Genomic DNA, 209,709 nt, shown 5'->3' with positions numbered 1-209,709 from the left:
TCCATCCATTGCTTCTTGTCCTGACTTCAAGGGCTTTGGAGAATACATTGACCCTCTCTTCCTTGTAGCAGCCCTTTAAGATAATGGAACACTTCTATCATGTCATCCCTAGTCCTTTTCATTAAACTAGACATGACCTTCGGTCCTCTAATTAACTCTGTTGCTCTTCTCTGCAGTCTTTCTAGGGTCTCAATATCTTTTTTATAGTGTGGCAACCAAAACTAGATGCAATATTCCAAGCATGGTCTTCCCACGGCATTATAAAGTGATATTAACACATCACATGCTCTTGATTCTATCCCTTGTTAATGCAGCCAAGGACTGCATTGGCTTTTTTGGCACCTGCAGTACACTGCTGGCTCATATTTAAGTGATTGTCCCCTAGGACTCCAAGATCTCTCTTACAGTTACTACTATCAACCAATTCTCTTAAAGGGACAAATTTGAATTTGATGTTCCAATTAAATTAGAATGTTATGGCATGATTTGAAATATAGGCAGACCCTAAATATCTATGAATTGAATGAGGAAAACCTCCAAGCCAATGGGGGACATTGATCAATAGGTACAGGAAAGATAAGACTGAATGTATTGCTGCTAAATAATTGCTACTAGTTACTAAATGTAAAAATTTATAACAAATCAAGGTACTGAATGTTGGCTCAATAATAAGAACGATACAGTACACTGTTCAATCAAAGTCACTTAAGATTTAGATGAAGTTCTAATGTGGATCTTGCAAATTATATATAGTTTTAAAGGGTTCACAAACTTTGCTTCACCACCGTAGCACATGACAACTTTCTAAATTCTTCCTGTTGTTATCACTGAGATCAGCAAAGCACGAAAATGAGCACTGTTTTTAGAACTAGGTTAAAGAGCTTTGACATGCAGTGAGATCTAATTTACAAGAATGCCTTTTTTTTAAAAAAATGGAGGGGGCTTCCTAAATCATTAGTAGCTCAGCTTGTTTTTGTCAGCTCCTGTTCCTGACTATCCTCTTCAATAGTACGGCCAAATATATTTATTTATAAAACAACAACCCTGAGACCCCAAGTGTCCAATTGCTCTAGCAGATTTGGCCTATTACTAAAAGCCTTTAACAATTCACACTTAAGTGTTTCACACTTAATATGTGAGTGCAGCAAAATTGCACAAACTGATTACAAAGCTAGACAAGGGCCAAGTTGCTAAATTAGTCCACTGGTCATTATGTAGAAAATATTCCCTACCTGTATCCGAAATATCATCGGAACATAAAGTGGAAAAGGTTACCAGAAATGAGAATGTGAAGATCTTGTGGAATTTTCAAATACAGACAGATCGTTATTTGGAACACAACACACCAGATATCATGGTTGTTGAGGGCCGAAGCGTACAGTTTATTGACATTGCAGTATCAGGAGATGCCAGAGTCGAAGAAAAAGAACTGGAAAAAAAATCACGAAATATCGCAACTTGGCCATTGAAACTACATGGTTTTGATGAAACATGTAACAGTGATACCCATTGTCATCGGGGAACTTGGTATCATGTCCAGGAATTTTACAAAACACATCCAGAAATTGCAGCTTCTTGCAATAACACCAGCAGAACTGCAAAAAACTGCGCTACTCAGAACATCATATGTTTTAAGAAGGTACTTGGTTGATACCTAGGATGCTGGCAGCAACCCATATCAACCATTAGCACCAGTCAATGGTATTTGTGGTGCATTTTTGAATGTTCAGTTGTCTGAGTTTCATGTTTAATGAATAAACAATAAACAATAATAACAGTAATAAATAATAAATTATTTATTATATTATACCCTGCTGGCCAGCTGACTTCGGTCTTCTTTTGAGGCCATTTTTCGCCCTCTGGAGGCTTCCCTGAAACCAGCCCTACAGCCAAATCAGAAGTTTGGGAACAAACTTCCGGTTTGCTCGTAGGGTCATTTTTCGCCCTTGGAAGCATTCAGGGAAGCCTCCCAAAGGCTCCGATGGCAAAGAACGGATAAACCGGAAGTGACTTGGCTGTAGGTTTTTTGTGCTCCAGAGCCTTCAGGAAAGCTCCTAAAGCCTAAAGCTCCTAAAGCTCCTGGAGGGCCTCTGGGGGGGGGAAGGCTCTTTTTGCCCTCTCCAGGCTACTAGAAAGCCTCTAGAGCCCGGAGAGGCAAAAAAAGAGTGCCAAAAGTGGGGGGGGGGAAGCACTGGTCACGCACACATGCATGCAGAGGGAGGAAGCATGCACATGTGTGGCACACCCATGCACAATCCCCCTGCGCTCCCCCCACTTTTGGCATGTGATCCAAAAAAGGTTCGCAATCACTGACCTAGAAAATCAGAATAATACAGTTATATACTGTTTTCAAAAATACAACTCAAGATTTGTAGAGCAATATATATTTGACAGCTGACCCACAAGATTCTTTCATTACCATTTCAACTGGCACACTTAGGTGTTAAATATAGTTTGGAGCTTCAAGATGTGGGAGAGGTCACTGAGAAATATAAAAAGAGAGACCCTGTAGTGAAAATGGCTATGGATCTAACAATTGTAAGCCAACCACTGGGCTTAAACGTTCTGCTCATCTATCAAGAAATACAAATGAAATTGTTCAACACTTATTTTGAATTGCTATATTTCTGACAGAAAGTAAGGATATCAACCAATGAAGCAAATTATTTTGAAGTCTGTTACCATATATCGACCTCAAAAAAACAATATGGTAAATAAAACTATCTATGGGACAAATTCACCCAAGGCTTAACATGATAATAATTCTCAATTCCAAAAACATATCAAGATTCCAGGGCTTTTGGCCTTCTACGGCTGTGAATGAACAATCATAGCAACTTGGATATTGCATTAGGCAGTATTACCCTAACAGTTTAACTCAGTGGGAGGCTGAAAATATACTCTCAGTAAATTGTTGATGTGGATAATGAATCCTAACCCCATACTGAGCAACAATGAAACAATTTATAGACCATATGGAAGAAAATATTCTGCCAATTGGTATACAAAATGGAGTTTCAAAGTCCATTGCACTAGTATCAATGCCTTTTTCACTGTTTATTCTATTGTTCCATTACTTTTGGAACAGTTATGTTTACACTTCATTTCTTCGCTTTTATTATTGCAAGCTGCCTAGAATAGTCCAAGGGCAAAATAGGCAGCAAATAAATTTGACAAATAAATAAATGTAGCATAAATACCATGTCACAGATACAATACTTATGTTGAAATGCATTTATCTTCTTCCAAAATATCTAAAATATTTTATAAATATTTTTACACACATCCACAAAAGAATTTGGAGCTCCGAGTGTCTGAGACAGCATATATAAAATATTTCAAATGAGGAATAAAATAGGCTGAACATAGAGGTGGTAGAAGAAAAGAACCAGGCTGGTTACACAATTCACACAGAGATCACCCACGGTGAATAAACAAGAAACCCTTGGATCAGGAAGGAGGAAGGCTTCTCACATCTATTTATTCCACAATTCACCTATTTAAAGGAGAGGCTGGGTAAATCTAGGAATACAATTTGTAGCATAAGCTAAATTAAGAGGTAACTAAGCAATTTAAGATTTTGAGAAGAACCAAAAAAGCAGCAAAACGTATTCTGTAGATCTAGTGAATATAAACTAAAAGGATAAGGCATAACAATGAATCAACTGTGGCATGCGCCTTGCAGTTTGCAAAACACTGTTAAAAAATACAACTAATAAAACTAAATAAAACTAAAAAATACAACTAAAAAAGGATCTATCTTCTTGGGTTAACATGCTCATTTTCCTAAAATCACCTAATGTCAAGTGCAAAGGATCAAGATCACACATAAATTGCAGTTCAGAAGATTTAGTGATCAAGCAAATACAGCATGTAAGAATCTGGTTAATTAATGATCAGCACTAAATTGGCGCTAGATAAAAGGTAATGGAATTGGGGGGTGGGACTGGACTTGGAATGTTTGTGGACAAGGACATGTAATGATTCTAGGCTAAGTCTTGACTCCGCCCCCAGGCTCTGCCTGCTCTTCTCTTACACCAGGGGTGTCAAACTCAATGCCCGCGGGCCAGGTCTTACCCTCGGGGTGCTTAAATCTGGCCTGCGGGGCTGGCCTGGAAATATCAAAGGACCAGCCTACAGTGCCTTTCGCAGCCAAAACCTTGCCCTGTTTTAGTCGGCAGAGTGCTGTATGAAGCCATTCAGGCCGAAAACAGGGTGCAGGAGGGTTGCGCACAGCCCCCAGTGCCCCATTTTGGCCAGCAGGAGGCATCCGTCCCATCCGGTCCTCCTGGCCAGCCCGTGGTGAAGTACAATGCTGATCTGGCCCTTGAAGAAATCCAGTTTGACACCCCTTTCTTACACTAAATTACATTTCCGCAATCCAACAAGAACATACCAGCAAAGTACAACTAATGGTGGTTTTTCCTACCAAGCTGGCTAGAAATAGTTTCAAGAAGTACTTTCACAGCTATCCTATGTTATTACATTAGCTGAGCTATCTCCAAAAACCAAACTCAGAGCTAAGCCCTAATAACTTTCCTGTGCACTCTCCTGCTTGAACTTCAAAAAAGGATATATAATTGATTTGTTATCATCAGAAAGATGCTCTTTTGCCTGCACAAAATCAGCTTCACCACTATAAAGAGAATCCAGATCAAGCCAAGCCATCCAATTTACAAAACCTGCTTGGATAGTTAATAGCTTAATATATGAAAATACTGGCCTACCAGGCCTTTTTCAAATCCAACTGAGAAGCTACTTTTTAAAAATCACACTTTTTTGCAGCTAGATATCTTTCTGTTTTTTTCTTCTTCTGATATTTCTATTTCCTTGCTTGCCCATTTCAGTTTTTTCTTTGGGAAGGTTCAGCATTTTCTAATACTCAAGCATTGAACCTCACCAAGTAAATCTGCAGCAGAAAATATGTATTCTTGTGAAATGGAAATAATATGCATGAAAAACACCTTGCCTGGCACCAATTTTAATCGACCTGCTCATTTCCTGATAGTGAATGAAATTATCTTATTCCCAGTTAGGGAATAACATATAGATATTGCTGTACTGAACAGTAGTGGAATTCAATTTTTTTTTACTATTGGTTCTGTGGGCATGGCAGGGCTTGGTGGGCGTGGCAGGGAAAGGATACTGTAAAATCTCCAGTCTCTCTCCACTCCAGGGGAAGGTTACTGCAAAATCCCCATTCCCTTCCAATTAGCTGGGACTCGGGAGGCAGAGAATAGATGGGGGCAAGTCCAGTCAGAGGTTCTCTGAACTACTCAAAATTTCTGCTACTGGTTCTCCAGAACTGGTCAGATTATATCAATTATATATCCTTTTTTGAAGTTCAAGCAGGAGAGTGCACAGGAAAGTTATTAGGGCTTAGCTCTGCTGAATTTCACCTCTGATACTGAAACACTCTAATTCTGTAAAGCAGGGGAAATGTATCATGAAGGAATCCCTGAACTACTCATTTCTAACATGTTTCTGTTTTTTAAAACAAAAACATAATTTATTGGTAAGTATCAAATAAAATTATTTCTAAACAATATGTCATAGGTAGTGTAAATTTTAATCTAATTTCACCTTGATTTACAATTAATTAAATCAATTAATTTTATTATAATGCTTTTAATTTAGTAAGGATTTCAGCATAGATTTCAATGTGCTTTTCAACTGACATTAAGTTATTTCCTGTTAGATTCTTGTACTTCAGTTTCAAATCCTTATATATTTTGATTTACAGCAGCTTTAAGGCAAAAGGCACTTTTGTTTTTCTAAGGTATACATTTTGAAACCAGAAAAGGCTATCTCTTGCAGAGTAATCCTGTTTGAAAGGTTTACTATTGTTGTGTACATGTTTGCGTGCATTTTAACATTTACTAATGAAACTAGATGAGGGAATAATGCTGCTGAATTTCAACATCAGAACATTCAAGAAATGATTTGGCAAAATGTATCCTTTTGATGTAGATAATGGCCCAGGTTTATACCACGGAAAGCAGTAGCTGACCTACTGCTCTAATTAGGCTGGCAAACATTTTGACATTTATGCTGTGGAGAGGAGACAATGTTTATCGCTTGAGGGAAGACTTTCAGTTGTTCTAACAATCACAGAATCTCTTGCATTGCATGCTGTGGCCTTTAAGCGTCCGAATGCTCAGTGAATGTGTCCTGAATTTACTGATTAAAAAAGAAGGCTTATTCTGCAGGAGGAACACTATATAAGCAATATTATTTCAGCCACCTTGCACCTGATGTTAAATTTCATATATATATTCATTCTATCTATCATCTATCTATCATCTATCAATCTCTATCATCTATCAATCTCTATCATCTATCTATCTATCTATCTATCTATCTATCTATCTATCTATCTATCTATCTATCTATCTATCTATCTCCCTCTCTCTCCCTCTATCTAATCCATCTATCTAATCCATCTATCTAATCCATCTATCTATCTAATCTATCTTATCTATCATCTATCTATCTATCTATCTATCTATCTATCTATCTATCTATCTATCTATCTATCTATCTATCTATCTATCTATCATCTATCTATAGACAAGGAAAAATAATTCTTCAGACCCGACCTGTGCCTAGCTCTGTCTCGTTCTTCCCCAGCTAGGATCCATGTAATCTCTTATTCATCCAAGCCTCTGTAATGGCACTCAGGACAACGATTAAAAACTGAGGTGTTCCACAGAATGTTCTAGAATATTCCTATTTTTAATACTTATAATGGAATTGTTAATAATTTTCATATTTTGTAAAAAGCAGGGAGTTGCTTAGGTTATAACACAGGGATGGCAAACCTTTTTTGGCTCGCATGCCATAAGGGGGGGAGCACAGGGGGGTTGTGCGTGGGCATGCCACACCCATAATGCAATGCACAATTCCCCCAGTGCGCATGAGCGCATGAGAGGCACCCCCCCCCATTTTTTGCATGCTTTTTTCACCCTCCCCAGGCTCCAGAGGCTTTATAGGAGGCATCCCTGAAGCCTCTGGAGGGCTTAAACCAACCCAACAAGTAAACCAGAAGTCGGTTCCCAAACTTCCAGTTTGCCCATAGGGCCATTTTTTTGTGCTCCAGAGACCTCAGGGAAGCTCCTGAAGCCTCCGGAGGGCCTCCGGGGGGGGGGAGGCTCTTTTCACCCTCCCCAGGCTCCTATAAAGCCTCTGGAGCCTGGGGAGGGCGAAAAATGGCTTTTAAAAAGGCTGAATTTGCGTGCCCTGACAAATGGCTCTGCGTGCTACCTGTGGCATGCGTGCCACAGCTTCACTATCCTGGTTATAACAGATATAAATAAGTAAGTAGAATAAAGAAAAAAGTAGATAAAAAGAAAAAGGGGCAGGGGGAAAAAGCATATTTGAAGAACATTAATTCAGAATGATAGAAGTAACCTGTAATCGCCTAATTGGGAAGGCAGGAGATCCATATGTTTCAAGCATTTCCTTTAATGTTGCACTGTCATTTATTCTATGCTTGCTAGCTATTAAACAAGTCCACTTTAATTAAATATAGTTTCATAGCAATATTATTCTTCATAAATCTTTGTGTAAAGTATGTGCATATTTGGTCAAATGAGAATGAAAATATTTTTAATGACCAAGGTACTGTGCTTAAAAGTATTTAAGTGTTAATTATAAATTACATATGTGTAAGCATATAACCAATATTTATGTGCCATAAACAGGGCTTTGGATTTTTCCTAGTTTTCGTGTCAAATTCAGAAAAACTCTACCGAATTACTTCTTTCTGGGTGGACTCCTTTTTTGCCAGTTCCACAAAATGTTGCTTAGCCCTAAATTCTATATCATTTTGAAGGAGTATATGAATCAATATTGACTTCTGCTTAGATTATTGTATACTGTCAGAAATTAGTTATTTTCTAGCCTAGTAAATTGTAACCTTAATACTGGATGGCATTACTGCAAATGTTATCTCACTGCTGCGTCTCACTTTTATTCTTAGCTTCAAAGCTAGGCACATTCTTCAAAACATAGAAATTGTTACATGGGAGTAGCAGGCCACCAAACTAGGGAGTTTTCCTGGCTCATAAATCCTTAAAGCATTCTGCCGAAAAACAACTTGGCAACGGGAGGCTGCCACCTCCTACACAAGGCTATAGGAATACTCCACAGATAAGGTAGACAGACACAGGACAGGTTTAATTAATCCCAGCAAGAATTTACAATTCTTTACTGGAGTAAAAAACTGTTACCTAGTCATTCAAAAATACTATGTGTGCATACACATACATTACCTTCTTGCTTCTTACTTCTTCTTTTCAGAATAAACCCATATTAATTTCTATGCTGTGCTTCATACTTTTCTGAGTCACAGTTTCCAGCACCTTTCTCTTCTAATTCACAGTTGGGGAGAAATTGGTTAACAACTGCGGGATCAGCTATTAACCAATTTTTCCCCAACAGGCCACATTTTCCATGAACAAAAAAAAGGCAGTTGACTATAAAATAGATATCTTCAACAATGCACATGTTATAACAGTTTAGTAAAATAATCCTAATATATTTACAAGCACAAATCTAAAATTACTAAAAATTATGCAAACTGTCTGTATATACATGTATGTTAGGAAAAGACCCAAGAAAGCATAATTGTAACAGATAGTTTATTTATTAATGAGTCTTACAATTAAGACATGTTGGCACATCTGTGGGAATCCCGAATCTGAAACTTCCTGAGTTCCCACCCAGTTGAAAGTTCATAATCGTATCCCCACACCCATAAATCCATCACATGGTCCAATCTTCTTCAGCTATGCTGGCATTTCCACCCATCTAGTTCCGGTCAGATGCAGAGGTATGGAGACAAAAGATGACCTTGGGCTTCTAGAAAGGAATGACAACAACACATTCCACACTTCTACTCCTTCCTATTCCCCCTCGCAATTACTACACTAATGAAACAGCATAATGAAATAATAGAGTGTGTGGCAGGCCAAAGATCCTAAAAGGAATATAACTGCAGGCCTGACACTTATATTGTGTGATGCCATCATCTACTTAAGCCTAGTTCAGGGATCTGCTACCTTAAACACACAAAGAGCCATTTGGACCTGTTTCCCATCGAGAACACTGGGAGCCACAAAATCTGGGTGGGCGTGGCCAAGATGATGCCACTCACTCCTACCCAGACACATGAACCCCCCACCCTAGCCATGCCTACCCAGCCGGTCATTAGGGCAGAGAATGGTTGTTAAAAAACACAGGGGACATAGTGAAGCACACTAAATTTTACTGTACTGTGCAAGGCGCTATGAGAAGCGACAACAGCAAATGTATGAGACGAAGGTGTGCAAAGGCAAGTGCAGAGGCACTTCGCTCGCGCACTAAGGCTCCTGCCATTGTCACCACCATGAGGGGGCGACAGCTTTTTCATCCCTCTGCTGCGACAGGGAGCCGCAGCAGAGAGATGAAAGAGTCGCATGTGGCTCTGGAGCCGTGGGTTGCCAACACCTGGCCTAGTTCAAATACTAGTTTACTGGGTTTTCACAACACACTAAACCACAAACTATGGTTAATAAACCACATTATCTAGATTTATATAGCATACAATATTACAAATAACAACCCATATTTTAGTATATCATGGTATGTGAACCAGGCAACTAAATCTATGCAAACATTTGCAAAAATCAAAGCATTCACTTTAGAAGCAATGTGTTAAGATAAGACAATTAAAATAGGCCATATGTTTTAAGAAAACTCTAGGCAAAAGAATACAGGTAGTCCTTGATCTGCAACCACAATTGGGACCAGAATGTCCCTTGCTAAGCATGATAGTTGTTAAGTGAGTCATTCTTGCAGGGGGCATGAGGTGTGTGTGCGTGCACATGCACAGGCAGAGGGGCGTGTGTGCCTGATTGCACACATGCGCAGAGACAGGGTGCATGCATGGCGGTTGCACATGCATTACATTTTGGGGATTTGTGAGCTTTGGGAACTCAGTCCAGAAAAGGTTAGCCATCATTGGGTTATACCAATAGTGAATTAGTAGTTACAGCTGACTTATACACTAGACCGCAATGCTGGATTTACACCAATATTAAACATAATATGATTTGTTAGCCTAACATGCTGGTATGAATTCAGTCATTTTGATATGCAATTCTCATGGCAGCAAGTTATATGAAACATTGGAACTGTGGCTGATTCAACAAATTATAGTTAGGAAAATGATAATATTTGAAGATCATGCAATTATTAAAATTAAAACAAAAAATGGGAGTGGTGGAGGAGAGAGATTGGCTAGAAATCTCTCCAGTTCATATATTTTACCACACACGAAACATAAACAGCAAGAACAGTTTAGGACATAAGCCAGGCAGCTGGATGTACAATGTTCTTGGATGTTTGTCAAACTTTCATGCCTCTTATGTTAGGAGATACAGATGGAATATTGGTGTTTCACACAGCAAACTGTATAAAAAGAATATAAACAAAGAATATATTTAGTTCAGGGATGTACATGTGCCTGGAAAGCCTGAGACAATCAGATCTATTCTTTTTTCTTTTTAGAACGAATGCCAGTAAGATTTCAAAATGTTAGAATTGTGTTCAAATAGTTATTTGTGTACTCCGTCTTCGAGTCATGTCATATCCTTTAATTTGTTACATGCATCTTTTCATTACTAACCTGCTGTCCATGCTCGTTTCCCTTAGCCAAAATTGATAAGTAACTCCACCAACTGGATGAGGATTTCAGATTCATATTTTCATAGTAACTTAATGGAGGGGCATTATCAGCTCTTAGCATCTTTGAGTAACTGTAATCCTAACACCCCTGTAAAATCTTCTGCAACTACCCACCTCAGTACAGTTTTGAAAAATCGGTTACAATTTAGTGTTTCAAGTAGCACTGGTAGTCAGGGATAAGAAGTCTATTTAATTTTTCACAGTGCCCATGAGGTGCTACCATTCGTGAGCAATGTGATAATTAAAACATGTTAACCGCTACCAATCAGGGTTGCATGGATCACTTCTGCCAGATAACTCTCAGGGCACAGCAATGAACCAACAGGCTAATTGAAGGAAAAATTATCCAGAGTCTTCTTAAAGCCAGTCTCTGCCTTGCTTGTTGGGTAAACTAAATTGTTTCTAATAAATCAATAAATTTCTTCACAGACAAGGTCTGCAATTTAATTGTCACAGCAAAGCTTATCACCCTTTCTTATTCCATCTCTATGCATACCAGTGGACAATCTCTTTCCACTCTGACAGCATTGACTGTAGGTAATTGCTTTCTTACCCAACTTAGACTGCAAGTAGCCACACAGTAGAGGAGCTTCGGGTTAGAAGAGGAACATTCATTTTCAATTATCTTTATCTGAGCCTTGCTGGAATCACAATGTAATTCTTAACCATGGTTTGCTAAATTAGTGATCACATACTGGCATAATGTTACCATACTGAGACAAAGTCATATAAACCAGATTATTTGAAGGATCCCAACTACCTGAATAATGCCATAATGAAGTCCAAATTATATTCTTAATATAATTATAATGTTCAAGTCAAGTCAATGCTTATTACAGTCAAAGACCAGAGCAAATCATTAAAACATTGTTTATTAAAAAATAGAACAATACATTAATAGTAATCAGTATAAATGTACAATTCCAAACTCAATTCAGGTCTCTTGTTTTAGGCAGTCGTCTCCCACAAGTTGTGATGAGACCTTGTCACTTGAGGAACAAATTTTTAAAACTAAAAAGATAATCTTAGGAGTTGTTAGGTAAGATAAATACAAAACTCATTTCAGTGAAATTTTCAGGAAAGTAGAATTTAGTTCAGTAAAGTAAAATTCACAGCAGGAGAGATTGTTGATTCACTCTTACCGGATCACATGGACTAAGAAAATTGAGGTATAAATAATGCCCATCTATAACTGGGATTCATAAAATCTATAGAAGTAAGTTGCTGGAGGAATTGTCTGGAATTGTTTAAGAGGCTGACAAAATTTAACTTTTGACTTAAATTGTTCTGAAATTCTACGTTCAAGATCCTTTGTTTTATAACCTCTTTCATCTTCTCTGATCACAGATGCAAAAGATACAAGGGTAAAAAGGCTATATAAATTCAGTTTGTTTTGATGGTTTTTCACTGTGTAACTCTAAAGTTATTAGTAACTCTGATATTAGTAGAGGCAACGCAACTGGTGCAAAGTTAAGCCTCAGCCAGACAGTCAAGATAGTTAACCAAAAATTGGGTTCAATTTTGAGTAATCTGATTCTAGTTTTGGAAGTGCATTAGGAATGCATCTGGAAGACTGAAAAATAAAAAAAAAATCAAGGAAGCAGAGCTTCATATAATAATTCTGAGGTTGATTTTGCAACAAAACATTTCTCTTCATCAATCTTGGAAAACAACTCTTATAAAGTTTAAGTTTTTAGCTTGTTTGTGGATGTCTATATGCCATTTATGGCTCTTAGTCCTGTTTGGAGGGGGGGGTGATTTTTTTTTTTACCATTAATAATTAGCTGCTTCTCTTGGTAATGATGGCCTCAAGAGCTCTCCTGAGTCTAATCAGAGTCAATGACAAGGTGACAGCATCATCTGTATAAAGCAAAATAGAAAAATCTTTGCCAGGCATATTGATCTATTCCCTCCGGACATTTAATAAAGAAATTTATAGGACTATAGAGCAGAAATATATCCTGTTTTATTCTCTTTGGCACTGTAATTAGATCAGAGCGCTTCCAATAGCATCTTACTCTGCTTCTTGTATTATCACACATTTTATGTATCAGAAGCAACCATTTGCCGGTAGTAGAATTCTCCAGCTTTTCCCACTCTCAAGTCTGATTGAAAGGCTGCCTCAAAATAGAACCCAAAAGCTGCAAAGCTTATAATAAACTGTATCACACATGGAGAAAGTTCTCAAAAGAAAGAATATACACTTTTTTTTTGTCTTAGCAGAAAATTCTTCCTTTTTTCCATTAATATATACATAACAGACAGCAATCATTTCATTGTTTAATAAATCATATGACTCAAGTTAACTTCTAAAGAACTAACTCTACAGTACAATGTTGGACACACTGTGCATTGGTGATGTAAATTAGTGGGATAATTGTATTATCTTTATGAATGTCTTGTTATCTTCACTTTGTTGCAAAGATTGCCTACTCTCTCCATGAAAATTCCCAATAAATAGTTTGTCATCATTTCACAAATGTGAAGGATTCAAAAACTTCATTCCTTACTTAGAAAAGCAATGTATAGACTGAAGAACTGTACCAAGAAAAAGCAACTCTGCTACATCTCAATACTTATCAGTATTAAGAAGTATTAAAAATTAATACTTAATTTTTTGTCAACCCTGAAACTGACCTGACCGAGGCTATTTTGATGCTTCAGTGGGGAACAATATACTTGGATTGCAAAGTAGCATCTAGATTAGAAATCCTGGTTTCCCAAAAATAGCTTAAACTTGTTTGGAATAAAACTCAAGTTGACATACTATATGGAGATAGTGGGGGTTATACTTTCACATTTGTAAGATTCTGTTAATCTTTTAAAGTTGTTAAATCTTGTTAATCTTGTAGCTTTGAAAAAAAAAGCAGAATTGACTCATCTGGTCATGTTTCCTGTCTGGTCTACCTAATATGGTTGACATTAATCTTGCAAGTCTGAAGGTAAAAATCTCCCCTCCGCCCCATCTCATATACAGTCTAAGAAACTAGATATGACCTCCTCGGCCCACTATCCAGCTGTAAATTATGCTGTCTCTTATCTGACCATTCCCTTGTAGTATCCCTTTGTAGCTCCCAAGGTCTTTCCCACATTAGACATTACAGACAAAAATGTAGAAACTGACCTACACTATTCTTATTGCTGGAAAGGAAAATTGCATATTTTGTGGGTAAAACTAAGACTGGAAATGTGCTGTACATTGCCTCTTGTTTTTCTAAATGAAAACCCTGATTGATCAAAGCCATAGTGATGATCATGTGTTATGGAAGAGTTCAAATGCAACTGTAAATTGTAAAGAGTATGAATTAACAAAGTTAATTAACAGTTAATTTAGAATTAACAACTAGGAAACTGTCAACATTTTAGATTAAATCAAATCCACAAATGCTAGAGATTGTGACTCTGATCAGATCAACTGACACATAGAGATAAACATAATTTAAAAGATATAACCAAAAGTCAAAGAAGGCATCAAACATCCCACAACTCATCTTTCCCAGCAACCAACACCAGGGTAAGAGAAAACATGATCAAATAAACAATCAAGGGAAGAAACAATACTTTAATCAAGAAAGAACTCATATCACAACAGAGAGGAAAGCTACAATATATACAGTATAAACAATCTGCAAACTTCACTTTCCAGTGCAATGATATTATCTAGACTAGTAATGAGAAGTCTGTAAGAAAGCAACCAAGATCAGATAACATCAGAAGCTCAACAAAATATTATATACTGTAGTTATGTACTGCATGGAGGGAGTAGACACTTAATGAGGAAAGATTTACTAACCAAGTATGTAACAATATTATTCGTTCTAATAATTTTGGTAGAAGAGCCAAAGGGGGGCGCATTTGTTAGAATGCTGTACTACAGGCTAACTCACTGCTCACTCCAGGAGTTCAATTCTGAACCACTCAAGGTTAACTCATCCTTGCATCCTTCCAAGGTTAGTAAAATAAGGACCCAGGTTGTTTGGGGCAATATACTGATCTGTAGACCACTTAGAGAGGCTGTAAAGTACTATAAGTCTACATGCTATGTAAGTCTACATGCTATTGCTATAAGTTGAGCTATGCCTCACTCAATTTTACAGCATTCTCTGGAAAACTTCAAAGCTCCTGAATAATCAGCTTTTGTTCTCCCTTACCTCTGAGACAAATGAAAAAATCAATAATTTGATGGTATTTGGTTTCTCATTATATAAATTGACTGACATACCTCGCCTTCTAGCTTGTATTTAATACAGCTCAGTTCAAGGAATAATCTTCAAATGAAATTTTCCTGGATATAGGTTTGTGGAGAAAAAAAGCTTTTCTTGGAAAAAATATCTGGTGTCATAAGAAACAGACTATTTAGACTTCCAAATCTATTGTTAATATATTCAAATTTTTCATTGTAATTGTTCCTCTAGTATCAGGAGGGATGTTTTGAAAAGCAGCAAAATATACTGAAATGCATGTTCTAAAACAGACTGTGTGGTGAAAGGAGGAGGAAACTAGAAATTTATTTGATCTACATTTTGTGAAAGGAGAAAAAATTAACTCAGAACACCATACAGGAAATTTGAGAGGAGTGGGGGCAGGAAACAAGTTTGAAGCAGAGAAAGCATATCCTCACTGTCTGGCATTGTCTTTCTCAATTATTGGCCAGTTTAACTGATCAATTAACAGCTTCCCTTTAGACGTTATGGGTGCTTCATAACTGGAGTTTTTTAAGTAGAGACTGGACAGTCACTTGTCTGAAGTGGTATAGGATCTCCTGCTTGAGCTGGGGGCTGGACTAGAAGACCTCCAAGGTCCCTTCCAGCTCTATTCTGATGTTCGATGAATTATTGGCTAAACCTGTATTTTACAAGCTTCAAACTGCCAACCCACAAACAATGCCATTGTTTCTGGTCTGGTCATCTTCAACTCTTCAACATATATACCGTACATACATAAGTATATATGTATTTTTTCTGGGTAAGCAATATTTTGCAAAAAAAAATATTCTGCATTTTGCAGAAAATGATGAGAACTTTAATAGAAATTCATGATATGCATGATAGAGAAAATAAAAAAGAATGACAGGTAAATGTAGTCTACTACTGTATATTATTTTCCTCCTGTCTTTTTCTCTTTGCCCTCTGGCTAGTCTCCTCCCTTCCCCCGCCCTCCATTTCTGCTCTTCTTGGTCAGTCTCAAACTCAAATACGCAAACACTTTCCACCTTATTCCTGCACAGATTCCTGGCCAAGCCACTGTCAATTTACTTGGTGCTGCCTGCTCCTCTAGGGATCTGCGCAGGAATGTGGAGAAGGAGAATATTCGTGCCTGTATAAAAGACAAAGCAGAGGTGAGTTTGAGAACAAAGAGAAGTGCAGAAAAGGAGAAACAGCATGGAGGTTTAGCATTCTTGGATTTCAGTAGGTGCCAGAGTGGAAAGGCAACAGTAATGTAAAGAGCACAAATTGCCCCAGGTAGCTTGGGAAGAATCTGCGAAGGGCTGTGTGTGTGTGTGTGTGTGTGTGTGTGTGTGTGTGTTTCTCCACTCTGACATTAAGAAATCCAAGTGGAAAGCGTTGACTGTCTGGGGAAATCTACGGAGAAGATTTCAAAAGGTAATCACATGCTTGCAGGATACTTAGCAACCGGTTTTAAGTGCAAAAGTGTCAGAATATTCATGAACTAGCAGAGTTATGGTAACAGGTCAGCCAATGAAGCTTATTTGGAAACAGAAACTTAAGTAAGAAGTCTGGATGTGGCTTAGCTGTATTAAGCTCTGAAACCAATCTCTCCTCTGCCTGTGTTTTGCCTGTAACTACTACCATGTTGGAAAATCCACTATTGGTATTGTACATTTACTCATGTGTTATTATGTATATAAAGAAGTTAACAGCTCCTGCTGAATCAGTTATCTGTGTGTGCTTCTGGATGTGATTTCTGCAACAAACTCTGGGCCCAGATGACAATCACATGATGACAGTGTGGTGTGTGTGTATGCATGCGTATGCAACATTTTGTGATGATTGGAAGTATGGGTAGCCCTTGACTTACAACAGTTCAATTAGTGACCATTCTAAGTTACAACGGCACTGAAATAAAGTGACTTAGGATCATTTTTCACACTTAATGATCGTTGCAGTTCTCATTCTCTCCTTCCAGCTCTCTTTCATTTCTCTCTCTCTCTATCTCTCTCTCTTTCTCCCCTTTTCTCTTTCATCTCTTTCTTGTGCCTGCAAGCAAAATACCCTCCTGGGCCGGGATCACGGTGGTGGGGACAGCGAATCCTTCCGTTGTTGCCACTGAGAAGTCAGTAGCTGGCTGCGCTGCGCAGGAGAGCCACGGTATGCAGGAGACTCCTCAGCGCCAGACTCAGGTCAGCACCAGCCACAGTCCCCTTCGTGTTGGCTCAGGAAAGAGCCAGAGCATGAGAGGGAAGACTTCCAGAGCCCTGCGCAAGGAGAGCCCTGTGCAGTACAGGACAACTGGAGCTCTTCCCTCCCTGCACCCAACCAGCCGCTGCTGCTGCTCCCCATTCCTCTCCTTCCTGAGCCAACACGAAGGGGACCGCGGCTCGCACTGACCTGAGTCTGGCATTGAGGAGTCTCCTGCGCAGCGTGGCTCCCCTGCGCTTGTCCGCCTTCAGCAAGAGGAGCAGCAGAAGCCCCCCCCCCCCTACTGATGCAAGGTTTTGATCTTTCCTACTCCGGCCGTGTGCACAGTGATCCCACCTCGCAGACTTCCAACCAGTAACCCCTCCTCCCCCTCCCCGCCCCAAGTCTGGTCTCCCTTCCTTTCTTCTTTGTTTGGTTTACAGCTAACGATCTCCCCCTCAGATCACGGCGGAACTAAGCAGAGTCGGCTCAGTGGAGCCAGGCTTGTGCTGGGGGGAGAGGGGGAAAGAGATTTCAGGTGGAAACTTGGCGGCCGCCACCGCCTCTCCTCAGCCATTGCCCTTCTCACTGCCCAAGCCTCCCCCTTTGATGCAGCTCAACCCTGGTGAAGGCGCACACCCTGTAGGAGATCCCGGGCAGGAACAGTCACTGAAAAACACCTGCATGGAAGGCCGGCTGAACTGGCCTGCTGGGAAGCCCATCAGTCTCCTGGCACCTCTCCTTCCACTGCGCGGGGAACTCAAGATACTCCCTTAGGGCCAATTTCTTGCCAGCCTCTCCGCGGGAGGCTCCTCAACAACCTCTGTGAAAAGGACATTCGACCCCCAAAGGGGTCGCGACCCACAGGTTGAGAAACGCTGATCTACCAGAATGCCCAGATCTTTCTCACAAGCACTTTTGCAAAAAAAAGGATCCCATGTTAAATAAAAATAATAATTCCAGAATAGAAGAGTGAGTTTTCAATACATGAACACGTCAACAAAATAAAATATGAACATTCTGTCAGATCTATAGTATAATACAGAACATTGTAAGTTTTTACTCAACAAGTACAAAGGAACTGCCTGAGGGATTCTGGCTCTGGCTTAATTTTTTACCCATCCCTACTTTAATGTTCTTTTATAGTCTGAAATGAAAGAATGGAAGGCAAGGAAATAGAAATGGAGTCCATCAAGATGTTAGATGGGTTCCAAGAAAACTGATTTGGATGGAGGCAGGATTTATTACCAAAGTAATAAATAAATATTCATAACAGATGTCTGCCCACTAGTTTAAGACCTCTGGATTGGGGGGAAACAAGAAGAGAATGAACCAAGAAACCTCTCGTTGTTACTTCCTAAAATTCCGACATATCCAGAGAATAGAGGATTGCTAACATCTCAGCAGTGTTAAGAGTTGACAGAAGAGATGTTTATTAACTTTCCTACAACTCTGCTGAAACTATGTTTCATTGTCTATATGGGGTTTTGGTATCAATCCCAGATTAGTGCCACAGTGTTCCCACACTGTCGAGGTATCAGATGACTACGCTAATTTACTTCAGACTCAGGGGTGGGTTTCAACTGGTACGGACCGGTACGGCCGTACTGGATGGTGAAATTTAGCGTGCTTTCCCGTACCCATTGGTCAGGAGGCAAAAATCTGGCACACCTTTCTGAACTGTTAGTAATGACAGCCTGGCCACGCCCCCGAACCAGTTCCCTGTTGCCACTGCCATTGTTTTTTGGCTGGAAAAGGAAGTAAAGAGAAACAGTCCTGTTGCCAAGGTATGCAACAGGGGGGAAAAGAAATTCCAACTTCAGCCTCTTGGTGCGGCTTTGTGAGGCTTTGGGTGAAGGTGGGAGGGAGATTGAGCAGCAGGTTGAGTGAGGGGTGCATTTTTCTCTTTTCCCAGTCTCCAGAAGCACTCTGCAGGATTCAGCAGGGCTGGGGGAAGGGGAAAAGACCCCTGTTTTTGCAAAAGATGGGTGAACAATAGACCATTTTTCGCACAAACAGAGGCGTTTTCCCCTTCTACCACCTCTGCTGAAGCCTGCAGAGTGTTCCTAGGGGCCAGGGAGTACAAAAACATTTTTTTCTCACTGGGTAGTTTGCAGGCACTCTCTTAGCAGCCCCCACCCGCTGTCAAAACTTTTTGCCACTGTTTCGGTGGGCATAGCTTGGTGAGGGGGCCATGTGACTGAGTGTGCATGAGTGACATCAAGTTGGTCATGCTGACTTAGTCACCTGCCCCCCAACTAGCCATGGCCACAAAACTGGTAGTAAAAAAATTTGAAACCCACCCCTGCCCTGAACTTATCTGATGAAAGGGCTGCGTGGAGACTCCTGGGAAGGTAGGGAGGGCCACTCCTTCTAACTACCGGTTCAGCGAACCAGATGCAAAATTAGCATCTGGTTCGTCCAAACTAGTCCGAATCAGCTAAATCACTGATTAAATAATCAGAAGTTTAAGGCACCTTTGATGAGGATAACTGCACACCATCTTAGGATGGGTTCTGATAGTTTGGGAAATTATGATAATGATTACATAGAAGTGCCATGAACTGCAGCAGTGAGCTTATTGTCTTGAACTGGCAGATGCAAATAGGGCGGTTCATGGCTGCTGCTACTTCTGCCTATATCTTGTATCTATCTCTGCATGAACTGCTCTTACCAGAGAAGATGTCATACACACAAATGCTCTCTGTGCAATTATACACTTGCTACTGCAGAATACACACAACTAGGATCACGGTACACCGTCCTCATTTCCCTTTTTTGTGAAGGCAAGATGTCTCAATAAACTTATTTATCCCTTAAAGAAGCCTCTCAATGGTTAAATATCTGCAAAACATTTGTGGTTTAAATCACATCTGCTATGAGTTATTGTATTATGAACTCTCCAGCAAGCAAAAATAAGCTCTTCTTTGCCAAAAGCTCAGCCACACATTTGACAGATTTTTTTTAAATCACCAGTGACTGCTATATTGTACCTTACATTGTATGCTCTGAATAACTGTTGTCAAACGTATTATTTAACTGATGACTTCATTCTTCTCCTGGGAATAATCCAGTTACAGTTATTTACCACCCAACACATGGCTATGGGTACAGCTTTTGAACCTTCAGTGTTAATCCTAGCACTGCTTTTCTTTCATAAACTTAGTAAATTTATTAATTTTAGAGTTAGAAGTTTCTTGAAGCACATGTTTTTCATATAAATCAACATGTACATCCATAGTGCTGTATTAACAAGACACTATCATAACTGCTGGAGGATGAGCCCAAGGGAGGGGTCAACAGTGCTTTGCACCCACAAGAGATCTAAGTCTGACCCACCTTGAGTTCCATTGGTTCTTATCTACCACCAATTTGCTTTGACTGTTAGTAGTTCAGATTCTTATAGAGAGTTTAAGCTTGCAATAAAACTTTATATTCATTTGAATTGCCTGGATTTCCTGATTTCCTTGGCTCTTGACAATCACTGTTGGCTAGCAATAGTTAATAATTTCATTCAAATGCATGCAAAATTCTGGATTCAATTTTCAACTTTCAACTGAAATAGAAGGGAATAGACTTATGAACAATTGCTTGAGAAACTAATGCATTTAGAAAACAGAACCATCCATTAATTTAATCATATAGGAATTGGCATGTACACATATATTTTATGGTAATAATATTTAATGAATATTTCAGATTAATTTAAATATGTAAACATAGTCTTGAAAAACTATTCAAGCAATTATTATAATCACATCCACAAAACTGTATCAAGAGTTGAAAATAAACTCAATCAATCTTACTGAATTTAAAGACAGTATAGTATCCAGTGAATGCATTATTTTACATCAATTGTTCTGGATTTGTTATCTGTTCTATATTTATATTTATCCTTTAGCATCCAAAGTCTCAAACAATACCATTGTCTGCTTTACAAAAACAATGTACTTTGCCCCCATATCCTCCTACATATGTCCTTGGGCAGATTTACAGGTTTTATTTTTCATATGCTAGACAAGAGCATGATAAGACTTTGCTTTTAAAGCAGAAGCAGTGATGTTATATTATTTTGGCAGAACTGAAATATTCTATATTTCTGAAAACATTCAACACCATTTGTTTGCATGCAAAAATGCAATTGCCTTAAATTCTATAACCTTGTACTGTACTTATCAGTACAATGACATTCATTGAACTTGACATTTTTAAAATGCTTTTTTGCATACATTTTGACTTGTTCAAAATGTAAATGCATTATATTGTTTTAACTACCATGTCAGTTATAAAAGACACAAGGAACCTAGCAAATAGTTAAAAATTTAAAAATCCCCATAAACCATTCACTTGCTGACTGAAAATCTAAAAGCAGCTGTCACACTTTTATGCCAAGCTAAGTGTGTGATAATGGATGAAGTTTCAAATTGCTTTTTTTCTTTGCGTGGAACTTGTGACTTGTTATGGAACAATGGGTTGGAAGGAATCAAGCACGCAGTTGAGAACAAAAAATCTTGCAGATTTTGCAATTTTTATAGTTTTAACTTTTTGCAGAATGTAAGGTTTACTTATATATATGCGGAACAGAAAAGGAACCATGTAATCCATTCTTGATATATGAAGCATTTTGTAAGAAAACTCTTCAAATGCAAACATTTACACATGATATATACACAATCATATACAGAACTGCAACCTCAAATAATAGATATTTGATCTAGAAATTAGACATTTTGATACAGATAGTCCTCAACTTTTGACAACTGGGACTTAAATCTTGATCACAGAGTGAGGTGGTTATTAATTGAGACATCCATGTGATTGCTTCAAGTCTGCAATAGCAATAGCATTTAGATTTATATACTGCTTCGCAGTGCTTTAACAGCCCTCTCTAAATAGTTTACAGAGTCCCCAAAATCTGGGTCCTCATTTTACCCACTTCAGAAGGATGGAAGACTGAGTCAACCTTGAGCCTGGTGAGATTCAATCAGCCAAATTGCAGGCACCCGGCAGGCAGCAGAAGTAGCCTGCAGTACTGCAGTCTAACCACTGCGCCACCATGGCTCTTACAGCAATCCTGGAACTACTGGTTGCGGCTAAGTGATATTCAGAGTGGATGGCCCCAAAGCGTGGCCCAGAAAATTGCCTGCTGAAGGATCTCTCACCTCTGTGCAAAGCTGAAATCCTCCTGGCAGGCAGCTCTTAAGAACAAAAGGATTGCCTGCTGAAGGAGTTCAGCTGTGTGAAGCTGTAACCCACCTGACAGGCAGCCTTTTGCTTTCAAATGTTTCTTCCAAAGGATTTCAGATCTCCTACTTGCACAGAGGGGAAATCCTTCAAGAGGCTGCAGGAACAGAGCTGAAATCCCAAAAATTACAGCTCTATTCCTGCAGTCTGCGAAAGGATTTCCTCTCCCTTCCGTGCAGGGAGGGAAAATCCTTCATGAAGCTGCAGAAACAGAACTGAAATTTCAGAATTTCAGCTCTATTCCTGTAGCCCTGTGAAACATTTTAGTTCCCTTCCTTCCCCTTGCATTGGGAAATCATTTACTTACTTTCCATTGGGAAAGCCAGCAGAAAATATTGCAAATGGTGGCCACATGATTGCAGGTTCCTTGGCAACTGGTTGTAAATACAAGCTGGCTGCCAACCTCCTGAAATCTGATCATGTGACTATGAATTTTATGAATGTGTGTGCAACATTTTATGATGGCCAAGATTGTCATAACTAGTCATTAAATGACCAGTCATAAGTTAAGGACTACCTGCATTCCAGTTAGGATGTCAATAACCCTGAATAAAAACAACACATCCTACTAAAGACAGTGCTTTTATACTGTTACTAATAAATTTAACAGAAGGATTTAATACTTATTATTTATTCTGTTATATATTATATTGTTCCTATATCAATCTTAGAGTGGAAGCATGAATGGCAGGGAAGTTTAATGTCATATTCAAACATATTTAAAACTTTAACATTCATTTATATTAGAATACCTGACAACATTTTAACACAACACTTGCTAGGCTTGCCACCTGCTCTATTTCAAGAAAAAAATATTTAGTCCTATGATTTAGTGTTTATTTGCAAATGCAAATCCTTTCTTAATTTAGATTCTAGCAAGGGGAAAACAAAGATGCTGACAGCAACTATAATAATATTTTTTCAATGCCCTAAAAAACAGCAATCATAAATATGTTTCCAAGGAATAGACTTATGAAAAGAGTTAGCAGCAGATGATGGTTTTATAGTCTGATCCTAGTTGGATACTCTAGAACAGGGCTGCCAAACTCAAGGCCCGCAGGCTGGACTTGGCCCACGAAGTGCTTAGATCTGGCCCACGGGGCTGCTCTGTGAACACCAAAGGACCGGCCCATGGTGCCTCTACCATGTGTGGCCCTCCCGAGCTCCGTTGTCACTGGCAGAGGGTTGCAGGAAGGAGATGCAGCCGAAAACGGAGCTTGGGAGCCTGTATTCACTGGCAGGGTGCTCGAGCCACCACATTTAGAATGTTCTAGTACCATTGATGGAAATTTTCAAGAAAGGGTTGGACTTTGTAATGATATTAAATCTCCTGGCATAAACAGGGAGGTGGACTAGAAGACCCCCAAGGTTACTTCCAGCCCTATGATTCTATAAAATTCATCATATTGTCAAATATTTATTTCTGAAAGCTGTTAATTGTCTCTGTATTCATATGTCATTTTTATATACTCTCCTTTCAACAATCAATTATAGTTTCCATAGGGTCAGCTGGATTGCAAAGGGCTTTCACAATTTCTCACATTGTTAATTAAATTGCTGTTACACTTTATCTGAATGTTACATGATTTGAAACTATATTCGTTGGATGCAAACAAAATGATTGGTTTCCCAAATGATAGGAAAGCAGAGGATAGTCTAGTTATTTTTCCCATCACTTTTTCAAATAATAGGTGTATATATGTTTTAACAGTGGTAGGAAGAAGCACAACTTCTAGGGATAAGCAAAGATAGATTTATAAAGTTTTTCATAATTTCATAATTCAATAAATTCATAATTATTGTTATTGGTATATTGATATTATATTATTATCTCTTTTATTCATTAAACATGAAATTCAGTTAAATGAACATTTAAAGATATATCACAAATATTAACACATTATTGCTGTTGTTGCTGTACGCAGGGGTGGAATTGAAAAGTTTTAGCAACCAGTTCTCTTCCTGGTTGCTGGGTGGACGTGGCCATGAGGGTGTGGCCTACTTGGCCTCCTGCATCATGGCAGGGGAGGGCTTTTTGCCTTCCTCAGGCGTTGGAAGCTTTGAGAAAAGCTTTCTCAAGCCTCTGGGACAGTGAAACGGCCTCTCCTGGGGCTCTGGAGGCCCTCCAGAGGCCCCAAACACAAGCAAGTTTCCAGACTTCCAGAACTTCTGGGAGACCCATTTTTCACCCTTCCCAGCTCTGGAGGCTTTCCTTTAGTCTTTGGGGTGAAAATGGCCTCCCCCAGACTCCGGAGGCCAAAAACAGGTCCATTTCCGGACTTCAGGAAGGCCCATTTTTCACTCTCCCAGAGCCTCCACACAGACCCTGCACTTACCTGGCATGATGAATGGGCTGCGCGGAGACTTCTGGGAGGGGTGGGGTGGGCAGGACCAGCCAGTCCTTACAACTATCAATTTGGTGAATGATATGCAAAATTAGCATCTGGTTTGCTCAAACCAATCCAAACCGGTTGAATCCCACTCCTGGTTGTATGGTACTATTACTTAGCTAGGAGACCACAAAGCTATTGTAGAACAACAATCTGGCTGCCAATTTACCAACTCTGTTTTGGGACATGCTTGTGTACCTTGGGAAGGTGAAGGAGCAAAGGAACACAGGAAGGTGAGCTGGCATTGCACTAGAAAGAAAGATGAGTCGCTCTTTCCGCAGCATCATCAAGGCCCCCTCCTTTCCTCTGAGCCATCTCACAAATGGGCATCACAACTGGGAAGCTTCAGAGCCAGCAAGAATCTATCTGCCCGCATGGAGCACCAACTCATCTACCCACTGAAGTGGTACCTATTTATCTATTCACATAAAACACGCTTTCAAAACGTTAGATGGACAGAATCTGAGGTGAGTGATGGGAACTCAGCCCAGTATGCAGTGCTAGGGCTTGAACCACTGGAGATGAGACCATCTCTAGCGCCATTAAGCCACTGCATATCTTGCTACAACAATAATAAAGATATAAAGCCACCAATGACAGAGAAAACAAAATAAAGGACAGAGGTTGTGAAAACAAGTTAAAGAGCATCAAGGTCACATATACTTGTATAGGTAATATGCAATAAAACTTTATTCAACACTGCAGTAAGAAGTGAATGAAGACAATATTAAGTAGGAAGTAGAGCTTTACTTCCTGAAATACAAATTTCTTTGTATAAAATTTCAGTTAGTATCTTTTGGGCAGTGTTGAGATTCAGGGTTTAGTCACTATGGCAGTGGTTCCCAAACTTGGCAACTTTAAGACTTGTGGACTTCAACTCCCAGAATTCTCTAGCCAGAATTCTGGGAGTTGAAGTCCACAAGTCTTAAAGTTGCCAAGTTTGGGAACCATTGCACTATGTATAGACCACATATTTCCTGATGTTTCACTGGCATCCTCAGAATCAAGATGGTCCGCTACCTGTCCTGCACCACACCAAGATCCTACCCTTGAGTAGGAGAAACCAGGAATTTGATAAATTTTGTTGTTCAATTGCTAAGCTATGTCTGTCTTTTTGCAACTTCATGGACCACAGCATGTCAGGTTCCCTGTCCTCCACCATTTCCTTCAGTCTGCCCAAACTCATGCACACTGCATCAATGACACTGTCCAGTTAGCACATCCTCTGCCATCCCCTTCTCCTTTTGCTTTCAACCTTTCCCAACATCAGGGTCTTTTCCAATAGATCCTCTCTTTTCATTTGGTGGCCAAAGTATTTGAGCTTCTGCTTCAGTATCTGTTCTTCTAAAGGACAGTCAGATGATTTCATTCATAAATTGATAGATGGATGGATGGATGAATGGATGGATGATAGACAGACAGACAAATAAAATGTGCAAATCAGAAACTTGTGTTGAACAAGAAGTGAATCAGATCACAGCTGCTCAGAATAACCAACCAGAATCCAGCAAAAATAAAAATCCAATCACAGGGATAAACACTCCAAAAATGACCAGTCAAAAGCCAACAAAAACAAAGAACCAATCAGGATTCAACACCACTAAAAATACATCAGAATTGGGCACAAAGAACCAAACAGAAACAGCACCCACCAATCTGCACCGTTCAGAAACCAACTCAGAGATCAATTGGTAGTCAGGTTATGAGAGTACAAATAGTTCTCAGTCAGTGACAGGTTATTTTACAACAGTTTAAAGTTACAACAATCTCAAAAAAGTTATTTATAACTTGTCCTCAAATTTACAACACATACCACATATTATGAACATACGATCATATTTTGGGCTTTTGGCAAATGGCTGGCATCTACAATTGGAAAAAATGGCAAAAAGTGACCATTGGATATTCTGGATTCATTTAACGATCATGTGGTTCATTTAATGACATGACTTACTTAACAACCATTGGCCATCATGGTGATTCACTTAATGGCTGCAATGACTTACAACCAAAATCCTAGCCTCAGTTGTGGTGTAAGTCAAAGACTACCTGTATAAAGACAAGAACCCAATCAGTCCCTGCTGAGTTGCTTGTGGCCAACATAGCAGACCATTTTGCCTCTGAAAATGCCAGCTACAGTCGCTGGTGAAATATGAAGAAATCTGTTGCTAGACCCCAATGACTAAACTCCCAGGGATCAGGCAGTACATTCTAGAGGGAAGCCCAAAATAAGAGACTCTGCCATTCTGAAGTAAACAGGGGAGAGAGGAAGAGGTTCAGCATAGCCACACACTAGAATATTTCAGGGTACGTTTATTCAATCAAAAGGTTATAGCTTTAGTCTGGCAAGATTCTGTATATGAGGTGTAAGTAAATAAAAAAAATAGACTCAATTGGATTCCACTTTGTCATTTTTTGAGTTTGAGCCCGACATCAATCTTGCCAGACTCATACTCCCTAATAAAGGGGAGGAAAATTTTCAAGCATGGCTACAGTGCACCTATAACTCCACAGCAGCTTGCAGCAGCCTAACTATACCAACAGCAGGTGGACATGAAGATCATTAATTCACAAGCTGTTGTAATACAGTGGTTGCAGCAGGTTGGGCATAATGTTCAGCAGCCTGCAGTCATTCCTGCAGCAGTGGTGAAGCCAATGCTTGTGTGCCCCCATGGAAGCATACCAGAGAAATATGGAGGAGTCATATACCAAATTTCTGGCTCAGTGTGAAATGTTGATTAACAGCAGACCACACCAGAGTGATTTTTTATTAAGCTTACTGAAGAGGTCAGCAGCAAAATGAATGACTCCAATGATAGAAAGCAACGACCTGATATTAGACAACTACCAAAACTTCATCAACAGATTTAGAGACTGCCAGCAGGCACAAGACGAAGAGGGGTAAGCAATAATATTTTTCTTACTTTATCACAATAACCTTCGAATTAGGGTGCTAGGAAGCTATAGAAATTCCCTTCCCACTCCAGGGGGGGGGGGGGGGTTTACTGCAAAAACCCCATTTTCTCCCGATCAGCTGGGACTCAAGAGGCAGAGAATGACAGCTGGTCTTACATGAGTCTTACATATTTTAGGAGGGTCGCAGGATGAGACAGGATTGGGTATTGTCATGTCCAATTGACCTCGAGACAGAGTTAAATTGAAGCCACGCCTCTGTGCTCCTTGCTTCTGGCTCACAGTTTCAACGAGTCCTTCCTCTGAAAAACACCTAAAAGTACGTCACAAGGGAACACTCCCTACCCCCTGGGCACACCCCCATCGGACCAATCCTAGGGAGGGACCTGGCTCATCCTGCAACCCTTCTAAAACAACAGTTCAGGTAAGACCAACTGTCATTTTCCAAAGTAAGTCGCAGGATGAGCCAGGATTGGGACATACCCAAGTTAATGTCTCTCAGGGGGGGCACTATTGTCCTGGGTCCCTTATGTACGATCACCTGTTGTAAAACCCTGTGATCAAAGGACACCTCTATGATAGTGGAAGAGGATACCACTTTTCCCAGGGAGGATGGGTGAAAGGAAACAAATAGCGCCTCAGACTTCCGATATGCTCTGTACACCTCAGGTAGATGTGTAGGGCGTGCTTGACATCCAGCCAGTGCCAAAGACGTTCCCTATCCTGGGAAGGTACCGGGGAAAAATCAGGTAAGACTACCTCCTGGGACCTGTGAAAGAGGGAATTTACCTTGGGAATGAAGGTCAGATCTAGTTGCAGGACAACCCGATTGTCATGGAAGGTGCATAGGTCCGACCTGGAGGATAAGGACCCCAGTTCGGAGATGCAGCTGGCTGATGTGACTGCCACCAGGAACACCACCTTTAAAGTTATCAACTTCTGGCTGACTGTCCTCAGCGGTTCGAACAGTTCGCCCATCATAGCTTGGAGGACCATGGGAAGGCTCAACGTGGGGAACCTGTGCACTACTGGGGGGCGAAGGTTGCTCATGCCCCTCAGGAACCTCCTAACCAGTGGGAGCTGAGAAAGTGGCTGGTTCCCCTCCCACAAAATAACCGTAGACACGGCAGCTACCTGTCTCCTAAGTGTGCCATGTTGGAGGAACTCCAAGACCTGAGGTACGAGGCGACGCAGGGATCCGACCCTGACACATAGCACCGTGATACAAAGGACCCCCAGGTGGAATCATAAATTCTAGTAGTGGAACTTCTATATGCGGCCTCGATGATGGAGAGAGCTGGGCGTCCCTCAGATGTTCCCGCTCAATCTCCTCCCCCACTTGCCAGTTCTCCACCATCCGGCTGAGGGGCCAATAGGAGCCTAATGGGTGACATGCTATCCCAGGGAATCCCTGCGATGCAATGTATCCCCTTGGTAAGGGCCTTGATCCATAGTGGAAGGAGGAGGGGAAGGGGAAATGTCTCCAACAAATTCCCTGATAGAATCAGGAGACTCCCTCCCAGAGACAGGCCTGGAAGCACACCCCAGGGACGATCTAGACCTCATGGGTCAGGGGCTAAGCCTCCCCATCTATTCAGCCCTTGACACTTGCTTCTCCAGGGCCCTATGCCTCCATTCCTCATCCCTCTGCATAACCTTGGAGGGCTTCTCTTCTTTTGCCTAACAGAGGCTGTGGGCCTGGTACGGACCCTGGAGGTCCCCTCCCCTGGGGATAAGGGTGGGGAATCAGGCCTCTTGCTATCATCAGCCATCTTCGCAGCCTCCCTGCACCAGAGTAATCCAGATGGCTGCACAGTTTCAGCCCTTCTGGCTTGACAATTCAGCTCCTCAGGGGCACTCACACTCCATCCTGGTGCTGCAAGCCTTCCGAAATGCCGTTACGCTATTTCTGCAAACAGGCAATCGCCGCGGCTGCCAGCAGCACCATGTGGCCCGCTGCACAGCTCCAAGGTGCTCCGCGCCACTCTCCACAGTTCCGACTCAGTCCTGGGTCTCCAAAAGCCTGCTGTTGCTGTCGCTGCCAAAAAAAGGTGCCCCAAGGCTATCAGAGGTGAATCCAAGGCTCTGCAGCAGCCTCCACCTCTGCAACACTTGGCTGGCAAAATAAGGCCAAAATGGCCATCACAATGGTGTCCAGACCCAAGAAACCCCATCAGAAAATTATAAAGTCCCTTATCAGTGGCTGGGAGCAGCCACACCCAGGGAAGACAGCTGATGCAAATTTGCTGATGCAAATCAGAAGAGGAAGGCAGGTGAAGAGGGGAAGGCAGGGAGGAGTAGGATGCAGGATGAATCTGGATTATAAAAGCTATTGCCAGGAGCCAAAAGCAACTCGTTCTTCTCAGGTCAGACAGAGTTGAAACTGGGAGCCAGAAGCAAGGATCTCTTCAGTTTAACTCTGTCCCGAGGCCAATTAGACATAACAATACCCAATCCTGGCTCATCCTGCGACTTACTCCAGAAAATAGATGGAGGCAGGGCCAGTCAGAGGTGGTATTTACCTGTTCTCTGTTCTCTGAACTACTCAAAATTTCCGCTACCGGTTCTCCAGAACTGGCCAGAACCTGATGAATACCACCTCTGAACTGTAGCAATCTCCTTCCTCTCTCCAGATTACAAACATCATCAGGCACAAACTTTTACATTCCCTTTGGTGCCACTAGAGCAGGGTTGTCAAACTCGTGGATGCATCATGCGCTGTTTGCCCCCACCCCCAGTTTAGTGAAGGGAAAAAAAGCCATGATACATCATGTGATGCTGTGACCCCTGCTCTAGAAAGCATCCAGTTAGAGGTGGGGTGGAAGTGCCTACTAAGTATGCTGATTGTGCAGATGTCTTTGGAGAGAAGGAAGCCACCACACTTCTACCTCTTAGGAAGTGTGATTGCACAACTGACCTGAAACCTGGAACAAAGAATTTCAGCCAAGAGACAATATCCTATGTCCAACAAGGAACTAAATTTTTTAAAGGATTACTTAGAGGTGAATCTTAAAAAGGGATTTACTAGATCATTGACATTTTCAGCCTCTGTTCCAATCTTTTTCCGTCCAAAGAAACCAGACACACAAGCAGCTTCCTTCCAGAGAAAAGGGATTCCCTTTTACACCATCTATACAGGGATTTCAATAACATCTGGAATCATTACTCACTTCCTCTACTTCAGGTTATTTGGATCAGCTGCAAAACACCTGCATCTTTACTAAGCTAGACCTGAGGAATGTTTACAATTTCATTCAGGTAAAAGAGAGTCATGAGTATTTCACTGCCTTCGAAGTTGCAGAAAATTTGAATATTTTTGTGATTCCATTTGATCTAGCAAATTGTGAGCTGGTATTCTCCAGATTCACGGATCGTGTTTTTTTCTGACATAGTAAGTACATGATGATTTATTTGGATGACATTTTAATATATTCCAAAGATGTAACTTCTCTTATTAGGTATACCAGAAATGTTTTGCAGGGTTTGATGGACAATAAGCTTTTTGCCAAGTTGGAAAAGTGTGCATTTGATCTACAGCAGTTAGTCTAGTATGTGTGTTATAAGAGTTGCAGATGGACCCAGCTACGGTATAGCAGTTTTATCTGGGCACACTCCCTGGGGGGGGGGGGGGGGGGGGAATGGCAGCAATTCCTGAGCTTTGCTAATTTTTTGTCAGACATCAGGACAATTTGTAAGGTTGCAGCACAGAAGATTTATTTATTCAAGCCTATACACAAGAATCTAGTCAACTAATGGTCAGCACTACATTGGTGGTAGATAAAGTTTAATTGAATTCAAGAAGAGGCATCTCTTGTGGAGATACAAGGACTCTAAACTGATGACAAGTTTAACTCTGCCTACCAGCTCTCTTCTATACTTTTACGGGAAGTTCATTTCTAATTCTGCAGACAAAGTTAAACTTCCTTCACAATTCTTAAAAAAAAGGAAAGAAATTTGCTCTGATGCCACATGAACAATTGCCATTCCAAGATTTAAAACATCTCTTTGCCTTCCAATCCCTCCTCCACTACCCAGATGCCCTCCAATCCGGTGCTTTGGATGCTGCTGTCAGAGCTATACTACTCCAGGCTATGAAAGTAGGGGGAGGGGAGTTACTACCATGCATCTTCTTTTCTCACATGCTCTCAAATACAGACAGAAACTAGGATATATTTAACAACAACTGTTGGCAATCAAGGCAGCTTTTCAGGAAAAGAGATGGTGGCTGGAAAGGGCACAATTTCCTATACAAGGTTGCACAGACCACAAGAACTTGGAACTGATGCAAAATTCAGTCTCATATCCCCAGGCAGATGGAGCCAATTTTAATTTCATTTTGATTTCCATATAATTTATGTACCTGGTTCCTGAAACATGCCATGAAATGCACTCTCACATAAACCAGAATAATCTTGGTTCAGAAGCCTTTTTCCTATGCTACTCTTTTACAACCTCACAACCCTGCAAGGATTACAAAGCAAAGAGGTTGTGGGAAGGACAACAACCTGAAGATCTATTTGTAAGAATCAAGAGGGAAATAGCTGCAGGACCTGTATACAAGGCCCCAGATAGATGACCTCTGGGGGATCAACAAAGTACTATATCTCGGTTTTCAGTGGACGGAGGCAACTCTGACCTAGTGGATGCCTTTATGTTCCCCTTCCTTTATGGGAGGAAGTGTTGCAGCATTGACATGACAATGAAATAGCTGTGCATGAAAGAGTTTTTAAAACCCTCCACAGAACTCTTGAAGATTACTGATGGCCAAAAATCTCTGTGCTATAAAATGCTACATTGCATTTTTCCATGTCTGCTGCCACTCAAAGCCACTTTTGGGAAACAGCCTTTAAGCACACCTACCCTGCTTGGGATACGATCAGTGGTGGGATCCAAATAATTTAACAACCGGTTCTCTGCTCTAATGATTTCTTCCAACAACCAGTTCATCCAACTGCTTAGAAAGTTAACGACCGGTTCTCCTGAAGTGGTGTGAACTGGCTGAATCCCACCACTGGATACAGTATTAATGGATTTAATCATCATCACCAGTGCAAGGTTATATATCTATTTTAGTAATAGTCGATCGTTTCACCAAGATGTTCCATTTATACCATGTAGGGAACTCCCAACCCACAGACTACGGCACAGCTCTTTTTAGACAACATAATTAGATAGAGGAGTGCAATGGCTCAGCAGTTGAAGATACTAACCTTGTCAGCTGGAAAGCTACAGACTGGATTCAAGACCTGAGCACCATGCAATGGGGGAGCTCCTGTTATCTGCCCCAGCTCCTGCCCACCTAGCAGTTTGAAAGCATGCAAATGTGAGTAAATAAATAGGTACCACTTTGGTGAGAAGGCCACAGTGTTTCATGTGCCTCGGTGTACAGTCATACTAGCCACATGATCACAGAAATGTCTTCAGACAATGCTGACTCCCTCAGCTAAAAAACAGAGGTGACCACTACCCCCTAGAGTCGTACATGACAGAGAAAACTTTTACCTTCACCTATTTAGATATAGAGGAACATATTTTCATATAATAACAAATAGAGGAAGTCAATTCACTTTTGGATTTTGGAGAACTCTTTTCCAGTTATTAAAAGTACAGATTCACTTGTCTTCAGCCCACCATCTTTCTACTAATGGAGCGAGGGGGAAAATTAGCCAGGTAATGCAATAGTACGTAAGATATTACAGCACTTACAGCCAAGATACCTGGCTGGCACGTCTCCCTTTAGCAGTATTTGCATGCAACAATTCTGTGCACACTCGTCAAGTGGCATGTCACCATTTCAAACAATGTATGGAATCCACCCAAGGGTTTTATCAACAACCACTCAGTAAGGATCTGTTCCTAGCACAGTTTCTCAGGGAACAGCAAACAGCTCATGACCTATTAAAAGAACAATTGCTCAGGGCAAAAACAGTGTACAAGGAAGTAGCAGATACTCATACACAAGAGGGGCCACTGATTTCAAAGATGGACATAATATGGCTTTCTACTACTTCAACCAGACCATCAAAGAAGTCTAATTTTTTGAGACCATTTACCACCATGCAGCAGGTAAACCCAATATTTTCACTTGCAACTACTGCTTTTGATGAAAGTCCACTCCTGACTAATCAAGGAAGTCCCTCCAAGTACTCTGTGATCCCAGGATTCCTCCACTCCTACTCCTGGTTGTGAATAGGAAATAAGAATATGAGGTGGAAACAATCTTGGTTTCAAGGAAAAGAAGAAACAGGATTCAGCATTTGTTACAGTGGAAAGGCTACTAAGAGTCAGAGCATTTGTGGGAAAATGCACTCCAAAATTGGTGCACTCTTTCATCAGTGTTTCCTGACAAGTTATGGCCTCACTAACTCCCTGATTTTTCAGGTGTGCCAAAGCAATAGGAGGAGTTCATGAGTGGAGTGGGAGATTACTCACAGGGGGCCCAAGGGAAAGGGGAAACCAGGGCCAGAGCTTCCTGGCCCTCAACTTTAGACATTCAGTTCCCAAATGAATGGGGGAGAGGCTTTTCCCCCCTAATCCTAAACCTGTTTTGCAAGACAGGCCATTAGACTTGAAGGATATGGCCTCTATTTGGACTTACGTGATTGTCAAATACATTAATATTCAGTTTCATTTCTATTTTATATAGAAATGGCCACTGAATGAACAAAATCAACAATTTCAAAGTGATGGAGACAATGCCATGTAAAAGAAGAAGCAGAAAGAATTCATTAAAGGACACCATAATTTAATGTCTGTACAATAACCGTAGGTATGAACCGATGTTATCTGCTTTAAAATAAATGTGGTGTATTAGTTATTTGATTCATTAAACAATCTGCTTTCAATGTTTCTTATTTCATAGACTTCACATCATCAAATGCTAGATTCCCACAACAAAATCAGAGATCAGAATGAAATCTGTTAGCTTATTAAGATGGAAAATTGAAGAGTGTACATCAAGCTGCAGAGTAGGCAGATATAATAACCTCATTTGGAAGCTAGCCAAATGCTTTGGATAATCTTTACGTTGTGAATATCCAGAGAGTCAGGAAACTCTACAACCCTTAGTTAACACTATAATCAACTTGAAGCAACATTGTAATACCTTAGACATATAATGGCACTGGTTCCTTCAACTTATAAAAGCATTCCACTTTAGTGATCTTAATCCAATATTTTCATTTCTATCAGCCACACCTGCAATTGTTATAATTTTTTTTAAAAAAAATGATTTTATAGTCATTCCTGAATACATTTCAAAGGAACACATTTGTGGTCTAGAAGACAGGCACAAAGAAACTAAGCACAATTTACACACATCTTCATAAATCATAAAGGTAAAGGTTCCCCCGCACATGCATGCTCATCGTTTCTGGCTCTAGGGGCAATACTCATCTCTATTTCTAAGCTGAAGAGCCAGTGCTGTCCAAAGATGTCTCCATGGTTATATGGCCGGCATGGCTTAATGCCAAAGGCACATGGAGCGCTGTTACCTTCCCACCAAAGTGGTCCCTATTTTTCTACTTGCATTTTTACATACTTTCAAACTGCTAGGTTGGCAGAAGCTGGGACAAGTAACGGGAGCTCACTCCATTATGCGGCACTAGGGATTCGAACCGCTGAACTGCCAACCTTCTGATCGACAAGCTCAGCGTCTTAGCCACTGTGTCCCTCAGAAATCATACACACCTCCAATTATATTTTGGTTTTATGTGACTTCAACCTTGCACCTTAAGAGCTATTTTCTATCCCAGCAATTAGTTTTCCAATTAAAGGCAACACAACTGAAGGCCAAACAACAATATTGAGAACTAGTCAAAGGGGGAAGGATGGGTGTTTCTTAACCTAATTTCCAACTCTTCTTTTTCTGAATGCTTAACTCGATCAGTTCAACTAGAGCAAGGGTAGTCAACCTATTTATACCTACCGCCCACTTTTGTATCTCTGTTAGTAGTAAAATTTTCTAACCGCCCACCGGTTCCATATTAATGGTGATTTATGAAGTAGGAAAGTAACTTTACTTTATAAAATTTATAAAGCAGAGTTATAGCAAACCCCTACTGCCCACCATGAAAGCTGGAAAACAGACTAGTGGGCGGTAGGGACCAGGTTGACTACCACTGAACTAGAGGATGACTGCATAACTAAAGAAGATGGTAGTGCTCTTGATATTCATAGATTTATTTGTCACTTTAAAATATTACAAAATATTATATTATAATTGGGCGTTTTATTTTACTTGATATAATTCTCATCTGAATTCCACATATTTTCAACTCTTGGAGGTGGAGTCACGGAAAATATAATCCCACACATTTGAAATGTAACAAATTGGAAAAGGCTGTCCCATGTAAGGACAGAAGAAAGATCCCTCTCTAAAATTTGCAATGAGAAGGAAAATGGAAAAATAAAAGGGTAAATGAATGATATACATTTATTTCAATTGCATCTTCATGAATATTTGGTAAAATTGTTTTCAATAATATCAATCCTATTTAAAATGCTGTTTATGCATTTTAGCAAATAACATTTTCATTCTTAATTATGTTTAATTTGAATTAGTAATTGTACAAGTTAGAAGGAATTCTTCATTCTGGCTGATAAAGAATTCTTTGTACTTTAAAAACTTTCACATTCTTGCAGACGTGTAAAAATATAATCATGACACCAAATGAATGAAAAAAATACTAAGCTGATGACCATAATGATATCAATACTAGTTGCTTGTAGTTGCTTGTCGTACCTTCTAAAGACATCCAACTCCATTTTATTACCAATTTAGAATAATGGGGACAGGTTTTTATATCACCTCAACAATGTCCAGATGTTATGGATGATGCTGGGTGACGCTACTAGTAGTTACTGAAGAAATGAGGTACTATTTAAAATAAACTTTTGTAATTTTAAAAAATGGCATGCTACTTGGTCAAAGGCAACGAGGTAAATGCTAATCTTGTTTGAAGCTATCAGCAGGTAATAATGTGTTTTTGCCTTCTATAGAGAGTTTATTTTATCCAACAGACTGATTTGAGTATCATGATAAAAACCACTTTTGTATCACTGGGTCTTCATCTTGCATGATGACAACACAAAAATACAGTAGGGTTGGTGTCTTTTTTCTCTATTTGCAGTGTAACTTGGTGATAGTAATTGGCCCTCTTCAAGGTTTGCTAACACTCTCCTAACAATGCAGTTACAATACAGCACTACACCGATTTCTTGTAAAATCCTTCTGTTATCAAGATGTTAATTTTCCTGTTTTTATTAAATAGCACATGTTTCTTCTCGTTTTTTATCCAAAACTCCACAAATACCAATGACACGTTTTCAGGAATTAAGAATTAGCTATGATCAATAATCTGCTAAGGATGTGAGACAAGAGCAAAGATATCACCAATATTATATCTGACATCAAATTATGTTAATCGTACTATCATAAGTAAAGTCCACTACTTCCCTCTTAGACTTGTGTTCAGTTGAACAATCTTGCTTCTCCTATGCAAAAAGACACCAAGTTAGCTTTTTACATAATGCCATAATAAAATGACATTATGACAAAATAAAATATAAGCAACATGGAAATGTTCATTATTGTTACCAGTAAGTTTCAACAAGAAATGAATGAATACATCTTAAACAGTAAGTTTAAAAAACCCTAAATATTATAAAGTGTAATACATCCCTACATTATTGAGTTGTAGATTAAGAATAACATTGAGATTTTATAATTAAGTAGGCATTTTAAAGACTGAATAGTTATCCAAAGGTGCCATCACAAAAAGAAAACACTTTTTACATTTTTTCCACTTTAAATATACGTTAAATATACAGTACTTTATATTTTTGCACAAAATCCCTGCAGTGGTGTCTAAAGCATTTTATTTTTTACTAAGTGGTATCAATGAAATCCTGCAGCAATGAAACCACAAGAAGCAGACATGTATGTGGTGCAGAAGCTCCCCAGTTTATTCCTATATGTGATCCAAGCATATTTTACTCCTTAACTCTCATAATCTGCATTCTTTACAGGGGAGAAGCATTTCTCATATACCAAAAATAGCAAAGATGCTTTTTATTTTTCCTGACAGAACACCATCTTTTTATAACTCTAGATTACACTTGCCGCTTCAGGCAGCAGCAGTGACAAAATTCCAGTAAGGCTTAAGAAGCTATTAGTCATCTATGTACTTCATCATGCAGTTAGCTATTGTTTACCTGCATCTCATCTTTGACACACCCACCTCCCAAACAGTACGGAAGAGCTGTAATTCTTAGATGAAGGCAAAAATCCCTCTTGCGTTTTGGAAGCCTTTTGCAACCGTAAAAGCAGTCTGACATTATCCAACAGAAATATTCCAGGAACAAAAAAGCCAAGCATGCTGATGTATGAAACACAGCCTACCTGAATTCTTCAAATGCATACATGGCCTAGGAAATAGGACAGAGGCCTTGAAGTCTGCAAGATAACCTTGATAAGTCTCAGGAGAAACATTTAGCTGGCCGAGCCACAGGCATCACCAAGAGCAGCAGGCTGTAAAGATTCTGGAAGAAAAGGGGCTGCAGATATTGGCCTGCAGCCTGCAGCTCAACCAGCTGCTGACAAGCAGCAGCTCGCAGGGAAAGGCGATAGAATACCATGTGATCATTCCAGCAAGTCTGATTAATGCAGCATACTCTAATAATACAGGCTGATATCTTTATTATTCAAGCCAATCCTTGCCATACTTACTAAAACCTGAAACACGCAACACTTAGCATCTCTCGTTTTATGTTGAGAAGTGGGGAGGGTTGCATTTTTTTAAAATGAAAAAAATGCATTTATTCACAGAAAAGAAAAATGTGGAATCAAAGAAGATATTGTTTCAACAGGATTCACTGGAGTTTCACAAACTAAAACTGTGGAATAGGATTTTATTTGTATTTTTTATCATAGCGATTTTATGTTTTTTAAAAAGGGCAATAAATCCTACCTAACGTATTATGTAAAATTCTTAAATCTGCATACAACTGCATGTATAGGCAACTCCAGATAGGGCTGGAAAAATTAGTCTGAGCCCCTGAAGAGTTGCAGTCCCGCAGCACCCTAATAGTTTATTTTGTTGAGAAACAATACTAGAAGATTCAATTTCACCCGTCTCTGAAACTGGGAGTGATGTTTAGGGAGAATAGTAATTATAGTCCAATAGTTATGGGGTCACGTTTGAGAACCAACACATCCATCAGGATTAAATAACCAGATGCCTTCAAAATAAATTGGTCTGGAATTTTCATAATTATTTAGCATTTAGCATTGATTCAGAGGAGTCAGAGATCTCAGTTGATAACAGGCAGATCCAATATTTTCAGGAAGCCAAATTAGCAAGAGTTTAGGTGGAAGACACAAATCAGCACTCTGGAGTAAACTATCTAATGGCTATTGATGGCTCATATGGACATCCCTACAGTTGTACCTCATCAGCTAATATTCAAGGATGTGTTTCTAAATCTGGAAGTAATGTATAACAGAAAGAGTTATCATATTTGAACTCTCCCATCTCTTTCAAAAAGAGAGAGAGAGAAAGATAAGGGGGTAATCTGTCTAAAGCAGCTTCCACCTGAGTTGGAAGATAATACAAAGTTTTGGTTTCCAGGGAAGCACATGCATGCATGCATATATGCAAAGGTGTCCCCCCCCCCAAACCCAAGAGAGTTGTACTATAAGTATAAAGACAGTCCCTGCACTATTTCCAACATACCAGAGGTGGGTTCCTACCGGTTCGGCCAAATAAGTAGTAACTTGGCCTGCCACGCCCCTGAACCAGTTCTCTTGGCAATGCTGTAGGCGCTGCCATCTTATTTTTTTGCTTCTGTGCATACGCAGAAGCATTTTTCTTAGTACTGCATATACGTACATAACATGCATCAAGTGTGCACATCCCTGAGCGAACCGGCAGTAGCAGCAGCCGGAACCCACTCCTGCAACATACCTAGCCAAGGCATGGCTGCTCGATTGCTCTCATGCTGGACTGAAACTGGGGAGGTAATACCTGAACAGGGTAGAGATCAAACCTAGACAGAAGACTGCTCTACCTTCCCCCCCTTCAGCAAAGGCAAAATCTGATTTCTTCTATGCAAATCTGGCATACTACAGTATTAGTGTAGTCAAATGAACATCTTTCATACTCAAAACTCAAGGCAATGTATCTGAGGGGAACAGTTGAGAAATAATTCAACATAGCCCAGGCTTGACTCATACGAACCCTGGGGGCCATGAGGTGAATCAATCAGTAGCAGCCACTCCTGCAACATATTGTTGCATCAAAGTAATGAGCTTCCAGATCAGAAAAAGCAAAATTAGAATATCACCACAGTGTTGTTTTTTTCCTCACGACTAAGCGAACCTGCTCTTTCCAAAGCTCTACAAGCCCTTTAAAAAGAAGGAATGCCAGATATTTTGCTATTTTTAGTTTTCTAGGGAGCTCAATGTCTAAAACAAAGATTTGTCTAGAAAATCCCAGATGTGTGGTAACTCCACAGACATCATGCATTATCTTCCATTAATTTGTTCAAGCTGCACGAGTAGATTAAAATGGCTGGAGCTATAGTGAGACCTTCTTTGCCTTTCTGCTCCTGCCTCCCTCAATGCAATTTTTTTTAAAGGCTGTGGCTATCAAAAATCACAAAAAAGTGTGGTTAATTGGCAAGATTCACATAACATGCTATTTTACTGTAATATAAAATAGGGTCTGTGGTTCAAGACATTGTCTTGCCATGTTATGCGAGCCAAATCATTGTATGCACAGAAACTGTGAATGTTTAACATATGTTTATGTTAATGAAATGTTTTAAAATGCAACAGAATCAGAACAGACCAACTAGTGTGATTTGAAAAGGGCCAAACCAGCAGAGTCACATTTTGAAAAAAGCAACGCTGACTGAGGGAAGTCGAAAGGAATTGAATTGAATTGAAATATGCGTCAGGCAAAAGCTTGTCTGCCTAGCAACAATACAAGGAGCAATGTGGAACATTCTAGTTTAGCAGACAACATATAGTCAGGGGAACAAACTTTCAAACATGAGCAGCATTCATTATTAAAAGCATGGCTTTTAAAAAAGAGGCAGGAGGTCTGTTAAAAAAAACCTTATTTCTTTGCAAGATATTTAAAAAGTCAAGGTATTGCAATGTGCAGAAAAAGAGCAAAAAGGAAGAGACTGTCTAGGAAATCATTTTGGGAATATCTCCCAAAATACCAACTGTACCCAAAAAGCTTTGAAAGATGCTGGTTTTCATATTATATCTCCATCAATCCTAAAACTACTTCCTTTGAAGTCAACAGAATTTGGCCCATTGAAAGGTTTAAGGTTGCAACCCTGTCACATTTTTTGACAATGTTCATTGAATTTCATCTAAAAAAATATCTACACTGCAGTTTTGAACTTGATTTATATTTTTCTAATTGTCACATATTCTGACCAAGGAATTTTGTAACTTCTCTCTCACACAAATAGTGAGATATCATCTAATCACTATAATAATTCAGATATGCAATCCCTTAAAGAGACGTCTTTAGGAGGACTGTTGGCTTTCCAAACAAATTTATGCTCAAGTTCCTAAGTGAATAACCAACTCAAAAGAAGCAATGGGAAATTTGCTACTTTACTTCAGCTAAGAACTGGACTTCTACTTGAGAGAAAAAATGGTTTTGCATCAATAATATTTAAATATTCCTTATTTATCCTTACTATAGATATGAATGAACATTCCAGATTTTTATAAATAACAGTTCCTGTAAATACCTATTAATGGCATGGAGTTATTTCAAGAGAATAGAGCTCAAGGCTCTATTTCATCAAATACTGTGTTCTATAAAATTCTATCCCCCTAACAAATTAATACATACATAGACCGCAAAATGATGTTGTCAGCCAGGCAACCAGCTACTGATTTTAAAATATAATGGTGCACCAAACTTCATATAAAATGGCATTTGAGCACAAAACTATACAGGTAAAACTCAAAAAATTTGAATATCGTGCAAAAGTTCATTTATTTCAGTAATGCAACTTAAAAGGTGAAACTAATATATGAGATAGACTCATTACATGCAAAGCAAGATAGTTCAAGCCGTGATGTGTCATAATTGTGATGATTATGGCTTACAGCTCATGAAAACCCCAAATCCACCATCTCAGAAAATTAGAATATTACATGCAATCAATAAAACAAGGATTGTACATAGAACAATATCGGACCTCTGAGAAGTATAAGCATGCATATGTACTCAGTACCTTTTGCAGCAATTACTGCCTCAATGCGGCGTAGCATGGAAGCTATCAGCCTGTGACACTGCTGAGGTGTTATGGAAGACCAGGATGCTTCAATAGCGGCCTTCAGCTCTTCTGCATTGTTTGGTCTCATGTCTCTCATCTTTCTCTTGGCAATGTCCCATAGATTCTCTATGGGGTTCAGATCAGGCGAGTTTGCTGGCCAATCAAGCACAGTAATCCCACGGTCATTGAACCAGGTTTTGGTGCTTTGGGCAGTGTGGGCAGTGTGGGCAGGTGCCAAGTTCTGGTGGAAAATGAAATCAGCATCCCCATAAAGCTCATCTGCGGAAGGAAGCATGAAGTGCTCCAAAATCTCTTGGTAGATGGCTGCATTGACCATGGACTTAATGAAGCATAGTCTACCAACAGATGACATGGCTCCCCAAATCAACACAGACTGTGGAAACTTCACACTGGACTTCAAGCATCTTGCAGTGTGTGCCTCTCCATTCTTCCTCCATACTCTGGTTCCTTGGTTTCCATATGAGATGCAAAAGTTGCTCTCATCAGAAAAGAGGACTTTGGACCACTGAGCAACAGACCAGGTCTGTTTTTCTTTAGCCCAGGTAAGATGCTTCTGATGTTGTTTGTTGTTCAGGAGCGGCTTGAGAAGAGGAATACGACATTTGAAGCCCATGTCCAGGATGCGTCTGTGTGTTGTGACTCCAGCCTCAGTCCACTCCTTGTAAAAGTCCCCAACACTTTTGAATGGCCTTTTCCTGACAATCCTCTCCAGGCTATGGTCATCCCTGCTGCTTGTGCACCTTTTTCCTCTGCAACTTTCCCTTCCACATAACTTTCTATTAATGTTCTTTGATACAGCACTTTGGGAACATCCAACTTCTTTTGCAATTACCTTTTGAGGCTTTCTCTCCTTATGGAGGGTGTCAATGATGGTTTTCTGCACAACTGTCAGGTCAACAGTCTTTCCCAAGATTGTGATTCCTACTGAACCAGACTGAGAGAACACTTAAAGGTCAGGAACCCTTTGCAGGTGTTATGGCTTAATTAGCTGATTAGAGTGGGACACTTTGAGCCTAGAATGCACCTTTTCACAATAGTCTAATTTCCTGAGATTGTGGATTTGGGGTTTTCATGAGCTGCAAGCCATAATCATCACAATTATGACAAATCACGGCATGAACTATCTTGCTTTGCATGTAATGAGTCTATCTCATATATTAGTTTCACCTTTTAAGTTGTGTTACTGGAATAAATGAACTTTTGCACGATATTCTAATTTTCGGGTTTCACCTGTATGTCCAAAAACATAGATTTGTATTTCATCATTTTGCTGTTGAAATTTGTGACTAGCTATTCTCAGAATTGAATCTGTTTTAAGATAAAGTACAGGATTTCTTCAATTCCAAATGTGTGCTCTGCATTTAAATGATTGATACATTAAACAGAATAATACATTAATTAAATGTACTAAAATGTTTTATTTTATACTCTTTCAAAAAATCACTTTCATCAAAATGTTTTAGTAAGTCTAAAAACATTTTCACTTAACTATACTTAAAATCACTACCTTCTGAATCATCTATTTCTTTTTTCTTTTTAGTCATTCACCAATTTCTTCTTCTATCTTTTTCTTCCCAATGTTCTCAGACATCATACCAGGCTCATCACCAAATCAGTTTTCCAAATACTCAACCAATGGCATCTGCAGTGATGGTTATTGGCTCCAAAATGGCAGGCAATATTTTTACATGCATGTAATGGATGTGATGCACATTTAAAAGTTTTCATGTCTGATTATGCCTTCCATTTTGAAGCCAGTAACAATCAATGTGATTTCCTCTGTACTTTACCACCTTCAGATCCTTTCAGATACAACACAGCCAAGTTAGAACGTTTAATGCAAACCAGAACGATGGTTTGTCAGCTGCAAAGCAAAGAATTCAAAGCTTTTATACAGATATGTCTCAGCTTGATCTTTTAATTTTTCTCCCTAACTTTTCAAAATTAACAGATTCATGGGGTTCACTTAATAGTTTTGGCATATAAACTCATATTCCTCTGCAGCTTAAAAAAAAATCCGATGGTTTCCAGGTTAGATTTTCAGCTATTGCATATTCAGCACTTCATATTACAGGTCTGACTCAACTTGTATCAGGCAAGCATAATGCAGTTTAATTATTATTTTACTTCAAAATAATATATACAGAGCTATGGTTTTATCACTAGGCAATGAAGTCATTTGTGATGGAACTACAAATTTCCAATTTGTATGATTTATAAATATTTCCAAAGGGATATTTTCTGATACAATGAATTAATGATATTCTTAGCAATTAATAAATACTCTTCGGAGTATTAGCTACTCTTATGATATTTTCCAATCTGAAATAGAATAGCACAACTCTAGTTCCACAACAAAGAAAACATTAGGTATTCCAGGATGACCAAGATTTATTTATTTATTTATTTATTTATTTATTTATTTATTTATTAATTAATATTTGTATGCCGCCCTTTTCCCCAAGGGGACGCAGGGCGGCTCACAATTCAAGGGGAGGGGGAGACAAACCGAGTTACATATAGGACAATACATCATTAAAAGCACAACATTCATACAATTCGGGTACGGTGAAGGTCTTTAGCCCCAGGCCTGTCGGGACAGCCAGGTTTTAAGGGCTATGCGGAAGGTCTGGAGGGTGGTGAGGGTATGAATCTCCACGGGGAGTTCGTTCCATAGGGTCGGAGCTGCCACAGAGAAGGCTCTCCTCCGCGTAGTTGCCAGTCGACATTGACTGGCTGATGGAACTCGGAGGAGGCCTAACCTGTGGGATCTAATTGGTCGAGTGGAGGTAATTGGCAGTAGGCGGTCTCTCAAGTACCCAGATCCAATACCATGAGGGCTTTATAGGTGACAACTAGCACCTTGAAGCGTATCCGGAGATCAACAGGTAGCCAGTGCAGCTCGCGGAGGATAGGAGTTATGTGTTTTCATCAAGAGACAAATAATAACAAATCCCACACAATTTGCTATTTTTTACCTAACTGTTGCTACAGGCTAGCAGGTCAGATTGTTATATACTGTTTGCTACAAAAAAAGACTCATCAAATTTTAACTCCTTGTGAAAACAACTCCTCCATCCCCTCTCCTCCTCCATCATCATCATCATCAATAATCATCACCATCCTGCCTTCTTGCCCAAAAGGGACAAAATAGATAAAATATAATTACAATTGGGCTTTAAAAATATACATTGATTCTTCCCAGGTTAATTTGACGTGTCAAATTAATTTCAATTTTAGTTATAGGAAAACTGTATAAAGCAAGTTAGAAGAAATGTGATCTTATCAAATAATTCAAGCAGCCTGTTGTAGAGTTCAAATGCATGAACATTCCATACTTTAATTTCAATTGCACATTTTCACAGCAGGATCAAGAGCAACCCTGGACTCAAGGTTAAGTAGTGTCAATCATTAACAAAAGCATAACTATAATTTGTCAGCATTCATTATTATTATTATAGCATGAATAGGTAAAGGTAAAGGTTCCCATCACACATATGTGCTAGTCGTCCTGACTCTAGGGGCTGGTGCTCATCTCCGTTTCAAAGCCGAAGAGACAGCGCTGTCCAAAGATGTCTCCATGGTCATGTGGCTGGATGACTAAACGCCGAAGGCACATGGAATGCTGTTACCTTCAAACCAAAGGTGGTTCCTATTTTTCTACTTGCTTTTTTACATGCTTTCGAACTGCTAGATTGGCAGAAGCTGGGACAAGTAACGGGAGCTCACTCCATTACGTGATGCTAGGGATTCGAACTATTGAACTGCAAAACCTTTCTGATCGACAAGTTTAGCATCTTAGCCAGTGAGCCATAGCATCCCTTTATAGCATGAATAGATTATGTAATAAGACACTTACCCAATAAGTCAAAATCAGCAAAATTGTTTGTAAGCAGAATTTATGTAATGTTTAAATATCACCAGTTCATGAAGTGTGCATATGCATACACATGTGTCCTAGATGCCCTGGTCAATTCTGTGGCTACCACGAACTTCATGGACAAGATGTTTGTGACTAAGTATGCCATCCCTCTGTGTTTGGTGGATGCACCGATGCTGGCCGAGACCATTGACGGCTGGATGCTTCTGTCTGGGCCTATCAAGGCCGCCACACAGCCCTTGTGCCTGGTCATCATGGATCACGAGGAGGCCATACAGTTTTACATTGCCTCGGGCCTGCATTTCCCCATGGTCCTGGCCTTGGCCTGGCTGCGGGCGCACGACCAACAGATTAATTGGTCCCAGAACCTAGTCACGTTCCTGTCCCTGCAATGTGTTGACCACACCCATCACGTCTGGGCAGGCCAAGTGCTGAGTTCGCCCAGGGTGTCCTTGCCGCCGGACTTAGCAGAGTTCGTGGACGTATTCAGTGAGCAGGAGGCGGACCAATTGCATGGCCTACTCGATCGGGTCATGTCGGACCATGGGATGCAGTTCACGGCCCAGTTCTGGAAAGGGCTGATGGAGGCTCTGGACATCCAGATTTGTTTGTCCTCGGCGCACCATTCTGAAACCGATGGGTGGGACGGAGAAGATGATCGGGATCTTGGAGCAATACCTATGCTGTTTCACCCACCGGCCAGCAAAGAAGTTGGACCACCAATAACTTGGGCTGTTCCTGGTGGAGGCTGTCATTAACCCGGTGGCCTATTGCCTGACCTTGCCATGCTCTATGCGAGTGCACCCGGTGTTCCGTCGCTCGCTCCTGGCCCTGAGTGGTCAGCTTGTCCTCTCTGCCCACCGTCTCCACCCCAGCCGTTACCGTGTGAGGCGGAGAAGCAGCTTACACATGAAGTGGCCCAGATCCAGGACTCGAGATGGCTAAAGGGATTATTCCAGTACTTGGTAGACTGGAAGGACGATGGGCCGAATGGGGGGACTTGGGTCGATGCAACGAACATGCATGCCCCTGCTTTGGTGCGGGCCTACCATGCACAATGTCCCTCGAGGCCGCACCCCAAGCATCAGACCCGGGGGAAGGGCCCTGCGGTGAGGGATGTTGTGGCCCAGCAGGATCCAGTTGAGCTGCTGATGGACTCGGATAATGAGGAACCATATGAGTCTGCCCTGGACAATGTGGAGGACCCTGGGCAGAGTTCAGACTCAGAGCAGGGACCAGAGAGGCTGGTTGGCCACCAGGAGGTGCCTGAAGCATGAAGCAGTGGGGAGGATCAAAAGCAGTTTGTCCCTGATGCTAGATTGAGAAGGGCTGAGAAACCGAAGCAGCAACTCTGTAGGCAGACTTACAGAAGATGATTAAGCACAGGTGGTTGTTGATTGGCCCCTTCCAAATGAGATTATAGGTGAGGCATTGGGAGGGACATTTGCAGAAACAATTGTTCGAATTAGTAGTTAAGAAAATCTATCTGTGTATTCTAGCCATGTCTGTTTTTTTGGACTATCTGCATTGCTTCATTTGAACTATCTGGGTTGCTGCAGAGATACTCTATTGAACGTGAGTTGCCTGAGCCCTCAGCCAAAGGATTCATCATCTCAGTAAATTAAACAGTGGCAAACAGCCAAACCTGTGTTCTGGTTTATTCACAGGCCGGTGGGTCAGAACAGTTAATCATGATTTGATAATTAGAAATTATCATTAATATGTGAAACATTGCCAAGACAATCTCAACCTTACACAGGAAAAGACCTGACTACAACAAGACCAGCATACCTACACCCGTGAAGAGGGATATGAAAAAACCACCAAATCCAAAATAAAAGCCTCTCCCATCAGTGAAGAGATCCAGCAAAGAATCATCCCGAGAGAGAAATCTTCCAGATGCCCCAAACTCTATGGCCTCCCCGAGATACACAAAGAAGGAACACGACTCAGACCCATAATTAGCTCCATAGGCTCACCTCTACAGAATCTTGCAAAATTCCTCGCCAAACAATTCCAACCTTACGCAGAATCCATCACCTCACACGTACAAAACTCACTCCACTTCATAGAAACAATAAAGAAAAAAAACCTACAACCCAGCGACCTACTCATGAGTTTCGATGTCATATCCCTCTTCACCTGTGCCTATAAAAGAAGGCTTGACAGCTATCCAGAACAAACACATCCTAGACCTGACCAACCACTGCCTAACCAACACATACTTCATCCATAGATACAAACAGGTAGAAGGAGCACCCATGCGCTCTACATGGGGCAGCCCTTGAAGAGTATTCGGAGACTTCAACTCGTCCAGAACGCAGCCGCGCGAGCGATTGTGGGTGCACCTCGGTACACCCACGTTACACCTATCCTCCGCGAGCTGCACTGGTTACCGATCAGTCTCCGGATACGCTTCAAGGTGCTAGTCGTAACTTATAAAGCCCTTCATGGTATTGGATCTGGGTACTTGAGAGACCGCCTGCTGCCAATTACCTCCCACAGACCCATTAGATCACACAGGGTTGGCCTCCTCCGGGTTCCATCTACTAGCCAATGCCATCTGGCTACTACCCGGGGGAGGGCCTTCTCTGTGGCAGCTCCGGCCCTCTGGAATGAACTCCCCGCAGGGATCCGAACCCTCACCTCTCTCCAGGCCTTCCGAAAAGGCGTTAAAACCTGGCTTTGCTGGCAGGCCTGGGGTTGATGAGTTTCCTCCCCTCTCGACTTGTATGGTTGCATGACTCTTGCTTATTTTAATTATTTGTATTCGTTTTATGTTCCCCTTTTTTTCCCCTTTTGAATTGTTCGCCGCCCTGAGTCCTCCCTGGAGAAGGGCGGCATACAAATAATAAAATTCAATTCAAATTCAATTCAATCACCCCTCTCACCCGTCATCGCAAACTTATACATGGAAAATTTTGAAACTAACACCTTAGATAAATCTGAACACAAACCCAAATTCTGGCTTAGATATGTTGATGACACTTTCGTGATTTGGCCACATGGGAAAGAAAAACTGAAGAACTTCCTCACACATCTCAACAGCCTACACCCCAAAATACAATTCACCATGGAAATAGAAGCAAACAACCAACTTCCCTTTCTCGACATCCTAATCTACAATAAACCTAATGGCTCCCTAGGACACACCATCTACCGGAAAAACACACATACCAACCACTACCTAAACACCCAATCCCATCACCACCCTGCACAGATCAACTCTGTAGCCAAGACCCTCATCTCCAGAACCAAACTCCTAGCCAACAAAGACCACCTGAAAACTGAATTACACACTCTCACAAACGTATTAATTTCCAACGGATTCCAAAGAAAAACAATTACCAACCTAATCCAAAGGAGACTCCCCCAAAAACCAAGACACAAAACAGGACAATGGCATCGCCCTCCTCCCTTACATCAAAGGCACCACAGATAAAATCAGCAAAATTCTCCACAAACACAATATCAAGACAGCCTTCAACACTGACCAAAAAATAGCCAACATCTTAAGAAACCCCAAAGACAAAATCCAGCTAGAAAACCAAGGAGTCTACGAAATACCATGCAAAATCTGCACTGCAACATACATAAGAGAAATGAAGAGGAGAATAAATGCACACATCGCAGCACACAAGAATGCAGTAAGAAAAAAAGAAAAAACTTCCTCCCCTTTCCAGCACCTTAAAACTACAAGACATGAAATTAATTTTGAAGGAACCAGGTTAATCTCCAAAACTGAACACTTCAACAAGAGAATAATTAGGGAAGCTATTGAAATAGAGAAACACCCCCACAACATGAATAAACGTGACGATACCTCCCACCTACCAGATATCTGGAAACCAGCCTTAGTCAACAAACGAGCCCCACCCACGACCCAGGGCATTACAACACGAAACAACAATAGACACACAGCCAGCACCAATCAGCACCAATATTCCAATTATGATACAACCACACAACCAATCATTCCACTTACTGAAACAAAGCCAGCACTCCACACACCGCCACCAAGATTTATAGAAAGACGGCAGCTCCGATCACACTAAGCCCAAAACCCAGCCTGAAGATGGTGAGTGAGACTTCGCTGAAATGTTGCAAAGACAACCTCAATCTTACACAAGAAAAGACCTGAATACAGCAAGACCAGCATATATATATATACCCAAAATGAGAAAGAATATCTTGCAGTAATATAAACATGTGGATGGTTTTTAAAGTGTCTTTATGGCTTGAAACCTGTCCACCTATGTAGAGACTATGATTCATTGCTTCCTTTGATAAAATTAAGTTTTAGATTGAGTGCCAATAAGAAGCTGAGGTCTCTTTTCTGTTCATGAGCCATAACCTTCATGTTCAATGCCATCTAGGCAAAATAACTTTGTAGCAACATATACTCTACTTATCTGCCTTGTTTTATTTGTTTGTTTCTGTGTAATAATCATGCTGTATCTTTTGTCTGAGACCTTGGAGGCAAGTTTGAGCCCAAGATTAATTAATTTTCTCAAGCTATGATAAGCTGAGTGTTTGGGAACCACTGCCAAGTTCTTATCAGTGAGCTGGACATCAAACTATAAAACAAATTGAAATTTCTAGCTTCACTGTCTACTTCCGATTGATGTTTTTCAAATTGTATATTAAATTACTGCGTTGGACCCACTTCTATGGGCAATAAGCTTTTTTAAAATGGCTTGCCATCATAGTTACATAGCATGTCTATTTCACTCAATCTATTCTTTAGATGACAGAAAGACTTACAGTATCATCCAGAATAATGTTTGCGTAATAAAACTGTTATTCTTGTTGAAATGCTGTAAAAAGTATTGGAAAAACTTTAGGAAAGGCAGCATTAAATGCAGTGAATGTGCAAAGCCATCTGTTCAGTGTGCCAAGTTAAATCAAAGTCTTATCGCTTTTGCAGCAACCAGAATCTTTTCAGTGAAAAGATTCCGTAAAGTTCTTTTAGTAAAAGTAAGGTTCTAGATTTAGGCAAGAAAAACAAAATGCACTGGTATAGTATAGGTGGCACCTTGCTCAGTAGTAGTAACTGTGAGAAGGGTCTTGGAATCCTATGGACAACCATTTAAATATGAGCCAGAAGTGTGCAGCAGCTGCCAAAAAAGACAACACAGTTCTAGGCTGCATAAACTAAGGGATAGAATCAAGATCACGTGAAGTGTTAATACCACTTTATAATGGTATTAAGGCCACACTTGGAATACTGCATTCAACTTTGGTCACCACAATGTAAAAAAGATGTGGAGACTCTAGAAAGAGTTCAGAGAAGAGCAACAAAGATGATTAGTGGACTGGAGCCTAAAACAAATGAAGAACTGTTACAGGAACTGGGTATGTCTAGTTTAATGAAAAGAAGGACTAGGGAAGACATGACAGCAGTGTTCCAATATCTCAGGGGTTGCCATAAAGAAGATGGAGTCAAGCTATTCTTCAAAGCACCTGAGGGTAGGACAAGAAGCAAGGGTAGGAAACAAATCAATGAGAGAAGCAACTTCAGAAGTTAAAAAGTGGAAGTTTTTAAGAAGATATTGGCTAAACATTTGTCTGAAGTGGTGTAGGGTTTCCTGCATAAGCAGGTGGTTGGACTACAAGACCTCCAAGATCCCTTCCAACTCTGTTATTCTATATTCTAAGAATCAATGTGGTTTACCCAGTGGTGGACTTCAAAATTTTTAGCAAGGGGTTCTCTGCCTAGTTGCTGGGTGGGCGTGGCCATGGTGGGCGTGGCCTAGTCAGCTAACTGCACCACGACAGGAGGGTCATTTTGCCTTCCCTGGGGTCCAGAGGAATTCCTCAAGCCTCTGGGAGGGTGAAAATGGCTTCCCCAGGCTCCGGAGGCCCATTTTATGCCCTCCCTGAGCCTCCCCACATGCCTTGCACTTACCTGCATTCAAAACGGGCAATGTGGGGACTCCTGGGAGAGGTGGGGAGAGTGGGCAGGACCAGCCAGGAGTGGGATTTGCGGGTTCTCCAAACTGCACAGAATCTTAGCTAGAGGTTCTCCTGAACCCCTCTGAACCCCCAGCAGCCCACCCCTGGGTTTACACCAGTGCCAGACAGACACTGGAAGAAAATTAGAACTAATACTGTGTTTCCCCAAAAATAAGACAGGGTGTTATTTTCTTTTGACCCCCAAAATAAACACTTGGCCTTATTTTCAGGGACGTCTTATTATTTTTGAGGTGCATGAGGCAGTGAGCGTGGTCACCTCATGGCTGCTGCTGTGTTGCAATAGTTTCAGGGAAGGTTTATTTTAGCACATGCACTCAAAAGCCCAATTGGGCTTATTATGTGGTGAGGTTTTATTTTTGTGGAAACAGGGTAGTTGTTTACCTGCAGTTTGTAAGTATTTGGCGGTCATATGCTATTTTTCTAGACATCTTAAGATTTTCACCATGATCAATTTTACAAGATCTACTGCCACTGATTTCTTAAAAAGCATAATAACTGTGATAGGGATGCCTTAATGAGTCAAAGAAGAAACTAAATGGAAACTTTAAAACCATTTTCTCGCATTGTATGGCCGAGAAAACGGTCTTTGAGATGGGTCATTTCCTTTCTATATACATGTACTACATGTATATAGTACTACACATACTTCCTCTTTCAAGAAGCTATCGCCTGTTGTTTCCACTTTAATTCTGTGCCTACACTGATTTTTCCACCCTCTTGCCAGTCCAGAAGTATCAAAACCTATTCTAGGAAACTATGTACATAACAACTTGCCATATCTTTTAAAATGATAGTTTCTTTTTCTTCAAGAAGTCAAAACATTAAAAAGATACGACAGTGAAGCCAAGAATAACTTTCCATATTAGGAAACAAATGTTTAACAGTACAACTGTTATAGTCTTTTAAAATGCCTTTCCCTCACGGGGAAAAAATTACTGTTTAGAAATATCTCTTCTACTGGTATTCTTCATGTGGGAAATATAAGGGGGCAGAGGGGTGAGCCAAACAGTGTCATACCAAATTGTTCTAAAACTTCTATGAATCTTAAAATTTAATCTTTAATCTTTGTATCAATATTTAGACTGAATTGAGTTCTTTTGTCTTGTTTGAATATGATGTTAAAATCCCATAAAAGTGCTCATTCATTTATGTATAACATACCAAGCAAAATGCCAGGCAAAAGATGTAACCAAATCATAACATAAATCCTACACATGAAAACATATATAATTCCACAAACAAGTCTCTCTTGAAGGGCCAACATGCTGAATTTTGGGTTCGTGTGATAAGTTACGTTGCAATTTAAAATCTATTATGTAGAATTTATTCTAAGCAACTTAGAACTGAGGAGAAATTTCCCGAGTTAGAACAATTAATCAGTGGAACAACTTGCCTCCGGAAGCTGTGAATGTTCCAACACTGGAAGTTTTCAAGAAGATGTTGGATCACCATTTGTCTGAAGTGGTATAGGGTTTCCTGTCTAGGCAGAGGGTTGGACTAGAAGACCTCCAAGGTCCCTTCCAAATCTGTTATTCTATTTGTGTGTACATGCTAATTGTGTATGAACTAAGTCATTGATTTCTCTGTTGTTATTTCTTTGTATACCACTTCTATACTACTCTATTTTTTTATACAAAAAAGATAGCAAAATAGATGCAATTAGAAAAGCGATCCAAGACCACTATTTGACACTAAAAGTTGTTGGAATAAAATGATGTTCACTGCTTTGAGAAATGCAAGCATGGTGGGGGCTTCCTTGACTTCAGTAGGCAAGGCGTTCTATAATGTGGGGCTTACCACTGAAAAGGCATGTCTCCAGGTTAGCCTTACATGGGGTGGTGATATGAACACACAGTGCAGAGTAACTCTGGAAAGATGGCATTGAAGGTACATTTACGGCCTTTTAAATTAAACTGAGCATAGACGCCTACTGATCACCAATGAAATTTCTTCAACACAGGCGCCACTTTACTGAATTTATTTCCTGCAGTCAATAGCTGGGTTGCTACAATTTAGATCAATTGCAGCGTCTGAGTCATCTTTAATGGCATTTTCATGTAAACTTTGCTGCAGTAATCTAATAGTTGATGAAACACAAATCACTGTTGCAAATGGTAATTCTGAGGCCAGAAGGACCCCTAATTTGTATACCTGAATTTTCAGGAGGAGGAGAAACCCATCTGAGTCAATGAAAGGGGCAAGACCTAATCAGATCACTCATCTACAAACAACAGCTCCATTTCAAATCTTCCATCAGCACCTTGGCCTGGCACGGGATGATTTGTAACATGACAAAATACTGAAATATCTCATCCCCAACATAGCATATGCCCTCTTCTAGTAGTTTCACCTAGATATGCAAGAGCATAGAGCACAACACAATAGGACAGCCATTGGATCTTCTCTCCTGTACACTGACTGGTATCATACATTCATGTAGGAGATAAACCACTGAAATCACCTCCAACTCCAACCTTAACCTTAAGCCCAATCTGTCCAACAAGATGCTGTTATTGATATTATAAAACTTCATTCAAATAACTTCCAGTGCAGGTATGTCAGACTGAAGATTGCTCTGTCCAATAACCGCAGCATAGATCAAGGAATAGGTGAATTGGAACCTCTCCAGATAAGATGACAGGAGATTGCCCATCTGAGCTCTCCAGGGCTGCTCCTCACAAGGAGATTGCAGAGCAGTAATCTTCCAAGGATTCACAACTTGCTTGCAACCACAGTGAAGATTTTTAAAAGGCATTAATTTCACAAACCTCACCTGACTTTCAGAAAAACAAGTTTGAAAATGCTGGATAAGTCTGCCTCCAATCCTGGATAAAAGAAAATTTGTGTCATAAACTTAAAAATTTAAAGAATGTGAAATAAATAGTAAAGAGCCGAGGTGGCGCAGTGGTTAAATGCAGCACTGCAGGCTACTTCAGCTGACTGCAGTTCTGCAGTTCGCCTGTTCAAATCTCACCGGCTCAGGGTTGACTCAGCCTTCCATCCTTCCGAGGTGGGTAAAATGAGGACCCGGATTGTTGTTGGGGGCAATATGCTGACTCTGTAAACCGCTTAGAGAGGGCTGAAAGCCCTATGAAGCGGTATATAAGTCTAACTGCTATTGTTATTGCTATTGCTAAAAAGTTAAGAATTTTGATCTCATAAAGTTATAAACAGACTAAGAGTCCAAATAAAACTGGAATATTGCAACAATTTACAACAGAATATTAGGATTAATTACAAAGTACAAACAGCTCCTTGTGGGAAAGAGATCCTATCTGTTTTTTTACCAGAGAAAACGAAGGTAAGCAATTTTATGGACCCTAGAGAGTACTAAAAATTTTAGATAAAGGTTTACAAGCCTCTAAAATGTTGCAAAATAATACTATATAACAATGAAAATAGTGAAAGAACGAAGAATGAAATTAAAAAAATACTTCTAAGGATTTGTTTATAGATAAAATATGAGATATGGAATGCAGAGGTATTTCTAACTTTAAAGAGGATGATGAGTTACTAAATTTGTTGATACTTGTGATGAAGGATGCTTTTTCTCCAACCCTATTCCTTCTACGGGCTGAGAAATCTCTTATCTGTCTGTTTCCAGGCAGTGGCTCTTCCTCTTGTCTTCCAAGACTATTCTTACAGCTCTTACATCACTTCTGTGATGTCACCATGTTATAAACCATGTCCAGAAGCAACAGAAAATGTATCTCTCCCACCAAAAATATGAGGTTGTACATTTTTTTAAAAAAAACCAGTGATACCAATGTGCTTTTTGCAATGCACTACATACATATATTATGTATGTAAAACTGAGAGCCAGTTTGGTATAATAGTAGAAAAGGCACCAGGCTAGAAAACAGGAGATTGAGAGTTCTACTACCCCTTAGGCATGAAAGCCAGCTAAGTAACTTTGAGTAAGTCACTCTCTCTCATGATGTCAGACTCAGGTAACAAGCCACTCAGTCAATTCCTGTCACAAGCAATGGATCAATATTTGGCTGATCAAAAAAAAAAAGGTGGGTCCTGTGCTTGTGAGAAAATGCTAGAAAGGAAGGGAAATATATGGAAAATTGATCTCAAGTTTTTTGTTATAATTGGTTGGAAAAAAGGGTGAGTGGGGGTTATACTGAAACTCTTTGGGCTTCAATATACAACGCTTCCTTGACAGTAGCAGTGACACAAGATTTTATGAATCCAATTGGTTTAATTCAGATAGTTTCCAAGCCAAGCACATAATATCATAAATCTTTTCTCTTTTTCCCTTCTTCCTAGACATTTTGGAATTTGTGGATTTAATGATAAACTGTACTTTTTTCTTGCTTGTTTGTTTTTTATGGTTTTGAAATTTAATAAAATCATATTTTAAAAAAGAAAACAGCAACAAGTAAAAGCCAGGTGAATGAATGAGAGAACAAGTCTTTCCCTGTTTCATTTCATCATCAGAACAAGGTCTCTGATGAGGATGGGTGGGCTCTTAAGTGCTCTAGATCCCTTGTGTTACACTGATCAATATAATGATGCTTAGAAGGACATAGGTACCCAGTGACATTTTTCAACAACAGTTCCCTTAGTGACCATTCAAAATTACAATGCACTGAAAAAAGTGACTTATGACCATTTTTTATATGTACAACTCTTACGGTGTCCCCAAGGTCATATGATCAAAATTCACATTGAATATTTTCTGTTAGAATATTTTATTTTCATTTCCATGACATATAATCACATGTATATTATTACATTGACAATATCATGTTGTAAAAGAAGACAATATACATGTGCAATCATACTACTTTAAAATCAAACCTGGAATAATTCCCTCCCCCATCCTCCCCCCCAAACCCCCAAAACTTACCCCCCCCCCGACTTTCCAGAACCCGTACACCATATGGATATTTAACAACCACAGTCTAAGATATATTGATAAAAAATAAAAGTAAGAAATTAATAACCTCTTTACATTGAACTTAGCTCCTCCTTGCTAAATTAATTTTAAACAGTTGAAATCATTCCTAATCTTAAGCATAGGCTATCTGGAATTTCTTAGTTGCATATTTATTTTGTATATAATCGATCCATTTTTTCCAGTCTCGTTTGTATCTCTCATTTGAATGATCTTTAAGATATGCAGATATTTTCGCCATCTCGGCTAAATTTGTGACTTTCAGTGTCCATTCTTGGATTGTAGGCAAATCTTCCTTCTTCCAGTATTGCGCAACCAACAGTCTCGCTGCAGTTATTAAATGCAAGATCAGATTAACCTCTACCACTGTACAATCAGTAATTATACCTAACAAAAATAAGAATATTTATGACCATTGCATTATCTTGGGGCATGTGATCATCTTTTGAGACCTTATGATAAGCAAAGTCAATCTGGGGAAGCCAGATTCACATAATAACTGTGGCAAGAATGGGGCAATACACATTTAACAAATGTCTCACTTAACAACAGACATTTTGGGCTCAATTGTGGTTGTAAGTCAAGGACTATCTATACTTTATTCCAAATTCATGGAGGGAACTAAAGTAAAAAAAGTGATTTAAACCACTGTATGATCTGCGCAAAATTTATCATCTTCTCTGTTTCAGCAAATATCAAATTTTCTCATTCACCTTATTTGTGTGATGAGAAATACAGTTATCTATAGTAAATGTCTTACTTTGCCTTCCACAATATCAGAAAATGATTTTTTTTTAAAAACCAATTACTTAGCAACCCATTCCCATGTAGTAAGAAATTATTCAAATATATTAAAAAAAATGTATATTATGGATCATGACTGAAAAAAGTTATTCCCATTTCTCACTGTTTTGAATGTATCACTCCCACATATGAAAATGTGCATCAGAAGCAGCATACAAATAATTAATTAAAATTAAAAAATAGCTGCCCTCATACTTTAATTAATATGATTTTCCTCAAAAAGACTTTGAAATAATATCTGATAATTTACCATCATTTACTGTCAGAGCTGAAATGTGGCATTAGCTTTTCATGCGATTGATTTTAATGCCAGGGAGAACAATAATTATAATAATCTATTCCAGCACAGACATTGTTTCATAACAAAAGTCAGGTTGAAAATATTTCAGAGGTGTATCAAAAGTTCCATTTCTGCTAATCACAAAATTTTAAAAATAACCACACTGGTTGAATTCATCAAATGAACTATGTTAGGTTTAGCCATAACAAGTCCATTGAAATACAATGCTATGATGGTTAATCAAAGCCAAGTTAATACATTCTGAGCCTCAGAGCTGTGTACATACTGTATTTTTTGGATTATAAGACGCAACTAGTATAAGACTCACCAAGATTTTCAAGAGGTAAATTTTTTAAAAAAGTTTTTGCATTCTGCAAGCCTCCCAAATCATCTGCATGCCTCATTTTTTGTGAAAAACAGGGCATGCAGAGAGTTTGAGAGGCCTGCAAAGTGCTCCTGGGAGCTGGGAGGGGGGCAAAAATGAGCAAAAACAGCCCATTTTTCATGAAAATGAGCCTATTTTTTTGCAAAAAAAGGGCATGCATATGCTTTGGGAAGCTTGTAGAGTGCTCCTGGGGCTGGGGGAGGGAAACAAAAAGCCCTTTTCACTCATTTTTGCCCTCCCCTGGCCCCAGGAGCATTTGCAGACCTCCCAAAGCCTATGCACATTCATTTTTGTGAAGGGGGCGGGGTTTCAGGAGGCCAAAAATGCTATATTCAGTATATAAGATGCATCCAGATTTTCACCCTCTTTTGGGGAGGGAAAAGGTGTGTCTTATACTCCAAAAAATACGGCATATTTTTAAATCTTTGTGAAAGGTCAATAGGGTTGGGGTCTAATTTCTAAAGGGAACCTCAACTCCAAACCCTGGCTTGAACTCTGCCTGAAAGGATCTAGTTCAGTGGCTCCTGATCTTTTGGACAACAGAGACCAGTTCTGTGGAGAGAGGTTTTTCTGCTGAGTGGAGGGGTGTGGGTTTGCATGCTGCCTGCATCCCGCAGATCGGGCTTCACTTGTTTGCGTGGCTTGGTTTCTGGCCCAGTGCCGGTCCATCAGGGGTTGGGGACCCTTGATCTAGATTATCCACTTCATCCAAAATCCTCTGCAGCTGCCAGGGAATATTGGAAACTGGACAAAAATTGTTTAGCTTCATTGGGTCGAGCAATAGTCCTTTCAGGAGAGGGTGCATCACAGCCTCTTTAAGAAACAAATAAATGCAATAAATTAAATATAAAGAAAATAAGTTATTTTATCCATCAATGCCAAAAAAATGGCAATAAAACAAAAAACCCTCCAGTTTTCAACAATAGGAAGAGTGAATCAAGGTGGAATTAAATGCAACGTAAGAGTAATATTTTCTTGGCTTTTTAAAAATCCCTGTACTTGAATGCCAAATCAATGTTTTAACTTCTAGAACTAATGTTATAGCATTAGCTAATTTCATTATTGCTCTCAGTAATATAGTTCAATTCTGACCAAAGAAAATTCCATTTCAGAGGACTATTCACTTCTGAGCAGCCCAGAAACCAAATATAGCCACTTGGTCATTAACAGTTCTTTTAAATCTAAGACAATTTATTGACAATAATAGGTGCTTATTCTCATTTCTTTTGCAATTACTTTACCATGGATTTTTTAATATGTTCTTTAAAAGGCCTGTTGCTGCCTCTCAATGGCAACTTTTGCAATAGTTTATTAGCAAGCATATCCACAGACAAATGCCATATTCTGTTGGATTGCCAGGTATGAAAAACTAAAAGGCATTCAAGTTTTCAAAGTTCAGTTCAAGGATACATACATACATACATACATACATACATACATACATACATACATTAGATTTTTACAACCCCTAGTAAGCCCCAATTATGGGAGGAAGCTAACTGCTTCCATCATCTGTCAATCGGCTCGTCACAAGAGTCCATCATGACAGAAACCCAATATTTTTACTGTTGCCTTTGTTATATTTGTGTGTTTTTTTATTATTATTATTTTTATTATTTTTTATTTATTTAAGCAGTTAGCTTCCTCCCATAATTGGGGCTTACCAGGGGTTGTAAAAATCTAATAGATACTTTTCACCCTGGCTTCGCTGATAATGGATAAGAGCCTGTGGCCTAATGGCTAAGATGTCTCCCTAGTATGTAATATAGCCCAGGTTCAAATCCCAGTAAGGGTATGGCTAGCTGATGAGAGCTAAATAGCTTGAAATAGATCTATACTAGTCTCCCTTTATTTATTTATCAGCACAAATAAAAAATAAAAAAAAACACACACACACATATATATATATAAATAAATCAATCAATCAATCAATCAATCAATCAATCAATCAATCAATCACCCATCACAGGGAATAATTAAAAAACAAACACATCTCAATTCTTTATTTTAATAATGTTTATATTACCCAAAATGATTACCTTAGTATAGGCTCTATCCAACTACTTCAAAATTACTGGCCATATTCAACCGTCAGAGATTTTCCAAAGTTAATTTTTCAGTAGTTAATTTTATTGAAAAAAAAAATTATTCCACAATCAGAAATACTAGTTAGCATTTAATTATTTACCTGTATATATATATATAAATCATCCTATGTCAACATATTCATGACAGTTTTCCATACAGCATAACTACAAACAGTTAAGTAAATCACAAAATTAAATACCAAAGACAATGTAGAATGTCAGCCCATCAGAATAGTTTTTACTGCTTGAGAAAGTTGAGCAAAGTGAGAGCACCATAACCCAGTGGCCAAGGTGTTTCCACAGCATGGGGAAAGTAGGAAGGCTTTCCAGTCTTCTGAAGTAAATAGATGACCAGAGTGGGTAAGAAAAAAAATCCTAAAACCAGTACCTTGAACTGGGCCTGCAAGCTTATCAACAATTAATGCAGCTATAGAGCTCTGGTGTAATGTTATGAAATCTACTGCTCCATGTTGAGCCTTGCATTTGGGGTCACATACAGTTTTCAAGTCACTTTTAGGGGCACTGTCATGTGAAGTATGTTGCAGTAAACTAAGCAAAAGCGAGGTTGCAAAAGCGACATGAGTTTCCTCTCCAGTCATTGTTTCCACTTGCTGTCAAGCAGGAGCAATAAAACCAGGAAGACTTCAGAGATGCAGATCTGTTCCTTCAATGGGACTGAGACTCCACTGAGAATTAACTTTGCAGCCATAATCAAGCCACTTTCATCACACAACAACAGCAGCTGGGATTTCATTAAAGTTTGTTTTGACATTTAAGTAGACTTCAACCTACAACCACAATTGATCCAAAAATTTCTGTTGCTAAGTGACTTTTGCCCCATTTTACGACCTTTCTTGCCACAATTGTTAAATGAATCGCTGCAGTTGTTAAGTTAGTAACATGATTAAGAGAATCTGGCTTCCCCATTGACTTTGCTTGTCAGAAGGTCACAAAAGGTGGTAACATGATCCATGGGACAAAAGGTGGTAGCATTATCCATGGGTAGCATGATCCATGGGACTGCAATCTTCAACAATATGAGTCAGTTGTCAAGCATCTGAATTTTGATCATGTGATCATGGGGATGCTAAAAGATGTAAGTGTGAAAAACAGTCATAAGTCACTTTTTCCAGTGCTCTTGTAATTTGAAATGGTCACTAAATAAATTGTTATAAGTTGAGGACTATCTGTATCTTGTTCCTTATTCATCAAATCATTGATACATTATCACCTGTATAAGGTGATAATGTATTGTGATCATATATTGATCCACATATTGATGATAACTTTATCTCAAACAATTAAGAACTTTCCCCAAGATTTCATGTACTGTAGATGTTGGGAGTCACCCAGAGTTTGATATAAAATAGGCAACTGTATATATATTTTAAATAAATAAGTGTTAAGTACAACGAGGGACAGAATTAGGCCTTGTGACACTCTACATGGAGCCAGATCATTCCTCTCCTTCATACACTGTATTCTGCTTAGGAAGTAGCAGAAGTAATGCAGAACAGTGCTTCCTACACCCAAATATCACTAGAGTTCCTGAACGACATGATGGCTGATGGTCCAGAATGCTACCAAAAGGTCTAATAAAATAAGAAGAGGTATAATCCAGGTTTCCAGGTACCAACACAGATGATGTCTCTTCTGCTACATACACTTCCACTTTCTTAATTTCTCCAATCTTAAGAGGTTCTCAAAGCAATGCAAAGACAGTATCAGAATCATCTCACAAGACTGCGTCCATAAGGTAAAACTAATCCAGAGCAATTGTTAGCAACTTTGTCAGCAAAGAATTTCACATGTCAGATCTGCCTCCTGAAAGATATTGTTTAAAGTGATACATCTTCAAATAAAGAACACCAATGGGCACAAGTCTGCAGAAACAATGAGTCTGAAGAGATAATCATGGTTTTCCATTTTTATCATCGTGCTATATTTCTGAATATGGATATACAATCATGTTGTCAGATTCTTTGTTTTTTCCCACTGTTGTCCTCAGTGTCTAGTCATCAGCTTTATTCTATGCCCCTGTCACCTCCAAATTCAAAACACAAATAGATTCATGGCACAAAACACTCAGGAAACCATTAATAATATAACAACAATACTACTAGTGGTAAATAGGATTCAAAGTAAATAGGCAATATTAGTTAATATCAGAGTTTAAATGTTTAATAATTTGTTAGATTATTCCAAATATATGAAAGAAATCAGATGATTTTCCTATACAAACTAGAAATTTTCTAATTGCAATTACTCTCTCCCTAACAGCACAATTGCATTCAAATTTCCTGAAAAACCAAGGTCTCTATCTAACTGGAGACTTGGCATCCTAGCAGTCTTTGTGCAAACATTTCTGGAAAGTATATAGTACAGAGCTTTCTAAAGCCAAAGAAAAGGAATCCACCCCCTCCAGTGAGATGATAATCTTTAACCACAAATTGACCATTGTCTTACCTGAAGGGTTGTTTTCAGGGTGCTGCGAAGGAGAGTCCAAGTAAGGGTTAAATACAGCCAATCTGCAGAGAACTGAATTGAAACTTTAAGCCACACCTCTGGTGCTGACTATCCTCAGATTTTTCAATGAAGGCATGGAACTGTTGCACACTGAGAAGTTCAACAATAAGTCTAAGAACCATATCCAACGTAAGAACAAATCCAACTGGAACTGCAGAATTCTGCAAGGAAAACAGCAGAATTAGACCCAGGGTGGGGTTGGACTCTTCTTCGCAGCACCCTGAAAACGACCCTTCAGGTAAGACAATGGTCATTTTCCAGGGCACTGCTCTGGAGAGTCCAAGCAAGGGACATACCAAAGCTAAATGTCACTAGGGTGGAAAGCAGTCGCTTTCAGGGTCTCTCCGCTGGTATGAATGCCCTGGAGAACTCGCCTCCCAAAAGCCCCTTCCGCCGAAGCAAACTTATCTAACTTGTAATTCTGAACAAACGGAGATAATGAAGTCCAAGTAGCCGCCCTGCAAATCTCCTCGATCGGCATCTGCGTTGCCCAGGCCGCCGTGGTGGCAGTGCTGCTAGAATGTGCCATGATGTGGCTGGGCACAGGTTTGGACTGAAGAATGTGAGCAAGGGTAATACAGGCTCTCAATCACCGTCCAATGGTAGAGGAAGAAACCTTGTGGCCTTGGAAAGCTGGTTGGAAAGAAACAAAGAGCAATTCGGAATGTCGAAACACAGGCATGCGCTTGACATATTTCTGGAGCATCCTATGGATATTGAGCATGTGCCACCGCTTCTTCCTCATGTGCCTGGGATGCAGACAAAAATCCAAGAGAATGACCTCTTGGGCCCAGTGAAACCAGGAGTTGATCTTAGGGATGAACATTGGGTCCAGCCTGAGGGCCACCTTGTCCTGTTGTATCAAACACAAGTCCTCCCAAACTGATAGGGCTGACAGCTCTGAGATACGCCGCACAGAAGTGATGGCAATCAAAAAGGCGGTCTTAAAGGTCAAATGGTTAAGGCTGGCCGACTGAAGTGGTTCAAATGGTGGACCGATCAAGGCACAGAGGACTACACTGAGGTCCCATGAGGAGTATCTGTGGACCACTGGGGAGCTCAGATTGGTTGCACCCCTCAGAAAGCTACGGATAGTAGCAACTATTCCAATGCCTGTCCCAGGGGTTTGGCTGTCTGCTGGTCGACCTGTTCACCACCCTGGCCAACACGCACCTTCCCAGGTTCTTCACGAGGTTTCACGATCCGCAAGCCTGTAAGACTCTTTCTTTGAGGCTCACTGCCTGCTCCGGGGACAGGAAGACCTGGCACATGACGGTGTCGATGATGGCGCCCAGGTGCTGCAAACTTGTTGTTGGTTGAAGATGACTTTTCTCCATATTTACGGAGAAGCCATGGTCCTGGAGGACCTTCATGGTGTACCTCAGGTCTTGAATAGCCTGCTGTGGCAATGACAACTGGATGAAGATGTCGTCTAGGTAGCAATGGAGCCACACTGGAAGAGATCTGAGGAAGGCTGCCACTGCTGCAAGGATCTTTGTAAACATCCTGGGGGCCAATGAGAGGCCGAACAGCAAGGCCAGATACTGGTAGTGGCAGCCAGCATAAACGAATCTCAGGAACCTGTGGTGAGCTTTGCGAATGGGGACGTGGAGGTAGGCCTCTTTGAGATCTATGGAGGATAAGGTGTTTCCTGGCCTGATGCAGCCCAGGATGGACTGCAGAGATTGCATCATGAATCGCCGGTAAATTATGTGATAGTTTAATCCCCTCCACCACCACCCCGGAGCTTTTGTGGACCAGGAACAGAATGGAGTAAAAGCTGGTTCTTCCTGAACTGGTGGAACCGGTTCTATGGCTCTGATATCCCTGAGATGCCAGATCTCCTGTGCCATGAGAGCCCTTTGGATGGGACACCAGGGAGTGGGACAATGGATAAAATGATGGGGGAGAGGGGAGAGAAACTTTAAGGTCAGATCCAAGCGGATTGTCTATAGGACCCACTGGTCTGACGTGATCTGCTCCCATTGGGCTTGGAACAATTGGAGAAGCCCTTGTATGGGAGCTATCCGGTTGTGGTCACTTATCTTTTGAAAGGTCGGGAACCAGACCCACCTCAAAAGGGACGCCTGGAGAAATTCTGCTGGCGACCTGTCATGAAATGGTTAATGGTCCTGGGACCTGTCAGCCTGCTGAGAGTATGGCTGATGGAAGGGAGCGGAGATGGTGAAAGGCTCCGTGTTCCAAAAGGGCTGCCTCCTGTAGGTCAGACTTCTTAGTGACCGATGGCATTACCTTCTTTTTGTCCTTGTTTTCCACAAGGACCCGGTCCAGGACCTCCCCGAAAACTTGTCCCCTTTAAAGGGGGCAGAAAAAAGCTTCCACTTGGAACACATATCGACGTTCCAGTGCCTGAGCCACAAGAGGCGATGAGTAGTGACATTGGACGCCAACACCCTGGATGCAAATTTGGCAGCGCTCAGGGTGGCGTCAGTGGTATACTCAGTAGCCGCCACGATCTTATTGACATCCTGCCTTAGTTTGGTATCTTCTGGCCGAGGTTTGGTGAGCAACTGTCTCAACTAGAGAAGGGCGGCCCTAGAAAGGAAGGATGCAGAGGCGGACATTTTGATTGCCCAAGCAGGGGCCTGATGAGTTTTATGGCAGGCATTCTCTGTTTTCTTGTCCTCTGCCTTGAGTCCCTCCAGTAAATCAGGGGGCAGCACAGAGGATGAGGTAAGAGCTGCCACAGGAGGATCAATGGGAGGTAATTTAAGTACCGTATTTATCGGCGTATAACACGCACCGGCGTATAACACGCACCCCCCATTTTAACACAAAAATTTGAGTAAAAATTTTTTTCATTAAAAATAAATGACTTGGAAGCTCGGAACTTAATGTTGGATTAAAATTTATAACATTAGAACATGAATTATAACATTAACTCCTCTTAAAAGGCAAATATGAAATGAAAAAACACCTCTTTGAGCAAAAAAACTTAATCAGAATCACTGCTTTTTGGAAAACCAAAAACCTCTTCCTCATCTTCACTCTCTCCCTCTTTTTTCCCTTCCTTCCCCCTTCCTCTTGCCTATCAACTTCATCCTCTTTGTCTTTCTGCTCTTTCCCTCTCTTCCCCTTTTCTTCCTACCTCCTTCCTTCTCCCTCCCTTCTTCTTTTTCTTCCTTTCTTCTTCCATCTTCCTCCTTCTCCTTCCATTCTTTCTCCTTCCATCCATCTTTTCTCCTTCCATCTTCTCCCCCCCTCCCTTCTTCTTTTCCTCCCCCCTCCCTCCTTCCTTCCTCTCCTTCCCTTTCTCACACACAGGAAGGGGAGGGGGGCTATCTAGTCGCTTTCACAGCATAATTTCTTTATCTAACTTTTAAAAAACAGTGTGCAAATCAAACGAGATTTTCGTAACCTGCGAAGCACCAAGTTATATTATGTTGTTACAAATTCGCAGCTACTCCATTCTTTCTGATAGGGAACTACATTTCCCAAGATGCCTCAGGTCCTCAAAGCGCTGAACGCAGCTTTGCAATTGACTCCAGCGAGGCCCGGTAGCCGGAGGCTGGGGTGGTTGTCAGGGCGCTGCGGAGCGGACGCGCCGTTTGTTACTGCTTCCAGCAATCAAGACGGACAAGGGAAGCGACTGAAACGGACGCTGGCCGCAGGAGAGCAGGGCTGCTGCCAGCCGTTTCACCTTGCGCAGCGAATTTGACTGGGTCCCGGGGCTTCTGCCGGGCGGCAGAAGCCCGGGAAGCGAAAGGAAGTTTTCTTCCCTATTGAAACAGAAGCCGCAGCAGGAGAGCAGGGCTGCTGCCGGCCGTTTCACCTTGCGCAGCGAATTTGACTGGGTCCCGGGCTTCTGCCACCCGGAGTATCGGCGTATAACACGCAGGCAGGGTTTAAGCTTGCAATTTTAGTTTTAAAACTGCGTGTTATACGCCGATAAATACGGTAAGTCTTCCAGACTGGCATCTACCATGTACAACTTTTTATCATTACCACTGGGAGTAGCAAGGGTGGCTGGTTGCGCACATTGCTTTTGTACCACATTCAGAAAAAGCTTGGGAACTGGCACTCTCTCTTGGTCCGATAAAGGCTCCTCAAAGGGATCCCCAGACAGGTGAATCTGGATTGTTAGTTGCCTGATCTGGATGGGTAGACCTTAAGTGGGTTGAGACCTTTGCCTTATTGAAGATGATTTTGAAGTTGGCAAGCTTAAACTGAGCAATAGCAATAGCAGTAGACTTATATACTGCTTCATAGGGCTTTCAGCCCTCTCTAAGCGGTTTACAGAGAGTCAGCATATTGCCCCCAACAATCCGGGTCCTCATTTTACCCACCTCGGAAGGATGGAAGGCTGAGTCAACCCTGAGCCGGTGAGATTTGAACCGCTGAACTGCTGATCTAGCAGTAGCCTGCAGTGCTGCATTTAACCACTGCGCCACCTTGGCTCTAACAAACTGGAAAACAAACTGGAAAAGACAGGATTTTCTGAGGCAACACCTTCGTTCCCTGAAAACTCAGGTTCCGGCCTAGGAACCTGAGAAGGCTGGGTCAAGGACGCTTCCCTAGGGTGTCTTGGGACTGGAGATGTCGGGTCTTGCACGGGTGCTTGTCCCGCTGCAGCATGCCCGCCTCTATGCCTCTATGCCCTGGGATATAGCCCTGTTAATGACATCTTGCATTTCTGCTGAAAGGTTAAGGCCCTGGTCCTCGACGGGTCGAACCCCTGGAATGGGTTGGGTGGCCGGTTGTTGAGGCGCCAAGGGGCCCATGGGAACTGGCCCTTCCTCCAGGTCTGAAGGACAGGCAAAGAGATTGGCCTGGTCAGCCAATGAGGGACCTGGCAAGGGAAGCAGTGGGAGAAAACTCCTGACCTTCCTCATCACTATCGGAAACAGACTGCCCCTGATCTGGTTGAACCCCCATGGAGGGGTTCACTGGAGACACCAACTGGGAGGTTTGGGCCTGCTGCTGAGCCTTGGAAAAGTGCTTCTCTAAGGCCTTTTGGTGATGGATGGTATCCCTATCCAGGCCTGATCCCTGCTTGGGTCCCGGCCTAGAATAGGGTTTGCTGTCCCTGATGGCCTCCCGGGCAGCCTTGCCAGCTTGCCTGGAGAATGCTCTGGAAGAGGGCCCAAACTGCTCTGAATTCTCAGGGATCTAATCTGCCATGGCTGAAAAGTTGGAGTCAAACTGAAACAGGCAGGTGGCGCAGTGGTTAAATGCAGCACTGCAGGCTACTGCTAGATCAGCAGGTCAGCGGTTCAAATCTCACCGGCTCAGGGTTGACTCAGCCTTCCATCCTTCCGAGGTGGGTAAAATGAGGACCCAGATTGTTGGGGGCAATATGCTGACTCTCTGTAAACCGCTTAGAGAGGCCTGAAAGGCCTATGAAGCGGTATATAAGTCTACTGCTATTGCTATTGCTATTGCTATTGCTATTACCTCCACCCACCACCTTCACAGTTGCAGACTGTGGACCCAAGCGCTCAGAAGAGAGACACAGAAGGCCATCAATATCAGATCCAGCCAAGCAGGATTCCAGTGCGAGCGTTAACAGCTCCCAGCACCTTGCAGGTCAGGTAATGGAAGGTGACCTATGTAAGCCACAATCCTTTGCCGCACCAAGCTGATAGTTTTACAAGGCTAGGAGTTAAATCGCCAGCAAAAACAGGACAAAGAGCCTCCATGCAGCGACCTGCAATGAGTCAGGCGACCAGGCAGCTGCAGCAATGTGCTCAGAAAGCGAAAATGGCTAAACAAAATGGCGTCCGGATCTTCCAGTTTCCCAAAATGGCCACCACACCAGTCATGCAGCCCAAAATGGCCATAGGAACTAGATAGGAACCCCGCATCGAATGCCGGCTTCTTCAAAGCGCGATCCACAGCAACAGAACCTTAAATGGGGATCCCTACTGCAGCAAAGGTGCTGCGACAGCGCTGGCGTCAGCACTCCGACCCACGCGCCTCCCACAACAGCTGCCTGTAGTGGAGATAGTCAGCACCAGAGGCATGGCTTAAAGTTTCAATTCAGTTCTGGGCAGATTGGCTGTATTTAACCCTTGCTTGGACTCTCCAGAGCAGCGCTCTGGAAAATTGGAACTTCTGTGCCTTCAGATGCACATACTGGCAAAACCAGACTTTGCATCAGTTATATTAATTCAATTAAGAAGCATATTATGAACATAAAAATAAAAAACTCTCCAGCATAATCATGGAGAATGAAGTTTAGCCAGTTTTGCTTGCCATAGCTTTCTATCTTAAAATAAAGAAATAAATAGTAACATCACACAGAAGATCACGAGCCGTTTCTACTATCTAAAGCAGTAGATACAAAATAAAGGAAGGGATATTCCTACTGAATCCGAAGAAAAAGAAATTCAATTAGTAGGAATAGTTTCGTAGTGGAAAAAATTACCAGGAGAGGTGGTCAATTTCTCTTTCCTAGGTAAGTTTCAGCAAAGGCTAGTTTTAGAGGGGACTTGACCTGATGTCCTAATTAGCTTCTTTTTTCTGTTATATTTTAAGCAAACCCCTTCTGAAAAATTTGCCCAGAAAACTGCAGGAACTTGTCTAGGTAGTCTCTGAGAATCAGACATAATAGAACAGGAGGAGGGGGGGGGGGAATGAAGCTATCTTGTAATACAAATAGCAGATTAAAAGTGATAATTAGGCCTGGGAAAGAGAGATAAAGAATTAAACCTACCTCCGTTTTCACATTCTTAAGAGCTGCTCATGTCTCCTAAATTTGTTATTTAAATAACAAAAAACGTTCAGATAGGTGGGGTCACTGCTTTACATTAGAACCAACATACTTTCAATGTAGGGGACTCTTCAAGGTAAGTCTGGCCTTACAGCCAAGCACAAACACCAACCAGAACTGGAGGCAGAGCAGAAGCCTGAAGTTGCAAGGGACTTGTTCAGAATGCTTTGGATCCTGCTCTAATCCAATTGCAATTAGATTCTGGTCCCAATCTCCTACATACTATATTTCAAAGGACTGCGTGCCATAAGAGCTACAGTAAAGAGGAGAAAAATCATACCAGCCATCATTTGTCTAAAATAAAACAGCAAATCAGAGGAGTACAGGATTTACTGAGTGACTTTGTCAAGCCAGAAGTCACTTGTGATTAGATCACATCAATGGTTTTGATCTAGGCTTCCCAAGAGCATGAAGCAAACTCCTTGCCCGACAAAAATCCCTTGTATTAATTCTGTGAATTCTGCTCATTCACATCCAACAAAGTCTTTCAAGGAAGGATTTACAGCCACAGACCTTATCTGGCTTGGAGAGCTGCCAGGCAAATATCTGCAAAACTTGGCAAGGAGTCTCGTAGTCACAAACCAATTAAGCAAACTTAATTATCTCCTGCAAACTCCTCTCTCCTTTCGCTCCTCTTTTATTTCCTCTGGGACGGGCCATTCATTGTCCACCTACGGCCTTACTCCCAAGTCGACCCCTGTTCAACTGTTCCCTTCATCTGGAAACTCTGCGCATGCACACACTGGGAACAGGCTCCAGCTGTTTGTCTGCCTCACTGATGTCTGACTCTGAAAATTGGCATACAGCCCTGGTCCCCTCTCTGCCTCTGACACAGATCCCTTCCCCAGACTCCAGGACTGGCCCATGTTCCTCCCCAACCTCCCCACTGTCCGAATCTGCTGCCAGCTCTGCTGGCTGCTTAGTGGACCACAACATTTTCAAAGTGTAGTCTGGAGACCAATGGGATCTCTGAGAAGATTTCAGGGCATCTGCAAAGTGGAGTAAATAATTTTAAATTAATATTTAATGCACAAATCAAAGCTCTCTGGGGTCCTAAATATTTTTTAAGAAAGTAAAGGGAAAGTAAAGATTGGGCTGAAAGAAATGATTGGTCCAAGTTACCCAGCCAGCTTTCATGCATAAGGCAGGTCATAGTTTCTGGCTTCTAGGTCAGCATTTTAATTTTTGCACTAGACTATGATTGTTTGGCCTCTTATTTTGAAAAACTATTTTATAAGCTGGTTTGTAAAACCTAATAACTGATTTAAATTATGGAAAAGATCTTTGTTTATCCCTTACACTTTCATCTTAACTCTTGACATTCAATTCTACTGTACTGTACTCAGAAAAGTGTAATGTTGTTTCTTTTAAAATCCCTTGCCTTCAATTTATCCATCTGAATTTTTGCAGGGTATTCCCAACACCAAGGCAAAACTTTATCACATTCTGTTTCTACACACACACACACATTGTACACTTCCAAAAGCTTGGTTCCTTTTAAATCCAACAGTTTTATAGGAATAGAGCACAAAAATCAATTTATATAAAAACTGGAACTCTTTCTCCCTAGGAAGGGTCTGGTTTTCTAGAATATCCCATTCTAATACTGCACAAATGTTTCAAACATTTATGTTTAATCCACATGAATAAACATACTATGAAAAACTTCACTATGAATTCAGTTTTTAAGTGAAAATGAACTACCTTTGACATGATCCAGCTTTGACTAAGTAACTTTGGAGTTCTTGATTTAACTCCAATACTGATTGGAGTATTGGCCTCTGCACAGGTTTAGTAAAAGGAAAGAAAAAAATAAGAACATATTTATTTTAATTAAAGACAAATACCAGGAAACAATGTGCAATTAAGAATCAATACCTGGTAGCTTTTTTTCATTGCAGTTTGCCACAGTTTAAGTCTACTGAGTATTAATTCACATACTGTAGTTGCACTGCTTTTGTTATCTGAATATGTACTCAGAAACATGTTGCCAAATATTAAGTGAACTGTCTGTTTACACAGCAGGGAGCTAAATCCATGCCAAGATGTTTCTTCCCAGGGCTTTTTGGCACCTCCGTTACCTCAAGTATTTTGCTTGTTTGCCACTGTTGCGGATGATCTTTGCTCTTCTTTATACACGCTGTTTATTCTTTTTGCATTGTTTGCACATTCTCCTGTTTTTTAAAGTTACTATATAATGTTTATTATTCAGGGTTATTTTTCAAGTTTTCACTTATGTTTTATCTTTTTTAAGCCACCCAAACCATTAAGGGAGCGGATGACATACCAACACTTTAAATAAAGGCATATTGAAGCAATCCATCTCCCCCATCACTACAAAATGCTTAGCATTCACAAACAAGATGCAAAAATATTCCAGCTTGTCTCATATGTTATCATTTTAATAGTCAACTCAAGATGTACAAGGGTGGTGGACAAGCTTTTGAGTTTCCAACATTTCTCCCTAGAGTAAGACCTTGAAAATTTAAAAAAACAACACATTTATTATTTTGGAAATGCATTGGCCTAATGATGATATTTCATTAAGGTTTTCCTCTTGTGGTCCAACAGGCTATGGGTTTTTTAATGAATGTAATTTTTAATGATGGTAGACTTGGATGGCAAGTAGACAGACAAGGCATTTTGTTCATTAATCAGAAGTATAAGAATTGAGCACCAAGCATCCAGGTTTACAAATATTTATATCGTGAAATTATAATAATCTACAATTGATTTCTAATGCAACTTACAGCAAATCAATTCAAAGATCATGCTGAATCATACTTTGTTGGAATATAAACAGGAAACCTTTCTTACCAGCAAATTGCCTATATAATATTACCTGGCAATAGACCATAGAGCTCTTTCATTGGAGCACTTTAATGTTTGCCCTCTGCTGTGCTGAAAGGAATATATAATAATATTCCCTTTGTAAAGAAACTATATAGGGTTTTTTATCTTAATGTCATTCTGCTATATTTTACCTTCCTCTTCAAACGTATCTCCAACTCTACTATTGTAGTCCCACACCCAGAACTCTCTTTAGAGACTAAAATTGCAATTGCATACTCACTAATTTGGTAGTAAGTTGTAAACAGATATCCACAATAGTATACAAAATCCAAGTAGAGATCTCTGTCTTTGGAGCCTTGAAATAAGATCTCACAATCAAAATGTGAAGATTTGGTACATCCAGCATCCTAAGTTATAATCTGTTTTATTTGGTTTTTGGCACAGTATATGTGCAATCCTAACCACTGTAGTTTGTTCAATAAACTATAGTTTAATATGTTTAGTTCAATGATGAGAAAAGTAAAGTTCTACATTTTGGCAAGAAAAACCAAATGCACAGGTATAGAATAGGAGGTACCTGGCTCAATAGGAGTAACTGCGAGAGGGATCTTGGACTCCTAGTGGACAATTACTTAAATATAAGCCAGCAGTGTGCTGCAGCTTCCAAAAAAGCCATCACAGTCTTGGGCTGGATTTACAGAGGGTAGAATCAAGATCAAGTGAAGTGTTAGTAGCGCTTTATAAAGTTTTGGTAAAAATCACACAATAGTGCATTCAGTTGTGGGTGCCAAGATATAAAAAAGATGTTGAGGCTTTAGAAAGAGTGCAGAGAAGAGCAACAAAGATTAGGAGACTGGGGGCTAAAACATATGAAGAATGGTTGCAGAAATTGGTTATGTTTAGTTTAATGAAAAGAAGGACTAGCAGTGTTAGATAGCAATATTTAAGAGTCTGCCACAAAGAAGAGGGTGTCAACCTATTCTCCGAAGCTCATGAAGGCAGGACAAAAAGCAATGGATGGAAAATAATCAAGGAGAGAACCAACTTAGAACTAAGGAGAAAATCCTGATAGAATAATTAATCAGCGGAAAGACTTGCCTCCAGAAATTATGGGTTCTCCAACAGTGGATATTTTTAAGAAGAGATTGGACAACTCTTTGCTGAAATGGTATAGGATTTCCAGCTTGAGCAGAAGGTTAGACCCAAAAACCTCCAAGGTCCCTTCCAACTCTGTTATTCTGTTAATATATCATGGCTTAGCATTGTAGGAACTCAGTCCAGGTCCATCATCTTTTACTGTATGTTTTAAAAAAAAACAGTTTGGTTTTTGCCTTCACACAGTGTATCATTCTCAGTAAGGATGAAGTTAAAACACTGCCTTCTCTGTGTATGCCAGGAGATCTAGGAGAGGAAAACAGTTGGTGGCAACTACAGACAATGCCTGGCTATCAAGGCTTGCCAAGATTGTGAACCCTCTGTCAACATTACAGAGCCAGCTTTAGAGTCTATAAAAAGAAGAGAAAGCCTTCACATGCACGAATATAAGAGGTCAGCTATTTTGTGATCAGATAAAACAAGGTTTGACTCCTATGCACTAAGTAAGCCAACCTTCAGTGGATGCTCATAAAAATAATAAATATTTTCCTTTCCCTACCAAATGACTTTTTAAGCATTCTGCTGACCATCACCCCTAGAAGACATGGGTAAAATGAAACCTTTGAGAGGCAGCCTAATTAGCTCATGTACTGTCAGAGGTAGCAAAAGACAAGACTTACATATTACACATACATATGTAGTCTATGGAGTTCCATATCAGTACACTATTTTCTGGGTTGCCTGCAGCTTTTAATAAACTCTGGCATACTCTGTCATACCAATGTAAGTAATGATGGGCAATCATGCCAAAACATACCATCTACTCACATGATATCTATTCATCCAATTGAAGGACTGAGACACAATGATACTTCAGTGTCCTTTATTCCTGGAATGTCCAGTTCCTGTCTAATAAATAACCTGTGACTAGCAAGCAGCTGCAGAACATTCTGACATTTTAGAATGTGCTCCCATCATAGTCATAATTATGTCTTGGGAATCAACTAAAGGGGTACAAATTCAACAGAGGCAAAAACCTTCTCCTGCCATTTCATTTTTATCTTGCCCCAAGAGGCTCCCATATAAATTTTGAAGTGCCACAAACAGTGGCAATTATACCAGTTGCATGGAGTTTGCATTTTAAACCCAAAGCTTCAAAAATAACCCCATTCCAGAGTTTTTCCTAAAGGTACATGCTTAGATAATGCAGGGGGGGAGAGAATGTTGGGTTCACCCATTTGTACAAGTGGCAAACTCTCAAAATAACAACAATAACAAACAGGATTTTCATGCCATTTATTCTCTGTCTGCTAAGAAAAAAAGGCAGAGACTGTAGTGCCATTGGCAAGAAAAATAACAATAACATAAATCCATAAACAAGCACATGTATAAGCAAATAAAGACCACCATCATTATATATAAGACCTTAATTACAGACCTCAATATAGACTCTGGACCAGAAATCCACAGTGGCACATCTTTTCTTAATAATCCCATCTCTTCCTATGCGGTATCATTGCTTCCAATAGAAGAGAACATACTGTAGGTAGCTTAGTATATCAATGCTGCCTGTTGACGTGGTTTTTTTTTTCCACTGCACCCAATCTGCCCCATAGTTCAAGAAGATATTCAGTACATCAGGAGGTTGTATACAGATTGCTCTAGTAACTGTTTATATTTCCAGAAAGCAGCATTGGAAAAATAATGAGAAGATCAGAAGATCAGCAGCATTTGAGGGATCACCATTTAGTTCAATGCTAGAACCTATACCTTTTCCTTTGGTACCTAACAATGTCATCTACCTAAATTGGTCCTGCAAGATATATATAGTATATAAAGCTTAAACTACATATCTATTCTCAAATACGAAGGAAAATTCAGGATTTACACTACAGTTTGCAGAGAAACAGATACACGACTTCAATGAATTACCTTCCAAGAGATAAAGGAAGGAGTCTTAGCACTGTCAGTTAATGCATGGCAACAGTGATGAAGGAAAGGCACACCCACATTCATGGCAACAGAAAGAAGCAGTACATTTTCCCTGCCTCTGTTGCCATGCATATATTCTGAACCATATGAACCATTCAGTAATGGTTATTTGGAGTATAAAAGCCTATTTTCATTGTTCCCTTCTCTCCCGCTCCCTATGTAACAGCCGATTGATAAAACAATTTACGTATGCTGAGCAATACTAAAATCACATGCATAAAGAACAGAGAGGTCTCTTTATTAATTACATACACAAAGAGCTCTTTCCCACAACTCAGTTTAATGCTTTGCTCCCATCTGAGAATCATCAGAAACCTAAACTTTAAAGCCTTTCCCACTGTTAATTCTAACTGCCTCTGTTCTGGCTTATAGTCAGAAGACAATGTTCTCATTTCCCATTTAAGGAAGGCTGCTTTCTCCTTCCCATTTCTTAATATTATCAGCTGGAAGGAAACCATCTATCAATCACAACATTGATCCACCTAATGATAGGTTTGACGCATGACTAAATAGTAAGTTTAGCCATCTCTCAGAACGTGCCCTCCACTTTCACCTGCAATCTCTTCAAGTCTGTACAGTGTAGAGGATGGGATGGGAACAGCTTCCTATAGCCCAGACCTGCTATAGGCCAATTAGTGCAATTAGTTCAAAACAGCAGCTTGGTGGGGATTACAAAAGCCCACTCTTTTCTGCTGTTTGTGATGTACCTCCGCCACCCTGGAAGAAGAACATGGAATTTATTTTTTGAAAGCAATCAAAACATTAGGTGGAAGAAGTGGGAGACAGATGTGCTAAGAAATTCAAATAGAGATCTAATCTTTTATGATCCTTATGCAATTCCATCCTCACCAATGCTGGTCAACTATTATTTGGGCTGTTCCAAACTGGGGTTGATAAAGAAACCTAATATTTACAATCCTGCTTCCCCATGGACCACCTCACAGAACCATCAACCAAATTGTTGTCTCCATGCACAGCTAGTTAGATGCTCAAGAAAAAAAACATTTGATAGTTAGCACTGATTTGTTTATCTAAAAGCATGCTATGTGGTTATTTTATTTTGGGCTAAACAGGACATATGATCTTCCTGATTACAACACAGCATGCGAACAAGTAATTATAGTTTGTTCAACAAGTTAAATTTAAAAAAAATTACTAAATTATTGTTAGTATAAACTCAGGCAATCTGTCATACTAGCTTCATGATAGACTATGCTAAACCACTCACAAGCATTGCATCCATCTTCTCATTTGGTGAAAGTCTGAAGGACCCAATAATCTTTCCTTCACCGAAGGGAAGAAACTACACAAAATGACATGGTTTACATTTCTAGGACAGGCTCCAAGCCTGACGCCCACTTGGAAGTCATTCCTCTTTAATGCCAGCTGCCATGATTTTGTTGCTATTCTTTGAGGCCAATATATTTCCACTACGTGCACTCACAGTAAAGCGGAACTACCTGAAGGGGAAATACACTGTTTCCCCAACTCTGAACAATACCCATCTTCCAAAGGATTGGGTTATGCGCTAAGCGCATGAAGGACTTTAGTTTTGAGAACATGAACATATATGTGATCAGATGCAACTCACAACAAATGTAAGTTTTCAAGGTGGCAACAGACCAGGAAAAAAATCCCACCACTTTTTCAACAGCTCTGCAGAAATCACCAAGAAATCTAAGTAAAGGTTTGCCCCATACCACAGAGAAAGAAGCTTGGCCATCCCCAAATGCTTGACAAATTCTAGAGAGCTGTGTGAACCTGTCACACCTGCAAAAGGCATCACTTGGTAGGGCCTTTAGATTTACCCTATGGAGACTTTAATGAACTAGAGAAGACAACTCACAAGATGCAGGTGTCACCCCCACCATACCCTGCTGGCCACGGGGATGCCACAAAGGATTCTTTTTGTCTCTCACAGCTGCGGATCCGGCCCGCTATTAAAGGGCACAGGAGCAATGGCTAATTAAAAAGAGAGAGAGTTGGCAGTTCTATTCATGTTCTCCATGGAAGCGGATACAGAAGGCTCAATTCCGCCTAGACTGAAGCTCTCTGGAAATTCTAGGCCAGAGGCGAAGAGGAGACTGCAATGCACACGTGTCCTTGCTAGAGGCAGACCCAAGAATCCCGCTCTTACACCGCTCCGCGCATACTCCTCTGAAGGGCAGAAACCGGCGTTACTTGCACCTGCCCGCTGCCAGGTGAAAGCGCCAGCCCGCCCTTCCCCGAGGAAGAGGAGGGGGAGAAGAAAGAGAGCTCGAGCACCCGCGCCTCAGGCTCGGCCGACTCACCTCATTTTCCCCGCAGCTGAGCTTTGCGCAGCCGTTTCTAGCCAGCCGCCTTTCCCCTCACCGCACAGCGGGAAGTTTCCCCGCCCCGGCCCGGGATTCGGCGACGCTCCTGCAGCAAAAAAAAAAAAAAAAAGCGGCGGCAGCAGCTGCTACTCTGGCTGTCAGATGCTCAATGGAGGAGCGCCCGAGAGGAGGAAGAAAAGCCCGCCGAGCGCTGCCGACTTCGCTCTTGCATCTGCTCTTCAATTCTGCCGCCTCGCTCGGCTCCTCCGGCCCGCAGGCAGTGACATCTTCTTACCTCCCCACCACGGCCAAGGGCGCTAGCTGGGGAGCCGCTCCTCGGCGCCTGGCAGCTGGTCCAGGGCCCCGGCCATCTCCCCCCGCCGTTTTCCCGGGATGTGGCGAGGCAAGAGTGGGCGTGGGACAAATCGCTGGCGAGGGAGGAGGAGAGGGAGGAGGAGGCGGCGCACAAAGCCCGCGGGGCTCTGCTGCCCACTGCTGCCGAGAGACACTTCCGCCAGCCTGTCTGCCGCTGCTGCAGCTCTCACGAGCACCGCGGACCAGGCAAGTCCATCCAGGCACGCGCAAAGGGGAGAACGCACGCGGAACGTTTCTGCAACACACACAAACACCGGCAAGCGCGCACGCGCCTGTCGCTACGAGCAAGGTGCGGGCGCCTTTCGGCTTCGCTTTGTAGGACTGTGCCGGTTGCTTCTTTTAAAAAGGAGTCGCCGCTCCGCCGCTGGTATTTTCGGTGCAATTAATGTAGAATCTTAGGGTACCCTGTTCAGTGTATTTTATGTCTGCGGAAACTTTCGTGGGCTCTTACCGTTGTTTTATTCCTTAAAACCAAGGATGAAATTCAGCAGGTTCTGGAGAATCTTTTGAGTAGTTCAGAGAATCGGAAAATACCACCTCTGATTGGCCCCAGCGGGGAGGGAATGGAGATTTCGCAGTATTCTTCCCCTGCCACACCCACCAAGCCACACCCACAGAGCCGGTAGTGAAAATTTTTGAATTTCACCACTGCTTAAAACCGATACAAAATGTGATGCTGTGTGTATACTGTGTAGCTTTCTCCAGTCTGCCTGTCTTGTGCTTTACCAGTTGGTATGTGATTTACCTCAAAACCAAACACTATAGCTGGGAAGCCATTGGAGCTGAAGTCGCTTCAAAATCAGTAGTTCCAGTCAGAAAAGGTTATTTCTTTGCCCTGAGCATTGAACAAAATAGATCCCAAACATTTTAATAGCAGTAGTGGACCCTACGTGCTGAGATGTAATTACAAACTTCAAGCATTAAAATGCAGCAATTTGTATTTCCAATGATTGTTATCTGGTTGAGTTAAAATGTCCTGAATTGGTAATTGTGTGTACTATGTTTGTATATATAATGTATACAATTCACTGATGCTTTTGGCAGAAAAGGAGAACAAAGTATTCTTTCAGTTTAACGGGTTTATTCTTGTATGTCAGGGGAAATGACTCTTTTAAGATGTGGTAGCAGTTGGTGTTAGTGAAGAAATAGTTTCCATTTGCTGAATGGAAGAGTCTCTTCTAAGTAGCTGCTACATAGGATCAAAGAAGAAATGTGGGGTGGAATCAGGTGACATCTGGCCCAAGCCTTTAAAGTGCCACAAGAACATGCCTACACAGTCTATAACATAATTCCAGAGATCATAAAAGATGACAGTCTGTAGCTCAGAAGACTTCAAAAACATTTTACTCAATTAAGGAAAAAAAACATGAAATGCAGAATTCAGAGGGGTGCAAAAGAATGTCTGGAGGAAGGGTGTCAAAGATTTGTGAAATATGCCATTTTTGTGAGTATGAAAATCAAACACAATGTAGTGACATGTGGATTTCTATCTCTCAAACCATGTGCATGCCCAGTGTCATTCTCATGCCAAAGCTACTTTGGTGCTCTTAGGTCACTATAAATTGAGCAGTTTTAAAGGCACTACATATTTTAAAGTGACAATACTTAATAAATAGACCAAACTGTCCCTGATATTTTTGCAGCATGCCTAAAATCAACAGCTGGCCAGGAAAAAGGCTCTTGTAGCAATTTTTAACACTGATTCCATCCTCCTTATTTGATTCCATTTTCTGGATTGGTTTGATTGGAAAATGAAAGGCAACTCCGAAGGGGTCCAGAAGATCTCTGGAAACTAAGTGATGCACATTGAGGCAAACTCTGCCCTTTATGTAAATATTGGTAAGGTCTCAGCTTCTAAGGTCATTGTCTTGAGGATAGAGATAGAAGGAACTGCCATATTGTAGTATTCTCGTACCAATCTATGATACAGCTACATCTGATCACTACATTTCAAAAGGAATAGAATAGTTTGAAAAAGGGCAAAAAAAAAAGTAACACTGATATGTACAATTATTTTCCATGGCATGGTGAAAGTACACAGCTTTTTTCTCCTCCCCAAAAAGGCCATCTAATAAGGCTTTTTAGAAGACAAGAAGAACAAAGTATTTCTTCACACGACATATAATTAAGGTGTCAAATTCATCACATGGCATGGTAATGGCCACTCACTTAGATGGTTTTATACATCCATGGAGGAGAAATCTATTAAATATTAGCAGTCTCTTCTACTAATTACAAAGGAATACCAGTTGCATAGGAACAGTTGGAAGGCCTCTGTTCTTTCTTGAGAGCACCCACAGGAAAATGAGTGGCCACTGTGAAAAACAGTATGGTGGACCATATTGATTCTATGGATTGAGCCACTATTACACTGATAGTAGAATTTAACAAATCGTGAGCTTGATCTTTTGCAATCCTAAGTGAAAAACATCCTGACAAGACTTTTGTTTTTATAGTATTAGATTAAAACAAAACAAAACAAATACACTATAGTCATTTATAATGTACACCTACAAAGAGTAAGACCCTCCTACAATCCTGAATCAATTTGATGGAACCAGATATGGGAGCTTTCAGGGGTAGAACAGAAATTACTCAGAGGTGATAACCAGGGCTCACATCCTACTAATCTGAGTAAATGCATTGTTATAATTTTAATATCCATTGAAAAATGTTTATTAAAAACTAATTGAAAGAGAGTATATGAAAAAATGTTTTACAACAGTTATTTTAACTTCATATTTTTCAGTATATTTTCCCAATTTTAGAATTGTTCTGATTTTTCTCTAGTTTTGATTTCTAAAGTATTGTTATTTTATCTAGCACTGATTTTGTTAAAAGTTTTACTGAGTTTAGATGTTTTTATATAAATTTTCTGTTATTGTAGTATTCACTGCAATTTATTTCAAGTGCTTAGACACATAATGCAGCAATAAATTCTATGAATTTTGTTTATAGGAATCCAGCACTAATGGTCTGATTTCATATTCTCTGAATAAAATATAATAATTACAAATACAAAGGCAAAGTTCATGCAGATTCAAAATGCTTTGGAAAGTTATATTCTTGTATAATACATTAAAAGTTTCATTGTCAAATTCAACTCATATTGCAAGGTATAATTTTAATCAAAGCAGTATATTGATGTTTATTGGTGTCCTGCAATTTCAATGTAGCATGTTGGAAACGTAATATAGAAGGCTATCAATTTATTAAAACTTCAACCTCTAAAAACTGGAGCTTAATGTTCCCTTTCCACTTGAGGAAAAAAGCCCTTTATTATTTAGCCTTGTAGAGCCTGCTTATAATTTGGTTCATTTCAAATATTTAGATAGATTCCCCAATACAAACAGTAATTTTCAATTGGTTAAACCAGGAGTGTCAAACTCATGGGCCACGGGCTAGATGCATCACGTGCTGGCCACGCCCACCCGCATTTTAGCGAAGGGGGGGGTCACAATTCGTGAGTTTGACACCCCTGGGTTAAACAAAACATGTTCGGGCATATGAGCTATTTTACACTATTACTAGTTTTACTTCATTGCAAAATGCAGTATCTTCTTGTACTGTAAGTACCAATCCATGAAAAACTCAAGAGCAAAAAAGGGTGAAATTGTTCATTATTATACGGGGCATTCCCAAACTTTATTTTGTCAAGTGGTAGCATTATATGATTTGATGTCAGAGGTCCTCTGCAATGGGATACAGACCTCTTCAACTGAATACTGCTTCACAGACACCTCTAAAAACATAGCAAACATATTTGTCCCAGGGAACCAGATTTTTTTTCTTAATGGTTCACATGTTTATTTTCCCATTTCCTCTGCTGGTTTATAGTAAGCTTAAAAAGATCTCTTTATACATGATCTACTGAGTCTTAAAATACAAATATACAATATCCATAAGCAAAAGACAAGTAAAGCTTTGAATGACTCACTATTTCTTAGGAACTTCTAACAGTTTTATACACGTATAAACATTCATGCTGATCAACATACAGAATGATTTCCTCTATCAACCAAACATCTGAGAAGGGATCAGACAGGTCATTATTTGTAAGAAATGTTCATTAATTTTTAATCCTTCAATTTAAGTTGGAGCTGTAATTCCTGCTCCCATATTCAAGTTAAACCTGTGGTAGTCCACATTTAGGGTTACCACATCTGTGCTGTAAAAATCTACATAAGAACGTTGTTCTTACATTCCCTTCCATTCAGCTAGATGGCAGAAAAAATATTTCAGCTCCTTGCTGCCATCTGGTGTTTATCTGGATTTCTGCAGCATAGATACAGTAGTATAATGTAATACAATGTATAATTATGTATAATTTCAGAGACAATGAAATCAAAGCACAATCCAACAATGTTAATCTTACTGAACTTAATTCTTTAGTTGCAAATCAATGAAAATTCTAATCTTCACATTTATTCTTTTAAAGGATTTATAACTCTAGTAGCAAATTGGCCAGAAATGTTGTTTGAACCTTATATTTCATTTCACAGGCAAACCTATGAAGGTTCCACTGAAATGAACAACACAGAACAGCAGTGTTTAATGGTTGTTCACTTATCTCACCTTGGCCTAAAATTTCTGTCTGCTTTCTTCACTGTTTATTAGAAATAGATGTACCATCATTTATGCAATCATTGATATTCTGACAATGTAGTTAGACAGTACAAAGCTGATAAACAATAAAACAGCGAAGCAGCCATGTGTAATAGTAGAATAAGCTTTTTGGTGACTATTTCATAATTTTTTTCATTTATATTGCATAAATATTCAAGCCATGACTTCATTTTAAACTTGAATTTCTTCATATAATATACAACAAAGAGATGATAATTGTTTTTTGAAGTGACGCTTAATGAATAACCAAAATAATTATGGTAAGTAGCCAAGGACTTAACTTTCCTGAGGTTTGTAAGAATTTCAAAATCACAGTGGCTAGGCTAGACAGTAACCATACTGTTAAATTTTCAATATACATTTTGTACAGAACTTTGATGCAAGGCCAGTTCTTGTTTGCACATATAGCTTCATGCAAGGATTCTCCTAAACAACTCGCCATTGCATAATGCTAGTATCTTTTCCACCTGTAGAGATGAGATGAGTATCTTCATATAGAAAATCTACATTGGTTACATGACTGCTATGCCCACCATACACATGACTTTGAGCCTGAAAGACATTAATAAAAAGGCACATTCAGTAATACAGTCATAATTGGTAAAGGGAACAACAAAACCTGTCAGTTATAGCTAATAATTAGAGGCCAATTTAGAGAGAAATCATGCCATGTTGTTCAGCAGGTGATACCACCTATCTGACCTTGACTCAGCTCGGAAGCTAAGCAAGACCAGACCCGATGGGCAACTACCAGGGAATGTCAGGGATAAAAGTTAGGCTGGGAAATAAACAAGAAAAAGGGAACAAACCACTTTTATAGTCTAGCATTATTTTTGCTTCCATCAGCCATGCCAGGAAGGTACATCACTATGCTTATGGCTAAAATCTACACTTCCTTGATAAATCCACATTGGAGATTTGCTATGGCTGCTGCAGCCACCATTTTTTGTGTGTGCCTTCAAGTCACTGTTGACTCCTGGCAACTGCTTAGACAAGCCCTGCAGTTCTCTTGGCAAGATTTCAAAAGTGGTTTGTTGTGCCAACTTGCTAGGGTTCAGAAAAAAGAGACTGGCCCAAGGTCACCCAACTATCTTTGGGCCTAACGGGGGACTAGAGCTCAGATTCTCTCTCTCCTTACCACACTGATGGTATGGTAATGGACCATACCGACTCTCTACCAGGATATTAGTCCAGCATAAAAGGAAGATATAGTACACAGACAAATGGATTTTCCCAAAGTTGCTTTTTCAAGAGGCAACCAGACTTTCTGAAGACATTTCACTTCTCATCCAAGAAGCTTCTTCAGCTCTGACATTCCCCACCATCCAGTCAGAGCTGAAGAAGCTTCTTGGATGAGAAGTGAAACATCTTCAAAGAAAAACCAGAAAGTCCAATTGTCTCTTGAAAAAGCACCTTTGGGATAATCATGACCTGGATGACTGAGAATCTCCATAGACAGACAAATAGATTGTTTTCAAATGCATTTGCTTCTCACTGCTTCTAATGTGGGAACTCCTTCTTTGATTGGCAACCAGATTATGTAACATAATTTGCATTGGTCCCAGAACAATTTGCTTTAAAAAAAAAAAAAAACCATTACTGCACGCCAGGGCATTAAATGTTTAAATCTAAATTTAAACATTTAACCAAGCTTCCCATTGGAGCAGAGATATTGATTTTGTCTCTAATGTTTGAAAACAGTATTCTTATCTATGGCCACTTGTTCACTGATAAGACTAAGAATTAGTAAGCCAATTTACATAGTTGCAAGGCCACAGGAGTTACATTTATCTTTTTTAATAGAGCAATATATTTCCTAGAAATGAATACTACATCAAAAATAAGAAAATGTACACCATAATATCTAACATATCAGATTCATTAAGGAATTTTAGGATATATTTTGAAAGCTATAAAAAATGAAGAAAACCAATTTTATATTTAAAATTGGAGGAATGGTTATAACATTGATGGCCATGGTGGCACAATGATTAGAATGCAGTAGTGCAGGCTAACTCTGCTTACTGCTAGGAGTTCAGTTTCTTTGTTCAAGGTTCAGCTCAAGGTTGACTCAGCCTTCCATCCTTCCAAGATCAGTAAAATGTGGATCCAGATTGTTGGGGTTAATATGCTGACTCTGTAAACTGCTTAGAGTGTGCTGTATAAAGCACTATGAAGCAGTATCTAAGTCTAAGTGCTATTGCTATTTGGTGTAAGCGCATTTCCTAGCTTGTTTGAGAAGACAGATATCAAATAATTACGTTATTTCAGGCATGCAACTCTTAATGTTTTCTGTTTTGTAATTTATTAAATAAATTGTTCTGTAATTCTTTAGTGAACAGCTTTATCTAAATTAATTAATATCATTTGATAACATTTTAAAATGCTAATGCGGAAACCTATATAGACCAATATATGTATTTACTGAATGACTGTGATATAAATTGTTATAGATATAGTATTATCTAAAAATCTGCATGAAATTCAATGAAAGAAACAAATCTAATTATAAATGTAATTTAGTATATCTAATTATTAAAATATTAACTGAAACAATGTTAAATTGAAGTTGGCAGAATACAAAAGATACCTTCTTCAAAATATTCAAATCAAGTAGTATGAACACTTTAATCAGAACAACTTATGCAAATAGTCTCTAATATAGCTAGTGCCTTACCCTAAACTGTGAACATGGATAAGAAAAGAGATGTACTTTGCCAAAGTCATCACCAGTTGATAATAAATTTATTTCATGTGAGCGACAAAGGGCATTTATATCTGTGCCATCTGAACCTTCTGGCCACACACCTAAAATAAGAAATAATCATTTATATATTCAACTTTTTGAAGATCCCACTTCTTGCCAAAACTACAAATCTATCAGCATTATATTTCTGAACTGCTTAAAATATGGCATCAAACAATCCAGTTCCCATTTCTTGGCACCTATCAGAATCTGGATCTCCCAGATAAAAACAGAGACTGAAACATGTGCTGAGATATAGCACTGGTTTAAATGAAAAAAAAGTTTTGTTAGATAGGTTTAGAAAACATAGACTGTGTAAATATATCATGACTAAACCGTGTATTTTTCAATATATGACAATAGCTAATTTAAATTATATAATATAAGCTAAGGTTTATAAATAATGGTAGTTAGAGTAAGATGGTCCAATACAAAGTCATTATGGCTTAGCACGACGTATGACACCAGACCAAATATGCTGCTGTGAAAAAAGAAAAATAGAATTTATGTTGATTACAATGTAGTAATTACAGTAGTAGTGCTATTAAATTGATCATGTACCCATAACTATGAAGAATACAAGCATGGAATAGAAAGAGATATTAATATTATAGCCAGGAACAATCAATTTTAAAAAATCATACTATAAAACAAGGAGTCTCAACATTAAAAGAGCCTTAACATGTTATAAGAGATGAATGAAAAGGTATGCCCCCAACATTATAAATATAATAAATTGCCTATAGATGGCAGTACTGAATGTCATATACTTACCGAAAACATGAAATCCTAAAGTACACGTGTAAGTAGCCCATTCTATATCTCTAGTGGTTTCAACACTTACTACTTGCTTACAAGCTGAAGGAACCCCTATTAAGAATAAAGAATGGGAATGAAAATAAATGTAACATTAATGATAAAGCTTTAGGACAACACTAACTGAAAACTAAAATACCAAAGATAATCTCTGTAATCGAATCTTGGTACTAAAGAACAAAGTCTGTATTCAAGGCAATATACTATTTGTTACTTACAGTATAGGATTTCATAGTCCCCTGAATTAGACACAAGATACTGAGAGTTAGCAGACCAATCCAAGTGAGTAATGAAACTGGAATGACCCTATGAAGAGATGCATTGTATTAATTCCAACAGCATAACATTATACATAGTTACATCTTGCAACAAACCAGAAGTTGTGGAATGTTTCCAGTAGAGTGACTAAAAAACTAACCCCTTTTTTCACTTTGAAATATCAAAAGAACCAAAAGGTACTCTTGAGAGACCACCTTCTGCCAATTACCTCCCTGCGACCAATTAGATCGCATAGATTAGGCCTCCTCCGAGTACCATCTGCCAGTCAGTGTCGACTGGCAACCACACGGAGGAGAGCCTTTTCAGTAGTAGCTCCGACCCTTTGGAACGATCTCCCCATGGAGATTTGTACCCTCACCACCGTCCAGACCTTCCGCACAGCCCTTAAGACCTGGCTAGCCCGTCAGGCCTGGGGATAAAGATAATCTGTCCCCACCCGAATGATAAATGAATGTTGTTTACTATTTTACTTTTATGTACTATTTTGTGTCTATTGTCTGTACCCTCCCTTCCCCATTTTATGTAAGCCGCCCTGAGTCCCCTCAGGGAAAAGGGCGGCCTATAAATATTAATAAAATCTAAAAATCTAAAATCTAAATCTAAATCTACTCACCCTCCTGGGGCAAACCAGATAGGAAACATGGCCAGATGACTTAATACTATTTGTAAAGCTACAATGACAGAATCTTGCAAGTCTGCAAGTATATTTCTCTCTCACCCACTCGTCTCTTTTGCAGTCCAAAATAAAAAATAAAAAAGGGAGGATATCTCCCATCCACTATCCAACTATGGACTAAGCTGTTTCTTAGCTGACCATTCTCTTGGCAGCATCTTTTTGTCCAGTCTCCCAACATCTTTCTCACAAACCATTATACTTTGACCTAAAAACTTGTATTTGCCTTGAGTATTTACTTTATAATAATCCTGACTGTATAATTTGAATGGGAAATCAGTAACTAATTTTCCAATTTCAAAATTATTTTAATTATTGGTTCATAAATGCAAAAAATTCTTGACTATTTACTCTTTTGTTTTTGAACCCCAAATTATTGTTACTGTCTACCTGGAAGTAATGCAAACAAAAAAATGTCAAAAAACTCACTCTATTCAACTCCTCAATCAGTGCAGGACATCACTAACATTCTATCCTAAAGCCTGAGTAAGAACCATGTTTTTAGGCCTTTTAAAAGGCTAACAAAGTTGAAGCGTGTACATTTTAGGGGAGAGATACTGTTCCCCAGGATAGGCACAATTATAAAGAATATTTAATCATTTAAATATACATTAATCTTTCAATAGAATTAATATTTTCAAATATTTTTATTTTTCAAATATTTTGTTACTTTCAAGATATTAAATAAATCAACGGGATATTAAATAAATACAAAAATAAGCTTGTATGTAATAAGATTATGACTTACTGAACATTTGCCAATTCTACTATATTTTCTTCCATTGTCACTAACACTGTATATATAAATGCAATTGTCATGAGAGCCTATTGCCAAGAAGTTGCCATCTGCAAAACAGAAGCAATAAAACTGTAACCATACTGATGAAGCAGAATTATCACTTGAGCAAGCACTTTTAAAAGATATCTGGAAGAGAGATTACATATTATAAGGCACTAGCAAAAGATCCCTTTTTCCTACATGAGTTTTTCCATGTTTCAGCTTAAATCTGAGGTCTTATTTCAGGGAATGAAGACATCTAAGTTTATCAATTGATATAAATCATTTCAATGACATTTTCTTTGTTTTTGTAAAGTACCCTAACGATGCCAGCTTCATAATAAGCCACCCAATATTGTAATACAAAAAGCTGTAATTTATTAACAGCTTCATTAGGCATTCTTCATTAGGCATTTCTTATTCGCAGCCATCTTTTTTGCTTTCTTTATCTGCTTCTGAACTTTGCCCGTGTTCCTGTCCTCCCTTCAGTCTGTGTCATAAATCACATTATCCAATAGTTTCATTCATCTCAACCCAGCTACTGTAATCTGAGATCCGGCTCTGCCAATTCTCTGCATGGAATGTCAAAAGAAAGTTGACAGTTATCTTCACTCCTTAAAGATTTACAAAGGTTTTTAGACTTATGGGGTATGGTGTTGAGCTGTGATGATTTCTTTTTAAAAACATATTCTTAGCTTATTTTTTTTATCATAGGATTTGTTTAATTTTATTATTCATATTTTGTACAAGGAATTGTATTATAGATACTGCCCTTGAGGAACCCACCATAATACAATTTGAGGTTTTAATAATTATCATACTAGGATTATAATATACTAATAGCATATATTTCACCAAGAGCTTTTATTCAAGCTTAGAAAATTTAAGACCTGCTTAGCTGCTTGAGGGGCAATCTGTATTTTTGCTATTATGATATTTATTAATAAGATTTTTATATTGTATGTTTTATTTATTCTTATTTATTCTGGTTTGCTCCCCATAGTCACCATTGGTGAGCTGGACAGCTATATACAATTAATTAATTGGTTACTTATATTTCATTCAGATCAATGAATGAAAACAGCAATACTTGGTGGTTTGGATCATAAGGGATGAATGCACAAGTCAACTGCGCTGAGTCAACATAGAAAGTAAGCTTTTAGCATGGTCCACCAGTGACAAATGGGCAAAAGACATATAGTCATAGCAGCAATTGGATACTGAGGTATCTGGTTTCCAAAAGTGATTAGGATATGCCCTGGCAAGCTTCTCATTACTACAAGGAAATGTGATTAAATTCTATTAAAATTCTATTTGCTTATTTATTTAGATAATTTATATAGCTGCCCACTCACTTTCAGTGATTCTAAGTGAAAAATATAAACCCAATATACAAAGAGTAAAAACAATACTCCCCCCCCCCCTAATCTCTCCTGGCGACAAGCAATCAAACAAGACACTCTGGGTTCCATCACACTCTAGGTTCCGCAATAAGCCTGCGGCTTATAAAAAAACCATATTTTATGTCACTTCAAGCTATCCAGCTCTACCTCCAGAGAATTCTAGCATATAGTTCATCTTAGGTTAGGACAAATCTGATGCATATGGATTTTTGATACAACACTTCATTATTCTACTATTTTCAAAGGGATTCTAGTAACATGGTACAAGAGCTTAGACACCACACTTAAATCAAAAGAAGTCACGGTAGCTTCATTATGCCAAAATGAAATGATACAAATTTGCAATTGATGAAAAAAGTAAGAAATGTCTGTTTCAATTGAAATGGTATATTCAAAATATACCAATCAAAATATATTCACTATTAACTTTTTTATATTTCCAGAGATTCTGAGCAGCAGAAACAAGAATGGCAAAACTGTTATTTATGGAGATTAATAACTATGTTATGAAAATTCTTTTTTGATTAACCAACTGATTAAATGTTGCCAAATTAAACAACTCCAAACCTGGTGAGTAACACATTGTGGACAGCTGTTCATTTCCATCTGTATGTACAGTGACCAAATCCTTTGTTTCAGTATCAAACACAAACCACCTGTTAATAAAAACATTAAGAGGAAAAGTTGTTTCATAGGAAAGCTGCTGAATCAGATCAAAAATAGCAGTTCAGCCTCTATAACTTTGTATTCTCTGTATAAATAGTTCCTGTTGGTTTACATGGGATATAAGTATTACTCTAAATATTAAAGGATGACAGATATAATTTTAGCATAAAAACTAAATTAAGTAAAAGTTGTAAATAAATAAACTGAGAAAGGGAAGAGCTCTATTTCAACCTCAGAGGCTATTTATTTTGTGATATGGATCCCATTAGAGAAAGTCAAATTAGTTTTTAATGCTAAAGTATCCATGGCTTAAACTACAAAAAGTAGCCCAATAGTACGGAATAGACTATACACAACATGAGCCTAAACAACATACTGTATATTTTTATACATCGTTATGAACATCCTGAGTTGAACACAGGATGCAGCTAACAACCAAAGAGTCAGTTTCAAATAGGGTAACCTGGGTCCCTCCAAGAAGCATCACTCAATGTCCATGCTGTGGAATCCTGGAATATCTATATATCTGAAGCATGTCCCATAGCTACCATATAAAAAGCCAATCATGAAGGCTCTATTAAGGGACTGAGACAAACAATTGAAAAAACTTATCCTCAGCAGTCAAATAACAAAACTGAGCAGACCCTAGTACAGGTAATCCTCAACTTACAACAGTTCACTTAGTGATCATTCAAAGTTACAATGACACTAAAAAACTGACAACCATTTTTCACACTTATGCTCATTGCAGCATCCCCATGGTCATGTGATTTACATTCGGATGCTTGGCAACTGACTCACATTTATGAAAGTTGCAGTATCCCGGGGTCACTCTTTGGTGACCTTCTGCCAAGCAAAGGAATTGGGGAAACCAGATTCACTTAACAACCATGTTACTAATTTAACAACTGCAGTGATTCATTTAACAAATGTGGCCCTAGATCAGAGGTCTCCAACCCCTGGTCCATGGCCTGCCATTGGTCCATGGCCTGTTAGGCAGTGGGCCCTCACCTGAAGGTAAACGGTGGGTGAGTGAGCAAAACTGAAACCACCACCCCCTCAGATCTGTGGAAAAATTGTTCTTCTATGAAACTGGTCTTGGTGTCAAAATGGCTTGGGACCACTGCCCTAGATGAGCCTAGCATAAGACCATAAGATCATTTTGCTAATGAAAAACTGCCCAAACTAGGTATAATCAACCTCGTATGATATTAGTATACTGATAGGATTCAATGTTGAGTCACATACCAAACAGCTCTAAAAAGGTTCTTTGAGTTGGGTTTAGTTTGGTTACATGAAAATGTCTTTGCTGTGAGTAGATCATAAAGAAATTCATTGCATCAAGTCTGCTTTTGTAGTTGCACAATTTTTGCCATCTTTTGTTCTACTTTACCACTATATTACTTTTTATGTTTTATTTGTGAACTGCCTAGGCTAGGTGGTATACAAATATCTTGTATTCCTAGGCTTTGAACATGAGATCAAATGTTATTTCAGAATGTCAAATACTTAAATTCTGAAATATCAACAATTCTGGATGGAAACGTGCAAAAAATGATTACTATTAATTACTATTACAATCATTACCATTCTTCCTTCCCTGTCTTAACTCATATATAATGGTCAATCTTTATATGAGTTTGGATCAAATTTAACTGAAAATAACATATGACAGTCAGGATATAACCTCACTTTTACTTCGTGTGAATACAAATAATCCTCAATATATAACAACTGGGAGCAGCATTTCTGTTGCAGGTGATTGTTAAGTGAGCTGTGTTTGATTTTACAACCTTTCTTTGCCATGGATGTTAGCAATTATCACAGTGAATTATGTGCTCATTAATTGAATCCAGCTTCCCACACTGACTTTGTCAGAAGCCAGCTGGGAAAGTTGCAAATGGTAATCATGTGACCAGGATACTGCAACTGTTACAAATACATCATACTCCATTTAAAATCATGTGACTGTGGGGATGCTGGGACAGTCAGAAGTAAAAGGAACAGCTATAAGATACTATTTTCAGTGCTGCTGCAATTTTCAACAGTCGCTGAACAAAAGGCTGTAGGTTGAAGACTACCTCCATTTAATGCCTAAGAAAACCCATTATCTGAGGCAACATATTTAAGACTTACCTTCCTGTGAGTGTTCCTACTGCAACTACAGATCCTGAAGGATGAAAACCAGAAGACTGTGCTGCATCCTACAATGTTCCAAAAGAATTATATTTGTTCAATTATAGCCATTCAAACATTTATATATAAAGCAAATTGTTACGAAACACAGTTTATGTGCTCATATTCTTGTTTTAAATAATTCTTCTCAAGTGTTAACAACTCACTTTACTTGGCATGTCACCTGGGAAAGGTAAAGGAATACAACCTGAGCCAGACGGGAAATGGATTATTCCATATATTCCAGAAAGAAGTGCCTCAAAGCCATAAAATAATTTTGTAATATGAAGTTTGAAGCATAATTTAAATATTCATATTGAACTGTGGCATTGAAAATAAGATTTTCCTGATACAGCATACTCTCAAAGGATATGTAATAAATTTTAGCGATCACCAATAATATGAATAAAGTTCCTAAGACATTAAATCATTAATATGTAAGGACTTGACTAATAATGTGAAATCATTTTTGTTGAATGTGAAACTTCTGAAAGGTATTTATGTAACAGAATTATGCATTATTATTATTTTTAAAAAAGGATATTAAGGTCAATATACTAAAATGAAGGCTAAATGATGCTAGGATTCCAGAACTGAATATTTGTATCGAGAACTTTGCAAAATCAAATAAACCCTTGAGCTAACTTGGAAGAGAAAATTGGAGCCAGATAGGATGCTGTTCCTACTCTGTTCCAGTCCTGGAGGCTGTTAAAGGGGCTGGAAGAGGGAATATAGGCTCCAACTAAATCCTGGCAAGACTGAGTTTGGGTTTTAGGGCTTTCTGGATCTTGGACTTTACCATCTTTGGTACCAAACAGACTCTGTGAAACAGTGGTGGGTTTCAAAAATTTTCGAACCTACTCTGTGGGTGTGGCCTCTTTTGTGGGAGTGGCTTGCTGGCTATGTGACCTGGTGGGAGTGGCTTGCCGGCCAGGTGTTTTCCCTCTCTCTCTCTCTCTCTCTCTCTTTCCTTCCTTTCATATCCTTTCCTTCCTTTCATATCTCTCTTTCTTTCTTTCTTTCTTTCTTTCTTTCTTTCTTTATTTTTTCTTTTCTTTCTCTTTCTCTGTGAGTCTATCTGTGTGTGTCTGTGTGTTTCAAAAAATTTTGGAACCTCTTCTGTAGGTGTGGCCTGCTTTCCGGGTCTACTGGTGGAACCTTTTCTAACCGGTTTGGTAGATTTGACAAACCGGTTCTACCGAACTAGTGCGAACTGATAGCAACCCACCTCTGCTGTGAAATCTAAATGTCTTCCTGGACTCAACTCCTGTTTAAAGAATAGGCGGCAGTAAGAACTAGGAGGTTACACAGCTTCATATTGTGTACCAGTTGTGCCTATTCCTGAATCAAGCAGCTCAATGTTACTCATACCCTGGTCATCTACTGTCACTCTTATGAGGTAAACTAAAATGACATTCAAGCCAGAAACACTTTACCCTATAACTAATGTAACAAGAAAATAATTCCATGAATGAAGTAGAAAATATAAGGGATTGCTTGGATCTTCTTGGAAAAAATAAATTTAATCCAATTTAATTTATTTTGCCTGAATTTCTGCCCATTGTTATAACAAGAAGTTGCTAAGTAAAGTCACACAATGAAACTATACAAAAAAGAACAAAGAAGTAACTGTAGATTGTGTTATATCCAATAAAATAAAAAATAAAATAAAACAATAAAACAAAACAAAGCATACAATAAAATAAATATTTTTTTTAATCTGGGGCCCTAGTTAGACTTCATACGCTTATAACTAAATTCATATGGTTTTGCTCTATATTGACTTTGGGCTGTATCTTACATTAATGAAGAATATTGAGGGGGGGAGGCATTGCTTTTTATTTTTTTTATACTGGGTTTTTATCTTTATAAACCACCTGGAGTAACTAAGGGTGAATTGGGCTGCCTTATAAATAAACAAATAAATACCACAAATACATTTTATTTTATGCAAATAAAGTAACAGTCATTTTTATGTTTCCAAAACATACTCATGACATTCCCTCTATTTCAAGTGCTTAGGTTGCCATGACAGTACCATCCACACAAAAGAGAGCTATTAGCAGATGCAGGAAAATCCACAATTTAGCTAAGTAGAAAAAAAAACTCAAAAACTGAGCATACATAAATAATCCAGATAGACTATTAATCACCATGGTGGCCCTAGTTAGCAGCCTGACTAAACTGGTCAACATAGAAATACTGTGTTCTCTTTCTTTCTTTCTTTCTTTCTTTCTTTCTTTCTTTCTTTCTTTCTTTCTTTCTTCCTTCCTTCCTTCCTTCCTTTCTTTCTCTCTCTCTCTTTCTCTCTCTCTCTCTCTTTCTTTTTAATGTATATAAATTCACTATAGGCACCAGGCTAGAAAGCAGAAGACTGTGACTAAGTCTTAGCTATGAAAGTCAGCTGGTGACTTTGGGCCAGTCACTCTTCTCAGCCCAACCCACCTCACAGGGTTCTTGTTCTTGGGAAAATAAGTGGAGGAAAGTATGTTGGATGTGTTTGTCACCTTGAGTTACTTATAAAAATAATAAATGCAGGATACAAATAAATAAATAAATAAATCTATCAACGATCATAGTTACCTAATTATTAGTTAAGCACTAAACTATGAATACTTAGTTTTTTTCAGCATTCAGAATAAAATAAACTGAAATACGTTAAACATGATTTTTACAATTAGCTGACTTGTCTCAGAAGTGAACACTCAGAACGTATATGAAGTTTGGATGAATGCCTGTACAGTATCGCTGTGGATGATATTTCAAATGTTAAGAGTCTTTTAAGTTGAAGCATGCCATTCTTGAAATTAAAAACTTGTCATGTTATGAAATCCTCAGCATGTTACATGACATTGTCCATAAAGTGTTGGCCTTATGCTCTACAAGGGTATCTAACAGACTATCCAAATTGATTGGAAAGTCATTATTATATGGAAAAATTGAATGAACCATTTCTGTCAAATCTTTCTAACTGTGAACAGAGTGAGAGTGCACCACAATACAAGATTTATCAATTCTCCTTGCTAAAGTCTCTAGTAGAGGGAAATGGGGAGAGGCGATTCTTCTTTCATTCAGACAGTGAATACCTGGAAAACTTTCTGTATTACATGATGAAAAATGGCTTAATTTGTCACAAGCACCATGAAACAAATTGTATGAATGGGAAGCTTTGATATTATGTAAGTGAAGCAGGTGTCTGAATGGGAATTTATAGGATTTATATGAAAATGATTCTAGAGGTGAATGCATGAGTTGGTGGATATATAATGTATATTGAGATGAATTAACATTGTATTGAGATGAATGTCGTGTGAATATCCAAGAAAGGACACAGTGAAATACATAATAGCAATGATTCTGTTCTTGCCTACTTTGAGTAGTGATTCTCCTTTGATTTGCTTGTCCAAAGTGAATACAGCTGATAGTTCTAAAAATATTCCCGATTTCTCACTTAATAATTTGTTATAAAGGCAAAATTATATTTTAACTCCACCCCATTTTTTTTTAAAAAAGTACCTCTATAGTTTTGTTCCAGATTGGACGATGACTGATCGCATCCCAGAGCATAATGTGTTTGTCTTGTCCACATGTAAAAAACTGAGGTTTGGTTGGATGAGCTGCTAGTCCCCAAAGTTCATCAGTATGGCCCTGAATGAACATAGAAACGTTTCTTTGGAAGATGAACAATAATTTGCACAACATCATTAAGCCAGAAATCCTATTAAAACATTACATAAATAAGGTATTTGATGATGCATATTATGTTTAATTTCACTTGGTTTTACACACATATGCAAGCTAGTATACAATCCAGGAACAAACCACTTAGATTATATCTCGGCCAAAGATTACATTTGAAATTAACATTTAAATATAATGCTAATTTAGCCATGCATAATTAGTCTACTTGTTTGGGTAAAAAGAAATAATCCTGGCTTGTCTGTATGCAGTAATCTATAATTTCAAGGTTCAAATATCATGCTAATTTATTTATGCATAATTAATTTACTGCTTTGTATAAAGGAAGGCTTAGGCCTTCTGTGTTTAGTAATCCAGGATTATTGTCTTTAAATGAAGTGCAGATAATTCCACATCTGGTCCTTTTATTGGTAATACTAGAGAAAAACAGCTTTAAAAATCTATTCTGTTCCCTGTCTGCAAAACTGTAAATTGGGGTTACATGGACTTTCTACAAAATTGCTACGTATTTAGTAAGTTCTTATCTCATCTGCAATGTTCAGGTTTATTATGCAGCATTTTTCTAAAAAATAATAAATTTACATGTTTTGAAAACATGAGTCTTAGAAGAAGGTTATTATAAAAAATAATAACTACCTGGGTAATGGGAGAAAAGTCTCCTGACAAAGAACCTTGGAGCACAAAGTTTCGAGTGGTTCCTATTAAAACAGTGTCACCTTTCCCTTCTGCTATTGTTCTTATAGGACCAAACTGCTCCAGAATCTGTTTTAGAAAAAAATGAAATAGTTAAATTGACTGTGTATATAATTATTTTTCAAGTGTACAAACCTATTGTGCTTATATAAAGATATGAAAGAGATGGGTAAGATACTAGTTGAGTTGAATCAGTTACTTCTTTTGGGAAGCAAGACAGAAGTAATTTTTGTTAGAAGAAGCAGAACACAATGAAGTTGAGAGCAGTTTTTTAGTTTGAAACAAAGCCTTTTTAAGGGTTTCACAAGCACAGCTGAGGACCCCTCCTATTCTTTCCTAAGAAACAGAATTTACACTGAAGAAAAGTTGAGAGATTAATAGTCACTCTCAGTCACAAATCCAAAGTAGTTACGACCAAATGTAATAAATGCATAATTTTTACATTTTCCAAGAAAAACCATCTGTTTGTCCAGACTGCATTTTATTCACCAGCTTCCAAGATCTATATAGAGAGTTGATGAGTGGTCCATGGGTCTATGGAACTATGATAAGCATTCCCCCACAAATAAAGAGGATAATTGTTTAGAAAATATAGTCTCTTAATTCAATCATTCAAGGGTGCAACGGCAAAATAGGTATATCTTTGGATGCAAAGTGCCATTAAAAATACAGTATATTTCAAAGGATAGGAATATGTAGGGCAAATTTGTAGGATAAGCATCAAAAGATATGACCTCTTCAAAACAGGTGAGTTATGGGATTTATCAAAAGTTATCAATATATGTACTTAGAATACAGATATTGGTAATGAAAATCACACTAATATTTTTAGAGGAAATAAGGAAAAGTGCCTCAAGTGGTAAAACAATGAACATACTTTAAAACAAAAATATTATCAGGGAAGTTTTAAAGCCTGAAGTTATTACCTCAGTTTTGTGAAGTTTCTGATAATTCCTATTCCAAGATATCAACTTTCTGTCCTTTCCACCTCCAGACACAAGGGTGCCATCTCGTAACATACAAAGGGCAAATATACCCCCTTCATGAGCTCCCTGAATTGCAGTGCTTATTCTGTTGGTACCTGGAAAGAAGAGGAAAGAAGCTCACTAAAAATAATATTTTATTGGTTTATTCATTTAGCTTTTCCTTTGCTAAAGGAAATACAGTGTGGTGGCCACTATAATTTCTCTCTAGTCAGGAACTTTAAAGAAATGTTAACATTTTGAGAAGAAAAAATAATAAGTCAGCAGGGTTGGGTTTCTAACATCCTAGATCTCCGCTTAGGACTTTCTTTAAAAAACAGATTTTTATGACTTATATGAAACAAAACAGGATTGGGGCAAGTCTAATTTCAAATAATAGGCTTTTACAAAGAAATGGAACGCAATAGAAAAGGCTCAACTGTTTGTTCCTTGCACTTAAGACTCCCTAAAGCAGTGGGCCTTGAGTGGTTATCCTGTTTAATAGCAATAGCACTTAGATTTATATACCATTCCATAACGCTTTACAGCATTCAGAGTGACTTACAAATGTCAGCATATTGCCCCAACAATCGGGTCCTCATTTTATCGACCTTGGAAAGCTGCATCAAGCTTGAGCCTGTCAGGATCAAATTCCTGGCTGTGGGCAGAGTTAGCCTGCAATAATGCAGTCTAACCATTGCAACAGCTCAATCTCTTACAACTCATTTACAAACTTCACAGCATCCCCCATCCATGTGATCACCATTGCAGACAATATGTATATTTGTCTTGTTCCAGACGTGTGGTTGTTTTTTTCTTTTTTCCTCCATTGTGGAGATGAAAGATTGGAGAAACTGATTGCAAGAAAGTAAGCTGTTTGCTCTAATACAGTACATACCGAAAACAATGAAATTGTGCTGGCCACAAATACACTATAGAAACAGTTTATAGTATTCTTTTGAAATTTCTTTGTTTCCAATGTCTTTGTTTTGCAGGGATGGGTGGGGGGAGCAAGAAATTTGTATAGGCAATTCATCTGCCTGACCTATCCTGCTGCTGGTGCAATTGCACTGCTTTGGACATGTAGAAAGCAAACAGTCTCATCTCAGGAAATCTCTTTCTCTTCAATTTCTCTCGTGTGTGTGTGTGTGTGTGTGTGTGTGTGTGTGTGTGTGTGTGTGATGTAAAGGAAAAATTGCCTATAGAAATTGGTCAATTCCAACCATCACCCTTTTGCAAAGCAAAGAGATTGAAGAGAAAGAGATTTCAAGAGTTATTTGTCCTTTTACACATTAAGAACAAAGCTATCGTGCCAGCAATCTAGGACTAGAAGTTGTAAATGCACTATGAAAATAGTTGAAAGTACTCTATTGAAATATTTTCCTCTGCTCTACAGAAAATGGGGTGGGTGGGTTGTTGTTTTTTATAAACCAAGCAATTTATGTAGGTAACCTATACTTTCTTTCCATAATATAATATAAGCCTAATATAATCCTATTTAGTATTTTGAAAAATAATATTTTGCATAAAAATAGGATTAAAATATGTCTCAAAGATCATTCCCCAAAGCCTTACCTTCTATTTTGTGCGCATGTCTAAAGAGATTTCTAAAGTTATTTATTATTATGCAAGTTCATTCTTTTCTTACCCTTTCCCCATATTAAAATATTTCCACTTGAATCTCCTGTGATTGTATCTCCATTTTCAGAAAATGTCACACACAAGACAAACTTTGGCTTTTCTTGTTTCTGCATGATAAAATAGAATATCAATGAGCAATATACTTTTATTATATATTTCATATATTCTGTTCAGTTATCAATGTATTAACAATTTTAAAAAAAACACTGCTTTCCTCGATAATGAAGAAAAATAAATAAATACAGTAATCTTTCAAAGAATAATGCCTTGTGTTCATTGTTTAAAAGTGAGAAAGTTGTATTACAATCTTAATGTAGTAGCACAACTGTATAAGTATAGGCATACATGATATAAATAGCCTATATTGTATATATGCTTTCTCTCCCTTGGTCTTGACTTGATGCTTCTAGAAAGCAATATAGTATCAACAGCCATTGTCTATCAGCTAAGATGCTTAAAAGATAATTGGTGATATAAATTTGACAAAAAAGTGTATGAACAAGTGTGATAAAACCAAAATATCTCTTTAGTAGATGATGCGAAATATTAGCTCAGGAAAATGGCAAGGAAATAGACAGAGAAAGAGAGAACCTCCACTTTAAGATTTATCAAGCAAAAGAGAAAAGAAATAATAAAAGATATAGTATGACAATGTGCATAATGCGATTCTATTAAGCACAGAAAGATTACTAAAATAAGAAAGTGATCGTGATCAATAGTAGCAAAAGCAATATCTTAATAGTGCAATCATCAAATAGCCATGTTTTTAATAATATAGTAATTTAAACTCTTTAAAATTATTCTTAATTATGTAGGTAATTCTAGTTTTGAGTTTTAATTATCCTTAGCTATGTAGGTAACAGGAATAAAACAAACTTCACTTAATCATGATTAAGTGGATAGTTAATACTTAATACTTTAAAATAATTAAATTACTGATTTTATGGTTTCTAACGAGAAATATCATTTTGCTGGGATTTAAAAAAGAAAAAAGAAATAAAAACATACAGTAAGATGAAGGTTGCTAGGGAGTTCAGAATACAAAAGAAATAAAGAAATGAATTTGTCGGTTTACGACTTTGTGTTTCTAAAGAAACAGCACGACAGCAGAGCAAAACTGGGAGATAGAATATTAACATTCCTCTAATGATACTCTGGCTGCAAGGGGAAAAAATAAATGAACATAAACATTGTACCTCAAATAATCCCTGCTTTTTGATAAGAGAATTCCCTTCAATCGTCCAAAAATAAAGATGCGATTTTCCACATGTAACTATTATGTTAGTGTCTGTAGGGTGAAAATCAGCGGCAAATACTGCTTCATTAGAGCACTAGAAGAAGAAGAAAATACTTTAAATTTGCAAATAGAAGTAATAATTTTAATATTAAGTTATAAGAACTTGTTTGATACCATGTTAGTGCACTGTAACTTTCATATTTAAATTAAAACAAATAAACACAAAATACTTCATGAAAAGGTTTGAAAAATGTGTCATGTCTTAAAAGAACATAACTTTTACGTATACAGTCTACTTACATATACAAATGAATAAGAATTGTTTAAAGATTTATAATGATTTTTCATACATGAATCTTAAGTTATTGGATTGTTGTAAGTGTTGGGTTTTACACCAAAAAAGATAAATCTGCACCTTAAATATTTATAAGATAAATCTGCACCTTATACGGTCCCAGAAGGTCCTGGCACAGTTTAGAAATGAGAGCTATGAATAGTGCTGTTTTCTTCATTTCCAATTTATCCATACAGAACAAGTTTGTTATGATTTCTTCCACTAATAAGTAAGCCTTATTACAGATGTACAGAAGAGGCAGGATATTTTCTCCCATAGCATTCATTTATAATGGATACATTTAAACAGGAAAACAATTTAATAGCAGGACTAGTGGTCACATCACACATCAACAAGAAGTTGGAATGAAGGCGAAATATTATGGATATTTTTTTTACCACACACACACAAAAATACCTTCTAGTCTCAAGTACAACACACAAAAGCAAAATACCTTGACCTCTGCAACTTTTTCTTCCCTCTGCCAGTCCCATACTGAAAGCACATGGTCATTGGAGTCATCCACTGAGCACAGGTTACTGCCCCCATTCTGAAATAAAGTATGAGGTACTCCATCATCCCTCATTTGTTTGCTATTTCAAAACCAAGCACTCATCTTCCAGTTACAGTTTTGCACTTAGGATATTATGAATACTTTGCCTGAAAAAATGGTGTATCTTGAGAATGTTGAGATCAAATTGCTTAAACAACTATGTATTTAAATGTAAAACCCAAGCTGTGTGAATTCTAAAACAAATGAAATAATCTGACTCTCTTTCTGCATTCAGCTAATTCCAGCTTGTCTTCCAGTTGAGCAGTTGAGTTTTTCTACTGAGAAAAACACAATGGGATAAGGGAAAGAGAGGCTTGTTTTCTTCATCTAAATGTTTCTCATATCCCAAAATAAAAGTAAAGAAATGGGAAAAATATACAGATAGTTATTTAGTGATATTATGTAACAACATTTATACCTATAAATATGTTTGAAAACTATGTTCTTATACTTAAAACTTCCTTAATTAAGTAAAGATTTCAATCAAACAAAACTAATTCATATTGTTCAGATAGAATATCTAGAAACAAATAGTATTATATACCATCCATTGTAAAATCTATACAACCCACACTGAAGTTACCCAAGAATGCATTTCGTTACAAAAGAAGAATTTCCAGCAGTCTCAACATAGTCCAGTTGCCTTTTGAAAAAGCACCTTTGAGACAACTATGATCTGGATGACTGAGAATCTCCATAGACATCCAGCAGTCTTAATTTAGAAAAACTTATAATTGGCCCTGAAAAGCTTACAAAGCAAATTAAATATACATTAAATATTACTCACTGATTTAGAAAATGCAATGCATGTAACAGCTCGATCAAAGAATCCCATGCCAATTACATGTAGTGTATTCAAAGTAACGGAATCCCAAATGCGGACATGAGGCAGCAATTGCTGTGAAAATGAGCAAACAAAAATAGATGCTTTAAGAGCAGAGTTCAGAACATAAACAATTTTCAACATCCTGAATGGAATAAACAACATTTTGAGTTTGCAGAAACACAGGTAAGAAAATAAGATGCTCTATTTTCTATGGTCAAATTATTACAGCAATTTGTTACTTGAATATTTTAACAACAGTCATTATTCTGTTTGAAGTCATCAGCTCAGCTCAGGGCAAATGACAGGTACTTTGAACAACAGTCCACTCTATACTCTATGTATCTATGAAGGTACAATAATTAACTATGGGCATAATGCTGCTAAAAGGTTTAGGATACCTGCCCATGTAGAACTGCACTGATCTGGCATTGGCATATAAGCTGTGCCACATGGCAAAATGTCCACTGTATGATCTGCTCTGCACATTTGGAAGCAGTCTATTTTCCCTTGGGTAGAAACTCTTCCTTCATTCTTCCTCCTATTCTCTGCACATCAAGATCCCAGTAGATTTCATAGACAACCTTATTCATGAACACAGATTCAATATTTTAGTCAATGTCACAATCCCTGTTTAAAAAAATTCCTGGCTTAATTCTACCTGCTTATATAAACCATATGTTTTGAACTTTTATCTTAACCCATCTCTGGCCAGTTATTGTTGTTATTAGTATATGGTGTTGCCACAGTAGCCAGGAGATCACAATACTATTGCAGAGAAGTGGCTTGGATTGCCAAGGTACCAGCCCTGTTACAGGAAATTCTTGTGCGCTTCCCAAAGTGTGCCACACACAAGGATGAGCTGGCTTCACACCAAAGAGAAAGATAAGCTGCTCTTCTTGCAGCGTCACCCAAGGCCCCCTCCTTTCACAGAGCTGTCTTGCAAATGGGCGCCACAACTGGGAAGGGTCAGAACCATCAGGAATCTGACTGCCTGTACAGAGCATCATCTCGTCTCCCCACCAAAATGTTACTTATCTGTTTGAAAGCATTTTCATTTGTATAGAACATGCTCTCAAACTGTTATGTGGACAGAAGCTGAGATAAATGACAGGCGCTCACCGTGACATGCAGTGCCAGGGCTTGAACCACTGGAGCTGAGACCATCTCCAGTGTCATTAAGCCACCAAGCCACCACACTCTCCTGACCAGTGAGTTCAAACAAATCTATACTGTGATGCTATGGTTCCATACCATCATCACTACTTTTAATAGAAATGTATATGCTAGAAGAATGTCATCTTGATGTTTTGCACTTTTTCTTCGTAACAACTAATTTTTTTGCAAAACATATGAAATGAAACATATACATATAGTCAAAAAATGGAGGCAATGTTTACAACTTTATTTTCCCTGTTTTTGTGTAGAGCAGTAATGGGGTTATTTGGTTATTCCATGAACCAACGTAGTTGGAGAGGAAGGCACTGACTGAGGATTTCTGTATTTTCCTATTGGTCAGCTTCAGAGACCACTAATCACCTCATGATACTCTGTTTTCAATGATCTAGTGTCATAGACACTAAAACAATTATATTCAAATTATTTGGAAAATGGAAAATGGTAACAGTGGTACAGTTCAAATGACAGAGTCCACAATTAGTGCTATAAATTTGTTAGAGGTCTTAATTGAAATCACTCTTTTAAGCTTAGGGTTTCATTTGAAGTGCAGATATTAGAGTTATGGAGTGTTTGAGATTGAAGGCAAAAATATGCTTTAGAATGCATGAAGAGTAGCACCTATTTGCAAATCTTTAATCAAGCACATTCTTTTTTCAGAATTGTAAACTGGTGCTACCCTCCCATATGCACTGAAGCAATTCAAAGTCCTAATGGGAATAAAGCAAATGATTATCAAATAAATCAACCCAAAGTTCTCATGTAAGGCACAAATGACCAGGCCCAAAATCACTCTACTTCGAACACATCATGTAAAGACTTTGCTCTTTGGAGAAGACTTTAATGTTAGGGAAGCTGGAAGAGAACAGTATGGCCAAGCAGAAAGATGGATAAAATCAATTACAATGGTGATGAATGCATCATTGGAAGTCCTGAAGGACCATGTTAGGGGCAACTGTCATGAGAAAAAATTATATGTGGTTGCTATAACTTGCTAGCACATAATCAATCCAAAAATCCCAAAAGTCTAATTTTGAAAAATATTCCAAGTATATACATGAAGAATTATCAATATTCTAAAATTATTTTTTTTAAATCTAAAATTTTGGTGCTTGAATTCTTGGGAAGAGAGAAGGGTCCCTGGTTTTTTTGGAGGGCACTGGGGGCGGGGATATGAGTTGTCTAAAATTAATAGGAGTCTATTTGAGTTCATGAATATATTAAGTTTGGTGTGTCCCTTTCTATAATATGAACAATCTAAAGTTTTATATAAACACTTTCTCTAATTTCTTATTACAGTAAAACTAATTATATATACTTTTTGTGTGGAGAAGCACCTTCAAGTCAGTGTTGACTCTTGACAAATACCTGGACATGTGGCTTGCCATTCTTATCTGTAAATTGTACAAAATCTTGAAATGATACAATATATTTTTAAAAATTGAATAACCTTATAATTAAAACTTAGTCATAAACAAATATGTTTACAAATTATAATTAACTGCAGATCCAATATGCATTTGGAGAACCCTTGTATTTGACATATAAACATATTTTCATATATTATATACATGCAATGCATTTACAGGACCACTAGAGAGCAATCTTTGTAAATTTAAGTCTCAACTACAACTTGCACAGGAGACAGAAAATATTTATATATTGATGACTGAAGTTAGTGCAGTGGGCTAATTCACCAGATTACAGGTAGTTTATTTGACTGATAACTTGCCTTACATTTAGAAGCTCAACTTACACATACAGACCACCTTCCCCTTATTTTATCCCACAACATATCTGAAGTTAGTTGGGTGAAAACACATTGTTCATTATGTTAAAGTTTATGTATATCAGAAAGGAGGCCTGGCATAGGTTTTTAATTTAGTTTTTTAAATAAATGACAGAAGAACTATATTAAAAGACCAAATTTAGGATATGAATACATCTTTTTAAACATTTTCAAGGAAACTATTATAATACAGTATGTTTAAATAAATGAAAACTATATACATTGTATCAAATTTAAGAATTAATCCCATGTTATGTAATTAAAATGACCAATCAGATAGCTATGGAAAGCCCATAAATAGAATATAAGTATAACGGCATCTCTTGAATGAGCAGCAGGCTGGCACGCATGTGCCCGAGTGCCTGCTGGCCCGCCGCAGGCATGCACATGTTCAGCCAGTCACTCAAGTGGCCCAATTCCAAATAGGCCACAACCTGGTAGTGGGCCATGGCCTGGATGTCAGTGATCCTTGATATACACTATATTGCCAAAAGTATTCGCTCACCTGCCTTTACTCGAATATGACATCCCATTCCTAATCCATAGGGTTCAATATGACGTCGGTCCACCCTTTGCAGCAATAACAGCTTCAACTCTTCTGGGAAGACTGTCCACAAGGTTTAGGAGTGTGTTTATGGGAATTTTGGACCATTCTTCCAGAAGCGCATTTGTGAGATTACACACTGATATTGGACAAGTTTATGTGGCTGAGTTGCTGTCATTCCCAAACACTTCCACGTTCTTATAATACAGCTGACAGTTGACTGTGGAATATTTAGGAGCAAGGGAATTTCACGACTGGATTTGTTGCACAGGTGGCATCCTATCACAGTTCCTCCCTGGAATTCAAAGAGCTCCTGAGAGCGACCCGTTCTTTCACAAATGTTTGTAAAAACAGTCTGCATGCCTAGATACTTGATTTTATACACCTGTGGCCATGGAAGTGATTGGAACACCTGATTCTGATTATTTGGATGGGTGAGTGAATACTTTTGGCAATATAGTGTAGATGACACTTCATCATAATAAAAAAGGATCAATTAGAGAACACCTATAGAACCATCAACAACATTTGCAAAGGACTCCAGTTAACAGAGAAGAAGAACTCACTACCCTTCCTGGACATCCTCACCAGCAGAGACCACAAAGGCAAACAAGAAACACAAATGTAAAGAAAAACCATCCAAGTTCTCCACTGTCAAAGCAACAACCCAACCTCCCACAAGAGAAGCTGCATAAGAACTTTATTTAGATGAGCACAAACTCATTGCAGCAATCCTGAACAGCAGAAAACAGAGCATATATACAACATATTTCAACAAAATGGATAGCCATGCAACTTTATCAAAGTATCTGATCACTCAACCCAATATAGCACAACCAAGCCCTAAAAAGAATAACACTGCCATACATCAAGAACATTTCAGAAACAGTAAACAGCACAACCAAAGATCACTCCCCACAAATACTGACAGGGCAAGCCACCAGAATATAATAGTTTGAATGATGAAACATCTGCAAGAAAACAACCAAGTTCAGAAAGCACCAAGGACCCCTCATTTCAAACCGGAACTATAAATATTCTCCTTTAATGGGATCTGAAAGCTTCATTTTGATGCAAATTATTCTCATACCAAATAATGCTATAGATTGGAACTATCATATAAATGAATAGGCTGGATACTGAATTCAAAATAATTTACAAGCATGTCTCTAATGTTTAGAAAATTTATGAAACTTTACAAAATGTCCAAATAAAAATTATAACAAGGCATAGACATTTAAGCAAAGGCAACACTGATACATTTTTAGACTGAAAATATATTTGGAGTATGAAGCCTAGAAGCAATTTCAACTTCCTTCATATATTTTATTAACCAATTAGTATCTTATTCACTAACACAAATATTAGGAATTTATTTCAACAGTTGCTCTATATTAATATTAAAACACTCCTAGCACAGGGCAAGAACAATTTCATTTCAAGGAAATAAAATACCTTACTTTTCCATCTTTAGATGTTCCTGCAACCTGACCAGTTGCTATGGTAATCCTGTCAGGATGTACTGCTAGGCTGCCCCCAAAAAAAGGTAGGGAGAGAGGAAACACATATTTATTAAATAAAAAAATAAAAGCGTTTTTATAACATAAATAAAACAACGAAACACTTTTTACTTCATATTTCATAAAAATTTATTGAGGTGCACCAGAAACATTCTTATTTTATTGTATATCTTATCTAACGTTAAATGCTATACATACATACATACATACATATGAAACATTATTATTTTATTGTATATCTTATCTAACGTTAAATGCTACACACACACACACACACACACACACACATTCATTCTAACCAGTGAATCCAGGGTCACCATCATTTCTAAGACAATTTCATTCATAGCCCCAGACATTTGGTGCTAAGCCTGCCATTATGTTTTCTTTATCAGAAATAAACTAAAAGATATATCTTTGAAAGTTTTATTCTGATTTTTTTTCAAACTTCCTTTTTCCATGGCTTACCACTTCACATCATCATTGTGACCAATGTAATGTCTCTGGAGTTGTTCTTCAACATTATACAATACAACCACAGATGCAATGAAGTAAACAGTTTCTCCGGTTGGTAAGAGGTACAGATTATTGCGACAATCTCGACCTCTATAACCATAGCTGGCATCTTAGTTAAGATATAACAACTGAACATTAGAAGTGACAATAATGTGGAATTCTAGGACCATTAAGTGCATACAGTAAGGCTCTCTGGCTGCTTGACACTTTATCAATTATTTCAAAGGAACAACTCTGATAGTAGCACTTGTTAATGACTACATCTATGATTAAAATTCTAGTTCCAAGTTCTAAGAGAATACATTTCCCTTTAAGAAGGTAGATACTTTTGTAGTATGTTGTATATTTTTCACATTTCATGACATGTTATCATAGGTGCTGTTTCTAAGATTACCAACTTTCTATTAGAAAAATTATGAGTTGGAAGATTTGAAACAATTGAAAATTGTTTGCTTGCATGGGCATAATTTTACATACTGCAGAACATTCTCCTTCTCCTACTTAAAATCAAATATCCCTCAGCTAATAGGAGGAGATTCTTCCCAAAGGAAAATTTGCAGCTCTTTTAATCTGCATACTTGGTACTAGGTACTAGAACCAAAAGTTCTAAAGCAACATATATAGCACAATAGCCAATAGGCCATATCAAAATAAAGAAAATAACATTAATAAGATCATATGTAAAAGTAAAATAAAACACAGATTAAAAAAGAATAAAATGATGAAAATCATATGAAAATCATATTAAATAGCTAATTTTTAAATACTTAAATATTAAAACAATTAAAATTAGACTAAAAGCCAAACAACATGAAATCAAGAATGGTTTTCAACAGTATTTTAACTAAAATAAAAATCTATATTTAACTTGTACAAAAAAGAAATTGACTTCTGCTTGTAACTTGAAATATTAACAGTAATAATTAAAAGAAGGGATCCAGCATAGCTAATGTTTTTGATTAGTATATGATCTTTGTGCTTGTACTGAGAATCTGGATAGTTTTTAAAAAAATAATTGGGTTTTTAATTAAAAATAGTATGGAAATATTATAAATTCTCTTTACTATGCAACTAGAAACATACAACTTCCCTATATTATAATAGTAATTACAGCACCCTATTTTTATTATGCATCTAACTTACTAACCTGATAGAGCCAAGGTGGCGCAGTGGTTAAATGCAGCACTGCAGGCTACTGCTAGATCAGCAGGTCAGCGGTTCAAATCTCACCGGCTCAGGGTTGACTCAGCCTTCCATCCTTCCGAGGTGGGTAAAATGAGGACCCAGATTGTTGGGGGCAATATGCTGACTCTCTGTAAACCGCTTAGAGAGGCCTGAAAGGCCTATGAAGCGGTATATAAGTCTACTGCTATTGCTATTGCTATTTAAATACACCCCTTCAGGATGCATTAAACTGAAAATGTGAGATTACTGATAATATATAGATGAGAAACTTCATAACATCAATATTTATTGTGTTCTTTCTATGACAATATACTAGTCCCTTGAATTTAGATGCCTACTATGCTTGATCACATTTAAAGACGTACTTTAAAAATAGAATATCAGAAATAAGCATTATTTAGTTGAAGTGTGTCCATAAAGAAGGATACACCCATTCCAGTTTAAGCTTTTTGGATGGTAGTTCTGCCTTCGCTTCCAAATTGTAAGACTCCACTTGATCTTTTGGCATGTACATGGTAACAGGACGTCCACGCAGAAACATTTTAACATATCCTTCCTCTATTGAAAAAATAAATCAAATACATAACAAACATTCATATACAGTATTCTGCCATTTTACTATTTCATGTCTCTAACAAGTTATATGGGAGAAAAGAATAAAAACAACGACCAAAGCTCTTAAATTATTTATGCACACATTTTTTAAAATATTATAAAAACAACGACCAAAGCTCTTAAATTATTTATGCGCACATTTTTAAAAATATTTTTAATACACTGAGACTCCATAATGAATACATATATAATGGGGGGACAACCTGACTTTCAGAAAGGTAGTAACTTTTTTTCTATTTCTATCCAACTAAGGAATTAACTTAATTATTACAATTAACACAGAAAAGTCACTAAAGTAAATTTTATTTTGAATTAAATTTTCACATATCTGCATATCAGTATCTATAATGTTAATTGTAATGACTTTAAATATAAACTTGGTATTTGATTTGCAATGATTAATGATATATGTACTGAAGATAAAACAGTAAAAGAATTATGTTGATGCACCACGCATGCAACAACATAGCTGGATTTGGAAAATATAGGTAGCCCTCATTTAAGCAATTGCCTTGTTTAAAAACTATTCCCAATTACAATAGTGATGAAAAAGTAACTTTGTGACCAATCCTCGCACTTACAATCTTCACAAGTTTGTTAAGCAAAGGAAAGCTGAAATAAGATAATAAGTGAGCCTGGCTCCTGGAAATCTATAGACGTAGCTAAAGGTCTAGCCTACAGCCGTTCCCATCCAAATAACACATAGGACAAAATTTACACATCAGATAGATGCAGCTGTTTTTCATAAAAGAAAAATGTGTCTTGACAATAGTGCCAACATACACTTTTTAATATTGATACATGTTGTTAGAGAAACTCTAAAAGCATGAATTCATCAGTAGGTTGTTTGTTTTGAAAATGAATATAAATGGATATTATAAGCTTTGCTACAATAAAACTTCCTGTGTTAGCAAAAACTATAGGATACATTTCTAGACCTATATCAAGAAATAAATTGAACTGTACTTCTGCACTTAACACTAAAATATATATTGAAATTTTTATTGATTTATGACTATCAATTTCCTAAACACTGAGGTTCAAATGGTGCAATAGGACTGGGAGTTTGTTAGTAGGATTCACTGGGCCAGGAATTTTTTTGTCTTTCACTTTGTGTTATATTGTTTTGTGGGGGTGCACGAAGGGATGCTCAGCCAATCTCGTTGTATATATGTTATACTCTGATAATAAAAGTTTTAATTGAATTGAAAAAGATAGAAAACAGGTTGTGATTTCTGAAACCTGCCCCATCGCGAATGAAACTTTTTTCTGCTATTTTTTTTAGCCTTTAACCAAAATTCAATGCTAATTTATTTCAATTCAAATCATAATTAAAGTTCATCTTAAAAAAACTGATTAATAAATAATCTTAGATAAAAACCACAACTGAATTTTAAGTTTTAATTAAAGCTAATAAGAGAACTGGTTAGAATTGATACACAAAAAGAAAAAGAAAGGTACAGAGTAAATATACAATTTTTCCCCATTGTCAGGGATATATGTTTTCAGAAACCATTTCATTTAAGATTAAATTTTAATTTTTCCAACAGTTGTTACTGTTTTATGCTTTATATCTGTTTAAATTAATTTTTTTCTAATAACATCTAAGTCCTGAAAAAATGTAAAAATATGCATTTTAATGCAAATATCATGAAAACATAGTAAAAACTATAAACTAATACACCAAACGATCACAACATATAAAATTATACTACATTGCCAAAGGCATTGTTCTGGTAGATCATTCAGGATGAGGTTGATTTATGTAAAAACAATTCTACAAAACCTATTATTAACTTAAACCAACCATGTTACTGATCATATTCCAGGGATGGATTAAGAATTTGTTACACTTGCTTTCCAGTCCACCCTCTGACAATAGGCAGACTGATCTGAAAAGTGGCATGTCCCATATCAGATAGAAAGAATAACATATGGTAAGCATCTTAGACTATAATAAGACATATAGATTTACAGAGATTAAGCCATTGAATACAAAGTTAAAGAGACAACTGCTGAATGAAGCTTTATTAACTATGTACAATAGTTGTAAAGAGTTCTGAAGAGATAATACTAACTGCTTGTGGTAATCTTAAATTAGCACCTTAATTTATCCAGAAAAGACTGAAAAATTAAATCAACAGATGGCATATTTGGAATGTGGAGTGCCATAAAATTAATAATAAAGATATAATTTTAGAAAGTTAAGAATATATTTATAAATGAGGAATTAGGAATAAACCATTTATATAACTGCAGGACAAATTTGTTTAGTCTTCACAATGGAAATGCATAATACATATACATTACTATATAGTTATATATTAATTATTACCAGGCATTTCCAATATTACATAAATGCCATTTAAATATTTACATAATGTATAAAACACAGAAATATATGTTATTCACTTCAACTTGCTTACTGGTGTCATAAATTAAATCTATTGCTCACAAAAGGTAATTTAGATAGTGAATAAGCACTGCAATTCAATCTAAAGCAAAAGGTTGATTTAGGCACATGTTAGGATGGTGTTTGAGTATACTAGAACAGGCACTATCACTGTTTACAGCCAAACTGCAAAGCAACTATTATTACAGAAGATTATGGGATGCTATATAGCTCTCTAACATTTGGGCCTTTTTCTTGGCCATTCATTTAATCAAGAAACCTATATAAACATCCATTAACATTCAGTACTACAATGTTTACAAGCCATTAGGTGTTCTGCAAGAAGCTGGCAAAGAAAAAAGGAAAATTGTTTAATAATATTATAGTCACACAAGGAATAAACTGCCTTTACAGGCTCAAAATGCTTAGCCCTGTTAATAGGCTTGTTTAGAGAGCTATGAGATTTTAGAAGCAAGGTCTACCTACCTGTACAATGTGTCACACAACGCTTCCCTTGTGGTTACAGAGACAGAGATAGAAGTGCTAGATAAAGATGCATTCAAGAACTGTCAGGCTTATCTATATCCCTGCTCTGTGGAGTACCCAGTTGTATTATTCTATGATCAATGCAGGTAATATAATATTCCCTAATTTGCATTTGTATGGATACGAATTGAAAAATCAAAGTACACACTGTATGTAATTTTGTATAGTTTCTGCAGCTTCCATTATCTTTCCAAATATACTATTTATCTTCCAGATATACTATTTCAAAAAAAACACACACAGCCACACAACCAGACTGCAGAGGGGAAAATAATGTCCCAAATTTTGTTATTACTGCTATACAGCTGAGTAGTATTGGTTCAGTTGATACAAATTAAGGGCTGGCATTCTGTCCAAGCCATTGTAAAAATTAACTATAAAAGAGACCTACATGATCAAAAGTAAAACAATAAATTTGGATTGCCTTGTAAAAATAATAGTTCAGGAATTTGATATCCTTTAAAAAAAATCTAATATTTTAAATAGCTCAGAACACTTCAAATGAACTGAAAGCTTTCTGTGAGAGTTTTTATTCGAAAGCCAGACTGAGATTTGTTTTGCCAAATACATGTTCTCGGCCCATATTCCCAGGGTTATCAGAAATTGGGGGAAGATATTTATAGAGAAGAGGAGAGAAGATGAGGGAAAACCTGTTTTAACACCACATTCTTCTCTGCCAATTCTGTCCTCACTAGGCTAATTTCTAGTTCTGGGGTCAATTCTGGATGAGATTGGATTTAAAAATTCAAAAACGGCATTTAGCAGGGAAATTCAAGAGGCACACTCTAGCACCTCCATTCCTTCCCATCAGTTCTATTCTGCATATACTGACTCTGTTTCAGATGCTGACATATGAAGATTTTACACATTTACAAAGGAACATTTTACACATCCAATTTAAGCACTATCTTCAAAATCATCACCTTTGTCCATATTATCATTGATAATTCAACTCTACTGTTTATATGGATTACACTGACAGGGTACTACAGTGTGTATAAACTGTCTACATTTTTGGGTTGTGAACTGTTTGCACAGGATTGTGCAGTATCAGCCATAGAATATCCTGCTTTATCAGTTCCTATATTACTACTATAGCAATCAGTGGTGGGTTCCGGATCTCGTTGCAATTGGTACGGTGAAACGGCGTCCGGCATCCACCACATGAACGTGTGCGCGCACACGCACGCAGCATGCACATACATCCTTACCTCCTGTGACGCTCCATGACACTCCAGCTGCTCGGCAGAGCGCTGTGCAGGCATCGTATGCTCCGTGCACGGAAGCGCTGAAGAGCTCAAATACAGGTAAGGAGGGTGGGCAGGGAGGTCCTCTGGAGCCGGTGCTCTTGGCAGGCACCGGTATGCCAGTACCGGGGCGTACCGCCTGCAACCCACCACTGATAGCAATCCATAGTGTAGTGGAAATCCATAGTGAACAAAGTCATTGAGATAAGACATATAGTTTTGGTATGTTGCATGAACACAGCAATTGTGCTCCATTAACCCAATTTATTATATTTGGAACTGCAGCATTCTATTAAGGAAATGTTCACCACATCAAGACATATTATTCGGAGGGAAAGACTGATGAATATTAAAATTATTGAACAAACAATACAATAGCACAGTTGGAAGGGACCTTGGAGGTCTTCTAATCCAACCCCCTGCCTAGGCAGGAAACCCTATACTGTTTCAGACAAATGGCTATCCAACATCTTCTTAAAGACTTCCAGTGTTAGGGCATTCACAATTTCTGGAGGCAAACTGTTCCACTGATTAATTGTTCTAACTGTCAGGAAATTTCTCCCCAGTAGGAAGTTGCTTCTCTCCTTGATTAGTTTCCACCCATTGCTTCTTGTTCTACACTCAGGTGCCTTGGAGAATAGTTTGACTCCCTCTACTTTGTGGCAACACCTGAGATATTGGAACACTGCTATCATGTCTTCCCTAGTCCTTCTTTTCATTTAAATAGACATACCCAGTTCCTGCAACTGTTCTTCATATATTCTCCAGTCCCCTAATATCTTTGTTGCTCTTCTCTGCACTCTTTCTAGAGTCTCCACATCTTTTCTACATCGTGGCGACCAAAACTGAATGTAGTATTCCAAGTGTGGCCTTACCAAGATAAAGTAGTATTAACACTTCACGTGATCTTGATTCTATCTCTCTGTTTATGTAGCCTTCTGTATACTTTTTTAAGATGGTAGAAATATAAATAGCAAATAAAAAGTGTAAGCTTATAAACTTAATATAATAAAGTAGTTTGTTAAAGTGTGAACTTTACTGCAATTCAGTAATCACTACAATGAAATGTTATGATTTAGCAGCCAAAGTATGATAATTCTGCTAACCAATCATTTAGAGAAAGTCTTTCATATTCTTTATTAGAACAAAAGTTATATATTTTTATGAAACAATAAAGAAAAGAAAACAATTACCTGCACTGAACATTGGCTCCTTGGGCTTGCTGTAAAAACAATCAAGAAAGATTCTTGTAAATAACATTGACCCCATACATCCTTCCTTCCAAACATCCTGTCCTTGACTACCCCTTGTACTTTTGACTAATTCTTCTCCTTTGATATCATCATTCATTCTAAATCTCTCTCTTCAACTAATATATCTAATTTCTACTCTGCTGCAATCATATAACTTTCAGAGACTGACTGAGTATATAAAAAGTTACAATATCCACAGACTAATTAAAATCTGAAACAAAAGTAACAGTACAGAATAACTTTTTTTCCCTTTGTTCCAAAAAAGGGGAAAAGAAATGGCAATGGCATCATGTATAATTTAAGAAAATTATCTCTAAGACAGTTTGATTTTCAACGTTTTCCAAAAAACCCTCACCTAGTACCTGTCATGAAGCTGTTCCAAAGCATCCCCACTACACTACAGAAGCCAGAACCAACTGGCTTCAGAACCCTGAAATTCTTGAAAACATGGGACTTTAATAAATAATAGCAATAGCAATAGCAATAGCAGTAGACTTATATACCGCTTCATAGGCCTTTCAGGCCTCTCTAAGCGGTTTACAGAGAGTCAGCATATTGCCCCCAACAATCTGGGTCCTCATTTTACCCACCTCGGAAGGATGGAAGGCTGAGTCAACCCTGAGCCGGTGAGATTTGAACCGCTGACCTGCTGATCTAGCAGTAGCCTGCAGTGCTGCATTTAACCACTGCGCCACCTTGGCTCTTTATAAATAACTTTATCCCTAGATGTTTCAATAGGTTATATCAATGCTAGTTGAAATGCACAGTCTTGTAGTTATCCAGGAGCCAAGACACAAGCAGCTTTATAGATCAAAACTAGCACTTTTTAAGTTGTACCAACAAACCAATCAGCAACAGTGCAGGGTCTACAGAATTGGCATTATGTGTTCCTATTGTTGATTGCTAATAAATGTGCAGACTGCCACAATTATAGTTCCAAGTAGTCTTTAAGTGAAGCCTCAAAGACTATTTGGAATTATATGGTGATAGAGGACCTGGCTATAATGTCTATGCGGTAAATTGAGAATGAATTCTTATAGCTGGATCCTCCATTACTATATAAGATCAAAGAGGCCCACGAGTTGCAGCTGAGTATAGTCTCCCTGGCTTCCACCTGCTGTTCAAACAGAAGCAGTGAGTCAAGAACTCCTACCCGCAAGTCATGAGTCTGGTTCCTTCACAAGCAGTACTTGCTCATCAAGAAATAAACACACTGAAGTACAAATAGTAACTCTATCTTACTTGGATTCAATTCCAGCCTGTACATTTGGTTGCTCACAGCCTCTAGACTTTGCTGAAGTACAATAACAGCTATTCCTTACAGACTGGGGTAGCAATATTATAATTGGATACCATCAGCAAACTGATGATACTGTACTCAAAACTCTCTATAATTTCAACCAATAACTTCATAGATAAGTTATACATTGCTACCCCAGGCTGTAAGTGATATCTGTTATTGTCCTTTGGCAGGGGAGAAATGACTGACCCTTTAAGCATTCACATTGGGGGCCACTGAACCAACATCTCTTCACCCAATACATAGATTGAAACTATTTACCAAGAAAGGAGCAGAATAATTGTGAAACAATATATCCTATCCCTAAAACCCACAGGTGATCTAAAAAGGTAGAACTGTCAATGATATCAAAGGTTGCTGAAACACCCAGCAAGACCAGGATATTGATACACTACCTCCTTCCAGATCTTGGCACGGGTCATTGAAGAGATTGACTAATGATTGCTTTGGTCAATATCCAGGCTGAACCCAGATTAAGAAGGGGCTTGCGTAGCTCAATGAAGCGATGAGCTATGCCGTGCAGGCCCATCCAAGACGGAGAGATCATAGCAGAGAACTCTGATAAAACGTGTTCCATTGGAGAATGAAATGGCAACCACTCCGGTATCTTTGCCATGAAAACCCCATGGACAATACCAAAAGGACAGGAAGTCCTGGAGGAATGTTGTCCATGGAGTCGCGATGGGTCGGACACAACTTTGCAACTAACAACAATAATGATCCCTTTCACTGTAACTCTGATTCTTCCACAACATTCTAAAACTTGCTTATATTTTTAGATTCTCTTACCCTGACTATTTTAAGCTTCTGACCAATTCTGGTTGCACTCTAGTAATTTCTTCCATTCAAGCAATGCTATTGAAATAATAAATATTCACTTTTATATCCTACACAGGGATTCATTTTTGGTCCAAAACTGGCATTTTGCATCTATTTTTAATTTCATAGCTGAAATACTCATTATATGAGCATTTCAATTTTTTTTTCTTTAAATTCCTCCACAACAAGTTTGTTTAGTTACTTGCAAGTTCTTCAAATAGTCACTTGAAAAGGGCTTTTGCAGAACCCGTTTAGAACTTTCTAGAGTTCACAGTTCAAGAAACAGACATAGCAGGGATAATGAGAACACTCTTCGTTGTAATAAGGGAGAATTAGTAGTATCTTAAAAATCTGAAAGTTTGGCAGAACAAGAAAAAGAAGCAGGATCTTAATTTACTTATCATAGAAAACCCATCATGGACTGAAAAGAACAGAAGATTTTTTTCCCTTCAAATAATTACCTGCTAGATCAAGGCCAGTTGCCATTTCATCTAACTGAACCACAGAAAGGGGGAATCTTACCATTAAGTGTCACTCTCTAACTCTAGAATTCAGAAGAGTTGATAAGGTAGAATTAAAAGTGTGTTAATCTTATGTTAATTTTAAAATTGTTAATTTAAGATCATAATCTACACATATAAACATATTTAGTTATGATGGTTAAAGACTAGCTGAAGGAATTTCACGAAAGTCATGGATAGTGGAGTAGGGCTTCCACCAAACAATATTGAAATTCTAGGAGGCTCTCCACAATGCCTAAATTACAAAGACCACAATGAAGAAATATCCTCTTTTAACCTGCTGAGTCACAAATAAATGTAATTTAGAAATTCTGCTTTTCATACCAGTCACTGTTCTTTTTACCACTAGATGAACTGCTTGTGGATCCAGCTCGATTGCGATTGCCTTTGGAATCACCGTAACTTTCCCTCCGACCACCAGGAGAAACACCTTCAGTTGAATTGGTTCTTTTAATAGTGCTAATAGAAAATAATAATATTGTAATGCTCTGAAATGAGGTTATTAGAAGGCTACTATCATAGCTTCCCACACTTCTATTTTCTCAAAGCTAATCATATTCAATTCCTTTATTTTTTTTCACAGAATTTAGTATATAAATCTCCTTATAATTTTCAATGCATGCTTTTGAACTTGTTTTTATTTTTTCTGATTCTTTCTTGAAATGTGATATCTAAAACTGAACATCATAATTGAGGTGGAATCATATTCAATTAAAAAACTATTATTCCAAAATGTTTTTGCACATAGTATTACAAAGCATCCCACATTCTATCTTCGTACATTTGATTTTCATTTTCTAAGTTAAGAAATTTAGATTTGTCTTGTTGTACTGTGATTGAAACTCTTCCTTTGATGAAGAACAATAGGTGAAATAATGTTTAAGCATGATTTTTGACTATGTGCCCACTTAAATAACATACCATCCAACTCAATAGTTAATTAACTTGCTAATCAGCATGTCAAGCAAATATCAGTGTAGAAACAAAAGAAACAAAATTAAACCCTTCTAAATGTGAAATTACTCTGAGGGATGTATGAGAATTTACTTGAACAATTTTTCTCTTTTGCACTGATTTTTTTAACTACTGCCAAATAATGAAAAAGCTGATTTTATAAAGAATGACCATTGGCTGACCTGAAGAGTCCTTTTCTGTGCACTGCGGGAGAATCCAAGCAATGGGTTATATTAGTCTGGTTGCCCTAGGACTGAGGAATCTTTTTCCTTGGCCACGCCTCCTGGTGCTCCTCAACACTAGATTTTTGATGAGTTCTGGAACCAGTGACGGCTTGAAGATGCACTGATATAGTAGAAGGAAGTCCGATTTGACTTGATGGCTTCGAATCCCTGGACCCGAAGACCCAGGGTGGGTTGGACTCTCCCACAGTGCACAGAAAAGGACCCTTCAGGTGAGCCAATGGTCATTTTCCTGTGCACTGCTTGGAGAGTCCAAACAATGGGACATACCCAAGTTATATGTCACTAGGGCGGGAAGAAGGTCTGTCCTGGGATTTGGTCATGGAAACAACCCCCTGGAGAACCTGCCTGCCGAATGATGCCTTGGTTGAGGCAAACACGTCCAGTTTATAGTTTCTGACAAAGGGCGATGGGGATGACCACGTAGCCGCTCTGCAGATGTCGTCTATAGAGGCCTGGGTTGCCCAGGCCCTGGTGGTGGCTGAAAGTCAAACTGAAGGAGGAGTCATTAGACCAAAAGTTCTGCCTCCTATAATAGGGCTTGGTCTTGCGATCCTGCTTTTTAGTAAGAGTAGGAAGAACCTTACGTTTGTCTTTAGATTCAATCCGGAAAGGATCTAAGACCTTCCCAAACAATTTTGACCCCTTGAAAGGAGCAGAAGCAAGCTTCCATTTAGCCTTCAGGTTGGCTTGCCAGTGGCAAAACCACAGGAGACGCTGGAGGTAACATTAGAAGCTAAAGCCCGAGAGGCGAATTTTGCCTGCATTAAGCGAGGCGTCAGGCAAGTACTGGGATGCTGTGATGATTTTGGTGACATCCTGGCCGAGATGCTTGTCTCCCGCCGGACGTTTAGCCTGCAGTTCCTGAAGCCAAATGATGGAAGCCCTGTTAAAGAAGGAGGCAGAAGAAGACGCCTTAATGGCCCAGGCTGCCACTTGATGGTCTTGTGGCAGGCCTTTTCCGTCTTATCTTCCGCCTTGAGGCCTTCCATGAGGTCAGCCGGGAGAACAGAGTTGGATGTAAGGGCTGCTATTGGGGGGGGGGGGGGTCTATGGAGGGTAGTGTCAATACAGCCTCCAGAGTAGCTTTTTGCCCCCACTGGGGGCAGCTAGGGAACCAGGCTGGACCATTGCCACTGGACTACATCCATAAAGAGACTCAGTACTGGAACAAGATCCTATGAAGGAGCCTGGACTTTAAACATGCTATCATTATGGTTGGAAACGGCCATCTCTGAGTACCCTGGGGCAGCTGGGGCTTTGGCGCCCAGCTGGGTAATGGCCTTAGCCTTGTGTAGGATGGATTTGAACAATGTGGGCTTGAAGAGGCCAGGGTCCTGATCAGAGTCCTCCCCGGCAGACACTTCACTAGCCACGGAAGATGTCAAGGAAGGGTGACACACCCGGTGACTTGAGTTCTTGAGCAGACTCACATGGCTTGAATTCCTGAGCCGAAAAAGAGCCAAGACTCTGAGAGAGCCTGAGTTTTATACCCTCTGTTGGGGCCCCACTTCTCTGTTTCCTGTTCCTGTGTAAAAACTGTATTCTGATTGGTTGTCAGACTCCCAGGGGAGCGGGGGAGTCTTAGCTAACTTTGCAGGCTGTTCTGAGACCCAAGCTTGTTTGCCTTGCTGGCTGATGTAATCTTCCCAGGTGCCATGTGGTGAGTTTGTTTGCTAGATGGGTCCTCCTGAAGGAGGTAGATCTTTGTTATGTAGAATAGACTGGCCCAGGCCTTAATGGACCATTGACAAAGAAGAGGGGGTGAGTTCCTGCCTCCCTTTAGGGGGAAATATTCTGCCCTTTTAATATTTTCTAAAATATTTCATTTGCTAGTAAAGAGGTGGGTTTTAACTTCCTACATTAATAACATACGTTTTTCAAAGAAAGAGACCCACAAACAATGAAGTATTATATATAATCTGGAATACCAGACTTTTTTTAAAAAATCACAATATGTTGTCAATACATTAAACCAATCCTCAGTGCTCATTGTTACCGAGAACCGGCCACCTGAAATAGTGAGATACAATGGAGGGCAACCATGTGCAGTACAAAGAGTGCTTTAAAAGCTTCAATGGCAGATAGACATATTTAAAAGAGCAATATTTCTTAAAACTTGAAAAACGTATCCCACCTTAATGTTAATTACTATGCAATCACAGCTCTGATTTAGCTTTAAAAGTTTTTATATAATATGCTACAGAACCTAACTAAGTAGAATAAAAATAGATATAATCATGTTTAGATTAATAGCTGTTTTGTTATTTTTGTAACTGTAATGAAGACTGATACTAATATACTCATACAACAGTTTTTATTGAAAGTTAACTATGAATGTAAGTTATTCTCTCCATAAAGAGTCAAATTATTTAGCTGACTTTTAGTTTAGTAGCCAAACTATAATTCTCCCCCTTTATTCCTTTCTTTTTCTCTCTGACCCGATTTACACAAAATAAAATCCAGCAGATATGCAATTTGTTTGCATTCCTTCACTTACAAATGGGAAAGGATGGATTTGGTCATATGTGCAGTTCTACAAAAACCAAGGCAAAACCTAATCGCTTTTAGGCCTAAGAATACACTGCTGAATCTGGACATGCTGGAGATACTACAGGCCAACATGTTTTCTTCTTTATTATGATCCTGAGAGATATGGATGCAGTAACTTAAACATTTCTCTCCCCCTCACCTTCCTTTCTCTCTGTCCCATTCACATACACAACAGCACAGAAGATGCATTCTTAGTTTTTTACTACTGTATATGAGTGTGCACATGTATAAAGGAACCAAGTTGCACAAACTTGTTTCATGCAATACTGGGCAATGCTATGTAGAAATTATTACTATATTAAGTTATAGCGTGCCTAGGAAGTCTGAAATGTATCTGTAACTACTGTCAATTTTCTTTGTTTTAATTGCACAACTGCATACTCAGGTACTGTCATTAAAATTCTTCATCTCGGTTATTGTCACAGTAAACAAATTTATTGGGGATATCCAGTGAGATATTAGAAGCTCCTAGACAGGGTGAAAAATGAGCACAACTTTCTACTATCATGAGATAATGGTTACTGCACAACAGAGATGTTTGCCGTTTTCTCAATTAGTAGAAATAGAAAAATTTGCAAACATAAACCCACAGTGACAACATATCTAGCAAACAAAAGTTATCACTGGAAGAGAGCATGGTAAAATGGAAAACTGCTCAGAATTCCAGCGAAGGGAGAATGCTTACACACTCCAAAGTGGCCAATAGGTGTCAGGCTTTCCCTGTTTCCTAGAAGTCACCTGAGCACACTCTTAAATGATTCCACTGGCAATCACATCTGAATCTATTCACCCTGCCACTATTATGGGTTAACAAGGAACACATCACTCTTTTACAGTTTAGTTGCAGTTCCAACATACTTTTCCTCCTAAGAAACTGAAGTATACCTAATCCAAATTCTTTGTGATGGTATTCTCAAAATAAAGAGCAGTTGGTGGGTTAACTATAATTTGAAAATAGCTTGTAATTTTACCTATCAAAATCTGATAAAATACAGTACAAATGTTTTCTGTAAAACTATTTGAAGTAAAAAAATAGGTACAAAACTATAAAAAAAAACATTGAGGAAAAATATAGAATAGAATAACAGAGTTGGAAGGGACCTTTGAGATCTTCTGGTCCAACCCGTTGCTCAGGCATGGGAAGGGGCAGAGAACAATTTTGGTTGTTTTTTTTCATTCTAATTAGAATAGAATAGAAAAGAATAGCAGAGTTGGAAGGGACCTTGGAGGTCTTCTAGTCCAACCCCCTGCTTAGGCAGTATATCCTACACAACTTCAGACAAATGTTTATCCAATCTCTTCTTAAAAACTTCCAGTGTTGGAGCATTTACAACTTCTGGAGGCAAATTGTTCCTTTGATTAATTGTTCTAACTGTCAGGAAATTTCTCCTTAGTTCTAAGTTGCTTCTCTCCTTCATTAGTTTCCACCAATTGCTTCTTGTTCTACCCTCAGTTCTACCAATTAAAGCACTGTGATTAAATAAAATTTAATTTCCAATCCTTTTGTTATTACAAAAGAAATAAAGAAAGATTTAGAGTAAAGAATTCAGAGTAGACAGGTTTATTATAATGAGAAAGTTATGGGTACTCTGACCCTCATTCTCTTTTTTACTTGTCTATTAGTGAATGTTAAGGATTTACATCCTTTTTTCATGTTAATCAGAGGTGGAATTCAGTCGGTTCTCTCCGGTTCTGGCGAACTGGTAGTGGCAGCTGTGGGAGGCTCCACCCACCCGCCCTAATGTAATGTGTGAGCACTGCGCATATGCAGAAGGCAATGTGCATGCGCAGATGCAGCACGAGCGAGGGAAGCATGTGCACACACGTGGACACCCATATTTGCAAACTGGTAGGGAAGGTAAGTGAATTCCTCCGCTGATGTTAGCATCATTAATTTTATTATGGTTTATATTATGAAATATATTATCTAGGGTACTCGATAGTGAAAGAATTAAACACAAAATATCTGAAAATATACTAATACATCACCTCATTAATATGATTCTTATTAATTATTTTACCATGTTTATTATATAACATTTTAGAAGATAGTCAGAAAATGAGTTAAGATTGGTACTAAGCCATTGACCAAAAATATTACTGAGAGGAAAACACTTAGAATAGTAATTTTAAAACTAAAGATAAGCAGCATATTAACATATGTTACAAATTGATAATACCTTTTTGCTGCTGGTGATACAATTTCTTTCCTGGTTCCTGATGGAGAAGGTAGAGAACCACTAGATTTCTTTGGTAAGACAGTTCCATTATTGACAGTAGTCTTTAAAGGCAGTGTTTGAATTAGTGGTCTTGCTGTGAATTGAAAACAAATAAACAAATAAATAAATGCTGAAATTTACAAGTTCAGAAGTGCACACAATATTTGAAGTAAGATCTAATTATTGCAAAATAAAGTGGAAAGATGACTACTCATTATTTGGAAAGTTCTCTTGTGGCAAGTGGATATATATATTCAATTTGTAATTTATTACTACTGGAAGATCCTTTTCCACAACTGAATCTGCCATTCTATATCTGTGCATTTCTTTCTTTTTTCTAAATAAAACACTGCATTTTTAAGAAGTTGGTTTGCTATTTTCAGACAATTTCTTTGATTTATTGAGACCATTTCATTTTTTTAATATTCTAAACTCTTAATGAATCCATCCCATTGTATCATCTGCAAATCTGATAACTTCTCCATCTATGTTATTAATAAGAAATGCTGAAGTATTTCTTCAGTCCAAGACTGAATTTCTAGTATTTTCACTCAATCCTCTATATCATTTTTATATAAAATCACTGAGCACAATCTTTGAGAATAATTTGCAAGCTAAGTATCTAGTTAACTATCTCACCTTCAATTCAAATCTGATTCACCTGCTAATCAAAATTTCTTGATTGTCTTGTTAAATTATAAATATATATCATTTCCACAATATATTAAGAAATAAATCAATCCAAAATATGAAGATTAGATTGACAAGACATGTTCTTCAAGATTCCATACTAAATTTATTATTGGCTCTAAAGTTTGCTATTAATGAATGTTAGACAGATTGACCTTGTTGTTCCTTGGTGTCTGTTGTTCCTGTTCTAGAAAGTAGAAACAATATTTACTTGCAACTTATTAATATGGAAATTCACTCTTTTATCAGATTTTCAGAAAATCTCATCAGAGCCTATAGCATATTACTTCTGGCCTGAAAATTGGAATTTATACAGAGCTGCAGGTAAGGAAATTTCACAACTGATGTTTTGTTATTTGTTATAAACTTCAGCTACATGACTGTGGCAAAAACTGGTTAAATGGTCAAATTGCCCATCTTTGATATGGAAGTATAAAGAGATTTTGAGAAACAAATAATTTTCCTAAACCTATAAAATAAAATATAGGACAGCACCAGATACATAAAATATGTCATTCCATAAAAGTTAACATGTTTAGATGTTTTATCAGATATACAAGATAATGAAAAAGTTCAGGTGTTGTTTTCTGTCATGATATATAAATATTTGGAATAAAATATTGCAAAAAGAAAAATTTGGGATAATTTAACTTAAACATTCTTTTCATTCATTAACACAACCAAAAATTAAACACATTAGCTAATATTAATAAAAAAGCAGAAATATGAATAGAATGAATTTCTATTGAATGAATGCAAGAAATATTCTCAGATAATTCCATTTATCTTATCATAACTGGTTAAAAATATTTTCAATGTAACATTTGCAGGTGAATTTGAATTGGAAGTTAATACCTTTGGTAGGTCCTTTCCTGTTCTGCATGGCCTGTTGTTCCTCAGTAATATTTAAACGTCTAACGACATCTGCCAGAGCGGACTTGAGCAACTGAATGTCATCTTCCTGCATCTGAACACGTTGTTCAAGTGAAGCTATGCGGTCTGTCACCTCCATGCTGCTGGCAGCAGAAGCACTGTCATCTAAAAATACATATATATTTTATTATTATTTCATTTAAAACATTTATATTGCTGCTTATCATCTTAAAGAACTTTGGACTTACCTCAATTAAAAGTTGAAACCCCAAACCTTACTTTGAAGTCTTGTTACATTATGCTTGCTTCAAGCAGTGGTGGAATTCAAAAAAAATTACAACCAGTTCTGTGGGCATGGGTTGGTGGGTGTGGCAGGAGAAGTATACTGTAAAATCTCCATTCCCTGTCCACTTCAGGGGAAGGATACTGCAAAATCCCTATTCATTCCCAATCAGCTGGGACTCCGGAGGCAAAGAATAGATGGGTGGGGGCCAGTCACGTGGTATTTACCGGTTGTCTGAACTACTCAAAATTTCCGCTACCGGTTCTCCAGAACTGGTCAGAACCTGCTGAATACCACTTCTGGCTTCAAACTAAATATTGATAGATCTGCAGCCTAAACATAATTGTAAAAGTTATCTGAAGAAATCTATTCTCTCAAAACAAACAGAGAAAGGTACAGGTATGTTGTTGCTTTTATTAGAAAACAATCACTCTTGTCAAAATGGAATTCAAATAATTATCCTTTAAATTGAAACATTCTGCCAGTAATTCATGGAGAATATAATTTACCCTTCCCTCTGCAGGTTGTGTATATGTGGTCAAAATATAATTCAAAAAGGTGCAGAAAGGTGAATTTCTCCCATTAACTATAGATATCTTCATATAAATTGTGTGATCCAGATAAACCTGGACAAACGAAAAATACTACTATTTCCTGGCATATTTGTTATAGACTAAAAAGCAGGATCTTTATATTAATTCTTGCCAAGAAAACTGCAGGGAGCCTCTGAGAATTGGAAACAATAAAATGGAAAGCGGGGGGGATATTTAGTTCATCACGGATGCCCATATGCTTGCACAAAATGCTCAGTGCAAGTGGAAATACTCATCACACCATTCTCTTTCTTATTGTGATTAATATGTGATGTCATTGGAAAGATTCCTCCTCACAGTGTTTAGTTAAGCACTGTGAACAATTAAATAGGAACGTAAGCGGGGAAGGTTAAACCCATCTTTTAATTGAACTGAGCAAGATCTGAAGAAATACAAATTACATATAGTCCTTATTTGACATTTTTTTGACATTTTATTAAGATTTATAGGCTGCCCTTTTCCCTGAGGGGACTCAGGGCGGCTTACAATCACAGGGAAGGGGGTGCAATATCAAAAGACAAACAATGTGCGAACAAAAGAAAATAATAAAACACAACTTTCATTCAACAGTCAACACTCGGGCGGGTAAATTGGGAACCTATCCCCAGGCCTGATGGGAGAGCCAGGTCTTGAGGGTTGCGCGGAAGGTCTGGATGGTGGTGAGGGTATGGATCTCGACGGGGAGGTCGTTTAATGACAGCAACTGGAAGTGCCAGACTTTCCAATGCTAAGCAACATAAAGCACAACATTACATGACCGCCTTGATTACCAGTGAAAATTCAAACACTTCCAGTTGTCATCATTAAGCAAATCACTGTAGGTCATTAAGCAAGGATGTCATGTGGTTTCCATTTGCATTAATTTTGCTTCTGGGAAGTTGGCAAAGAAGGTTGCAACTGGAGATCACATGACTGAAAGATGCTGTCTCATCATAACTGCTGAGCTTCCAGATCATGTTCACTTGAGTGCAATGGCTGCAAATATGAGAACTGTCAAAACCAAGCCCAAAGATACCCAACACGACCCAAGGAAAATAACTTAAAATTTATCATTGATCATTGGTGTTACATAATACACCATAAAACATAGTTCTCAAAATCAAGTGTTCAATTACAATACAATGAAATATGGATTAAAACACTGCTGTCAGGATCTGATTGAAATTAGGAATGAAAATGGCCTAAGGCAGAGTTCTCCAAACTTTCTTGACTTTTTCCATTTTGTTAGAACAAAATGCCTTTATGCAGGTATGCGCATGTTCGAACGGGGCCAGGTGCATGCAACGCAAATGGGACCATAAGCACGCGCTCAATGCAAATGGGGCTGGAAGTGCATGCACGACGCTCACCATAACACTAGCACAAGTGGTGTATGTGCACACAGGCGAGCGCAGTGACCAGCCACTCATGTGGGCTGCAGCCCACAGGTTGGGGACTCCTGGCCTAAGGCTACATGAGATAAGGAATATGAATATATAACACATGTACATGCACGCACACAAATGAACTTAAAGATATGTACATATTGATATGCATTGATCGCATTTTGGAAACCGTTAAGCAATTTAAACAGAATTGTACATCTTATCTTTGATTTGTACTTGTCCAGTTTGTTCTTGTAAATTCAAGCCCCTGCTCTGGAGATTATTGCAGTAGAAAAATGGAAGCAGCAAAGCTTGAAACAAAAGAAAATTTCCAGCTCCTAGTTTTCAAACAAAGTTAGGTCATCCCAGAATTTTTATATTTTCTTCTAATTATAGATGCTGATGTTGCACATTCTCTACTTTTGTGTGTGGGGAAGGCCTGTGAAGCTTAACCACAATTATCTCATAAACTAAGTCAGTCTCTAACTAAGCAATTTCTGCTGTAAACTCCAGAGTCTCCATAATGAAACGTGGAACAGTTTGTTTTTCTAGCAATGCTAGCTGGAAGCAAAAAATATTCCCTAGTTTTGTCAGGACTGTAGATCATATGATTATGAATAGTGAGACATCAAACAGTTCCTTGATATGCAGCTGCACAGCATATACTTTGGAAGCTATAGCTGTGCAGTTTTCTGGATTTTTAAGAGGCGTCCAACTACTCAGTTGGTAAAGCTTTATGTTTTTCCATTAACCTTGCTTTTTCACCATAAAACATGATTGTGATAACCAAATTATATTTTTTAAATAACTACATGGGATAAGAGCCGAGGTGGCGCAGTGGTTAAATGCAGCACTGCAGGCTACTGCTAGATCAGCAGTTCAGCGGTTCAAATCTCACCGGCTCAGGGTTGACTCAGCCTTCCATCCTTCCGAGGTGGGTAAAATGAGGACCCGGATTGTTGGGGGCAATATGCTGACTCTCTGTAAACCGCTTAGAGAGGGCTGAAAGCCCTATGAAGCGGTATATAAGTCTACTGCTATTTCAGTCGTCAGAAATCTCTTTTGAGCAAATAGATAATTGAAGAAAGAGGAATTTGAAAAGAATTATAGTAATATGAGATAAAAATGTTTGATTTGGGAAAACTTTATTCCAGGTTTGTTTTTTTATTTTTGAGAAAGGTACCGTATATACTCGAGTATAGGCCGACCCGAATATAAGCCGAGGCACCTAATTTTACCACAAAAAACTGGAAAAGTTATTGACTCGAGTATAAGCCTAGGGTGGGAAATGCAGCAGCTACCGGTAAATTTCAAAAATAAAAATAGATACCAATAATGTTTTTGAATATTTATTTCAAAGAAAAACAGTAAACTAGCGGTGTATTCAATGAAATACTTCACTCACCTCATGATGCTGATGTCCCGCTGTGATGATGATGTCCCGTGCAGCCGCGGGAGCGATGTCCCGCCTCCTATGACACACGGCACAGTGATTCCTATCATTGGATCACTGTACCAGAGGAGGTGGGACATCGCTATGTGGCTGCTTGCCATAACAAGGAGGAGGTGGGACATCGTTGCAGAGCGGCAGGAGGGGGAGGAAGGGGAATCGTAAGACAGCCCTGCATTACATTAGAACGTGAGGAGGGGGGATGGTGCGGTGCGCGCTGTGCGGCAAACTGACACAGAGGGAGGGGAAACTCACAGGGGCACTGGGCCATTCACGAGTGTCACCCAGCGGCATGGCCCCGCCCCTTTTTCTCCTCCATTTCGGGCAAATTTTTCACTGACTCGAGTATAAGCCGAGGCGGCTTTTTTCAGCCCAAAAAGTGGGCTGAAAAACTAGGCTTATACTCGAGTATATACAGTAAGCAGTTATTCTAATGTCATACTTAGTCATATTATTTGTAGTAGCACAATTGTGAGTATAGATATATTTTGCTTTATTTTCTGCACTTAGTTTAAATAATGAAAGTAGCTTGCAAACATTAAAATGCAGCACACAGAAAATACAAATTAAGCATCAGAAACAATTAAGGCAAACTATTCAAAACTAACTTCTGTATCACTATCAGTCCCAATAAGTGGGTGAACTTGGCAACTTTTGTGTTCAGAAATAAATCAGGAATGGATCTGGATAGTATTTGAATGAGAAATAACCAAACTTAAGAGCCAAGGTGGCGCAGTGGTTAAATGCAGCACTGCAGGCTACTGCTAGATCAGCAGGTCAGCGGTTCAAATCTCACTGGCTCAGGGTTGACTCAGCCTTCCATCCTTCCGAGGTGGGTAAAATGAGGACCCAGATTGTTGGGGGCAATATGCTGACTCTCTGTAAACCGCTTAGAGAGGCCTGAAAGGCCTATGAAGCGGTATATAAGTCTACTGCTATTGCTATTGCTATTGCTACTAGGGCTAATGGCTAAATTGTAGGCCAGAAATTTTCACATTTAATTGTGAAAAAGTACTTGGCAGTTTGAACGTTGTGCAGGTTTGCAACTCCCTAAAGTAGCATTGCCTTTTCTCAGAATTTTTTTTTTTGAAGATTTACAAATAGTAGATTCTACCTTTCGAAGAACTTTTGTACATCCTTACTAAATATTTCTGAATAACAGAGTGGCAGTTCTATAGTTTTGCCAAGAAAAAATGTGTAGATGCATCTAATCAAAGCTGAGTTTGTCTTAAGATTATTCATATAGTTACCTCATTAAGATGGAGAGTTTGGTCACTGTTCATTGATAAGGTTTTGAGGAAAGAAATTGCTAGTAACTGCTAGTTAAGTTGCTTCCAGCTTCCATAATACCAGAGAAAGTCAAGTTTCGGAGGGAGACAGTGATAAGTGTCTGGAAAGTAGCAAACCTCTTTCTGTATACTGCCTTATTATCTTAGTGAAAATCAATTCCTGCCACTAACTGTATGTAAAACACAATATTACCAGGCATCCAAGGTCCTTTCCAACCCAATGATTACGAGATAAATTTTAAAATGCTTAACCTTGTGTTTCATGAATTAGGATTATCTTCTTATACGGCTTTGTATGATAAAGACATAATACTGAACAAAAAGCATCCACACATGGATATTGCAATGAAATGTATGTTCAGAATCAAAAAGTGTTTTATACTTATCAATTTTTTATTAATAAATTTGATTTTGTCTCCATTGGAAGAATGTTATAACCCATTATTATATTATGTTAACGTATTTTAAAATTTATTAATTTTATTGCTTGTTTGTGTTTTCATTCATTTTTATTGATATCATTATAGTCAAAGGGTTTTTTAAATAGTTTTCTAATAACAAACTTGTGCAAAGGGCTAATAGCATATAGCATATATATTAAGTATAAAATACAGAAATGTCTCATTATGGAATGTAGTTGAAAAGAAATTCAATTGTGAATAAAATAACATTCAGAATCCTAAATTAAGTATTGGATCCTAAAACTCAAACTGATATTCAAGGAACTATTTTCAAGGGCAGCGGGGCAATGGCCAAAGGGAATTTCGACATGGGCAACAACGAAGCAAGTTTTGCATGAACTCCCCGGGGCAAACTGGTAAGAAACGGGCCGCTCTTTTTAAGTGTCTTTTAAGACAAACCATCACCCAAAACTACTGGGAACTAGAGCCAGGAGTTAATGCCACCGAAAAGGCTCCTCTGATACCGTAATAGAAGAGGAGAGAAAAACAGTTCTGGTGTTTTTAGAGTAGTGTCTCTAAACCCTAGCAACTTGAAGATGTCTGGACTTCAACTCCCAGATTTCCCCAGCCAGTATTCCCTGGCTGGTGAATTCTGGGAGTTGAAGTCCAGACATCTTCAAGTTGCCAAGATTGGGAAACATTGCACTCTGCTAAATGACTTAAAACCAGACATTGGGAAACTGGTATCGCTTCATCAAGCCCATCCATCACATTAAGAATTTACTGAACAGTGAAGTAGTTACTACGTTACTATTACTAAGTTCTTGATAAATGACTATCAGACTTTGAAATCTGGTATCACTGAATCATGTTCAACAATTTTATTGAATTAACATTAACTAAAAAGGTTTTTAAATTGGATTTGAATAAATGTGCAATTAATTGTTATAGTTTTGAATTTTACTGGTTACTATCTTCCTTCCGTTGTGCAAACCGCCCAGTCACATGACCCCCCCCCAGCCCACACCCACCAAGCCACCACCCACAGAACTGGTAGTAAAAAAAAATGAATTCCACCACTGGGTGGGGGGGCACTGAGGATCAGTTGGTAGCACCAAGGGGATGGTGGACTGAAAAAGTTGGGAACCACTGCACTACTTTCTTCCTTCTTTTAAATATACATAAGTCGATAAGTATATGTACCCTATCATTATACTGCATTTAAATTTTGTAGACTTAATTATATTTTGAGGTACATTTTATATTTCTTTATAGTTTTATGTTTCATTAATAATGATACATGATAATATCTATGTGGTTAATGATTGTTAATAAAAAATTCTCAGTTCTGTAGTGTATGATAGCAATATTTCAATCTTCAAAGAGATGGGCTTAAACATTTTCCAGAATAACTGACTTTAGGTTATCTAGTTGTATCAGAAAACTACAAGGCCCTGGAAGGCATAAAATCTGGACAAAAGGAAAGAATTAGCAATACTCAAGGACTTGATTTCTGAGTTGTGATTGAAGCATGATGAGAAACCTAGAAAACTTGGTGAACATCTAAGCTTCAGGTAATATTATTTTGAATGTGTTTTGATTTTCATTTAGAAAAACAAACAACACGAACACATTTATTAGTCAGTTAAACTCATCTCTATGCTACTCTATGTATCTTTCAATATACATATACAGACACTGAACAGGTTTTCTGAAGAACGGGGATTTATTTAAAAACAAAATCTAAAGAGATTTGCAATTTTAGCAAACCTGAATCCTCAGTCTTCTATAATGTCAATTTATATCTAAAGATTCCACAACATTACAACAGCTCAACTAGTGACAATGGGAAACAGTGTGACAGTATTTTTCGAAAAGTGGCACTAAAACCAACTTATTTATCTATCACTGAATCCCTTAAATCTTGTTCTAACAAATGGAAAAGCACTGTTTTTACCTAACATGCGTAGTGTGCATTTTATGATTATGTTCTTAGAAACTACCATAATAATACTGGCATGGATCAAGGGTAAGAATTTAATGTACCATGGAATCAGATGGTCATCTAATTTATCAATGTTATGTAAATGCTTGCATATTTGCATATTTGTTATGCAAATGGTTGTATAAAGTATCATTTTTTTCTCATATGTTATGGAATAAAAACATATTTCATTTATACTTATGGAATAATTTAGCTCCTTAACTTACATAGTCCTTAACAACCATTCATTCAGTGACCAGTCAAAGGTACAATGAATAAATGGTACTAACACCTGGTCCTCAGTTGTGGCTGCCAGTCACATGATCAAACCTCAAGCAGTTAGCAACACTACACTTACAACAACAAGGGTATTTCAATCCCTCCCACTTGCCCATCACCACCATTTTGGTTGCTATGCACCAACAGTATCAAGATCAAGGTAAGTGATAGTACTGCTCTATACCACACTGGTAAGGCCATCTGGAATATAGTCAGAGATGGGTGCTCCCCTGGGTCAGCCCGAATTGGGTGACCAGTAGTAGTGGTGGCAGGAGGCTCTGCCCACCCACCAGGCACTTCTGCGCATGCGCAAAGCCTCATGTGTGAGCACAAGCGAAGCGGTAGTAAAAAACAATGGAAATCCACCTATCAAGTCCTTCCCAAGGATCTTATTGTTATTATTTTATGAATTTGTTATGAATGGCATTTTGAATATTCTTCATTTTAGCTCATTAGAGATTTCATGTATATGTCTGAAAGATCGTCAAAGATTTTCGGCTAATTAACTAGTCTTTATAAGGCATTTGTGATAGTTGAAGTCTGAGACCCTTGTTTAGTGGCTGTGCAAAATAATTGGAAAGCCACATCAAGTATGTGGCCTGAGGTTAGCCAAATTTGGCCCAGGTATTTCTTAAAAAATGTTTTCCTACAGTTTTATGTGTAGTCTATGGAGATTCTCAGTCATACAGGTCAAAGTTGCCCCATAGTTGCTTTTTCAAGAGGCAACTGGACTTTTTTTGTTTTTCTTTGAAGACATTTCGCTTCTCATCCAAGAAGCTTCTTCAGCTCTGACTGGATGGTGGGGAATGGAAGGATTTATACTCCTTGCAGAGAAGAGGTATAGATAGGAGATTGCTACGTTACACAGATATTGGATACCATGAAAGCAGCAAGTCTAGGTTATTTAATTTTGTTACTGCTACCTGTTTTTGTGCCTAGATTGGCAAAATATGGGATTTCTGTTTGCATGTCAAATCACTTGTGGACTCATCTAGGTAAGGGGGCAAATGTCACTATATTTAAGGTGGTTGGAGATTCCATTTAATAACAGAGGGTAGTAGAATAACTAGGCAGCAGAAGAAACAGGCAATAGGAAATAAATGTTTAAGAATTGCTAAAAGTCATTATCTGGTGGACCTATCATCCAGAAATGTATTTTTATATCAAGATGGCCAATTAACTATGTTAGTTTGGAACATGCACTTTATGCCAAGTCATATTGTTTATTCATTTATTAGATTTCATACTGCTGCAATCCTGAATGTTTTGAAATTTCCAATAATGAAGACACAGAAATCAAATATTCATAGTACAAATTACAAATTATAAAAAAATCATGTTACAATAATCATCATCAGTCATGTAATGTAATGTAATTAGTTTTCAGAAGGTAATAACTCACTCAAGCATTAAACTGTTCCCAAAATATAAGTGTTGTCATAGAAAAGAAGCACCTAGACTTCCATAAGTAGAGAGAATTGGGGAATTCACAGTAGTTTCTCCCCGGAGGCGGGGGGGATGATGGGTCAATTCAATCTGAAATCAGTACTCCTGGGATTACTTTAGTGCAGAATTGTATGGTGGCTTTATCGATCAGCAATTTGCATTGGCACCTACTTCCAAAAAGAGCCAATAATAACCTCCTGGAACCAGCCTTCAAACCATTCCTAGCCTCATGGAGAAGCCAGAAGGAGCACGTCTCCAAGATACTAGTGGTGAGAACACAATAACCAGCACTATTCATTAGCAAAGCCTGAGCACTATCATTAGTAATAAATAGCACAGATTATATCATCAAACTTCCATCTATATCAAGGCCCAACACCAGTGTATAGAATAATTAGTTGTTATTTAATACTATTTCCTAAGGGCATTCCTCTCTGTTTCCATTAATGCTACTCCAAGACATATTTTGATTCTTTTTAACTTGATGTTGACTGACAGTAATTGTTGATAAACTGAAATTATGTGCTGTCAGCAAGAAAATTTTGCTACTAAATTCATATTAGGCTCGGGGCAAAACATTTCTAGTCTTAAATTCTTCCTCAGCTTTCTAATAGACTCCTCCTCAAATGCCTTTATTCTTCACTGTCCCAATTTGGTACTAGAAAATGGTTAGAATTATTAGAAACATTAAGATTGAATATTCAATGACACATTAAATCTTTGTAAGTTGATCTAGTTTAAGTTGTTTATAATGTAAGTTGTTTAGAATCATAATATTCTTTTCTTTGTAGTGCTTTTCATCAATGGTTCTTAATTTCATATTACTTTTTTTATCTTGTCCTTTCCCAAGCTGCCATTCCTGTTTATATTCCCTGTATTAGAATTAAAAATAATGACAACATACTCCACAGAGCTAAAATAAAACATTTAAGACACTTACAGTACTATTTTAATCACCACCTTGTCCCTATCCCTGAAGTGAATCAGTTTAATCAGCCTAATTTAACCCGGGGAGATCATGTATAGCAGTCAGTCTCCACTGGACTAAGGAGTCATTTAATGTGGTGGTTATGCCTTGGATATCTAATTACATGATTGCAAAGAGGCAAAAGTGAGCTTTCATGTACGTCCACTTCACAGATTGGGCCCCAAATTACCTGGATCAAGTCTGTGACAGAATAGAACAGCTAAGCCTTGTTTGCATGTCACATGATCTCCCAGACAGATAAAATAATCTAGTAAAGCATTTAGCGGCGGTAGGTACGGTTTCTCACACGCATAGTACTCTAAAGGCTAGTTGGGCAAAAGATTGAATAGGTTAAGAAGAAAAATCTATTGTTGGAGTTGGGAAGGAGAATATGATCACTGGCAAACTAAGTGGGATCTATCATCTATCTATCTGATTGTCTGTCCATCCCTCCGTTACCCAAGAAGCGAAACATCTTCAAATAAAAAGAAAAAAATCCAGTTTCCCCTTGAAAAAACACCTTTGGGAAACCATGACCTGGTTGACTGAGAATCTCTGTAGACATTCAAATGCAGTGGCAGGAGCAGGGAAACACTTTCTGTGTATTTGGCTTAAGCCAAATGCCATATTTATAACTAATTTTGTAGACCCCAAAGAGATGGGATAGAAGAATCTCTTCTTCATTTGTAATATTTTAAAAGAAACTAATACGTTACTAAAATTGCTTATACTTGTGATAGGGGAAATCATTCCTTTTATATTTCTTTTATATACTGTATTTCTTTTTCTTTCATTTCTATTTCATTTCTATTTTTTTTTAGTTGTATGAGTTTCTATTGCTGCAATTGCAATTTTTAATAAAATTACTATTAAAGTATGTTCTGATATTTGATGTTATGAATAAATATAAATTTGATTGGCAAGCAGGTGCACATGCTGAAGTTTGGAGGGATGGATCCTGAAAATCAGTTCAAAACAGTGCCTGGGAAATGTCATTGTTACCAGAATAACATCCAAATTGGTCCCGAGCACCTTAAAGTTCTGAAGAACCTTAAAGTCATCCAAGATCAAGCTGCTTAGGAAAAGATTCTGCCACACATCAGGCAACTGATACACCAGAAAGACCCCAACTTTGTTTTTCTAACTTACAGATATTTATACAGGTTGTCTTCGACTAGCTCTGTTTATTAGTTATTCCCTCCAATTTTAGTCAGTTGTAAATTGGAGAAGCTTTCTCCCACCTTTATCCAAGTTATTAAAAATATGAAAAACAGGTCCCAGGCCTGATCCTTGTAGAAGTCTACTTGATGCTTCTGTCAAATTTGATAAGACACCATTGATTAGCATTCTTTGAGTATTAATGGCTTTACAAAGCACCAACTGATATATGCTTGCTATGAGATCCAGAAAATGTTTAACTACTTGCTAATTAGCATGACATAGAATACTTGTTAAATGTTTTGCTAGGTGACTATTTCCTAATCCTGGTCTAGTGAATAAGCCATAGCAAGTTGGTTCACAATGCTATGACATGACACAGAGTGTCTAATTTGGCTCAGCAAAAGCTATATGAATCCAAGCACTGTGGTTTATGACTTAAAGCAGTATGTTAATTCATCCAATTGTAGCTAAGACAACAAAATGTTTTCGGAAGTATGTAGTTTTTCATGTCTGACTTGAATAGATTTTTATCCTATCTGGCTGGAAGTTTCCAGTTGGTGATGTTGAGGCCAATCCTGTTTATTTTTGTGGCCACTGTGCTGTGGGATTTATATACTTTTTAATATCAAGATTAAGTTTTGTGCTTGGGTTGTACTTTGAAGAAGGGTCAGGCTAACAGCTTGCAGAGATTTTGCAAGTCTACATTACTTCTGAAGATTTTATCCTAAATATACTACCTTCAAAATTCTTTTCACTTCAAAATAAAGTCTAACAAACCTTAAGACTTTATGGCCAGAACACCTGAAAAGAACCCATTTCTCATTAGCCACTAGGCAATTTATGAATCTTCATTAGATGACACTATCAAGAATAAGTAGCAAGGCACGATCTTTATTGTAGCAGAATCCTGATTGTGGAATTAATCCCCTAAAGAGAATAAGCAACATTCCATTTACTTGCTCAATATCTAGAGGCATTTGTGCTCTGACCTTACTGAACTATCTAACCAACATGGTCAATAGTGAAAGAAGGTAGAAGTTGTACTTCTACAATATCTGAAGAGTCCAGGTTTTTCTAACTTCTGCAAAAAAGTTATCCTAATAAAGTTAAATTCACACGGGAAAGGGCACAGATGAATTTCTATTGGAAACAATAGACATATAGTTTACCTATCCAAAACTATAATTTACTGATCTTAACTTTACTGATTTTAAATATCTCTAGACTGAAATGCAACAATGAAAAGGAGATGCAAACCCAATATTTAATTTCCACAACCGTATAAAAATTGCTTTAAATAATCCCAACTTTTAGCTGATTTAAAAGAGTAATTTTCTGGTTTTCTATCATTGCCAAAAATAGAGTCTAAGTAAGTCCAATATAAATAAGCTATTTTATATAATTCTTACTTTTACAAACACAAATATAAATAATATGTGAACTACACTGTAAACTATTTTAATTTCTTCAGGCAAAGGAATTTATACTCTAATCACAAAGATTTTCTAAGTGAACAGCAAAACCATTCTGTATATATTCACATGTAACTCCTATTAGTCAATACTGAGTTAAGATGTTTACAAATTGTTTAAATTCCATTTTTAAAAGATTCTATTGTCCAACTGACAAACTACATTAATATATTATCCAATTAGTCCAATACAGGAAGGGTCTTCTGTCTTAAATGTTTATTGCAAAAGTTTCCTGTAAATCAAACTGCGTTTCGTTACATCACCATCCCAAACACCATTTGGTTTAATATACTTTCAAAGAAGCAGGACAGAAACTACACAGCTTGGAAACCAACATATTTTCCATCTCAAGACTTTTGTTTACTTTAAAAATAACTGTACAAGAAGCCATAAATCTTTCATGCAGTGCAGTATGGCAACGAACAAAACTCACCATCCGAATTACATAAAACTTCAAAGACCATCTTTTAATACGATTCACAAACACATATACACACATTCTTTACAACTGTGAATGTTTGCCTTGCTTATTTAAGAACTAAAGACCGTGAAACAAGGGAACACGTCAATCAAGCCAGCATTTAATCGCGGGGCGGTTCCTAGAAGTTAAACTGAGGAATAAAAACTGCTTTCCTCCCTCCATACACACAGAAGGTGACGTTGTTGTTGTTTTATTTTTCCATAATCTTCACGACCCTCTATCAGGCACCCGTCAATGCAATCCTGTAGTGGGAATATCTCCGGAGGCAGGCACAGCTCTTCGCTCTCTCCCTCGCCTTCTGGTGAAGCTAACTAAAACACCCAGCGTTTCTTTCGGTCAGGCAGAAGACCGTGGCGGTGAAGCCAATGCTGGTTCTCTCCCTTAACCTAAAACTAAAGATCAACAGAGAGAAAGCCCCGAAAAGGCCCCATCCTTTCTCCAAGTAGGAAAGCTGGGAGCTTGGCGGGGGCGGTTCTCCTTGCCAGCTTCTCCGGCACATCCATCCCACTTGCCAAGTCAGCCCATCTTCGCCAGGCAAAAAAAGCGAAGCCCCGGCCGCTCGACTTCAGGGCGATGCCCACCCACCACCAGTACGACCACCACCCCAGCGGCCCTTGATTTCGGGTCCTCGCTCCGCAGGCGCGCATGCACGCTTCGCTCTCTTTTACTTTCCTCCCCTTACCATTGCAGAACTGCAGAAGCGAGGAAGTGTCATAGAGGCTGCTGTAGCTGGAGAATCCGTCCTCCATCATCATCCCGAAGCCAATTTCGCGCCCCTCTTCGGCCCGCTTGGGATCCTCGGCCCCCCCAGCCCTAGTCCAAATCGCTCCTTCCAGCCTCTCTTCCCTCCTTTTCCCCACCCGCTCGCGTCAAACTCGGGCTGCTCTTCTCTGCTCCTTCGGGCGCCCGGTTCCCTCACCCACACAGTGCAACAGCGGAGGAAAGGCTGAGGCGGCTGGGGCTGGGGCCGGCCTGCCGCCTGCCTCTGCCAGTTGCCATGACAACGCATTCACTCCACCGTGGCTTGGGCCGCCGCCGCTTTTCTCCTCTGCTGGAAGGGGAGGGGGAGAGAATGGGGCTGCCTCTCCGGGTCTTGTGAGTGCGTGTGTGGGGAGGGGGGAGTTAGGCATAATAAAAGTCGCCTGTTGTCTAAAAAGCTAAGTTGTGGTCGGCGACGTTACTCTTTGCGACTTGCAAGAAACAGGGACCACGTTTCCTTCTTCCCTGTCGTTCCATGGGAGACGAGCCTTTCGTTCCAAATTTAGGTTGCCATCCATTTCTTTCCGAAGGTAATAGCCAAGCTCGTTGGGAGATGAAAAGGGTGACTGCATAAAGCGTATCTGAGGGTCCTAGGCACAGATAAAGAGGTGACCTCGCCGGCACCCAGCCTTTAATCACGCTTCCAACCTTGACACCACAGCACGGCTAAGAGGTACATGCAAACTACCCGGGTGGTGGTCCGAAGGCTGTTCGATTCCACAAATAGGGCGCGCTTTTAAGGAGACCCCCTTTTCTGTAAGGGCAAGGGTCAAAATAGCCGACGCGAAGTTTTAAAAAGAGGGAATGTGTGGGAGATTCTCTGGAATGGGTTCTTCCCTGCTCCCTCCCTCCCACCAAGTGAAACAGTTAAAAAAAAGAAGAGGCAATCCCTAGGACACGAAGTACAGCGGCTGCCCGCATGCATGTGCTGCAATGCAGAAGATGCTGTCAAAAGGGTTCCATCTAAATATGAAAGCGCAATTAGAAAAAAAACGAGGCTCCCAAGCATGTGCAGAATGCCTTTGCACCGCTCCCAGCACTTATCAGGAATTACTGCCTCCCTATTGAGAGAAACTATAAATTCCAACAACCTTCACCCCTGACACATCATTTTGTACATTGATCTTCCTGATAAGAAGCAGAAACAACCTTTCCGGTTTTTTAGCGACTGCAAACGACGCCCTTCTCAGCCTGCAGCTCTTTGCCCCGCCCTGTCATGGGAAGGGTGTTCCTTCCAGCCCCTCCCCCGCCTTCAAAAAGAAGGACTCGGGAGCGAGAAGCCTGAACAAACGGGAAAGAAATGTGGCGATTATTTGTGGAAAGTCCGGGAAACCGCGGGAAGCCCAACAGAGAAAGTGAAAGGAGAAAAGAGGGGGGGGGGAGATTCTGGCGAAAAAAATCTGGCACAACCGCAAGATTACCGAGGGCGGAGCGATGCAATCAATAAACATTATTGGAGGGAAAGCAGTCATTTCTGATGTTGGTCGAAGAGCAGAATGCGTTGCCTGTTGCTTCTGAAAATCTGGGAGATGCTAGGCAATCCCCCCCTCTTTTAAAATGCTTCTGAAACTGGCCCTTAAGACTCGTCTAGTTTTCGCCTCCATCCAAGAAAGTCCGAAATAATTAAAAGGGCCTTGCGGTTAAAGAAGTGGGCTTCAACTTGCAAACCGTGCCGTGCAAACCCAAATGCTTTTATTTAGCAGCGTAATCGGCCTTATTGCAGCTTTAATTAATGCTAAAAAGGAAATCTGTAATTAGCGACATGAAGAGCTGGAAGAAATCCAAAATTATTTTAAAACGACTTTTTACCAATAAAAGTTCTGTATAGAGTATTTAGTATACAGTGATCGTCCATAGGAAGTACTTAATTTTTTTCAGAGTTTGAAACGGCCTGATGCACATAACAATTTTAAAAAATCAAGAATTGTACAGATGCATATGTTGAATGTATGTGCAACAACTTTAGTAGAAAGTCCCATTAAATTTAGTGTTCCTTATTCCAAATATAAAGATTCTAGTCTTACTTATTTTTATAGTATTTATTTGTATCCTGCTTTTATTTTTTTACATGAAAATACTCAAGATAACTTAAGGCGGTGTACATATCCAGGACACCTTCCTCCTATTTTCCCCACAACAACCCTGTGAGGTAAATTGGGCCTGCTGAGACAATGACTGACCCAAGGTCACCAGCTGGCTTTCCTGGCTACATATGTGAAAGTCTGTAACTTCACACAAGGAAGTAACTCGGGTATTTCTGGATAAATTTCCCAGGACTGTATATATTGGGCTATATAAAAGTTGAGAGTTATTAAACTGCTAAAACTATTCAACTTTACAGTGTATGGTAATAGGGAATGGAAATTCTGGCCAGCGTCCAAACTGCTGGAAGAAACCAAAGTAACTTGTACAATAAAGTAAAAAACTTCATCCCTCTTTAAGAACACTGATATATTCTGGATATATCAAGCAACATATCTTAATCAAACATTCTACTAAACTGATATATTTCATCATAATTGAATAATCTACAATTGTTTGGATTTGCACAATACAATAATTCATAAAATGACTTATAACAGTATCTGAGTTTAGACAGTAAATCAGAATAAAAGAAGTTAGACAATGTCTATAAATTATTGTAAAAAGTCTACCTAGCAGCCCTGGCATGTATTGTAATGAGAAGAGACAATTTAAACATTTTTATTTTTTAATAATTTCCTAGTTTCTTTTTCAAAATTAAAGGTCAAAGAGGGAAGGATACATTTTAAGTGTACATGAGCTTTCTGATTTCTGCCATTTGCAAAACTTATCTTTTGCTAATCAAAAACATTTTATATTGTAAGTTTCATGAGGCTGAGGCTTAGTCCCGTTGTTGGATTGTAGCCTTCAGGTCTTTGAAATATAGTATAAAATATATTTTTGATTCTGTTTAATCGTGTCAGATTCTTGGAAACTGTTTAGACTTTTTCAGAAGTGGTTTTTGCCATTGCCTCCTTCCTAGGACTGAGAGAAGTTGACTGGCTCAAGGTCATCCAGCTGGCTTTGTGTTTTAAGATGGGACTAGAACTCACAATCTCCCAGTTTCTAGATTGATGCCTTATTCACTGCACTAAACTGGCACTTATATAATATATAATAAAATACAAGAAGGTATTTTCAAGTTGAATAGAGAAAGTATTAGAGGAACAGAACAGTTCCTTTTAACTATGCCATTTATCAAGATTATTTCTGGAACATCAAAAAAGTCAAACATTTAGATATATCTGTTATTTATTTGTTACCATAATTCCTCTAATACATAGTATACTAATCCGGTTGCTAAACATATCTTTGTATGTGTTGTACATACAGTCCGCACAAACAAGTTAAGCCCCATCCGTGGGATGCAGGCAGCATGTGAAACCTTACCCTGCAGTCCAGAAAAACCATTCTCCATGGAACTGGTCCCTGTTGCCCAAAAGGTTGCAGGCCACTGTTTAGATGATTATTTGTGTAGAAACTGGCTTGGGACACTGGTAAATTAAGTAGTTTGTTTAGATCTCAATCAGCATTTTGTGAATCAATCAAACCATTCCCCTCAACACACTTTGTTACTCTTAACTGCATAAAAAAACAAAACTACTCCATTTCCAGATTCAGAGGTACATAGCTAGTGTTTATTTTTGTGGGTTAGTCCTGTAATGTATTTCTTAACCATATTTGATGTCATGCCAACCACTATAGATCACAGTGTTGAAAAACAATGAAGATACAATTCAGCCCTACTTCACACCAATACATACAAGGAAGTCTTGGGACATTTCACCATTAACATGAACAGAATTTCATGATTCTTCTTATAGCTGTTGCAGGAGACATCCTATTTTAGTGGACATGGCTTCTGCAGTAATAGTGACTGTTTGTCCATAACTTTTTTGAACTCAGCCAAGGTACCACATGCTCTAATATCCCATTATATTTTTTATTATTTTTCTGTGGAGTCTAGAGTTCTGAATTTTGTAGACTAGGTAAGATTTGCAAGGGCAAATAAGAATTCATTTATTCATAAATCATTGCCAAAACAAAATAAGCAGTTGACTAGCCAAAATCTCTGTATCTGAGAAAGAAATAGGGAGAGATACAGAGAGGCAGACAGACAAAGAGAAAGAAGGAAAGATTAATTCACAGTTCTGAATATTTGTTAGGATGCTGGCCACAGGAGAACAGCTAATGCATGGTGAAATGACAAATCTTTTCAGGGTCTTTAGGCAAGAACATGTCATTATTTTAATTGTTTTAATGCAAAACCAAGCTGCTCATTTTGGCTCCTAACTGAGCTATAAGCTGATTCAACTATCTATAGTACCATGGTTTTTTAAAAGGTCATGGAAAGTTTTGTATTAGAATCATTCCTGTCATCTGTGTAACAGAATTTAGAAAAAATAGGAAATATCTTTGTCTAAGATAGTGATATTGAAGGAAAGGGATGGGGGGAAGACCCAACATAGTAAATGTGTCAGTTGTGGTAGTTTAAGCATGGCCCTTTTGTAATACATGCCACATTTATGTCTGCATAAAACAGGTGAGGCATCATTTGTGTCTCTGTAACTATCAACTCTACTATTTTGACATATTCTTCTGTGGATACTGGCAGTCTGAGATCTTAAAATGCAGTGCCAGATCAATGGCTCCTCTATATTAAGATTGGTCAACCTACTAAATTCCTACGTTATGAAGCTTCAAAGCATATAACAAACTATCAGATAATTATAGATAGGCTTAATGCAGCTATTTTACTTTTTAAAAAAGGTGAGCATTCTGAACTTTATATCCTTGACTGAAATGAAAGGGACAAAATAAAATTGGTCCACTGCCATCATAAGATTATCTAACCTGACTTTGTATTATCATGTCACCCATAGGATACCTTCAGTTTAACCTTTTTTTATGTCTTTGAACATTCTTGGAGCAAGCAGAACTAACTATGTTGGCCCCCTTCTTCAGTGATGGAAAGCTATAAGCTTTGTTCAAGCTATTTCATATCAAAACTCATAACAACTTGTCTAGATTGGTCTGAATCCTACCCTGCTTCTCTGCTTATATTTGCGCTTACTTGTTTGCTACCCTTTAAAATCAATATACCAAGAATATTAAAGTAAATACAATTGAAAGCAAATTTAATTAACATCCATGTCATTTTCCGTAATAAGGAGAGGGACCAACAGCAAAGCATGATTGGAAAAAAATAGACCTATTTTATTTCTATTATTAAAAGGCAAAATGGAAACTTTAATCACTCCATAAATGCCACCTAAGACAAAAGGGGTAAACAACTAAAAAATCTTATGATCTGAGAATGCAAAATTTAAAAAATAATGATGAAAAAAAACCAGGTCACAAAAAAGTTATACAGGCCTGACATCAAGCTGTCAGCAAGCCTGTCTCAGAGATTATGAATAGAGATTTTGAATAGAGATCTTTGTTATACATTGTTTAAATATTCTCATCAGCCTTAACTATACCCAATCTTTAAATACCATTATATACTGCTAAAAATTCACCATATATATTATATATGTTTTATATACGTTGGGACTAGATCGTACATCACAGTTGGTTTTGGTGCTATTATCTTATATTTTAATACAAACTTTTGCTTTTCATGTATGCTAGGACATCATATTAAGGTTGGAAAGAAGGGCTTAATTAAAAACATCTGGGCACAGTGGATCACTCAAGGTAATATAATGCACAACAGATGCACTGAAAGTATATGGCAGATGCTAATCAAGCCTTGATTTAGTCATTGTCTGAATGGCTGATTAGGTAGATAACCTATGTATATAACATTAAATTCTCAGGAAGAAAGATGAGAAATACACATAAGGTTTATGTTAGGCTTATAATAATAACATTTACTATTTATATTTATAGACATATGCTGTGTCTATGGATAAATCCAGGAATAAAAGATATTTCACCTGAGGTAAAGAAAGTAACAGGAAATGTTCTCTGTTCATAATCTGAGAACCATTAAATCTGGTTTATAGGCTGCCAACTGGCCTTTGCTTTCAAAAATGAAATATTAATATGATAGATGTACTATTGAATAAAAAAAGCATATAAACAAATATAATCTATTTTTGAAATCATGTACAGAAAACTTATCTAATTAACTTGTGCACATTTTAGTACTTTATTTTGGAGGTAGAATGGCTTTTATGTTTTAGTCTTTGAATGTCATATAATATTATCAAATTTTGGAACCAAGATAAGCAAAAGGAGAAATATTCTAGTAATGTCATTGCTTGGATTTCTTGATGCATTGTAATTGTTAGACTACTAAAGCACAAAATGAAATAGAGAAATAATATGCTTAAAAGTATGCACAGCAGTGTAATAGATTTGGAAGCATTTTAATGGATCTCTGAGAACTAGGAAACAACCACTAAAATATCTTACCATTAAGCATTATTCAGTCAACAATGGCTTTGATGGATTTGTACAAATCCAAATTAGTTTATATGAAAAAATATATCAGAAGCCATCTGACTGAAACCACATCCCTTTGAAAGACATAAAATGGGAGATTATTATCTTTGAGCCATAAAAAATGGGACAATCTACTTTTTGTTCGTGTCACTTTCAAGCACACTGAAATTCTTTATTCCATTCTTTTTTCACATACCCAGTAATTTAAGCAGTCTACATTCACATTTAAATAAATATTTTGAAGTGCATTTTCTTAATGTATATATTTAAAAACATTAATTATTAATTAATTAATTAATTAATTACATTAATTGTAATCTTAATATAGATATTATTTTCAAATTCCATTTTAATAATTTTTCTAAAAGAACATTTGCATGGATAAAGTTAATTTATTATAAGATGTTTTATTAATAATCTAAAACGCAGTCCAAAATGAGTAAAACTATCCTTCAAGGATTCTTAAAATTCTTTTGATTATTTGTTGTGGTATTAATTTTTATACCAATGCTATTTTCTATGTTTTTTTAAATAATGCTGATGCAAAGCAAAAGATTAGTAATCATAAATCTGGCAAACATCAATAAACATTAAATAAATGTTATATCTATATCTATCTATCGGGGAAATGGATAATAAACATTAGAGCAGATTGTCCAAGGTAGTTGTAAAATGTGAAATTTCCTCAAAAAGTTTCAATCACAAGAAGCCATTATCAAAAGAGATGATTATATTAATTAATTTGATTTCAATAACATCTATGCAACATTTAGATGAGAATTATGATTGATTTTTATGACAAGCCTAATATTCATAGATAGCTGTACTCTCATATGCCTCTTAGGCTGGGACATCTGTCTACAACTTAGTGTCCCCTAGCCTAGACATACAGTGTTGGACTTTACCTCCCTAAATTCCCATCTAGTATGCTCAAACTTTTAGAATTCAAGGAGTTGAAATGTAATACATCTGGAGCACATCAAATTCCAGAAGAATTGAATGAAAAGCCACTGCTGGCTACCATAGCCTCCAAATTAAAATATATTCAGTGCAAAACATTAAACCACAAATAATGCTGAGATATTTTGTCAACCCAAAGAGAGTTCACAAAGTCTATTGCGAAATGATTAAGAATCATTTCCATGTCTTAGAATGAGTGCATAATTGATTCTGATTTGTAAGGCAAAAGGGATTTTGCTCCTACCATCTTCTTCAGAACTCATATGCTCTGAGCATCTGAATACTAAATGTGCTTCTTAATATTTTCCCTCATTATTCTCAACCATGTTGCAAGAGTATCAAAACTACTATGTACTGCATATCAAAAGATATTCGTCTGCATTTTGACATCAAAAGCATAATAATTCATTCTGCAGAAACCTTCCCATAGGCATTGTATAATGTGACTAATATGTAGTGTAATATGTAATGTTAGTACTAAGTTCAGTGTATGCTCTAAGATATTGTAAATGCAAATTAATACTTTAAAATGGTTAAATACTTGAAGCTAAATACAGTAAACATCCTCATCATATCACTTAGGCTATCACAATCTGATTATAAATTAAGAAATGGAATTCAGTATTTGCATATAGATTTACAATTTTTGTAGTTCATATAATCATCAGAACTTTTGTGAGGTATTTCAATGGTGGCACAATGAAAACATGTTTTAGTAAGTATTTATAGAGCAGATTCCCTCCACATGATGCCTTTGTATGAATGGAAGTACATTTCTTAAAATTCTGAGCAAGAATGGAAACAAGATGACCTACAGTTGTGCTGCAAATAGAATTACCAGACTCTGATCATGCTGTTTGAGCATTCATCCAATTTCCAAGTGCAATCCAACATGCTAGTCACTACCTTTAAAAACCCAAATAGCTAAAAGGCCACCTTTCCCTAATCAGGTATACCAGTGGTTCTCAACCTTCCCAATGCCGCGACCCTTTAATATAGTTCCTCCACCATAAAATTGGTGTCTCGGTTCCTAAGACCATTGAAAATATATGTTTTCCGATAGTCTTAGGTGACCCCTGTGAAAGGGTCGTTCGACCCCCAATGGGGTCCTGACCCATAGGCTGAGAACACTGAGGTATACCCATTTGGTCTGGGTAGTCAGAACTGTTTATGAGCAGTGACATAAGGAATACAAAGGCAGATGTTCTTGTAATGGTTCTCCTCCTATGGAGAAGCTTATTTTCTGAGTGGGACATAGCCCCCACTATTTTGGCTCTTCAAAATTCTGTCAAGACTTGCTTTTTTCAGGATTACAGAAAGGATTCAGCCAGTTCTCGCCAGTTCAGGCAAACTGGTAGTGGCGGCTGTGGGAGGCTCCGCCCACCCACCCTGACATAATGCGCTAGCACTCTGCATGTGCAGAAGGCAGTGCGCATGAGCAGACAAGGTGCTTGCGCAAGCAAAGAGAGTGTGCATGCGTACTAACGTTTGCGAACCGGTAGGGAAGGTAAGTGAATCTCACCTCTGGATTACATCCCTCAATGTTGTTGAGCTATAGTTATAGCTACATATTGTAGAGTCCAGTTGGACTGAGGTGGTGTATACATTTTATAACTGAATTCTGAGAATAGCAGTTCCAACAAATACCAAGGGTATTTTTAAAAAAGCTCTGATATGTTACAAAGACATATATAATGAGTAGAAAGATAGGTTCCTGTACCATTTCCTTTCAAGAATCTATTAAGTCCAGAATCACACATGGGGTAGATTTTTTAAGAAAGCTGCAGAATGTAAGTACATAAAAGAATTAGGGGCAAAAAAAAAAAGAAGAAAGCTACTTTGTACCTTCTGGTCTGATTAGCACAAGCTCTCCCAAAGCATTCCGTCCTTATTCCATCTTCTAAGATTATTTTGCCTGATGTGGGCAGCATAATCATGCAGCAAACTGATAAACTAAGGACTGCAATCCTCTATAAACACTTCTTCAAAAATAAGGCCCTTTTTAGCCATTGTAACTAATTTCTGGATAGCAATAGCACTTAGATTTATATACCGCTCCTTAGTGCTTTTACAGCCCTCTCTAAGCAGTTTACAGAGTCAGCATTCCCCCACCCCCAACAATCTGGGTCATCATTTTACCCACTTTGGAAGGATGGATGGCTGAGTCAACTCTGAGCCTGGTGAGATTTGAACTGCTGAACTGCAGCTAGCAATCAGTTGAAGTAGTCTGCAGTACTGCATTCTAAACACTGTGCTACCTCTACTCGAATAAATATACATAGGATTACACTTTGGCTTTATAGTTCATGTTTTCTTTTTGCCTGAATTAACTTATGTATCCAATAATCATCTTTGTTATAATTCTAAGATCGTTACATTTCACTACCTTCTTACAACATGTTTAATTAAATAAACTAATAAGAGGGAATGAATTGTGAAACAAACTTATGAAAGAAGAATGAATGGGTCAAGAGCAGGACTAGTCAAGACTAAGGAAGTTGTGGTTGGATAAAGTTTATGAGAGTCTGAAAAGAAATTTAAAGAATAAATAATAATGTATGAAATGATATAGATATGGTGTAAACAAGGATAAACAGTATGCAGAGGTATGCTGAAAAATTTACTACAATGTTTTTTTTTATCTCATGCTTTTAATTTGTTTGGGGTTTCTGGTTTCTTATTCCTTTTTGTGCACTTTGTTTAACATTACTTATCCCAAACAGAATAGTGGGATAGTATATCTGTATATTTCTTTAAGTTTAAAGCTTAATTTATTTTTCTGCTATGGAAACTGAGAAAATTGGTTAACTTTGTAACCAGGGTATGTGTGTTTGTGAATCTAACGACTATATGGCTATAGTTACAATTTCTAAAAAATTCTTATGCAAATCAATCCAAAGTAAACAACACTTTTTAAAAGCAGCATGAAATGATATATGATCAGTCATTAACACCACAAACTCAGTAATAAGGATTATACTGGTTGATAAAAAGTATTTTCATTTTCTTACATTACTGTAAATTACATTTTCTCATCAAGACACAATGCAATTATGGTAAATAGGGACATCTCAAGGGAACAGCTGCACATTTGGTTAAATTATCAATCGGCACCATAAATTATACAACACGAACACATTTATATGCTGTAAATCCGCCACTGTGAGCACACATTATCCATTTGCATTGAGCAATCCATTTTAAAATGTTGTTATTCAGATCCCTCAGGTTCTAAAAGGAAACACATTATCTCATAATACAGTATGTTATGTTGAATTGCCTTTACTTAAAAGAATAAATGGTAATAATCAACAACAATCAGCTAGGAAATTGAAAGTGCACTCTCCTTTATTTGTTGTTACAAAAGTGTTGCTATGCCATCCCAATAAGTTGTCTAATCTATTTACATATCGCAGCTGCCATTTTTTATTATGAATGTAAATATACATTTCAAATCAATACATTGGACTTCAAGGCCAGGAGTGGCAGCTGTTGGGTGGAAGACAGTGGTGGGATTCAAATTTTTTTACTACCAGTTCTGTTGGTGTGGCTTGGTAGGCATGGCATGGTGGGCGTGACAGGGGAAGGATACTGTAAAATCTCCATTCCCTCCCACTCTAGGGCAAGGATACTGCAAAATCCCCATTCCCTCCCAATCAGCTAGAATGCAGGAGGCAGAGAATAGATGGGGGTGGGGCCAGTCACAGGTGATATTTACTGGTTCTGAACTACTCAAAATTTCCGCTACCAGTTCTCCAGAACTGATCAGAACCTGCTGAATACCATCTCTGGTGGAAGAGGTATGCCATAGCCTATGAAACATGATGCTGTTGGGTTAAGGATAGCTACTGCCTGGTATGGGGGGCTGCGAGCAACTTACCAAAACATCTTGCAATCTTCCTGGATAGCTTTCCCATTGACTTTTTGTGGGAAGTTTGAGAATAGTGATCATGTGACTATGAGACACTGTAATTGTAAGTATGAGCCGGTTACCAAGCTCACAATCCTGTCATTGTGCGGGTGTGGGATAGCCAGAACTTCGAGGACCCATCATAAGTACCACTCATTCACCATAGTCATAACTTTGAAGGTCCATTGAATAAGTAGTCATTAAATTAGGACTACCTGTAGTTCTCTGAGGAAACTATTTGTGATCCTGACATTTCACTGTTTTGCTACTGCACCTTGGCAAGTGCTTAAACATAGCATCTTGCCATATAGGACAGTAGTTGTGGAACTGCTTCTTCTTTCAGTTGGGGGAAAAGGGCGGCATAAATATAATAAATGATAATGATAATGAATGAATTCTGGATGCAAACAGTATGAGAGAGTGGGGGATAGAGAGACACAGAGAGAGACAGACAGAGATTTGAAAACAGTGACAAGGCCATGTGTGCTTCTGCAACCTATTAATTCTCCAAGAGATTAACACAGAATTGCATAAATACATAAAAGTGACTTTTAAGATATTCCCAATTTCACTGGATGAATTAAGACAGATATGAGACCATTTCTTTTGGTGGGAACTTGCCTTGAGACAACCCATAACTTTGTAGCTGAATTAAGGAATGTCTCAGCAATGACCACAGGGATAGTAGAGAAACAAGATTACTGTAATAGACCCTAAGCATTCCCCTTTTTAATCTCATAGTTTCCCTTATGGTATACATTTTGGATTTTTTTTGTCATCAAAATCATGGTAGCAGCATTCAGGTTGGTAGTGATGGTGCACCTACAGCATTATCATGAAGTACGTGAGAAGATAATTAACATACAAATTTTCAATAGGCTCTACTCTATTGCCTTTCAGGTGTGTTGGGGCTCTGAGGACCAATATTGCAAACCATGAGAAAGGTACAATTCCAGGAGCTCTCATTTGAAAACTCTGGAGGGCATTAAGCCTCTTTCTGATAACTTTCTTCCAATATGCTTTAGATACTGAACTTCTCCTTTAGATTTCCATTCCAGGACTACTTGGATGTATGCATGGATTCATGTGACTGTTTGTAGGTTTTGAACAAACACTAAATCTAACATTTCGGAGGATGGTGTCATGGGAAAAATGAAATACTATGTCACTAGTTTTACAAACTGAGCAGGCACTTTTCCTCATATTGGCCTCAAATTCTAAAAAAAAGCAAAGTAGTATTTGTACCTGGTTGTATATTTTAAACAATATTCCTTCTCTGCTTGAATGTCATCTTTCATGGGTGTTGGTACAGCTGTTCAAAATATCCTCCTTTAAAGATTTATGTATTCATGATTAACAATTTCACAAAGCGTAGCATCTTTTCTATTCTCCTACCTTTGCAATTATAAACATGGATTACCATCAATACTCCACAAATTAAGGTGCATTTGCAAGATGAATTAATGTGGATTAGTTAATTCTGTCATGTATTCCAGTCTCTCTTTTGTTCACACAGTCAAACTGGTTAACATGCAATAATGGCTGGACTATCCTTTGAATCTGGCCAAGCTCCAAAGAAATAATAAGCACACAAAGCCAGAACTTTGTTTGATGTTGGTCCCAGAGCTGTTCATGCTGTCACTTGTGAATTAAACAGCAGCTTGTTTCAGCAGCAGTGACTGCTGTGTCAACCTCAACACAGAAAGCTTCAATTGTATGTAGTTTTCTGATCCACTCTTTTTAAAAATCTGAATATTCCTTCAAATTTATCTGAAAACCTTGGATTAATAATATTAAAGTACATCACATTGCTTCTGGCAATATCAGAATATAAAAGGAACCTTAGTAATGGAAGTGTCTCCTATCCTAACCCGTCTCCTAATTTTGGGAGTCTTGAATTACCCATTATCCTATTGAGCAAGAACTGGAACATATTTTTAGTCAGTCTTCCATGTTTGATTCCTAATTTGGATCAGTGATGTGTTCCTTACCTGTTCTAAAGTTGTCTCAGAAATAGAAGCCACTAGCTCCAATACAGAAATAATTTGGACCAATTCAGAAAAAAAGAAAATCTCTGCTTGAGCATAAATGCCTCTCACCCAACTCTCCATAGCATTAGACTAGACTAGGCTAGACTAGGCTAGTCTAGACTACACTACACTATTTTTCCTGCCTTTATTATTTGTATTATTAAATAAATGAATATTATTATTTAAGACAGAAAACATATGTAATAGTCCTTCTCCTTCCCTGCCCCTCCCCTTCCTCCGTGTGTTTGTGTGTGTGTGTGCGCACACACACAGACACCATACACCATCAACCTTCCACTTCTACTTAGATCATAGGGAAAAATCTAGAAACAGGTAGTCATTAACTTATAACATTTGTTTATTGGTTTTTTGAAGTTACAACACTATTGATAAGTGTCTTGACTATTTTTTACAACATCTATTGCAACTTCCCCATAGACACATGATCAAAATTCATGTCCTTGGCAACTGACTCATATTTATGATGGTTACAGTATCTGGAGTCATGTGATCACCTTTTGAGAACTTCTGGCAAGCAAAGTCAAGGGGGAAGCTAGATTCACACCTTCCCGGTTGTTCCCTTGGTGATAGCCTTCCTGAAAGTGTGAATATTGTCCTTTTTCAGAAGACCATTGTGGATCAACTGAGCCTATTTTGGAAGCAAATTTATTAATTAATTTATTATTTTTTATCTGAAAGTCAAACTATAGTGTCAGTGAAATTTGCAAGCACAGCACAGCAGGACATGCAGTCAGGGGAGGGGACGGGACCTTGCCAGTGTCATGAGGAAAAGAAAAGAATTTTTAAAATAATTAAAAAGGCTAAGGTAGTTGCTGTCAGACTCCAGAGTCACAGTGACTCTGAGTCTGCTTAGTGCTAACTGTAGGGGGAGGCGAGAGAACTATGGGCCTCCTTTGCATAAGGAATTTTTCGCCTTTTAACCCTTGCTCAGAGTTAAGCAAGGGTTAAAAGGCGAAAAATTCCTTATGCAAAGGAGGCACGTGATTTTCCCGCCTCCTGATCTGGGAGCAGCAAATCATGCCTTGCTTAAGTAAGTTGTTTTTTTATTTAATTTTTTATTTTCATCATGGCGGGCGGACAAGAGGAGAGTTGAAATCCACAGCTGGAAAAGGTATGTGGATCGGACGGAGGGAGGGGGGATTCAAAATTATTGTAATTTAATTTGTAATGTTTTATTGTGAGGAATTTGTGTTTGTGTCTGTGTGTGTGTGTTTCTTCACAGCGGTGGGGTCGGAGGAGGGGGGGCGAGGCGGCGGAGCGCGGCAGCGGCAGGGACATTCTCGCCGCTGTGTCCAACAAGCCAGGCGTCTTGCGTTTATGGTGGACATAAACGCGAGACGCCTGGCCTGTTGGACGCAGCAGGGGGGGGAGGAATGGGCTTGGTGGCTGGGGAGGAGGGAATCATGACCGTTTTCATTGTGCATCACTGTGCTGCAGTGATGTGCGGTGAGCTTCATGGCCGGTGAGGCAAGCGTGAAAGACCTGCCGCCCCAGCGGCCGAAGCCCAGGGCTTTAAAGTGGCAGCAGAGCCCCGGCGGCAGGACTTTAAAGTCCCAGCGCCGTCCGCCATAGTCCCGCTCTATGGCGGACGGTGCTGGGATTTTAAAGTCCTGCCGCCAGAGTTCTGCTGCCACTTTAAAGCTCTGCTGCCACCAGGGCTTCGGCAGGGCTTTCACACTTGCCTCACCGGCCATGAGGCTCACCGCATGTCACTGCAGCACAGTGATGCACAATGAAAACTATTATATCAGAGGTGGATTGCTCCCGGTTCAGCCTGGATCAGGTGAACTGGTAGTAATGGTGGTGGGAGTTTCCGCTCACTGCTTGGATGTTCTGTGCATGCATAGAAGCATCACGCACATGCGCCCGAACCGTAGTAAAAAAATTTGCAACCCACCACTGGATTAGATACATAGTTCTTCTATGTAGACCTATATCATGCTCTATTGGGGATTTGGAGAGGTGATAAATTCTGTATTTGTTCTGTTACTCCTGTTACAGACCTCAAGGAAATCACTCTATATACCTCAAGTGATTATTAAAGTCACTGTTAGTCTACAATTTACTTTATAATTTGGAAAATAATTAAAAATAAGCAAATAATAGAATCCAGTGTCCCCACACATCTCTTCTTTTTTAAACAAAATGACAGTTGATTACATGTATTTATCCATTATACTGTTGTGTTGTCTGATCATGTGAATAATTTGCTTATGTTAGGGTACCACATGCATGAACATGTTTTATTAGATATGATTGATTGAAAATAGCCTCCTCACACTCCCATACCACTAATAATTTAGCATAAATAAAATGCAAAAGAAGAAATGGTGATTATGAGCTGAAGCTCAGGCACTCTGTCCAGATCCAACTGCAGTGCATCTAATTCCCTTGCTATAATAGGATGTGTCTGATTTCTTTTAGCTTTATTATATTTAGAAAAAAAAACAAAAACCCCAACATGTTTAAAAGATTGTAAATATAAATTACTAGCTTAATAAGTGTCAACTTTATTTCAGGCAAACAGAGGAGTTCAACATTTAAATTTTCTAGCTCTGGTCACCAAAGAGGTTATTTATTCAAAGATTTTGTGAATGGCCTTTATTTTCCCCAGAGTTCTGCTATTTTAAATTTTATTTGGCTTCCACCCAAAAATGACAAATCAAGCAAAGTCTTAGGATTACAAAGAACTCATACTGTATGAATCACCATTTGCAATTGACATACTGTAGAGTGTGAACTTACAGGAAACAATATAATTAGGTGGAACTGAGAAGCTGAGAAGCTTCTACCTTATTATGCTCCTCCCTGCATGAACAAATTAGGATGTTTCCTGAAAATATCATTTCATTAATGTTATAGTAATGTAATGTCATAATCATTTGCAAACAGAAGTTCAAAAGGACTGTGCAATGATCTCCTAAAATGGATTTTGGAAGAATTTTAAGAAGAATTACAAATATGCATTGGCAACAGCCAGCTACAGTACATCAGGATAGCGTGCATTATATCTTACAGAATAGTGGTTTAACTGCCAAGAATAGAGAAAAAAAACACACAGAACAGCTGTGAGATCAAAAGGCTAAGGAGGAATGCTAGCTTGATATGAAATCAGCAGATATGAACATTTCTCCCCCTCAAAATGAGCTTTGAACAATTGAGGTAAAACGTGAGAAGCAGCTTCCCTATAGCTCTTGTAAAAAATATGATTTCATAATGATACTGTGAACACCTGCACAGAGATTCAATGAACACTCTGGTTCGAACTGCTGTGAGCAAGATCAAGGAGATCTCTTGCAACAGTGTGCTTGCCTTGCAATGCATCATTTCTTTGTCCTTTTTTCTCCACTCCCAAAGGCAAAAATTATACGCATAATATCAGGTTCTTGGTGAGAATTCTGAGGTTTGTGGTCATAGTCCTCAGCTGGCAATAATAGTTTTTGGAGAGCCAAGATCTCTGGATGCTAACCTCTTTCTCATTCCCAAAGGTATGGGCTTCATGACAAGAAGGAGAGCAGGTGGTAAAGGAAATTCTGTTTTATTTCTTATTGTTATCAATTTAATTTCTGTAGCCACTCAGTTCAACAAGTGACTTTAGACAATGTACATTATATCAATGCCCTGGGTCAATTTTTCTCTAATAATAAGTTGAAAACAATCATGAACACGTATTTTATTTCTTTTTATCCTTCAACTTCATAAAAATTTACTCCAATCATCTGATGAAATGGTTTGATCCTGTATCTTTCCAGTGGCAAAGCAGTAATAGGGGGAAAAAAATCAATCCGTTCACTTTAAGAGGAAAAACAGGAAACATTACGGTCACTTCAATCCACAAAATATCATTACAAAGGGAAAAAACCAAAAACTTTCCAAGGTAGTCCCATAAAAATTAAATTCGCTGCTTTATTCTTTTACTTAAATCTTTTTTAAAAAGTTTCCTTGGGCAATTTTTCTCAGAATAGAAAAAAAACCTCACCAGATGGACTCACTTTCACTTCCTTCCTTCCGGAGCTGCCTCCGACTTCGTCAGCCTAGGGCTGCCTGTTTGCCGCCGGCTTGAAGCGCTTCCCTTGGGTCAATCAGGGACTTTGCGATGTTGCTGAGACCAGCAAGGCTTTGTCTTCCTGTCTACTGTTTCTATGGGACAGTTTAGGTCCAACTGGACCATCCAGTGGCAAAAGTGTCAAGCGGTCTCGGACTGTCGAGACCGCACATTGTATTGTCACAACGTTGGCTCCTCCCCGCTACTTATTCCATATTTCAAGAAATAGTTCTATATTTAGAATTGAAATGCAGAATTCCTTCTCAGTTTAGTAATAACTGATTATTTTTGGCCTTGAGATACAGCTAATTGGTGAAAAATAACTTTTATTTAATTATAGGAGATCCAGAACTATGTTTTGTTCAACATTATATTTCTGGATTCTTATCCTTCTTTTTATGGAATACCATCCAATTAAGTTACTAATTAAAAGCACCATCAAAAGTAAACATAACTAGTCAGCATGATTAATGTAAGACACATTAACTTCAACATAACTTAATTATGATTAGCAACAGCTCTTAGACTTATATACTGCTCTATAGTGCTTTACAGCCCTCTCTAAGCAGTTTACAGAATCAGTATCTTGCCTCCAATAATCTGGATTCTCATTTTCCCACCTCAGAAAAAAAAAAAAACACAAGTCACCCAACAGGATGACAGTTAGGTCAACCTTGAGCCGTCAGGATAAAACCTTCTGGCAGTCGGCAGAATCTACTCCATACTGCACTTAAACTGCACCACCATGGGCTTTAACCAAATAACCAAAACCTAATGGTTCTCACAATATAAGCAATTTTGTTTATAAAAATAGAATGTAAATATACACATTAAATCCATTTAATATATTATGCAGTTAATAAATGTTTATTCAAAGTTTAATAAAATTTATGTGATTTATTAAAAAAATATTCTCATATTTATATGTCATCCACCTCAGAAACATGATTCTGGGCAGTTTATAAAAAATAACACTCTACAAAACTTATTATTTTTTAAAGAATCAGAAGGGCTTGGGAGAACATTTAGATGTTACACATGATATAGCCACCTCATTAAATCCCAATTCCCATGAAACCCAAGCCTGTTGACATTACCAGGTTTTAAGGGACTTTTGGAAGGACATCAAGTCTCTACAAATCTTATAAAAGATCCTTATTTAGAACTCTTCAGCTTTTCTAATTTTGTGATCATTTTTAATTTTACCTCTATTTTGTGCATCATATTTCGCAGCCTCCCTTCTTCTAATTGTCATGGCCCAAATAAGAGGTGGTATTCAGCCAGTTCTGACAGGTTCTGGAGAGCCGGTAGTGGAAATTTTGAGTAGTTTGGAGAACCGGCAATAGGCTGGCGCCGCCCCTGCTGCCTCCCAGCTGATCTTCTTTTGTTGCCCTGAACAGGAGAACGGAGCTGGAAAGCAGGTTAGGAGTGGTGAGAGAATAGGGATTTTGTAGTATCCTTCTCCTGCCACAATACAAAGCCACGCCATGCCCACAAGGCCACACTCACAGAACGGTAGTAAATCCCACCACTGGCCCAAAGGTGTATTTCCTCCTTACCACATTTATCTCTTCCAGTCAGGTCCAGCAATTACATTTCCCTGAAGAGCATTTTCCTCAGACCTTGTCCCTGAAGGTAGATTGCTCACAAGGAACTAATTTAGACGTTAGATAAAAATGTATATTCTTTGTAACATTCTCAGAATGATACTTTCCCAGAAATCAAGCCAGAAAGATATAAATGGGTGGTGCAATATGAACAGGTTTTTTAAAGTTGCCATGAAACTATCAATATTTTCTCATGTTAGTTTATTCGCTGTGTAGTTTAGGTTTACTTTACTGTGTACCATACCAGGATAAAATAGGAGGAGAATGCTGTTATAAAGCAATATTAACTATTGCCTTTAAAAACTTAATTTCTTAGTTTAGAGTAGATAATATTTTTTTTTAGAATTGGAGAGATGACAAAGCTAGTTCTGCCAAACATGTACTGCAATTTTGTTCCAGAAAATTAGCAAGATTCCATTGAAATGTATGTAGTCTGCTCAAACTAATTCAAATTAAACTTGTACTCTTAACTAAATTGGATCATTGTGGAAGTTGATGGGAGAGATAATACATTAAAGATTGAGAAATGTACTTCAATGTAAACAGGAATTGTAATGGGCCAGGATCCAGCCTTTGGGAGTGAGCAATCTGGGCTCACTGAAACTTTGGTTTAACTCTTTTTTTTTTCTTTTTTACCAGTCAGTCACTATAGCAATAGGAAATATTATGATATATAGAATTATGGGGTTATGACTCAGAACAAGCAGAAAAAGAATTCATAGTTTCCACAGGGCAAATTGTTTAGCCCTGAAACATGTACAGTTGCACTGTCTCCTCTGATTCTCAAAGGCAGTCTTTTATAAATTTAGAAAGACAGTCTTTTATAAATTTTTAGGTGTTAAGATGTCACCAAACCCTTCACTGTTTTTGCTGTAAGAAAGAAAAACTCTACTCTCCCAAAAGAATTTTAGTCTTAGAATTAAATCATTTTCTTTCTTTCAGGTAAAAATAAACAGGCAAAAGAATCCTGTAAAATTATAAAGCCTTTTATACTGTAATTAAATATTTTAAAAGGTAACTATAGTTTTTTTTAAGTCTAAAAGATATATGGAGTGTGTTTGTATGTGTTAAAATTATGTAGATGACAAGCAAAAATATAAAGATCACAGGGTTTTTTATTATATTGCAAAGGTTTCTGGAACTCATAAATTCTACCTCTGCTCATTGCTTTAGCAGATCCTGCACCAGATGGACCTATGGACTAGATCAATGGCCCCAATCTTTTGGGCATCAGGGACCGGTTCTGAGAGAAATGTATTTCCATGGACTGGAGATGACGTGGTTTTGCATGCTGCCTGCATCCCGTGGATGGGGCTTCACTTGTTTGCACGGCCTGCTTGCTGGCATGCCACGGACTGCTGCCAGTCCATGGACTGGGGATTGGGACCCTGGTCTACACAATTTCTGAGTTGTCTTCCATCTCAATGATTCTATGGTTTATTGTAACTGCAACTGCATCATCTTTGAAGAAAGCATGATCTAATTCTACCTAGATACTAACTAAGGTTGCTTTCTTGTTCAGAGTTAGGCAATCCACCAATCATTTTAACTTGTCCAACAATAGGTTGTGCTAACAGGCAGCACAATTTATGCCAGCATAGCTCTCTGCTATTTCAATGGGTAGTTTGCCTTTAATGCTGCAATTTGATTGTGTCCTCAGTTTTCTATCCATATTCAGCTTAAGCTCTCTGCTGTCATTTTCTCATACCTGCACAAGATCAGTACAGGTAGTTCTACTCTAGCAGTCATAAAACAAGTCATCTATGTGCCCCAATCAATTTTACAAAATTTTTGTAGTGGTCATTAAGCAAACCCCAGTTATTAAGTGAACACATGTTCACTACCAATGTTTTTACCAGAAGTATATGGTGGATTTTGGCAAACCATGGTAAATTACAGTCATGTGATTGTGGGACACTGCAAACAGCATAAATGTGAGCTAGTTGCTGAGCACCAAATGTACTAATGTGACCACAGCGGGTAGAGGCAGCCCTTAGAACTTTGGAACCTAGTCCTGAGAACTGATTTTGGTGGGAAGGATGGGAATCTGTCAGAACTTTGAGCATGTTATTGACCCAGGTGGTCAAAGCAAGTCAGGCCTGTAGGGAGTCCTTTATTTCTCTCTCTTCAGCCCCTCTCAACAACCAGTAAGATTCTACCCCCACCCTTCCTGAAGGCAGCCATCGCAAACAACAACCCCTATAGTACAAATAAAATCCACAGAGTAAAAGCACGGTCACAGAGGACAAGGTCCAGAGTTCCAATTCAGTCTACAAAGCAGAGTCCAGGCAATGGCAGTCTTCAGGGCAAAGAAAACGTCCAAGGCAAGAAGCAGTTCCAAAGGCACAGTGAAGCAAAGGCCAAAAGCAGTCCACAGATGGGCTAGCCAAGACAAAAGGCAAAGAGCAATCTTCCAAGCAAGGCAAGGCGGAGGATTGCAAACCAAAGCAAACAATTGTTCCTGGGAAAGACTAAGTCCCCACGGCTTCTCCTTAAGTTTCTCCAAGTGTTCCTTGTGAAGAGGCAACCTTCTCCCGCATAGTCTTGCAGCCCTTCTCTATAGGCAACTGTACCTCATCAGAAGAGATCTGCCTATCAGCACCACTGCCTATCAGCAGCTGACCCTTTTCTGTGTCAGTGCCGACAGGAGCTCTCCATCTGGTCAACCACTTTTCCCAATGACTGAGGGACCGGGACAGCATCGTCCTCAGCCCTTGGCCTCTCCAAACATGCCAAGGGAGATGTGCCATCCCTGTCAGATGGTCCCAATTCCAACTCCTCCTCCGAATCAGGCTCCAACGAGGCCATGACAGAACGGTTGCTAAGTGATCAATTGTAAGTGAGGACACCTATACAATGATTTCAGTGAGTAACTTCAGTGTTGATAACAGGTACATTACCAATCATGAAAAAACTTTCTAAACCTAGGTAAGAATCATAAAAACAAAGGTACTTGATCCCAACTATTTTCTCTTACTGGGAAAAAGTAAGGCAGTATTCCTGGTCTTGGCTCTGCTGTAATCCGAGGCCCAGTCATGGTGAGTGAAACAGAATTAAATCAGTTCTGCAAGTGTCTTTTTGCCCTGTTTCTCTCTTTTCTACTGTTATTCCTATGAGCCTTTTGGATTCCAAACAGAACCTCCCTGGAATCAGCAAAGAACATACCAAAACATGACTGGGAATCACATAAGATTTCATTAGGAAAATATCTTCCATACAGAGTGACCAATCAGCATCCAGAATCCAACTAACTTTGTGCTTGTTGTACTCAGAAAATAAATGCACAGTACATAAAACAGTTTAAAATACAAATAAGGATAGGAGAAACCAGGGTACAACCTTTGAATTGAGCAGGGTTTCAAACAATACTCTTTCTCATGAAGTCTGAAGAACCCTTTTTAGAATCATGGCATGCTTCAGCTCTGATACCTACGCAGAAAACCAGGATCTTAAGCGCGATACCATTCTTTGAAAGATGTACAGTTTCTATGTTTTGATATATACTATCTTGCAGATCTACAATGGGATGTCAGAGTTTCCTTCTCTGCCCAAAAAAATAGCAGAAATCCCACTTTAAATACTTTTCATTAACCCATTCACTCCCCAGCTTTCAGCCACAATGTTTTGTGGTTCTGTATAGCATATTTCAAATCCTTGGTCCTATTAGTGTTCTTTTTTGCCACTCCTTTCTTTCTACAAACTGGTTTTTCTGAAGCCACTGTGAAAAGGCACATATACACTGTTTAAAGTGCTGTCTAGAATTATATCATTAGAGAAATATGTATGTGTTGATTAATAACAACTTATCGTCATCATCAAGGAGGTAGAGAAATGGTGCCATGCTAGTACCTTGGGAATAGACTGTTTGGATGAACCTCTAAGTTGAAGAGTTCTTAAGGTTCTTCCATGTAAGAATCTGATATCTCACCAGCTCCCTCTTATCTCAGTGCTTGTCAGCTCTTTGAAATGGCCAGTTCAAGAAATTGATGTCACAAGTTTGACTGGAATTGCCTGTTTGCATTTTTTCTTCCCTCCTGTCCTTCTTATACCTAGTGAGTTAAGTGGAGCTACTCTGAATTTCCTCCTTTTTTGTTTTTGTTTCCTGGTCTTGAAGCACATTTTATATGATGTTATAACTATTTCTTGTGCAGTTTGCAGCTTCACCAAAGTCATATCTATGGGTGGTAGCAATATTGAAGAATTTTGCCATTTCCACTTTCTGGGTAAAAGTCAATATTCTCTCACGATGATCTCCAATCCAAATACTAACTACATCAATTCTGCTCAGCTTTTTGAGATCAGCTAAGGTCCATACAGTGTTGCCATCTGCCATGATATTTAGAAATATAATATAATAGTCTAATGAAGATGTTAATTTGGACTAGTTCAAGTCCCTCTTTGGCCCAGAATTCACCGGGTGAGTTTGAGCATTGAATGGTTTGAGCTTGTTCCCACTTTTTTTTAACCCATTTCATACATTTATTTTATTTTATTGATTATCGATTGATTGACTTAGGCCATCCAACTCCATCACAACACTAGTAGTATACAATAATAAGATCATTGCTACAAATATTTTAGTGGGGATAAATATGTGGAGAGATACATTTGCTGAAGAGAAGACAGAATATCATGCGTTAATTTAAGAAAATCATGCCTAATAAGCATTGAAAGCTTTTATCTACCAGAAACATTGTTTGCACCCTTCAGTTCTTCTTCAGTCACAACTTTGGAAAGATTCCAAAACTCTGCAAGATTCATAGCCTGTGGCAAACTCTTTGTTCTCTAGCTTATTTGTTCATCGGCCTTCCAATTTCTTTTGTGCTACACAAAATTTTCTCCAAAAGTCACTGAGGCCTACAGACATGGGGCCTGATGGCAGAAAATTATAAAGGCATCTTTTTACCTCAGCAGCTCCAACTGTCAGGCCTGTTGCCCAGCAACATGAAATTCTAGTACAAAAAAGTACAGCTTCATTAATCTTTACAATATTTCCCCCACTAATAGTAAATAATTAATGCTGATTTGGGGACTTAGATGCAACATGTCCATTGGAATTTTGACAGGAAGAAAAGTATTTACAAGAAATTCACCATTCACCCCTTGTTTATATATTTGAGTCATAGTGGCACAGATTATGCATACAAATACTAAAAAAAAAAAAAAAAAGGCAGCTTAAATAAAATAAAAAACAAGGTAGAAATTTTGAACTTATTTTAGAAAAATAAAGTACAATTTTAAAGACTAATTGGTTTTGTGGAACACAGGTATCTTATAATATGTTCCTTAGTCTTTAAAATACCATATGGTGGTATTTTGCTGTAACAAACTCAGCACTCCCAAAATAAAGAACACACTCTATTCTATTTTGCTCTCTTCCCCCAAAATGCATTTATTGTTGTTGAAGTAAGTTATTTTTAAAACATTCTTGACACTTTTAGTGCTTCCCCCTTCATCACAAGAAGAATAAACAATTACAATTTTAACAATTTACCATCTCTCTTAAAATACAACGATCTCTTCATCCCATATCTCATCTCTTATCTATAATCAGATCCTTAAAACCTCATCATTCATGAACAGAAGTCCATTAAGAAATATTAAAAAATAATATCTGTTTTAATCTTGATCAAATAGCTCACTTTTTATTCCTTCTCTTTAATAATCTTAATCTCCAATTCCTTCAAATAATGTCCTAGATTTTGAAAAATCTCTTCATTCAGTCCTGCAAAATTCCATTAATTGTTACTAGAAATAACAACAAATCTCTTATTTATGATCAAATAAATCCAATGTATATTCCTTCCTTTTATTTTTTTTAACAATTTTAATCCTTCAAATAATGTCCTAGAACTTGCTTTCATTTTTTCTTTGTTGCTTCTCACAAAACCCATGAGAAATTTAATTTAATTCAATTTAATGCTTTTGTAAACTGAATATCAGAAAGTTATTGAGGTCATTATTTTAGTTTGCCATTTGTATATGTCTTTTAATTATTGAAACATCAACCAGGTTCACTTGTATATCCAGTGTAACATTTTATTGCAGCCTGCCATTTTTAAATCTACTTTCGGATCAGTCCCAATCTTACTTGGTAAAACTTGTTCTTTAGCATTTGAATGCAGTTTTTTATTTTTGAAAATATTTTCTTCTTTCTTTACTATATTCTTATTTTTTCCTATTTTTCTTTTTTCTCTGCACTGTTTTTTTCATTTTTGTAATTTGTATTAGTAGTGATCTGTATTACTGTAATGTTTAATAAAAAATTTACATTAAAATGTTCTAGTGCAAAAGATTAGCAAATTTTCTTCTACAAAATCTTCCCAAATATGAATTGCTAGTGTTGCTTTTCACAAGAAACCTGGTATCATTACTGTACTGTCAGCTGGGCGGTCTAGTGTAGTCACTTTCCCTCAGCCCTAAGAAGTCATCAGTGGCAAAGTACTCCTGAAAAACTTGTGAAGAAAACTCCATGGACTTCTCTAGGCAGTGTCTCAGAATCAGACATGATTGAATTGGGGAGAAAAATAATCTTGATTTCTATGCCCTCCATAGTCTGTTTAAGTATATCAAAATCAACAGGTCTACTCAGTTCTGTTTAAATTAAACTAGAGATCCTTACGGCATTTAGAGGGACTATAATTTAATCAGAATTACAGTCCCAAAACAGATTGCAATTCCAAAACAACTTCAATCGAGGATTTGCATACAGAATTTTAGAGATAACACATAATCTTCAGTGGTTTGAAAAACAAGCTTTGCACCTGAACCAAAACAAAAAATATATTTGATTTAAACTTAAGTCAAACCTTCAAAAATGATTAAATAGTTAAAATGATCATCCTGTATTTACTAATTTCCCAATTGTATTGTCTATGATAAACAGCAATGAACATTTGAAATTAAAAAGACAGAGAAAATCAAAGTGATTTTCATGAAAATAAGGGTTTTGAAAGTGAGTGAAGATAGTTAAACAAGAAACCTTCAACCATGTAGATGGAATAAAAATAACGACAAGTTCAGGGACGAAGGAGAATTTTTTTAGATATTTGTTTGAGAATACAGTCAAATTTGAAACAAATACTGCAGAATGTTCATATCCAGAAAAAAACAGCAAAAAGAGAGTCATACATTCTGTGAGAATGTAAAAAGTTGTAAAGCAGCAGCTGTAAATGTTTTGTTTGAAGAAATAAAATGAAATTCAATGGTGAAAAGAGTAAGGTTCTACATTTAGGCAACAAAAACAAAATGCACAGGTACAGCCTAGATGGTACCTTGCTCAACAGTTGTAACTGTGAAAGGGATCTTGGAGTCCTAGTGGACAACCATTTAAATATGAGCCAGCAGTGTGCAGCAGCTGCCAAAAAAGCCAACACAGTTCTAGGCTGCATAAACAGAGGGATAGAATCAACACGTGAAGTGTTAATACCACTTTATAATGCCTTGGTAAGGCCACACTTGGAATGCTGTATTCAGTTTTGGTCACCACGGTGTAGAAAAGATGTGGAGACTCTAGAAAGAGTGCAGAGAAGAGCAAAGATGATTAGGGGACTGGAGACTAAAACATGAAGAACGGTTGCAGGAACTGGGTATGTCTAGTTTAATAGAAAGGAGGACTAGGGGAGACATGATAGCAGTGTTCCAATATCTCAGGGGTTGCCACAAAGAAGAGGGAGTCAAACTATTTTCCAAGGCACCTGAGGGTAGAACAAGAAGCAATGGGTAGAAACTAATCAAGGAGAGAAGCAACTGATAACTGAGGAGAAATTTCCTGACAGTTAGAACAATTAATCAGTGGAACAGCTTGCCTCCAGAATGCCCCAACACTGGAAGTCTTTAAGAAGATGTTGGATAGCCATTTGTCTGAAATGGTATACAGTTTCCTGCCTAGGCAGGGGGTTGGACTAGAAGACCTCCAAGGTCCCTTCCAACTCTGCTATTGTATTGTAAATATTAAAATATTATTTTAATTTGCTTATGCACCTGCTATGCAATTTGCTTAAATGTGTGAAAATTGCACCTATGTCTGGCGAGCGGAAGAAAGTCATTAATTGTTCCTCTATTCAGAAGGAAAGGTAGTAAGAATGAATGCAAAAATGAATGCAGATTAGTTTGTTAAGTGTTTGGGAAATGTATTTAGTAAATTTCTGATTAAGAATAAGAGATGGTAACAAGTACTTTTGGGGAAGTGCAGTGCAGCTTTATGGTGGTTATAGAGCAGATTTTTGTTTGACAAATATACAAATGTGGAAAAGAAAGGGTGTTGTATGTTGCTGATTTGGAGAAAACACACAATAAAATAAATACCATAGGTTTAATTATAGGTTATTTTCACGATATGCATTTGAATATCAGTTGCTGAATCTGATAAGAATGACATGTCAGAATAAAACATGCATACAGATAAATAGAATGTTCTACATCAAGGATTCTAGTTTTATATTAAGCAGGGTATAAGGCAGGGATTTGTGATGACCTATTGATTGTTTACTGTATCTATGAATGAATGGATGGATGGATGGATAAATATTAATTAATGTTAGTTAATTAAGCTAGAGTACGTTGAAAATGTTGAAAATGTTTATTTCTGTATATAGATTATAGCATGCAGACTGAGAACCTGAATGATTTCCAGCAAATTTAGATAGAGCATATATGAAGGGCTTTAGTTGGTTGGGTGCAACAGTGATGTCATGTGTTTGTAATTTAGATGCCATGTAGTGATGCCATATGTTTGTAATTATTCAGATGAGTACAAACATACTGCAGTAACCCAGAATACCAGAAAAAGGAAACAAACTGCCTATAGCACATATTCCAACAAAATGAATACCCATGCAACTTTGTAAAAAAGGGACTGGCTTCTCAACTTACTAAACACAATCAACAGAAGCTACAAAATGGATAACACTGACAATAAAAGCATCTCAGAAACAACCAACAGACCAGTGGTGGGATTCAAATAATATAACAACCGGTTCTCTGCCCTAATGACCACTGCATAGGCAGGGCTCAGTGGTCATGTGACTTTCTGGGTGTGGCCAACTCAACAACACTCACATCAATGGGCACTGCACCTTAGCTGTTGCAATGTAATCACGGTTAACCGGAGAGGCAGTTTCTGTCAGCAGGGCAATAAAGATTACACTAGAAACAACACACCAGAATCTTTCCTTCCTGCCAAACTTACAAGATTAGCCCTGTAAAGTGGAAAAAAATAAAAACAAATTTCTTCCAACAACCGGTTCTCCAAACTACATAGAAAGTTAACAACCGGTTATCCCGAATAGGTGCGGACTGGCTGAATCCCACCACTGCAACAGAGTATTACAAGCACATGGCATCACCATAGCGCACAAGCCAATTAAAAACCCCCAAAGCGTTTCCTGTAAACTAAAAGACGCAGTAGCTCAAGAAGAAAAAAACATACGTTTTAAAAACATCACTTTTAAAAGAATGTTTATCTATCTTTCTTTTGTGGAATTGCTCAAGGCAGCTTTCAGTACATCCAAAGCAATGTCTAGTCCAGCAGTAACATCTGCATCAAGATTGTTGATATTTATTTATTGTGGGTATATACCAATTCATTCAGATTTACAATAATTTACTGTACAATAATCCTTAAATTTAAAATCACACTTAAAAACAAGCAAACAAAAACCAAAAAGCCAGTTAACCAAAAAATCAATGATAGCCATTGGTGGCAAACAATACTATTATCAAATATTTCTTTGAAAGAGTTGTATCTTGAAAGACTTACAGAATAGCACTGGAGCCAACACAAAGACTCAGAAGGGAGGTTGTTACACAGGAAGAAGGCTACAGAAAAAAGCTCTTCCCTTGGACGCCCAATCTTCTCCTCTTTTGCATATGGGAAACAGAACATAGATCCAACCAGGAGAACTACAAAGGACAGAACCACTCTACCTAGAAAAAACTATTCTGAAGCTACTTAAGAGCCAAGCATTCATCTGATCAAATAAAAAGAGTTATTAATTGAAGAACTAATGTTAAAAAATTTGTCTATGTAAATTTTGGTTTTTATATTAGAAACTCAGTATCGAGAAAATCAGTTCTCTGATCTTATACCATCTTCCCCAATCTGGTGTCCTCCAGATACATTTGTAAATTAAAATCACAACATTGCCAAATTCATATAAAAGGTACCAGGCTAGAAAAAAGGTCCCCTCCCTTTCCCCCTGTCTGTGGGAGGGAGAGAGAGAGGTCTACATGTTCCTATTAATTCAGATTCTTTTTCCTTTCTAGTCCTTCAAAATAAATCTTGACATTTATTGCAACTTTGCTATTTTTAAAGAGAGGATTCATTTAACAAAAATGCTTGTTTTTATTGCAATCTGATCTGAATCATGTTTCCACAAATGGTCCCAAACGTTTCTTGGGAAATGCAGAATAGACTCTCATTTTTTAAACATACCTATATATTGATCCATGGATCCCTTTATGATAGGTCAGAGGTTGGGAACGATGGCTCTTTTATGACTTGTGGACTTCAACTCTCAGAGTTCCTGAGTCAGCATAATCATAAAGGGGCCATCTTCCCCATCTCTGATTTAGGGCATCTGCAAATAATAAACTGGAGAGATTTTATTGTATTTATTACATTTCTGGGACAGCCAAAGTCCAGAATAACTTTAAGAAGCTTTCAAATTAAGTAGAAAGAATATCATAGAAGGAGAGTCAACCTTTTGTAATTCTAACAAGAATGTTAATATTCTTTATTTTTTCTTTTAAATAAGATTTTGGTACAGCCCAGAAGTTCATCCATTTCCTTTGACTACCTTTAATCTCTCAGAATAGACCAGTGGTAGTCAACCTGGTCCCTACCGCCCACTAGTGGTGTTCCAGCTTTCATGGTGGGTGGTAGGGGTTTTGTCCGATACTGAAGCACTTTCCTTTTTTTAAAATTTAATTGACTTTTAAAAAAAATTTCATAGCATTATTTAAAAATATTTTCATTAGGTTTTCATAAAATTTCCCATGACAATTTAAATTTCTGAAAGTATACTATTTGCATCACCCGCGCATAAGTTTAGTTCACGTTACGTAAGTGAAACTAAATGGCACTATAGTGCAACCGCAAACAAAAGAGCCTCATCTCAGAATAGCTCGTGCATCTCCCACCACACCACCCAGTTGTAACAGACAAGCAGAGCTGGTAGCCGGCGCCCCCCCCCCCCAAACCCAATCCACAATGTGCGAGAGGCATGCGCAGACGACGATACACGGCGCAGGCTCTTTTGTTTGCGGTTGCACTGATCAGTACGCCGTTAGATTTGTGAGAGTGAGTATGTGCCTACAGCTTCAAACAAAATATTGTGAAATATTGTGAGCCCACGTCTCAAAAAAAGAAACGCTCATGGCTATTTGCCAGAGTATCTGAAGTGTTTAATAGAATCTGTTCTAAATAACAACATCCAATGTTTATTGTGTCATAAAATTATCCAATGAGGCAATGAAGCCAAGTCGATTGCGAGAACATCTTTCTACAAAACATCCAAATGATAAGAACAAGCCCATTGAATTTTCAGGAAATATATAAAAAATTTCAAAATCGTTCAACAATTGTTGCATCATTTAAGAAACAACATGCAGCGAATGAAGATGGATTAACTGCCGCTTATGACATTTCACATTAATTTCAAAAAGTGGTAAAAGTGATAATATTGGAGAAACTGTAATAATACCTTCTATAAAAGAATTTATCTCAACAGTAATGCATCAGGATATACCTGAAATTTTAAAAGTGTTGCCCCTAAACAAGAGTACAGTAAAGCGACGAATTGAAGAAATGGCAGTTAATGTTGAAAAAAAACTTAGAAGTATTCTTCAAAACTCTTCATTTTCCATGCTATTGGACAAGTCTACCATTTTCAGATAATAATGCTTTATGATGGCATATGTACGTTATTTGATGAAAGCAATACATTACGAGAAGAAATGCTATTCGCAATAAATCTCATTACAAATCTCAGATTAATTTAATACTGTGTGAAATCATACTTTACAAAAAATAACATTCCTTTGAATAATATTGTTGCACGCGCTACTGATGGAGCACCATCAATGGTAGGTTGCTATCGTGAATTTGTTGCTTATTTGAAGGAAGAAGTGCCAAATGTTTTATGTATTCATTGTGTGGTGCACAGACAACATCTTGTAGGAAACATCTAAGTACAAGTCTCCATTCATCATTAACTATAATAATTCGAGCCGTAAGCAAGATCAAATCCAAAGCAAACAATGATAGAATGTTTCAACAGCTTTGCCAGGACAATAATGAAGTTTTTATTACGTTACTTTTGCACACAGAAGTTTGGTGGCTGTCAAAGGGTACATCTTTGGCTCGTTTTGTAGCATTATATGATAGTGTCATACAATTTTTTGAAAGTAATAATGAGACCAATCTGTGTCAACAGTTAAAAACAGTAAAGAATGATGCCTTTTATTTGGCAAATATTTTCAAGAGATTTAATGATGTCAATTTGCAGCTTCAAGGAGCTAATAAAACTCTTATAGGTTGCCAAAGTATTGTCTCATTATTTATTGACAAACTTAAACTACTTCGTTATAATCTATTGAAGAGAGAATTTCATCAGTTTCCTGAATTATCATCTATAAAATGATGTAACTCCAGAGGATATTGACAGATTCAGTAACCAACTCAATGAACTTAAATTGGACATGGAAAACAATTTGAAGATATTTTGAAACTGAAGGTATATGACTGGATGAAAAATCATTTTACCGTAAAATTGAAGAGGCTGATCAACTTGCCAAGAAGAACTGTTAGATTAGATATGTGAAGAAAAACTAAACATAATTCGAAGTGGAGGTGGGGGGGGGGGATGGATATGAAACCTATGGCAAAATAAAAATAGCTTGTCTTATATCCAAAATTGTGGGAAAATGATATTCAGTTTCTGGATATCTTTCCCTACCTCATCTTGTGGAATCAGGCTTTAGTTTCGTTAATCATATTATGACCAAAGAAAGAAACCGCCTGAATATTTCCGAAAGAGGAGACCTTCGTTTGTTCCTTACAAAATGAGCCAGATATCCATTTATTTAGTTTTGCAGCATCAGCCTCAGGGATCTCATTAATAATTTAATTAATTAAATGTAATTTCATCAGACTTCATGCTTCTATGTATGCAAAGTATGAATAAAAAAAAGATTTTAACTACAGTAAGTTGTTTATAAAGATTTATTCTGCCAAACTTAGAAAGTCTGACATAAAGTATTGGTAAGTAATTTATTATATGCTTTAACTTGCTGTAACTCTTTATACATTTTAAAAGTGAAGTTACTTCCCTACTTTATAAATCACCATTACTGTGGAACCGGTGGGCGGTTAGAAAATTTTACTACTAACAAGAGATACAAAAGTGGGCAGTAGTATGAAAAGGTTGTCTACCCCTGGAAATAGACAAAATGGTTCAACATTCTTCTTTCAATGACTGGAGAAACGGTATGGCAACTGACAGCTATTACATATGTAATCTTCTTAGCGTGGTATCATGCATGATACAGTAACCACAAGGGTACCAATTAATATGAAAGCAGTCAAGCTCACATGCTGTTTTAACCAAGAGAGTGGCTGCATTCAAGCAACTTGTCTGGTGTCATACTTTATAGAGATAACTGTAGAAACAACACAGTAATTAATGTGCAAACAGCCAAAGTATGTATCTGAAAAATTAGGCTGGTGTTGAGAGAATGCATCTCAAAAATCCAACGTTTTGAGGGTAAAAGAAGAAGCCATTTTTTAAAAAAATAAGCATGTATGGCTTTGGGTGCATTTAGACAACCCTTCTGAAAGCTGATTTTGCATACTTGCTTCCCTCCTGCATTTCACATTTGCTGTGGGTTGGCCTGTTTCTTAAAATATTTGAAAGTTTCATGAATAATGGATAAGGAGAGGGATTTATGAATATTCATAATAATCATTGCTTTGTAAGGCAGTAAGCAGACAGAAGTGTTGAAAGCAAACATTTAGTATTCTAAGTCTTAAAATAATTGTTAAATCATCATAGGGAAAGTAGATTTCCCTCACACTTAAACACATTCTCACACATGCAGATGACCATACAAATTGTCTACAATAGTTTCTTTAAAACCTGCTTACAACTATGATAGTTATTAAAAATGATTCTTGGCCATATATTTGGGATGTGGAAAATAGAACTATTGAACACATTCTGGAAATCATTTTCTGAAAATCATTATAGCTTACTTTTAATACATAGTTATCATTCAAATCCATTTCAACCTGTCTTTCCCTCTCTGTTTTCAATAAATCTGTAAGAAACATCTTAATTTATTTTATATGTCACTCAGAATCCATGGTGATTAAAGTATCCAAGTAGATGTTACAGAAGGGATTCAAATATTACCATCATAGTTGTTGGTAATCCAGTTATGCTACCCTGATAATGTCTCATAAAACAAAATCTAAAAAGACCACATTTTCACAGTGGAGTGATATACTCATACAAGAGTTGCATCGTTGGCTCTTACTATATAGTAGATTAATTCTATAAGATAAGAAGTCAATAGGAGTCTCTGAGAAAATGGTAAAATTCAGATTCAAATTAGTCATATATAACATTGAGTTATATTAAGGCCTTTCAAATAGTTTTTTACCTCTCTTAAACCATTCATTCAAAACCACTAGTGATTCATTAGCTTGGAAAGATTTCCGAAGTGGTTTTTTTTTAGTTGATTGTAAAAATTACTCAGAAGCTGGGCTTTAATGCAAAAATCCATGATTTTGGAAAATTACTGTTAGTCAGAACACCCACTTGTTAAATTTCTACAACATGTATAACTGGATTATGGGCTGCCCGATGGAATTTATGGAAACTCTAAAATAAAATGAATCCACAGAACCAAGTAAAGCAGAAGTGTTTAAATTTCATCAACCTTCTCATATCTATCATCATTCGGATTTTCAACTCACAACTACTTGTAGGATGAAAAATAGTAGTTGTAGGAGGATATAATTCCCCTAAATTTCTCCATGCTGATGCCAACTCCAGTTGGCCCAACATAGTTTTTTCTTTCTTTTCTCATTCCAAAAAACTCACAGGGATCACTTTGAAATATTTTACTGGTCACAACTATTTTTGGTTTGGGTTATGAACTCAAAGTATGTATATTTGCTGACAAAGGTGTTTTATAAAACCTCAGAGGACAGATTTGAATCAGCAATATGAAGAACATTTTCTCCCAAAAATATTTCAGAATTCCTTGAAGCTAAGCATATTCAAGCAGAGAGATGGGATGGGTGCCACAATCAGGCTACTTTGCCAAAGTTCACTAGCTGCATTTCCAATTTTTTGTATTCCTTGAAAAAGTGTGATGAGGAAATGCTAAATTCAAATGAATGTTCTTAGGCTGCCCTTCAAAACTTTGCAATGAGTATTCATGGACTGAAAGTACACTCAATAGATTGGACTGGTGAGGACATGATGATATCATTAAGTCCCTCACATGTTCACCAGATTCAGAGTAAGAGCACTGCTTTTCAAATTACTGTATTTCTGAGTCTGCATCTCTTTAAAAGCATCTAGTAGGCCATGCTTGGTTTCAAATGATAAGCTAAGTAAAAGCTTGTTACTACTTGAATAAGAAATCCATAGAGAATATCAGGTTGTGGGAAGCCAAAAAACAACTCAATGGCAAACAATAAATCACCCCCCATATTATTGCCTAGAAATCCATATAGGCACATCCAAGAAGACACCGGGAGTCAACATAACTTAGATAGATTTTACATGAAATGTATAAATTTTATAAGACTGTATAAACTATTGGTCACATAATATCTCACCCCCCCATCCCCAAAGGGTCATTTCCTCCTTAGGAATACCATTCTAAATATACTGAAAGAAGAAACTGGCTGGATTGTTTCAAACAGCAATAACACTTAGACTCATATACCAATACATAGTGCTTTTAGAGTGCTCTCTAAGCAGTTTACAGAATAAGCATATTGCCTCCAACTCTGGGCCCTCATTTTCTGACCTTGGAAGGATGGAAGGTTGAGCAGTCGGGATCGAATTCCTGACTGTGAGCAGAGTTAGCCTACAATACTGCATCCTAACCACTGCACCACCATCACTCTTTGGTGTGACATTTCTTGGATTCAGAGATCCAACAAGCAGGGGTGGGATTCTACCGGTTCAAACCGGTTCAGGCGAACCGGTAGCTCCAATGATTAGCTGGGAGTGAACTGGTTCGCTCCGACGATCAAGTGGGCCCATCTGTCCACCCCTTCGCTTTATGACCTATATCTTCTCAGCTGATTCATGAGGCAGAACGGATTGCCGGGCCTCAGCTGTGTTACTCCCTAGCAGTAACATGGAAGATAAGTTTTTTTAAAACTGCACACACACACACACAGCGTGTTTCACCAAACCAGTTGTTAAACCGGCAGGATCCCACCACTGCCATCAAGGAACATTTGACATCCCTTCACATTTTCCCCTAGGTTCTCTCTTTATGAGTCATATATTAGGTATGACAGAGAAAATGACATGATCATTTAGGAACAACAACAAAAGAGTAATTTGCCCCAAATTAAGTTTGCTATTGCCTTAGAATATCTGTACCTGAATGAAGTGCAGCTTTATCAATTGTAACAGGTGTAGGTAACCTTAAGAGAAGATTTTTATTTGTTTGCTTGCTTGATTGCTTGTTTGCTTATAGCATATGATTTTATTTTATGAGAATATCAAGGTGTTTCCAAGATCTCTAATTGGCATCTATGGAATCCCAAAATTAGTCATATAATTGCTGTAATGGCCATATGAGAATTCAAATGAGGAATATAAAAATCTTGCAAGACTTTGGTACTCTTCTAATAACATTGATCAGATTTCAACATATTATGAGAGATCATATGACATCTTGATGGTAAGATTGGCAAAATTTTGTCAGAGGGTAAAAAATTGGCCATTTTGCTTCACCTTTTGTTCTTCTGCATAATTATGCAAGTGTCCATTGCCTGAAAACTTAGCTGATTCTAGAAGTTCAACCTTACAGGATTTAGCAAAGCTGAATTAGAGCACTTCTGTTCTATGCCTTTGGAAAAATTTCATATTTATTTATTATATAGTTCATCAAAATGTCCTCACTCCCTGGAAAGGTCTAGTATTATCTATATTTCAGGAATAAGTTACTCAGAAAAGTGTCCAGACTCCCTCTCTTAAATCTCTCTTGTATGTAGTTGGCCTTTACCACTGTACTGTGAGTTTACTGGAAAAGACAGTGAAGCCTCTTAAATTGCATAGATTAGTCACAGTGTGAACCTAGACTTCCTAAAGCCTTTATGGCCTTTCAGGTAGGCTGGAAATTAGATTTATATAACTAGTAACTGTAACACATGCGTGCTCACGTATATTCAGTCACTGACAGAGAAGAAAGTTGCTTTCCCTCTGCATGAATAAACCAAGCAGAAATAAGGTACAGCTAAAAGGCTGTAATAAATGATTTGTTTTTCTCATTGGAGCTTGAAAGTATTGCTAAAAAGCTACAAGAGACTGAAACAAAACCTTTTTTTATTAAACAAGATTAAGAAGTTATTATTAGGTAAGTTTGGCACTTGCCCAATTTTCTATTTTTTTTAATCTTCTAATTATCCTGAAGGGACAGAAAAGCTGTTCTTTGCTTCCAGTTCAAGTTATAAAGGGCTCCATCCTCTTTAAATAATGATGCTTAAGAGAAATGGCTTGATGAGTTCACAAAATAACAAAGATTAGATAATGTTATTAAATACCTGCCCCCCTTTCCCTTCCTTCCCTGAGCCAGTTCTTCTGATGTAATGTTTTGCAATCAGACTTTGGAATCACTCCCGGATGCATGCATTTAAAATCACTTTGAAGAATGTTTTCTATATATATGTAAGCATTTTCATGGAAGGGAGAAGGGAGAAAAGAAATGCAATATATATTGGAAATGACCCTCTTTTTATCCATCCTACATGGAAATAGCAAATGAAAATGATATTTAGTACAATGTCCTCAAGCCACAAGGTCATCATCTAAGCACCGTTAAAAATATTCAGTAGAGTACGAGTTAAAGAATACTGACATAATAACACATCCATAGCAAAACTACAAGGACAAAGGGAAAAAAATGGTGAGACCTGCACAGCATTCAGAAGGTCCAATATTCAGAAGGTCCATTTGAATAGGTTCTTCAGGAATCGATTTCATATTTGTCCCTAATGCTTCAAAAGCTGGAGGTGGGGGATGCCCAGCATTCAAATAATTTTGCGTGAGAGACATCTGTTTCTCTTTTCTTCCTTATATTTGTGTAAGGGTTGCAGTGACAGCTGGCTGAAAATAGACACATCCAAATTAACTGAGCCTCCTTTAAGCCAAAGCATTATTGTGATGTCATGAGAAGCTGCTTAGGATGCCAAGGTCAGTGGAACAGGACAGCACAGTACACACGTTGAACCTGCACTGAGTCAGTTTGAAGGCAGCAGAGAGGATTTATTTGGCTATCCTGTTTTCATTATTTTTTTTTAAAAGCATGATACTAACTGGAAAGATGTATCAATAGAAATGAATGCATATGTCTATTTCATTGTCAGAGCTGCCAATATTTCACCTAAAAACTGTAACATCTTTGTCCTATTAAAATTATTATGTTCTGTACTGTTAGAGGGGCTGTTTTTTTTTATTTTGCTGTACTTTATTTTATAGAAACCTGTCCAACATTGTTGTGAAAGCTAAGATTGGATTGGTTTTAGATTGTCTCTCCCCCACCACCACCACGCTTTCTTGAGAGTCTGCACAAAGAGGCCTTTTTAGCACAGCTAATGAGTAATATGAAGATAGACAGAGCTCGGAGAATTTTATTCAATGAAATTTCAGATGTAATCAACCTTCCAATAGCTTTCTGGCAGACTTTCCAAGCTGCTATTGCTGAGTTCTTCACTGTAATCTAATTGTACATATATTAGTAACAGCCAATATGTTGATAAAGAGCACTGGAAAATATAAGCAAGTTTCATCAAAGGAATGGTATCAAAATACAAATAACTTTATCTGATCACATTTTGTCCTTTTTTTTAATCATTAAAAGCAATCCCCAAAACAGCGACACACTTTTTACCTTATAAAATAAAACCAGTTAAACAAACAAATATTGATAATTAATTACAAACCTCTAAAAAGATGCTGAAACTAGGAACACATAAATACTCTGTAACATAGAATCACATACCGAAAGCACCGGCTAGACAGCCATTGGACTAAAACACAGCACTACCTCGGGACAAAACCCTGCAGAAAGTGAACAACTGTGTTCCCATCACAAGAGCTAGTTAAAAAGGAATATGGAAAATTGTGTATCAAAATCACCAAGATATCCAGGAAGTTGCACTCCCCATCTATTACCCTGTTAAGGACATCAGGGTGTCCAATCAGCTCTTGACTAGGCCTGAATCAAAATTGAAGATCACATAAATATGTTTCTTTCAAAATGACTGCAGCTGCATAGCCTCTCATTTGGACACCGTCCCTAGAAGCAAAATTGATAGGAGTTTTGATAGAAGAGAATTTTGTAGTTTGGGGTCCCCTGTAGATCCTTGGTAACACAGGTAACACAGATGGTGTTACCTAGTTTAGTAATGAAACATCTTCAAGAAAAACCCAACCAACCTCAGAGATCACTGAGAATCCCACAGCTAGGAAGTGTTAGGAGCCAGGTTCTGCAGGGGTTTCTTGAAATCAGTTGTTATGAATAAGAGTCAAGAGACAGTATAAGGATTTTCTAATTACACTAATTAGGTTTGGAGATTTATTTTTAGAGTGTCACAAAACAAATAGGTATTAGTCAATATGAGAAACTGTCAGTAATGCAAGGGAAGAAATGCCACACTGGAAGAATCATCAGCTGCAATTAATGGTTGAACTAATTGTCCAACCTACTTGAAGATCTACTTCACTGGAACTTGCTTAAATACCATGCTGGATTCTGAAAGAGATCTAATTCATGTATCTTTTAAAGAAGCCTATAAGACAATCCATAACCTGTTGGGTCAGACTTTCAAAGAACTTTTTACTTAAACAGAGAACCAAAAAAAACCAGATGGATGAAAAAGCAGTGGGAATGGGAGAAAATTCCCATTGGCTTCTCCACTGAGTTTCTCTGTGGAAAGTTGGCAGGCGGCATCGGAAATGTTCTTTCCTTCCTCCCTTAATTCTTTCCTTTCCATTTTCTGGCCTATTCCTCCTCCCTTCTTTCCCTTCCTCCTGTTTCGATTGACAATGATACTTAAGTTAATCATTTTTCCATTTATTCCCAATAAATGATGGGTAGCTATTTAACATTAGGATGTATTCTAACCAAATCTATCAACCAACACTATTTGTAGGGTTGTGAAATTTATTTTCATATTTTGTGAATGTTCCTCCACACCAGAATAAAAATGATAATTCTCTGAGAGTCATCATTCTTCAGAAACTTATAAAGATTTGTTCCTGGTTGGTGTAGTAATGGTTTGTTCAGCAAAGGAATGCACTTCACCTGGCAGATTCAACCACAGGACAGGACAATTCTCCTGTTTTGAAATCCCTGCTGGAAGAGCTCTTATTCTTCCCCAGGAGTAGTGGGGTGTAACCATTTACTATCCTGTTCTTGAGTTTTGTAACTGAAGAAAAGTGATAAAATAACATAATCTATGCCTGAATTTAGATAAATTTAAGGATGATAGAAATAACCATTGTTATTGCAGATATCAATTATAGCAAATATTTGGTTTATGTGTGAAGGATTTTCACTGGTAATTCCTGACTCTATATTTGCATTTCTTTACTAAAGGAATGTTTCTTTTTTTTTAAAAATAAGCATAAGTCTTAGTTGAAGTGAAATCAGTCTGAGTGGAGTCAGCTGGAATAATACTTTATATTCCATAGCTAACCTGTGGTTGAGAACAAAGCAGGCGAAAATAATAGTGTACTGTTGATATTTTCCTGAAGAATCATTCTTTGTGAGATGATGCAAATCATGATGAAAAGTTTGATAGAAACTTGCTCCATTCTTTTACATTACAGCAAATGCTTAAGCCCTTGCAAACTGTAATAACAGGCTAAAACTGCAGCCTGTTGAATGAGCCATATCAGGTTCACTAACTAAAGGGAAGTTTCACAGTAGGAGAAGCTTTTTTAGAGGGCAGATACTTTTACAGCAATGACATCTTTTAGCATCCCTAACTAAGAACCTACTACTAGCAAGCAACAAAATATGGTGATACCGCCTTTAGAATTCAACCGAAAACAAATAGTTATGAAAAAGTAAAGATCTGCAACAATATGGGGCAAGGAAACAGGTCTTATAGTTTAAGTATTAGTGTTTTAAAGGCCTAAAAGTTAAGTGGAGTCCTCCACTAATTATTAGAATACTAATTGCTCAAGCCAATGGATAGCTATTGTGGCTAATCAAAATGTTGGCAATCCCAAGTGGACAAATCATATAGTAGGGATGGGCTTCTTCCATTATGATATTGCTAAATGGCCATGCTTGTTGCCAAGGGCCATGATGGGGCATATACTGGAATTCAGTCATGTCTTCTTGATAGTCACACTACTTATTTGTAAGACAGAATAGGAAACCTCACCTTCTAAACAAGGCTTTTAGTAAGTTACAAGCTCAGTGTTGGTTACAATGTTGGCAAATAAACCTATGAAAATATCCAAGGGGCAACTGTGCTTTCTTTTTCCTTGAACAAAATTGAAGAAGCTTCTTGGATGAGAAGTGCAACATTTTCAAGGGAAAACTCAAAGTCCAGTTGCCTTTTGAAATGCACCTTTGGGACAACCATGATCTGGATGATTGAGAATCTTGATAATATGAAAAATTACTACATTAGAATTTTGTTTCAGTTCAGTCATTTCTAACACCATCCAATGCATTTCAAAAGCTGTGATCTTTTCTGACTTTATGCCAGTTTTGGAGACAGGAACAAAAGTACCAACTAATTAAATAACTTTTTTAATAGATTGTGGTACTGCATTAGATGCAATAAATCTTTTTTTCATCAAAGCACTTGAAACACACCTGATTACTTTAAAAGAAAAATCATTTAGAAAAAAATGATTAGCTAAAGCTACCGTGTGTGCCTAATATGTGGCAAGTGTCTGAAATCATTTTTATTTAATTTGCATTGAGCTGCTTTTGCAATTTAATGACCGTATCCTACTTTTTCTGTCTATATCATCTCCAACATAAAAAACTAGAGGTTTCTCTGCCCCACCCCCCTCAATATAGACATTTTAGATTTAGCATGATAGTCTAAAATATCAAATGTTTAAAGGCCAAACAGTGAACTATTTAACCAATGCATAATAAACAAAGAATAGCCACTAATAGGGACAATTCTACGTAGCAGCTGCTTTACCCAGAAACCTTTCATAAATCAATTCAGAGCATTCTGCAGTTGTCCTCATATGCTATTGCTGTCTCTGCTGCTTATGGACTTTTTCTAAGCAATATGACAGCATAAAGCCTATCAGCAACTTAGCACCCTGCTGCTTCAACTTTGTGCTTAATTTATATTGCAAGTAATGCCTGTATTGTGAGTACTGCATTGGTTTCTGGTGATTTTCTGAGTACAATTCAAAGTGCTGATTTAAGCTTCAAATCCCTACATGGCTTGGCTTCTACTTATCTTTATAATTGTATCTTTCAGACAGAATTGTCCTGCCTGCCTTGTCCATTTGGGAGTGCTCCCACCCATGAGAGAGAAGTGGGAAATTGAATCAGTGTTTTTTCTGTGGTATACAGTAGTTCCCAGGTTGTGGCATAGTCTCCCTACAGAGGCCCATCATACCCCTTTAAGATGTAAATGCAGAGCTCTTCGTCAGACTTTTGAGATCCAGTTGGGACTATTACGAGTTAGAATTTATGTCAGGGTTTATTTTATGCTCTTAATGATTATTTAATTGTGATTTAAGTATATGTCTATTTTAATTGAATTACAAGTCAATAAAAATAAATACATAAATGGCACCCTTCATTCTCTTTAAGAGACAGTGAAAAGGTGTTATGTCACCTCACATCCCAGTGCAAAGGAGGATGAGGATTTGAGGATGCTGGAGATAGGATTGCAGTAAGAATTCCTTTCAACCTGGGAAACACTACTCTCCTAGCGCCACATTTTGGTTATAGGGCTTGCTTTCCCAGCAATTTGTCTTGCACAGCACGTTAAGTTTGAAATTAATTGGCTCTACTTGTAGAGGATTGGAAGGACTGCATGACTGGTTGTGTAAATATGATCTTGGCCCTGAAGGAACGGAAGGAGTGAGAAAGAAACTCAATATTGCTCCACCTTGGTTTCTTTCGGGTAAGAGGGGAAAGAGAAACTGTCAGTCTTTCCAAATTCTATTATTATATCCTATAGCTGTAATAGGGAGTTCTAGCAGTTCTCGACTAATTCTGTTTCTGGCCTGGCTTGCTTCAAAGGATTGACACAATTATACCATGGCATATGATCATCTAACTGAAGAGGTGCTCGTTGGGGTAACAAACTTGGTGCACAGAGTGTAGTTTCTCTTATATTTTTTATTGTCCTCATATCATTAGCTCCTATGAAGAAAAGTACCTATTTACAAAGAGAGAACTCAAAGGAAAACTGAATTGTGTCAAGAATAGAAGTGGAAATGTAAGACTATGCCAATACAGTTTATGTATGCATCTAGCCCAATTCTTTTTCCCATAGCATTATAAAAGCTGAAATTCCCAAATCATGTGCCATAAAATAAGTAAATGAAGCTTATGAATCTCTCCATCCATGAAAAAAGGATGCTCTCTGACTGTTACACACCACTTTTCACCTTTCTTTGCCAGTTCAGATGGATTGGAGATGGATAATTCAGTCTAAAAAAAGAAGCCCCCTGCCATCATCTGTCTTCAAGGAATTGCTGACTGCATCTTAGTATGAGTCACACTCTGGACTTGGTTCCTTCCCATTAGGATAAGGGCGGGCAATGTTTTGATTGGCAGACTTGTAGTAACTGGGAAGAAGGACTGAGAGTCAATGGGAATGGGAACATATCAGTGTATGGCAGGCAGTGAGGATTTAAGGCAGCGCTTTGGGGATAGTTTAACTTTTAAAACATTTGTATGTCCATTTTAAAGCTTACACTGCAGTTTCCATCTGTTCTCCAACTTACAGTTTACATTTGCTTGCCAACTAATTGGGGGAAGAGGGCTCTGGAAGTTGCAAAGGATCTTGGGATATACAGGCAGCCCTGGGGAAAACACTTGAATGAGTGATGGGCGCACCAATCACCAAAATCTGCCACTGCCTCTGTCTCTCTTTCTTTGAATCCTATGTTGCTATTGTTGTGAAAGAGGGGCAGGAAAGGAAGAATACAGGACAGAGACATTTTTTAACTCTGCTGCTACACACATTTGCTATTTGTAATCAGCCGGGTAATATTTACAAGATTGTAACAGGTTTACAAAGTAGGGGATTAAGAGAACATTGTCAGGTTGTAAGAAAACATATCCCAGCAAAGAATAAAACTGCAATATGATATTTCCTACAAGGGAAAAGAAGCACTATAAATGTTCATGTAATGTGTCAGATTTTTTTTTTAAATGAATTCGTAACTGCAAATATCGCAATGACTTGAGTGATTTATTTCATTCTGTTATACCATTTTACGGCATGTCTTTTCAGTGCCAATCTTAAAGGTTTTCATCTGAATGTTGTCATTTAAGAATCTGTACCATAGAACCTTCTGCAGTTGTATAATAGTTTCAGCCTCACTGGTTTTTAACAGTTATTTCTGTCAAATCACTTTAGAAAACATGCATAATGTATACAGAACGGTTTGTATTCATTCTAGCTCTAAATGCTTCAAAATCTCTGCCTTTCGCTTCCTACTTTCCACAGCTTCTGGGCAGATATTAAATCAAACGTGACCTAAATGGGTAATTCATTGTTTGCAATATTTGTGTAAATAGCAGGCACGGGTCTGCTAATCTGGATTACAACCTTAATGAGCAAATAGGATTTTAACCATACTTCTCTTGCTGTAATTCTGCCTTAAATCAGATCTGTTCTTTTTTACCAGCTGTTTTTAACTGGAAAGCAAATTTCCATTGGGTTCCTTCTAAAACAAACAGCCAGCATGTGAATCAGACTGGATTAGGATCACGGTAACATTGAAGGGTTAAAACATTTTACTTCTCTCCTAAAATTATAATTCTGCTGTCCTGGTGTCTGCTTGTATTCAATTTTAAAAATTGGCAACAGAATTGCTATTTACATAGCATTGCATTTAGCTTGGTCATGCAAAACACACCAAATCAAATATTAGTCCACTATATTACTTGTATAATGCAGACTAAGCTCATATCATTAGAATATGTTTCTATGGTTCATCAAGGCAATTTAGTTAATTTAGTAAATGGTCATTAAACATGCATCTCTTTGAGGGAAATGGGTGGTTCAGAAATGTGAAATATAAATAAATGAATGTAAATGTTGAAATCAAGTTGGTTAGTTTGTGGTTCACTAGATTGTGTGAATTCAAGGCATTGGATTAACTAATTAAACCATGGTTAAACCTGTCAAATCTGGGCTGCAAAGGAGTGGAGGTTTCTATATCTCTTTGCCGCCATCTGGTGGTCATCCTAAGTATCATTACTGCTGCATACAGTAATTGTAGGAGAAGGAATGTCAGAGCCTGGGGGTGGAGTGAAAAAGGGGAATCAGCCTGGAATCACTTTGTAGCTACAAGCGAACTAAGTCTAACCCCCCCACCCCATGCTATTGACTCTAGTCTAACTCTAACCAAGTGCTGATGGTTAGTTGAGAAGATTCCCGTGCATAGGCTTCTAGCAATAAATCCGTTTAAGTGAACTTTGACATGTGGACTTGTTCTTTTGTGCCTGACACTAACCATGGCTCAATTAATATTCCGCCTCCCACAAGCATAGGCACTTTTTAGATCACTTATTGTTTCTTCTGCTGAAGCCAAACCCATATCTTGCAACCTTGTTTAACTTTCCCAGCCCCACCCCCAGTACTTTGGTCCTGCAAAGCTTGTGGTTGGTCCATTTGATTACTTGGAAAACTCTTCTCTGCTCTTGGATTCTTTGCCACCATTTCCCCTTTGGAGATTTTTACTGAGCGCCATGATATCTAAGGAACATTTTGGATCTGTACCTGGAGTTCGTATGGCACCTTCTGTAATTTGGTAGTAAATGTAAGAAATGCACGGCGATGAACATGGGGTGTCATCTGGCGGCTCAATAAACAACAGAAAAAAATGTTGCATTATTTTTGCTAACATATTGTTGCAAGGGGTACGATGTGTGTTCAGATTCATCCAGGGATGGGATTTAAATTTTTTAGCAATTGGTTCCCTGCCCAGTTGCTGGGTGGGCGTGGCCATGGGATCATGGTCTAGTCGGCTTCCTGCACCAGGACAGGGGATGTGTTCACCCTCCCCAGGCTCTGGAGGCTTTCCTCGAGCCTTCTGGAGGGCGAAAACGGCGTCCCCTGGGCCCCGGAGGCCCTCTGGAGGCCACAAATGGGCCCAAGAGCCAAGGTGGCGCAGTGGTTAAAAGCAGCACTGCAGGCTACTGCTAGATCAGCAGGTCAGCGGTTCAAATCTCACCGGCTCAGGGTTGACTCAGCCTTCCATCCTTCCGAGGTGGGTAAAATGAGGACCCAGATTGTTGGGGGCAATATGCTGACCTCTCTGTAAACCGCTTAGAGAGGCCTGAAAGGCCTATGAAGCGGTATATAAGTCTACTGCTATTGCTATTGCTATTGCTATTCTGGACTTCTGGTACTTCCAGTAGGCCCGTTTTCACCCTCCCAGAGCCTCCACGTGGGCCCTAGATTTACCTGGCATGATGAATGGGCCACGTGGAAATTCCGGGGAGGGGAGGGGAGGAGTGTGCGGGGGTAAGGCAGTCCTTGTAACCACCAGTTCAGCGAACCAGATCAAAATTAACATCCAGTTCACCTCCAGAACGGCTGAATCCCACCCCTAGATACATCATTCTCCCACTTGGTTTTTCAGTTGGAGAGTTTGGCTTCAGATTGCAGCCTTTGTCTCCCAGCCTGTGGACTGCAAAGCAAAGCAGGACAAAGCACTGTAGAGGAGAAGCAGGATTGGTTTGCTCTGTGTTGGGAGTGGCTTGTAACCCTGTAGGATTATTCACTGGGCAGACAGGTGGCAGATTAATTAATGCAATGAGGGGAAGGTGGCAAGGCAATGTGGATGTTTAGCAATAACGTTTCCATTATATTAACGTAGGTTAAGTGTGGCTTAGTCATTTATATTTCAGGATAAGATATTTTTATTTTATTGAAGAACCTGCAGTGGGACATTATTTGAACCACCTTCTTAGTGCTCTCCTATTGATGGTTTAGAAATAATCTCTGTAGCTTGGCAGGAAGGAAGGTGACTGCAAGTCAGCTTCAAAATTCTTTAGAGGGATTGGGGAACAGAGAAAATGGTGCATTGGAAGTTCCCCTGTTATGCCTGAGTACAATAAACCTTTGTACAGTTCAAAGATCTTTGTGAATTGCAGCCTATACTTTGATTGCCTAGTTGTGCAAAGGTCTCATTCATTTGTGTGACTTTCACAAAAGGAAACAGGATCAACTGCATAAACAGGCTCTCTGTGTGTCTAACAATAGTACAGACATTCAGTATATAAAAGTTGCGTTTGAGGAGCATCCATCCATTCATTTATCATACTGCATGTCCTTTGAAAATACAGGAATTATATTTATTTATTTTGTACATTCCTCAACCACCCCCTGCCCCATCTTTCTCAGAGTGTATATCTTAACCTTTATATTAACAAATCTGATCTGTTTTGGACTGATACCAATGTAATTCTTAAGTTAAATAACTTAACTCTTGCCTCCTCTCCGAAAAGCTGCTAGAGAGGATTTTCTCTATTGTAAGGACTACAAGTGGTCAAAATGTGCTTATTTTTACTTAGGCATATGACATTATTGATGTAGAAAAGAAGCTCACATCTGTAGTATTCTACAGTGAGTAAACTATTTTAAGTGAGTTTTTAAAATTATAAACATTTAAGTATAGAAATTAGATTCAATATTTATCTGATGGTACAGATGTATTTTTATTACACCCTACTTTATTGCACCAATTTATCTCCTGTAAATTATGTTGGATTAAGAACACATATTGGAAAGAGGTTGGAAATTGAACCTAATGAGAGTTGTCTTTGTAGTAATGTTAAATAATCATCTTGAAATGACCATAATTAAAGTGTTATATTACCCTCCTGGGAACAGTAGTATAATAAAGGACTTGGTTTTATTCCACAATTCTGGATTTATTTATTTATTTTTGGTTGTCACTAGATCTCTCGATGGGATTATGAGTTTATAATACACTACTAGCTTCTTGTAAGAAACTAGTTAATAGCTGAAAAATACTATAATGGGTGAGAATTTTCCCCCTTACATTCATTCACAGCTGGATTTTTTTTTTTTTTTGCTCACTCATGAAGATTCACATACATTAGACTGACTTCTAATTTCAAAGAAGTGCTGTGTTCTAGTAGTCTTATTTATGTAATTGTTTAATTCATTGGTTCATCTATTGTGCTGAATTAAAGTGCATAAGCTTAGGTGTAAAGAGCAGTGAATGGAAAATGAGAATGCATTAGTGGTGTTGTGTTTCTTATGCTTAAGCACAACTGATCATGCTTTCATACTTCACCCCCACCCCCCCAAAAAAATAATTCTCACATTTACAGGAAAACTTTATGGAACACCATAAAGTTTTCCTGTAAATGTGAGAATTATTTTTTTGGAGTGGTGGTGGTGGTGTGCAGTATGAAAGTATGAACAGCTGTGCTGCAGCATAAGAAACACAATGAGACTTACTATAGTAGCCTGTGAAACTGTCATGAAATGATATTGTATACTTTTACACAATAATATTTGCAAATCTCTATAGAGTCATTTTCCACGTAACACTTTTCAACTGGAAAGGTGGAACGACCTGTAATGTAACAAAACACAGCCAGTGAATCCAATATGTCTTTTAATATCCTTTAATAATGCACCCAAGCAAGGAGAGCTAATTTATGAGACATGCATCTAATTGCTTTTATGAGAGCATTGCTTACTTTGGTTCTAAAGGACCTATTAGAAGCCACTACGAAATACATAAACTAGGGCCTTGGTATTTTTATAGTACACTACTTGATTAGATCTGGGAACATAAATCTATATAGGTTGCAACCACTTGAGCTGTGTTATCCAAAATTTATTTAACTATGTGTTACGTAAAGGACCAACACTGGAAATCTTTGCACCAATTCAGATTCTCCGTGAACATGTCTGATCATGCAGTATCCGCTGATAGTTGATTTCTCCCATTCTTGTATATTTGTTTGTATTGCTGCAGCTCCTATAAAAAGACCATTTTCCTACTGAGCAGAGAGAACTCTCCATGGGGCCTTTCAATGTCAGGAGAAGAATGATGGTCTTGACGGCTTAGAGTTTTCTCTTATACTAGTGTTTCATGGCTGATGGAAGTAAAGTTAATAATCAGTTGGTTCAGACTACTTTTGAAAGATTAGGTTCTGATCTGCATGATAAGGTCTCCTGAAGTAGAAGATGCTAATAATTTCTCACAGGTGGGAATAAACAGTGCTGCTTTTCCCTACTGACTAGGTGGCTTAGTGGCTAAGACACTGAACTTGTTGATCAGAAAGGTCAGCAGTTTGGCGGTTCAAATCCCTAGCACAGGTCTGCATGAGCAAGGGGTTGGACTAGATGACCTCCAAGGTACCTTCCAACTCTCTTACTGTTTACTTGTCCCAGCCCACAAAGAAGGCAATCTCTGCCTGTCCTTTTCCTGTACCATATTGAAAGTAGAATATTCCAACTTCTTAAGCAGGGTTGTTCCATTTATCTATTGTGGATTGTTTCATTCTAGACAAATATTCCCACTCCATTTGGTTACTTTGCACTATGGCAGGAATGCTTACTCATCTCTGCTCACTGGTTGCTATTTCATCCTGGACTTCTGGACCCTTTTTAAAAAAGATACAGCAGTAAATTATGATAGCTGAGCATATCAACACATGCACCCAGTTATTGGTACAATTATGAAAGATCCAGCTAATCTGTTTATTTGTTTTACACATTCACCTAAGAAAGGTTGGTTTGTGTATTTTTTAAATCAGCTTGTAGGTTTAAAAAGTGAAATAGTAAACAAAGCTGGCAAAAATTCCACCAGATTTTGTTGTGACTTTATAACTGTAATCCTTTATTTCTTTTTATTTTTTACTTGTCTATCCATTGACGCATCAGATGGGAAGGTGTTAAATACAAAGCGGAGAAAAACAGAGAAGCTCATACAAAAGTTCTATTAATGGAAGCCTCATGATGTCAGAGAATAGAAAGCAACTTTCCATGGGATGAATAAAGAAGCAGAAGAATTTAACAAGGGACCTGAGTAAGCACTTCTAAGCAGGCAGGTGATCACCTTGGCTATCACAAAGGAAGGGCTAAAGCCCAGAAAGCTTTTAAAGGCTTTACAGCTTTACAGCTTAACCGTTGATTTACAATAGTTTGTTTAGTGACTGTTCAAAGTTACAACGGCTCTGAAAAAGTGACTTATGACCATTTTTCAAAGTTATGACCTTTGCAGCATCCCCATGGTCATGTGATGAGAATTCAGACACTTGGCAATTGCTTCTTATTTATGACGGATGCCGTGTCTTGGGGGTCATGCGATCCCCTTTTGCGTCTTTCTGACAAGCAAAGTCAATGGGAAGGCCAGATCCACTTAACAATCACGTTATTAATTTATCCACTGCAGTGATCCACTTGATAATGGTGGCAAAAAAAGTTTCTAAAATGGGACAAAGCTCACTTAACAAATGTCTCACTTAACAACAAAAATTTTGGGCTCCGTGGTGGTCATAAACAGAGGACTATCTGTGTTTCTAATGGCTTTGTGTACTGGCATTAAGTGTACAGCCTAAACAACAATGTAGAAAAGACCTGGGGAGTAGAAACAGAGGAATAGCAATGACCCCAACTAACTTTATTTTGGGGATTTCATGCAGATGTGTCCTTATACTGGCCAATTTAACTGTAAAATAGTTACATTCAGTATACCAAATGGAAAATATGAATAATGGAACAAACCACCATCTTTCCTTCCCTTCTATCATTTTGAAGGATTTATCATTATACTATACTCTTATGTCTGTGAATGGCCTCACCCAATGGCTTCATATAGCATAGATGTTAAATAGGATGAGGAAGAGGACCAGACCATCTTGACCTCTTCCCTCCTAAAATCACTGACTGGAACCAACCCAAGAGAAAGGAGAAAAATTGTGCCTCCCACTCCTAACTCTGAGGAGGGATGAGAAACAATAGAGACACATCACTAGATTTTGACAATGTCTTAGTTTTCCCTAATTCTTTGAAGCTTTGGAACTTAAAGATCTACAGAAATAATGAATACAATGTCCAGTGTGAATATTCTAAAAAATAAATATAGCATTTCACAAATGCCACAGTATATTCTTCACTATGGCATATCTGACCACCAAAAACCAACAAAAAATATGTTTTTCTAGAAATTGTTTTGCTTGCAACTAAATAAATACAAACAAATAATTAAAAAGGGGATGCCAATCAAAATACCTGCCTAATATAGATACCACCATATTTTCTTCTTTTTGGGAGTGACAGTACTCAGACTATGGGATTCATAAAAGACTTGGTAAGCAGACATGATGGAACAGATAAGAGATATTGAACAACACAGAATTTGATGAACCAGCACATATGTATATATTTTGTAAGCAAAGGGTAAAGGAGTCCCTGTGGATTATACACCACTAATCATTGCTCATCTCCATTTCAAGGTTATTGAGCCATTCCTGTCTAAACATATTTCTTCAGTCATGTGGCCAGCATGACATCACAGAGTGCTGTAACCTTCCCACCAATGTGGTACCTATTTATCTATCTTTATCAGGAGCTGGGGCGAGGATGGGAGCTCACCCTGCTGTATGGCGCCGAGGTGTCAAACCTGGGCTGCCAGCTTTCCAGCTGACAAACCCAGTGTCTTAACCACTGCGCCACCATGTCACCCCAATATTTTATATATTTTGTCAGTATAGACAAGATTTATCCCATAAGATTATCAGAAATGTTGCTGTACAATATTTATTTACTTGGAAATACAGCCCATTGTATATGCATTGTGCTAGTAATTGTTATAATCCAGCTAGCTTTATAAATTATAATCATCTAAAGAGAATAAACAAAGAGAAAATACCATAAATAAAAGCTGAGTTGCAATTGACAAAGAAGACATTTCTCACTAAAACAAAACAGCTTTGCAAAAGAACAAGCATTCAGCAATCTAAGCCACAACTTGTCCTCTATTGTTGATTGTAAACTTCATCTCCTCTGATTCTCAAGTTTGGTGTAGCATATAGAGACATCTAGTGGCTGAGCACTCTGTGCAGTGGTTAACAGTTTCGGAGAGAGTAAAAAAGACAAGACCTCCACAAAGAATGAAAAAAAAATGGGATCTCTAAATCAGGTTTGAGTTCAATATTTATTCATCCCAAGAAAACTGCACCTCATAAACCCCACTGCATGTTCAAACATAAAATTCAAATTTATAGAAATCTTGGTTCACTATAATCTAAAGGAATGTCTATGAATGTTTATCAATTCAAATTTATTTGAAGCTATAAATTACAACTCAGGACTTTCATATCTCTTTTTTAAAATGTCCCATAATTGTTCTTAAGATTTGATCATTGTTCCATATAATACATATAATAATGGTTAGAGAACAAAGTGTATGGTTATGTTTCATCCTTGTTTCCCCTTTTTCCAGTAACAAGTTCTACAGCCAATTTCAGTTATATTTGGTGATGGTGTCTATACTCATTTTCAAATATGTTAAATTATACAGAATTGTGGCAGAGTTCTCTTTACCATGTTGAAGTCACAACCCACTTTTTGATTATCATCTTGGCAACTAGAGATGACCAGCTTTGGCGTATTGCAAGTGGCAAAATATTCTAACTGCTCTGGAGCATGAGGAAACTCCTTGCTTCAGAAAGCACCTCTGCTTCAGGTGACGCACACATACCTATGTATTTCTGCTGTTCTTGCTATTTCATGGTAGAGAATAAAGTATCTACTATTAACAACCAGATGGAGCCACAATTTAATTCATTTTACTCCCGAAGAGAACAGGTTGATCAAGTCTATATTAGGAAAAACCAGTAAAGAGGGATATTAAGGCCAATTTCAAGTATCAGAGACACTTCTTTTTAAATGTTGCACAGTAACAATAAAATCTTGATTAGCATAGCAAGGAATTGCTTGCTATAACTTTATTACAAGTGCTAGGCTGCTTATGCACACTCATGTAGTAGGTATACACTTAGGATGCCAATCTTAGGAGAACAAAGTGGTAGTTAGAGTTGTTTCAGTGTCTTCCTTTGGATCAATCAACTCCAAATATGAAAGTTCTCAACATTTTGTTCTATACTTTTTGGCTTGGAGATGTCGTTGCTTACTTGCTCTTTGACATAAACTAATATTGCATACTGGTCCTCTCCAGATTTTTAGGAACATATTGATGCAGATAAGTCTATAGTGTATAGTGGCTCTTGAATGGAATTCAGGAGTTGCAATATATGTTATATATTGAAAGTGTGGACAAAGGAGGAAAAACATATCCATTTGTCTAAATAGTTCCTGTACATAAAATACATATAACTGTTCTCTCTATGCATGGATACAATTGTTATTCTTTTTAACCAGTGGCCTCCAAGTGTATGCACAGAACTTTGTAGGGGTGTGCAATGCTTTAGATTCAGTTTGGAAGAGATGTTTAAAACATGAGAGAACATGAATACAACACCAATCTGCATCTTATTAAAACAGCCATACAGCTGTTCCAGAATCATGCAGCTGCCACATGGGACTTTTCACTGCAGATGTATGATCCTAAAAACAGAGAAAATTGCTTTAATAGAGACAATATTGCAATTTGTGGTCTCCTGTATCCTGAAACACTTATTCTTAGCCAGATCCAAAGCATTGTACAGCCCTAATATTTTGCTTCTGTGTAGACTCATTTTCATGTTATGCTGAATGGACAAATCTACTCCATCGGTCCTGCTCCTATTCCATTGAACTGCTGTCCCACTTTTCATGCTATGCAGGTTTACAGTAGGTTCCAAAAATAAAAGGTAAAGGTTCCCCTCGCATATATGTGCTAGTTGTTCCCGACTCTAAGAGGCAGAGTTTATCTCTGTTTCAAAGCCGAAGAGCCAGCGCTGTCCGAAGATGTCTCCATGGTCATGTGGTCATCATGACTTAATGCCGAAGGCTCACGGAATGCTGTTACCTTCCCACCAAATGTGGTCCCTATTTTTCTATGTGCATTTTTATGTGCTTTCGAACTGCTAGTTTGGCAGAAGCTGGAAGAAGTAATGTTACTACTCACTCTATTATGTGGCACTAGGGATTTGAACTGCCAAACTGCTGACCTTTCTGATTGACAAGCTCAGCGTCTTAGCCACTGAGCCACCATGTCATTTTTAGGTTCCATAAATACCTTTAATTTTATTCATTTAAAGACTAAGCCAATTATAATACTGTAGATTCAGTCATTCAACATAATCTTCACACCCAAAAGTTTCCCGAGTAACATGAGAAACAAAATAGTTTAAATAAATTCCAGAGAAAATACATGGACAGAAATAAATCTTACATAGAATATACAACATGATCTCATCTTATTAGCTATTTCTAACCCCTGGGTTTAGTTCTGTTTTAGTGACTAAAATGCACATTTAGTGTTTTGTTTTCTATTTTAATTATTTTTCTTCAGGGTGGTGAAACTGTTGCAAGGGGTGAATTTTAAGCTAAAATATATACCCTGCAGATTTATTAATAATGCCAATTTATACTGTTTTAAGGATTATTTCTTGAATAAATTGTTAAAACTGTAAAACAGCAAAATATATTTGTTGCCTTGCCAAAGGAGATGATATTGGAACCTATTGGTATACAATCTATTTTAGTTATTCTTTCTTCTACTGCCTTTAATTGTTTTATCAACCAACAAAGAATTTATTTATTTTTTTGAGGAGGGAGAAAACTAACATAGGTTGCTGCTTTCCCTGGAGGTGTGTTTGATAGGAAATGTAAAGTTGTTACATATAGAAAGAAATGGATTATGTGGAGACATTTAAAGATAGAGTGAATGGCAATGACAGGAATCATAAATGCTATCCTCCCCATTGCTGAAGTCTACACACAAAGATTTATAGCAGTGGTTCTCAACCTGTGGGTCAGGATCCCTTTGCGGGTCAAATGACCCTTTCACAAGGGTTGCCTAATACCATCGGAAAACACATATTTTTGAAAAAATACGGAAAACATAAAATAATTTTATGGTTGGAGGTCACCACAACATGAGGAACTCTATTAAAGGGTCACGGCATTAGGAAGGTTGAGACCCACTGATTTATAGGATGACAAAGTGAGAGGTGATTTCAAGTTAGTCCAAATCACTTACTAAGGTAAATAATTCAACATCAAAACAAGTAATCAAAACAGTTGTATAGTAGTACTGTATGATGCTTCAATCAAACAAATAAAATAAAAAATAGATTCTAGTTGATTTTCTAAATCTATTCTAAGGATCAGACTGATGACGGAAATCAGATTGTAAATGATCCATACACCCCCTTTTCCAAATTTGGCTTGAATTATTCCCATGAGAAAATGTCTACTAATATTCCAAATATTTGGCTGCATTGTCACACTTCAAGTTATTTCAAGGAGTTTTGAATGTTCAGTTGAAGTCTGTGCTATAGGTAAATCTTATCAATACTTATCACCTGGAAAATACATTAATAGGAGGTGATAATATTCCCACTCTTCTCTCTAAAGGTACCTTGTACCATGTAAGTTGGCATATAATGTATAGGTTTTATTCAAAACTGTCTTCCCTTGCTTCCTTCTCCTTTGTTTGCGATATTTTTCTTCTATTTTTGAAAACTAGAAGTGCCTTTCCTGCTCACAATATGCTATGCCAGCTTCTCAGTTATCTAAAACTCTTTCTGAGGTTTTCTTTCTTTCTTTCTTTCTTTCTTTCTTTCTTTCTTTCTTTCTTTCTTTCTTTCTGTCTGGCTGTCTGTCTGTCTGTCTTTCTTTCTGCAAAAATAAATAAAGGCCTAAAGGACGTTTTATATTGTGTATATCACACAAAATGATCCTAACAAATATGCTCATTTATCATTCCCATTGAATATGATTTTAATGAGGGAACACCCCTGCTTGAGTCTGACTAATGATGTTGCTGATGAAGTGGGTACAATGCATATCTAATATTGTCCTCTCTAATAATAAATGACAGCTTTCTAGAACAGATTTTAGCCCCATATTTCCTTTCTTTTCTGAGTCAAGACAAGGTCATTTCATTGATGACAGCTTTCAGACATCCAAGTTACTTAGTCTCTTTTTTTCTGATTGTAAGATCTGAGACAGAATAAAATAAAGAGCTCCCTGAAGTTTCATTTAATATATATATTTATGTGTGATTTTCAAGTGTAAAAATCTTCAATCAGGCTATCCTACGGAATGGTTTTGCTTAGAAAGAAAGCTATTTTCTTTCACTTCTTTGTTGCTGTTGGTTTTTTTTTTTACTCAAATGTTATCCTGTAGCAGATGTAGGCTGCATGCTGTGAATTCAAAGGCTTTGTGATCTTTTGTTGCATGCAACACCCATGGATTGTAGGGGTGCTTGTGAAAATGTGTTGTGCAAAGCAAGAGCCTATTTCTGATTTGCCCACATTCATAAGTCTCAGCAGGGACCCATTTACATTGTGGTAACCCATTTGGATATTAGTCCTACATGCACATTCCTTTGCCTGGATACTCTTTTTACTTACTTTTCATCCTTGCTGCTCAGGAGTTTCAATTTCATTCCTGGCCATTTAGAAAGCTGCTTGGGTTACCCTTTGCTTACACAATTTGCCAAAACAGAATTGATTTTGAGACAAAGGCGTTAACAGCTATGTTTTTAAAAAGGAATTTCAGGAGCATCAGATGTCTATTCTTCCTCTGTCCCCTGTCCATCTTAATGTATAATGGTGAAATGAGCACTGTGTGTTTATTTCTATCACAAAGACATCTGCAGTACAAATCTGAATAACAATTAAGTTTGACTATCATATTTCTTCTAAATATTCAAGGGACTGCAGTTGTCTATAGACAATTCTATTAGATATCTTGCTTAGATAAAGTTAACAAAAATATGATTATTGTACCATAGTTCTCGGATTAAAGAGATTTGGTTTAAATTAATCTATCCTATGCATAATTGTGGGGCACTGTGGTTCAGTGGCTAAGATGCTGAGCTTGTCAATCAGAAGCGGCGGCAGTTTGGTGGTTCGAATCCCTAGCGCTGCTTAACAGAGTGAGCTCCTGTTACTTGTCCCAGCTTCTTTCAACCTAGCAGTTCGAAATCACGTAAAAATGCAAGTAGAAAAATAGGGACCACCTTTGGTGCGAAGGTAACTGTTCTGAGCACCTTCAGCATTTAGTCATGCCGGCCACATGACCATGGAGACATCTTTGGACAGCGCTGGCTCTTTGGCTTTGAAATGGAGATGAGCACTGCCCCTAGAGTCAAGAATGACTAGCATATATGTGCGAGGGGAACCTTTACCCTTACCTTATGCATAATTACTCAGAAGATAATTCAATGGATCTTACTCTCTGCAGTGGGATCAAAAAGTCAAGATGATGACCACACCCATGTAATCAAAGCCCCACCCATTTGTATGTGCACATAAAAAGGGGCAGGGCTTGGATCTATGGTGTGCCCCCATTCTAACTACTTTGATATTCTCTCTGCAGACACCCCTTATGCTCTGGATAAGTGACAGTTTACAGAACTGCTTTTATTGTTTCTTTCCACTTTTTTCCTAATATTTTTTTCCAAACATTCAACCTCTTTCCTGTAACTTAAATCTGTTATTTTGTATCCTGCTATTTGGGATAATAGACAGTTGGAATTAATGGCCCACCATCTCTCAGCCAACTCAGTGATCTCTCATGGTGCACATAGGTGAGATGGACAGGTATATAAAGTGGAATAATAAAAATAGAAATAAGGGAAGTTATAAACTGCAGTTCAAAGATCTAGAGGATCTTTTTTAAAATAGGTCATTTTTAATCTATTCTACTTCACATTTATATACACAACACATTGGTGCATGTATACAGTATACAGTATATATGTGTGCTTATGATTATTTTTATTCGGTGGCAACAAATAATGGTATCCCCTCCCTCACTGGTTCACTTTTTATGACATATTTTAATTGAACTATCAAAAACAAATTTTATTTATAGGTTAGCTAAAGTAAGTGCAAATAATTTTCCTTTATTTGCACATATATACATTTTACTCTGAAATATGGTACATTGTAATGGCAATTTTTAATAAATTATGTTCTTCAAATACAACAAATAAAGTAGTTCCCTGTACAATTTATTAGAAATTGCCATTGCAATATAGCACATTTTGCAATACAAATATAGGTGTGTTTGTTAATTAAAATTCCACTGAATGGGAAAGTGCTTACAAGTATGACTTCTAGGAGTGGCACTGCAGTCCATTTCAAGTGTTGCAATCTGTTCCTACATTAATTAATAAAACGGCAGAAGAAAAACATGATTATTAAACCATGTGCCAGGCAAAGGGATTTCTCATTTACTTTTCTGATCAGATACAGATATGTCTATATCAAGAATTAGAAAATGTTCCAAATCTGTATTTGCTTCATTATCTATGTATCCACTTAGTTTTATTTGTGACACAATTAAAAATAATACTAAAATTTCAAAATGAATGTTTTGAAATATAATTATCTTAAAATACACTTTTTAGAAATGCATCTTGATTTTTTAAAAAACAAGAACTGCTACAGAACGTTCAGTATGTGTGAAATTTGGGGAGTCTTATCACCTTATGAATCCAGACAATGCAATCATCAAAATTCCTAAAACCTGAATCCCTCAAACAACTCTGAGGTAGCAGAACAAAAAGAAAAAAGGATACAACATTGAACCTTTTATTCTACTACACAGCAGGGGTGGGTTCTGGCAGGCACTACTGCTGGTTCGCTGTGGGTGCGCTGTGCATGCACGCTTTGTGTGCGCTGTGCATGCACGCTTTGTGTGCACTGTGCATGCTTGATGTGCACCGTGCATGCATGCACAGTGCAATAAAAATTGTTCTGCGCATGCGCAGAAGCAAAAAACAAGATGGCGGCACCATAGGCGGTGCCTGGAGAACCAGTTTGGGGGCGTGGCAGGCCTGGGTCACTGCCAGTTCCAGTGACCTAGGCCGCCAGATCACTACCGGTTCAGCCGAACCAGTCCGAACCAGTAGGAACCCACCAGTGCTACACAGAATATATATATTCTTTAGTAAAGCAGCTATCTCGTTTCCCCTGTGTGTGTGTGTGTGTGTGTGTGTGTGTGTGCTTGTGTCTCTCTCCCTGAGTATGTATACTGTCCATGTTTATTCGTTTACAGATGCTTCCACTGTTAGTACTTCTGACTTCATAGAGTTAGCAATAGCAATAGTAAAGCACTTATATACAATTCCATAGTGCTTTACAGCACTCTCTGGATGGTTTGCAAATATCAGCATATTGTCCCCAACCAGGGGTGAAATGGTCTGAAGTCTGCTACTGGATCACTTCACGGGATTTCCTGCTTTCTAGTGAATATAAATTGTGTGGCACAGCTGATTGTCGCACAGCTGATCATCGGAACATTTTTTTTACTTTTTAAAGCATTTTTTTACTGCTGGTTCAGGTGAATAGGTAGTTAAAAATGCTATTTTTTTAAATAAAAGTTCCGACGATCATTCTTTACTACCTGTTGGGATGAATAGGTAGTAAAAGAATGCTATTTTTTAAAAAAAGTTACTACCTATTCACCTGAACCGGTAGTAAAAAATGCTTTCAAAAGTAAAAAAAATAAGTTCCAAGGATCAGCTGTGCAACAATCAGCTGTTTCTAGCAAATATAAATTGCATGACATAGCTGATTGTCACACAGCTGATTACCGGTTCTCCCAAACTGGTAGCATTTTTTTACTATCGGAAGAAACGGTACTCTGTTCGGAAGAAACGGTATTCTGTTTCCCTGAAAATAAGACTTCCATGGATAATAGGCTCAATTAGGATTTTGAGCGTATGTGCTAAAATAAGCCCTCCCTCCAAAATAAGCCCTCCCTGAAAACATTGCCGTACTGGTAGCATTTCACCCCTGCTCCAAACAATCTGGGTCCTCATTTTATCAACCTCAGAGTATAGAAGTCCGGGTCAATCTTGAGCTGGTCAGGATTGAACCCAGGCAGTGGCACAGTTAGCCTGCAATACTGTATTCTAATCACTGTGCCACCAAGGCTCCAGAATTAAAACCATCTTCCAAGGATCAGAAATTTTTACTGATTATCCAAACTGGTTTCTGATAATGTTACTAGGATATTGCCTAGTATGATGGCTCTTGGGTTTTCTTGTAAGGTTACAAAATTTATGTCAACTTACTATAAGTACACTGCTTTACTATATTTACATGATGAATTTTATAACTTGCATTCCTGTTCTTGCAGAGCAATCCTCCTTGCCCTGATGGAGCTATGATCAACCTTAGCAGTCTTCCTGCTACCTGTCAGTAGAAAGCCAGATAGTAAAGACTTCCATTGCAAGCAGTAACAGGGGTTCAAAGTAGTTCAAAGACTGATTTATAATAATCCCCCTCCTGATGAGATTTGGAGGATTAGGAGGCTCCAGAGCTTTTTGTAATCTACCCCAGTCTATTCACAAGTCTCCCTTCTCCCTTCTGCTGATTCCAGAACTCCAACATGGGGAGAAAAGCACTGTGTATTATTATTGTTATTTTTTGTACAATTGTTATATGTGTAAAAATTGCCTACTTTTGCCTTACTTTCCAGGTCTCTATAGGGGGATTGCTGCCTTAGTTACTTGTTTATTTTTTTATACTAATGTCAGAATATTTTGGCATTTCTTCTTCTGCTTCAGATCCTAGGATGTGTTTTTCTACCACCCCATTCTTTTATGTTCTTGTCATCTCCCTACACATTTAATTTTCCATTCAACTTAGAGAAAGCCAGTCACTGCTTTCTATTGAGAGGCTGTCTGCTAAAGAATTGTATATAATTAAAGTTTCTTATAGGAAAAAAAATATTACCAGCTAGTGTCTACTTATTGACTTCCAAACAGGTTGTGGACAGTAGCTCTCCACCCAACATTCTGCCTTTGTTCTACTCCCACTCCACCCAACAAGAACAATTGTGCAGCTGTTCAAATACCTTCCTTGTATAAACTACAAATGGCACAGAAATTATGGCATTTGGTTTATTCTAACTACTGCATAAACTATACTTCCGCGAATTTATTAACATGTCTGGTTTTTACAAAGCCACTTTGGTGTAGTAGTTAAGGGATCAGGCTGCAAAACATGAGACCATGAGATCTAATTCCACTTAGGCACAAAGCCACTTGAGTGACCTTGGGCCAGTCACTTTCTCTCAGCCCCAGGAAAGAGGCAATGGCAAACCATTTCTGAAAAACCTTGCACAGAGAATTGCAGGAATAGTTCAGGCAAATCTCCAAGAATTGGACATGACTAAATGGAAGGGGGTGAAAAAGCTTTTTACAGTAGGTTTTGATGTTGTACTGCAAACTAGATAGTGCTAACTCCTTTACTGTGTCAGACCTGCAATTATATTCCTTTTAGAATTTTGGCCTGCCACACTTTCTCTTATTTCATTATGCTGTTTCTTTAGTATAGTTGATGGGAGGGGGGAATAGACAGGAGTGAGATTGTGGAATGTATTGTTATCATTCTTTTCTAGAAGACCGAGGTCATCTTTTGTCTCCGCTCCTTCACATCTGATCGGAAGCAGCTGGGTGGAGATGCTAGCGTGGAAGAAGAAGATTGGACCCATGTGATGGATTGTGGGTGTGGGGACAAGATCATGAACTTTTAACTGGGTGGAATTCTGATGTCATTTCCAGAATTGGGATTAACGCAGATGTGCTAAGATGTCTGCTTTATTAAATTGGAACTTTAAGGATCGTTTTGCCTTGGACTCTGATTTAATTCTACATGATACTTGTAACGCTGACATACTGAATAAGGGGGGAATTTTGAGTCCTTCCATGCTGGAAAAGACTCTGCTTCATTTCTGTACATATCTTTCTTGCTCACATATTCTTACCAGGAAAGCAGTGGCACTGTGCTGTAAAATTGTAAATAGTATCCTTCTCTACCATGCTACACGTGATCCTTTACTTACCACCATTCATTTAGTGACCATTCAAAGTTACAACTGCATTTCTAAAAAGTGACTTGTACGACTGTTGCAGCATCCCCATGGTCACATGATCAAAATTCAGCTGCTTGGCAGCTAGTTCATATCTATGGCAGTTGCAGTATCCTGGGGTCATGCGATCACCTTTTGCAACCTTCTGACAAGCAAAGTCAATGGGGAAGCCAGATTCATTTAACAACCGTGTTACTAACTTAGCAACTGCAATGGTTCACTTAATGTCTGAGGCAAGAAAGGTCATAGAATGGGGCAAAACTCAGTTAACAAATGTCTCACTTAGCAACATAAAGGTTGAGCTCCATTGCTGTCATAACTCAAGAACTACCTATATACTATCTGCTTCATGCCTAAATCTCCCCAAGCTCTGTCACTATTACACTACTCTCCTGCTCTGTCCTCATCACTTCTTACTTCCAATTATCATTAATGTGGCGGCAGCATCTCTCACGCTCAGCAATAGAAAGATAGTCCATTGCATAGCTTGTGAGTCCGTGCTTCTGGCTCCTCAGCCAGATTTTATACAATTTTGAAAACCAATGGACCCATCATACCTACACAGATAGCAGCCTGTTCTGGGGGCTGTTTTGCAAAGCAAACAAATATGTAAAGATAACTGCACAGAGAAGATGAGCGGAAGAAAAGATGCTGAAATAGGATGGGGGAAGGGGACAATTGACAGTACCAATAGATTTGTTTCTCCGTGTAAGGTAAACCGCTCCAAACTTGATTGCAGAAAATACGACTTCAGCAACAGAGTGATCAATACTGGAATGCTCTACCTGACTCTGTTGTTACATCCTCAAACCAGTGGTGAAATTCAATTTTTTTTTACTACAGATTGTGTGGGCATGTCTTGGTGGGAGTGGCATGGGAAGGATACTGCAAAATCTCCATTCCCACCCCACTCTTGGGGGAAGGAAAATCTCCATTCCCACCCCACTCTGGGGCCAGCCAGAGGTGCATTTGCTGGTTCTCTGAACTACTCAAAATTTCCGCTACCGGTTGTCCAGAACCTGTGAGAACCTGCTGGATTTCAACCCTGTCTCAAACCCCCATAATTTTAACCTTAAACTGTCTAGCATGGACTCACCACTTTCCTAAGAGGTCTGTAAGGGGGTGTGCATAAGCGCACTAGTGTGCCTCACATCCCTGTCCTATTGGCCCCATTTATTTGTACTCATTTCATGTGCTCCTGTCCATGTTTATATTTATACTTGTTATCTCATACATGTTTGACAAACTAAATAAATAAAATAAAATAAATAAATATTTAAGCTTTGAATTTTTTTGTTTCTTATTCATGAATTCATTGAAAGTTTGCACCAGAAAATATATATGTAAACTTGACAAGTGACATGTGCAAAGGCAGAAAAAGTGAGCCTTGTATAACTGAAATACGTTGAACTTTACTGCTCTCAACTCAGTTACTGGCTGGCTGGATCTAAGACTAGAGATAAAATTTTGCAGAAAGCCCCAGTCTTGAAAATAGGATGTTAAGAATGCTGGGGAATCTCTAAAGAAGGGGTAAAAGCATAAAAGCCAATAAAGTCTGCTTAGAATGGATTGCATATATATGGTCCAGCCCAGCGTTTCTCAACTTCAGCAACTTTAAGACTTTCTGATTCTTATTCAAATTCCAGAATTCTCCAGTCAGCATTAGCTTTGAGCTGTGGTGACCCAGTGGTTAGAATGCAGTATTGCAGGCAATTTCTGCTGACTGCGGACTGCCAGCAGTTCAGCAATTCAATTCTCACTGGCTCAAAGTTGTCTCAGCCTTCCCTCCTTCTGGGGCCAGTAAAATGAGGTTCTAGATTGTTGGGAGCAATATGCTGACTCTGTAAGCAGCTTAGAGAGAGGGCTGCAAAGCACTGCAAAGTGGTATATAAGTTTAAGTGATAGTGCTATTTGTTTGGTTTTATTTCTGTGGGATTTTGTTGCTGATTCTCATTCTGTAAAAGCAGAATGTGGATGTGAGCTGCCACCTCAAACTTGCTTGTGCTTCGATACCATTCGGTAACAATCTGCCATGAACTGTGGGGAGGGGGGAAGCTTGGGGAAAAGTGAGACTAACTGCTGTATTCCTCTTCCCTCCCCCCCCCCCCCCCCATGCTGCTTTCTGTATCTCCACTAAATGCTAGTTTTCGGATTGCCTGGCTTGGAGAAGAAACTGCATATCAACCTCCTCTTGAAGTGACCATTCTGAAAACATCTTGCTTGAACCTATTTGGTCATTGGGGAGTGGGGGGGCAATGATTTTGGCATGAAATTCTCAGTTCTGCTGTGCACTACTGCAATGCACTTGGCTTCTAATATATCTTTCTCAACAAAAGGAGCCAAGGATCATTTCTATTGAGAGGTTTAAATTGCAGCAGGTCTGATAGTGGGCTAACCAACATATTGTTATCACCTATTTCATCTGCTGTACAATTAGTCCTTGACTTGCAACCATTTGTTTAGTGGCCTTTCGAAGTTACTGAAAAAAGTGACATGACTATTTTTCCCCACTTAGGACCATGGTGGCATCCCCATGGTCATGTGATCAAAATTCAGATGCTTCATATTTACGACAGTTGTACTGTCCCAGGATCATGTGATCACCTTTTGTGACCTTCTGACAAGCAATGTCAATGGAGAAGCCAGGTTGACTTAATAATCATCTTACTAATTTACAATTGCAATGATTAACAACAACTCTGGCAAGAAAGGTTGTAAAATGGGACAAAACCCACTTAACAACTGTCTCGCTTAGCAGCAGAAATGTTGGGCTCAATTGTGATCGTAAGGTGAGGACTACCTATAATGTATCTTTGTTCTTTTTGAGGAATTACTAATATTATTGGGGGAAGGTAAAAACAGATCAGAGTTAATGGGGAGGTTGGAGATGGAAAAAGTAAAATTGCTTTGGAGATTTGAAGCCGACAATATCTGTTAGCCCTCAAAAGGAATATCACAAACAGTTTTTCTTGTCAAATCTCGGCTACAAAATTCAAAAGCAGTTGTGTTCCTTAAAGGCCGGGAAATGCATTATTCTTATGACTCTCACTGTATGAGTACAATGCAATATAAATATAACAGGGTCTTGAAAGTACATTTGTAGTATATAATATTTTGGAAAATGTGTAAATCAAAAAGCATGTACATCTGCAAAGATGCAATTTTATCAGCTGACTTGAGAATCTAGATATGTGTCACAATCTGTGCAGAGGTTGTGTTACATTGCTGCTGGTGGTTCTTTTATCTCAGCTGTTGATAATATTCATGCTGTTTTTATTACATGTTTTATTATGTATAGTATTAATATATTGTTATTTATTCATTGTTTTATGTATTAGGTAATACATAATTATAATTGTATTATGTATTATAATTGTATTATATACATTAAATAAATTGAATACACACACACACACACACAAAATACACAGTAAAATGTCCACGACCTGATTTTCTGGTATACACAACTCTACTAGGTTGAGGGGAAAAATGAGGATTCAGAGAATTAGCATGATGAAAGATTCCTGTTCTCCATTAGATTTCCAGAGGAATCCATAATGACTTGGGATTTCCTGCAGAGAACAACATTATCTCTCTGCTTCTTTTTTCAAGCTCCAGCACAGATGGATTTCCTGCTCCACATGAGTTCTCATTCTCTCTTTCCTTTTGAATAATAGGAAAAGTGAATAATATCCAGCCATCATCTATACTTTTACTCACATGTTGGAGAAAGGGATATTGTTTACCAACTACCTTTTGTTAGATTTTATTACATTACGACTGAAAGCTCAACTTACACAAATCTTATTAACTTCGTTTACACAAAATGATATCCTATGACTAATAGAACCACGGTTTAAAAAATTAACCCAATTGATTTTACACAATAATCTGAGCCATCAATAACCAGCCACATACTGTGTGGTTCCAGCCATGGTCCAAATGAAAGAATTAGGCCTGAGGGAGTCATCTTGACTATCACAAAACAATTCTGTGTATCAAGCTTCAATAACTATTCAGTATCAAAATACCACACTATGAATGTTATGGCTTATACCTGATACTGTATGGATCTAAATGCAACTCATCAGAAGTGTTTCTGGGTACTGTTTACTGGACCGGGATCTGGATTTTGCAAAGAAAGATTTTGTACAAACAACTTACGTTTGCACAAAGCTATTCCATACTCTAGGAGGAGAAAGACAGGGCCTGATGTAAATAAAAGCAGCGAGTGAGACTCAACTAACTGGCAGGGAGCTTAATTCACTTCCTGTACAGATTTGAAGCCATGTATGGTAATGCTCTGAGTCAAACTATGCACAAAAATTGCATTAAAGCAATTCATGTATTCATTTAGATACTTTCAGGCATCAAGTGTCAGGACATGAAGTGAGGAGACTAGCAGAATCAGACTATGATGAATGTGAGGAAGATTGTTGTTATCGTTTTTAATCCCTTATGCTTTTCCCAGCATAAAATCACTGCAACGGGCAAATGTTCACAGACATCAATAGAACTACAAACGATTATATGTTTGATTGAAAATCAGGCTTGTCAGATGTTACACCTTTTCTATCCTGCTCTATGGAGTAGGGAGATGGTCTGTGACAGAAAACTACTTGAAGAGACTAGAAGCATTTGAAATGTGGATTTACAGGCGACTGTTACGTATAAGCTGGGTTGACAAAATCAAAAACGAAGAGGTGATAAGCCACCTGGGAAAACCAAGGCAAATCATCAAAACCATTAAAAAGTGAAAGTTAGAATATTTTTGACATGTGATGCAACACCCGGAAAAATACAGCATACTTCACTTAATCCTCCAGGGAAAAATTGAAGGCAAATGTCATCGAGGCAGAAGAAGAACATCATGGCTTCAAAATCTAAGGGACTGGTTTGGATAAAACTCAGCAACACTTTTCTGTGTGGCTGTTGATAAAAATAGGGTCGCCAACATGATCACCAACATACAATGACGAATATGGCACAAGAAGAAGAAAAATGCAATTATTGCCACAGTAAGGCAAAAACTTTATTTTCCTTATCAATAGTTGCAAAAACTGTACCTGAGGGCCTTTTTTAAAAGGCATCATGCATGTAGTCATGATGGCATTTATTTGAATTATAGTCATTGTAAATACTGTTTCTGTCATTTACTGTAACTCCCACCTTCCTGCCTTCTCCCACTTTCCTGATATGACTCATCTCTGCTTAACAAGCAAATGTGCTTCTAATGCATGCAATGTTCTTTTCATTCAGTGCAGAAGTTAGAACTGGATATGTTTTGAGATGCCAAAATACATATTTTGAATAGAAACACTGCTAAACAAAACTTATTTCTGCATGTCTCTATTGGCAAAATCACTCAGCTCTTGGTAAAACCTTTAGGGCACACTTATTATACTTTGAGAATTATAAATAAGATACAATTGAAGCATAGAACAAAGATTTGCAAGTTACTAATGCTGCTAATAATTCCTCAGTTTCCAGTCTCAAAACACTGGCTATAAACAAACCAATGGATGCAAGAATTCTGAGTTCACTTCATTGAAATATTCCCTATTTGGCCATTTATTCCACATTTAAAAACAGCCACTGAATCTGTTCCTTTATTTGTTATCTGTTATTTCAGTCTTCCATTTTCCCCCTTATATTATGTAAGGTTTATTCTATCTATGGATATAACTTGCTATAGAATAAGAAAATCTTTAACAAGGATTTGAGTGATGGAAGATAACAGACATGAGAAAGCATTTAATATTATGAATCAATGAGTTTTCAAGTCTTCATTCTCTTAATTCTTTACAATGGAGGATATTTGGTGGCCTAATAGTCTCTGGCTATTTCTTCTACTGATTTATAGCATTGACCAATCATTAATTGTGCTGTGACACAATTAGAGCAATAAAGACTGCCGTTATATTGACACAACAATGGTAGGGTGACAGTAGAAGGTGCTGCAAATCACTAGTGAAAAACAATCTGCATTCTAAAATGCCATAATGTACCTCATTACATGCCCAGGAAATAAAGTGACTCCATGATTGCTCAGAATTATTTTATGCAATACTGAAAGAGATCAAAGTTTTGCTCTTCTGCATCTATAGTTATTTTCAAATGAGCTGTTTTATATCACCTTTTCACAAAATGGCTCGGCATTTAGTTGGACTGGATTCCTTTAATGCAATTTCCTTTTTGGAATAGAAACAGTACGGTGCAGTGTTTACAGTGAGGGTTCAGAAGTTTGTGAACATTTATTTTGGCCAATTTCTATGGTGCGTTGCTAAGATTGGTGTAGCCTCCTAACGGTAAAAGAATCTGCTTAGATATACTGGGCTAAGAACTCAACTTCATACTAGAGTGCTCTTCCATCTTTCAGCAAAAATCCCTGTTTCGTTTTCATTCCCGTTTCTGCAAATCTTTGGCAGTTAGGAAATGACAGGAATATATTGCAGCAGGCTGCTATTTCTGCTCCCTGTTCCAGACAGTGCCTCCCAAGGTGATCCTGAGCACAAATCTGGATATTACCATGGCTGAGGAATTAGTCACAATGTATGCTGTCACCATTTTCCCACACACTATTAAATGCCCCTCGCCTAATCCCTCAGCACAGAATTTAATTATTTTTAATAAGCCAAATAACACACACATTTGCTATTCAAAACTTTAAACTAACAAAAACAGAACCTGTCACTTCCACAACACTTTTTCCTGTTATGGCTGTGCAAAAGCTCTGTAGGATGTAAACTGGCTTTGAAACGGAAAATCCTCCCCAAACTCTCACACCTTCTTGTTCTCCCACAGTGACAGGATTAAATGTCTACTTAAGAAGCAGGCCAGTTTCCTATGTATTGCTTTAGCAATCTGAGAATGTGAACTAGGACAGTGTGGTAAATAGAAATCAAGCACCTACCCACAGCCATTCCCTCGCAGTCTGACATCATGCGAAAAGAAGTTTCCTTTAATTCTGCTTAGAGGAGCCGCAGGAGGATAAATACAGAACTCGTTCCGTCATCAGGGCAAGCCGATCAGGAGTTAAGAAAATAGAAACTGCTCTCTCTCTCTCCCCCCCACTCTTTCTTCTTCTTCTTCTTATCTTTCTTCCCTACAGTGTATTTACCCACCCGAAGAGTTTAGAGCAAGATATTCTGGCTCTGCCTTCTCATTATGGGATGTAAAGATAAGAATGTGCTTTTGTGCCAAAAGAGCACGCTATTGGTGGATAAATTTGTTGACATCCCTCCCCTTCCAACAGCTTCCTCTGTAACTGGCACATTAAAGGCTAGAAAATGCCATGGAATATTTATGAAAAAGCTTTTAAGCTTATGCTGGGAATCCGAACTCAAATGCCCACTGAAATAATCATGATGCAAAAAGCTTATAGCCAAGGCTTCTTTCCAAGGGATTCCTAGTTATGTAACAAGAACATGTTCCTTATTTTCAGGCACTGGAGAAGCACGAAAGCAGCTCTGGATTTAAAACACTTCGACAAAGTGTGTGGAAATGTCTGGGGCCAGGATATGTTTTTTGAATATATATTTTAAGGAAACAATTCTAATCGTTCCAGAAGGCATTTTCTCTGCTAATTCTCTCTCTTTCTGGATTAAAACAAAGCATGATTTAATCCTGGTTCATGCACCTCATAAAACTGTTAGTCACTGTACTGTGAATAAAAATACAGTTGTGGAATATATCATAGCTTAGAATATATTACAAGCCATGGCTTTCTTTAAAGCAGTTAGATTTACTCAACATGCTAAGCTCAAAGTAAACCAGTGACCGAACAGTGCCCATTTTTGTTAGGCTTAGATCCAACCATGTTTTTGAGGGCATATCAAGGTTACACTTCGGAAGAAATCAGGGCCACATAAAAAAGATTTTGAAAAGATAGGGGAAAATATCAAATCGATTTAATATTAATACCGCTACAATTTATTTGCATAAAGACTCCACCTCCTCCCGTCTCAACTGACTCCCAGATTGAAAACAAAATATGTTATCCCACAGTTGCAGACACACAATGTATGTCTGCATGTGACTTCCAAGCAAGCTGATGGGCTTGATTTTGTACAACTATGGCTTATTCTGATAAGGGCACTTGAGAGACCGCCTGCTGCCAATTACCTCCCACAGACCCATTAGATCTCACAGGGTTGGCCTCCTCCGGGTGCCATCTACCAGCCAATGCCATCTGGCTATTACCCGGGGGAGGGCCTTCTCTGTGGCAGCTCCGGCCCTCTGGAATGAACTCCCTGCAGGGATTCGGACCCTCACCTCTCTCCAGGCCTTCCGAAAAGCCGTCAAAACCTGGCTTTGCCGGCAGGCCTGGGGGTGATGAGTTCCCTCCCCTCTCGACATGTATGGTTGTGCGCCTGTTGCTTATTTTTATTATTTGTATTTCGTTTTTATGTTCCCCTTTTTTCCCCTTTTGAATTGTTCGCCGCCCTGAGTCTTCCCGGAGAAGGGCGGCATATAAATAATAAAATTCCAATTCCAATTCCAAGTGAAACTGACCAAGTTATTTTACTCCATCCAGGTTTTCACGTAGGAGGTATTTTCCTGGGCACAAAAACTTCCTTCAATTTGTTTTTCTCTGAGAAAATGTGATCACTGAAACAAAATATTTTTTTCCAGTATTTACAAATAAATTCACAAGGTTCTTCTTATTGTATTATTGTTGCTAAGGCTCAGGCTAGCATGGCTGGGAAGGTAGGTGCATTTAAAGACAGCACAGAAATAGACATGCTTAGGGGTCATTTATTTCAATTATATACTTAATTATGGACCAGACTCTGGTAATGAGAAGGCAAGGCAGGATAGCTGCAAAATATAGCTTTGTTTGCGGCTTTAACTTTTGATTGGGAGCCACCCAGTTGGTTATAAATGGGCAGCTATGTAAATGTTTTAAATAAATAAATAAAATGCCTTTTTACTGTTAACAGTACAAATCCTCCATAAGCCATAACTCAAAAAAAAAAAAACAAACCTTTACATATTTAGAAATACATATTTATGTGGATTTTTAATACAAACTTTAAAAATCACATTATAAATCGGAAAGTAGAAATGAATGACACAAACACCTGTAAAACTGAGATGG

General features: G+C 38.1%; 1 protein-coding gene across 3 annotated transcripts; it reads right to left on the bottom strand.

Annotated features, from left to right (window-relative positions):
• Positions 1-81,707: 81,707 nt before the first annotated feature.
• EML1 (EMAP like 1) lies at positions 81,708-207,716 on the bottom strand. 3 transcript variants are annotated; one of them, XM_032234201.1, is made up of 22 exons: positions 207,523-207,716; positions 125,129-125,311; positions 123,545-123,677; positions 117,940-118,074; positions 114,916-114,944; positions 109,351-109,480; positions 107,690-107,839; positions 107,165-107,234; positions 102,160-102,270; positions 101,274-101,369; positions 100,445-100,579; positions 99,256-99,355; positions 97,572-97,726; positions 96,589-96,714; positions 95,770-95,901; positions 92,215-92,282; positions 89,980-90,068; positions 87,980-88,077; positions 86,498-86,585; positions 86,238-86,333; positions 85,395-85,525; positions 81,708-83,269 (listed from the first exon to the last, which is right to left on the bottom strand). In XM_032234201.1, the coding sequence occupies exons 1-22, from the start codon at positions 207,551-207,553 to the stop codon at positions 83,144-83,146; spliced, it is 2,412 nt and encodes an 803-aa protein (XP_032090092.1). In that variant the 5' UTR covers positions 207,554-207,716; the 3' UTR covers positions 81,708-83,143. The 3 variants fall into 3 exon arrangements, with proteins under 3 accessions (XP_032090092.1, XP_032090084.1, XP_032090100.1); XM_032234193.1 differs by lacking the exon at positions 207,523-207,716 and adding an exon at positions 138,999-139,221; XM_032234209.1 differs by lacking the exons at positions 114,916-114,944; positions 117,940-118,074; positions 123,545-123,677; positions 125,129-125,311; positions 207,523-207,716 and adding an exon at positions 112,416-112,525.
• Between the last annotated feature and the right edge of the window lie 1,993 nt (positions 207,717-209,709).

This window comes from Thamnophis elegans, chromosome 1 (genome assembly GCF_009769535.1).
Source record: "Thamnophis elegans isolate rThaEle1 chromosome 1, rThaEle1.pri, whole genome shotgun sequence".
In the NCBI taxonomy this organism is placed as follows: Eukaryota; Metazoa; Chordata; class Lepidosauria; order Squamata; family Colubridae; genus Thamnophis; species Thamnophis elegans.
The sequence above is the reverse complement of the archived record's forward strand: the minus strand, read 5'-3'. Positions and strand labels throughout refer to the sequence as shown.

Bases quoted from the DNA above. Each gene is read 5' to 3' on its own strand.
- EML1 (XM_032234193.1), bottom strand. From the start codon at position 139,071: ATGATGATGGAGGACGGATTCTCCAGCTACAGCAGCCTCTATGACACT. The intron at 118,075-123,544 runs GTATTATCAATT...ATTTTCTATTAG, and splicing joins GTATCACCAGCAGCAAAAAG to CACTATTAAAAGAACCAATT. The intron at 109,481-114,915 runs GTAATTGTTTTC...TTTTTTCAATAG, and splicing joins GGAGCCAATGTTCAGTGCAG to AGGAAGGATATGTTAAAATG.